We start from the raw sequence: 269,447 nt of genomic DNA, 5'->3' as shown, positions 1-269,447 counted from the left end.
CTAGCTACGTATTTATTCTCTCAAGTACATTCCTTATGGGTGTCACAATATGAACTTACATGTAAAAATACACAAATACTGTATATATGCAAAGATTTATACATTTCATACATCTACAGTGAGCTGGAGAGAGGCAAGTGGATCATAAGGATTAGCTCAGCTCCCAGGAGAGGAAAGGCTAATTTCTGGTTTTGAGCCAATAAAGATGTGTCAGAGGGCTGGAGTGAAGGGGAAACATTGGCAGCACCTCTGTGCTTTTCAGCATATTAAGATGTCACCATGCTTGGATTAAAAAAAAAAAAAAAAAAAAGGCAAGCAAGGCATGAATAATAAATAGAGCAACATGCAGCTGACTTCAAGGGAAAACTAATTTCCCTGGGGCTTGCTCCACTCCATATACATTAAAATCTCACCTGCTTTGACAGCTCTGTGACCTGAAGAGAGATGCTGAGAAATGTGGTGTTCAGAGCAGAGCCTGGCCAAGGTGCTGCTCCCGAACATGACTGGGATTTCTTTTCAATGCTTTGATCCCCCCTGCCAGCCATGGCTTGCTCTGCCTGTGGAAGGAGCCACAGTGCACAGTGAAATTACGTTTGACTGTTTTTATTTTTCAATAAGCAGCCCTCAAATTTCTGTGTTGGGCTGCCTGGAGGGTGGGCTTGACTGATGTTTGCTGTCCTGCTGTGGGACAGTCCATGCGATGGGGCTGCCCTGCTGCAGACCTTGCTGGGACACGGTGGGCACAGGGATGGGGTGTGGGGTCGGGCTAGGACTGAGCATCAGCACCTGGAGGGATGCAGCAGAGGAGAGGGGACAGAAGATGGGTATCGCCCAAGGAGACGTTTTTCTGATACCACCCTCAAATAAATATGGAAAAAATGCTTCTCCCCCCACTCTCTGCTCCCCCCTGGAGCCTCAGCCTGCCAGCAGGAGTTACAGCTGCTTCCACACCCTCTGCACCCTCTTGAATTTCCATCACTGGTGCTGCCCTGCTCCAGAAGAGCTGTCCCTTTGTGTGAGCATGGCACGGGTCCACATCCTTATTTTTTCTCTTTTAGTTCTCTGCTTATTTGGGCAATGCTTGACCTGGTGCCTTTTATCTTGGATCAAGTTTCCATAAAGGAGGGCTGATCTGATGTGGGTTGTCCCAGGTGGTGGCACATCCTGGCAGACTGGGGGAGTTCAGTTTCCTCCTCATTCCGTGGAAGTTTCTGGCACCTGGGGGCTTTGGGTGTAACCAAAGCAGGTTCCTGCCTGGTGAGCCCCATCCCAAGGGAAATGTGGGCTTTCCTGGGGTCAGCACTCTTGGGTGGCACTACCCCTGTTTGCCCAGACAACCCTGCAAAGCCACTGACCTCGTCACTCCTTTCTTCCTTCCTGAGTCACTCCCGAGCTCATTCCGGCAGCTTTGCTCGTGCCTCTGACTAATTTCTCCCTAACTCTTCTTTCCTCCACTCCGCCCCTTTCAACTGGAAGAGCGGGATGGCCCTGGGCAGTGGTTTGGCTGGGTTATTCTGATTTATTCTGATTTGGATCCCGTGTCCTGGGGCGGCGGCCGTAGGGCTGAGCCCGACAGTGCCGGGCTGGGACTCGAACCCGGGTCTCCGCCTCTCCAAGCCGACGCCTTCCCCGCTCGCCCACGGCCGGGGGGCGGGGCTCACGCCGGCCCCGCCCTCTCCCCGCCCCCGCGCGGGCGCGCCTGACGACAGCTGCAAAGCACTTTTTCAGCAGCCGCAAGTGAGGTGAGTCGCGGCCCCGCGGCGCGGGGGGGGTCGGAGCCCCCCCGGCCCCTCAGGCCGGGCCGGGGCCGCGGGGCCGAGCGGCGGGGCCGCGCCCGCTCCCCGCCCGCTCCCCGCCCCGCCGGGGCCGCCCGCCCGCGCTCCGGCACCTGGCGGGGCGAGGCGAGCGGGCGGGGGGCGCGGGCGGCGGGGCCGCGGGCGGGGAGGGGCGGCGGTGGCGGCGGAGCCCGCGCCTCTCCCGGCAGCCCGGCGCGGGGCCCGCGGCGACCGGCGCCGCCCCGGGGCTGGGGGCGGCGAGTCCCCTCAGGGGGAGTGGCGGGGCCGGGCTCGGGCTGCCCGCTTCCCTCCCGCGTCCCTCCGCAGGGGTCCGGCGCAGCGACCCGGTGACCCGCCGTGCCAGCCCGCGGCCTCCGCGCTACCTGAGCCAATGCTAGATCTGGAGGTGGTGCCCGAGCGCTCTCTGGGGAACGAGCAATGGGAGTTCACCTTAGGTAAGTGTGTTCTTCCCCCGGCCTGGGCTGCGGGGCCGTGCGGGTCCCTCGGCGTCCGTAAGGGCTCTGCCGGCGCTCTCGGGGAGTTGGAGGGGGAAAGGGAGCGAGAGCCGAAGCTCGCCTGTCGCTCTCGCTAAAAATACCAAAGTAGAGCTTCAAGGAGTTCCTTGTAGCTCATAGTTTCACCTTTAGCTTTTGCGTGCCAACTCGTGCTTTGTTTATCTGATTGTGTGCTTTCATCTGCTCGTTTGCTTTCTTTTGTCTTGCCATGTAAGACTAGTCATTCTTTTAAATAACTCCGAAAAGAGGAAGCATGAATGTGCTGATTGTCACCTGAATGTGTGTCAGGTGATACTGGCAGCTTCGGCTGTGTGCCGATACTTACTCTAACTGCTGTGCTTTTCTGTACAAACCCTTCATAAACATGAGTCGAGTTTCACAATTGCTTTGTGTCGCTGTCGGGTTGCGAAATAGTGGAGAAAGTAAACTTTGGAGATATTTTCTCAGGGTTGGATAACAAGTGTTTTTCCCCCCAATCACTTATATTTTTTCATCTTGCTGAGTAGTCCTTCCCTACCAGTTATTGCTCGAGTCACTGTGATGAGAAAGAACTTTCCCCCAGCTGATGGAAATTCGGCCGGTGCTCGGCAGGACGCTTAAATGAGCAGTTGAAATGGGATGATGTGGGTTCTCTGGGTGACCCGTGTTTTCAAGCAGATATTGGTAGTCCTTAGAACTCTCAGAAAGTGCTGTAGATGTCACCTTTGCTGAGTGGTTGTGTGAGCTAGCAGTGCTGGCCTCTTTCAGTTCTGTTTTCCGTCGTTGCTGCAGCTCTGTGTGTGGTTAAAGGTGGTGGGGGTTTGGTGGATGCAGACTGTGTGTCACCCTCTGTGCCTGCCTGAACGTGAGCTTCACTTGGGCTGCTGCTCTTGTCACCTGTGGCAGCCAGGGGACAGACTGTCCCTAGAGACACTGTTACACAGCTGCCCTGAACTAGGTTGGACCTAAGGAGTGGTGCTGTGCCTTGGGGTTATTTGTACGAAACCCATCAAACACAAAGGGCTGTTTGTGCTGCTGTGACTTCAGTCAAGTACAGCTGGATGGTTACAGGCTCGGTGGCTTTTGGAGGCTAATTATAGCACCTCAGGTCCCACCCTTGGAAATCTGGGTGAACTCCTTGTACCCTAAGCGTTCTGTGCTCTCAGCTTGGTGCGACCTCCTGCCATCCTTTGGTGCCTGTGTTACCTGGGGAACAGCAGCCTCCAGCTGCATACCCTGACTGTCTTCATAAGTACAGAGTACCAGCTCCCCTCCATTCTCCACATCAAAGCAAGAAAAGGAAAGAGAAAATGTTTTTCCTTTCCCCAAGGAAAGCCTGTCACTGCAGTCTCATGGTTAAAATTTTCCAGCGTCTCTGTGTATGTGCACAAACACACACATGCATGGATGTGAGAGGGAGGAAACTCAGCTGTATTTCTTGGAGTAAACATAGCCACCACGTGATGTGTCTCATATATAATTAGCATGACCTGCTGGTGCAGAGCAGGGCCTGACTAGGTATGAGGATACTTGACTTTGTCCTGCACCAGCAGTGCTGTGTGAAGATTGTCCCTGCTGACAGAGCTGCTTCAGCCGTGGCCGTGCTGGTGTCACTGGGACTCCCACTGCCAGCGCTGTTCTACTTGTTATTTGTTTAGCTCTGCTCTTAGCAGAACTAATGGCAGTATTCCTGAACTGCTGCTGACTCTGGCTTCCAGTCCTGTGCCCACAATGGAGATGACTGAGGGGAAATGCCAGGAAAATTTTGTACATGACTTTTTGGATTCTGTTTCTGGCTCCAATGTTGACTCACATTGTGACTAGAGCATAAAAAATTTAACCGAGACTGAGTTTAGATACCTGTGCCACTGCACCTCTTGGGCTGCATTCCTGCTGTTTTAAAGGAGAACAATTAAATACTTACTCTGTAGTGCCTATAGCTATATTATTAGTGCCTATAGCTATATTATTAGTGTTTGAGATGTATAATTTCTAAGGCACACTTGCATTTCTCCTGGGCTTTGTACTTTCTTTTCCTACCGAGTTTCACATATCTTTACTTAATGCGTTATGATTCATCTTAGATTTTCTTGTATTTTTCTCCTGATCTTTAATCACGTCTCTATCCCCATCCCTTCAAGCCACACAGTCTTAGCACAGGCTGATGCTTCAAGCCGTGGTGCTCCTGACCAGTGTATGTGAGAGAACTGTCTTGTGCTGCTTGTATCACTCCAGCACTTAGAGGGAAAGGTCTGTGACAGAGGAGCCCTAGCACTGGTCCTTGTGGGCGTTACTGCCATGGCTCAGTTTGGTTGACTGTCTGATGTGCTGGAAACCATGTTTGCTTCCCCATTCCCCCTGACTGATGAGCAAGGGAAAAAGAATTCTTTGTTTTCCTCTTTGACTGCAAAGGCTGACGAATGTTGAGGAAAAAGGGGATGTTGTGTGTGAGAAGACTGGAGAAAAATAACCCATTTTTTTATTCCTCCTTTGACTTTCTAGAAGCAAATGGAGGCAAAGGGAACATACTGGCTGCTCAACGCATTTTGGGTCCTGTAGACTGTTCCTGGAGAATTTGAGTTGCTCACTGTAGCTCTGCTAAGCAGCTGCATGGCCAAATCTGTTTGATTCTCAGTGAGTGAAAACTGAACCAAGGCAGTCCATGTCCATTTGCTTGCAGCCTGAGAAAGCTGTGAGTAAGAGAGTCACATGAGCCATCTGTTTGCACACTTAGCAGCCCGGGATTGCATCAGTTTACGTGAACTTGGTGTTTCTGCACTTCTTGAGCTGGGTGCTGTTTGACTGAATCCCCACGGGCTGCTGGCACCACTGGCCTCTGGGTCCTGTCAGCTGTGCTGGCTGGGCTTCAGCCTGTGCCACTGGTTTATTTTTTAACTGAGCCCATGGTCTCAGCTCTGCAGGTCTTTTATGAAAGCTGACTTAGAACATGGGCCTTGTACTCTTCAGTCAACCTTACTTTTTTTTCTGGATTCGTACTTTTTGCCGGGTTGAGAAATGTGGAACTTTTACAGCAGCATCTTTGATCTTGGCTTCTTGCTGCTGTTCACGTTTCTATTCCATTTTGAAAATATTATCTAATGCATAATAACTGTCATCTTCAAACTCTGCTGCCTAGACTACAAGGCAACTGCTATTTCCTAGATAATAGGAAACAGTGCTGCTTTATTGTGTGGCTCTGCATTTTAATTTCATTACCATTATTAAAATAATAACTCTTTTTTACTTAATATCATCTGCTGATCTATAATTTCTAGCTGCAAACCAAATTGTTCCAAGATCATGGGCTTAGGTGAAAACCAGTTTTGCAGACAGGTTTGTATATGGTATTTACAAATTGAATCACTGTAGTTCTAATCTGTACATCTGTTTTATCAAAACTTGATTTCATCGTTTCAGCAAAGCTGCAATATATGGGCATGACAATGAAAAATATATTTTTGGGTTTTTTTTCAGTGTTATGCCATTACTACTTTAAAGCAGTACCCATGGTGAGCTAGATGTCTATGTTATAAATAGATATATATGGAAAAAGAGAGTTTTCTCACTTTAATACTGTAGATGATGTCTAAAAGGACATGACATATTGTCTTAGTTTGGTTGGTGTAGCAAGTAACTAAAAGTTTTGAATGTAATAGATGTAGGTTCTGAGGTAAATTATGCCTAATCAGGCCAACTTTCTTAACATTTAAAAACTAGAAATAGAAAAGGACAGGACAAGGAATGGAAATAAAATCTCAGATAACTAATCTAAATTGACTTGCAGCAGTTAATAGGAAAACAGAACTTCACAATTATGAGCTCATAACCTCACTTTATAAATGGCTGCTTTGAATCCAGGAATGTGATCACATTTCATTTGGAAAGGCAACAAAGGTTTTTAGTGTGATAAATGACGAGATGGTGTGGTGCTATTTTTTTTCTGCAGAATCAGCTGTTCCATTCTGCTTTCAAAAATATATAATTGTAATGATAAGATATACACTAAGGAAAGAAAAAAAAGTCCTTGAAATTTTAAGAGAGGCTGAGTGACTGTAAGTGTACTGCCTCAATTGAACCAAATTTTTGCTGTGTATATCCTGCCTGTAAACTGAGAAGGTGAAGTTTCTTCCTTGACACAAGTAGAGCCATATCAGCAGCTAATGTGGCCTCTTAGGTTTGAGGAGAATCGTTGCTCTGTGTTAGTGTTTGTATGTGTCTGGTGTGAATACCCAGTACCCCATCAAGGTTAATGAAGTGTGTAGTGAGAGGTGTTTCAGGAGCCTGTTGAATGTGTATCGGAGTGCCCTAGCCAGCTCCACTGGAGTTTGACATGGGCTATTTTATCACTTACTGGACTGATGACCCCAAAAAGCAGAAGATGTTGTGCACAGGCTGTGGCAAGCTCTTTGCTTTTTCTGCTTGAACTTTGGGGTTTAATTTTGTGTCTACAGAGACTTTTTACATATATGCCTAACAACTGGTAGATAAACAATGACTTTTCTGTTTCCAAACACCAGGTCTGTGCTGATACCATGAGTCAAGTCAGCTTGTTTGTTGACCACATACCTTTCTGTTGTAACTCGGTGTTTGCTGATGGTGGTTTGGTTAGCTCATGTGTAACCTTGCTGTTAAAAACCTTTGTAGACTGGTTTCTGCACTGAAGAAAACCTGTTTTTATTTCCAGGAATGCCGTTGGCTCAGGCTGTAGCAATTCTTCAGAAGCACTGTCGCATTATCAAAAACGTCCAGGTTCTCTACAGCGAGCAGGTGAGCAGGGCATGGGCTGCCCAGGAAAGGCACCTCATGGCGGATGAAACATGCTTTGTGCTCGTGTACATATTGGGAGAGTTGTGGGGCTGCTTGAAATTGAGCTGCACCAAATCATTGCCCCCCTGTGAGAGATGCAGCTTTTCTAAGTTTCTTGAATCCTCAGTACAGCAGCGCAGTGATTTAACAACTGTCAGTTTTGTATATGCAATGGAGGAGTGGCATTGTTTCTTCTTTAAGAAGTGAAATGTTATGTAATTAGCTGGACAATTTAATTCTAGTCTATTTATCATTGTGAAGTGGTGCTGCAGTTTAAAGAACTGAATCACTCATTACTTTCTGCTTTTGTGTTTGGTCCAGTGGTGATGAGCCCCATGAAAAACCTTCTGTACCTTTTCTCTGCATCTGCAAATTTTTCTGCAGAAAGTGGGTGCAGTGATTTAAGCCATCTATAAAATGTCTTAATCTTTCTTCATAACTCAGCAGTAAGTTCCTGATGTGTTTGACTTCCGTCAGAAGGGGACTAGAAGTAAAACCCTTCTGCTAGATCAAGTAAAATGTGTTATTCTGATGGAAGTGTAAGGCCAGATAGCACAAAGGAGTCTCAGATGTCTCAAAGGACTCTCCAGATGTTTTATGTGCAGTGCATGTTAATAAGAAGATGATATTCATATGTTGCAAATTACAGCTCTTTGCATCAGGAAAAAGGCAGAGTCTGTCCAATGTTAGTTTGTATCAAAATAAGGATTCAGGCCTTGTGCATTTGCAGTGAGTACTGCATGGCTAAGAACAACCTTGACTCTGGTGTTCAGGGCTGGATACATATTTCATGTTACTAAATGAATTATCCTTTTTTTTTTTTTTTTTTTTCACTTTATGTGGATTTATGGGTTTTCTGATGACTGAATTGCAAATCTGGCTCCTTGTGATTAATGCATGGGAGCATCTGTCTGGCAGTGAGCACGTTCCTTGTTTTTTGTACTCTTTGGAGGGTTTTAGTTTTTCTTACCACAGTGCGTTTGAACTATTTCTAGAGCTGTTTAGATAAATGATGAGATTCCTGTTCCACTCAGATGGTAGAATCACAGGAAGATTAGTGGCTCAGTGCCAGTGAGCAGAGGTGTACCGCTCCTTGGTTTTTACACCTCTTGGAAAGTTACATTGTTCTTGACTGGCTGCAGGGGGCAGGTTTAGTGGTTTGGGGGTTTTTTCCCAAAATGTACTAAGTGTAAAGATGTTTTAGCACCTGCATCATCTAACAAAATATTTCTTCCCATCTTTCTGGAATAGTTCTGATGATTATTTTTTTCCCGTATATCATTGCAATTCAGTGCCTGCTATTTTTTTTCACACACCACTCAGGGCCTGCATTTGACTGTCTGGCTCTGTCCTCACCCTTGTGCAGAGTGTCATGCATTTCATTAGCAGATGAGCACAAAGAGCTCAGTTCTTAGAAGATTCAAAGCCTTGAATTAACTTTGCCATGCACAACTTCTATCTCGAAAAAACTGTACCTGAGCAGCCTTCATGTTTTTCCTCTTTGCCTTGTAAAAGAATGCTTTTGAGCACTTTGATCAAATGCTATTTAAAGCTGTTGCATCTTTAAATTTGAATTTCTGATCCTAGAACTCCAGCAGTGAGTATTTCCTTTCAAAAATTTATATGGCAATTAAATGCAATTAGATCTGCCCATGGTGCTCTCTTTAACTTGACATAAATGGGATGCCCAAACTGTGCCAAAAAAGCTTGATGAATCCTTTTCTGGGAATAAAAGAATTTTAACTCATTTTTGGTCAGTTTAAGTGGGGTTGCCTAATTGCCTAAACTAATTGCCTTTGTTTTCCTGAGCTTCTTCCTCTGGATTGTGGTTGATGGCATTGTTCAGTGATAACAGCTTTTTCCTGCATCTTTGTGTAGATTAGCAATATAACTGCAGATCTGTGGTGCTTCCTTCAGGAAGATCTCTCCTGTTGCTTCTTGGCATCATCTTTCATACTTTAGGTTCTGCTTTTTGTATTGAAAGTCACATGAACTAAATTTGTGCCCTTGAATCTTTCCATGTATTAGAAAATATGCCAGCATAGAACAGAAGCTATTTGCTGTACTAATTATTAAGCTTTTCCTCAGATATTTGGGGTTTTTTTTCCATCCACTCGAAAGAACTTGTAATGCTCTCATTAATTTTGGAATAACCTTGTGAAAACTGTTTAGAAACCAATGAAATGCAGAGCATATCCCATAGCAGAACAACTCAGCTGGTGTATTTGAATGCCAGATCACAAGGCTTTTTTGCTCCATCTGTAGCCTTTCTAAATTAGATTTATAAGGGATTAGAAAATGACCGTCATGATCAACATTAGGCCTTTTTATCTCAAGCTTATAGTTCTGTTGCAATGCTGCTTCAGTTCTACATAGAGCCATCGAAGTTTGTCAGCAAGAGTGAGGTGCCATCAGTTGATGGCGTTGTGTGAAATGTTGTGAAAGTTTCATTTAGGACAGAGTTGACACCAGATCACTGGCGTTCAGGAAAGATGGGCTCAAACTGGACCAACTTGAGGAAAAGCTACTGCAGTGGTCCAGAGGAACAGGAAATCCTCATCACAGGGGATGGAAAGCCCCATGGCTTGTTTTAACTTAGTGATGTGAAGTCTGGGACCTGATTATTTGGCTAAGTGGTTTGGGAAGGGGTGGGATGTGCAGATGAAAATGCTTAGAAAGTATCAAGGCTAGAAGACAGAGCTGATGTGAGAAAATTGAGGATGAGAATTGGGCTTTTGACAATCAAACCCCAGATCTCCTCTCAGTAGAGCAAAGTAAGATAGCTTATGCTTAATTCATGAAAGGGCTGCATGGTGTGGCTGTCAACTTTAGAAGCCTTTATTTGCCCCAGTTGTCCATCCCCTTTCTGTCTTTTGCTAGGAAACTGCCGGGTGCAGTTCTAGGGCGTGAATCTTGCTGCCTGCCTGCCATTCAACCATTTTTCTCCTCTGAGACAGCTGTGGGGGATAGAGTATTTTGAAGCAAATGTACTTTAGATAGTACATGATCAAAAAGCTGAACGGGGGCCAAGTGACTGTATCTGTGTGGATTGTACTGATGGAGCAGAGAGCAGCTTCCCCAGCAGACTGAGAGGGTGTAGAGCCTCTACAGACACCAGGAAAGCCAGTGGAATGTCTCCTATTGACTCCAGCAGACTGCAAATTAAGCCTTTAGTTGTTATGATTCACAGTAACTAAGGAAACCTAAATTCACAACATGAAAGTCTGAAGCCTTCCGTTTGAGGCCTAAAAAAGAATGTGACAGTTTGATTTTTGAAGTGGAAAGCCATCTCTTTGTCAAGCACATGCCTGGTTCTGATGTGAGCCTTGGTAATTTTGTGCACCAAGAATGCAACAGAGGCTGTCCCTAGATGATGATGTCTCTGATGCTGAACTGGGAATGTTAATTTCCAAGGTGGGGTTTTGTTTGTTTCTCTTTTTTTTAAGTGGGGTTGGGGGTTATATTGTTTTGAGTTTTGTTTTTTTGGTTTTTTTCCTCCACTTACAGTAATGGACAAAGTACTCTTAGGAGGTTTTTGCAGGGCACAGGTATTATACAGGCACTTCTATTTCTTCTCTTAAGGAATCTGAAGGGTTGGAGAGGTTTGGCCAAATGTATTTTAATTATGTTTATTCATTGAACAAGTGATTGTTTTCTGAGGTAGGTTTGTTTTTCTAAAGTAACCAATTTATACTTTTACAGTGATGTATATCTTAAAAAGGAAGTCTTGAAATTAGAAGCCTAACAGCTTTTTTTCTTTGTTTTACAGTCACCTCTTAGCCATGACCTCATCCTTAACCTGACTCAGGATGGAATCAAACTGCTGTTTGATGCTTTCAATCAGAGACTTAAGGTAATAAAACACCTCTCCTGAAAACAGACAATGCACACCAAAACCCTGGGATGTATTGACACTTGACAGAGCATAAGTGGCTCCTTAAGACAAATTAAATGTCTGATGTTGAGTGCTCTCCTGTGATTATGAACTGCATTTCTTCAGTTTGGGATCTAAATCTTTGTTTCTAGAAGTAAGACACCTTACCTGTGCTCTGGGGATGTACAAGTGCCCCAGAAGTGTGATGGTGCAGTGTGGCCTCACCTGTCTTGTCTTGAGTGGCACAAAGTGCACGAGCCCCTTACTAAAGCTAAGCCTTGGGTTTGAAATCAGATTATCATTAATGCAAACCAGACAGTGTTGTTTTATGCCCAGGTTTTTCCTTTATCTAGGCTGCCATTTTATTTATGAAGTTAAACTTCCTCCTGTTCATAGTTTTCATTTAAGCTACCTTTGCAGAGTACTTGTGTGGCTGTGAGTGTGTGATTCCCCCAGAAAGCCACATCCAGGCCTCTGGTGAGCAGTTGGCTCCTGCACTGACTTCAGTTTGTTCTGGATGGGTTTTGATTCTTTCAATTGATGTCTTCAGTTCTGCTTTTAGGTGAACAAGAGTTGATGTGCATCTCTCAAGGATGCTTAGTGTAGTTTAGATGCAAAATAAAAGGCAGGCTGGTTGCTACCTTCTCATGGCATTTATCCCAGCAAATATCTGTAATGGAAGTGGTATTTTTTATCCATACAAAGTGAGCAACTGTGGGACTGTAGAGGTATGACTGCATGGGTAGGAAATTTTGAAAACCTCTTAACTGAAGCCTTTAAAATATCTGTGTGTAACTTCTTAGTTATTCAGAGTGGTCCTTTCAGCCAGACCAGCTGTGCTGAATAATTGTCAGTGATTCTCACCTGGTGGGTGTAAATTTCTCTGTGACAGAAGTGTTTAGGTGTTGATTTGGCTAATTGGGTGAGAGTGAACTGCTCTAACTGCTGTGCTGCTTGACATGTGAAAGCAGAAGTGTGGAGTTAAGTGTGATACTAAAAAATGGAATGCTTACAGTCTAGGTAAATCTGGAATATGGTGCTCACATCCAAACTTTCAGGGTTTGGAACAGTGGTAGGTGGAGCCCTCTGCCCTTTACTCACATTTAAAATAAAACCAGCAGGAAAATACCGCTCTCCAAAGTTCAGCCATTGCTTTATCCCAAAAATTACTGTAGGAGAGAAGCATGTGCTATCAGCTGAAACTCAAGCTCTTTATATATATATATATATATATATATGAAATTGTTGAATAGCAACCCAGATTAGTTGTTAAAAGTGCTTGAAAGTACTGATTTCTCTAAGAATAGGCTGTAACACCATGGTATGCTTGTATTTTTCTAAAAAAAATTACATTATAAAAATACACATTTTGAAGAAAATTTTCAGTTCAAATTGAGCTCATCTGAGGGACAACTGAGCACTTTTTTTCCCCTGGATTTCTGTTTGTAATTGCCTTATGGTAGTTTTTGTTCATGAAGTCTTTCTATAATAATGGTATTCTTGTTTTTGACAAGTTTTTGAATTTACTTATTCAGACTGTGTATGTGGATTCACAGTTTTTAAGAGAATATCTTGAGAATTCTTTGTCAGCTGTATGAAATCTTTCTAACTGGATGTAATTCTGTAGGAGATTGAATTAAAAGTTGGCATAATCATTTCAAGTACATGGCTTGCTGACTGGCTTTTTTGGGAATGTTGCAATCCTGTAGTGTTTTTGAGGTGCTGTAAGTAATGTATACCATGTATCTTCATCTCCAGTTTCTGAGGGTCTGATTTTGTCACACCCAGTGTGCTAAGAACCAAGCAAGAGCTTTTCTTGCCTTTCTGTATTTTTTTGCCTTTTTTCCTTGCTTTTCTGTATTTATAAAACTAGTTTTAAAGAAAAAATAGAACCCCCAAACTCTTCTGGTATGTGTTTCTAGGTTTGTTTCAAAAATAAAAATAATGCAGGAGAAACAATCTCTTCTGTTTTGTTGTGGTTCAGTGGTCTGTGATACTTCTGTTTGTTTGTTTGAACTATGAATAGTCAAGCTGTGTAAATGCATACAGTGCTATGAAAACTTACACTTGTAAAAGTGTTCAGAAAGCTTTCTAGAAGAAATCCAATGGGATCAGTTCAGAAGTGAGCAACAGCACTTGTTAAAAGGTACACTAGGTGTAGAGTAATGCCTGTTTTCAGGATGGTGTGACTGTTTTCAGTGTTGCTCAGCAGCAGCAAAAACTGGAGAAATCAGGAGACCTTTATTCTTTGTGTGCTTTTTTTAATACACACTTGCTAATAAATTTGACTGTGAAAGAGGTTGAAATATAGGCTACTAAGATGGAAATCTTGGCAGTTCCAAGGAAGCTGGTGTAAGAATAAAGTCAGCAATATTACTAAGAAGTTTCCTCCATTTTTTCAGGGAGGAGGGGGAAAGACTCACCTTCAGTAGGCAAAGCATTGCAGGAGATGTTGCTGATGTGAATTGGTAGATCCAGGACCAGATTCTGAAAGCAATTTTAGCATTAAGGTGTCTCATGTGTCCTCCCTCTGAGGTGGAGAAAGAGTTGGCTTTCATAGCATTGGTCTGTTATTGCTGGTAACAGACATCTGAACATTTTTGCAAGTCTTTGTAGTGATTATCAAACAGTGAGTGTGAGGAAACATCAGCTTTTACTCATTTAAAGCAACTGTCTTCTGACTGTGTAGTAAACCCCTCACTGAACAGTCCTTGGTCTTCTCAGTTTATGTTCTCTGCACATAGAATCACACTGGTCCTTTTGTCAGTGTAGCTGCTGTAATTTAGAGAAGAATTTTTTTATCAAGTGCTCTGGCCTGTTCTTCATTATGATTTTTATGACTTCTGAGATTTATTGACTGCCATTAATTTTTGCTACGTTTTACTCATTTACTCCTGTGCTGTTGGTAAAAAGAAATGTTGGTTTGAGTTGATCTGTTTGAACCTTGGGAAGAGGACTGTCGGCAAACTGGTGCCTGTTGGCTGCTGTCAGGGTGTTTCTCCTGGGGGGAACCACATTTGTGCCACTGCAGTTCTTTGTGCACTGCTCCTGTTGTTCAGCTCATCCTTTTGTCTTGCACCGTGCAGTTCTGGTAGAACTTCAGGAGGGTGCCCAGTGCACACAGCATAGGCTGCAAAACAAGATCTGGGGTGGGGCTGCTTCTCTCTATTTTCAGAAAAAAATTTTGTGGAGGGAAAAGATGTGCAAGAGCACTAAAAAAAAAGGTAAAATCAGTCCTAGCTTTTCATAAAAGTAGCCTTTGTTTTTTAATAGGCTTTAACAGTAAAGGAAATCTGGACATGTCAACTGCACTTGAATTAAAATACTAGATAACTAGGTTTTTCCAAGAAGCATAATTCCAAGGGTATTTTATTAAGAAGAAGGTTTGTTGTCTTGTTGGTTCTGCCAAAATGTTAATTTGTTACTTACTTTGTGCCCTGCTTGTTGCTTATATTTTGAAATGCCATTAAATGATGATTTTTTTTTTTTCTAAATATATATAGAGGCAGTGGTTTAAACATGGCAAGTTGTTTTATTTAGGGTTTTTTGCTGGGCATCTCCCAAAACCAAGACTTCCTTTTCAGCTGGTGATATTTTTAGGTTTTAAAGCCACACTTGGTAGCAAGCTGCTTGGGAAATTCTGCTTTATTCTCTTTCTGAAGAGTGCGTCCTGCCAGAATCTGCCAGTGATTTGCTGGGGGATTATACAAAACAAAAAACGTGTTTTACCTTTGCTTTATGGTGGTTATGAGCTGTATGTGTTTTCTTTTCCTGCTGACACAGGAACACATATGTAAGGTGGAAGAAGCTTGTGTTTTTCCATGGCTACTTGCCAAAAATCATCTGCTTAAAGCCCAGTATAGCCTCAAAATCCAGTGGTAGTCATAAAAATCATATGACATCAGTCTCAGATGCATGTTTGCAGTAATGTGTTCAGAACAAAGGATCCATATCTAATGTTTCCTGCAGAGAGGAAATCTCCTTGGAATATTCAGTAAGGTTTAAAGCGTTTTCTGGATATCAGAACTGGATATTACTGCTTGCCCTGATTCCTCATGGGCTGTTCATCTGCAATGCTTGGTGAGGTTGCAAGCTATCTTAAATATAATTGAAATGGGATATTATTGCTAAGCCTTGCTGTGCTCATCTTTTACTTTAGAAGTGCTGGAAAGTTACAGCAGTGCAGTCAGTGTAAGGCCTTTGTGCCCTCACAGGCATTCTTCAGGGTAATAGGAGCAACCCAAGGAATGGCCCATTGGCATTCTTCAGAGGATTCCCTAATTAGCTAATCCTTGCTGTTGCTTTCTTTTGAATTTGTTTGAGTAAACTTTATTTACTCAAATCAAGATCCTGATGTGCCAGTGGCAGGATTTTTGCCTGCAGGCAGTAGTGATACACATGGGATGTGGGGGTTCTCCCCTGAACCCAGGGCTGTTCACTCCTTATTTCAGATGTGTAGTTGTTGAGTCAGTTTTTGAAGTTTGGTCTCTGACACTGTGGTTTATCTTGGCAGAGTTCTGTAAGAAGGGGAGCAAACAGCACTAGCTAGTCTTGCCTTTTGACAAGCATTTACCTCTGATATGATTTGCAAGTGTCTGAACTGTGGCAATGTTTTTGTTTCCTGTGTTTCAGGTGATTGAAGTTTATGACTTGACTAAGGTGAAGTTAAAATATTGGTAAGTGGTATAAGACATCCCATGATTTCCTCTTGGTTAGAGTGGCTGGTTTTACTCACTTTTTAAAAAATCCTTAATTAATTTTCTCAATTATTCATTTTAAAAATCAAAAATAGCTGTCATAAAGGAGTGTGCATAATCATCCTTTCTTGAACATGGCACTCAGTTAAATTATGGGTTTACTCTTCAGTCTTGGAGACTTCTGACAATTTAGATGTGGTATTGCCATTAGTAAATGTTTGTAGCATCTTTGGTTTCCTTCAGGCAGATTAATTCTGTTTTCTTTTTCAGTGGTGTCCATTTTAACTCTCAGGCAATTGCTCCAACCATAGAACAAATTGATCAGTCATTTGGAGCAACACATCCAGGAGGTAAGCCAAAAAATGTCTGAGAAGCACACCTAGCCTGACAGACTTCTTTCTAGGAAGCCTTTCCAGTATGTCTGCCTAGAGCAATGTGGAGGCAGTTCTGTTGTCATATGATCTGGAGCTGTGTTCCAGGATGGTCATATTCTTACAGATGGGAAATCATGTAAAATGTATTGTCAGTTTGCTTGTGACTCTTTTTTAAAAGGGAAATGGTGAGGCAGAGAGTTACTGGCACAGAGTGGTGTATTCAGATGTCATTAATGATCTGTTTTGAACTGCCAGCACCAGAAAACTGTGATCTTTGTTGTTGATGCTGTTGTTGTTACAGGTCCTTATGCATGGTCAGCTCTCGAGCATCCTTCAGGATTGTGTATCCCGTGAGCACAGACACTTGAGCTGCTCTCTGTGCAGAGGCAGCCAGGGCTGTTTGCTCAGTCTCCGTGCTCTGTGAATGTGGTTATACCCCTGCTAGGCAGGAGCAGCATGAGCTGTGTGTAACTGGCTTACACCTCCCTGAGCTCCCTCCTCTGCTGGGGACACTGGGGAGGTGTGCACTCAGTCTACGTGCAGCATGAGCAGAACCAGGACAAGTTTGTTTAACCTGGCTGAACCCACTCTGACTCTTGCACAGCCCCTTGGCTGTTCACCATCTCTGCAGCAGGAAAAAGACTATCTTTAAGCTCCTTGTTTATGTATGAAAACGAGGAGTGGATTTAAGGGGGTTCTTAGGCCATGAAAATAAGCTGGTGGAGAAACTTTTGAACTTTATAATTAAGCTGCCCGGGAACTTTCAAGAAATGGAGCCACAAACTGGCACAACAAGGAGGAACTTTACCTCCATATAGTCAAGATACCATTTTCAGAGCCTCATTTTCTATTTTTAGCTTAAGCCAGTCCATTTGCAGTAGGCAGGCTGATCCCAAACAGGCGAATGTTCTTTGTGATGGATGGTGATTGCATATCCAGCCTTTGTCTCTTCTCTCTGCAGACAATCTCTTGCACATTACAGAACAGGATTTATTAACTGGGGAGGGTCATGTGGGTAGAGCAGTATTATTGCATAAAAGCCTGCAGTAGTAGATGAATATCAGATTGAGATAAATGAAACTTGGAACATTTCTAGCTGTAATACTCCAAGGACCAGAATTACCCCTTCAAAATTTTGGTCCTGACATTAACAGATCCTCTTAGACAGAAGCTCTGAAATCTATGGTTAGATCTATTATGGAAATGGTATGTAAGTGTAGAAATAAAGAAGGGTAAAAGTGGTTCCATGCCCTGGGTGGGTTATCATTTTATTTGTCCTGTGATGATGGTTTATTTGCAAATATGTGGAAGTGGAGCACTTCCAAAATTGTGGTATTAGGAACTGTAAAAATACATATCTATCCGTAAGCATTGCCTGTGGTAGTGGTAGCGTATTTTATTACTGCATACAATTGTATGCAAGCACTTAAAAACATAGTTTGGCACCACGTGTCCTTGTGCTGAATTTGCAGATCTTGTGCATCTGTCATATTCAATTAAGACTTGCATGCTTGCTTCATCTGGTGATAGTTTTTCATAACATCTTTTCGTCTAGTGACATGTAGATAAGAAAATGTATTTATTAAAATGCTGGCCTCTATTACCATTTCACTAGTGCATTTGCTTATTCAAGTTTCCTCGTTGGAAAAATATTTCTTCCATTAACAGCCTACTTAGCAGAAGTAAATGCTCTGTATTAAGCTGCCTGTCGCAGACAGTTTGAACTGTATTATGCAACACAAGTTTTTGATAACTCTTTTTTTCCCTTTGTGTTTTCTGAAACAGAAAAGGTGAAGAAACAGAATGGTTTTCAGCATGGGGGAGGGATGGTGATGGTGTTTTCATGTCCCACAAAAATTGGAGCTGGGTGGGAGGAGAAACCTTCCTCTTAATGTGACCAAAGCACCAAATGTCAGGTTCCATGAATGAAAGGAATATAATAATCCCTTTACTTCTCTGTGCTAATGCTCCTCCAAAGCCCCAGTGCAAGCACATCAGACTTACTTTGTTTTTTATCTCTGTTAAATAACCTCCACTAGAATTTCACTCAAAATGTTGTCTTTCACTTAAAACCAAGGTGGTTGCAGCAGAACTTTCCTGCAACAGGATACACAGTGCTAGTTACAAAATAAATTTCAAAAGGTTAGCAACAGTTTTGTGTTGAAACCAACCTTCAGTGAGCATTTTTGGTTTTGCCAGATCAGTGGTTTTAAAAAAGAAGAGTCATCAGAAAAATCAATCAGCTTCATTACTTCTTGGCTAATGTTAGTTTGAAACATTGCAGTACCTTTGTCATGGGGCTTATTGAAATACAACCATTTTGGAGGTCAACAGCTTCATCAAAGCCAAGATTTTTATCCCACATTTCCACGATTCTCTGACCTGACCTCCTGCTGGGAAGGGCTCGCTTTTGCCAGCGGCTCTATTGAAACCATATTCTGTCCTGAGTCCTCATGGACGTGGCTTTGTGCCAAAGTGCCATTCAGCAAGGACCAGGGCTGTGGGGTTGAACTCAAGCCATAAGGTAGAAGAAAAAGTCCTCCTTCCCACCTACCATAGTGGCCTTGCAAGGATGAAGAGGGTTGCTGAGTTCTGGCTCTCTAACTCTCGGACTTCACCTTCCCCTAAGGTGCCAGAAAAGTCTTGTGCTTGATACCAGTAAGGATTGACTTTTGGATCTGCCTCTGCTTTTAGTAAAGCTGTGTCTATTTTGCAGCCTTGCTGGTGTTGGTGGCTTTGTCCTGTCAGCTCTACAGAAATATTTCCCAGCTGGTCACACTCTGTTGCCTTCCTGGAAGGCAAACCTCCTCCCTATCCCCCACCCAGAGTGCAGCAGCAAAGAAGCAGTCTTTTTGCTTCTATCAGCAATTTTGAATGGAATTAGCAGGGTACCTGTGTGATAAAAAAAAAATAGAAATAATAATACAAAAAATCTTTACCTTGTTCAGTCATGTAGTTGTGATCTATGGTTTTGAGGGAGACATGAGAGAACTTCCCAAGAATAAAAAAATTCCTTGCCCTTTAAACCTAAACATCAACAAACATTGCAGGGGATGGGAACTGATGCAATTTGTATAATCAGATACCACACTTGGCATGACTAGGGGAAAAATAGTTCTCCAGCTGGCTGTGGGCTTTGGAAAAGATGTATCATAATTTATCACATGAGAGAGATTTGTATAATTTCCCTGCCGATCAAAACATTTCCCTCTCTCCACACGTTTTCCTTTCACTGACAAGCATGGAAAAGACTCTTAGCCAGCACTTTCTGTAGAAAAGGCAAATGATAACTTTCAAAAAAGTTAAATGCTTATTGCTCAACTATTATTTTTCTATCCTGGGTGGCCTGGCATTGTCCAGATACCCTGTGATGTGTCTTCAAGTCGAACATTTGAAAGGCACTGTGGGAGGGAGGGAATAAAATATTTTTTTATATGCATTTTCTCTCTGTGCTATGTCATTTTAAATATAACACTGTAAGAAAAAAGGGAATATTGAGCCTTTGGTATTCCTTTGGTAAAGTGGAAGAAAGCAGCTTCTCTTTTAGAGGGTTTCTTTATTGTTTTAAGCCTCTGGTGTTTTCAAGCTGTCAGATCCTGTGTGTTACTAGAACACTCTGTTCCCCCAGTGGCTACTGGGCACAGGTTGAAGTTTGTAGAATCAATCCTAAAACAGTTCCCAAGCTCTCAGTCTTCTGGGATTGTTTTTTAATCTTTCCAGAGTCTCAGAAAACAGTGTGTCTTGTTAGAGTAAGTGCTGGGATGACATTTATTGTTTTCGTAGTTGATGTTGTGCAATTGATTGCAATGAATCAGGACATCTCGTGATGTGGTGACAGCTGGAAGTCTGTGCGTGCTCTAATTTATTGGTGCTCTTTGTGGGAGCTGACTGGTTGGCTGCTGTTTCTGGTGATGCTATTTTTAATTATCATTGTAAATGGCCTAGGACCTGTGTGTCTGAAGCATTTCCTCCTTGGGCCGTGTCAGTGTTACTCGGGAACGCACAGACTGGGGCATGGGAGCTCCTCTTGGAAGGAGAAGTGGAAGTGCAGGTTGCAGGGTGAGCTCTCCTTTGAACTCCCCATGTGTGAAAGAGGAAATTATCAGTGTTCTGTGCACATCTCTCTCAAAGCCTTTCTGGTTAATACTGTACAATGTTTTACATAACAATGAACAGAATTGTTTTGTATCAATAGTGGCTATTTAAACTGCTTTAGAGATATTAAGGTATAATTGATTGTGTCATGTTGTATAATTGTATTGTTGGGGGTAGGTTAGTGCCTGCAGGCTTGCAGAGGCAACTGCAATGAATTTCTCTTATTGCTGTATATTCACTGCATGAAATTAAAAGCAAAGCTGTTATGGTCTGGTGTAATTGTGCACTAAATCCTCCTGCATTCTGAGATTCATTGAGGTGATGAAGGTGCTGTTAGATATGAACTGGAGAATTCTTAGATTATTTTGGTAACTCTGTTTTTACTTTTTCCCTTCTAGTGTATAACTCAGCTGAGCAACTCTTTCACCTCAATTTCAGAGGACTGTCATTTTCTTTTCAGTTGGACTCCTGGACTGAAACCCCGAAGTACGAGGTCAGCAATCATTCTTAGTTAATGGATGGTCTTTTTGCCTCTATGGTACTTGCAAAGTATCGCTTACATTGTGTCTTGCTGTCTTTTGCAAACAAAAGAAACCAGTAATTTGGAAGGAGTTGAACTCCTGTTGTGTTCTTATTAATGCTGTGTAACCATCTCAAAGTTAAAAATTTACTTCCTGTTGACAAAAGGCGTGTGATTTGGGGTTTTGCTTGCATCATGAACTGGGACTAGCAATTCTGTTGGTGAAAGGAGTCTTCTAAAAATATGAGTGCTGTCTGTGCAAATACATAAATATTAAGCAATCTACTGGGAGGCTGTTCTTTTATCAGATATTTTTGAATCTCACTGAAGTGATTATGCAACTAAAGTAGGATAGACTTCATAAAATACATTTTCATCTTAAGTGTCCTTCAGTATGAGTGCTTCTAGCAAGCCAAATGAATGAGTTTTATTCATAATGCCTGTTTGCATATTCACCAAATGTTTGGATGAGTTACTGAATAATTAAATGCATTACTGCATTCTCTGAAATCTTTGGAAATTCCCGTCTAAAGTGGAAACAAGATCAGGTCCTGTGTGATTTCCTTCTGTACTAATGAAAATGTATGTGTACCTTGTTTTGTGTGAAGATGGAAATGCTCTCAGCTGTATAATCTGCATTGACCAGTTAAAAAGCATTAAAATAAAGGAGCATATGAAGAGCCAAAACAAAGAAGAAATCGGCCAACGTGATGACACATGTTCTTTGTCACAGCTTCGTGCTTTAGTGGTTGTGGTTGACATGTCACAGGGGTAACCAGGGGAAGTTATTGTTCAGCAGTTGTGAAGGTCAGTCGGGTTTCAGATTGGAAGGCGAATAGAAACCTAATAAGGCAAACAAAAAGAATGCCCCCACAAAGAGTAGTTTCTTTTCATGCAAGAGTTCCCAGGGCATTGATGAATGAAATAGCCAAACTACTGAGGAAGCAAATTGTTTGACGAAAGATTTGAAAAGATCATAAAGTATCTCAAGTTGGAAGGAACCTGTAGGGGCATCATTGAGACCAGCTCCCTCCTCCTTGCAGGAGCTCCTTTTAGGTAGTCCTAAAAGATGTTAAAAAGATGTTTAAAATCAAACTGATAGAACAGTTGAGAAGGTAATTTTGCATTCTCTAAGTGTCTCTTTCAGTTGTTCTAGTGAGGTTAGTAAAGTCTTCTTTGTGAAGAGTGTAATGCCAAAGTCTCCTCAGGAACAGGTAGAAGTAGGATTGTTTTGAAAACAGAGTAGTATGAAACAGTCCACAAGGAAGACAAGTCTTTGTGGAAATTTTTAGAGAGGAGCACTAGAAAAGATTGCAGAGTGAAGTCAAATTTGAATCTGTCAAAATCTGTCGAGTTCAGGGAAGATTGTATAGGAATGCTAAGCTACTTAGCAAAGCAGTGTAATCTTCTGCTTATGGAAATGGAAAAACTATGGAGAAAACTTAGGAGTTTATTGTATAGCTTGAAACAAGCTGCAAGTGAGGAGAACATGAAAACCTTTGCTCACTTCAGTAATCTGAAGTCTGACTACTTTAAGAAGCAAAAGGTGTTAATGTTGTAGGCAAATTCAGGATGAGAATTGAAATTGGGACATCTCTAGATTTGCTAAGTAGCAGAGGTTCCCTTCTTAATACCTACAGCAGTGAAAGTTATTGTTCTAGGTTAACTTTTTTCCTAAGACTTTTTTGTGTGTGTGTTTACCTTATATGATGCCTGCTAATGTAGACCAGTAGTTTGCATATTGTGCATCTTGTTTTTGTTGACTGCTTGTGACAAAGATAGGGTTTTTTCTGTCTGGTGACAGAAAAAGCAAAGTATGTTATTGGTCTTGAATGTCCTGTCACATTCAGAATTGAAATAAATTCCTTCTCCTAGTGCAGTAAGGGTCAATCTGACTTCCTTAGCATGCCTTCTATTTGATGAGAGCACTCAAATCCCTGTCAAAACAGTATGTGTAAGAACGGGGTGATAAGGAGAGCGGAAAATCTATTTAACGAACAAGTTTCTGTTCATCAGATAAGGCATCTTGGAAACCAGCAAAAATGTTAAAAGGCAGAAATTAATGCAGTGGGAGACAAAAAAGGGAAGTTTTCCTATAAGACAGATGATTTCTGTGACCTTAAATACATTGTATCAGTACAAATACTTGGAAATTGCTAGCTGCTCATGATCAAACCAAGGAAAAACGTGAATTCTCAGTTCACACAGGGGCTAATTGTCAGACTAAGGGCATCTTTTCATGAATAAACATGCTGAGTGTTCCACCCCAGCTCAGGAATCAGGAGTGGTGGAATAGAAACACCACCTAGAAGGTTGGGTTTTCTGTTATTTTGTCCCCTTGTCTTTTCCTGGAGACTTGCTAGAATTGGTAAGCATATAGAACATCTCTAAAGCAATTTCTGACCTTAAGCTGAAGTGTTTGCTGTGTTGTGTAACAGGAGTGATTTTGTGTTTCCCCAGCCTAACTTTGCCCATGGTCTGGCCTCTCTGCAAATTCCGCACGGCGCGACTGTGAAACGCATGTACATCTACAACGGAAACAGTCTGCAGGATACCAAGTATGTGCAGCTGCTCCTGCTCTTTCTGTCATTTATTCAGTGCTTTGCCATTGCTAAATATAATACTATGGTTTTTTTAGTTCACTTTGGGTCTTCTATTAATTTGATAATGTGCAGAATGCCTTTAGATACCAGCCTCAGTTAGATTTCTGTAGGTGTTGTCCTCGGCTCTTATAATCAAATGTTGGTTTGATTTATGTTGCTGTAAAATGAGCTTGGTTCAGCTGTAGTGGGCAAGTTCAGTTGACCTGAAAATGAATTAAAGTAGGGAACATTGTGAATTTAGTAACACCATGTCAAGGCTGTTCTTCCTCTAGATTTTGTTCGTGCTGATGACCTCTTCTTAAGCAAATCACACTTGGTGTAGGCAGTCTGTAAACTTGTAGGATATTGGTAATATGTGTGTCATGGCAGGGCCCTATCAAGGGTCTTAAACTCTCTTGCTAAACAAAACTAATAAAATATGCCATATATATAATCTGCCATATGTTCCATGTATTTGCAGATACCTGACTGAGCTTATTGTCTTAAAGGCCAGGCTGGGTGGGGCTTTGAGCAACCTGGCCTGGTGGAAGGAGTCTCTGCCCACGGCAGAGGGGCTGGAATTAGGTGTTCTTTAAGGTCCCTTCCAACCCAAACCATTCTAGGATTCTGAGATACCTAATCTTAGAAATACCCAAAGTGATAAGAGGGCATTTTTTTCAGAGACAGTTGAGTTTTAAAGCCAGGAGATAAGCACATCCTTGAATTACTGCTCAGAAGGGAGGAAGCTTAGTTTATGCAGACATTGTCTCCTAATTAGAAATAAGTGCACCTGAGAAAAGTGCTATTGTCTGTGCCCATCTGTGACTTGGTGAGCTTTAGAGAAAGCACTGATTGTTGCATGGGGCTCTGCTGTGTGTGTGAGGGAGAGTTCAAAGCCCAACTTTCAGCTTGTCATTCACCCAGAGGAGGAATGTAAGAACAGGGAAATTTAGGGAGCATATACAAGCTGGCACACAGAAAATGTGCCTTTCCATTAAAAATATCTCACTTGGGACTGTGATTATTTTCAAAAATAATATTGGTCTTGAATTAAATTGAGAACTTCCCTAGTAAAGCAGCACAGTTGCCTTGGTGTACCTGCACAAACTGATTTCATGTTCTGGCTAGGAAGTACCTTCCCAAGAGCAGTGAGAGCATCACAGAGAAAGCTCTTCTGCTGCTTTTGGGTGATATGCCTAGTTCAAGGATTTAGTTAGCTCTAAAAACTCTACAGCTTTATTCCCCTGAGAGAAATCTGAGCTGACATTTCCTCATAGGCAATATCCAAAGGCTAGGTACAGTTTCTATAGTTCCTTAACTCCTGGAGTCTTTGAAACATGCTGATTTTTTTCATTAACAGTAAAGATCTTGCATTTGAGTGCTTTCTTGTTCCTCTTCCTTTTTCCCCACACTTTCTGATCCTTCTGTTTAATACAACTTTTAATCTTCAGTCTCAGTTACATGCAGCTTTGTCAAAATTAATGTGCTCTGTTCCAGTGAACTGGTACCAGCTTGTTCCAGGAAAATTTGAAGGTGAAGCAAATCCTCTGCACATTTTGTTTGATTGTTTTCAGGGCTCCCTTGATGCCTCTCAGCTGTTTCCTTGGGAATGTGTATGCTGAGAATGTCGATGTTCTGCGAGATGGAACTGGACCCTCAGGTTTACGGCTTCGCCTACTCACTGCAGGTATTGGAGACAGAACATTGCACTGATTGTTCCCCTCAGGAAAAGGGTAAACTGTGTAAATTAAGCACAGGTTTTTTGTGATGATTTAGTAAGTGATTTCAAAGTGTTCTATCTACCTTATTTTGAATTATTGGAAACAAAACCCAGTTAAATCCTTTTGAAGATGAACCTGCTTAATGCTGCGTTTTCCTGACCCTGGAGAAATAACTGGGAACTGGAGCCCTCACATGTTCCAAGTCCTTAGAATATGTTTGCAGAAATGGAATTTGTCTCCAGATGTATGTAGAAGAAAACAGATCACTATTCTCAGTACCTCACTAAAAAAACCCATGACAAACCAAGAAACCTTGTGTATGTGTGCATTTTCTGATGTTCCAGGGAGCTGTATAGCGTTGATATTTTTGTGATTAAATCTGGAAGGCTTTTAAAAATGCTGGCAAGTGACTACATTAATGCTGCAGCATTAAACTGCACTTCCCGTTGAGTTCTGTTTTCATTTACTGTAGGAGACAGTGGTGAAAGTGAAGAGAGGCTGATGAGTCTCTCTTTTTTTATGTGCTTTCAGAGATGGAAGGGTGCTTAGAAATTAGGGCAAGATGTAACAGCTGCAAAGGAGTCTAGTTCATTTACCATAACTTGAGACTTGACAATGCTTTTAAGAAAAACAATTTTTAACAATTTTCATTAGGAGGCTCAGCTTTTCACCTGTCCTGATTGCTAGCTCTATGTATACTGAGGAAACATTTGGAATACACTCACAATATGCAAAAGTTGAAAAAAGGAAATTCTAGATTAAGAATAAAAAATTGCGAATAAAAATGGAGCAGATATTTTCAACCTACTTTGCTTTTCTTATTACACAGGAAGATAAGGTAGAGCTGTCTAGTGCAGAGAACATACATCTTCATGTACTGGGAAGGAGTTAGCTATAGCATCATTATTATGTAAATGATTTGGAGAAATTGGACACTTATAGTGTCAAGTTTTGTTAAAAATGTGTATGCATGCCATTTAAGGGAAATGTTGTCAATGAGTAAAATAATTATTAAAATATCACTGATGTTCAGACAAACCTACAGAGAGGCAATCTGAACATGTGCTGTTCTTATCTTGCAAAGTTTGTAGAAACTCTTGTAAAACATATTGCACAGTTATTCTAGCTCAAGTTTCTCTGCCTATGTATTAATTTGAAGTTACTGTTGCTTAAGAAATCAAGGATGACTGAATTGGATTTTTGTGATTTATTTTAGTGGGTAACTAGCTACATAAATAATGCATAGTGAGGAAAGCTAAGTGTGTATTTAGAGCACGTCCTGTGTTTTGCAGTAACTGCTGCATATGTGTACTTGCATTCTTGTAAATGTAAGATGCTGCATTTCTGAAAGCAAGTGGGCTCACAAACTGCAACATCTTTCCATTTCCTAACATCTGGTAACGTTTGTCAGCAATTCATCTGTGTAATGGCTGTTCAATAAGATCCTCTTTAACTTTGCACAGGGATGTACTTGCTATTGATTTAGTAAGTTTTGGGAATCTTGAGTAAAGAATGTGTGTTTTGTGATATAGTTAATGTGGATGAGGGATTTCACTTCATGCACGTGACGTTTTTAGCTGGAGATTAATCTCTAGCTGCTAAAGTAGAATATTCTAGGGATAGAAATAATTCCTGGTGTTTACTGCTAATAGCCAGCTGATCAAATTGAGATGGACTGGGAAACCAAGTCATGTCCATGTGAATGGCACGGAAGTGAAGGTAGTATGGCTGAAGTTGGAGATGGAAATGGGGAGCCATGCAACAATCAGCACATGCGCCGCTCTGATAAGAAACGTTTACACTGTTGCAAAGTAAATGGTTAAATTTAGTTTGGCACTGTTGTCTGAGGAGTGCAGCTGTTTGATTTGTGATAAATAAAGGAATGCTAACCTTTTGGTGTTGATTTAGTGATGTATTCTGTGATCAGGAAGGATGCATGTAGAGTTGTTTTCCGTTCCTCAGGCTGTGGCCCAGGTGTTTTAGCTGATGCCAAGATGCGGGTATTTGAGCGCTGCGTGTACTTCGGTGACTCCTGCCAGGATGTGCTCAGCACCTTGGGCTCTCCACACAAAGTCTTCTACAAGTCTGAAGACAAGGTGAGGGAATTCATTCAGGCACAGACTTTGTTCATTGGTATCCCAGTCTCATCATAGTGCTTGTGTTTGGCAAGCTCAGTGAAGTTGAACTGCCACGTAGCACAAATTACAAGTGCTCAACGTATTACTTGACATGATAGACCAGGCTGAACCATTATGTAATAGGGTTTAAGCTTTTTTAAAATCTAAATTGATGCAAATCTCTTTAAATTTATTTTAAAAATCAAATTGTGTAATGTTAATTGGTTTAAGAATTATTACAAATGGGAGTGCTTTTGTATCCCAGATGTGCCTTAGCAAGTGTGTGCTGCCTATTTTTTTTCCACTTATGGTGTATGTAAAATAACCTCAGCATATACTTTGATATTTTCCTAATGTTTTTACGCAGCATAATGTAAGTAAGTCTTTTAATGATGATAACTGAAAAAGCTGATGTGTCACTGTGCTGCTGCAAGCAGGTGATGGTCCTGTCATGAAGCACAGTATCTTCCTTAGTTGAACAAAGGCTTCAAATGAGATTATAACAATTTGTTTGAATGTAGAATTGTTATTAAAGGCATTCATCTTTAAGCATTATTGAATGCATCTGAAAAGTGTATTTCTTGCAGATGAAAATCCATTCGCCCTCGCCCCATAAGCAGGTCCCATCAAAGTGCAATGACTACTTCTTCAATTATTTCACACTTGGAGTGGTGAGTGGAAAGCTTCCCTAAACAATTCATGTAAACTTTTGATTTAGTTACACAGCAGTCCTTTCAGGAGGCGAGAGGCTGCAAAACTCTTGATTGCTGCCTTAGGAATCTCTGGATATGAAAAGCTACACTTGACTTTCCTTTAACGCTTACAAATTTAATCAGCATTTTATCTCCACCAGTGGATGGAGGGCTCTTTGCACTTTGGCAGCCTCTTAGGTTTTCTCCTTTTCCTGTAGTACCTGATGTATACGGAACTAGTTCTTGTTCCTGAGATCCATGCCCCTGTCCCACAGAGCTGAGGCGAGTGTGCCATAGCATCAGTTGTGAAAGCTTGCTGAGCTGTGGAGTGTAGTTAAATCTTCATGTTCCTTCTTGCAGCTGTTTTGCTTTAGTTTACATTGCTGAAAATAATATGCAGAAAAACAGGACCTCCTTAGAAAACTTGCCAACATTAGCAAATGAAGCTGCAGTTGTGATTGAGTGCTGGAGGAAATGTGTTATTTGAATTTACAAATAGTCTTATTTTCAAATACTACTTTTCATAATTTGATTCAGTTTCAGTGAGATAAATGTATGTCACTCTACGCAGGGGCTATTTTAAGTAATCTCAGGTTAGTGTAGGGAGCTCTACCTTCCTACCCAAATTGCTTCATCTTGTTTTTTGTCTTCAACAGGATATTCTCTTTGATGCAAACACTCACAAGGTGAAGAAATTTGTCCTGCATACAAATTATCCTGGTCATTACAACTTTAACATGTGAGTGTACAGAACTCATCTATTAAAGAGTACATTAAATCAAGTGAAAAGGAAATCTTATGTTCTCTTTATAGAATTACATTATATTTTCGTAAGTCTCTTTGGTGTATCTGGTAACCTGTGGAGGTTGCAGACATCATTAGTAACATTTTTTAGTAGTATTTTCTTTTTACTTTTAAATGCCTTTGTATATACTGGCAAGTATGTTTTAAATGTCTTACCATTTTCTGGGAGCTACATGGCTACTTTCTTCCTAATGTGATTTCAGTTAGTGATTTAAAAATCTCATCTTCTGAACATGTTTTCAATATTTTCTAAGTGTAAACTCTTTAGAGGAGGAGTATGAGTTAGTGATTGGATGTCTGATTAAAGCAGTTAGTGACAGAGAAATCTATAGTGCTGTTTCATAACTAATTATTTCTCTATCCACTCTGTGTAACAGTAGAGTAATTGATGCTGAAGGACTTCTTGTGTCCTCTAAAGAATTGTATTAGAACATTCCCAGGCTGCTGCCTTTTTTGATGTAGAAAATCTAACTGAGAACTTAATCTGCTATCATAGATCCTTACTTTCATTTTATTATTGATATGACTTCTTATGAAAAGGATTATTAACAGCTGTAAGTCTGTGGCTGTGCAGTTTATCTTGGCTTCTCTGTTCTCTGATGGCTTTATGATTTGCACTTTCTAGTTACCATCGCTGTGAATTCAAGATTCCACTCGTCATTAAGAGAGGTGAGCATTTCCCTGCTGTCCTGCTGCAGGGGGCACAGAATGCTCCAAGGGGAGCTGGGAGCGGTCTCTAATTGTCCTTCATTATCAGAGGATGCTAACAGTGACAGTCATTGAGACAGAGAAGAAGTTTTGGGATTAGATTTCTATTTAAGTGGAAAAGACACTTAAGGGCAAGGTAGCAGTTCTCTGATTTTACTTACACTACCTCTTCCCTTATTTGGATCATGCAAATATTTAGCTGCTTATTTGGATCATCAAATATTTAGCTGCAACATCACAATATCCTGTAATGCTGCTGCTCTGCTAAAATCAATTACCCTGTACCTGGAGGCTCTAAATCTGATTGTAAGGCAGTGTTACTCTGAGCTCATCTGTCCAGTCCACTGGTATTTAATATAATCTGGTTTATCTGGGAATGAAAATAAACATCCAGGTACACTGGCTCTGTGTATGTCTGTTTGTGTTCACCTGAAAATCTCTACTTGAAAAAAGAAATCTGTAATCAGTAGTGCTGATTTGGCAAGGTACTAAGATATTCCCAGCTCTGTACAGTAACTAATCTCAGCAAAGTAGGGGAACCCTGTCTGAAGATCACAGTGATTGAAGTAGACTTCTTCAATATGAACAAAAATGTGTACTGGGAAGGTATTTGGATTATCCAGGGAATGCCAGATGCTGCCTAGGTTTTGGCCAGGGAAGTTTTCCTCATTCTGATTGGTATTTACTGCAAGCATTTTGCTTGCTGTGTGAAGTGCAATCCTCCTGTGGCTGTCACAGCAGTTTGAGCATATGGAGGATTAAAAACCTGGACAAACAATGTTTGTGTATGCAGGCTTACATGAAAGTTAATTTGTACTTCAGCCAAGAGAATGAGCATGAAAATCTTCACTTCTAAAATTATTTCCCCTTAGGTTTTTGTACTTCAAAGCATTAATTTGGGATTAATTTTATTTACTTCAAGTAGCATTATGAATTTATTCTTAATGTCTCTATTTTTTTGTTTATTTGGCATTTCTAACCGGCTTTTCTGGCCTCTAGCTTATGCCCAGGACATGCAACAAGTTGTGAACAGATGTTATTACAGTTTTGAAGAGCCCATCTTCTTCCCTCTGGTGGCAACTGCCTGATACAGTTTTATTAGTTCCCTTTTGTACTTCAAGTTCAGATGATAAATTAAGAGCCAGAGTTCAAGTTGCACAGACACTGAACTCTCAGCATAAAGAGAGCATGTTTAGAGAGGGAAAATACAGAGGAGCAAATGGTCTTTAACTTGACTGAAAGCTCTGTTTGACATTTTAATGTCTAGGTCCATTCCCACTGCTTTGGGAACAAGCTTTCAGTATTTAGGAGTACCCAAATATATGTATGTAAGATATGTATGACAGTACTTGAAACCACCAGCAAAGAGTTTATGTTTAAAGGCTGTAATTGTAAATGCAATGCTGTCCTTTTATTTTTTAATAGGTGGGCTGTGATTCCCAAGCTCTCTGCCATCTTTATTGTGGAAGAGTAATGTTTTCACTGATCTTAGGCCTGCCAGCTCCTGAGTCTCCAGATGTCACTTTTAGCCAGCTTTCCCTCCAAGTGCAGTGGAGTGTTTTGGAATTAATGAGTGGCACGTCATGTTACCTCCTGGAGTGGCTGTTAGCTTAGTGCAAAGAGATGGAGTTTCTTCTACAGTGGTGTTCTTCCATCTAAGATTAAGATTATAAAACCTTAAGATTCAAAGTTGGGACTTGCTGTAAATAGGGAGGTTTGCTTTATCACCTTACCTGGCATTTAGTCAGTGTTACTGACAATTCTGATGGCTAGTGAATGCTGATAAATTTATATATGACCTGATCTAAAGCTCCTGTGTCTCCTGCTATCTGAATTAACATGCCAAAATAAAGGGTTGTGTAGGGGACTGTTCAAGCTTAAGCTATAAAAGCTTTTCTGTTCTTGTTTCATAGATAGTGCTGATTCACAGACAGAAACATGTACAACATACAGCAAGGTAAGCCTGTGCAGATCTGAGTGTTTTTCTGATTTTCTTAAACCATCTAGATGATTCATGCCAACTTTACAACACACTTCAAAGAAATTACAGCAGTGGTATCATGCTGTTTTAAAATGGAGTAGTAGAAGGCCAAAAGTTAGTGTGTATCTTGTGTTTTAAATATTTTGATATGTTAAATGGTTGAATTCATTCTTAATAGCACTCTTCAAGTAAACTAAATTACTACATTATGGCATAGCTTGCATTTTAACACAGCTGCAGGTAGAAATAGTGAAATAAGTGGTAGGGGAAAACAACAGCAGTGGTGGCTGAATGCTAGCTGGAGACATGTTCCTAAACAAAATTCTCACAGAGCTATTGTACTAAGCATAGCTCTTGAAGACCTGGACTGTTTAACTGGAGAGTCCAGTGCCCTTACAGGTTCTTCTGAAGGGCACCAGTAATGGGATGTTTCTTAGGCAGCAGCCTTTCAAAAATGTCACTGCCAGTGTGACATCTCCTGATGACAGCAGGCTTCTTGAAGACTCCACAGCCTTGCCACCTCAATGAACTTCCCAGCTGGGCAGTTGCTGCTGCATATTTGACAGCTGCATTAAGTTGAAAAACTTCTCAAAAACTGTTCATCGATGTCTCTGCAGTCAGCATTCAGCCAGGGTCACTGCTGCTCTCTTGGTTCCTGGGGTGCCAAATGAAGGCTTTCCTTGGTGAATTTTGGGTCCCATACTGGGAAGAAAAATGGGAGTCAGCAATCTGGAAGATGCCATTCTATGTTTTTTGATTTGAATTAACTTACTCCCTTCAGTGCTTTGACTTTGTTCAGTCTTGTGTGTGAAACTGCAGCTTCTTGGGGTCCGGTTCAAGTGAGGAAAACTGTAGGACACTTCCCAGTCATTAAATAGTGCAGCTTTCCTCTTCTCCAATATTGTTGGTTAAATCAAGGAAAGACTTTTGGGAGAGGTAGCAGTGGGGCTATTTTTCCTCTCTGCAAAGGTATGTAAGAGGATAATTTGTTGAAGTTTCCCACAGCTGCTTTGCTCTCTGAGGTGCCCCTAAAATGCCACAAGACTTTCCAGCAACATTTTATCCATAAGACCAATAGAAATTGTAATATTAATAATTCTAATTCCAAACTATTTTTAGACAAAAATGAGAATATCACTTAAAGAATTTACTAGCCCTAGCAGTGGATAGTTCCATTACTGAATATAGCTCCAGCTGAAAAATACATCTGTAAATACAACCTCAGGTTTGTTCAACAAATAGGTTTGTCACTAACAAATGTGCATGGCACTCTTCCTAGATAAAAGGAAGAGTTTTCTTGTGCCTTGTTTTAACACAAATTCATTGATGTATTTACAGTGGGACAGTATTCAGGATCTACTGGGGCACCCTGTAGAGAAGCCAGTGGTACTTCACAGGTAAAAATCTCTCTTTATTTTACTTGGCAAGGATTGGGTTGACAACAGAGGGTGAGGAAGAGTGTTTATGGCACTGGTTACTTTTGTATGGCTTTGCTGGTTAAAGTTTCAGGGCTTTTTTTGGCCACTAACAAGATGAGATAGCTGCTCTCAGAGGAAATAAAATGACATGCTGAGTGAAAGCATTTCCAAAATTCCTTGAAATGCAAAACCCAAAGAAGATCTCAGAGAAAACAATGCATTGGAAAGTCTTTCTTTTTGAGTAATAAATAGTGTAGAGTTTTTATACTTTTTAAAAGTATTTCAATAACATAATATAGCACAGTGTATATGCACATGATAACATATACCACAGCAGCCTGTCTGAAGAAGCCTGTTTTTTATGAACATATGTGGTTCTACAATTCCTTTGGGCTGACTGAAGATAGAATAGCCTTTAATTTGCTGTGTTTCTGCAGGCATTGAGGTGGATACTGGGTTAAATGGGCATTATCTGTTTGCAGTTATCATTTTATGATGTGAAACCATGATTTTTATCTCAGGACAAGTGTAAGTGATGGGTACTGTGCAAATACCACAGCAATTGCAGATAAATTAATGTATTTTTATCAGACTTTCACATGATTTTGACTTTGATTTTTTTTCTTTTTTCCCCCCCTTAATCACTGTGCCCCTTGTTCCCCTTTGCTCCTGTGTTATGGCAGTGAGATGATTAGAGCAGAAGCCTTGTGATTGAAGTAAAGCTAAGGTGAAATAGTGATGACATAGAGCCCTTCTATTTCTTCCATCTGTGTTGTAGAGAGTAGTTCAACCAGAGAGCGCTTTACTGAGCACATCTCAAATGGCTCAGACATGCAATTTGAAAAACTGACCAGTTTACAAGAAAGGACAAAAGGTAAATATTCATTAGGGGGTTTTTTGGCTGTAATCTCAAATTCATTGCAGTCAACAGAAATTGCCAATGTACAATCCAAAAATACCAGAAATAACTGGAAGAAAGTGGTATATAGATCTTGAAAAATACTGTTTAATAAAACTTGGATTATTCTATTTCAGCATCATATAGGTTAATCTTCTTGACATGCTAAATCCAGTTGATAAATAGGCAGTATCTGGTTAATATAAATAATAGACTATATATAGTAAACATATATGGTAGTGGTTGAGACACAAAGGGAAAGATCCTGCACAGAAATAATGTTTAGAAACATGGTGCTTTTCCTGTGTATCTGGGGTTTTTTTAGGGTTCTTCCTCTTCAAGTTAAGTGCAGGAGAGTTTTCCTGTAGAGGTCACTAGTGGGTTTTTTTTCACTTTATCCCCAAGTGTTATTAATGGCTCTGTGGCATCAAACAGAGTTTCCTTTGGCTCGCTTAGAGTCTAGCAATGGTGTTGCATAATGCAGAGGTACTTTCTTCTGATGAAAGCCATGATAAAGATGAATTCACCTTATGTTGCTGAGTAGTTATTCCTCCTTAAGATGTTCCTGATCCTCAGATACCCATTTTAAAAATTTTTCCCCTCTTTTCTGTTCAGGTCATCATCTCCAAACAACACTAACCCATTTGGGTCAACCTTTTGCTTTGGACTGCAGCGAATGATCTTTGAGGTTAGGAAAAAACCCTTTTACTTTTGTCTGAGCATGGGAAGATGAGTTTGCTATTACTATGAGTGGCTTCTTACTCCTATTGCATTAAAAGCCAGTGCTTGGGAGTGGTATAATTTTAGTGCCTGTTAGCAGAGGGATCTTTGCAACCTCTTCTCTGAGGTTGTACATTTGTATGTTAAAGCTGAAACTTCAAGTTTGTCACCTGGAACTCGTGCTAGCAGGAGATACATTCACATGGCTGGTTGGAGCAGATGGTGTTGTGTCATGGAAATCTGAGAGACTGTTTTTTGGAACTAGCCAAGAGCTTGTTGTTGGGATTTCTTTCTTCAGGCAGATCACTTCTGTATTCACCATTTTAATACTTCTGATTTTCTGTTTATTGAAGCACTTAGTTTAATTTCCCTTTTCCCTGCTGTGCTTTTGCAGGTGATGCAGAATAATCACATAGCTTCTGTTACTCTGTATGGCCCCACACGGCCCAGCAGCCAGTTGAGAACGTCGGACCTTCCCCAGTGAGCATCCCCTGCAAAGTCAGCTAATCTCAATGCTACAGAATTAGTACAGCGTGCCTTGATTTGCTGCCACTTATAATATGGAAAGCACGTTATGATTTTATTTTTTTTTTTCAATAAGCCTTTCCACCCTGGAGTGGTGTGGAGAGGAAATTCTCTCAACCCTTCATCATGGGGCATGGAACTGTTGATGGAGGAAAGCAGCTTAGGTGCCTGTGCCGTCATTTATTCCTCTCCGTCGCCCTCATCCTATGCAGCACAGACGTGAAGAGACTGTCCCTCCTTCTCAGCTGGCAGAAGGGGGAAATGGAAGAGGGGCACGTAATGACTGCAAGAATTAGAAGCACAAACTTTCTGAGCCTTGGAGCATCTGGAAGCAGGTATTGATTTTAGTCTGTTTGTGTTACTGTATTGATGTGGTGGTCACATTTTAAGAAAACGTGTGTGTATATATATATAGATCTAAACACCTCGGTATTTCTGTGGCTTAGGACATTGTACCAAGTGTGACAAGGATGTATATATGTCCATGATTTCAGGCACCACATCTTTGTGTAACTTTAAACCAAGCAAGTAGCATGTGCATAATACTTGGTTGTAACATTTGCACTACATACACTTTAATTACTTGATAAACGTTTATCTTCACTGAGGAGCATCTGTGTACTGGGTGTGAGTGGGGTGTGGTGGTTATTTAATGTACACTGCGCATAAAGCTTATTTATACAGTGGATCAAATTTATCCACCTTCCTGCACTAATATGTACTTGATATGCTGATACAATTTTTTTCTGTCATGGCTGGTTTACTAATTTTTTTCATATGCAATTTCAAAAGGAAAAAAAAATTCTGGAAGGGGTTATTTCTATGATTGAATTATGTTTTAATGAAAAGATTTGATACAATTTTTCATACTAGTGAAAAATTTAACGAAGAAATAATGTTGCCTCATTTGCCTCTGTTCCAAAATCCTTTATTCCTACTCTATTTCCTCAGAGAAAGAAAAGCTGTAAATAATGGTATCTCAGAAAGAAATTCTGGAATTCCGCCATCACCAAGATAACCTTTTCTGTAACTTTTGATGTATGATTTTAATTTATGCCAAAGGTTTAGCCAAAGACATCCTCGTCGTAGTTTCACCATTTCTGTACATATATGCTAACTGCACACCCCACCCCAGCAGACAGGATACAGGCTTCTTTCTAGTTGGGAGATGCTGCTCGCGACATTTTATCCCAGGAGGATACTTTAGGTTTCTAGTTCTCTTACCAGTCTTATTTGGGAGAAATAGGTGGTCTGTCTTTGAAATAATGAACCCTTTTTAAAAATGGACAAGAGAAATGTATAATTTTATCCCATTTTTAATATTTTGGTGTCGCAACTTGTGATACATAGATGACAATTTTGTGAGTTTTACTATGTGTGTACAGATTTTTGTAAATATGACATTTTTGTAATTTTAACTCCATGTACAGTGTAATCCTGTATAGTTTATCAATGAATGAGAGATAGGAAATCGAATGTTAACTGAAGTTTGGGATCCTGGACCAGTAGCAGGGATAAATGTGTGTGTGTGTGAGACGTTCTTTGCCATTTAGTCTTCCTGTATACTGTGATACTCTAAACTGTTTTGCTAAAACAAACAAAAAAGCCCCATGGAGAATCTAATGGATAAGGAAAAAGTTACTGTTTACCTTTATCCCTAGGTGTCACTCCTGTTGAATCCCTGTTCAATCTGTGCTGTCTCCTGTGATCGTTGCTTGCTAAGAAAATTCTATGCCTCAATCTTCCTTTTTGTTTCCTCTCTAATTTTAATTTCATTTTACGTAGCCCTTCTTGTAAATTAAATGGAATAATAATGAGCATGTACACTGAAAGAAAAATAAAAAGAGACTCTCAGTTACTGTTTTTGTGTTAAATACAGTTGCTGGGTGTTTTTGTAATAAAATCATGGATGTTCTTGCTTTTTGTTTTCTTATCAATAATTATTTTTTTTTACTGGCTTTCAGCCATTGTATTAGAAGTACCTGACTAGTGTGTAGTGACTTTATAGCCAGTTCAGTATGTTCTCCAAAGAAACAGTAACTAACATAACTTGAAAGATACATTAAAGCATTTTGTAACATTTTGCCCTGAAGTGGAGAAGTCTTTAAACTGGTCGATAGCGCCGTGGGCTCTGCATTGTGTTCAGAAATGAGATTGTTATGCTCCTGTGGGCCCTTGGGGATCATGGAAATCAATTGAGCTTCAAAGAGGGGGAATATTCCACAGCAGAAGGGAGGAAATGCCTGCAGTGAATTCTCCTACTGCATTCGTGTGCCCCACAGGGCTTCATAGAAAAGCTTTGGGAGTCTCCCTGCCCTGAAGCAGCTCCAGGGTTAATGCAGGGCGCAAGGAAGGGGACTCCTGCCCTGGCTGTGTGGGCAGGCAGAGCACTCAGCTCCTCCTGCAGCCTCCCCGGTGCTGCAGTGCAGGCTCACCCTGCCTGCCTTGGCTCAGGGTGCTCTCACAGAATTCTGTGGCCTCTCAACTGAGATGCTGTGCGTGCTCATTCTTGTTACTAAAATGTGACGGCAATCCTGCTGCTAACTTCAAGTAATTTTAATCCATCCTTTTCTAATAAAGGCTCCAGATAAGCTGCAAGAGGAGATAAATCCTTGATGGGATGATTTGAGTAATTGCTATGGAGATGCCACCACTATCCTGCTCTCAAGCATACTGAGTTGAAGTTCTTCACAAGAGTGAGGTCAGGCCTGCTGCTGTAGCATGAACCCTGAGACTCAGGGCAGGAGCAGCAGCTAACCTCTGGTGTTTAATAACTACAGTGGCTTCCAGCTTCACTTGTCATGCTCTGGTGAGACCTAGTGACTAAAATAGTATTGATAGTTAAGAGTTCTCTCCTAACATATAACCCATATACTTCTCTAGGTCAGCCCCTTGCTATTGAAAAATTCTCTGCCCAGATGAAAAATTAAAGGCAATTTTGCATCTTAGCTGGTGCTGCTGGGCTAAGCTGAAAGCATTTGACATTTGGGAGAGGCAGATCTAAAGAAGCACCAGGAGAGAGAACGTGGAGCTGCTTTTATGGATTTCCTCACCCAGCCTTTGTGAATGCAGCTGTTCACAGCTCTCTTGTCTGAGGTGTTTTGATTCGTTTGTTCCTTTTTGGACTAAGGCAAGCCAAGCTGTTCCTGAGCTGATGCTTTAGAGAAGCATTGTGGAGCATTTAAGGACTTTGTGGAGCAGTTAAGAACTCATGCTGCTGGCTGAGTTCAGGAATGGGTAGAGGGCACTGATGGTGGGTTTGAATCAGAAAGAAGAGAGGAAGGAGTAGAGGAGCTCTGGGGGACAAGGCAGGGATGGCAGTGTGGCAGGGAGGGAGGCTGGGACGAGGCAGTTCACCTGAAGCAAGAGCTCTTCTGGGCTGAGGGCTGCTTAGGGGGAGCAAGGGGCCAGCTCTGCCTCCCCCTCCCAAGGGAACTGAGATATTTGGGCTGCATCAGATCCCATTTTGCCAGGTAGCCTCGTTCCTTGTGATAATCCTGTGTGGTTTGATACAGATCCTGCATGTTGGCAACATGTGCATTGGTCCACCATTTTGGGTTCATATGATAAAATTGTTTGATATAAAGTTAAGTACAATTGCATTTTTAATAAAACATGTAGTGCATATGATCCCCTTCTGATGTGTGCTGTTTTCCTTTGTAAAGAGGTGAGGAGTTTGTGTGTGTGTGTGTGTGCCTAACTTGAATATTGCAGTACTGTCCACAGTATTTCATTTGTTTACACTTAATAAAACTGCTTGTTGTGCCCTTCTTTGAGGAGGTGAAGCTGACATTTCTTCACCTGCTCTTCAGCCTTCAAGCAGTCCCTGGGCTCCTGTGATGGCTCCAGGCAGTGCTGTGTGGATAAGTGCTGCTGTGTAATACTAGAACCCTCTGTTCCCCAAAATGCAGTTCCTGACAAGAAAAAGCAATCTTCTGTTGCCAGGAACTGCCACATTTTTAATTCTAAACAGATTTTTTTTTTTTTTTTCTGAAAGAGTATTCATAGGGTATGTGAGAGCTGATTCATGTGATCATGATCGTTCAAATGCCAGAGCTCCCATCCAACCTGTTTAAAACAAAGTCTTTCAGCACTACAAGAAGATGGTGATTCATCATTGCTTTGGGGCTGGCTGGAGGTTAGGGGCCAGCTGCTGTTTTCCAGAGGGAAATCAAGGGTGCTGCTGCCCCCTTCACACTGACTCTCTACCTGCTGTTAGAACCTCTTAGTCACTTAACTTCTCTAAGCCAGAACTCCTGTTAGGTTTTTGTGTTTGGTGGCTCAAAATGTGCGTTGAAAGTAAATCTGCACGTGGGAGTCAGTGTGGCTCTTACTTTGAAAGAAATGTTATGTCCAAGCCCTCTCTGCTCGCTTTCTCCAGAGAATTTGGGCAAAGACCAAGTTGTCTGATTTCATGTGGCTGGTTGTGTTCAGAGTAATTTTTGTTGTTACAGTGCAAGAAACGTTATTCCATGCTAGTTACAATTGTTCTGTGTTGACTTTTGCCTGATGAAACACCTTTTTTAAAACCTTGATTACACCAGTGCAAAGCTCCCTCCTGTCTGCCTGTCAGCCACAATCTGACCCAGCACATGTAGCCAAATAAACACCTCACTGTGTGTCTGTGCAGTTGAAACACTGCTTAGTTCTGGTGGTTCTTTTCATGTGAAGCGTGAACCAGGTTGTTTCAGAGAGAAGGTAAGGCTGAAGTAAAACAAGGGGAAACGAAAGATGGAGCTTACTGGGGATACAATTCTTAAGCATTAAAAACAGGCTCAGTGAAGCAGAGCCCATGAAGGATTTTTTTGGGAGGAGTGCATGTGTTACTTGGACAGCTCTGGTGCAAGTTAAATACCATATTCTTTGCCTATGTGAATTTTTGCTCGGACTAATAAAGTCACTGCTAAAATGTTTATCTGCCAAAGCTTACATCCCAAGCTCTTGTGGTGTTGGTGGGGATGTCTCTTTTTCCAGCAGGTGAAATCATTTCTCCTCATGATCTGGAAAAAACGAGTGCTTGAAACGGCAGGAAAGGTAAGCTGGAGTTTGCAGAGTTGGGCACTCACTGTGGTGTAAGATACCATTATTACAGGACTTCTGTTCTGGACTGGCTGTAATGGTTTAATGTAATCTTTTCTGCTTCATACATTAATGAAAATTCCCCTTTAAGTGCCTTAATGCTTTACACCTACACTATATGTATACATATATATATTTATATATATTTTTTTTATATATATATATATCACTGAGTGCATTAGTTTCATTTTTTTATTATCATCCTTCAGAGAGACATTTACTTTAAATACCAATCACAAAAACCCTTGCATGATCATGCAATGTGCAGTCTAATCAACTAAATAATCAAACCAGCCTGATTTGCTGTATTCCCTTTTCCCCTCTGCTCATCTCAGAAAAACTGCAGCCCTGTATTTCTGAATTTACCCTGTCCCTTGCTGGGTAAGCTCTGCTGCATCCACAAGTGGGGAGGCTACAGAGATTATTCCTCCCTTTTCTGCTTCTCTGGCTGTAGACACCATTTGTCTTATTGTCACACCTTGATTCCCACCCAGCTCAGGCACTCCCTTGGGACAAGGCTGTCACTGCAAACCTGTGTTAGGTTTTTTCCAAGCTTTTAGCTCATGGATTGTCAACAGATGGGCTGGGAAAGGGATGGGGAGAGAGAAGAGCTGAGGCTGAATGGTTTGGAGAGAGCATTGGGCTGGCCAGGAATGGTGGGGGAGCTGTTTGCCACTCCTGGAGGGACTCAGTTGTGCTCCTCCTTTGGGTTTATTTCCTCTTTACTTTCCACTCTCATTCCTCACTGTGGTTTTCTTACTGATCATAAGCCCAGAAAGTAACGAAAAATTGTATTTAAAAGTTTTAGTGGTTTTTAAAACTGTCCCTGCAGTTAGTAGCATCATTAGGGAAATGGGGTGGGCTGATTTTCTGGGCTGCTGAGATTTGCAAGTCCAGCTGCAAGAGGTAAGCCCAGGAGATCAGCAGTTTTTCATGCTGGGCTTTGGGACAGACGTCTGTTTCTCTCTGATCTGCTGGTCTGTCAGCACTCCCAGGGAATGTTCTCAGTGCTGATATGTAGTGAAGGTTCCCTGAGCTGTTTGATTATTTTGTGCTGTTGGAGTGTGCAGCTGAGGTTTGCTTCTGAGAGCCTGCTGTAGAAAGATGAATAATTAGGCTGCAGACAGGAAGCACAAGATTTTAATACTGAATTGCTTCACAGTCTTCTTTGGCTTTCTTTTTTGTGATGTCTGTCTGCAGTGGCTTGACTGAATGATGGATCTTGGCATTCCCTACCAGTCTGTGTGTCCAGAGATGCACTTGGAGGTGCTGAATGTGAGGCTCAAGCCAGCTTTGCTCATTGTAGTGACCAAATCTGGCTACTTTTGTACAGCAGGAACAAAACTTGACTGTGTGTGGATCCTTGAGACTCCATAAAACTTACTGTACTGTGTTAGTTTCAGGAGTTTATACTGAGGAAGTCTGCTTGCCTTGTTTGCTACTGGTGGCACCCACTTAGGATGTTTTTATGTTTTCTTTTCTTGTCCTGAGTTAGTCATGAAAAGAATTGCCAAGCAGATTTATAGTGAGTATGACTGGTGCACTCAATTGGCCAGTTAATAAAACCCACTCAGAATGTCATTCTGAAAAGGATGGGTTTGGGTTTCTGTGATGCATCAGAAAGGTTGGTAGAGGCTCTTTTCTGCCCGTTGTCATAAACACCTGAGGCTTTAGGGTTTTCTGCAAAGACCCTCATCCTTAAGGAAACAATCTTCAGCTTGGGTGAAGTCAAAGCCTTTGCCTACTGTAGCAGTAAGAACTCAATAAACTGCAGGGCTTGCAGCACAGCCCTCAGCGTTTCCCCAGAGCATAATGCTCACATGTGACATCTGTGAACTTCCAGCTCAGCTGCAGAGGCAAATGGAAACTTAAAGCCAGGTCAAACAGGCCATGCAGCAGAGGCTGGAGAGCAAAACCAGATGGATCTTTGATCAAGAGAGACTCTGGTATTCACTGGATAAGAGAAATGAGCTATTCTACAGACTAAGATAATGGAGTAAACAGTTTAGTTCTGTTTCTGCCATCAGGGTATGTGCTGGCACAGACTGTGTCAACACAGCTGTTCAACAACAACTTTGATCTGGGACAAAATGCCCTCATTAATGCTGTGCTGTGGATAGATTGCAGATCTCAAGACATTGTAGAGGGAGGACACAATCTCTGCATCTTCAAGTGTAAAAGGAAAACCTTAATAAGGATTGCTGAACCTAACTAGCTGCCTCATAGGAAATCACAAGGCAAACTCTGTTTATTTTTCTGTCATTGCCATTAAAATAAGTCCAGCATAAGGAAAGACTTACCAAGTTATCCAAAATAATGAATAATGCATTTTTCATGTTACTGTCTTCATAAAAAAATCCCTGTGGTTTTAGTCTTACAACATGTGTGCAGGTGTGCTTGACAAACTCACTCTGACAACTAGAGGCACATCTGCATGCTGTCTTTTAATGATGGCATAAATAATTTCCCAATCTGTAAACTAGTCCCAGGGAATACATTTCTGTACAGTCTCATAAATACACAAGGATCACATGTTAGCAGACAGGGGCAGGGGTGGTTTTGTCCTACCAGTGAGGCTTTGGCTTAGTTCCACACCTTGCAAAGCTCCTTGTGAAGCTCACGTGAACATTTTGGATTTCAGGATTGCATCCTGAAATAATCTCAAATGTAGAAATCTTTCAATTTCTATAAAGCTGACTTTTTCTTGGAAATACATTCCTGTAAGGCCTGAACTCAAGATGAAGATCACCAGCGTGTGAAGCTGTTGTTCACAGGCTGTTTCCCAGCATTGTCAGTAGCAGCACTGAGCCCGGACTGCTGCAGGGAGGGAAGGAGGGAGCTTACACACGGATATGAAAGGCAGCTGTGCTCCGGGCTCTGTGCAAGGGAAAGGAACTTTGGGCTCTTATGAGTGATTGTAGTTTCCTTTGAAGCTGTGTGGATGTGCCATCCCGAGGGGTTCTCTGATGGACAGGAGTTTTGTTGAGGGGGTAAAAACTTGTAAAAGAATTAACAAACACAGTATCAGAGGTGAATTCAGGCTCTTTGCCCCTTGAATTTCACAGCTTTGTAACCCTGATTTAGAGGAATTCACTTTTGCTTTGATGTCTGATAAAAGTATATTCTTCTAAGGTAGTCCGCTGTTGGGAAAAACAAAATGCATCAAAGTCTGGACTATACTTTGAAAAACTGAGCAATTCAGTGTTCTTGTCTGATGCTTAAAATACTCACAAAGTTCCTGACTGAACCTTGGAAAGCCCAACAGAAAGACTGCTGGGTGGTTTTGATTTCTTGCAATAAATTTAGATGGACTTTTATTCTGAAGTCCTTTTGTCTGAAAACGTTCTCCCTTCACATGACGCTTGCAGCAGTACGAGAGTCCTGGCTGCCCTCTGCAGCTGACTGTGCCAAGCAAGAGACCAAGGTCTGCAGAAACCAGCCCAGTGCACTCTTTGGTTTGAAGCAGCTCCCAAGTGTGATGCAAGCAGCAGCTCTGTGTGGGGTTATGCTTATAAGCAAAGGCCAAAGGATCTCTCCAGACGCAAACCTTCTGAAAATCTGGGTCAGTTCATGAGAGTGCTCAAATACTGTTGATGACTTCTGAAATTTCCCTGAATGTCAGTCAGTGTAGTGCAGAGAGCCTGAGCTCAGGGGAGTGCCAAAACCTGCTCCACTGGTCCCCTGAATCTCGAGTATGTCAATAGAGCAGATATTTGAACTGAGAAGAATGATGAAAAATCAAGACTCAAAGTGATCAACTCGAAGTTCTTGTCCTTTCTCTAAAGGCCCTTTAGTCTGCTCTTTTCCAGTCATCTACTTACCTGTCCTTTGCTCCTCTGGCCATGCCAGCCTCAGCATCCAGTTTGATTTCTTGTAATCCACCTGAACTGCAACTGCAGGACCCCATTTCAACAGCTGTTTGTTGTTCTCTTCTTACAAGGCCTGTGGAAAACCAACCAGGCAGCAGTGATGTGATCTGAGCAGACTCTAAGGGACTCGATTTGCTGTACCCTCATTCCTGTTTGGTCCTTTTTCAATGAGTCCAAGTCAAGTAGCAAGTTGACAATGATCCCTGTGCTCCCTGGTGTCTGTTCTTACCCTAGGTCTTCTTTCATTTCTCACACTTCTAACCATGCTGGAAAATGTCCAAGGACTGCATTTTTCAATCTGCTTTTACACACTGCCCCACTAGGCACTACTATAATCCTAATAAATAATAATAAATTATATATATGTTATGATTATTTGGACTCATTAGTACAGAAGGACCCACATGATATGTATGTGCAAATGTGGAATTTGGGCAAATTCCTGCAACTGTTTGTTGTCTTCTCCTAATGTTGTAAATAAGATGTGCTAAAACAGTTGGAAAGTTGGTTTGTTGGGCTGTGTGAGTTCCAGGCTCCCTTTCTTGGCTGGTTTGCTGTGTGTGCTGCACTCTGCCTGCATTATCTGAGGGGTGGTGCTGGTGTTGTTGTCTGAGCTTTCTTCTTCCATTGGAAAGGCTTCTTCACCTGCTTCTTCTGAGTACAGGAAAGCCGTGGGCTGTGGAGCAGGTTCCACATCAGCCAGATCTCAGCAACTTTCAGGCTATGAACCACCATGAGGTCTTTGTAAAAACAGGGATCAAACGTCTGTAGGTGTGGGGCAGCAGAAGGCTTAACAATGCCAAAGGTCTTGAACCCTTCATGTAAAATGGGCTTGAGGTTGATTCTCTGTAAGCACATGCCCAAAAAGACATCATCAATGGGGAACAGCTCCACTTCTCTGCAAGCCCTAGAGAGCTTCCTCATGGTGCAGCTGGAGAGCAGGAACCCTCCTCCCCCAGCGTAGGCGGGGTAGATGCTCAGCCCGTACATGGTCTCTGGGATGTAGTATTTGCTCTTCCGGGCACGGATGGGACGGGCGTTGTAGATGATGTCCCCAACAAAGAGGTCTTCGGTGGGATCGTGCCTCTTGAGGAAATCGACAATGTTCTCAACGTTGACAAAAACATCAGCGTCGCCTTTGAAAATGAATTTCACGTTGTGGCAGAATTCAGCAGCCCAGCTCAGGAAGTGGATCTCCTTCAGGGTCAGGTTGAAGAAAGTGTCCATGAAGTCCCAGAGTAAAATGTCCCGGTATGTCTGACTCTCCTGGTGCATCAGGGTCTCCCACGTTGCCAGCACTGTCCTATTCTTTGGTGTTCCCAGGAGGAACACTCGCTGGATCTGCTCCCCGTTCACCAAACCCTCCCTGCCCCAAGTTTTCCGGACAATCTCACGCCTGTCAAAGTCTTCAACTACTGATTTGATAGCAATGAGCAGGAAGGGACCTCCCGGTGCTTTTCGGCATTTCCTGGGCTGGTTGATGAGGAGATTGAAGTTCCTGTTATCCTTGTTCAGGAGATAGAGCTTGAAGTTGAAGGCAGAATCAGTCAGCGGGGGTGGAGTTGTAGTTTGGAGCCTGGTTTTGGCCGCTTCTGTTTGTCTCATGACAGGGGTTCCTTGGGGTCTGGGTGCAGTTGCCTCTGCTGGCATCCGCCTCACAGATGCTCTGGGATCAGAGAATATTTTTGGTGCTACTCGAGGCTTGTTCTGTGCTGGCTCCTTCTTTCCTGCCGGGACTAAATGTTCCAGCTGGGAGTAGAGCAAGGAACCAAGCGCCAGCAGCAGGAGGAGGGTACAGATCACATCCCCTTTGAGGCGAACTCTCATTGTCTCTCCGGTGTGCCTGGGACTGTTAAAAGCTGTGTTTGAGCTGCCTGGCACCACTGCCCATCTGTAAACAAACACACAGTGTGTCAGCAGTGAGGATTTGGCAGGTCTGAAGCAGGCAGGCAAGACTAAACATCACTCAAAAACCCAGCAGCAAAGCACCTTTTACTCACACAAGCACAGAGAACTTGTCAAAAGGCACACAGGGTTGCAAACTTACTGCTGATCCCAGTGCCAGCCAGCCCTGTGACTTGGTTAAGCAGTCATCCATCATCCTGAAAACCACCCTCTAAGCACAACCCAAAATCCTGCATCCCTTACTGCTGAATGTGTTTTGTCATTTCAGAGATTTCATTGGGAAAAGCAAAGTGCAAAATGATGAATGATCCATAAATATTCATTCATCTCCCATAAATAATTACCATTCTCCCATAAATAATTACCTTTTTTTTTCCTAGCTTGACAACCATTACGTGCTGCTTTTACCTTTTTTGACTCAAACCAGGGAGGCCCAGGGCTGACTGCTGAAGGACAGACTCTTCATGGCAGTGTGTTGCTGGTGTTTCCCTGCACACGGAGCCAACTTTTGTTGAACTGAAATTTGTACTCAAAATGAATGCATTGGGTACAGTCTGGAATTCACACAGGACCTTTCTCCTGCCAGTATTCTTTATAAAATATTAAACCATTGTAAGTAACTTCCATTAATAAGGTTAGAAGGGGCCATGGGTGTTTTTCCTCTGCCAAATCACCCTAACCCCTTAGTGAGAGGTGGGGAAATAAATACTAATATGCAGAAGCAAGACCAGAGCACGGTGGTAGGAAAATTTTGTTCATGTATGATAGATGAAGCTGCCCTTTGAAATACAGGATTTTTCCTCACTTACACTTTTCCTGGAGATCTTCTGTCTTATTTGCTCAGTTCTTCAACTGCAAACAAAATGAGAGTGAAAGAGTAGTAAGAAGGCAGCAAGCAGCAGGTCCTGTCATCACCCCGTGGGTGCAGCCACTCCCTGCAGCAGCAACAACAGAGCTGGACTGAGGGACTGCACAGCTGCTCCAGGAGGAGGTGGGAGACCATCATCATTCCCATGACCCATTCCCATCACCCCATCATTCCTCCTGTCCTCAGCAAAAAGGAAGTTGAGCCTCACCCAAAAATTTCCCCACAAGTGCACGTGAGTATTTTATACCCCCACTAATAATGAATCATGCTCATGTGTGGTTTGTGGCTCTCTCTTGCCTGTGCTGTACTAAGAGAAGCTACCTGTGAAGGTATTACAGTTCTCTGTCCTGAATTAGCTGAGATCATGTCCAAAGGTGACTTCTGGGATAAAAAAGCTGGAGAGGCACGTCTGACAAGGGCATACAGTGACAGGACAAGGAGCAAATGCTTGGTAAGAATTTGGTGGTATCTGTTTTCAGCAAATCTCCTTTTACTGTCCTGGATTGGATCCCTTGCTAATTGTTCATGAATCAATTATGTATCAGCCATAATGTTAAGTTTTCAAACTCAAAATTAGATTGACAAATCTGTAATTATGAAGTAATAAAACAGTGGCACCTGTGGTATCTAAGCAGTATTTCAAGACTTAAGAGGAAGAAAATTATTGATCATTAATCACCAGTTATTATTAATCACCAGTTGATTTCTTGGCCAGACCCTTTAAAATTCTTAGATGCACATTGTTTGGACATCATTATTTAAATACTGTGCTTTTACATTACTGGCTAGCTTCACCTCCAAGGCACTGTTGAAACAGAGAGTATTTCACCATCAATGCTATTGCATGTCTTTTTCCCAAGTACAGCTCCAAAATGTTTACTGACCTCATTCTCTTTATCTCCATTATTTATGAAATTGTTATTTAGGAAAACAGCATACCCATGCCTTGGTGTAAGGCTCTTTGCATTCCTGGTGGATCTAAAATCACTTTGGCCTTGTCCTGGTGACCATGGGTTTTTTCCTTAGGCCTCGTTTCTTGCCTTTTTCTGCCCTCTGACAGAGGCTTTTCTTCATTTGTTAGCTTTTTTTGTTTACCTTTCACTCCTAGGCAGATGTTTTCACTGGCATAACTTCGTTACTGATAGCAGGATTGAACAATTTTCTCAGATCTCTTGTGAACTGTTGTTCAAATGTTTAGAATATTCAGGATCTGTTTTCTGTTTATGTTCTTTCTGCCACGTGGCTTGGCTCACAACCATGTTCAGCCTCATGAAACAGCCCCTCCTGACACGTATAGCATCTTGGCTTGCATTTTACGTCTGAAGTCCCTCTTTCTTCACAGTAACAGCAAATTTCTTTGTCCTTTTCTATGCAAAAGTTTGATCTTATTTCAGCTGCCAGGCTTCAGATGGTAATTAAGGAGCTGGATGAAAGTCCTGGATTTTTCCTGTGTTTAATGTTATCGACAAGGGTTTGGAATAAAATGCGTGTGTCACGAAACTCGCAATTTCCATGGCTTGCAGCTTCACACTGCCAGCATCTCGGAATCTGGCAATAACTGCCCCTGGAAAAGCCAAGAAAAACCCTGAATTGTTACGAGCCTGGGCAGATAGCCCAGATTTTCCTCTGTGTTTTCTTTTATTGAAAGTAAAGGATCCGAAAGAGTGATTTCCACGCTGAAATAAAACAGTTCAGGGCTGAATACAGACCTCTCGTTTTCAAATGAGGTTGCCAGCCCTTGAAGTCATTCCTTTATCTAATTATATGGATTTTCCAGTCTTTGTTAGGTATTTCCTTCTTTGGAAGGAAAATACCCTTGATTATTACAGTGGCGTAAGCTCTATCCATGGATGTCAGTGTGGGAAAAGCTGTTCTGCTCTCGAATACAGAGGGACTGATGATTCTGGCAGATGCTCTGGCATGTCCTAAAGCCAAAAGGATTATTCATCCACCTGGACACCAGGGGAAAAGAATTACAGGGCTATCAAAGTGAGCAGGAAATATTTGATGCCAAAGGAAAGAGATGTGAGAGAGGTGCACAGCAGAGTGTTTGAGGTGTCTGAGGCAGAGGCACCTCTGCTGATGGGGGGAGCCTCCATCCAGCCTGAAATGGAGCTGGGCTTACAAACTGCTGCATCACTCAGGGCCTTGGGAATAGCCTGGCTGCCAGCACTGCCTATTGAGTCCTCCAAGCTGGGAAAAAAAGGCAGCTGTCCCTCTTTGTGTTGGCTGGGCGGGGATGGATACAGAGGGGGGTTGGGTCTGGCTTCATGGGGTCTGAATGGGATAATGGGGCTGGTCTCCCCAGGACAGGGGTCCTGGGAAGGCTGGGGATGTTCCATCCTGGGCTGAGCACCAGCACTGTTAGAGGGCTGAGCTGGGCAGCAGGAAGAGGCTGACAGGTCCCATGTCCACGAGGTGGCAAGATGGGCAGCCATATATAGGGAATGAGCTGGAAGAGCCAAGGGGGCACAGCCTGCAGAGCCCAAGAGACAACAAAAGGCTGGAAAGCTGGAAGTGGCCAGGGCTGGGCATGGCACCCTGAGGAGCATCCAGGCAGGGAGTCTGACCTGCGCTGCTGCACGCTCGGGCAGAGGGCCCAGTCCTCTGCCTGGTTTTCATTTATTTGAGAGGAGGACTCTGAAATATGGCCAAGAACAGCTGCAATAAAAGCAGTCAAGTGATGATTAAAAAAAAAAATGGTTAGCCCTTCATTCCCAGTTGAATGAAACCTTGAGCTCATCCTGGAAATCTTTTTTTGCCACAGTTATCACATCTCCATCACTTGACACTTCTGCTCAGGGCCAAAGTGGGAATGAGTCCTCTGGATCCTGTCCCCAGATTCAGTCAAGAAGCCTTGGTGATTCTGGTGCACTGCTTTGTGCCTCGAGGAGCGGTTGTTCAATCCAGCCAGCCCTGGGAAAAGCAGCTGAGATAATCCAGCTGAAAACATGATGCACTGAGCACAGGGGCACAAAACCAGCAAGGAGCTCTGCTGCCCACTCACCCCAGCCCGGCTCACAGAAACATCCATCCCCCCAAACACAGCTGTGGGGTGTCCTCGGATCAGCTTCTCCCTGCTGCAAGGGAAGGGCTCCCAGCTCCCTCCTGACTCCTCTCCTCACTCCTGACGCTGGAGCTGCCTCTGGTAGGTTTGGGTAGGGCAGCAGAGGGACAGCGTGTGGCCATGAAACGTGTGGGGCTGTGGCTGCTGATGGAGGTGTCCTAGCTGTCTGTCCATAAAATGAGCTAAAGAAAGTGTGGGGCATCCAGCACTGATGGGTTTGATGAGGATTTTTTGTAATCATCAGAGAAGATTGTACAATCTTGGTGGTGGGGATACTTTGAGGCAATGCTTCAGGTTTGGGATGTTTGTTTTCATTTCATGTTTGCTGAACGCATTCCACAAGAACAAAGTCATCTTCTAGCAGCCAGTGCTGGATACTGAGACCTGCCTGGGCTCTGGCCTGCAAGGGGAAAAGGCTGTACACGTGTCCCTCTCCTGCCTGGTTTATAGGAATTTTTCTATCCAGATTCCCTCAGCGAGAGCAAAGCAGACTCCCAGGTTCCTCCTCACCTGGTTCCTCTACCCCAGGAAGAGTCCTGGCACTGTTCAAGAAGCAGTAATGACATACCCCGTGCCCATGCTGCAGCTGGGGCTGTGTGAAACACACGTGTGCAGGTGAGCTTTCTCCCACCAGGGCAGGATGCTGACACCAAGAAGTCTGCACTGCCTGAAGCCCTGGAGGCTGCACCTTCCCTCTGACACCCTTGGTCCCATCCCCTGCACCCCTGAGGGCTGGGAGAGTGTTTGACTCCTGTGCCTGCACCACTTCAATTGAAATGTCTTGCTGAACATGCCAATATGGAAAGTGTTGCTTTGGGTGAGGAATCACGTTATGCTCTCTTCAAGCTGCATTGGGCTCCATCCTTCTCCTACCCTTCTACAGGAACCTGAAGTGAAGTGCAAAGGCCAAGGCTTCAAGTTCTCAATCTTGTCCTGATGTAAAACCTGGCAAAACCTCCTCTGGGCTCTTTGGGGTACCCACAGGGAACTGTGTCAGCTGACACATGTGAGGTGATGGAAATGGGGTTTGTTCTGCCCCACACACAAAAACTTGCATGAAACAACTTGAGTTTAATAATTTAAACTGAGTTTGAAGTGTTTAAAGGGGAAAAGTAGCTCTGTGTGCTGGAGCAGAGGAAGAAGCTGTGTTCTACTTCTGTGTTTGGGTGTCATGTAATGGCTTTTATTCCTCCATGGGTTTGGGGTTTGTTTCTTTCTTTCTTTCTTTGCTTTTCTACCACCCCACTCTAGGCAAAGCCAATAACCTCATCAAAGTCATTGCTTCAAGTGGCCCTGGTGTTGAACAACTCCCCTCTGCATTTCAGGGTGTTTCTGAAGAGGTCTCATTTGGAGCTACAGGATCACAAAGTGATGCTGAATTATTTGATCTTCTTGATTAGAAGACAGAGGTGGCTGAAATACAAAGACCCCTTTTGGCATGTTGGTAAGTGCAAAGCCCTAGAAAAATGAAGTATCAAAACACTCACTGCCTTACCAGATAAAACCTCATCCTATTCAGCTGCTTACAAGTTCTGAAGTCTGTAAACAAACTGAGAGCAGGCTGTAGGATTTAATTAGCTGAGTGTCTTGAGAGCTGTCCCAGGAACTGGGTTCCTGAACCAGAACCAAGGGAGCACAGTGAGAGGAGCAGAGGCTCAGTGCTCAGCTGCCCACGATGGCACAGCTCAGACACTGCTGGCCACTGCCACAGTCACAGCGCTGCAGCATCACTGCTGCTATTTGCTGTAGTACCTGGAGGCAAAAGCTCTGTTGACTAAAACACTGAGGAAGCAGGTAACAAAAATGCAGGCCCTGCTCCAAAGACAATTTCCAACTTTCCTGTCAGAGCTGCTTTTCAGGGCATTTTGAAATTTTTTTCCAGGCCAGAGCAAACGAATGGATGAGATCCATGCTGTTACAGGACAGGGTGCTTTATTTATCTGTCTGCCTCAGTCCTCAAATATGTAGTTTGATCAGCTTCCCAGCTGGCTGGTCCCATTTTATTGCAGTTCCTCCTGCTGGCACTGCCAGCCTTCCCCTTGCAATGCCAGTCACGTTGGATGACTGCTCGCAAACGGCTGCTGCGGTCGCCTCCTTTCACCTGCCAGCCCAGTCAGAAACTCCTCTGAAGTGTAGAAGCTCAAGCACAGAGCTGCAGAGCTGCTGTGGAGGGCTGCTGAGGCGTCTGCTTCCACGTGCAGGGTCCCAGAGAGGAACTGGCCCCTCCTCGCTGGGGACTGCGGTGCTGCGGGAGCCCTGCAGACCCTGGCAGGAGCAGCTGCCTGCAGGACTGAGCTCCAGGGAGGGCTGGCTGCCAGCACCCTGCTCCCTGGCCCTGCTGGCCCACTGTGAGCACTCGGGCACACGGGGCACGGTTTGGGGCTGCAGCTCGCTAGGCAGTGTGTGATGCTCTCTGTGCCTCCTGGGCAGGGGGCAGTGCCCGTGCAGCACTGGGCTGAGCCCTGAGCTGAGCCCTGAGCTGAGCCCTGAGCTGAGCCTTGAGCTGAGCCCTGAGCTGAGCCCTGAACTGAGCCCTGAGCTGAGCCCTGAGCTGAGCCTTGAGCTGAGCCCTGAGCTGAGCCCTGAGCTGAGCCCTGAGCTGAGCCCTGAACTGAGCCCTGAGCTGTGCCCTGAGCTGAGCCCTGAGCTGAGCCCTGAGCTGTGTGCCCTGAGCTGAGCCCTGAACTGAGCCCTGCGCTGAGCCCTGAGCTGAGCCCTGAACTGAGCCCTGAGCTGAGCCCTGAGCTGTGTGCCCTGAGCTGAGCACTGAACTGAGCCCTGAGCTGTGTGCCCTGAGCTGTGCCCTGAGCTGAGCCCTGAACTGAGCCCTGAGCTGAGCCGGGCACCCGGGCTGGGCCCCAGGAGCCTGGCAAACTCCAGCTCCTCTGAGCACAGCCCTGCACCTCTAACGAGGGCTCAGCCACCTGCAAGGCAGGAGAAGGTAAAGCCCAAGGACCTTCTGCAGGCCCAGCAGCCTCCAGAGGTACTGTCCTACCTTCAGATGCAGTCTTGCTGCTGGTAGTCTGATTTTCAGAATGGCAGAGGGCTCAGCAGCTCAACTCACACCCTGAGTGCTTTGGGGAGACAGGTCCCTCCTGAATGACCAAGGTGAGGAACCTGCTGTCTCTCTTTCAAACATTAATTTTTCTGGGCCCCAGGAGGGGAATAAAGCCTTGCAGATTTGTGAAGGACTAAGAAACTGAAACAAACCCCTTCCTTTCCCAGGCCTGCCCAGGCTGCAGTGCTCGCCACCTCTTCTGCTCCCAGACCCTCTGCTGATAAATAATTTGCCCAATGCACCCCAAACCCAAGCAATTGCAGTGCAGTAGCATGGATGTATTGTTACATCCGTGGGAGATGGGACAGGGAATGCATGCTGATGTGCCCCACTAATTTCAAAATTACACTCAACACATAAGTTTCTCAGAATCTGCCCAAAAGCTATTTAAAAATATCAGTAACTGCCTGATGATTCACAGGGGCTAAATTATTTTCTATTTTTGTGACCCTAGAGAGCTTGAAAATTCTCATGTTTTGCTCAAAGCATACCACAGTGCAACATGGGGGAGATTCATGTCCTTTTACTGATGAAGAATGGCTTGCAAATGTAACGTGCCACCACTGGAACATGTCTGTGGTTGGGAGGAAACCCCGTCTCAGAGCACTGCAGGCATTGTCTAAAGAAGCCCCACACTTCCGTGAAAACAACCTAAACATTCAAAGAAAGTTCTCTGGAAAGTAAAGTGTAAGGCAGATGTCTCAGGGCTGGAGCCTGCGTGTTCGGAGCCTGCAGCCGACCCTGCTGCGTGTTAACCATCATGGTCCAGGCTGCCGCACGGAACAACATTCAAGAGCAGCGGGGCAAAAAGAAAAGCTGGGAGCAAAGGGAAGCAGTAAGCACAGACTCCAGTCCACCCTGCTCGCCGCACAACCCTCCCCAACCCACCGAGATCAAACGCGCTTAATAGATACTCACATCCCATTTGACAGCGCTGATCCCGCGTCCCCTCGGTTCGGTCTGCGCAGCGGGCTGCCAAGCAGGCACATCTGCGTGTAGTTAGCGAGAGACATTGCTCAGCCTGCCAGCGAAGCCCGGGAAAGCCTGCGGGCGCCGAGCAGCGCTGGCGGCTCGGGGCCGCTCCCCGCCGGCAGCCAGCGGAGCTGCCCGGGACGGGAGCGGGGCTGGGATGGGACCGGGAGCGGAGCTGGGATGGGACCGGGAGCGGGACTGGGATGGGGCCAGGAGTGGGGCTGGGATGGGACCGGGATCGGGCCGGGAGCGGGGCTGGGATCAGGGATGGGAGCGGGCCGGTCCCCCAGCACAGCCCCAGCCCCGCAGCGAGGGGAGCCCCGCGGGCAGGGGAAGAGCCGGGTCCCCGTCCAAGGCCGGACACGTGATGGGGCCGGGGAGCGCCGATGGCTCCGGCGGGACAGGGCGGAGGGGCCGAGAGGGAGAACGCTCAGCCAGGTTGGGGACTTGCACCAATTCTGCACAAAGGGTGGCTTTTAGTTTCTAGCCCCTCCCTGCCCTAACTTTTTTCGAAAGGAAATGTACTAATTTTTCTGAGTTTCTTTTTCTTTTCCTTCTATACTTTGGCTTTTTTCCTTTAATTCCCTTGTGAGTATTTACCTCTGCAAAGAGTCAAATTGAAAAATAGAGGTTGGGTTCAGGTCAGAAGTTAAATCCACTTGGGGGTTGTTTCTTTTTTTCCTAGTAGAGAAATGATGGGAGGATGTGTGAGCTGAGCAGTACAGAGCGTGAAGACATATTCAAGGGTCCCTTCAAAACCGTGGAACAAAAAAATTCCCAAACCCCACTTTTGTTTGTTTTTGGTTTTTTTGGGTTTTTTTTTGGTTGTGTGGTTTGTTGTTTTTATGGCTGTTTTTGTTTTTATGTTTGTTTTTGTTTGTTTGTTTCTTTGTTTGTTTCTTTGTTTGTTTTGTTTTTCACCTGAAATGTTACAAAGCAGCTTTTATTTGGAGTGAAATCTAACGTGCCATCGCTACTGATGTGCCAGCTGAGTGCAGCCATAGCACTTCCCATCCCTGTGGCTGTTTCTTTGTCTCTGCGTTGTAAACAATGACCCTTATTCCTCTTACAGAGGCCAAGTGTCTGGAGGGTGCCCAGGCCACGACCACTTTAGGAAGGAAAGTTTTTCATTTACTTGTCATAACAGCAGGTTTGATCTACTCTCTTTTCACAAACACCTCTTTTTAAAACAGAATATAAAAATCCCTTTTTGCAAACATCTGTGCTTTATTTGATGTATTTTTGATTTCAGCTCAAATGCTGTGCTTTACTCAACACCCTGTCTCGTGAAGAGTGGGTTCTGATGGGCCACCCTCAGACCCTGCCCTCAGGTGCTGCAGGCTGGGCAAGTCCTTTCCTCATGGCTGGCAGCTGCCCGAGCCACAGCGGGTCCTGCTGCCCAGCCCAGCTGATCAGAGACCTCAGCCATAAATGTGACTCAGCTTCAGCTCTCCCTGTGCAGCCCGAGGTACCTGTGTTCTTTCTTCTGCAGCAGCAGCCCCAGGTTACTGACATCCCTGCTCTGTACGGAGGGGTTGGCTTGTAATCAGAGCTGTTCCCTTGCAGGTGGGACACCAGCCTTGGCATGTCAGGAGAAATGTGTGACTTCGGGCAGAGCCCAGCTGGGCATCCACCCTCAGGCTGGATGTTCCTCTGGAGCTGGTGATCAGCAAATGTGGCCAGAACTTCAGTGACCCCTGCTCTTACTACTGCAGTTAAGTGCTCAGTGAAAGTCTCTGAGGCAGTTTTCATCAAAAGTATATATTTATTTATAAAAAAGAATGGGGAAAAAATATATTCCGAAGGGCTTTTTCTGTAAAAGACAATTCCTTGGAGGCTGAATGTCCTAGACCCAAGTATGCCTGGCATTTCAGTCCATAGCTGTAGATGGCTGATCCAGATCTGATGCTGAATATCATGGGAATTTGGAATCAGATGGTCAGAAAGGGATTTTTCCACTGAAAACGAAGAGACATTAACCACACATCTCATACGGGTTTCTATTAGAGATGTACAGCCAGCTCCCTTCAGGGAGTTTAAAATTCAATGCAGCCCCCTGTGCAGTGTAAAGCACCAGTGTCATGCACACACTGCAACATGTGGGTCAGACTCAGAAACCCTCTTGATCCCCCTTCTGCACCTCCTTGGTTTGAGAATACCAGATACAATACCAGAGGTTCACCAGAATTTTCAGTTTAACTAAATCATCAATTTAAGTGAATTTGAGGCTCCTCATTCTGCTCACTCCTGGTTTCAGAGTCTGGGGCAGCTGTCGGGGTGTGGTTCCTTGAGAACAGCAGAGGGGAGACAGTGACCCAGACAGCAGGACAGCTCCTCTGCTGAACCTGCCTTTGAAATAAATGGCGAAACAAACAGATCTTTTCCTTTGAGACAATTTTGTATCAGGGGATCCTGTCAGGTTTGCTTCTATCAGATGCCTCATGTCAAAGTATATCTGGTGAGCATTTTAACTTCACTCTCCTCTTTGTTATCATCTGTTTGAACACTGTAGGTCAGCTATGCCAAAACAAATCATTCAAATTCTCCTTTGGATGGATCTTTTATTCCTTCTGGCAGACTGAATGGAGGCTCCTTCAAATCTGAAACATGGTTAAAACGACAAAAACAATCTGTACCAGCAAAAAAGTCTTCTTGGATCTCTTCCTGTAAGCACATTTTGGCCTCATTTCTGTGGCTTGTTCTATGTTTTTTCTGGTTTAGATTTTACATGCAACTGATTAGCACCTTTATTTGCTTTTAATATTGTGTTTGATTCTGAAACACCAGCATCACCGCTGAATTCTTCTTTTTCACAGATATACCTCAGTATATGGAGAGAGCAGTTACTGGGATAAGGCCAATTTCTCCAGCAGCAGCACTGTCCATGGCCTATCTCCCACCACGATGATGACTGCTCATGGAAAAGGAGGTATGAAACAGCCACTGCTATGTCCCAAACCATGCCATGTGCTCGAGACAATTTTGCCGTGGAATATCACTGATAAACCCTTTTCCTTCAAGTCTCTGCAATGAAGGCACCTGTGAATGCTGTTGGAGATTATGACATTCCAGAAAGGTTGCCAGGGTTTCCAGCACTTAATGGCACTTCTGACAGGGAATTCTAACAGGGAATATGTGAGTAAGAGGAAATACACCTGCCTGTTCCTGGCAGAAAGAAAACGTTCACATTCAGAAAACGTTCATGGTTAGTCCTCTGTGAAAGAGTAACAGCAGTAAAAAAGTTTTCTGGACTTGAAGTAGAAGCTGAATAATATGACTTCCTCATTTTGAGCATTAACACATACTACAAAACCTAGTAATTCTCATTATTCAGAGGCTGCCTTATAACTATATGTGCAAGTTGTGCACACATAGCTGGTCTGAGAGCTTAGAAAAATTAATTGCAAATGAGACAGCAGGCTATGCATATGACCTTCTTTTCTTAAAAAAGTAGTTTCTGCAAAATCAAGAGCAAACTCTCTTGCTCTTAAAGTAATTTTCAAGTTTCTGATTTTTTAATTTTTTAAAATATGATTTGTCAGGTGGGTTTCTGCCAGAGTTCCCCAGCTGGGATTTGGCAGGAAGGCTAAATACTTTGAGGTATGGATCCACAGCAGCCTAAATTAGGCAAGATCAGCACCACTGTGAGGGTCCCAAAAGGCAAACTGTCAGAGAGGTAATTGCTTCATTTTGGTAAGAGCACTGGTACTGCTGGAAGGGAGAGGGCAGGATGTGTGAGCAGGAGTGGAGGGGATGAAACTGCAATGGCACTGATATAAAATGGCTTAATAAAAGGTGATGGAGCCACAGTTCTTGCAGAGGTGGTGCCTGCATGAAGTCCTGCTTCCTTGGAAGGTAGGGGCAAGATGGAAGCAGATTCACTCACACCCTGAAAACCTTCTCCCCATACGTAACCCCCTTCCTTTCCTGGTTCTGTATGCAACCTCAGGGGTTCAGAATCTGCAGAAAACAAGTCAAGTCTGCCTGGCACACGCTAAGGATGGGATACTCAGCTCATCTGAGGCATGTGGACCCCAGCTGGCTCAAAGCAGGCCATCTAAATCCTGCCCATCCAGGTCTCCAGTGACTGATGCTCAGGTACTGCAGCAGAAGGTACGGGAACGTCTCCAGCCCCAGGAGCCTGGATCTGGGCCCACACCTGAGTCTGAGGTTATGTTCCTCCTTACTGATTCACAGCTTTGACTCCAGGGAAGGAGTAAGATGTAAATTGTGGTTTAAAAGGCCTCAGAATTGCTCCTACCATGACTGCTAGCAGCCCAATATGATCATGTGCACATAGACTTTGTGTGTGTGGCCAGAGTCCCCCTCTGCACCTGAAAATATTTCCACAGCCCACTGGCTATTCCCACAGATGGGAAGGAAAAAAATGATAGAATTAATGGAATATTATCAGTAAAAACCTATCAGGAAAGCACTGGGAATATGGCAAAGGTAATTGAGCTGCTGTTTTGCTTCGCAGGACCCATATCATGCCAGACACTCGTTGCTCTGTGCTTTGTCACAGCGGAAGTGCAGCTGCTGTGTTGCAGTCTGCATCAGCCATACCAGGAGACACTCAACTTCTCCCATGGGAACTGAAAGCAGGAGTCAGCCCTGGGGTTTGGGAGATTTGTCTCTTAAACAATTTTAACCCTAAAAATCAGTGCAGGTAAATCCAGGCACGGTGGCAGCTGATGTTCGATTGTCACACAGTGACAGCAATGCCAGGGAAAGGCTCTCTGTAGGTCCTGACACCTGTGGGACACAGCAGGGTGAGCTGTCCCCTCCAGGGGCCCAGCAGGCTGAGGGTGGTCGGGAAGTGAGTGAAGGCAGGAGCAGCCAGCTGGGTGTGGTGATTGCTCAGCTCTGTGGTCTGAGGATGGCATTTGATGCTGCAGTGCCCTGAGGGCAGCACTTCCAAACCAGGCTCCACAGGTAACTTGCTGGTGAGGAGACTTTTCCTTCCAGCGCTGTGTTTTGCTTTCCACAGCTGCAGGCTCCCTCAGGCTGGCAGGAAAGAGGTAATCAACGTATTACTGTCTACCTCAGATGAGAAAATGTTGACAATCATTGTCTGAATTTGAGTTTGTCCAAAATGCTTGTTCAGTGTCTGCCATTTGTTGTACAGCAGCAATCTTTTGCCCTGTGGAAGACCATGGCTGTCCCAGGTAGAGGGAAAGCCTTCAGATGGTGAGAGGTGGGAAGGAGCTATAATAGAGTAGGGCAGAACAGATACTCTGGCCATGAATGTTCTTTGTTCTTCAAACAAAGAAGGAAAATAATGTAAAATTGACATTTCCTTACTTTTTCCTTTTCCTTTACTTGATGTCATGGCTGAGGGCAAAAATGTTTTCAATGTAAAAATATATTGCAGCTCTCCAGGTGATGGCCCTGGACAGAGCCTGAGAAGCAGTGGCATCTTCTGCTTCCCATAGAAATTCTACGAGAAGCCTTGCTTACTTTTTTCCTCTCCCTAATTCTCCCCTACGGCTCTCTGTCTGGCTGCTTCCCTGTCACAGTCCTGAAGGAAGTCAGGGTGAAAGCCTCTCACCAGTTCACAGGAAGGTAGTGCTATATTTCTGGAAACACAATGAAATAAGGAAACTCAGAGGTCCATGCTGGCTTCTGCAAACACAGAACCTCTCCCCTGAGCATTTCCACCGCGATGGAAACCTCTGGTGACATTCCGGACTTTACATTCCCAGACACTGGCAGCAGTTTCATACAGTAGCTAAAGCAGGAAAGCCCTTAGCAATGGCACTGTCCTTGGGGCTCTAGGAGCAGTCCTCACTGGAATGGAGGCCCAAGAGCTCCTCAGCCAAGCTGACAAGGCCGTTTTCCTCCAGGGCTGTGATCAGCCGTGCTATGGTGGCCCTCTTGCCCTCGGACTGGATGAACCTGAGGAGCATCTGGTAGGCTTGCTCATAGAGTCCCTCTCGGTCGTACTCCAGCGCCAGGTTGTCAATGACGGGGTCACGCAGGGCCCGGCAGGACTTCTGCAGAGAGCGACCCACTTGCTTCCACTTCTTGGACACGGACTTGGCAAACTTCTGGTGGTCATCTGGTGTGATTGTTCTGTTGTCTGAAAGGGGCAGAGGCCAGGTAAGACACAGAAGTTTCATGGCTGATGTGATGCAGCTGGGGCCAGTTCAAGGTTTGGTCAGTATCCTGTGGAGCAGGGAGTCTGAGCTCCCTGCCTTACCCAGCTGCTCCCTACCCTGCAAGCTTGGCAAGACCTATTCTTTTTTTTCTCTCTCAAAACTGTCCTGTGGCCTGTGGTTTGCCAGAGATCTTTTTTTTTTTTTTTTGGATGGACACCCTCTTCATTTGTTTTAGCCTTTCAAAGGCAACTTGGTAAGGTCTTTCTGACAAAGTCCCCTGTTGCCTATCTAAACATCCCCAAAACACTGAAATGCTGACAGAAGCTCTCTCCTCAGCTGTTTAGTGACTATACACTGGGGACTATACACAGCTTAAGCCAGATCAGAAATGACCTAGCTTATCTCAAGCTGATATTGCTATTGAGACTCTCTGAAAGCTCCCTGTAGGGACAGACCCCAAAGCCAGCTGGTGAACTGAGGGAGCCTGGACAAATCAGTCCTGTCTGAAAGCAGGGCTGAGGGTGTCCACAGTAACTTCCCCAGTCTGATTCAACCTACACTATTAACTCACCTCAACCAAGTGACATGGAAGAAGAGAAAAATACTCTCTGTTCTTCCTTTCACTATTAATTTTGAAATGTGAGGAACCTGGAAGGGACATAGACTCTGAAACATCTGGCTCTGTGCCACCCCAGAAAAGAAAACAGGTTGATGCCTGACCTGAAGCACCATGGCAATATCTTAGGACTACTCTAATTCCTTCCTTATGGGATGCTGGGAAGTCCTTGCTTTATCTGATGTACACCCCAATATGTAATCATGATAATCCTCCCTCCTGGGCTCGGAGGCAGACCAAGGCCTCTGTTGGTCAGCTCTAGCTACTCACCAAACTGTTGTCCCTGAAAGATGAAAGTGAGCTGTGTGGCAAGGGAGCTGCCTTGAGGAGGATAAGGCTGAGATGGGGGCTTCAGAGATGGGCAGTCTTTTCCAGCCACATTGTTGTTGGTGCTCTGGTGAAGCATCAGGCTCTTGAGGCGTTCCTCCAGCTCCGTGATCTCCTCATCTGGCAGGCGGTCAGGCTGTAACGCAAACGGCGTCAGTGACTCTGCCAGGGCCAGCAGCCTGCAAAGCTGTGCTTGCTGATGGCAAGAGAGAAGCAATGAGACATAGCATGAGCTGCAGCCAGCCAAATGAGGTGGTCTAGTGGAGCTCTGGCTGTAATAGGTTGGCTGTGTGGATTTGAATTTGTAATGTGATATGAAATAGACAATCTCTCCCCACTGGGTTTCTCACCTGCACCAGTGAGTGCTTACAAGCTGCACAAAACTGCTACTAGCCCACGTTCATTTCCAGCAGCTCTCTGCAAGAACTAGGGTGCACTGCAGGCAGCAAGGCTTCTCCCAACTCCCTGTGAGGGTGAGACCCACAGAACAGGGTGATCTGATCTAACAGCTCATGGCCACCCAAGCAGGCAGCTCCTGTTACCCACCTTCTCTGTCTCTCTCTCTGCCCATCTGCTCCCCAAGGTTTGTTGTTCCTGGGTCCTCCCCAAGCCAGTTTTTTTCACTAGCCAAGAGAAAATTAGTCTGACCTCCAAAAAGCATGTAATGAGAAAAGGAGTAAAGAAGGCAAAGCACATGGGAAGAGTCAAAACCTGGCAGTGCTGTGCCTCAATCAGAGGTAAACACTGTTTAGCTCACTTAAGCAGGTACACAGCACTGCTCTCAGGTGCTGAAGGCCGTGTCCCAGTGCCATCTTTCTGCCTGTTGCACTGCTAGGCAGGGTCAGACTGAGTCACTTTTGGGGAACTGAGAATAAGCCCATTTCTTTTGTCCAATCAGCCAGTTCAGCACAGGGAGGGAGCAGCAAGGCACGGTTCACGGGGAATGGGATATCACATGTTTGGTTTGGAGATGAAAGGTTTGAGTTTATTCTCTGTGCTTACAGAAGAGCAACCTGGAAAAACATGCTCTTGTGCCTAATAAACCTGATTGATAGTGAGTGCCTGTTTTTTCAGGACCATTTAGAGGAACCAGAACTAAAGTTCCAGATAGAAAAAAAGAGAGGAAGTGAACAAGTCAGTGAGTTTAATCACGTCAAGTGCCTTGTAGTGAGATGACAAGATCTCACTGTTCTTGCAAGCAGGATTAGAGTGCCAGTGCCAAAGTGTGCAATGAGCCAGATGCCAGATGAGAGAGACTTTGCCTTCAGAGGGGCAGCCTACTCCTGCTGGTAGCAGATGCTGTGTGTCCCCACTCTGACACAAGTTTTTGGTGTGATGTGCCGTGTTTGCACTCACTTCCACTGCTCATTTCCAGGTGGAGTTACCTTTGACACTCTGGGAGGAGGTGTTGTGTGAGGAAGGGGAGGGAACTGCAGAGCAGTGATGGCTCCAGCCAGGGCTGTTCCTCTCTGCCTGACTCACAGCTGTACTGAGGCACACCTGTGCTGACAGCTGCACTGTCTAGAACTCCTTGTCTTAGTGGGGTTAACAGCCACACTAGCTGTTATACACAGAAGGCACAGAGAGTTAGCAGGATCTTTGCAGGCTGCTTTAGGTAACTCTATTGCCCTTTCAGAAAAGTGCACAGCTCTTTTCTGAGGAAGGGCAGAGCTATTTCTCCACATTACAGTAAAGAGCTGAAGGACTGAGAAGTTTGTTAACCTGACATGCTGCATCAGAACAAGATTTGCACCCACCTCTGCAAGCCCAGTGCCTTCCTCATTGCTGTCCAGCCTCCCTCCCTCTCCCGCTCACCTTTTCTCTGTAGATGCACTCCAGGCAACGATCCTCATCCTTCAGCATCTGGTCAAGGTGCTCACTGCCAGCCTTCAGCTCCACTTCCAGAGGCACCATGGCTGTGGCCAAGGAGAGCTGGAGGTGGCTCTGGAGGGACTTCTGGAGCGCTCCGTCGCGGTAGCTGCGCAGGAAGCGGCGGCAGTTCTCCTGCTTGCAGAACCTGAGCTGCACTATCAGGTGGGGGTGGCTGCAGTGCACTTTGAGCATGTCCACACCATTCACACTGCCAGTGGAGTCTTGCAGGGAGAAGGGAGCACGGTCACAATCCAGGCATGAGCCAGCCCACCAGACCCACACCCATCCACAACAAGCCTGCAATGGAGGAGCTTGTGAATTCTCTTCGTGATAAAGTCCTCTGGGATGGAAAAGTGTGTTAAACCAAGAGGGAAGGATTAAGTTCATGCTGCCCTGCCACCACTGCCCTCCATGAAGTATGGTGTCCAGCTGAAGAGGTATGGAACTACATCCCAGGTAATTTTATGGACACTGCTTATTGGGGCAAGTTTTAAATTTGAGGTTCCATTTCCAGGGCAGAGATGGCTATGATAAACTGGTAGCACAGCAAAGCTTTATAGATGAAAGCTCAGTTCACCTCAGTGTTCAGTCAGCCTTCAGTCCTTGTGGCTGGAGTTTTATGCAGTGATGGAAAGAAACCCAGTGCTTCCTCTCCACCGCCTAGAGGTAACTTTTGTCTCTCTGAGCCTTTAACACATCTCACAAACAGCAAATGACAGATCCAGCCACAGGGATTAAGCTGCTTGAGACTGAGCCTTAACTTGTTATTTTGCACAGAGAATTAATTCATGCTAAAACCTAAACAAGGAGAAGCCAGGGATGTACCCTCTAACATTAGTGCAGGAGGAGCATGAGTGATGTGGAAACAGAAAATGCCAGGACTTCATTCTTCCTTCTCCCAGCAGAATTTAATTTTTATTAGCTGTGCTCATTACCCTTATCTTCAAAGGGTTTTATATGCTGCTGATAAGTTCTGTGTAGGTGTTTTTCTTTTTTTTTTTTGCAGCAGAGGCCTATGTGAGGCTGCTGTACTGCTTCCAGACCTGCCTGAACCTTGTGGGCTGTCACTGAGGGCTGTATGGAGGCACCAGCTCACACTGGCACTACACCAGGTATTTCGAAACCACATGTCATGGCATGGAGGACAATCTTAAGGCAAGGCAGACTTGTGTGCTCCACATGAAGCAGGGCAAGTGACCTTGCATTTAAAACTATAGCATCTAACAGTGGCTTTACATGGTTACTAAGTCCTGTTTGCATCTGGTCTAGTTTGGACCACATGTATAACTGACACATGGGTTTAGGCACCTAGAAAAGACATTTTAATTCACTGTGGATGATTTTTTTATCACTTCTTTCATGCTTTGCTTTTTATGAGTGCTTTATTAAGTGCTTTATTATGGAAATTAAACAAAATTTCCATAATAGGGCAGGGGGGATGTGGAGGGAAAGCTGCACAGACATGGAAACCTTTATGAAGAGTGTACAAGACAGCTGTAAAGCTACCTCAAAAGATGTGACTTTGCAGGAATTTCTGCATGAAACCTCAGCTTAAGATTTCATGTCCTTTTCGGGTCTGAATAAGCATGGTAGGATTTCAGTTTTGTGAGCTGTCCTTTAAATGTGGGAGCAGATTCACAAAGCAGCCACAAATCAAGCCTAACTGGACAATTGAGTTGGGCTGCTTGCTTCCTGTTTCCTGTATTTGAATGAGCTGCAAAATGAGCAGGTCTGTATTGGATAAACTGACTTGGCATGATGTCCAGAAGAAACTGCAGAATAGTTAGAGAAGCCCAATTAAGCACTAGAGTCTCATCTGTGTGACAGGTAAAGAACACCATGAAAGTCTTTCTAGGTAACTCTTCAAATTACTATTATTCTGCAGTGTGCTTGGTGCAAGGGTGGATAGAGAACTATAGTTTTATAGCTATTTGCATCTCAAGTAATTTTTAAATGTAAATAGGGTTACATACACCTCAAACTAATGTGTGTCTGTTTATATCAGAATTTGAATTGTATCAGAATTTGAATAGAAATGAATTTATACTGGCTATCACTTGATTTAAAAACAAGCTTCTCAAAGCAGGAATAATGTTTCTGTGGTGGTAAAGACAGCAGTTAAATTTTCTTTCGTGGTAATTGCAATCTTTTCCCCTCTAACATAAATGGGTTTAAACAAACATTCATAAAGTTGGACAATTCATAGGATGGTTCAAGTTGGAAGGAAGCCCAGTCAGTGTCTAGCCCAACCTCCTACGTAAAGCAGGGTCAGCTCTGAGGTCAGAACCAGGTGCTCAGGGCTTTGTCCAGTCCCATTTGAAAGCCCTTGAGGATGGAGAGTACACAATCACTCTGGGCAACTGCCTGGCTGTCTTAATGGGGAAAACATTTGGTGTTTTATCTGGTGTCTACCTCTCATTTCAATTTGTGCCTCTCGCCTCTCATTCCCCATGCACCCATCAACAGTGTGGTTCCATCTCTCTCTCCCACAACTATCAGCAGGCTATTGGTAGGTCCCCTGAAACCTTCTCTTCCCCAGGCTCAACAGGTCCCACTCCCTCAGCCTCTCCTCACAGGAAAAGTACTCCAGCCCCCAAACATCCTGGTGAACCTCTGCTGAGCTTCCTTCACTTTACTGCCTTTCCTAAACAGAGTGAGCATGAGCTTTCCTTACCCATGAGGGTGAGATTAAAGAAAGGCATGGCACTGCACACCAAGATACCAGAGGATGGGTACCTGCTAATGCCAGCTTCAGGGCCTTGAACACACAAGGCTTCTTCTGGGAGCTCTCGTAGAGGGAAGGCAGAGCGATGGTCTTGCAGGTTGACTGAAGGAAGAGGTAAGCGCTGCCAGTCCAAGGAGGGGAGCTGCCTGCCATCTTCAGCACCCTACAAAATCACACAGAGACCATAAGGGAAATGGCCTGATGCCAGGGGAGTGCTATAGCACATGCACAACAGGCTTATGGAGATTTACTCTTACTTCTTAGAGCAGTGCTGATGTTGCTGAAGCAAGTGTAGCCTTTGGGGGGGTTTACTGTTACTCTGTAAAGCACACCTCAGTGGGACACCATATCCCAAAGACAGAAGCTCACAAAGCTTTGCTTTCATTTTCCACTGGAGTCCATTCATTCTATAATCCAAAGATAGTCTGAAGCGGAGGTTCAGTCCCTGTGCCTCTGACTAGCCAAGCTGGCAAAATGTGAAATGATTGAAGCACTCCAGGGACCACCCAGCAGTCCTGGCTCTGGCAAGCTCCCATGGACTGAAGCCCCATTGCCACCAGAGACGTTCTCCTTAAGGTCCTGGTTCCCTGGTTGTTCACAGGGCCCAGTGCTCTTGTTACAGGACACTCTACACAGGCAGGACAAAGGTAATCGCTTTAAACTAAGAGAGTAGATTTAGATTAGATATCAGGAAGAAATTTTTTACAGTGAGGGTGGTGAGGTGCTGGCACAGAGAGGTGGTGGATGCCTCATCTCTGAAAATATTCAAGGCCAGGCTGGACTGGGCTGAGAGACCTGACCGAGTTCAAGAGGTCCCCGGTCACCGCAGAGGAGTTGAACTAGATGGCCTTGGAAAGGTCCCTTCCAACCCAAACCATTCTGTGATTCTGTGACCCCCTCTGCCTTGTTTACGCCCCTTGCTCTTGTGCCTCTGCAGTGTTAACCCAGCGGCTGAATCCTCCCGTCCAGTGAGCACTGCCCCACGCCTGTCCCGGCTCCGCGGTCAAACCGCGGTGGGGTGCTTCAGAAAGCCAGCCCCGGACGGTAAGCCACGTTTGCGATCAGGGTTACTGCCTTTTCGCTGACTTCTGCAGGCGTCAGGCCGCTGCTGCTCAATTCCCGTCACAGCCTGGCTGGGAGGGGGCTGTCCATAAGGGAAAAGCGCCGGAGCAGCCGCCGGCCCCGTCCCGCCGCGCTGTGCCGCCCGCAGGCTGCCCCCGCTGCCCGGGTGTCCGCTCGGTGCCCGGGTGTCCCCCCAGCCCGGCCCCTCCAGCCCGGCCCCTCCAGCTGTCCCGGCGGGCCCGCCCGGCCCCGGCCCCGCGCCCCCGGCCCCCTGCCCGCGGCAGCCCCGGCCCGGCGGCCCCGGGCGGCTTTACCTCCTCAGCGCCGGCCTCGGCCCCGACACTTCCGCCCGGGCGCGGCGCCGCTCGGCACCCCGCTGCGGGCGGGGAAACGGGAAGGAGAAAGTAAATCCCAACAGCCCCCTGGAATGGCCGGCGGCGCTTCCCTTTAATGCCTTCTATTGTCCAGGCCCCGAGGCCGCGCGGGGCAGGGGCTGCTGCGGGGCAGCGCAGGCCGCGGCTTGCCCACACCTTGACGCTTCCAGGTGTCCCCGCCGCAAGGCCGCCCTCCCAGCTCGGCGGCTTGGTGTCTCGTGTAGGTGAAGATCTGTCAGAAATAGCCCGTTCAGGTGGCTCCGGAGCTGCCCGAGGGCTGGGATGGATGTGTCTCTGTGGACCATTAGGGATGGAGGCGAGTGCGGTGGCTTGAAGGCCCTGCGTGGCCTGTGGCTGACACACGCGAGGCTGCAGGGTCCTGGCTGGCATTTGTCAGCTTTTCCCCGTAGTGCTGCTGCTGAGAGTTTGGATAGGTAGAGAGAATGAAGCAGCATTTCCCAGTCCACGAGAGGTTCTGTGCCCATCAAAGCATGATTTGGGTCTCCATTGCTCAACTCAGGTAGCAGCCTCCTGCCCAGGCTACATTTGCCCTGCATAGGTGCCCTGTGAGCTGAAGGATAACAGCAGCTCCCTTGTTTGTCCCCAGCTGGTGAAAAGCTGGCATGGGCCTGAGGCCAGATTTTGGGCTCACGTGCAAGCTGCAGTCACTCTGGCTTGGCAGTGGTTTGTGCAAACTGGGGGACTAAACTGAAAAAAAAAAAAAAAAAAAAAAAAAAAAAAAAAAAAAAAAAAAGCAAAAAAGCAGGAAGCATTTGAAAATGCTAAAAATACTTACAGATCTGATGCTATTTTACAACAGCAGTATTTTAACAATATAAACCTAATTTGTTTGCTAAAGGAAAGATGTGATTCAAATAGATCTGTATAGGGGTTAATCTGGGCTGGATCTCCTGGGTGCTCTGGATCACAGGGTCAGATCTAGGGGGGCAGGCAGTGCCCACAGACCCCTTCAGAGTCAGCAGGCCTGATGGTGCCAATGCTTCTGGAAACAAAGCATTTACTTGCTAACAGTTTAAGCAAGTGAGTTCATACATTTAAGGTCTGTCTGATGGGGCGAAATGAACCTGAACATCCCAACATTTCACTTCAAAAGCTAAACCTGAAGCAGTGCTGGCTCCCAGAACCAGGTGGGAACCGCAGCGTGATTGCTGTGGGGAGCATCACCCACCCATATCCTGGAAATATTTTGTCCTTGAAGCCAATCCACCTGCCGTATGTTGTGGGGGTAAAAAAAGAATGGGTAACTGAGCCCCCAGTTTCTCCTCTGCTGACCCTTGCTGAGTTTGTGCCTTCTGGGAGCGTCCCATGGGGAGAAATCCAAGTGCTTGATGAACACTTGGAGTTTCATCTTGTTGTTTCCCACTTGGGAAGTAAAGATGGCAGTGAGGGGAGAGGCTGTAGCTCAGTGGGGCTCAGCTGGCACAGAACTGGGGGGTCAGGGTTCAGTGGCAAGTCTGCCTGGGGGGCTGGTGCTGGGATAGGACAGGCTGCCCTGAGCTGGCAGCAGTCAGAAGGCTAAAAGCACGCTCTTACTGTCTATGAGATTCACAATCCTTCTTAGTGGCTCCAAAGGCTTTAAGGAAATCATAAAGCAAAAGGAGCTGAACACATGAGATCTCATTTTGCCTTAACACTAGCAGATCTGTGTTAGAGACAGTATTAAAAGCAGCTAAAAGTAGAGAAGCAATGTCCGAGCTGTCGAGGTGATTGTCAAAGATGGCAAAAGATGCTGAGTTCCCAGGCAGGAAGCAGGACGGTGTCACTTGGCTGCTGTAGCTGGCTGGGTGGGAAGGGGGTTGTTGCTGATACGATGGCAGATAAGATAGCAGTGCTGCTGTGCTGCTGCCACCTCACACTCCCAGTAAGGAGTCACGCTTCAAAGCAGCACATTCTAGAAAAACGTGCAGTCGTGTTCCCCTCTGCGTTAGGCTTTTTGCATTGCTGCTCTGTTCTTGCTTCATGGGTTTCAGCTCCAGCCCTTGTTTGAGGCTCTCATGGTGCACAGGTTTTCATTTAAATGAAACCTGCACTGCTGAGGGAGTGTTGTGACTCTGGGTCCTGGGGCTTCCACAGCCCCAGAAAGGGCATGCCATGAAATTCAGAGTGAGATTGTGAGACTTGGGCCACACTCCAGGGCTGGCCTAAGAAGGGGGATGTTTCCTTTTAAAAATCTCATGCCTGGTTATGAGAGGGCTGAAGAAACGTGTCATGGTGGTAGTTTATTTTGTGCAGAAATCTAGAAGAGAGGTGCAACGCATTTTGGAAGAAGGCAAATGGAAAAGTTAGGTAATGATCTGATGCTCTAAACCTTCTTCCCAGACACTTACTCTTCTGCATTATAGTTCACAGGAAAGGTTGATTAAAATACACTTTTCCCTTATTATGTCAGACCTTGTAAGTGCAGTTTCTGCAAACTGGAGTCAAAGTCAAAGAAGGTTTTTTTCCAAACTGCAGCATCTCATCACAGGCAAGGACCATTGTCATTAAGCTGCTGGTTTCTACTTGAGGTCTTCTGTTGCACTATCAGTAAAAAAATGGATATTTGAGGCTGTTTTCTGTGCAGAGCTTCTGCTTGCTAAGAGGTTTTTTCCCTCACAGTTTGAGAAATCTGTCTCAGCTTTTTGAATACCAGTGCAGCAGTACCAGAAAATTCCCTTGCATTTTTATTACTCAGAGTAGCAAAACCTCACTGTAGGGAAAAAAACCCAATTTTTTCCCAAAAAAGCTTTGATCTGACAATTTTAACTCTTGAAAAGTATCAGTCAGCTTATTAGGATTGATTGAAAAAAACTATGAAACCACTGACCAAGAGATTTTCATAATTTTTTAAGTTCAAATTCAAAATATGGTGACATTTCAAGTTTGGTTTTTTTTAACCTCCTCTCTAGTCCAGTTTGATTTGTTAGTTAAATCCTAATGTGTGTCGCTGTCCCTTTTTGGGTGCTCTTGTTTTATTTTTCTTCAACAGGGACTCTTGAGAATTAATTGTAGTTTTGGAAGTTTTCCCATGTTTAAACCTGACTGAATTGGCAAAATGTCTGCTCTGACAGACAGCTGCAGAACTGTGGCATTACATCCCAGAAGAAATCCTTGTCTGAATATTGTATTATCTTTGAGATGGACATAGAATCTTCCAGGTATGCATACAAGGGGCTGCAGCTGTTCTTCCAGCTCTGTTTGGCACTTGACAGAGGTCAGGTGAGAGGAGTGGGGTCCTCTGTCCAAGCACCTTTGCAGGAATAACCTGATCCTTGTTTCCAGTGCATGTCAAACATCTACTCCACTCTGCTGTGGCACTGCTGACCTTGTGCCTTCTGTGTGTGATGATGTAACCTGGCATGACTAGCAGCTGCTTATATAAAATTTGTGTTACTTGCTGGGTTGTGTCAGTTAGTGATGGTGACTTGGGTTTTAGGGGAAATACCACATTCTTAGTACACTGTTCTAAGCTGCCCTTTGAAAATGGCAAGAAGAAATGATTGCATTGTTATCCTTATCTTGACACTTACTTATCTTGTCTCTTCTCACCTCCTGACTCTTTCAGTGTTTGGCCTTAAAGGACTCTGTAGGCATCAGGTGAGAAGTCTGTTCCATTTTTTAGCAGGAATGTTGAGCTTTGCAAGTTTTTGCTAAGGACTTCAGGAAAATTTAATGTTGATTTTATATTTTATTATGTTATTTAAAGAGCAGTTTGTGAGTTGAAATTACCCTGACATTAAGCCACACATTTATTTAGAGCTATTTAAGGCTTTTATATTAATGGTAAAACCATCTTGTCTAATAGATTCCATGTGTAGTTGTGTTTAGCATCCTCTTTTCTCCTGCAAGAGCTAAATAATTTCTGTTGATAAATAACATAGCAGCTAAACCTGCTTACAATTTTGACTTTTCAAAGTCAAAGATGTACAGCCCTTGCTGAAGATGTACAGCCCTGAGTCTGGCCAGCTCTCGTTTGTCTATGCCAGCCATAGTTTAGGACAAGAAAATTCCAAACTAACAACTTGGGTGCCTTCAGAAACCTGTGATTTCTGTGCCTGGGTGTCCCCCAGACCCCGGGCAGGTGGGTTTGCTTTGGTGACTTGCCCACCTCCCAGCATAAGGTGGGCAGCACGTGTTCCCTTTGCATGACGCTGCGTATTTATTCACAGCTCTGCGAGATCGGCTGCAGTGCATTTTCATTCTGTGTATTGTTCTCTGGGACTGGTGATGCCATCCCATTGTGCTGAGTTTTTAAGAGTGCGAGCAGCACTGCTGATGTGACTCCCTGGCTGCCTACTTTCCACTGGCCTGGGATAAAATTGGGTGGCTCATTCTGTGTGGGACGCAGGCGCGTGCGGGGCAGCAGGCGCGCCCAGGGCAATGGGGTCAGTTTAGCTGGGACGCTGCAAAGCTATGCAGGATTCACCCAGCTCTCTGGTGATGGATGGATACTCCAGCAATGTCCCAGCCTTCCTAACAAAACTCTGGACGCTGGTGGAAGACCCTGAAACGAACCATCTCATCTGCTGGAGTTCTGTAAGTGCAACAGATGTTGGGTGTCACCAATGCCTGCAACAACAGGGAAAACCCAGGTGTGAGGCCTGAGAGCTGCATGGCACAGGAGCTGCCCTCTGCTTGGCAGAGGTGCTGCCAGTTACTGGCAGAGTGCAAAAACCAGGATTCAAGTACAGGCACTTCTGGATATACTTGGCATTATTTATCTGAAATATCGTGGCTTTTCTGTTTCAGAGGGGCAACTGTTTTGTGGGTGTTTTAATTATAATATTTACATATCTCACTTAAAACATCCTAAAAAGTGTCTAATGTTCTAATTCTAAGAATTCCATGTGCTTTGAGAGAAATATTTTTCACCTTGCTTGAATCTGCAGCTCCCTAACATTTTCTAGGAAATGAGCTAAGCCTTTAAAAACTTTCACTGCTGTTTGGTATTATCTCATGTGTGTTTCTTAGCAGCCTCTCACAAATGTCTAGGTAGAAGGCAGCAGATAAACAGCACTCAGAACTCAGACTCAAAGCTATAATTTAAACAGATCTCAGACTATCACCCTAAATAATTTTGGAAGAGCTTTATTTGATTTTTCAATGAGTCTGTGTGACGATCATGGTGATGTGGGTACATTCTGTCTGTACAGATTCATAGGGATAGATTGCTTTTCTTTGGCTTCTTATTTGTCACAGAAACATTAATATACTAAGTGCAATCACAGAAATAAAATGATTTATCCTCTTTATACAACACTTTGATACCACATTGTGCTTTTGACCTAAGACTTGCTGCAAATAATGTGCTTTGTTTTCAGCAGGGAGTTGGAGTTATTAGATAAGTTGTGTACATAAAATTGTTCTCCAAAATCAGGAATCTATAACAAATTTAAAGGGGAGTGGTAAAAAAGTCTAAAGTAGTCTTTCTTATGTATACTTTGTGTCCAGTAGAGTTTTCATTCAAGACCTGAGACAGGATTGGAGCTGCATTGATATCTGTGACCATGGTAGTGTGATGCTGGTATTACATGGCCATACCCCTGAGAACCACCAAGTTTTAAATAAGGATTTTAAAGCTAGAAATTATTTTCTAACCTGTGTAAATAGTCCCCCCTCTGTTACACTTAGAACACTGTTAATTTTGACTGTCCACCACTGTGCTTTGCTTTCCTGCAAACTGACATTGGCTGCAGCTGCATCCTTGGAGGTTTTGGTAAGGCTTTTAGGTGTCTCATTTTCCCCTTGTTGCAGGTATCTGCGTTTCTCACATTCTTCAGCTTCTATACATTGGTGATATTGGAGCTGAGAGATTGTGTGCATACCTAAGATTTCTGGGTGTATCAGTACTTCTAGAAAATAGGACCCATAATCAGTACTTCTAGAAAATAGGACCCATAAGGACCTCTGAACTGTTTCTTAGCATGAAGAAGAGATGGAGAGGAAATGCAGTAATAGTTTATATATACACTAAAGTCTGCTGTAAAGTGGAAAGGAAAACTCTGCTCTCTGTGTCCGTGGTAGATCAGGCAAGAAGTAATTTCAATTAATTTTTTAAATGGAAGATGCTGTAAGGGAGAACTGGTGAATTCCTGGACTAGCACTTGTCTTGTCAGAGCACACCACGTCTGTCCTGGTGGTTCTGTCAAAAGCAGTAAAGATAAGCATCTGCCACGATTGTTGTGCTGCAGAGTCAGTTTTGCTTTGGGCAGAGAAGACTTCCAGAGTTTCTCTGGGTTTGTGCTCCCGTGGTGTGAAACACCCAAGGCACAGCTGCAGTGTGGGAACAAACTGACACATGCACAGTTCATCGGTGAGCACACAGTAACCCCAAAGTCTCTTGTATCTGTAGGAGCCTTTCTGAGTGTGCCAGCTTCTGAGAACATTGTGGCCCTGAATTCAAAGGAATGGCCTCTCATTAGAGGCCATAAGGACTTGTTGAGGTATACAAAATTCTTGTGCTTCTCATTTTCCATCAGGGTGTCCAACCTGGGACACACAGCTGTATCCCAGAGTAAGGGGCAGAAGCACCAGGGAAGCAGAATAAACCAGCTGGGTCCCCAGGGCAGTGTTTGCAGTGTTGGGTAACCCTGGTCCCTGCTGTCCTGTCTGCAAACTCTCAAAGACAGGATTATTCCAGCATGTAGGTTGTCAGTGAATCTCTTAAACGCTTGATCAGCCTTTGCTTTTGCTGTATGGGGTAAGGAATGATAGGGAAGACCTCAAAAATGGTCAAAGAGCACTGTTGAGGCACAGTCATGTTCAGTGTTTGCAGTAGTAAGCAAGGAACAAGAAGTGCAGCAGACCCAAAGTCTCATGTTAGTGGTTGTTAATTGTTAGAGCTGCCAAATGAGCCTGAGCTCAGAGGCAGCTGGCACCATGTGGTGATGGAAATGCAGGCTAGGGCAGCAGGGTTTGCCAGCTGGCTGTTTTCTGGTGGCCATGGCAGGCTGCAGGCACACACCAGCCCCCCTTTAGTCACTGAGCTATCTCATGACCCTGATTGCACTCCCTGTTTCAGAGATTTCCAGACTTCCCTGAGAGCACCCTTGCAGCTGCAGAGCCCCTGATGGGTGCGAGGTGGGACTCACACCACTGGTACCCTCCTCCTGCACACAGAGCCTGAGGGCTCTTACAAATCACTGTCCTGTGTCACAAACCAGCCCCTGTGGAATGCCCACCCAGGCTGACATGCCTCTGCCTCCTGGTAGTAGCACTAAACACAGCAAGGAGGATGACTGTGGCGTGCTGGTCCCAGACCACTCCCTGCCAACACAGTGCAGGCTCTGGTGTCTTTAGCTCTTGTCCCTTGAAACTCAGCTGCAGCTGAGGCAAGTCCCTAATATCTGCTGATGTCATTGCACTGATGTGGCTGTCAGCAGGTAGAAGGCCAGGCAGGGAAAGCACGTGGCCTGTAGTGCATCTTCTCTGCCAGCAATCCCAGGCAGTTTGCCTTGTTTGGCAGTCATGGATCGTTGCAATGCAACCCCAGAAATGGAAGATTTATCTGATTAACATGTGTGTTGCTAGCTTGGACTGCAAAGCGTGACTGTCAACTTTTTGTGGGTCGCCCTCGTGGCTGTTTACTATTAAAAATAATCAATAAAATGTGTGTAGAGCTTCTTGGCAAGTGTGGTGTCTCCAGAGATGATTTGCTTCTTGCCTTGCTGTGCTTCTTGTGCCATGTCTCCAGGCAGTGCTCCCTCCAGGGCTGCTGTGCTCCGGAGCAGATGGACTGGGGTTAGATCTGAGCAAGTAGGTTGTGATGGCAGGGGTTATAATGGCAATTCCCACTTTCAGGGCATTCTTAAGACTTTAGTCCTTCTGTGAAGTCCATGCAAGAGGGGATGATCACAGACTACCTACCAGCTATTTGGGCACAAAAGTCAGTGGTTTCTTTCTCACATCCAAGACTCTCAACTAAGCAGTGACAAAAAGCAGAAAAGAATCAAACCTGTAGCCACAGAAGCCTGACTGTACCAGAACTGAAAGGAGCACGTCTCTCATTGAGGGCTTTTGTTGCTCTTCTTAGCTTCAAGGTAGTAGTTCAGAGACCAAGACTTCCCCTGCTGTAGGACTCTTCCTGGACCTCTCGTGGTCAGGGCCACTCCCCTGACTTTGCCTTTGTCCTTATCTCCTTTGCAGAATGGCACCAGCTTCCATGTGTTCGACCAAGGCCGCTTTGCCAAAGAGGTGCTGCCCAAGTATTTCAAGCACAACAACATGGCCAGCTTCATCCGGCAGCTGAACATGTGTGAGTGCAGCTCCCGGGGCCCAGATACAAGGGCCCACAGATATGGGGGGACAGGAGGCATGGGAGAGAATTGTGCAGAGGAAAGTTTGGGGTCTCATGTATATGACTTGTGGCATTATTGAGTTTGCCAAAGAGGATCTGCCTCATACATCTCAGAGTAGTGATGTCTTTGTGTTACCTTAAATTCCAGCATGGAATTTCTGTTAGATTACATTTCAGGATGTGGGATAAGAACTTTCACCTATCAGGTGTTCTGCTTTTCTTGCATTGATTTGATGATCTATTATTATTCATTTTCCATTTTATTCTATATGGAGCTTTATCCAGCCACCAGCTGTGACACCTCCCCCAGAATGTGCTGCTCTTGTGTGTCCTGTGCCCTGAGCTTATCCCTTTCACCAGCCATATCACTGAACTAGTAACAGACAATTCTTCTTCCTGCAAACCTTACCTTACTGATCAGACATTTTTACCCCTTAAAGGAGGTTTAGGTGTAATTTTCAGCCACTTCAACAATGTGATTGTTCTGATAGTTCTTGGAGATTTTTTCTGTGAGTAATTAAGTTCCTTAGTCAAGTTTTAACTTTGCTATTTCACTCAATAGTAGCATTTTCATAAATTTTAGGTCAGTCCTTCAATACAGCTTAGAAACTTTTAAGGACTTCAGAGACGTACTCAAAGCAGATTTCCAAATGTGCACGTGACCCTTTTTTCCAAAAGTGGCACCTGTTGATGGTCTGTGCCTTTGAAAAACCTTCTCCTGAATCCCTGTGGCTTGCAAATTGAGACAGGAATTCCCTAAGAGCTGGCATTTCAGCTCCTGGCACACCAATGTCCCCTTGATGGAAAGGCTTTCATGGCATAGGCTGCAGCAGGAGTGGCCAGTGGGATGCTCAGGGCTCTCCCTTGCCCTGGGTTTCTGGTGGTTATGGCCCAAAAGCATGTCCAGGGGTAAGCACTGGCAGCTCCAAAAGTATGGAGGGTGATCAGAAATGTCTTCAAGGGTGATGAGGGTGGGAGGTGGAGGGAGTGCTGGGTCCTGTTGCCCCTCAGCTGTGTCCTCTCTGTGCAGATGGCTTCAGGAAGGTGGTGAACATCGAGCAGGGGGGGCTGGTCAAGCCTGAGAGGGACGACACTGAGTTCCAGCACCTCTGCTTCCTGCAGGGCCATGAGCACCTCCTGGAGCACATCAAGAGGAAGGTGAGGGGCGCTGTGTGGGAGGGGGGAACAGGCACCTGCCAAATCCTGCTCAGCATAACTCCAGCATCACCCTGGTGTTGTTCCTGTCCTCCCCACACACATGTGTACCAAGGCTGTGGGTTTTTGGTTTGCAGGGCTTGGCTTGCATCAGAGTTTCATCTCTGTTTTTCTGCTCTGTTGCTCTGTATCACAAGATGTTTGTGTAGTGCTGCAGGGCCAGGCTTGCTTTCCACCCCTCTGCCTTTGAATTGTTACTGTTTTCCTAGAGAAATATGGCATAAGTCCTGCAGGGTCCTCAACAGCCATCTCTTTTTCTTAAACAAGAAACAACCTACTCCTGCCCTCTGTTTTCTGTCTTTTAACCTATTATTAATACCCCCAAAGTGTTGTTCTCTCACTGAATTAGTGTAGCATCTTCTGAAAAGGGACTTGAGCAAAAGCCTTTTGGAAATCCAAGTGTAGTATGTCAATTTGAAGCATTTCATCAGACTCATCCCTGTAAAACGTGAGGCTTGATTGGGTATCTGTATTTAAAGCAGAAAGATTAAGTCAGTCTAGATCAGTTCCTCCCTGAAACCCAAAATACTTTTGTTTTCCCCTCAAGCTGATTTGAAATAGGTCCCCACTCTGACAGGGGATGTAATTCTGCCAGCAGACCCTCTGTATGAATAGATTTATCCTGCACTTTGCTCTATTTGACTCTTGCAATAGTACCCCTAGGATAGTTCAGACTCTTTGGCATGTGGCCTGTCCTGGTATTTCAGCTGGTGACAGTCCTGCACCTGAGCCACTACAATGACTCTCTCTATCCATGGCCCTTCTTGCACAGGTAAAATCTACCTTTGATTTCTTTTGCCTCAGGTGTCAGTAGTGAAAAGTGAGGAGACCAAGATGCGCCAGGAGGACCTCAGCAGGTTGCTATACGAGGTACAGATACTGAGAAGTCAGCAGGAGAACATGGAGTGTCAAGTGCAGGACATGAAGCAGTGAGTTGAATCCTACTCAGGCTGCTTCCTACGGGCATTTGCTTCTCTGGAGTGGGGAATGGTTGAAAGGAGGAGCCTTGCACACTTCCCTCCCCAGGGAAAACATGGAGCCAGGGACTGATCAGAGATCTGTTGAGACAACAAGATGTAGGATTTCTATGCACATCTGATCTATAAAATATGAATTAATGCTCAGCCTCTCTGCCTCGTTTGTTTTCCCTTCACAGATGAGGAAAGCACGGAGAAGGTCAGACAGGAAATATGTGCATAACCTGGGGACTTATCTAACTATTGCCTCCAGTTGGAAATGTGATAAAGATGTAGCTCTCACACATACAAGAGTCCTTGGCAGAAATGTGATGGAGTACACTCCAGCTATTAAGAAATTACCTTTCTGCCATCATTCACCTCCAAAATTTATGACTGGCCTAAAAAATATAGTATGTTATAATATATAACATAAGAACTTCTGTATCATTTATTCCATGGACTCATCTCCCTGAGACTGTGTCATCTGACATGGATTGTTGGATAAGAGCAAACCAAGCTGATGCAATGCTTTCTGCATGTGGCTGCCTCCAGCTGTCTGAGACTCTGGGATTTTCTGATTCAAACATGGTCACTAAAAGATTAGGAAGTGGATTTGGTTTTATAAATCATGTACTTGGAGAGGTTTTTATTTGCCTCCAGAATTTTAATCTTTACAGGGAGCTTTGTTTAAAAAGCACTTGAATAATCAAATAGACCCAAACCCTTTCTTTTATGATGAGACCTGATATTCATACACCACCAGATGACACTGTCATTCTAGGCCTTAAGAGTAACACTGCATACTGGGAAACTTCATTCCAGACCAGCACCTTACATGCAATGCATACATATTTTTATCCTGCATCAATTTTTAATGACTCCCACACTTAGCACATGCATGAGTTTGCATTGTGAAATCCAGATACAGCAGCAATGAGTTTCTGGGCTTGCATTTGATTTAATTTTTAAGGGGTTCCTGTATTAGTGATTTGGCATTGATTTTAATTTATTCTCCCTTTTGATTTGCTTGCTCCTTCCCTCCATCTGGCAAAATTGCATTCAACTGATGAAAATAATATGATTTTTATAAACTAAGACAGAGGAGAAATCCCAAGCTGAATCCATGTTAAGAAATTTACACTGGTGGAGAACAGTTAGGGCATAACTCCAGTGCAAGCTGTCAGACTAAGGAATGCTGCTTTGCTGAAAAGCCTGTCAGGACCAGTACAGAAAGCTCACTGCAGAGATTCTTGCTGTACAAGCTGTTCTACTGTGCTCTTCAGATCTCTGGACCTTACCTTCCCAGTTCTAGCATCCATTCACACTAGAAAGACTAAAAAGTGAAAGGATTTATCAGTTTCACCAGTATGATAGGTTTTGCTGGCCTTACAATTTAGGTACATCCGTATAATCTAGAGATAAATTGTCTGGCAAAACCTTTAGCAGCATGGACTTGGCTGGCATCCAGACTTGAAGGCTGACTGTTAGAGGAAGCCTGTAAGCTCCCCTCTGTGCTGCTCATTTTACAGACAGAAAATACATTTTCTTTATGCAAGCTGGACACAGGTCTGTACTGGGTTGAATCAGTGGTTCCCACTAATAACATCATTACAGTCCTCCTAGTTCAAGGCTCTGAGATGCAGGAGCATCTTTTTGTCTGCTCCAGTCACTACCAAACATGCATTTGAGCCACCACTTGTACAAGTTTAAGCAGGTAGAATTCACAGGGTCTCTGTTCATAGTCTTGTCTTTGGGAGCACTGCTGCAGTTGTGGAAGGGTTGGAGTTTTTGTCTCCCATGGAAGGACAGTGTGGGTGATCCAAATAACTCAGAGTCACAAATCAGGCCTTGCTGAAATTCTGAGTTTGGCTCAAATGCTCCACAAAAACATGTGTTCTCTTGTTACCTTCCCCTATAAATGTTGGCTTCTCTTTATGTTTTTCCTCCATGCTTTTGTCTCTTGAGGTCAAGGAAGAAAAAGGAAAGCAATTGTGTGAGCTTGTTTGGGACACTGAAAAGAGCCAAACACTGCAAGAGCTCAGAAGTGAGACAGAATTTGCACAGTTGAATCTACTGTGTGTCATGGCAGCACCATGGGCTGTTGATGTTTCTGTTCTCATGGAAAATGTCTGTTTCACTTTCAGACAAAATGAAGTTCTTTGGCGGGAAGTTGTTTCTCTGCGGCAGAACCACTCACAGCAACAGAAAGTTATCAACAAGGTAGTTATATAAACTCAAAAATTGCTTATGCTGTCTGGTCTATGTCCTCCTCTGATTTTTTTTCTTGCCCCATAATTTCCACATTGTGATATCACAGTGTAATTATTTTCCCTTTCTTTTAAGTTGTGTGATGCTTTTATGTGTCCTATAGAAGCAGGTCATTAACAAAGCACAGACCGTGCCCTTAAGCAAAAGATTTTAATTTCTGTGTCAGTCCTTTCTTTGATATTAGAAACCATTTTTCTGTTGAAATTCTGGGCAGGAGAGCACAACTGTCACTAATTGCTTAGTGTTGGCTGTGTTCTGGTTGTACCAATGTCTTTGGGCTTCCAAAATCTTCCTCTTCCATTTGTTCACGAGAGGAACCCCATTGCTGCCAGCACCAGTGGGAAGCTGCAGGTGGCAGAATTGGCCACCCATTGCCCCACTGGGGGAATGTAACAGCAACTGTTACATTTTCTGGCCTTACTGGTATGGTTGAGGACTTACTGTACAACCTTTTAGGCTGCAGAACCATCTCCCTTAAAATCTAGCATGACCAGTATAGAAAAGGCCTCTCCTTTCCTGGATGGTGCTGACATGACTGAGCACGTCACCCATCCCAGTCCCCACGTTCTGACCCTCACGTGGCATCACGGAGTCATAGGACTGGACAGAAATGCACGAGGCTATCAAGCCTTCCTCCAGCTCTGGGGCTGGACCAGCCACATGCTTCATTGTAGAGGCTTTTATGCAACTCTATTTTGTTATATTGAGCAATGAGTAAGAGCCAGCTGTGATATATAATAATAATAATACTTTCTTTGTTTGGAGGTCAAAGCAAAGCATTAAGTTCAAGCCGACCTGGGAATATGTTGCTAAGTGATTCCTCTCCAAAGCTACTCTGCTTCCTTTTTAGTGTCCTGTTATATCAACACTGACATTCACAGAACTGGAAAACTCAACTGAAAGAGCTCAGGCCTCCATCCAGGCTCTCCATAGGGAGTTGCCTCTCTCACTTGCAAAGTCTTTGCAAGACTTTACAGCACCTCACTAAATGTCTCTGAAAACTTTAATGGATCCAGGTCTAACTCCAGGCCTAGGAATGTTTGCATGTGCACTTCACAGTTCTGTTAGGACCAGCCAAAGTTGTTCATGCACAAAGTGAAGAGAGAAAGTGTTGGGCACATGGATCCAGGAACCTTTGCACAAAGCAGGCACCTGGCTGTGTCCCTTGAAAGCCAGGCAGGCTGTTTTGAGTTCTTGGGCAGCTCATTTCTGTTTCAGGCTCCAATGTCTCATGCAGTTTGGCTCCTATATTCTATGGCTGCTCCCAGCTTTGGGGTGCTGTTGGGAGAGAGGAATGTGTGGGATAAGAATGGCTGCGAGAGCAGGGAGTGCTGAATCACTCTGCTGATTAACACCGGATTTTGATCTCTCCTGACAGCTGATTCAGTTTCTGTTTGGCCAGCTCCAATCAAGCCCCAGCAGCGCTGGGATAAAGAGGAAGCTGTAAGTCCCCGTGTGTGGTGCACAGCTCACGGGTGCATAATGCTGCCCCCTCAGTAAAAGCACAAGCTCAGCTCGCCCAGGCAGGCAGTCACCGGACCAGGGCTCCATGGTGATGGGAACAGAATGGGCTGAAGTGCAGAGTCAGACCTGCTGACAGGCCCCATTCACTGCTCTCTAGAGAAGCACCGTGTCAGCTCGTGACCTTTATTTGGGGAACACAGCACGCAGTGGGACATGGGAGTGCTAACTAGCAGGAGGCCAAAGGGCAGGACCCCACTGCTGCTCCCACAGGTTCCAGTTTTGCCACTTGGCAGCAGTGGGAGCAGAGCTGGGCCCAGCCAGCCCACAGACACCTTCAGTTTGAATGTGAGTGTATCCAACACTGATACAGTCACTACACAGTCACTGAATGTGGTGTGTATCCAACACTGGCTTGGTGGTTTTAACCTGCAGGTCTTACAAAGAGGAAGATGGGGAAAAATTTTAGCTGAGGGGTATTTTTAGATAGGCTTTTAAAGGCAAGTGAAGAGAGTGACTTGAATTAGGAAGCTTAGTGCCTTTCAGGACAGCAGCTATGCCTTTCTTGCCCTATGATGCTTGTGATTTAAAGAAGGGGAAGGGACTGTTGAGTGGAATATGCTGAGGACAGGGACTTGCCTCCAATTCCCACCTTTATTACCTTGTGGCCTTTGACAACTTAGAAACTTCTGCATGCTGCAGGGAAAGGAGCCAGACCTCCCACGAGCAGCTCAAAGGAGTCAGTTTTCATTAGGTCAGTGTCCTTGTTCTTGACTGACTCCTCTTGTGAGGATTGTAAAGACAACACAGGATTGAATGAAGGAGCCCATAATCTGTACAAGCCAGCAGGGTATGTGCATCTCTGCCTACCCCCTCTGCTGAGCCTCTTGGAAGGGCTGAACACTGCATGCAGATAGCAAAGAAAAGGGCTCAAGGGGAGAATAGCAGTTGCTGAGGTTCATGACTGGGGGAGTATTCCTCCAGCAGAGTGGGCAAGCAGAGAAATGAGATGCCAGATCTGACCTCTAATTTTCATGGTGAGGGCTGTGTCTTCCCTGTAAAAGCTTTGCAGCCCAAGAAATGTCATAGGCCACTGCTTTTTTGTAAAAAGGCAAATAATTAGTGGGAAACTGTGCTGAAAAGGGCAGAAGAGCACAGAACTACCTGCACAGCAACTGTATTGACCCCCTTATGATGGGGGATTACACTTCACACAACCAGCTGCAATTTGCAAGGTAATTTGAGTTCCTGCTTCCTTGGTAACACAAAGGTCTGTCTTCCAGAAACCTCAGCTCTTGTGTCTTTATCTGCATCCTTAGTGTTTTATCTTTCACAGTTGTGTTTTCCTGCCTCTTCTTAATGGCTGCAGGAAAGGATGGTGTGCAGCCTGGAGCTACTTGGTGCAGAGCAGAGTGCTGCCTGGGGGCTCTGGGTAGGTTTGGGCAGCATGGGCAGGTCTGCATCCTTCCCCTCTCTGATGATGGGTTAATGCTCTTTTTTGAGGGTGACCTCCTCCAAAACTGTTGTTAGCCTTCCTTGCCCATAACACTGGGCAAGAAAGACTCTTACAGCTGAGGAAAACCAGAGTACCTGGGAGAAGAGCTCTTGGCTCAGGGGTGTTTCGTGTATGAGCAGCCAGGATCCAGTCAGTACACGCTGGAAGACAAAACTGTTTCTCTCCACAGCCCTCTGATGCTTGACAACGGGATCTCGGCTCCCCCGGTGCCCAAGTTCAGCCGGCATTTGTCCCCAGACGCCCTCCACGAGCCCTATTTCATACAGTCGGTGGGTTCAGCCCCTGGCCTCTGTGGGATGGCTTTGGCCTGGGGAGAATGCTTGAAGCAGTAATAGAGATTATGGAGTAAGTAATTTGGCAAGAGTTTGGCAGTGGAGAAGAAATGAGGTTTGCTAAGCTGGGTGACATTTAAAACTCCTTCAGCTCCCCAGTTTTATGGATGCCTTCATGAGGGAGGCCATGGGCTTTGTGGGGAAAGGCAGACCCTGCACACTGAACTCTCCATGTTGTTACCCCAGCCTGGTTCACCTTGAGGGAAGAGAGGAAGAAGTCAGCTCTAAAAGTGGGATTTTTAAACCCTCTGAGGGATCCCCACCATCAGAGCAGACACCAGACACTTCTGTCATGCAGTTAGAATACGTGAGCTGGCATGAGAGGCTCATGCAGCCCTGTTGGGCTGTGTTGGATCTTTCCCTCCAGAGGAAGCTGAGCAGTCTAGGCAAAATGTCAGACATGGTAAAATCTCTTGGCTGACACTTCACAGGGTTTATTTCACACCTGTACCTCTGTGCGGTTGGAAGAAAAGTGAGAGGAAATTATAATGTTGCATAGTAGGTAAAAGCTTTCTTGGTTTCCATACAGGGGGGACTCAAAGTCACAGTGAATAAACCCTAACCATCTCAGATAGGGCCTTGCACCTGTTTTGGGGTCATAAGGATAAATCTATATGACTTTTGCTTTCCTTTTAGCCATCGACAGAGCCTGCCTCTTGCTTAAACAGCCCTGCAATTTCTGGAGGACCCATCATATCTGATGTTACTGAAGCATCACCATCCAACATCATGAATATGCAATCCCCTCCTGAAAATGACAGGTAAACATGTTTGTGATTAAAAATAGGGAGAGCTGGGTATAAACATGCTTATGCAACTCTTCTCAAGAGTATTTTGTGGCTACCAAATTCTACCAAAGTTTCTGCCTGATTCACAAATCTCTGTAGAGATATGGGATGGAATGCTTTTTTCCAGTTTGCAAAGTGGGTCAGATTTTCAGAAGTAAAGAGGGGTAATAACAGCATAACTTTCAAAACAAAGTCCTGAGTTTTATGCTGAGAACTTCCACTCCCCTCTTCGAGAAATATTCCATGTTTCTTTAGTCCCAAGTCCCAAGACAGGGACTGTCTCAGACTTACTCAAATAATGAGATATTAACACTTGTTGGGTCTGTTGAGAGAGAGAAAGGAGGGTTTCCTTTTGGCTTTGGCAAAGAAGAAGCAATCAAATTGTACATCTAACAGCTAATGAGAACAGAAATGTTGCATCACAACAACTTCCGATGTTTGACAACTTTTCTGTGAAAAGGCCCCAGTAACTTAAGAACTGAATGCAGAGGTATTTTAATGCTTATCTCTTCCTGCCACAGACATGCAGTGTATTTAGGGCTAGCAGCAGAATAGCTAAAGCTATGTCAGTGGAAAGTGAGTAGACAGATGAATCATGGAAACAGTTTCTCAGGCATAGAGGCAAGGCAGTTATACTCTAGAAATTGCCTGTAAATCTGTTGCATAATTGAAACCATAGCCATAAAATTAACTAGAAGCATGGAAAGAGCTTCAGATTAAATAAAAAAACAAACCTGGAAGCCATTCCTAAAGCAGAAAATCTTTAATTTAACCTTCAAGTTAAGTTGCTTATTTCTGCTAATTACTGAGTGCCATCTGGTGGCTTCTGATCTGTTCTGTGTCTGCACGGCTTTAGCATCTGAGTTAGCCATGGCCCCAGTCAGTTCAGGTGTGGTACCTCCTAAATCAGTTGTGCTTCTGGTGGGAATTCAGGCCACACAAGATGAGAAAATGATCTGAAAGGAATGTTGAGGAAAGCTCTGTAGTGTCACATACCATCTCTGTTATCTCTGTGCCTCTGTCACTTTGGCTCCAGCTGTGCAGGTTCACAGGGAGCTCTAAAGTATCCTACAAGTAACACAGAATAGGTTTTTACACACAAAAATGCTTCTAAACAAAACTTCCTTGTCATTTGTCCATCTGGAAATAATGTGGGGTGTCTCTCCCATTGGAAAAGGCAAACCTCTGCCTCCAACCAAGCAAAACATCTGACTACGACTGTCACATCTCAACAGCTTCTGTTCGAGTCCTGCAGGGCTACAAAATCCTGACATGAGTCACTGGGATCTCTAGAGTGCTTGCTGATCCAATCCAAACTCCTGCATGGGAGGGTCTTACTGATCCCATTCTTATCTCTAGGGTGGGGACTTTTCTTTTTCAGGGGAATCTCTTTAGCCTAGTGTCCCTTTAACCTGTCCCTAACATTCACCCAAGAAATGATCAGTGCATAGAAATTTATTTTCCGTATTTGCAAAACAATTGAATGGGGCAAATTCATTATAGCTGTGACTGAGGAAGTGACTGCAGATATTCCAGCTAGGCATGTTTCTGGAGCTTGCTGAAAAGAAAGAGAGGCTGCTGGCTTCTTCTGCCCATCTGAGGAAGTGGAAAGCCCTTCTGCGGCAGTTTGATGGGAAGTGGAAGCAAGGCCTTGTGCTCCTGCCCTTGCCAGTAGCACGAGGCCTTTGCAGAGCAGCTGTGTGTGGTGCTCAGCCTTGTCTCTGCTGCAGGGAGAAGTGCCTCATGCTGATCAAGGAGGAGCCAGTGAGCCCTGGAGTGAAAGCCAGCACGGAGCCCGAGGTGCCCCTGCCCGGCTGCCGCAGCTGCTCCGAGCCCCCGGTGCTGCCCGTGGCTATGGTTCAGTCTGTCCTGGAGGGCAAAGGCAGCTGTGGTGCAGCCCCACCAGGGACCTCCCAAGCACCTGAGAGGAGAGGCAGGAGGGCCCTTCTGGACAGGTGAGGCGAGCCAGGGAGAGCTGTGGCCCTGCCTGCTCATGGCCCTCTGCTCCCATCCCCAGGGCAGGGAGGAGGGTGACTGCAAGCAGCCAAGTGCAGCCTGATGAGCTCCATCCTGTACCTGTGGCACCTGTTAGAGGACCCCTGAATCCCAGGGGACAGTCCACTGAGGTTGGGAGGCATGTGGATCACTTGCTTGAAGGACCCAGGAGAGGAAGAGCTGTCAGAGGATGTGCATCAGAGCCGTGGGAGCAGGAAGAGGCTTTTTGCATTGAGAGGGATTTGCCCAGGGTCCGGGTGACCCCTGGAGCCCAGACCAGCATCTGTGTCTGTCTGCAGGCCTGCACTGGACTGTGCTACACCCCTGCCCAGGGGACTGGCACTGTGACACCAGGCTCAGCCCCAGGGTGATCCCAGTGAGCCACTTCTGGGGCTTGCTCTGAGACTGAAATCCCAACAGCACCCATGTTGTGGGGCAGTGTCCAGCAGAAGGAGAGCATGGTGCAGCTGGGTGGATGATGTGGAACTTAACTGCAGTTCATTCTTGATAGCAACTGTAGCAATGTAAGGAGGACTGTCAGGGAGGGAACCCAAAACACTCAACAGGGTTATCAGAAAAGCTTTCATTTTTCTTTAAGTCCTTAGAGAGAATCAAAGTCCTCCCTCTGAACCCACTGGATGCTTAAAAACATATTACTAGAAGAAAAATAATCCCTTTTTAAAAAAACTGATTTTAAGAGAAAATGTTTATAGCTTTTGGAGGGTTTAATCACAGCAGGGCCTCACTGTTGCTCTTTTAGCTGAATGTCTCTGGTAAATGCAGCCTGCAGGGTAAGTGCCTGCAGCTAAAAGTCACTCCTTTAAAAAGCATTAGTTAACAGTAATTCAGGCATCTTGGACAAATGAGAATGGCAATGCAGCCTGTTCTGGTTCCAAGTGCATTTCTAAAAGGATTTATTCTAAGGAAAGCTTTAATTTTCCCAGTGTTGAGGAGATGTGCACAGACTATCCATCCCCAAACCATGTGTCACCCAGGAGAGGGATTGTCTCATTTGTTTTACCATCTGCCCGGTCCCCTGTGTGCTCTGCTGAATTGTACTCTGGGATTAAACCAAATTTTATGGCACAAACCCAGGCTGACAGCGGGTTCTTGGTTTTCAAAATGATATTTAAACAGGAACATCCTTTTGGAAGGCTGCTCAGTCATGCTTTCTGTAGGTATCTCTGCAAGTTTCCTTTGTGGCAACATTTCCCCTTGTGTTTTCTCAGAACAGATATTTCAGACCCGTTGGAGGGCACCGACTGGAGCCTGGAGGGGCTGCAGCTGCTGCTGAGGAGCCAGCAGTACAGCCTGGAGCCTGCCAGCCTCTTGGATGTGAGTGCTGCTGGGAATGCTGCATCAAACAGAGCTGTGAAGTTCACAGAGGTTCCTCTGGGCTGTGATTTAGGTCATGCTGCTTGTTCTCGTGTGGCATTTTGTCTGCCACGTGTCACCTGTGGAGTCACAGCTCTGTTTTGACCCGTTCATAAGATTTCAGCTTTAAATTGTGCCTTTTTTTTTTTTTAATATGCATATTTGAACTTTAGGGGCACAAACCACTGAATTTGATAAAGAAATCAACATGAGACCAGACACATTTTTGTAAAATAGGTTTAATATGACTCTCCAGCTTGTTTGGTAATTGCTTTGTAGGGGTTAATTTATTTTCTGCATATTCTATGTCTTAGATATTCCTAGATTGTGTTTAGCTTTTCCTGCCTTCCCCTTTTTCTCATATTCTGAGAAGTGTAGCCAATGTAAAATCCTCTCTCTTAAATCCTGAGCTATTTATCAGTCTCAGTTCTTAGATCACCTTTCTTTAGAAATGGATGGTGGCTTTTTCTTAAGCAGACATGCAGAAATAGGAAGGTTTGTTTATTTCTCTGTTGTACATATAGTTGGTATATGAAAGGTTTTTGCCAATAATCAAATAACTCTGTATGTAAGAAAAAAATCTATATGACAATATATATGGCCCTTTGAGGAGGTACTTCAGATAAAGGCACATTGTAACCTTGCATGGATAAACAGAGTGAAAAGTCATTTTAAAAAATCAATCTTATTCTCTTCAAGCAGTTCCCAAGTGTCTGTGGTTGGTTCTGACTTTACAGAGAGCTTTTCTAATGGCCTGCTCTATCACTGACTCTTGGTTTCTGTTTCTTGTTTCTCATTAGGAAGTGTTTTCCTGTTACTAACACACTTCTCGATGCAACTGTCACAAGAGTGAGAATGAATCATAAAATTGGCCTCAGATCAACAGCTCCTTTTCTCAAATTGCTCAGACTTGTCAAGAAATTGCCACCGAAGCCCTGATGCAACAGTAACCTGCCCTCTGCTACTAAATTCTGGAATGCTTTTAAAAGTCATATGAATCTGGGAATGTCCTAGGACCCAGGAGCAGCAGAAAAGGGCTTTGCTTTGTGTGTGCAGCTGCCCTGGTTTGTGACAGGACAGTGGCAGGGGGTGTCTGTGCTGTCCCTCCCCTGGCAGGCAGCAGGGCTCGTGGGTCAGCACAAGTGCCCCCAGCCCAGCCCAGCCCAGCCCAGCTGTGCCACAAGTCAGCACAGGAGCCTTTGTTTGCAGCTCCAGTTAGTGCAGGGCTGCACCCTCCAGCAGGCATGAGAATCTCAAACCATTCCACTTTTCACAACCCTAACTGTATTTTTGTCCCAACAGGTCTTTAATCCAAATTTATCTCTGAGTGAGTGGAATTTGACTGAAATGGAAGCCAGTCTGCCCCCGGTAAGAGCTCTGTGTTTCTGAGCTATGAAAACAGCAGTCATAGAACCCCAGAAGGGCTGAGGTGGAATGGCCTTAATGTTCACCCTGTTCCAAAGCCCCTGCCCACTGCAGGGACACCTTCCCCTAGATCTCCTTGCCTAAATAGTGATGGAACTATGAAGCAGAACTTGTGCAGAACTGAGGAAGTTATTTCATAACCAGAGGGGAGAGTGAGCTAAAGCACAGCACGTAGGCATCTCCTGGGGCAGCATGGGAGTGTTGTATTATACCCTTGACCTGTTTTTCCCACTCAGCCAGGTTTTGTCTGGAGACAAGCTCTGACTGACTGTTGGTGTCCTGGAGGCTTTAATTGCAACTGGCTGCTCTAAACTTTCTCTTAGTGAGAATGTCACATCCTACTAATACCACAGATTTATAAAGTGTCTTTGTGCCAGAGCTCTTTATAAAATATACCTTTACAAAGTGCAGCCATCCCGGTGTGTTTCAGAAGCAGTAAAATACCATGCAATTACAACAGAGGTTCACACATGCCTGTACATGAAGAAACAAGGAGAAATTGTTTGGTAGTATTTCTTTGGAATTGATACTTACACAGACATTTCTGCAGTGCAGAAAGAGCAGGTTTAATAAACAGTGAAGGAAACTGCAGACTCACAGAAGGATTAAGGTTGGAAGTGTATTGCATGGCTGGGTTCTTTTTCCTGTGTGAGAGAGTGAATTTTCAGAGCCCTTGCTGACAGCCAAGTTGTATGAAGGCTTGAATGGTTCTTCCAGATATCTCTACAGATGCACAAGTAGAGTGTTATCTACTCTAATGAAATGCAAAAGGTCTCTAAGCCTTCTTCATGGTATCAACATCCTTTTTAGGTGTTAATAATTTTGAATTTACCAGGTAATTCCACTTCCTGAGTGTTAGGAAGGAGAGTGTCTAAGAAATAGTTAATATTAATTAGCAAGTCTTGGAAGCAAGGGCTATAACCTTTTAAAAAGAATTGCAAGAAAAGGCCAGGAAAGGAGGCTGCAATGTTCAATAATTCAGTCCTTGAGCCAACTATATTTCCAGGAGCTCTTGCTTGTCCTACAGAAAGTCACGAGCATGGAGAAGCGTGGAAGCAATACGTGCAGGAGCTCTGTGCCTAGAGCACTGTGTGAGCAAAAACCCGTTTCACTTTAAAGACAGGCATTGGAAAATGGAAAAGAAAATCTCTTTCTTTGTTACTGGCTGCTGAGGACTATGGGTTTGCTTTGTATGGCAGCCACAGTGACAGCAGCCTGGCTTCTTGTGTGACATGAACTTCACACCATATTAGCCAATGTAGGGGACTGTGCCTCCCACAGCCCTGTCCTTGGGCAGATCTGCCCCTGAGCATGAGGTGTGGCTGTTCTAGTGAAGTGCAGTGAGGCTGGGAGGAGAGGCTGGGCAGGGAGGATGGCTTGTGTTCCTGTGGGTGTTGTGCAGTGGGGTGAAGCACTGGTGCTCAGACATGGCCCAGCTCTAACAAGCTCCCCTGTCTTTGTATAATTGTACATTGTAGTTTATATTTTTGCATCAAGATGCAGCGACTCACAGTGGATCTGGAGAAGAGTGCAACTGAGCTGCCCCCAAAAGTGTTCAACCCACCATTCAACAACACCTGCCCAGGTAGGAGCAGCAGCAGCAGCTCTGTGGACCTGGCAGTGGGATGTAGTTCAGGATGTCCAGCATTGACAGTTTGCCATTTGAGGGAACAAACCACATCTGTCATTTTACTTTTGTGATTGTCAGTCAGCCGTGTTCCCACAGCAGCTGCTAAGCCAGTTCTTGAGCAGTGGGAAAAGGGTGGGGGATAAACTGAGGTGTAAATGGAATTGAACTGGTTTTGCAGCAGGTCCTCATCATGACTGTCAGTGTTTCCACTGTTTTCTCTGCCTGTTCATTGCCACCTCAGAGCAATGTGGTGATCTCAGTGGGTACGGGTGGTACAGTCCTGGGGTTCCTCTGGTTCCTGCTGCAGAGGAGGTGCCCCAGAAGGCACAGGCTGTGTGTCCCTTTCTCCAGACCTTTTAGCAGATCTCAAGGGAACAGTCCAGCTGATCCACTTGCTGACTCTGATACAAAGTGTAGTATTGACCTTAGATGTGAATCCAGGGGTGTTGCCCTGGCTGTGGAATTGTGATGTATGTTCATGTGTGTTCAGCTGGGACAGACCTGAAAGAGAAGCTCTTGTGAGCCCCAGTTTGGTGCTGTAGCCACCTGAACCTGCCCGAGTTATGATTCATTGTGTGTCATTCAAGGACTTCCAGCCTCAGCCTCTCTCATGAGCACCTGAAAGGCATTAAAAGCCCAGGTACACTGAAGAGAGTCCTTGAGCATCCCCCGTTTGCAAAGCCTTTCTACAAAGAGGGAGAAAGACACATCTTGAGTGAAGAAGAGCAGCTGCTCTCATCCTCTTCTCAGTGTCTCCAACATTCAGTCATCCTTTTCTCACTTGTGAGGCATTGCAGCTTTCAGGCAGAGCCCACGTGGTGACCTGCAGAGACTCCCCTTGATTTTAATGGGCTTTTGAGTGAGTCCAAGTTCTACTCAGGTGTTTCCAAGCTATTTTGCTGGAGTGAGGCTCCTCAGTCACTGCTGCAGTTGGGATTTGTCACTTTTCCGTTCTACATATGTAAAACTAGGCAACCTGCCTTCCAGAAGCTGAATTTTCTGCTGTCTATTCCTAGGGAAAGATGTCATCCTTGAAAATGCCCAGCAGTTCCTCCTTGACCGTCAGTCCATCTTTGGGAACGACCTCATCAGCTTGCCTGAAAATTCTTCACTTTATGTTCCTTCTGAAAATATAACTTCCTACATGTCCTCTGGGGGTGTCCAAGGGGATATCCCTCTAAACCTGAGTTCTTCCACGGACAACAGCCAGTGATTTAGCTCCCAAGAAACAAAACCTCCCTTCCACCCATCCAAGCATCCACAGGTTTGAATGTAAAGAAACAAAACTGACTCAGAAACCCACAAGAGAGTTTCTTTTTGTGCCTTTTTTTTTCTTTTGAGTAGGTGGAAATGGTCAGTAGCTGTTGCATTACCCTCCCTGCACCTGGATTTCAGTGTTTTTTAAAACAAAATACTACTTCTGGTGCTTGCTCCGAGGGGGAATGAGAACTTGCCAGGATTTTTTTTTTCCTTGAAAATGCTTTAGAAATTTCAAATCTCGTAATAAAATTTAAGTGGAGAGTAGCTTTAAAGTCCATCTGGGACTTCATAAAATAGTGATCCTGACTAGAGCCTGCAATGGCAAACTGTTGGATTTTACTGGGGCAGCACAGATTAGCTAAGATGCCTGACCCTTGTTGATGCTGGTTATTGAATAGGAAAATAGTTCTACGTGCCAGTCCAATGCTCTAAAAAGATTTTTTAATCATTTTCTGCGTTTGATGGGATGCTCTGGGTTTGATGGGATGCACTTGTTCCTCCTAGGGTGAGTAGGAAAAAGATCTCTTGGGGTGTGCAGAAGCTTGTTTCCTGAGTGACTCCACCAAGAATGTGCCTCTGGCTCTTAGGGGAGCTACAGACCATCACAGGCTGCAAAACATCCCCTGCTGAGTTGAGAGTTTTGTTATTTGGGATTTGTTTTGCCCCATATTTATTTTCTTTTACATATAGGCAGGGCACTCCATACTTAAAAAAATAGAAAAGGGATAGACTTTTCTGCACACACAGTTTTCCACGTGCAGAGAGGGCTGAGGGAGCACACTCTGGGTTTTGGTGCTGGCTAAGTATTTCATGTCCAGTCCAATGGGTTTTTTCCCTTGGCTTTGACCCGTTCTATTTCCCCTGAAGACGTGCCTGTTGGTTTATTGATGTGTAAGATCTGATTAAACAGTTTAATTTATTGGATCCCCTTTTTTAGATGGACTCTCAGCTGCTCAGTGTAGGAGAGAGGCAGAATGGTTAGTCCACCATGTCCCACAAACTTTTCTTCTGTCCTTTGTGCATCTGAGACCAGCCTCAAAGGCTGAACTAACCTTCCCCATCCATGTGGTTTCTGACAACTGAATTTCTCAACAAAGCAGAGCTTTGTTTTTTATGCTGTAGTTCTAATGAGAACGTATTATTTATCTCAGTATCTTCTACCTGAGTTGCTTTTCCTTAGGAAGGTTACCCAAATGCAGTAGGACAGACCCAGGAAATTCAATTAACTCAGGCCTCCAAAGGGCTTAGACAGGGAGGTTTAAGCTGTGCCAGTATCATTTGAAGAACTGCTTTGCCTGCCTTCATTGCCATGACCATTCTTGGTTATGAACCACATTTCTGAGCACTGTGGTCAAGCAGCATCCACCCCAAAGTGTAGCTAACCACTCAGATGAGTGCAGGCTCAAAAGCTTCTCCATAAGATGAGCATTTTTAAAATGGACCTTCCTGTCACAGCCCTTTCCTCCATCCATTTATCACTATGTGAACAAATGTGTTAGTTCAGAAACATTCACTTTTGAGCACATTTTTGCCCAGCTGATTCCTGTGCTGGGAGCTCTGTCACTGCCTTGGCGGTGTGGTCTGTGCAGGAGCGAGGTTGTGAGAGCTCCTGAATTAATCCCGGCCACCGTTTTCATGTTCAGGACTAAGGGAAAATTCCAGCAGCCCCCACTGGCCTGGTATTTAGATGATGTGCTTGAGTGTATCCTGGACAAGGTTTTTCTTTTTGACAGATTTGTGCTTAGAAATTTCACCTAGATCGGCCCATTTCCACCCTATTTTGCCCTTTCCACCATGGAAAGTCGTCGAGTTGCACTCTGTTTATTTCTTTTCTCATAGGTAATTGAAAACTGCCTGGTGTCTCCTGACACCAACAGTGTGTGCTCAAGATTTACACCCTTCTCTGAGCTTCCACACTCCAGGCTGCTGTCATGTTAACACTGAATGTATTGATGCAAGAAGGCATTTAAGCACATGCTTAACTTCAAGCTCCTGAGTAGTTTTCCTGTACTTCTATGGAGCCTGTCACATGCTTGAGGCTGGGCATAGCTCGTGTCTGACTGGATTGTCTGGCTGGGGTTGAGAAATGAGCCCCTGGGGAGAGCTGCCTGTGGGCGCAGCCAGGTGCAGCTGGGCCCTGGCTCTGTCTCAGGCTGTGTCCTACAGGGCAGGCTCCAGCCTGTGCTCGTGGGGAGCAGCCTCTCAGGAGAATTCCAGGGGTTTTCTTTAGGCTTTTTGCTCTACTATAAAAACATGAGATTGGAGCTTGATGGTGAGAGAGGAACCTCCAGGAAGAGTACTCGGGAGCCATTCCTGTGCAGAGGGAAGCTTGTGTTCCTCAGCTTTTTACATTGTTAATTTTACTTGAAGGTGATGTGCTGAGACTGCGTTTTTGCACTATGCTGTATATTTGTAAAGTTTTACAGAAGACACTAATTAAACATGTTTCCTTTTTCTCATTTAGTCCTGCTTTGGCATTTCTCACTCCTTTTGTCTGTCCCTTACTCCCTTTCTCCTTCCCAAGTCCTCAGTGACAAGTGAAGATTGCTTCTGAGCATTCAGGTTCCCTTGTGAGGGCCCATGGGTGGGTTGTGGTCACTGTGTGAATACACAGGGGCTGGGGAGACCCGCCATGGAAAATGTGGCCAAGTAAACACAGCTTGTAATTCTTCAAACTGAATTCATCAGCTGAATTCTTCAAACTAAAATGCCACTCAGGGTGGGTATAGCTAGTAAAATCAAGATCACAGTAGAAGAATCTACAGTTCTTGAAACTATTTGCTGTTTTTTTTCTCTCCTCATTTGCCCTATTTTCCTTGCTTTCAGTGATAACAGAGCTCGAACTTCACTCTTGGAATTATTTTTTAAACCTTTTGTTTGCAAACATAATGTGATCCTTTCTGCTTACTTGTTTTTAGTGTAGTAAGTGGATATCAGGACAGGCACCAAAACACAGCATGGAAACTGCAAAACCCAAAGTCCTAAAAATAGTCCTTATCCAGCTTTCTGTCAGAAAAGAAAGCAGCTCCATTTTTACGATGGAGCTCATACAGGTTGGTGGCAGCATTTGCAGTTTTCTGAAGAGCAGATTCCAGCTCCAGTGCTTTCAGATAACCCTGTGCTCCCCGGGTCCTTGGCTTACCCCCACCCTGCCCTGGAGGCCAAGGCTTTTGCCAGCATATTTTAACTCGTGTAGGGGAATAATGGATAAAATTTAAAGCAATTGTGTTGTCCTCTCTGAGGGCTTTCACAATTTTTTGTTACTGCGAGGTCTGGTTCTCTTGCCACCAGATGGCACCTAAGCCCAGGTAATAGGAAATACATCTTTTCAACAAGTCCACAGTAATACTTTATTTCTTTAAATGTGCACACCTAACAAAACTGTTAAATTCTATTTATTACAAATTATCACAACTGTATAGAAATATGAAAAAAGACATTCATCTAAACTTGGCAATACTCAAAATACAAATCCTGAGACACACCTCAATGAAAAACAATAAAAGCAGCAGATAAAAGTGTATGTTTCATTACAGATGTCCTAAAAGGTAAAACCAGATTTTCTGAGCATGGATGCTATTTCTCTATCTTTTTAGGCATAAACAATCATAATGTCAAGGAGTGTTATATCAGTAAAATGTCCCATCAAGAAGCAATCTCCATTTGCTACTGGAGTCCATCTGCTATGATGTACACTGGTATGGGCTTAAAATATAAAACACCAAGTGAAAATCTACGTGGTTACAAATAGAATTTTTATTTAGTCAAATGACAGACACACTGAATTATGCTTCAAACTACATCTGTAATGAAACTCTGATATATAAACATGTAACTAAGGCATTTCTAGAAGGATGCAAAGGCACAAATAACACAAGACTGGAATTCAACCTCAAAACAGTAGTTTTCAAAGTAGTGACCAGGCAGCTGCCCAGAGGAGCTTGGAGCCAAGGGCAGTGAGTTTTGGTATCACAGTGTTACATCAGTTTTAACAAATGGTCGCATTGCCAGCCTCCATACTTTGGGAATATTTCCACACTGTGCTCCAGATTTTGTCTGGTTTTTCAAAGTAATTAATCCAATCCACTCTCATCGTCCCTGTCACCTTGTGCTTTATGAGGACATCCTTCCCCCTCAGCCAGGCCCTGTGCTTCTCTATCACTGCCATTCCCTGTTAAAAGCACAAGAGCAAAGGGCAAATGAAACTCACTTATGGTCTTTAATACTGAAAAAATAACTATAGAGCCCAATTTTTAAAAACCATTTAAATGAAAATCAGTAAGAAATTCACTGTAAAAAAAGAAAACATTTTAATTCCTAATTTATTAGGATTCCCACGTAAATAAAAGAGGTGATTGTAACTAACAACCTTCAACAGGAGCAGAACAGATCCTTAGTGTCTGTGCCAAATCCTGTTTTTTCTGGGATTAATAATGTCACTGTAAACTTACCATCCTCTTCCCACGAGCTTGGGTCATCTGGTTGATGACAGACTGGTGACAGCAGCAGATGATCCTTGGGCTCAGTGATTACCTCTTGTATCAAGGGTTTCAAAGGGGCTGCCTCTTTATCTTTGATCTCCATGCATCCTTCTGAGTTATCAGGCTCTGTAAATAAGCTTTTGAGAAGGGGTCCTAAGCGCTCCTTTTCATGCTCTTTATGGTTCTGACATACATTTGAAAAAATTGCTGTTGGAACTTCTTCTACTGAATTCTCAAGCATGCTTTTATTGTTTTCCTCTAATGCAGAATTGCTGTCATTTGTCACTTCAGAAATTATTTCAATCTTTGGGTGATAGTCCTGCTGTAAAAGTAGAAATGTAATGGAAAAATTATTCTTAGATGTAAAAGTCAAAGGATGGGTACATATCTCTTGGATCCATGTAACAGTTATCAGCTTTAATGTGCTGTTTTCATAGAATATATAGAAAATATGCTTCACCCATAGCTCTGCTGCTTTGTGAATGAATCTTAGATTAGCAATCTAAGAAAATTTCTCAGGCATCACCAATGAACTGACCATAAACTAATTAACAGTTCACAAAAAGAGCAGTGTGTGGGCTCTGTTCTAATATTTTACTCCAAACAGAGGAACCTGACCAACATCTTCATCTGCTTCAGTGGAGAACTGAGCAGCCTTTGGAGCAGGACAGCTGCTAACACATCCTCCTTCCCTAATCCTCTTTCCTTTTAATTAGAAGCTTTGTTAGCCAAGACATTTTACAACCTTGTTATGAGTGTGTGATCAAAAGGGGAAATCAATTCCATGCTTTATGCTGACTGTAGGAACAGTTGGCATTATCTTGGAAAGACTTGTAAGAGCATGTACTGTACCAGCCTCTGTCTCCAGCAAGGCCAGTACGATTCTGTGATTGGCATGAAAATCAAAACTGTGCTTTTAAACTTTGTTGTCTTCTTTTTTCTCTTCTTTCTAGGCTTGTGCCTAAAAGATTAGTTTGAGCAAAGCAAAACTCTAAGGCAGACAAGGACTGGCCTGCAGCAGAGAGGAGGAGTTTCAATTTCTCTGTGATTTCAGTTGAAAAGCCAGATTTTACTCAGCAACAGGCAATTTGCACCATATTGATACTGGTACAGTATAATCTTTAGTATAACATGACATCCTATTAAGAAATTAAACTTATATAACTGTTGCATTACTGATCATAAGTTTTTATTCTATTTTGCTAGAGAAGAATATAAAAAAGTCAGATTTAAACAAAGGAAGATTTACATATAGATACGGACTGCTGAAACCATCCATTTTAGTTTGGAAATTCATAAGTGATTGCATCTCCCAAACCAGCATTTCACAACTTGGATTATCCTCATTTGGCAAAACCTTTGTAAATGTGTTAAGGGAAGTTTCATTACTGGAATTAATGAAAATGTTACCTTTTGAACAAAGATTTCATCTTCTGGGGGAAACTCATTTACAACTACATCTTCTAAATCAGGCAGTTCCTGAAAACAATCACAGATCAATAATCAGTGGGAGAGCTACTGTAACCCATGGAAAATGACATCTCTGGCTCATTGGACAATTCCTCCAAAGCAGTGCTCATCAGGGTGTGAGGCCACAGCCAGCAGGACCCCCCTGCCATCCCCTCACAGGCACAGTTTGCTGTTAAGCACATGTGGGAAAGGGAAAATTCATCTGTCTCCAGAAATAGCAAATGGGAAAGCAATAGCTCTAATGTCAGACTGAATGCTGTTTGCTACTATGCTGTGTGATTACAAAAGAAAACAGGATAAAGAGTAAGGCATTACCAGGATTTTAAAAGTAAACATGGTTTATTCTCTTAGCTGTTTCCTGTCTATTCAATAGACTTAATCCCAATTGCAACCCATCTCTAGGTAAGTGCCAAATCCAGACCTGCAGTCTTCCTGAAACTACATATCAAGTAAACTCTGTTAATCTACATACATCTAATAAACCAATGTTTTACTGTGAATGCCTCATAATTAAGACACAGAACTGCAAACTTGCTGAGAACTGTTTTTCCTCAGACAGGTCCAATAATTCCAGCTTTCCACTAGAAAATATTATCTCAGACAACTATCATTTGCTGCCACGAAAGGAAACACAGAAGGTGGGAATGCAAAATCACAGGTAGAAACAAATATTTTTGCAATTTTTTTTTACTGTAGGTCAATATGGGATAAGCATTTCCATTTGTTTTTAGATATTTTTAGCACCTAATGACTTTATATCAGGCTGCTTAGGATGGTAGCATCAGGAGCACTACTGTCTTGTGTGGTGAAGATTATTACACAATTAAAATCAAGAAAGGAAATTTCTCCTTCCTGATATGGTTGCAGCTAGTGCATCATGTCCTGAAGTCACAGAGTTTTATAAAAATTGCATTAAAAATGTACAAATTAAGACCTGAGACTAATGTGGAGCTTGATGTCAATAGGGAGATGAAATAGCTCTTAGTCTTGTTTCAGTCATCAGGTGCATTTGCAGATCAACTACAAGTTAACCCAGTCTAGGTATGTGGTAATGTGATTCCCACACTGCTAAGGCATGTGCAGCAACAGGAGCTTGTTTCTGCTTGACGCAGGGGTGTCATAACCACCCAGTGCAAATCCTCCTCCACTTTTCTCCCTTATATTCCTCCTGAGACCATCTAGAGTCTCAGGATATGAATAAGGACAGTGGTGCTGCTCCAGAGCCTCTCACCATTGGCATCTTCCCAGCCATTCCCTGCTATGTCAGCACTAAGGTTCTTTGGAATATCTGCAGTGGGGTAAGTACTGGAGGCTGTTGGGAGAAGCTCTTTCTATTACTAAATGTTGCTGGAGAACAAGTAGCATAGAACACTGAAATGTGCATTAGTGAGTGATTTGAGTTTGGTTTTCCTTCTGTAGAATTAACACTTATAAAAGTCCCACTTTTTATATCTCTAAAACCCCACAGATGTGTGCTTAAGAGTTACTTTTATACTGCCTTGAAGTTTGTGCACAGGATCTTCCTGTGGTGCCACAGAGCATCAAGGGAAAAACAAACACTGAATCAAGGAGATCTTCACATTGTGGGTACCTACAGTGTCACTACATATTTCCCGCAGACACTGTAAGATCTGCTTTTAATAATAATAATAATAATAATATTGTGCATACTTTAATTGCTGCCCATTCTCTCCACTGCCTTTTTTAAACCTATGATTAAAACCAGCCAAACACAAGGAGGCAGCAGCAAACCCTCTAGTGGGCTGAGCCCTTCAATAACATGGAGTTATTGCCTGGGAAGTAAAGAGCATGGCAGAGATAGGAGCTTCTCTGCCAGTAGTTAACAATGGCAGTATAGGGTATCACAGAGGGTATTAAGTGCTCTGGGAAGTCAGAAGCTCAGAAGCTTTTATTGCTAATTATATCATCATTATATCAGTCTGACACTGTCAGTTTATCAGCAGTGTCCTAATTAGGACATGTTGAACAATTCTCCTTTGAAGTGAGGTTGTATTTTTCAGTGGTATCTATGTCCTCCTCATGGCTAAATGAGGTAAACATATTTAAATGTTGCATCAGGTAGACATTTTAGATAATAGAAGACCATACTACAAATGTAAATAACTTATTATATAACTGAATAATGTACATTTTGCTCTTCCTGGAAACAGACATCAGAGTTCTATTTTGAGAATTAATTTATAGTATCTAATACTGCTGGGTAACATTTACAATGATGGGGCTGCTATTTCATCCCTATGGTTTTTCTGAAATAGTTCACATTTTCAAATGCATATTTCATTTGAGTTTTGATTAAGAGGACAAATGTGTCTACTAGATTCTTTTCACTGTAATTTTTGTTTTTAAATGAGAGCCCTCATTAGCTTCTCCAGAGAAATCACGAAGATAGAAGGTCAACTTTAGGTGATCTACAGGACAAAAGGATTTATAGGATAAACAATTTAAGGACAAAATAAACTTTGGAAGCATTCTTCATAAATGCTCCACTGGAGAGAATACCCCTGTAGCTTTATTTTTTTTTTTTTTTGGTCTTTCTTTCTTTCTTTCTTTCTTTCTTTCTTTCTTTCTTTCTTTCTTTCTTTATTTCTTTCTTTCTTTATTTCTTTCTTTCTTTCTTTCTTTCTTTCTTTCTTTCTTCTTTTTATTTTTCCTAACAGTAGATCTTTCTTAAAAACCTGCCCATACAGTTTTATTAGCCAGAATGTTACAAGAATTAACTTGGAGAAGACAATACACACATGTGAATTTCTCAAAGTCTGAATCCAATACATACGTCAAGAGAAAGTGCTGCCAGTGTCTCCAGTTTGAACTGTTCAATTTCAGCATATTCCTCCTCCCTCTCAGGAAGCATGGCCTGGTCAGTTGCTGCCTCCTGTCCTGGTAGATCTGCAGAATAATCAACAGTCAGTTGCAGAGAACTAACTGAATAAAAAATGTCAACATTGCAAGCACTGCAGAACCAGACTGCTGGGCACTGACTACCACTGCCGAATTCACAGCTCAATTGTTCTTCTATTTTATTCTGGGTCTCTCTTTGTAGAAATTAATATTTGCATTTTGCAATAATGTGTTCCACAAATCTATAAAAGCTTTTCTTCATGTGTGAAGGTACAAAACCATCTCTAGAGTGATGACCAGCTTCTCTTGGCAGACAGACTACCCAGTTTATGTGGGAGCAAGGGAAGTCTGTAAACACTCCTGGCCTTTCAGTAAACCTGGCATGTTTGGGAATTGGAGTTCCACTTTTAAGTTGTAGAAGTTGCAGGTTAAGCCTTTAGAAATTTACTGTTTATAGTATTTAAAGAATATTTTACCCAGTATTGCTTGATTTCACCTAGTCACTGTGGAAATCTAATGGAATGTTTTTATGTATGAATTAGTTGGCTTGAGCCACAGCAGAGGCAGTGCTCCATTAAGAGAGGCTGGCTCATCATCTCTGCATGCTCAGTTTGGTTTGGCTCTTCACTGTGTACATTACCATCTGCCAACTGGTTGAAATTTGCACATTGGTAAGAGTCTGGTTCCTGTGCATCCTCTTGAACTTCATCAGGCATATTTCCAGATGTGAAATCTCTGCTATCTTCTCTATTTGGTAGAAGTGTTGTCACTTCATCACAAGCATCAAAACCCTTATTTTTAAATTTCTCAGTCTTTTCTTGAGCTTCTTCTTCTGATCTATTTGAAGCTTCTGATGTATTAGAATTTCCATCATCATCTTTTGAATTTGCAGGTGCTCCTACAGAAGAAATAATTTCATAAAAATTGCTGAGCTAATTTACCACTGCTCATTTTAAATTTCCAAACACTACTGTAATGGCCTAGAATATGCATGAAAAGCTCCTCCTACTTTGAGAAGCTATCCATGGATGAGTAGTCCTCCCAAGACTGCAGCAATGCTGTTTTCCCATCTCAACTCCCCAGCAAACAGAAGTTCCCCAGAAAAAAAATCACCTAGAGAAAATGCTTAAATAATAAATGTTTGGTATTTCTAATACTTTGAAAAGGCTCACAAGTGAGCCTTTTAAATATTTAAATACATCCTTGAGGATTTTGATGGATCAGCAACAAGTGCTGGTTACCCTCTCCTTTTGCAATCCACTTACTTGAAAAAAAGTTTTTAGTTGTTAGTCAATCCAAAGATGTATCAGATAAAGACTCCTCTGCACATTCAAACTGAAGTGGTCACAGACATCTTCCAAAAGAGTAAGCACAAACCTTCTTGAGTATCTGTTGCAACTCCTTCCATGCACTTTTGTCTCCTCTTTTCCTGTGCTCTTTGCCTAATTGTTGCTAATGCATCAATGCTATCTTGGATTTTTTTTCTCTCTCTGGTTTCCCATTTTTCCCTTTCTGCTTTCTCAGCTTCAAGCCCTCCAACAGCCCAGGCTTCTGCACAGGCTCTAATGAAAACACAAAAGCTCACTGTAATACAGCTATAAAAGCCCACCTTTGCAATGAGAGAGAAGTTCAAAGAGTTTGCAACGGCACAAAATAGCTGCAAGAGAAAAAAGCAGATAGCAGTGACAATCCCTTATGCAACAGGGATGTACATTTATCTCACAAAAGAAACAGAGATATCCATTGCTGATTGCTGATTACATCACCAGAGATTGGTGTGATCTTGGCTCAGCTGTTCCAGACACCTGCTCGGTTTTCTGTTGAAATCAGGATCTGCCTCTGGTCTACAGACATGGTGTGAGACAATTCTGTTCAAGAATTATTTTGTGAAAAAATACACTGCTTTTTTTCTATGTTAGATGTAGAACTCTGTAGTACAATACTCTTCTCCTCAAAGTCATCCACCTTCAATAAATTATACTGGTCAATCTTCCTTCCATGACAGTATTGACAAAAAATGGATGAGTGACTGTTAGCACTTGATTCTTATAGCTGTGTAAAGAAGATGGCTGTGTTTCTTACCTATCCTTTGGGAAAACTGGTCTGTCATCCAGATATGTCAGCTGTTTTAGTCGAACAGTGAGTGTTTTTCTATAGTTAGCAATTTTCCTTATCACCTCATTTCCCATCAAATTCAGCACGTGCTAAAGAAACAAGGGAAACAATTTTTAAGCTTGAGTAGCAAAAACCCCAGCCTGGATATGCACTTCCTCTGTCATTTCAAAAGCAAGACATGAATAAAACATCCAAGGTGTTACAGGTGATCTACCAGAAACAAAATAATGTTTAAAAATGTTTCTTTTAGACTGATACCTACTGTGCACTGAACTACCCAACAAAGCCACTTGATGGGGTTCACCCACACACAAACACAAACCCTCAGCTACTTCTGGCTTACCAGATTGGGCATGGTCTCCAGAATAGCTACAATACTTGGATCACTTAGATTGTTGTGGGAAAGATCAAGAACAGAAATACTTGGGCATTCCTGCAAGTGCTGGATGTCTTCCACTGTCCGTAACTTATTGTGAGCGATCTGCAGAGTCTGCAGGACTTTGAGACAAGCTGCCAGACAAGAACAGTACAATGAAAGGAGAGGTAAGAGTTGTCACTTCACAAAGGGTTTTATGAGCAAGTAAAAAAACTGCAGTGTCAAACCAATAGTTTATATTGAATTTGGAGCTTTTTCCTATATTTGCTATTCTGCTATATATATATTTTTGGCTAGGCCTCCCAAGCTGCTTTCTTCACCCCAGGAAAAAAATAGGTGCTTGGTTTTAGGATGGTAGTTTTTTTTAATTCACATTTCAAACTGATCAGTTACACAAAAGCAAGAGCTTGTGTTTCAAAATTCTCAAATGTATGCAAGTAGTAATGTACAGAAATAGTTTTTTATTATCTGCTGAAGACAGAATCAATCTTTTAGCAGATATAAAAGATTTGGTAATTGTGTCTGCAACTGCCAAAGCACATCTTAACTGTAAAGTAAATGGTGAAAACTGGATTGTCAGCCTGTCTGCAACACAGATAAGTACTGAGATGATATTAAGAAGTGAGGAGAAACTACTTAATTATCCTAGGTATCCATGTGAAAGTAGTTTTTCTGTAGTAATAGTATTTTCTGTTTCTCAACATAGGTTTAATTCCTCCACAGAAGCCCTGTGGGCTTTGCTATGGATATTGTGCAAAATTCTAACACAAATTAAAAAATCCTTTGAAGCTAATGCCACTAACAAAAGCTTAGAGCTTAGGAAATACAGGCTTGCGAGAGGCTAAAACCTGTTGCAGCAACAGTTCTTACAGAGATTCTCAATGGTCCTAATATAGTTGTTGCTGATATTGAGGGAATCCAGCTTTTGTAAGGGTTCAAGGTTTTCAATTTTCTCAATTAAATTGAGTTGCAGGTAGAGGCAACGCAACTCTGTCTGAGCCTCCAAATTCTCAATTTTTCTTAAGCCATTGCACTGCAGCCACAAACACTTCAGTCCAGTATATTCTTCAAGATTCTCCAGTCGATCAAATCCTGCAGAGAAAAAAAAAGATGTTTTAAAATGAAATGGCATTGGCTGAAAATGGCTCTTTGGACAAGAAAATTCCATTAATCCAGAGCTGCTGAAACAGCCTGAGAGAACACTGGTACTGAAGTCACTGCAGTATTTCCACTGTATTCATGGTACTGTTTGTGGCCCATAAAGGGCAAAATCAGGTTGGTACCTATTCTGGTCTGTATCTCAGCAGCCCTTTAGATGCTAAATAATACATAGCAAAACCAAGGCTGAACGTAGAAGGTAGCATATCCTATTTATTTGGAAGAATTCTTAGGCTAACTTGGACCAGGTAACTGCATCATGCAAAAACCTGCTCAGAGATCACCAGAGGATGAGTAATGTTCATTCTAACAAACTTTTTTTTTCTTTCAGTAGTGTTTGCAAACATGTAGCAAGTATTTACTGTTTATTTTCCTCTTGATCATTTTTACTTGGCAGTAAAAAAGTTCCAAAAGCTGGAAAAAGCTTTTTATATAAACAATTTAAGGAAAAATAAGTATATTTTCCTCTGAGTGTGACCCAGGCCAGTATTTTAATTTACATTTCTCAGAGGCTCCTGTTTCAGTAAAAGAAACCAAAAATATGTCCCTTGATTCCTACTGACCCTTTGGATGGCTCCATAAAGTGAGTTAGATGTACAGTTCACTTTTCTACCTTCATATTGACTCATTTTGTTTCCCAAATCCAGTATTACATAATATTGTGTTCTAATTTAGAAGAATGACTAGATACCTTACTTCAGTGAGCCATGAAGTAGATTCTCTGCTAAAATGCTACTTAGAATGATCAAGCTAGGCAGTCATGTCCACATCTTACCTTTATAATGCAAGTACAGTGTATCATTTAAGTACGGGGTCCAGTATAATTTCTGCTGTTTACAGATGTCTAGCAGAATCTTTTTTGTCATCCTAAAATAGTACAGGAAGCAGAAGAAAAAGAAAAAATGTATTTCAGTGCATATTCTGAGATCTTTGGTTTCCTTACAGATTCCACTGCAACACAATTAACAATTCTTTCATGCAATAGAAATAGCTACAGCTTTCAAAATTATATTCCAAATTAAAAAAAAAAAAGCTGGGTTATTTTACTGTGGCTTTTCATGTTTACCTTTGAAGTGAGTTACCAGGCCCTTCTGCTAAAATAAAGAGGGTTAGTAGGAAAATGGGCAGGGAATTAAAGAGTTCATCTTCTTGGAAAAGGGCATCATCCTTTAAGGTAGCTTCTGGTTCCAATGTTAACTTCCTCTCCAATTCTTTTTCCTGTTCCTTGCTGCTTTGGTACAGGACCTTTGGTGACAGAGCCAAAATGCAATATTTTTCTCAGACTAGAAAAATCAGTAGTAATCAACCCAGCATTTTATTGAAACACTGACTCCAAAATAGCACTCAAGAAAGTTTTGATATACAGCTGTTGGTTGGCTGGGAATGCCACTAGGAATCAACAGAATGCTTTGTCTGATGCAGAGAAAGGGTTAAATCTACTGGCACATGGAGTTTGCACAATTTTCTCCAGATCCATTAAATGACTAAATCATGTGGTTAGAATGTAGTTTGCTACAGTGGCCATAAACCCCAAACATCTGCCCAGATACTGGAAATATCACTAACACCTTATTTATCCATTATTCTCAAGTTCATCTTCAAAGCTGTTCTCCAGAACTGAGATGAACACACAGAATAGCAAAACTCCTGATGATGCCAACACATCCACAAAGAATGTATTACCTTACAGAGCCTCTCTTTTCTTCTGTACTTTGACTGGATGAGCTGGTTCCAGACTTCTGATCAATACCTGATTTTTGTTCATTCTCTTCATCTGCTCTGGTCATACAGTTGACTTCTTTCTCTTGAGTTTTATCAGCTTTTTAAATAAGAAAATGAATTGCAATTTAACAGCAAGGGTGAGGAAAATGTGTCATGTTGCCAAATATTTCAGAGAAATATTGAAGAGCATTTGAATATGAATTTCAAGAATAGAATGTTTTAACCAAGATTTCTGCTGAGATTTTTAATGAAACTTAACTTTTTTTACACAGCACCATAAAATAAATAGTAACAATTGAAATCTGCATATTTTATTTTATTTTTTTTTAATTTATGGAAGTCAGTACCCGTTATTCTTAATATTCTTATAATGTACAATCACAATAAAGTACTGACACCAATGTTCTGATGGAGTTAGACATTTAATCTATATTACATTTAATTAACACCAATTTGAGTTTACTGTAAAGAGACTTCAGCAATGGTATCAGTCATCCCAAGCACTGTTAGTCTAGCTCTTCTACAAATTTACCCTTTTGCACTTCTTGGAAGGTGTCTTTACACTGCCTTTGATTCATTCCAATTTCAGTATTTGTCTCTTCAGATACTTGCCCTGAACCTTTTACTTGCACTTGTAGTTCATACATGAGAAAGTGCAAACAAGATGACTGTACCAGCTTACTTAAATATGACTGTAATTAAAACCACAATAATCGGACATACTTAGTGACACAAGAGGCAATGGGCTGAAACTGATGCACGCAAGTTCCACCTGAACACAGGGAAGAACTTTACTGTGCGGGTGACCATGCACTGGAACTGTTTGCCCGGAGAGGGTGTGAGTGTCCCTCACTGGAGATGTTCCAGAGCCATCCGGACACAATCCTGTGCCCAGTGCTCTGGGACGGCCCTGCTTGAGCAGGGAGCTGCGACCAGGGACCCGCTGTGCTCCCCTCAAACCTGACCCATCCTGTGACTCGGGATTTAGAGGTCAGGTTGCCTGTGTGATTACAACACTGGAAGAAATTCTTCTCCGGCAACAGGAAAGTAAAGAAATGTCTGGAAAGGAAAAAAGACCACAGGAAGACAGCAACTGAGTGAGTATGCCTCAGTTATGTTAGGATTTCCAGTGACTTTGTTGGCAGAAAGCACACAGTCGTATTTGCACCCAGATGAGTACGAACAGCCGTGATGTGCAGGCTTTGCGTGCTGAGCGAGCCGGAGGGGCTCACCTGTGCTCACAGCGCTGCCCTCACGCTCCGTGCGGGCACCTCCGCTCCCGGTGTCGCCCAACGGCGCCTCCGACGCCTCAGGCGCCGGGACCTCCTCTCTGCGGCCGCTGTCCGGGTCTACAGCGGGCGCCGCCTGCATTCTAACACCCCTGAGCCGGTGTGGGATCTACGCTCTGCCTTTTTCACACAAAATGTCCGCAGCTTTAGTCGGCGGCAGGCGAGGGACGGAGCGGAGCCCGAGCCGCGGCGGCCGCCTCAGCCGTGGCCATGGCGACGCCGCGCGCAGCCCCACAAGGCCCCGCGGCCGCTCCCGGCGGCCCCGCGCGGCGCAGGCGGCGGCGGGCGCGGGCGGCGCGGCGGGCGGAGGGCCCGGCCCGGCATCGCGGGTGAGCACCGGCGGCTCAGGGCCGCGGCGGGGGTCGGTCCGTCCGGGACAGCCCGGGCCAGGGAGCGCCCCGGGCAGGGGCTGGGCGAGGGGTCGAGGCGCCGGGCCCGCTCGCTGGGGCGGCGCGGAGAGGGCGCGCCCGGAGCCCGCTGTCCCGCCCTGGGCGAGGGGCGGGCGGGGTGTGGCGGTGCCAGGCGGCGCAGCGGGTCCTGCCGAGGAGAGGACGGATTTGTGCTTGTTTAAAAATCGAATTAACTCGTAAAAGCCGTGCGAGGCGCAGCTAACGCGGTGTGCGCGATGCGCTGCACCGTGCCGCGGTTCAAGGGCAGTGGCAGATGCGGTGCTTTTGGCTGCGCTGGGGACTGGCGCGCTGTCCCTGAGCCTGCTTTGTCTCTCATGTAGCGTTTTGTCCTTGAAAGAGCCCGTTGTTTCTTTGTGTCTCCGCTCTCGCGTGCTGGTTATCCTTGCCTCTCTTGTAGGTAGTTTTTCATCTTCCAACACTGGGTTTCACCTGTTCAGTTTCTGCTTTAATTGATTTTTTTACAGAATCGTTGGTCATCGTTTTTGCAGTATTACTGATTACTGTCTCAACCCTAGGAAAAGGGCTAAACAGTACCTAAACCAGTGAGGTTGATGGTAGGTGACACCCAAATTTTAGCACACTGACTTCTGGTTTTTCTGCATCAAAACAGTGCTCAAACTGTGGAATGCTGTGTCTCAAAGGTTATCCATACAGTCTGAAAAGTTTACATGGCTCAGGAGGCAATTGTGTCTTCTTTTTTTTTTTTTTTTAAGGCTTGTGATCACCATGGCTGCAGTGGATCGATTCTCCCTCTTGTACAGAGAAATCAGTCGCTCCTGCAGTTTCTATATTGAAGCCCTGGCTATTGTTGGAGCTTGGTACACAGTCAGGAAGGTTGTGTCTCTGGCCTTGGACACTTACAGCGTGCTCAGGCTGCACGTGATTCCAAAGCTGAGTGGGGAGGTTGATCTCGTCAAGAAGTACGGGAAATGGGCCGTGGTCACGGGTAAGAGATGAAGTGCTGAATTTCTTTGTTTTTATGTAACATACGGTGCCAGTACTGTGAAACTTGGTGGCTTGTGATGCTGGGTGAGCTTTATGTCATGCTGGAGCCTGTATTATCTGTGGTTGCAGGTTAATCTGCCTAAGCCTGCCTCTGCCTTTATAAATTAATTCCTCAGGAGAATGGCAAGCTAAGTGAGTAGACTGACTGCTGAGAAAGAATCACAGCAATTGTTGCCCAAATTTGCAACGTACATCTTGATCACCTGCAATTGTAGACAGAGATGCAGACAAGATCTTCTTTTTGCTCTGGGGTGTTCATATGTGCCCTAGTTCTTCAGCAAGCTTTAAGTCCTCTACCTCTGACATCCCTGCCTTTCATTAAGGTTCTCCTTTGAGCTGTCTCTTGTTGTCACAGAAAATATAAAACTTTTATGAGGGGAATTGCAGAAGGTGGTTGACAGTGTTGTCTTTACTGTTGTGTCTTTGAATTCAATATATTTAGTGCCACATGATCTCAGAAAAAGGAATAAAGCTATAATTGCAAGAACTGTCAAAATAGAAAGCTGGCGTTGCTCTGTTTTTCACTTGTGTGTTCTTTTGCTGTTTTCTCTTGCAGGTAGCACAGATGGTATTGGGAAGGCTTATGCTGAAGAACTGGCAAAGCACGGTGTCAACATTATCTTAGTAAGCCGAAACAAAGAGAAGCTGGAGGCTGTCTCCAGGAGCATATCTGAAACCTATAAAGTGGAAACAGATTTCATAGTAGCTGATTTCAGCAAGGGCCGTGAGCTTTACCCAGCCATTAAGGAGGCTCTGAAAGACAGAGAAATTGGGATTTTGGTGAATAATGTAGGAATATTTTATGCCTACACAGACTATTTTACTAATCTGTCTGAGGATACGCTATGGGACTTGATCCATGTGAATATTGCTTCTGCTACCATGATGACACATATTGTGCTGCCAGGCATGGTAAAGAAGAGGAAAGGGGCAATTGTGAACCTTTCTTCAGCAGTCTGTTGTCAGCCAACACCGATGTTGACAGTCTATGGAGCCTCTAAAGTAAGTTGGGCTGTAGTGTTAGATGGCATGCACTGGAAACACATTCAGCAAGGATGTCAAAATACTTCAATGTTTTTTAGGGATTTGTTTAAATTTTGGAGGTGAATGATACATGTGTTATGCAGGAAACTCTTCATCCTCACCAGTGCTGGGCTTTGAACCACAGTCATTGCTCTTGGATTTTGTGTGAAGTGTGGCATATCAGTCATTCTAGGGGAAATGTTGCCTTTCTCAGATGCACAAAGCAGAGAGGCAATTCTGTGGGCCCTATTGAAAGGGTCAAGAATTTAATCTCTCTCCAGCTGAACTGTGCACGTACCTCAAGTCCCTTTCATACCAGTATTTGGTAGCAAAAAGGGCTATACTCATACTCAAGCCACCACTGTGACATGGAGTGTGGCCAAATCAAGCCATGCTTCATGTACTACCAAAGAGTGTTGTGGCGTATTTGGGGACAAGTGAAAAGAACTCCCCCATAATTGTCCTTCCTGGAGAGATCCAAGCAGTAATGAATAGGACTGGGCAGCTGGGTGATGCTGGAAGGATGACTGCTCATGGTGATGGTGGGTTTACACTGCATGCCATGCTGCTGAATCCACAGAAGCAGCTGGCATTGTGGAAGGCTCTCACCTAGATCCAGTGTCTAAACACAAGTGGTTAGTGCTCCCAGCTGTCTGTGGCTGCCCCCTGTTGTAGCCTTGCTCCTGACATAGCTCTTTTATTTCCTTTGGCCTGGAGCAGAACCAGCTCTTACTACCCCAAGGTGTAAAGTTCCTTGCAGACTTACTTCAGTGTGGAAACTGGCTTACAGTTACTGTTTCTGTGCAGAGTATCTGCCCCTTTGGTTATGCTAAGTGTGTGTAGAACTGCACTCTGAATTAAAAAAATTAAAAGGCTTGAATGAGAAAGAAGAATCAGAAATGTACCAAAGTTTCTTGATTTAGCTGAGATAATTAATCCAAATGCTGGGTCAGCTTTAAGCCTGGCCTTGGAACACAGAAGTGAGAACAGGCTGCTGTAACATCCTAAGCCTCTTTGTGTACTAACAATGAATAATGCTTGAAGTGGTTGCTTTAATTTTCGTAAAGCGGCTATAACAGAATTTGTACAAGATGCTTTCCCAACAAACTGTTGGGACGGTTGGAAGCAGCAAGATATCTGCTCACAAGCTGAGTCTGCAATGCTCTTTCTCAGGGAGAGCTGGCTGTGTGGCACAGCAGGGAAGGCATCAGTGTTGCTGCCCTGGTAAGACTGAGCCAGGCTCATCCTTCAGTCCAATTCCAGCAGTCGAGTTAGCAGCCTTGTGCTTCTCTTGTTCTGTAAAAGTGAAATGGGCTAAAGGAGGTAATACAGATACACATTCATGAATCTTTTTGCCTAAGAGAGTCCCAGGAAATAACTAGCCTGGCTTCTGGAGAAGACAGTTGAATGCAAAATTCACCTGTAAATGTATTAAAGAATGGGACTTTTTCTTCTGACAGTAGTATGTAGAGCTATCTGTAGAGTGTCCTTGCATTGCCCCCAGACCAGATAAGGTGTTTGTTCTAGATGAAATAATTGTTTTTGTATGATTTTTAAGTAGATTGTGATAAGCAGTCACTTTGTCCTGCAGGTTACTGTACTGTGGCAGATTTATAGCAAATAACAACACAGACAAATGTTGATAATACTTCGGAAAATAATATTTTTATACTATTTATTAGTATTTATTGAGCTGGTGCATAAAATATGTTAAAACTTTTCTGTAATTTTAATAACACTTTGTCCTGATATTTCATTGTTTAAAAAAAAAAAGGAAAAAAAAGTGTCTTTCTGCTTTTGTTTTTCTAGAGCTACTTGGACTATTTCAGTAGAGCACTACATTATGAGTATGCCTCTAAAGGAATTTTTGTTCAGAGTCTAACACCATTTATAACTACTACAAAAATGTTAGCATTCAGCAGCACTATATCAAAGAGATCTGTCTTTTTTCCTACTGCTGAAGAATATGCAAGTCATGCTGTTTCTACTCTTGGGTTATCCATAAGGACCACTGGTTGCTGGAAGCATGCAATACAGGTAATGGAATTCATTAAACTATTTCATGTTTGTCAGTAGAAGTAAATCAACTGTTGACTTTCTTAGGAGTCTGAGTGAAAACTGCTCATTCTGAAAAAGTGTAATATATATTGTAGACTATAAGACATTGTGCCATGTTTTCTCACTAGTTCTGCTTTATAAACTTATGTTTGGGCATGCTTATTTTTAAGATGAGAGAGTGAATCCAATTCTCTCTCGAAATGCATAACAGAAATGGGAAAGAAACAAGTTTTTACTGAAAAGCAGAGTATCTCATTTCTCTTGGGGTGTTGCTGACTGGGCGAGTGTTTCACTGTACCTGTAAACAGAAATAGCTTTTTTCAGTCTTAATATATTGAGCGTATTTGTGCTTTGGGGAAAAGTGGGTAGGGAGGATGGAATAATAGCAGGAAAAAAACCTATATTTTCCTCCGTTTGTTAGGGTTTTGATTTTTGGGGTAGACTGTTTCATTGCTCACATCTCATGTATCCTAGCTAGTGGCTTCCTTAGCACTGGAAATGAAGAAGTGGGGATTAGTCCAGAAGGAATGAAAGAGACAGGATGCATTCTGGCAAAATGTGGCAATTAATGGAAGTGGACAGAATGGCTGTTGTGAACTTAATCGAATCAGGATTCAGTATTTATTTGCAGAACTTAACTGCTCAGCTGTGGGCGCTACATCCGAAACAGCTGAATATGTGTGCTTCAAGGGGTTGAATTTAAGGCTTAGTTGATGATATTCAAGCACCTGTTGCCTTGCTTTAGTAGTGATTTGAGAAACTGTTTATTTTAATGGAATGTATCTTAATCCGTCCCTTTCTGTCATTGTTTTTTCTGTTTTCTTGTCTCCCTGTGCCTCTCCACAGTGGACGCTGGGCGAGTGCCTGCCTGAGTGGATTTGGGCACGGTCTGCTCTGTATTTGAGCAGAGTTCTACGCAAGCAAGCTTTGGCAGCCAAAGCGAAGTAGGAGTAGCTCGATGTCCCACCAGACAATCCTGATCAGAGTGCTGCAAAAATGTTTCATGAACCTTGGAGGGCTTACTGTAACTTACCCATACCTTGTTAAGCAAGCTACGTAATATAGACAACAGAAGTCTGGATCTTCTCTGTATCCTTGTATTAAATAGGACCTCTGCTGCTTTCCTTTATGACAGAGTGCTGATGTTCTTGATGTTAATCTCTATTCACTTTCTCATTGGGATACCTGAGCAGGAGGAGCTACAGTGTTACTTCTGACGGTGACAGTCCCTCGCATAGTGCTACATGATGTCCATTTGTAACGTTGAGCGAATTTGAGACTTGTCCAACTCCATCAGAAACGGGACCCTAGAAAAATCAAGCCATTCAAAACGACAGCCATGAAGTTGTGAAGATGTGGAACAGCTGGGGGGTACCAGGGTCAGGGACCCATGACAGGGGTGTGTCCACAGCTGACGCCACCCTCAGCTGGCCCTCAAAGCCGTTCGCTTCAGTTGTGCGGGATAAAACTTGTGTTGCAAACAACGCCTTCCGCTCGCTGGCAAAAGGGCTTTAAAGCCGTACATTTAGTTTGGGTAAAGGCTTCATCGCAGCCTGCCCACGGTCGCTCGGCCCGCCGCTGCCGGCGCCATTCCCTGGGGATAACGGGACCCCGCGCGCCGCTCCCTCCCGAGGGCTCCCGGCCGGCACCGCCCGCGCCTGCGCAGCGCGGCCCGCGCCGCTCTCGCGAGAGCGCGCCGGTAAACAGCGCTCAAGATGGCGGCGGGCCGGGCGGCGGCGGCGGCGCGGTGAGCGCGGGGCGGGCGGGACGGGCCGGGAGCCCGCGGCTCCCTCAGGCTCTGGGGCGCGGGCGGCACGGCGCTCGCTGCTCCTCGTCTCCGCGGCGGGGGGCGCTCCCCGCCGGCTGTCACTTCACCTCCGCCCTGCCCGGGCCGGGAGCGGGCCCGGGCTCGCTCGTGGTACTGGCGGAGCTCCCGGGACGGGACGGTGCTGCCGCAGCCGGGGGGATGCTTGCGGCGTGCCCAGCCCGCGGGAGGGACGGGGGCCTCGCTTCGGCAGGAGCAGGGGGTGACTCCGAGCGGATCTATTCCAAGGCAGGGGCAGGTTCGCGAGTGAGAGTCCGTCCTGCCCCTCACGGTGTGGGTATTGAACAGAACAAACCTGGGTGTGCTGCTCCTTTGCTCTTAGTATCCATCGTACTTCTTATCGTGCTTACATACAGCCTGTTATTAGCCACAGGGGTGTTTATTTTGCTCATTTGTGTGGTTGTTTTATTTTATTGCTATAGGGGTTATTAACCGATGAAGCGATAAGGCAGGCAGAGCTTAGCCAAGGCCAGAAGTCAGTGCACTGTAACCATGTTGAGTTAGGAATGAAGGGGAAACTTTATAACTGCTCACAGGCAGTTCCCAGTGTGTCATGGTGTTATCAGTCAAATAAAAATAGAGGTAATTTCTGTCCCTATTACAAGGAAATCTTTGGTAATGCTAAATTAAGTCAAATGAAAATAAAGTAACAGCTGTTGCATTCAGACTCGATTCCTCCGTTGTGCTGTGAGGTCAGCCCATCCTTCCCCTAAATCCTGTGAATCCTCTAATAAGGTCCCTACGTTCCAGTCCTGGTCACAGCTGCAATATACAGTTCTGTTCTGCTTCCCCGGGTGCTGTGACATAAATGTTTCTCTTTTCTCGTCTTTTAATGGCCTTGTATCTCTCAATTGCTGGTTGAATGTTTGGAATTCAGAAGAATACTAGCGTTGCAATTTTTCTTGAGTGTATTATGCACTTTGGAACATCAGGGGGAGAGGCTGTGCCTCCATGTGGAAACACTTTCAACACCTTCCTTTAACTTCACGTGCTGTTATCAGCTCATATTTCCTCAGGTGCCCATAGTTTTGGTAACACACACCCTGGCTCAAAAAATTTTTGAAAGACTTTTTTCGTGTAGATTTTCAAGCGCAGTCACTGTAGCTTTGCCTCTTCTGGTATCTTTTGTCCTTAGCTGGCTTTGGCATAGAGTTTGAATCTGATTTGCCTTGTGTAAAGTGAAGTTCTGTGCGTTATTTCTATTTGCCGTGTTTCTGATTGGAAAAAAAAGCATGCTGTTTTAAGTGCCATGGGCACTTTTATCACATTAGTATTTCATTTTGCACTTTTTCCCTGCCATGGAATTTGCATGTGATTTTTAGCTCTTTGCTCCACTCACATGAGGTGTGGTTGAGTTTGGTGGTCATTGTTGCCTGTTCTCCTGTGAGGTTCATCACATGTGCTCTGCTCTGAACAAGGGAAAAGCTTCAGTGTTGGTGAAAAATTGTAAATGAAATCTGAGGAACTTTTTCCCCTATTATTTCTAAACCAAACTACCATAAGTGTCTTTTATTCGTGATTTTCAGACTATACAGTAGCTCGAGTTATTATTAATGCATCTAATTATTTTCTGTATTGCCCTGCCTTACAGGTGGCCTTGCAATCAGCTTTGCTAATTCTTCTTGGGCATGAACTTTGCCATCAGAAATGGAGTACAGGACTCAGCTGCCACATCCCGAGTGACTGAATCATTTAATGCAAAATGGAGAAGAAGCGGAGAAAGAAATGAGCCTGTTCACTAGGCTTGACCTGAAAAGACCATGAAATCTCTACTTATTTTGGATCCGGCTTTCAGAACATCCAGTTGATCAACACAGTGAAAGCAACGTTTACTGAAACAAAAATGAACTAGTTTATAAAGAAGAAAATTGTGATTTGAATATATGGAATTTTTGGAATGAAACCATTTTCTTCTATGACCATGAAGTTTGCAAACATCTGGCTTGTCCTCTTTGTTATTTTACTCTGTGGCAAAAAACACTTTGGTACCAGAGTAGGGAATTCCTCTCATGAGGCTCACGTGTGTCCTGGATGTTCTCGTCTTACTTTGAAAGTGGAGTTCACTTCGACGGTTGTGGAGCATGGTAAGAAACAGTGAAGCAGTAAAAAAAATCCACATCGTGTTCATGTGTGTGTTACTGATTTGTGGTGTTTGTGCAATTGTAACACTCAGGGTTTCTGTAGAAGCACATCATCTGTTAAATTCTCTATGTTCGAAAAGAGGAACACTTTTTCAAAGGTTCTTTGTTTAGCTGGAGACAGTGTTCCAACAAGAGAGGGGAGAGGGAAATCCAGAGGAATTTAAAGGTGAAAATGGAGTGGGAAGGCTTGGGTGGGCAAGAGTGGTGTGTTTAGTAGCTTTTTGTTTTGACCTGGCCAGTCAAAACAGTGTTATGCTTGAGGCTCTTTTATAAAATGTTACCACAGAGATGGGCCTTGAAGGGGAGAGAAGAGTAAGAAGTCTCTGTAGATTTGTTAAAGAAAAAGTTTGGAAGTGATACTTACATGGAAAAATGGCAGATAATAGTGAAGGGAGCAGGTGGCAGGCAGAGTGAGGCAGATGCTGCAGCTGGGATGGCAGAGGACAGCAGTAGGACACCTTGACCCTGCATCCTGTGCTGCCTGAGGAACCTGCAGTACTCCTGCAGTGAAGCTGTGCTGTGCCTCGGTGCATGCAGGAGGGTGACAGAGGTGACATTCCTGTGCACAGCTGGCCACAGCCTTAACACAGTCATTGTGGTGGTGTGAGCTGGAGCTGAGCCCGCTCACAGATCACTGGGGCAGATCAGGGACTGGGCTGTTGAGTCTGACTTTGTTTTCTGAGGTTGTCCTAGTTGGTGTCAGTAATTTGCACTAAAGCTCAGTACTATGTAGAGTCTTTAAACCTTTCCTGTCCAGAAACACACTGAATTGACATATCAGTTTGTAACAATAAATCTGTTCCCTCACCTCTGCTCCTCTCATGCTTTTGCCATATTTCTTATGTTTCCAACACCCCCACCTCTTTACATAGTGCAGAAATAAATTGCAAACTTGTAAAAGCAGCAGAAAAGGGCCTCAAATTGTGATTATTTGTTACAAGTAAAGAAAAATTCAGACTTTGCAATGTGAATTCATGCATAAGCTGCTTAAACACCAGTTCTGATAAAGCTGTGCTCTTGTTCCAGAGTATATTGTGGCTTTTAATGGATACTTCACAGCTAAAGCTCGAAGTAAATTTATTTCAAGTGCATTAAAAAGTAGTGATATTGAGAACTGGAGGATTGTACCTCGCAACAACCCAGCCAGTGACTATCCGAGCGATTTTGAAGTTATTCAGATCAACGAGAAGCAGAAGGATGGAGTGCTCACCCTGGAGGATCATCCAAACATCAAGCGTGTGACACCTCAGAGAAAGGTCTTTCGGTCACTCAAGTATTCAGAGTGTAAGTTATTTTCTGTGTGCCTGCATGGGGTGTGCCTTGGAAAAGTGTCCTTAGCCTTATTTCACACCATCAGCTTAGCGTTACGCTAATGAGAAGTGCCCTGCAGTTTTTCTTTCATTAACAGAAATCTATTCTTTTGATTATAAAATTGCAATGGTCTCGTCATACGTTTGCTGAAGAATGCTTTATTTCCATCTGCAACGTAGAAACATTTCTTCTGCAGCAGTCGCTTACCTGAGAACAGGGACCTCTGTATCCACAGTAGATAATCCAGCAGCTTTTAATAGTGTTGATTAGAGAAATCAGATTCTCAGTATTCTAAAACTTTTGTTGTAGCAGTAGGATGTCTTAAATTTGCTTCAGAATCAATTCTGTTATGGTTTTCCTCATGCTGTTTTTAATTTTCTTCATCCTCATTGTACACAGCTGATCCAGTGCTGCACTGCAATGAAACCAGATGGACTCAGAAGTGGCAGTCATCACGCCCCTTGAGGAGAGCAAGTCTTTCCTTGGGGTCTGGCTTCTGGCACGCCACAGGCCGGCACTCGAGCAGGCGCTTGCTCAGAGCCATCCCTCGCCAGGTTGCTCAGACCTTGCAGGCAGATGTCCTCTGGCAGATGGGTTACACAGGTGTGCTTTTGCTTGTTGCCTGAGAACAATAACCTTCTTGGAAAAACAAGTGAAGTGTGAGGAGAGGCTAATTGACTCGTGTGTGTTAACCTTTCACTGGCTGCCAGGTTGCAAAGATTGAGAAATAATTTGGTTTGGAATACATTGCATATTTATGGAGGGCTTTGTATGTGTGTACTTTACTTAGGGGAACTTGGTCATGTTTATGATCTTTGACTGAATTTCTGAGTTGGAATATGAGTTTATTTATTACCTATAGCTGACTTGAATTGTAAATTGTTTACTACAGTAAACAAAAGTTCTAACTTGATAGAAGAGATTTGCTATGGAGCTGTATCAGAAAAAACAATGTTTTCTCTTAATAGGTGCTGGTGTGAGAGTAGCAGTGTTTGACACTGGTCTGAGTGAGAAACATCCACATTTCAAAAATGTAAAGGAGAGAACAAACTGGACTAATGAGAGAACCTTGGATGATGGTGAGTTACTGTGCAATTTTCCAGCTATTCCTGACACTGGTGTGTTTTGTGCTTGCTGCTGTGCTGCTAACATCTGTTCAAACTGTGTATCTTGATATTTAAAGCTTAATTTTCCAGTGTCCCAGGCACTTTGTACTCATACCAAATTCAACAGGGACTATTAAGGTTCCAAAAGGGTGGTGCATAAGTGTTCTTGGAGTCATATGTGACACTTCATCATAGCTGTTGAAAAATGTCAGGGCAAAAATTACTGTGCACCTGCCAATATGTTGCCAGAGAACATGGCAGTTAGAGCAAACCCAGCAAAGGTGTTCTCTTTCCTATTCCTTTTCATGTTGTGTTTCACAGTGGTACATATTTCCATACTGATGGGGGGCAGCATTTTCCTTCCTTACAGTGTAGTCCTAAACTGATCAGAGTTTGGCACCTTTCTGTAAAGCTTTTCTATTCTATATAACTGAACCTCTTATTTTTTACACTATGTTTGTGTTCCTTTTTTGTATGTTGGCCCTGACTTGCCCTGACTGTGTGCTTTCACCGATTATTAACTTCATACAGTTGGGGTCAGTGAGTCAGTTGGCCATTGAATCTCCCTAGAGTTCAAAGTAGATGCTTGTATTGCTCAGTCTTGTGTGCACCTCCTTAGATTTGTTTACATAGTAATTAGTTTGCATTACAGCATCTGCTTTTGGCTAGATCTTTCTGTAAGTTCTGCCCAGAGAGCTGCTGGACAGGCAGATTTGGAGTACAAAAATGTAATGTGGGCAGTCCAATAAAGCAAAGCTGAAGTATTTTTTGAGGAGAGGAGAAAAAAAGTGTTTTCTTGTCTCATTGCTCATGCTTAACAAAATTTGGTTATTGCAGACTCAGGATAAAAGTCCTTTAAGAAGTCTGCATTAAAATGCATTGACTTTGAAATGAGCTGCATTTTCCAAATGCAGACTTTTATTTCCAAATAAAGTCTGTTAAATTTTTGTGATTTTTGCTATAGGTGATGTTCAGTGGTAGAAATTCTTTGCAATGGAATTCTTTGACTTCTGATGTCTTATTTTGTTTCCTTCTCGTGCTGATAGGTTTAGGCCATGGGACTTTTGTAGCAGGTGTGATAGCCAGCATGAGGGAATGCCAGGGATTTGCTCCAAACGCTGAACTGCACATTTTCAGAGTGTTCACCAATAATCAGGTAGCTATTTGACATGTGTTTCAATTCCTGCCTTTTCAGGTTAATACTGTAATAATCCTTTCCTTTGGGGGTATTGCATGCAGTCATAAATGTAGACATTGATAAGTAGAAAGGATACAGGTTTCTGTTTTTAAAAGACTGGCTACAAGATTTCTGTCAGTTTCCAAATCTGGTATGTTTTTCAGAAATAGTGTATGGAAGTCTTACCTGTATAATGGAGCAATCACTCAAATGTACTGAGTGCTAGAAATTTAAGACCATTGTCAGTTTTTTGCTTTATTTTGGCGTTGTTTTTCCTCTCTGTCTAAAGTCTGCCTCACAGATTTTTTAAAAAATCACGGATTTTTTTAATGGTAACTTTGTCCCCTCTTTCTTACATAGGTCTCATATACATCTTGGTTTCTGGATGCTTTTAATTATGCAATTTTAAAGAAGATAGATGTACTGAATCTAAGTATTGGTGGGCCAGACTTCATGGATCATCCGTTTGTTGACAAAGTTAGTATGAGGAAAGGAAGTGGGCATGATGTTTGTATCTCTGAAAGGAAGTGGGCATAATGTTTGTATGTCTCACACAAATGCTGGACTTGCAGAGCTGCTTGTTTGTGTTGGGTCCTGCTGACAGTTTCTGTGTTTCATTTGTGTGGCAGAAATTTTGTACAGGGTACAGGCTTTTAGGAATATGTATAAGGAGTGAGTTAAAAAAAACCCAAGCACAACCCAGATGGTCACAGAGTTATGGAAAATAACTTTAACAAAATGCTTGATTATATGCTAGAAAATAACTCCCAAGCAGACAACTAAAAGGACCTTTAATATGAGCACTTAACTAAAATCCACTCTTGGGTTGTTTGGTTTTTTTTTAAATCTCTGCATGGTTAAATTATTTCATGGTATAAAATATGTATAACATGAGTTTAGTGAATTGAAGAACAAATAAGGAAAAAGTGCAGGTAGTTGATTCAGCTATGTGCCAAGAGATTTGGTTCAGGTTAAGATGGAATTAATTTTTTGTCTTTGTAAATGTCATAGTTCCCTGAATGTTTGGCCTGGCCTTCAAATGCATTAAGAGAATTAATTCACTTTTCAACTAAAGGATATAGTCATTCTTTATAAAGGCCAGTTAAGGGGTTTGAAGTGTATAAATTATTCCTTGGTTTTTTAATTAAAACCTGCATTGAAATTTAGTTTGACAGTGACTTCCGTGTACTCCCCAGAGCACTACTGGAGGGGATTCATAATAACTGCTTGACTTTTTCATCTGCAGTGCTTTTGACTCTTGTCAAACAGACAAGAGTTTCTCCTTTGATGTAAGAAGATTCTGTCAGCAGTGTTGCTGTCAGGGCTGGGTTATTGCTAAAATTATCTTAGGAAAGTTCTGAGCTTAATACTGGATATACAGCGAGATGTGTCTTGTGAGGCTCAGAAAGAGGCTATGTCTGTTAGAAAAGTCTCTTTTTTGGTGGCAGAGCCTTACTGTAAACATTGTTTTTTGTAGGTTTGGGAGCTGACTGCCAACAATGTCATCATGGTCTCTGCTATTGGCAACGACGGCCCTTTATATGGGTGAGTGTCAGCGACCGCTTCAAAGGGAACTGCCTGTGGTGTGCTGTGGGTTTGGAAGTAGTTGTGCTTGGTCAGGAAGTTTTCTCTCCTTTTCTCTCTCTAATCTTAGAAAGTGACTCAAATTAAACTATTTTCCCTGTCCTTATTACTTGCATTTTGTGAAGTACTTAACTAAACATTTTTCTTTGAAACAGTGGAAGGTCCAGCTGACATTTCCCTCTTAGTGTGATCAGACAGCTTTGGGTACTGATCTTGGAGTTAAGGAATATAGAAAGAATCAACCCAGAACAATTTGTGGTGTATTTCTAAAATAAATTCCTAAAAATAGATCTTGTTTTGTCTTCAAGGTACATGGTTTGATAGGTACTGAGTTAGTAACTGCCTGATAAGTTGCTGTCACCTGTGAAGTATAAGTACGTGACAAAAATCTGATGGCAGCATTTCTGTTACCAGCATAAACTTATGACTGTATCTTTTGGGTATTTTTAAAATTTTTTATATTCCTGTCTCCCAACTTATTCTAGGACTCTCAATAATCCTGCTGACCAGATGGATGTGATTGGAGTAGGTGGCATTGACTTTGAAGATAATATAGCTCGCTTTTCATCTAGGGGAATGACCACTTGGGTAAGGTATTTTCATGGTGGCTGCTCACATTTACAGCCAAAATAAGGGTCTTGGAAGGGCAGCCTTTTCTGAGTGGGCAGTCCTATGTAGATATGTGTTGGAGAAGAGATTTCATCAGAGATCAGAATAATTAGAAATTATAAGTCTTTAAGCAAGAAGCTTAACATTCTGTTCAGGGTTTCTCATATTAGTCCTGACTACTGTTGACATTTTTGATGAATTTATGAAACATCCACTTCCTTTTGATTGTTGGTGAAGACTTGACTGTGTCGTTAAATCTGCAAACATTAGGGCCTGCTCTTGTCCTTTAGTTGAAGAATCCTAGGATTTCCAGGTGCTGCATGTGAAATGGCACTTACTTGCCTGTGGAGCTCAGGGGGTGCTTGCTGCACACATGATGTCCGATGAGCTTGCACAGCGATCTTGATCAGGGTGACTGTCACATGCTTCTGTTTGTGGAGCCAGTAATCAGTGTGGTTCTCATTTGGTCAGTGGTTTCCTGCTTAGCAGAAATGCTGATCAGCCTAACCTTGAAAAGTTGGGAGCTTGTCCCAAACGGCTTGAGTCCTCCTTTGACTTAGTTGCTACTCTGTGATGCTGAACCTCAGATAATTTGGTTGCTAATTTTACTTCCGAATGACCTGCACTTAGTTTAAATGCCCAAATGAAGCCATCAGTGTTCGTTTTACATTAGGGCAATAATCCTTTTGTTTTCTTTCCCAGGAGCTGCCTGGAGGTTATGGCAGAGTGAAGCCTGATATTGTTACTTATGGCTCTGGAGTGAGAGGGTCTGGTATGAAAGGTGGCTGCCGCTCCCTCTCTGGGACAAGTGTGGCATCTCCTGTGGTGGCAGGTGCTGTCACTCTCTTAGTGAGGTAAGTCTTATATAAGAATCTCTAGAAAGATACTAATCAGTAAGGTCATAAAATTCTCTATAAAGGAATCCATCAAATAAAACTAAGTTGTGTTTACATGCAGGAAAACAAACTTGGGGAATAAAATCACTGTTGTTCTGCTTGAGACATTACTTTATCTGGCTACCTCTATATTTAATGAAAAAACTTGAGAACCATTTTGAATAATAGTTAGGTCTTTGAGAATATAGTTAGGGAGAACAGTACTATGAGACAATTTTGTCATGTTTTTTAATAATTTGGAATTGCTGCCCTTCTGTCAACTGTTGTAAAAGAGCAGCTGCTCAAAGTAGGCACCTTTAGTAGGTAATTATCTATGTACTTGTAAATTTTATAAGATGCAGAGTTTTATGGGCATTATTCTGTTGGGTAAGTCAGCTGTTGCACACTGAAGAATTTGAAAGTGGGAACTGCAAGTCCATACCCTGTGTTTGTCATAGCTACTCCGTATGGATGAGACAAACCTTTATTTGAGAAACATGCAAAAACTTCCAAGTCTCCATATTTCCCCCCCAAAAATGGTGTGTTTTTGTTTGAACATCAGAGGTATTTTTTTCCTCTCGGAAGACAGATATTTTATTTAGCATATAAAGATACTGCCCTGGTTGTAATGACTGCTGGTCCTGGAGCACATGGTAAGGAGAAAAATTCATGTATTATTAGTTTTAAAGAGAAATATTCCAGAAACTTGTCCCTTTTCTACATTTGTATCATGAGAAATCAAGCAATAATAGGCAAATATGATCAGAGAATGCTACAGCAAACTGATGTTGTGGTCTATTTTTTTCTGTTTCAGCACAGTTCAGAAGCGTGAAATGGTGAATCCAGCAAGTATGAAGCAGGCCCTTATTGCATCAGCACGGAGACTTCCTGGAGTCAACATGTTTGAGCAAGGACATGGCAAATTGGATCTTCTAAGAGCTTATCAGATCCTCAACAGCTATAAACCACAGGCCAGGTTAATTTTAATCCTTAATTAATCAGTGGTACAGTAGAATTTGCTCTTTTGTTTAAGAGAGCAGGTGGTGCATGTGTAGCTCAGTTGAGCAATCTGTGCTTGTGCAACTATGAGGACTTGCACAGATCTTGCATAATCTCAAGCATGAATTTTGACCAGGGAATGGATGAAAAGTCGTGCAGCAGTGTAGGGGATGATCCTTTTCTCTTATAGCCTTAGGTGTTCCGAATAATGTAAGGACACAGTGGAAAAGTAGAATAAGGACCTTCTCCCTGAACTGTTTCCTTTTTTTGTGTATGAAAATCTTTCCACAAAACTTAAAATAAAAAATAGGAATGGAAGATGATTTTTGGGCATATTTGGGAAGTAAGATGAAAGCTCAGTAAACTATGACTGGCATGGTTTATCTGCAACTTTTTTGTAGTTATGTGTAGTAGCATGTCCTTCTGTTTATTGTTAATTTTTCCTCTTTACATTTTCCCTCCTCTGTCCTGCTGTAGTTTGAGTCCCAGCTATATTGACTTGACTGAATGTCCCTACATGTGGCCCTATTGTTCTCAGCCCATATACTATGGAGGGATGCCAACTATTGTTAATGTTACTATCCTTAATGGCATGGGAGTCACTGGGAGAATTGTAGACAAGGTAAGTATTACCATTGTTCCAAATTCTGACTGGTAATGTTGCTAAAACCTTCCCAGAAAATACTACTTTAGCTCTGAGTTTCTCATAACAAACCTCTCTCCTGGGAGCAAGAGATGCAAAATGTTTGATTAAAGGGTACACCCACATTGGAGGATTTGTCAACATAAGCTGTCTACAAGTTCTCAAACAATGCTTTGGTTTCAGGGTGTGTAATGTTTTATCTTTGCAAAACCAGTTTGGATTAATGTGTACTTAAAGATTTCTTTGTATTCTTTAGTAACATTTAAAATCTTCTGGACAGACCTTTTTGATTTTTTTTTCTATCCCAGAACATTAAATAATCTCAGTGAAGAATCCTGACACTAAATTAAGTCTTTTCCATGGGTCAGGGCAACCTGAATGTATCAGCTTAACCAGGCTCTGCTGCCAAACCTGTTCTTTCACAGCCCTGATGTTGAGTGTGTTGGTTGGCTAGGGAAGCTTTTAATTAAGTGTAGAATAGATTTGAGAATTGATACAAGTTAAAAAAGACACCTGTCCTGTAACTCCAGTCAATGTAAATGATCCTAATTGTAACATTTTAGTGTGACTGCTTTAGGTTTGTTTTAGATTCCAGCTGACATTAAAGGGCATTGAAGCTCACACACAGCTGATGAATTGGCCTGTGTCTGTTCCACTGTTATCTTGTTATCTAAGGGAAATCTTGTGCCCTCACCAATAAATGTTTCCACATGATCTCAGAATGTTAAAGCAGGTTCACTTGGGCAGCTTCTCACAGTCCTGCCTCTGAAAAGCCTCTGTCTGGGTCATTATCACTGTCACGATTGGGGTGATTCACTGACACAGCACCAAACTTTTGGGCTTGGAGGGCATTTTAAAATTTGATGTAGTCTTCCAAAGAACTAATATTTGTTACTTGATGCAGAGGAAAAGGGCTATGTGTGCAAAAAGTAGTGATTGCAAAGACTATGTTACCAATGTTGTGTATTCTTCATTTCACAGCCAGACTGGCAGCCCTATCTCCCCCAAAATGGGGATAACATCGAAGTGGCTTTCTCCTATTCCCCAGTCTTGTGGCCTTGGTCTGGATACTTGGCAATTTCCATCTCTGTAGCAAAGAAAGCAGCATCTTGGGAAGGCATTGCTCAGGGTCATGTTATGATCACAGTATCATCCCCTGCAGAAAATGAAGTAAGTTCTGTGCATTTTGGATTATCTGGGTGAAGAGTTATCTAAACTGCTTTCTGATACACAAATACCTTGGTTTTAAGGGTTTGCTCTAGCCCTGTCATTTGAAGCATAAGTTAAATTTGGGTCAGGAAATTAAAGAGTACAAATAATATTCTTTATAATTGAGAGCAAATTGCATATAACTTAGAATCAGAAAACCTCTCTTTGAGACCAACATCATAATTTCATTTGTTTATTGAGGATTTTAAGTAATGTATTTTGAAAAAGATTACTTAAATGTTTCTTCTAAAACCGTGTTTAATTGTTCCTGGGAAACTTTTAAGATTTTGAGCACTTGAATCAGATCACAGTTTTAACATTTGTTAAGTATTTTACATTCTGAGCATAATTATAGACCGTTGAGTGCAGAAAAAAATATGGCAGCAATTTATGGCAAAAGTAATCTCTTTGTCTCTGGAGCTGGTACCAGTGACAAAAAAGCAGATTTGGTACCTCCAGTTTCTTGGTCTTTTACAATCCATGGTGAACTGATTGCTGTGGGGAGAAAGGATTTCACTGCAGTTTGTTCTGTCCTCCAGTCTAAGAATGGTGCAGAGCAGACTTCAACGGTGAAGCTTCCAATAAAAGTGAAGATAATTCCTACTCCACCTCGTAGTAAACGAGTCCTCTGGGATCAATATCATAACCTCCGTTATCCACCAGGATACTTCCCCAGGGATAATCTGAGGATGAAGAATGATCCATTAGATTGGTATTTATCTCAGGTTCTATTGAATCAGTATTTCTTGGTTGTGTGTTAGTGATATGGGATAACTTTACCGCATGCTGTAGTTCTGGCCTTTTTCAGGTCTTTTATCTTTCTTTTGTAAGAAGTCCATGTAAAGCACTTGGACTCTGTGCTTTTGGTGCAGGGTTGTTTTTTGAGCTCTATGGTTTTATTCACATGAAATGAAAAGCTTTTAAAATGCTCATTTAAGATACTGAGACCTTGGTTTGGCTTTTCTATTCTGACCTAATTTCTCACAGGAAGTTAAAGGGGATGCTTTATTAACTGCTTCAGCGTTCACTTACCAAACAAACTTGACAATTTAAAAGACAAGAAGAGACCCCTTGTCTCTTAAGGGAGACTGTCTTCAAAGCAGGGAAGGACTTTGCTGACCTTTCATAGATGGAGCAGGGAAGCATCCATAGGAAAAATCATGCAGCAGTATCTCAGTGAGGATTAATTGGATCAGAGACCAGGACACAAGCTTTTGGAAAGCTTCTTGGAGTATGCAGAGGTGGCAGGTGGACAGGATTTCAGAAAACCAAAAAGGTGGAAATCAGATTTTTACATGCCCAATCTAAATGTCTTCAACACTTTTCTTTTTCTAAGGAATGGTGACCATATCCATACAAACTTCAGGGACATGTACCAGCACCTCAGGAGCATGGGGTACTTTGTTGAGGTTCTTGGTTCCCCATTTACATGTTTTGATGCAAGTCAGTATGGTAAGCATGAGTTAATTGCCTTGTTCTCCATACTGTTAACTTTTTCTGAAATGACCTTTTGTTGGGAGACCAAAAATGTGTTGATGGTACGAATAAAAATTCTAGTGGTAGTAGAAAAATATTTTGGCATTGGGAGTATTTATTATTTATGTGCTGATATTTAGTTGTGTGGAGTATTGCTGGGGAAGCTTACTTGGGAGTTTAGTAAAATTAATGCGGTTCTCTGTCCTTACCATGAAAAAAAGAGAGGGAAAGCCAGCCTCTGAGTGGGTTAAAAGCTCCTCAGTATTCAGTCCCACAAAGGCAGAACTGTATTTGCCAAGATTTTGGCTCAGTCAAAATGAAGCATGACCTGTTTAACAGACTAAAATCAAAGGTGTCCATCCAGGTTCTTTTTTGATGTTTAGTGATATTTTATTAGATGAAAGAGTGGATAAGGTGTTCATCCAACCGTAGGTGATAGCATAGCAGTGTCTGGTTTGTTTCTGTGTTCATCAGGAAGGAAATTGGATAGCCTGGCCAGGCAGGGGACAGAGCAAGCTGTCTGTGCTATTATCTGCTTCCATATGCTCCTTGTTTAACCATGGCATCCTCCAAAACCCCTCTTCTGTTTTGGGCTGGGTTGTTTTTCAGTGCACTGTAAGGTGAGGATGCATTCTCCTGAGTTTGCCAGTTCTGGAACTGTTGCCAGTAGTAATCTTTTGTTTATCTTGATTCTTCAGTGAATATCTCACCACTGCTTTTAGAGTTCAGAGGATGTACACACGGATACATAAATGTTAGTTAGCCCTTTAAAAAGTAGCAAAACAATGTTTCTTCTGAGAGCACTAGTTTTGTTATTGTTAGAGAGCAGCATTAGGGGGACTTCTCTCTCCTCTGATTCACCATTGTGTTGTTCCTCATTTGATTCTAGTTTGTTGGGTTTTCAGAATTTCCTGAAGAAGTGAGGGGAATAAAACTCAATGATCTGTGGTCCATGTGCCACTTGTCCCTAGCTTGTATTGTTTTCACACTTGGTGAGGGTGCACTCTGTCCCATTTCTACAGGATCTTTATCAGAAGGCTTTCCAAATGCAGACTGCCTGGACTTGTGGAACTGGCTTGGGTGCAAGGAATTGTGAGACATGGGGCTCACAATGGTTTATCAGATTGCTCAGGGTATCATCCTGTCAAGATTTGTGTTATCTCTGAGGATGGGAATTTCACCACTTTTCTGGGCAATCAGAAAGTGAAGAAGCAAAAGGGCTTGGTATTTAGAAGCAGTCTAAAAGCATAAGCAGGTTTTCAGGGAATAAAAGTATATTTTTCTGGTTGGTTGTTTTTTTTCAGTGGTACAGAGAAGGTTGTGCTTGCTTGTTAACAGGAGTGAGAGAGGGTTATGTGAAAGTGGCAGTGGTACTTTAGTCAAGCCTACCAGAATGCAGCTGTAGTTTTCAGGGGGTGACTCAAACCACATTTCAGAGCAATTGCTGCCTAGCTGGCTGCCAGTCTGCAGTAGTGAGGGGAGTACTGTTAGAGCTGGAGCAGTGAAAAACCTCCTGACCAGGCTGCATCTGCATTAGCACTCCAGTTTGGATTAGTGGTGAATCCCCTCATTGTCCGGCTGTGCCACAGTTTGGCTCAGTTTATGGAGCATTTGGGTGACACCAAACTGCAGAACACACACCTGACACATGTGGGCATTCAGTTCTTGAGACCACACAAGCAGGAGTCATAAGTAACACCCTAAAAACTTCCTGTGCTGCCAAACTAATTTTGGGATAAGTTTGTCTTATATTTATGTGACTTCATTAGATGAGCTGCCAGAGCAGGGCACATGGACCAGATATGTGAAAATGTGCACTTGTGTTGGCTTCTGTGTGGGTGGTGTGAATAGTGGTAACATCACAGTGACCAACCTGGAGAACTCCTGTTTGTGTTTTTACACACAGGGACTTTGCTGATGGTGGACAGTGAGGAAGAGTATTTCCCTGAAGAGATCACCAAGCTGAGGAGGGATGTTGATAATGGACTTTCCCTGATAGTCTTTAGTGACTGGTACAACACATCTGTGATGAGAAAAGTCAAGTTTTATGATGAAAACACAAGGTACTGACTTATTTCCAAGTGCTTTGGGAAATAAAATGCCATAGAATTGCACATATTACCCTAAAAATCCCAAATGTGATGCATTTGTACTTCAGCATTTGGATGTTACCTGTAAGAAGGTGCTGCCTTAAGTAGCAGAACTGACCTTAGGCTACAGCTTAAGGAGCATAATTGTCCATTTTGTCATGATTGTGAAGGCCTCTTTGGCACTGTATACTACTTTTAATGCCAAGAAAAACATTTACAATAAAGAGAAATAAGAAATTGGAGACAAGACCAACAAGTAAAAATGGACATGTTTTTACTTTAGGGGAGCAGAATAGAAAGAAAATGAGCATTGCAAGAGTATCACCAGGTCATGTACCTGTTGCTGAAATTACTGCATGGTTATGTTGCATATAAAGAAAAAATATGTCACATTTTGCTTCTTTATAAATATGAGAAGCAAGGTACCTGACTGTCATTTTTACCTCAGCTTAGCCAAACAAAGAGCATGACTGAAATTCTTCTTAGTTTTTCATGCAGCTGAAATTTACTGAGAACTTTTGCATCAGTATTATTTAACTTTAACTCAGGAGCAGTGTTGTCAGAGACAGCTGCTCAGATGCCCATGGAGTTCAAGAAAGCTTTAAGGTGCTGTTCATTGTTTAAATAGCTTTAGGAAAGTCTGTATGCAGGAGGACATGGGACTTTCTGTTATGCAAATTCTAGGAGTATATTCTATATACTAATAAAGAGTGTTACACTGTAATTTTTACAGGCAGTGGTGGATGCCTGACACTGGAGGTGCTAATATACCAGCTCTCAATGATCTGCTTTCTGTCTGGAATATGGCCTTTAGTGATGGGCTGTATGAAGGAGATTTTACCTTGGCAAGTCATGAAAGTGAGTACTGGAGTCCATTGCCTACACAGGCTGCAGTGGGGTGTTTGGAAAATGGTTTTCTGCAGGCTTGAGGTTGAGCAAGAGTCAAGGGAACCACTCAGATTCAGTGAAAAGAGTCTCGTAAATGATTTCTTAAATTATTTCTTCCTTTGTAGACTTTTTCATGGTATTTAATTTAGCTTTTCAGTTTAAAAAACTCCTGAATTGAAAGATTTGGAAAGTGTGTAAAGGTGAGCCTGTGAAAGCTGTGCTTAGCAATGCTTTCTCTGCAAATACACACATTGGGCAAAATGTGCAAATTCAGTGCAGTGTTCCTGGGAACGTTTTCTGCTGGGGTTGTGGGTGGGGAAGGCAGGGAGTGTCATTTTTGCTCTGACAGCTGTTGGGTGATGTCTTGCAGTGAATTACGCGTCAGGGTGCAGTATTGCAAAGTTCCCAGAAGATGGCGTCGTCATTGCACAGACTTTCAAGGATCAAGGTATGAGCTTCCTGCTCCTTTTTTCCGTGTTTTGAGTAGAACTTTGGGGTCACTGCCCAAGAAAAGTTGCAAAGTCTAAAAGTCTAAAAACAATAAATGCAAAACCACATTGACAGGGTACGTATTTTTACATTTTCTCATTTTGCCTAGAAAGTGTAGCTGATGCCCAACAGGCAGCTGCAGTGTGACTCTGTATACAATTATTAAATAATGCAATGTCCAAGTGTTTTGTGCAGCCCTGTATTGTGATTGCTGTGTGGAAACATGATCACACATGTACATGTATCTCTGGAAGGGGAGGAGTTGTGTTGTAATTGTGTTACTGGTTCACATTTCTTCATAAGTAGTTTCAAATGCTACTGAAATATATCTCCTTGTCATATTTCATTGCCATATTTAGCATGGGTATTGTGGTAACTGTGGTGATCTAAGGATATAAATAAGGAAAGTTTTAGTAGACAAAATGTCACCAGTGAACATTTTATGCATACAGGATGCCTGTGGTCTCAGACTTGAGTGCTCTGTTCTCTGTGCATTTTCATTCTCTTTTATCATAATATCTTTTCATTTGGGAGAGGGTAATTCAGAACTGTAATGGCAGCAGGCAGTTTAAAAAATAAATCTTGTGTTTGATGAGCTTTTAGGAAGTGCTGTTCAGGAGCTCTGTGAGCAGAGCTCTTAGGGTGTTGCAGGTCAGTTTTGTGCAGATGGGTGAAGAGTGTTTGAGTGTGAGAGCAAGAAGCACATGCAGTGCTTCTGATACAAGTCAGCAACTGCCAGAGAAGATCAGTGAGTTCATTGTATTTTTGACTTAGCAGAGGTAATTACCTCGTGGAGAAATTTTCTGGAACGGTAGATCTCATCTGTGTGAGCCTTCTGGAGGAAAGACAATACCCCTGTCTGCCAATGACTTACGTATTTCCTTGTGTATGAGAGAGAAAGACAAAGTGTCAGTTTGACAAGTAGCCTGCTAGACCTGCTTTTTCTGTTGAATCCTTTTCATTGCAATTCCTGAGGCAGAAGAGCTCTCTGGTTTGCTTACGCTGTCTAAACAGTGTCTCAAGTAAAGGGGATAAATTTCAAATACAAATATGAAATTTGTCTTTATTTTTTCTAATGGATATAATTTTAGGGAGGAAAGGTTTAAGGAAAGGAAGAAAACATTTAACCTAAAACCAGCTTTCTGTAGAATTCTGCAGAAGGACGGAAACAACATAAAGAGCAGAACATTTTGATTTTAAACCATTTGTGAGGTCTTTTTTTCTTTCTTTGGTGGAGAAGAAGAAGATTTATTATCAGTAGGAAACTTTACAATCAGGGTCTTGGAGCAGTTTCATTTTTATTATAACATCATGGGGATTTTGAAAACTTCTTGCAAAAATGTGTGACGTGGTGTGGGGCATTGTTGTGTTTGTCAGCTGGAAATGTAGGCTGTGTTGTTTCGTGGGTAGGTTGATATTGACACTGCAGGCTATGAAATTTATTTGTGCTTTGCTTTAGGTCTTGAAGTTTTGAAACAGGAGACTGCCGTGATTGAACACGTCCCTATTTTGGGGCTTTACCAAGTTCCTTCGGAAGGCGGGGGCAGAATCGTTCTGTACGGCGACTCCAACTGCCTGGATGACAGCCACCGGCAGAAAGGTGGGAGAGCCCTGGCACGGGGCACCTGCTCACAGCTGTCCTCTGGGCCCTTCACAGCCCCCACCAGAAGCAGATGGTTTTTAGGGACTCTAAATATTCTTACACGGGCTTAATCTCAGTTCTGCAGAGCTCTGCTGAAATGCTGTGAGGTGCATTGACAGCAAAGGAGCACCCCACATTAAAAACCCTTCTGATAAATGGAGCTGGTTACCACACACACGTATTTCCTGTTCCATAAGCTTTGGCGGCTGATTTTTGGGGTGGGCTGTTTTGCAAGGGGGGTTTGGTTTTTGGTTTTTTTTTTATTTTTTGGGGTGTTTTTGTTTGCAGAAGGCACTAACAGTTACACATTCTTGATCTGAAGTTGTGAAGAGGCCATTAGGAGATCCTTTCAATTTTTCCCTAGTTACATCTTCAGAGTGTTTATATAGAACAGTGGATTTTCTCTTTGGAGTTTGCACCTCAGCCTGCCTTGTTCCCTTTGCAATGTTTCCTGTGAGGATTTATGGTAATGCTCAGTGTTTGTTGTGCATTACTACTTTCAGGTTATCCTACTTTGACACCAGCTGGTGTAAACATGTCAGAAAGCAGGAATTTCCATTTGTTGTCAAGGCATTTGTTTGCAGCTCTAGGTAGCAGTTGTGTGAGTTGTGTGTGTGTGTTTTCTGTGGCTCCCAGAGAACCTATGCTCTCTGCCTAACACTGGCTGATTCTTATAAAATCTTTTCTCTAGCAGTTTGCAAAATTTTAAGAGGTTGCTTAGGTTTCTCATGACACGTAAAGCACAAGCTGGAAGATCTGTGGCTTGAGGGGAGGAAGATAATCCAATATATGAAGTCTTCTTCTGCATTTCTACTGAACAGAACTGAATTTTCCTTTTGTGATGAAAAGTACATCTGTAATTTTTTAAGCTTTTGTCACTGATATTTAAAAATACTACATGCTGCAATCCATCCCTTGCCTAATTTATTTAAGTTTAAAGGAACTTACTGCCTAAGGGAGCTCTCCATTTGCAGCTCATTTCTTTCTCTACCATACATTTTGGGGTTTTTTGAGAATTCTGTGATTTTTTTTCCTTATCTGCATTTGGGTTGCTTCCTGTGAGTTGCCCTAACACCTGCACATTGGTGCCTTAGTGCTTGCTGCAGGTTATTGAAAGCACATAACAAAAGAGAAGATACATACCTTTAAATTAAGTAATAGAAAATAATGCTCTGTGACCTCCCTTGTACTGTTAAATTCAGTGTGACATCTGAAGCAAGAAAGAGTGGAATGCTCTAAAGAAATCCTTTAAAATTAGCTTTTAAATTGTGAACCAGGAGCTATGTCTCCTGCAGAGACATCGGTGGCTTTAACTGAGGAAAATTCCTAACATTTGTGAACATAAATCCTTAAAATCTGTTTGACCTCTTTGAAAAATCAAAGGTGAGGGATTAAGGGACACTGGGATTATGAAGATTAACTCCCATTCCCAGCCAACTGTTCCTAGGGGCAGAAGTTCTGAGAAAAAATACTTTGCTGTGTGGTGGAAATAGCTGATAAGGCATTGTCCTACTCCTGCCAAGGGAAGCTTTAGAGTTGTCGTGTGAACTAGCTGGAGTGCTTGTTCCTTAGGGGTAGCCCTGGATTAAGGTAGTAATAATTCAGAAGAGAATCAAAGTGAGGGATCATGAGCTTTTGAAGTGCAAAGTTAACCATGATCACGTGTATTGTGGTGTTGATTGCCAGCCTGGTCTGTACCTCAGCTGCTGTAGGTTATGCTTGTACCTTTAGCTGAGATGTAGTCAGAATGTTTCTCCTTTGTTTGTTTATATTTTTAAGCTTGAGAAAGCAAATGAGTCATGTCCTTGCACTGTAAACACTATCTTGTTCTTACTTTTCTTTGCAAGGTATTTATTTTGTCCTTTCAAAAGAATAGTTGTTTCTCCATTTCCCCTGTAAAAATTGTACCAGAAACTCAGAGCTTTCTTTGCTTCCACTGAAGAACCTCATGATTTTTGGATGCCTTGTGCAACCTGGAATTCCTGTATTCAAAACCTACTTTTTTGTGTTCTGCTCCCCAAAAGAGCCTGGTTTGGTACACAAGGGACAATATTTTAAGACTGAACAGTTTAATGTTGTGTTTGTGTGTTGAAAGTTGCATCTTTCTGAAAGTGAGCCTAGAACTTCAGGAGAAAAGCAAGAGCCAGCAAAATGGATTGTAATTCTAAATGTCATTAAAGCCTTCTTAGCAGAAAGATAAGCCATTTAAAAAGTGGCATAATGCATATCTTGTTTTGGGGCTTGGGGCTGTGAATTGCGCAGATTGCTTCTGGCTGCTGGACTCCCTGCTGCAGTACACGTCCTACGGGGTGATGCCGCCGAGCCTCAGCCACTCGGAGCACCGGCAGCGGCCGCCGTCGGGAGCCGGCTCCTCCCTCCCCGAGCGCATGGAAGGTGAGAGAGCCTCAGTGGCCCAGCACAGCCCGAAGCTGAGGCACTCAGGGCAGGAAGGCCGGGGCAGGTCCCTTGAGTTACCTGCCAGCAAGGTTGGTTTGCTGTGAGCTCTGCAGTGTTGTGCTGTTTTACTGGAAGAAAGCACATACTGCAGGGTTTTGTTGTGATGATAGTTGTGATTAGACTGAAGAAAACGTTCTTTTCATAGAGTAGGAATGTTCAGATGCCTGTTTCTGTAGGGGGGCATTCTAGATACTAGCTACAGAGCATTATAAAGCATTCAGTATTATCTCACTTGGAAAAAAAAAACTTGGATTAACTGTAGGATTAACCCTACCTGTGGGTAGGTGCAAACTCTTACTGTTTGGTAAGGTACCCTTAGGTTAATTCTGACATTTAGCTGTGGGTCCTCGTTACTGTAAAGAGCTCGTGGGTTTCCAGCAGCACTGTTTAGCCCAGGGTCAGTGTTGGTAACTTTTATCTTGCCTGTCTTTGGGTAAGCCAGTCTCTCTCTGCTGTGAGTTGCAGGTAACCATTTGCATCGATACTCAAAGGTGCTCGAGGCTCATTTGGGAGACCCTAAACCCCGGTCCCTTCCTGCTTGTCCTCACCTGTCCTGGGCCAAACCACAGCCTTTGAATGAAACTGCCCCCAGGTTAGTAAATGTCTTTCTTATACAAGAAGTCTCACTTTTGAGTTCAGCTGAAAAATAATTTGTCCTATCTACTTTTGAAAGGGACAGCTGTAATGCCTTTTCCTAGAAAAATACCAGATTGCAAAGAGGAAATAATGATTAATGCCTCTTCAGTGAGTAACTCTGACTCACCTAATAGTTACACTATGAAACTCAGGGATTTTAAAAATAACTTCACAAGTCACTGTTGTGATTGAGCAATTCCAACTTTGAGTGAACAGTCTTGATGAAACCCATCGTGTGCCTTGGAAAGAGTTTTCTGAAGCATCTTCTTGGACAGCTCTCCTGGTGCTGCCTTCTCTTGGGCCATTTGTCAGTCCCTTGAAGGAAAGTGCTCAGCATTCATCCCTTGTTTGTCTGCTGGTGGTTACTTTTGGAAGTCTGTGTGCAGGAAAGAGAGTTGTTGGTAAATAGTTGCTAATTTAGGTTGACCCTTTGGTGTCTGAATTTAAATTTGGAGGCCTGCAAACTGCAGAACCTAAAGAATGGACTGGGTCATTATTTGGGTCCAGACTAGTGAGTTATACTTAGGTTGTATAGGTACTGTCACTTTCCCTATATGTTCCTACAAGATTCCTTGCAGGAAGGAAGGAAGTGGGCAGACACCTCTGTCTTTCAATTTCTTTCAGCAACCTTTGGAAACATCAAAAATTACTGTCAATTGACCTTGATAAAGTGGCACTGCCCAGTTTTCGACAGAACCGACCCCAAGTGAGACCATTGTCCCCTGGAGAAAGTGGAGCATGGGACATTCCTGGAGGTAAATATTGAAAGGTTTGAAAATTGCTGTTTTGGTTTTGCTTTTTGCATAAGCTTTGAAAAAACCCCAAACACAGTGCAGCCATATGAGAGGCCACTGTTTATTTTCAGTTATGAAAAACATGCATGTAATAGTATGGCCGTGTTATAAAAGGCTGCCTGATGAAGATTTTTTTTTTGTATATGAATAGTTTGTTCGATAGAAAGTGTGCATGATGCACTGGGAGGAAGATCCTGGTTGGGTGCATTTTGATAGCTGAGGTTTGTTTGGATGCTGTTCAGTCTGATGGGTCAGCAGCAGCCCCTGTCCTTGGGAGCTGTGACCGCAGACCCGCTGCTAATTAAAATTCCTTCCGTGAGTGCACAAAAGCAGAATCCAGAAGAGTTTGTCAGAATGGTGCCTTGGGCAAGCTGTTACACTAACAAATGATGTCTAGCACTCAGAACAGCTTTCAGGTGGGCAGCTCTCCTTCACAAGATTGGCATTGCAGGCTGAGCTGGAAGCAGTTGGAAAGCCTCATATGTGCTCTTTTCCCAGTCTAAGCTGCTAGACCAGAGACACCTGTGAAAATGAAGGGTTTGTTTCTCTAGCTCATCCTCTGTATGCACAGTCTCTGGAGTAAGCAAGCATGAAATCCCTTTCTTCGTTACATCAGGATTTGAATTACAGCAATTACTTAGTAGTAAGATTATGGTCAAGTGTCTCCGCCTCTCTTCTAATGCAAAACAGAGGACTGTTGTTACAGGGGAAATCTGGGCTATGCTTTCATGTGCCCAAATAGGCCAAGGTGGAAATGCTGGTGCTTTCCTGTAATGTTAGCATCCCTTCTGATTTTCACTAATCGGTCTGCAGCTGTTAATCTTCCTGTCTGAAATGTAATCTGATTAATGGCTGCCTGGGCTTTGAACAAGAGTTAGGGGCAGATCCTTCTGGTAGATGGCATTAGCACCACAAAGCCATCGCGGCTCACGTGGTGACTGCTGCCTTCCAAACCTCTCTGCCTTTCTAGGTATAATGCCAGGCCGGTACAACCAGGATGTGGGACAGACCATTCCTGTCTTCGCCTTTCTCGGTGCCATGGTGGTCCTGGCGTTCTTTGTGGTGCAGATCAACAAAGCCAAGAGCAGGCCAAAGAGACGGAAACCGCGCGTGAAACGGCCGCAGCTGATGCAACAGGTTCATCCACCAAAGACACCTTCTGTGTGAAAGCTCTGCCTTGCCAAAGATGACCTCCTGTGACTCCTGTGCCAGTGGAGGTGCAGCGAGTGTGCACCTGACATCATCTCATAGTCTTTGGTTTGTGGAGAGAAAAAAAGAACCTCAGCTGATCGTCTGTACATAAAACTGCAGCTTTAAGCAGCTGAAGCCACCAAAGACTTGAATACTGTTTAAACGGCTGCTTAGTCACTACATATCCCAAGAGGGGGAAAAATGGACCTTTTTTTAAGCTGACCAAACTAAAATTTATTTGTTTAGAGGCTATTTTCTATATTTATTGTTGGGGAGGGCGGGGGAAAAGTCACTTTAAGGACATCTGCTAAGGAAAAACAAGTGCATTTTTTTGGATGGAATGCAATTTTCTAGAATGGTTCTATGCTGAAAAGTATAATGTGCACCATTAAAGGAGGAAAGGACTGAGAGAGACCAGTACAAATCAGTGAGGCATACTCCTGCAGTTTATTTTTATAAAGCCAACTACCATGATGTTTTGTAATTTTTGGTCACGATTTCACCGTTGTTGGTGAAGCAGATTTTTCAATAAATATGTTATCTATATGAAGCAAAGACAGCATGCTAAGTGGCTCTTCTTTCCACTTGCAGTCAAAGAGAGCAAATTGCTGGGTAGAGAAGATTTTCATGTCACCTCTCTTCCCTCCATATCTTTGCCCTTACCAGCAGTATCCCAAGTTGCAGGCTTTCCTTTGGGGCATTAACTGGGCAGTTATACAAACAGTGCTTGCTCTGAGTGAGCACGGAGTTCTGGAAACCTTCAAAACTCAGCAGTACATGACAAGGAGAGAGCTCTTGAAGAGCTGTATAGAAAACTGTCATGGGAATGGCATCTAACAGCACTATGTGGTGTCACAGAGATGAAAATCCAGTCTCTTTCGGTTTGTCCTGCTTGAAAGCCTGTGAATTGTCACTGGCTTAAATAAGGATTCAAGCACAAGTTTCCCCTGTTTGTGCAGTGCCAGTTAATGTTGCCATAATTGAAATAGCTTCTCTTTTTCTAGTGAAGCTGTGAGCTTCTCCCTGCCAACTGCTTTCATCATTGCTCCAGATGAGCACCTTTTCCTAGGAGCCAGGAGCTGGTGGCTGCCTGTATTTGTGAATGGAATGGCAGCCTGGGCAGGTAAGCAGTGTGCACTGGGAAATGTTCCTGGGTGAATTTGTGGGCAGCTCTGGGCATGGCTGGAGAAGGAGGAGGCAGGGACAGCCCTGCTGGGCAGTCTGAGTGCACCCATCCTCTTAGGGCTTACCAGCAGGAATGGGGGTGAGCTGTGGGACATGCACTGCAGGAGAGAACTTTGCTCCATGTAGTCATGGAGCCATGGATAGGGTTTGTGAGTGTCCTGCAAAAAAGACTGGGCAAACCAATTCTCCCTAACTAACTTGAGAAGTGGTTGCCTTTATCCAGCATTTCTCTTCTCGATGCACTTGGAGAGGCAACATTCTGTTGCCATGGCAGAGAAGGCACTGAGCTTTCGCTTTGGAGCTGTTAGTGGAAGCTTGTTAGGGCTAAGATAGTCCCAAGGCTGGGCTGCTTGTGCCATCCCAGTGGGGCTGGAGCCTCTTGCTCCTCCCTTTCTGAACATAGATCCATAAATGATAGGGAGAGGGTTTTCAGCATCTCACTGTGACATATGGGTGAGGACCGTCATAGGACCAGCCAGCAGCAGCTGTGCAACTTGTCCAGGTTGTAAAAAATCAATCAGTAAAGGTGGGAAATCTCAAAGGCAAACCCTCAGAAGGGATTGCAGCTAGCAAAGCATAATTGTGATCAGTATTTTTATTTGTATGAAATCATGACTGTCCATTTGCATTTTTGTACCTTCTACAGTCTTCAAAGATAGTAATGTGGAAAACATTAACAGCCCTTTTTCCATCTGCCACGGGGACCCAGCAGCAGGTAAAGCTGCTGACCAACAGGGACCCTCAGGCGATGGCTTGCTGGAGCACCCAGATAAATGGGAGAAAGGGAGGAAATTATAAGGGAGAGAGCCCAGAGCCACTGAGCAAAGAAGCTATCTGGGGCTGCTGTGTTGGTGTGGGAGATGAGCTGCACCTCTCTGGTTTGAGCTGCACCTCTTCCATCAGAGGGAGACTGGAAAGCTTTGGTGCCACTTCTCAGGTCGGTGCTAATGAGGAGACTTGCTCCTCATCACAGCACTAATGAGAGATTAGAGCTCCACTGCAGCCTTGAAACCAGAATCAAGCTGTATCAAAGCACCAGTCCAAATTAAGAGCCTTTCCCAGTGGCTGGTATTTTACAGCCCAGTGGCCAATTTCTAAGTCATAGATGCCAATTAATTCCGAAGCCTTTGGTGTGCAGCTAATGAAGGCTTGGAAGGACCCTTCTTAAGTGTTTATGAGCCCTGTAGGCGGCAGAGATGTAATGGAGGTGGCAGGCACAATTAGCCATCCATAATTCCTCCTAGCAGCTGATTAAAGTCTCTTTATCCGTCTTACAAAGATCAGAAGGGCAGATGTTTGGGAAATCAAAAATGCATTAGGGGCTGCCAGCCAAGGCAGCCTGTGTGCCAGGGCATGTGGCAGGAGTGGCACAGAGCTGCTGTGTGTCCCCGTGTTGGGAATAGGCCCCTCATTCCTGGGGGGTGCAGCCTCCTCTGTGCAGGTCCTCTGCAGCATCAGTCACTGCATCCTGTTATCCTGGCATCCCCTTTGCCTGTGCAGAGCAAGGAGCAGGATGGGATGGCTCCTCTCCAAAGTCCCCCAGTGCAGGAAAGCACCAGTGGCCTTTTAGCTGTTTCAGAGACACGCAGGGGTGCTGCCCTCATCCTGCACCCAACGAGCTATCAGGGGTGTGAGCTGCAGCTGCCTTCCTTCACCGTAACCGGGGCACTCCGTAATGCTCCTTGGTGGCAATTTCATGCCTGGGTGAACAGAGCAGGGTGAGGGTGGCCTCAGTCCGCCCAGCCCTGTGGTGATAATTTCGGGGATAGTGAGAGCACGAGTCCCCAGCCCGGCTGCCCCCGTGCTGGGAGCTGAAGGGGCGGCTGTGCTCCGTCGGAGCGCTCTGAGAGCCGGGGGTGCGGGACGGGGCCGCCTGTGGGTGAGCTCCTGCCAGGGCCTCCCACGGCCGCCCCCCGCGCCCCCTCCCCACGGCCCGCGGGGGCGGGGGGTCCGCGCAGCCCCGCGCTGCCCGCGCCGCCCCCGCGGGGCCCTGCGGAGGGGCCGCGCCCGCCCGGCCACAGCCCTGCCGGGATGCAGCGGGCGGCGGGCGAGGGCCGGCCCCTGCTGCCGGCGGCGGGGGGCTCCGCCGGGCTCTCCTCGCCCAGGCTCTCCTCCGCCGGCGCCGTCTTCATCCTGCTCAAGTCGGCGCTGGGCGCGGGGCTGCTGAGCTTCCCCTGGGCCTTCGGCAGGGCCGGCGGGGCCGTTCCCGCCCTCCTGGTGGAGCTGGTAAGGGGGGACACGGGGGCCAGGGGCTGCGGCTGCCCCAGAGGGAGCCGAGGGGCGCCGGTCCGGGGAGGGAGCGGAGGGAGGGGGACGCACCTGCTCTGGTGCTCGGGGAGCTGGCGGGCACCCCCTCCGTACGGCACCCCCCGACCCGACCCCTGCAACACCCTTAGGCAGGTGTTGCGGTGCCACCTGAGGGATGCTCTTTGCAGCTGAAGCCACATTTGTAGCTGGCTTGTAGCTCAACTCAAAGTAAATGGGTGTCTGCTCCCGTACATGACCCAAAACCCCAAATCTAAACCTGAAGTACCACTGTGTCTCCATCCTTTTGCTGACCTTTGCTACCCAGGCCCACAAGGTGATCTGGCCGGTAGCCTGGTCCCTGGCCGTGGGCCTGCTGCGTCCTGTCCTGGTCTGGGGGTGATGGAGGGTCGGCGTGGCGCCTCTTGCTGGCTCTGTCCCCGCAGGGCTCGCTGGTGTTCCTGGTGAGCGGGCTGGCGGTGCTGGGCTATGCCGCGGCCCTCAGCGCCCAGCCCACCTACCAGGGCGTGGTCCGGGCCGTGTGCGGGGCGGCCGTGGGGAAGCTCTGTGAGGTCTGCTTCCTCCTCAACCTCTTCATGATCTCCGTGGCCCTCCTCAGAGTGGTGGGCGATCAGCTGGAGAAACGTGAGTTGTTTCCCTTCACTGTGTTTGGGGCTCGTTTAGGGCCGGCAGCTCTCGGGAGCGAGGGGAAAGTGGTCCCACGTGGGCTGGGGTCACCCCCAGGGTTTTCCTGGAAATTCTAAAGACACGGAGCTCCCTGGTTCTGCCGTGGTGTGATGCTCCCGACCTCCTTGGGCCATCTTTCAGGGTGCAGCTGACCCCCCACTGCCCCCCACAGTGTGTGACTCCCTGTACCCCAACGGGACCCTGAGTGGGGCCCCTCAGCTGCCCCCCTGGTACGTGGACCAGCGCTTCACCCTCTCAGCTCTCTGTGTCCTCGTCATCTTCCCACTCTCTGTCCCCAGGGAGATTGGCTTCCAGAAGTATTCCAGGTACCACCTGGGCTATCCCTGTGGTGGCCCACCCCTAGGTACCCTGTACCCCAGGTTACCTCCTCCTAGGAACCTGTGGGTCTGTGGGAACCACCCTCTTCCCTTCCTCCTGGCTGTGTGCTGATGCTCTCCCATGCCCTGACAGCATCCTGGGCACACTGGCTGCCTGCTACCTCACTCTGGTCGTCATCCTGAAATACTACCTGCAGGCAGACAGCCTGCATTTGACTGAGCCGCCCCAGCCCTCCAGGTAGGAGGGTCAGCCCTACATCCCTCCTGTCCTGAATTCCATGGCCTGAGCAGTGACACAGGGGCAGGGCTGGAGGTGGGGCAGGGATGGCACTGGGCCCTGTGTGGGGTGGGGGTGAGCTGGGGACAACTCACAGTGGGTGGTAGCTCCCAGCCCCAGCTTTCACCCCAGCAATACCCCTTTCTCCCAGAATCACTGGGCAAGACGTTGCCATCGGGTGCCATCCAGGCCGCACGGTTTATGGCATGAAGGTTTCTTCTCCACAAGGGCCTCATGCCCTTTGCTCTGTGCTTCCTCTCCACCCGCCACAGGTCCTCATCCTGGACCTCCATCTTCAGTGTCATTCCCACCATCTGCTTTGGCTTCCAGGTAGGTCACCCTGGCCCCTCTGGCTGCAGCTGCCAGGGCAGTGCAGCCCACCATGGCATCCCAGACTATGGGGATGCCATCCCTTGAAGGGCAGCTTGCAGGAAAGGGGACTGTGGCTGTCACCAGAGGTGCTGTGGGGCAGGACACAAGTGCCTGGGAATGAGGCAGAGTGGGACAGGACACCCATAGGTGGGAGAGAGGATGCTGGGGGTGGGGGCTGTCCCTGCATGGGGCCCCAGCACCATCTCCCCTTGCCTTGCAGTGCCACGAGGCATGTGTGGCCATCTACAGCAGCATGCGCAACCAGAGCTTCTCCCACTGGGTCACCGTCTCTGTGCTCTCCATGCTCATTTGCCTGCTCATCTACTCCCTCACTGGTAACCCCAGCACCAAACCCTTCACTCTTCCTTGCCCTGGGAGTCCCCTCTCCCCTTGGCTCATCCATCCTCCTCAGAATTCCTCTGTGCTGCTCACTGCACATCCACCCACCCCCGCCTCCCTGTCAGCAGGGCTCTACGGCTACCTGACCTTCGGAGACGCCGTGGCGTCCGACGTCCTGATGTCCTATCCAGGGAACGACCCTCTTGTCATCGTTGCCCGCCTGCTCTTTGGTGTCTCCATTGTCACTATTTACCCCATTGTGGTGCTGCTGGGCAGGTGAGGGGACTGGTGACAAGCCAGGTGTCCCCCAAGCCGGTGCAGCTCCCCTGGGTGCCGTCACCCCCGCAATCCTCCCTCCCAGATCTGTGGTGAAGGACTTGTGGGCAACCCTGAAGCGCGGGGCCGTGGCAGTGTCTGAGGCACACGAGTGGCGGAGCCGGGTGGCACTGACGGTCACCTGGATGGCTGCCACGCTGGGCATCGCCCTGTTCGTCCCCGACATCGGCAAAGTCATCGAGCTCATCGGCGGCATCAGCGCCTTCTTCATCTTCATCTTCCCAGGCAAGAGCAGGCACAGGGAGGGAGGAAAGTGTTGAGGGGTCACTGGTGCCAAGGGCATTGCTGCAGGGGAAAGTGGCCTGTCCTGGCCCTGTTTTGGGGGGCGCAGGGCTGTGTTTGTGGGGGACAATGCAGTGAGGGGTGCTGTGTCGGGGCTGAGCTTCTGCCCTGACAGCAGGGCTGTGCCTCGTGTGCGTGACTGGGACCCGCAGCCTCGGGCCACGCAAGAAGTGAGTGTCTGCGTGCTCCGCGTGGTGGGGGCAAGGGAAGGGACAGGGCCAGGGCCAGGGTGTGGTATCCCATGGGCCGTGGCCAAGGCAGATCCCTGGGGGTCACCCTGGTCAAAGTGGGAACCCTGCAAGGAGGGGAATTTGGGTGTGGAGGGAAGTGCTCCGCTGGGGCTGTGCCTGGGAATGTTCCTGGATACCAGGGCTGTGTCCAGGCACCAAGGAGGTGCCCAGGTACCAGAGTGACTTTAGGGGCAGAAGACCTGTGGGGTTTGGTGGCACTGGGGCACCCGGTGGGGACTGGGGTGGGGTCAGGTTGGGGGTCAGAGGGGCAGGGTACCCCAACACAGGAGGCCATCAGGTGTTCGGTGTCTGTTGTGCCGGGGCGGTGTGTCCCTATCACCGCTCCTGTCAGGGGGACCTGACATGGTGCTGGTGAGTTTGGAATAAGTGTGTGCTTTAGCGTGTCTGTGGTGCCCCTGGGGGAGCAGCAGAGCTTGAAGGAGGATGGAGGTTATGTGGTGGGTGGAGGCAGCACTCCAGGACATTGAGTTCTTGGTCAGGAGGGTGCTCGGGGGACCCATGAACATCTGGGGAGGGGTGAGGGTGTCCCAAAGGGTGCCAAAGTGCTGGAGGGGCCAAGGCAGAAAGTCAGCAAGGGCACCCAGGTGGGTGACAAAGGTTTGGGGAGGTTCCTTGGGGAGACCTGCCAGAGCATGAGCCCATCATGAGGAGAAGGGACGACATGAGCTGGGGTGATGGAGACTGCGAGGGGACAGTCCCAGCCTGCCCGCGACAGTCTGGGAAGGAGCACGGTGCTGAGGACCCTGTGGCAGAGCAGCAGCTGGGTTTGGGGTGAGTGCTGCATCGCAGGGGCTGGGGTGAGGTGGGCTGAGTGCCTGGGGAGGAGGGAACAGACCCAGGGCTCCGGGAATTGGGGCTGGAGCCGAGGAGGGGACAGGGCTGGAAGCATGTGGTGACAGGATGGAGCTGGGGCTGTGTGGGAGTGGCCGTGCCCGAGCACAGGGTGGGGGATGTGGGTCTCTGCTCTGTCAGCAGGGTCACTGAGCACAGGCAGAATTGGGAACGATTGCATGGTGGCATCTGCTGGCTTTTTGACCAAGGTTTGTGTGTCATTGCAGGGGACAGGGGGCTGCCGGGCTCTTCTGCCATCGACTGGGAGTGAGGCAGAGGAGCAGGGCAGAGGAGACTGACCCTGCAGAGAGCTCCACAGCCAGAGGAGCTGGGGTACAGGGGTGGCCCGTAACTGAGGTCAGCTCTACCCCGGCAGCCTCTGCTCGTGTCGCTGCAGGGCTGCTCTCATCGCCTGGGGGGTTCTCTCCGTTCTCGGCGGTGCCTTTGTCTGCGGGCAGAGCGCTGCCCTGGCCGTGCTGGGGCTGCTGCGCTGAGGGACCGCAGAGCCCCATGGTGACCCCACCGTGACCCCCCAGCGTCCTGCCCCGCAAAGATGCCCCGAACACAGCCACACCTCTGGATCCCATGGCGGTTTTATTTGGCATCACTGTCCCCGTTGTACAGTGGCTAATAAAGACAGGAGAGGGTATTGGCAAAGGTCCTGTGCCACACACTCTGAGGGACCCCCACGCTCAGCGAGGTGGGTGTGGGATTGGCACAGACAGACAGACACACAGACAAAGTACAGACCCCTGGAAGGGAGGAAGGAGGGGAGGCAGCCACCCTCATGCCTACAAGGCACCAGCTGCAACTGTGCACATGCAAAGGAAACCCCTGGGGACCCCCCACAGCTGGAAAGGACTAAGGGGCACCTTAAGGGAGAAGGGAAACCCCCCCTCTGCCACCACCCTGACTCCCCCTGGGGCAGGGGTCCCCATCCCTGCAGGCACACACACACCAGGCACAGCCTCAACCCCCCAGTCTCTTCCCGGGGTGGCCCCTAGGGACTTGCACAGACCCCCAACCTCCTCCCTGCTTTCATGGGGGGCTCCAGCCTCCCACTCCCATCCCTCCTTCCTAGTGCCTGCCTGCCTGCACTCGTTGCCCCCCTCCCTGCCTACCTATGTCTGGGGGATGTCCCCCTCCCCAAACCCTGCCAGCCCCTCCCCTGGCAGTCCTTCTTTCCCCCAAGACCACCCACACCATGGAGAGATGCCCCAGGTGGTGGGGAGCTGAGGGAGGACTCTCTGGGGTGGGGGACACACACATGGGAGTTTCCTTCACTGCAGCCGGGTCACACGGGCACCTCCTCCAGGCATGGCCACCCCGCAGAGGGGACAGGTGCTGGCAGGCCCCGGCACTGAGTGTCACTCTCGGCTCAGGGTGCACCAGGCAGCTGCAGGGAAACATCACTGGAGGGTCACACCTGCCCAGCCCCACGTCACCCTGAACCCCACCCCCCCCAGCCCAGCCAGCTCAGCCCGTGCTGTCCTTCACACCATGCCACCTGCCCACCCTTGCTCCCCAACAACTGGAGAGGTGCTGGCTGCCCAGGGGTCCCTGTCCCCCACCTTCTGGAGTGGCTGCCCTCCTACCTGGCACAGCCACGCTGGAGATGGCCTCAGGCTGGCTGAGCGTGTCCACCTTGACGTGCTGGAAGCCCTTGCAGGTGGCACTCTGCAGGTGCCTGTGTCCAGGTGGGAGAGAGTGGGTGACACCCAGCACCCCAGAAACACCATCCCAGCCCCCCCCCAGCACCCTGGGCTCTGGCAGGGCTGGGTGCCAGCAATCCTGCTCACTCCCCTTGTGCAGAGCACCCTGCCTTGGTTCAGGACACTGACCCCTCTCATCACCACATCCAAAGGCACTCCCAGGTAGGAGGTGTAGAGAGACCCACCCCAACCCCCCTGTCCTGTTTACAGAGACAGCCCTAGGGCAAACAGACAGACAGCTCCTCAGTGCTGCCGTCAGACAGGGGGCAGAGCTTGGGGCTCAGTTGCTCTAACAACCCTCCACACCCCAGGATCCCAAAATGGGCTTGTTCATCCCCTCCCCTACCTCTTCCAGTCCTCCTCGGTCTCCCAGAACTCATAGACGATGAAGGTGACCCCATCAGGCAGCTTCACCGCGGTGACGCTGGCAGAAACAGGGAGAGGGGGTGAGCCCCCAGCGTGGGGCATCCCTCCCCCCTCTGCAGCCACAGGTGTGCTCTCGGGTGGGCTACCGAGGGGGATCCAGCCCCAGCAGCCCAGGTAGGGGTAGCCCCTCTCGCCATTCCATCACTCCCCAGCCCATGCAAAAGCAGTGTTGGTGGCTAAGTGTGACTACATCCCAAATCCTGGCTGCTTTGCCTCAGTCCTTCACTTGGTCCCCACTCCAGCCCACGCCAAGCCCCCATCTCCCAGCCCCTGACATGCAGCTGCTGATGGTACCCACTGGAAGCAGTCCCGCTCCCCGGCCACGCTCTTCAGGTACTGCTTCAGGGAGCTGCAGAATTCGCCCAGGTGCTTGTGTGACACCGTCATCTCGTTCCTCACCAGGAGCAGGTACTGCCAGGCCCCCAAACACAGCATGTGAGACCCACAGAAACACAGTGACCCCCAAAACGTGGCTTTGTGCTGCAGGGGCACCCCAGCACCCACGGGTGGTGGTTGGGCACACTCACCGTGCAGGCCGTGCTCTCGCTGTCCGACAGCCGCTGGTGCAGGTCAAACCAGAGGGTCTGGGAAAAGAACAATAAGCAGCAGAGAGGGTGGTGGATTGGCTGAGGCTGCGTGTCCTTCCCTGCTTGGTGGGTTTCTGTCCCCACCATTTGCAATGACTGTGCCCCTTCTCCACAGGGAATGGGCTCCAAGAGCCGCTTGCACCTCCAGTCAGGATCCTTCACAAAAGTTCCCTCTGCTCCCTTTGCAGCCAACATCCCCAACACCACATCCTCATCCCTGCCTCAGAACAGCTGGGGCAAGGTCCCTGAATTGTCCCTGGGATGGCAGGACAGCTCCACGCAGGGAAATACTGGCCCTTACCTTGTCCTCCAGCTTGCCAATCAGCTTGGCCAGCCTGTTGATCTGCCCCTCCAGCCCCTCTGCCTTGGTGTCAGGGGAACCTGCGCAGAGCCAGGAGACACTGATGGAGTGAGGGACACCTGCAGGCACCCCCTGAGAGCCCTGTGATGCTGCTTGGACTCGAGTGCTCCAAGCCACCCCAGGCAGCCAGCACTTACCAGCCTGGAAGCTCTTTCCTTGCTCCCTAGGGACCATCCAGGTGGTGGGAGAGTAGCTGGGGACAGGGTTGTCATACCAGGTGTCACTCAGGCCGTGACCATCCTTGCTGGGGTAGTGTCTGCAACCAGAGAGCACACAGGGTGTCAGGACAGCAGAGCTGGCACTCACAGACTGGCATGAGCCAGCCACTGGAGTGTCCTTTCTGGCAGCTCTGCCCATGACGCCAGATCCCTTGGAGGGGGTCAGAAGCAAAGGAATGTCAGTGGGCTGCTCCCAGCAGCCAACACTTTTCTTTCCTGCTTATGGAACAGCACAGCCCTCCTGGCACCACCAGCAGCCTTCAGGGCCTTTTTCTGTCCTAGACAGACACCTGCAACATGGGGCATTCAGGCCCCTGTGCCCAGCCAGCTGCACTTCACTGGGCTGGTTTTGCAGTCCAATGGCTTTGGTGGCTTTCAGACAGGAAAAGCTGCTGCCACCCAGACTGCCCATGAGCAGAGGCTGTGTATCTCACTAACAGACTGCAGCTGCAGTTCTCCTGGAGAATGGAAACACACCCACTGTAGCATTTCCTCCACCATGCTTTCTTTGCCTGGGTCTACAAAGCCCATTTGGCCTGGAGGTTGCTCAAAGATCAAAAAAACTGTCCTGAAACACTTCCACAGATGGAGCATCCATAACCACCATCCAGCACCGGGTCCTCGGTGGTCCTCTCAGGACCTCGTTTATTTGCAAGCCAGAGAGAATGAGAGATCTGCCATCCTCACAAGGGCTTGCAGCTGCCATCCCTGTGAGTGAGATGGGAATGGGTTTGGGGAAGAATGACTCTCTCCTTTCTTCTCCACCAACAGGAGCCTGTGCCACAGAGAGAGAGGCTGAGCAGCTCAAAGGATTTCCAGTGTTTCCTCCCAGCAAGAGCAGCTCTGTGCCAGCCGACTGCTGACAGAGGTGCCTGGGAGCTCCTCTTGGCATCTTTTGTTAGTCAAGCAGCTCCCAGCTGGAGACAATATGCTGAGTGCCCTGGAGCCAATGGGCACCACACCAGCCAGCATCTCCCTGCCCTCCTGTCCCTCCCCTGTCACCTGGCTCCTCCTAAGCAAAATTGCTGGGCTCTCTTTCCCCAGCTACCTTGTAAATCAGCCAGTGTGGGCTCCACCATATACACAGGGACATGGTGTGCAGGTCCCAAAGAACGTCTCCAAGATAAGGAGGCAGGAACAACAATAACGGGTGCAGGAGCATCCCTTTGCTACAGGCTGTGCAATTATACCACTGCTGGTCCTGGATTATCCCTGTCAATAGACAGGAAATTGGTCAAAAAGAGACAGAGATTTATTTTAATCAGAATTTAATGAGGTGTCTCCATCTTGGACCTCTGCCTTTGCACTTTGTTCTACAGCCCTTTATTTTCATGCTTTTTAGGCCACCTCTTTGTCTTCATGGGATGAAGGAGATAATTTTTTGTGGGATTTGTTTTTCTTTTTAGCTATTATCTTCATGAGAAAACAGCTACAATACTCCCCATTATGATCTAGGCCCACACATCAGCAAATAAAAGCCAGCAAAGTTTTTCATGGGCTCTAATTGCTCTGCCTGATGTTGGGTTTGTTTCCTGTTCATTGTTTTGCAGGAGCTCCTACTTCTTTTTGTACAAGGTTTGCCACAAAATAAAGAGAAGAAAGGAGTGTGAGATGATGCAACCCACAGCATTCCTGCTGGAAAAGCTGGTGAGATGGTGGCAGAGCTGCCCAGGTCTCGCTGTGTTCCACAGAGTCTGTCTTAGGAGAGAGCTGGGATTTTCACTCTCCATGTGCCCCTCTGCCCGCCCATGGCTCTGGGAAGCCAAAGCATCCCCATGCAAGCATCCCAAGGCCTCCTGGTTTGAAGGAACAGCAGGAGAAGGGTTGGTCTGACAAACAGACGGGTTTCCATGGCAACCTGCCCTGGTTGGAGCTGGTGACAGTGGCACTCTGGGGAGCTGCGTGACACTGGCACCGAGGGGGCTGTGCTGAGGTTCTGCCTCTGCTGCTGGGAACTCCTTACAGCCAAGCCCTGGCAGCACACGGTCTCCTCTGTGCTGCCCAAACTCAGTGGCGTGTGCTGGGCTGCTGGCATGGGGACAGCCCCTCACGAGATGGGGGACAGCGCTGCCTGTCCTCAGTGCACAAGCGCCTTTTCCCTCTGGATGGTTATGCCTGCTGAGTGCTCTGGCAGGAGGGGCAGCATCCCTGGCACGGGAATCTGTCCCTGTGGGCTGTCGCCAGCTCACCTCAGGCAGGTGCCTGTTTTGCCCTGGGTGGGAGCGGAGGATTGCTCAGAGCTGCAGCCCCGTGCACCCAGCGCTGCCCAGCCCGGTGCCAGCTGCTGCCCCTGGTTTCCATCCCCATGCACAGTTCTCTTGTTAAAGGTGACCCTGGGGACTGCAGGAGAGGAAGGCACAGGACAGAGCAGTGGAGAAAAGCCCCCGGAGTTCAGGAAGCCGGGAAGGGAGGCAAAGAGAAAGGCCCAGCTTCCCTTTGCTGCTGCACAACGTCCGCTGCGTTTCCCTCACCCCACAAAAGCATCCTCCTCCTCCCCTTCCACCCTCCGGCACCAGAGGAGGGCAGGAGTGCTGCAGACCTGGCGGGGTTGGTTTGCTCGTCGATGGCATCCACAGCACTCTCCACGGAGCTCAGCAGTGACTGGGTCTGGTTCGCCGTCTCCTTCAGCAGGAAGCGGGTCACGAACTGGTCCACGTTGCTGCCGCTCTCATACACCTGCACACGGGGAGCACGGTGAGTGCCAGTGCAGCACCTGCAGCACCACCAGGGTCCCCGGCCAGTGCAGCACCTGGCCAGCAGCCCTCCCCGGTCCCCTCCCACGTCCCCATGATGTAAAGAGGTATTACTCAAAGCCCGTAGTTGCTCTCTTTAGCATGATCTTAAATTACTTTACTGTTGCCTTGCAGCCAGTGTGTGCAGATATGAAAAGTGTGTCCTCTGCTTTGGAGATCCCTGCTTGGAGAGTTCAGCATGTTATACAGTGTCCTAATCCAGAACAGTATGGCCAAGCCAGCACTAAAGTTCAAGGGGTTTAGCATGACTCACAGGGCTCAACGTGCTGTTTGACTTGACAGAACCTCCCAGGGTAATAAAAACTTTTTCAAGACAAAGAAAACCTAAAAATATTTTAATAGAACAAATCTGCCTGAAGCACCCAGGGCCCCTTTCCCAGCACAGCCTTGCTGAGCCCTGCCCCAGGCACAGTTCTGCTCCTGCACCTCCTGACAGTCACCAGCACAGGTGGGACACTGGCACAACCAGAAGGACACTGGCACTTACTGTCCAACACTGACCCAACCAGTTCAACACCTGCCCAACCAGACCAAGGCCAGCCCAGTGGCCACTGACCTCGCCAGCTCTGGCTGAAGCCAACTACTCAGCATCAGAGCTGAAAATATTTGCAGTGGAAAAAAGGCTCCCCAAAACCCAGGCTCAACAGCACCACTTTTCCCCAGACTCTTTCCCACCCATCAGTGCCTGCTGGGACAGCACATTGCCCAGGCAAAACCCTGCTGGGCAGGAAGTCCCTGTGTGCTCACATCTCCCAGCATGGGACTCCTCTGGGAGGAATTATTGAATTTTTGGAGCCATAAGACAGGGATGGATGCTCCTGGCTCCCTGCATTCCATCAGCAATGACCACACTCATGGGGCTGGAGTGGTCCCAGCACCGCTGGTTATCTGAGCATGCAGCAGCACAACATGAGCACCCCAAGATCCCCAAAGCAAATTATTCCTGCTTTATGGTGAAGCTATTAACAAGGGTTATTTCCATGGCAACTGGAGCAGCTCTGTGAGAACCCAGAGGGCCTTTATCCCCGCCTCTATCTCCTGTATTAAATCATAAAAGAAGAATGAGTCGATGGAAAAAACCCTTTGGCAAAACTGATCACAGAGCTGATTCCTCACCCTGGTTTGGTATGGAAGCATTAGTTTCTTGACGGCTTCTTGAGCATCCAGTTAGCAGCAGTTAATGACTTCTGTCTGACACAAGAAAACCTCCTCACAGCCACAGTGTTTCTGGGACATATGCATCACACGGTGATACTCAGGAGAGGATGGTGCACAACGAGGTGATGGTGATGCTGATGCTGTGAGAGGATGTGTAGTTAAATGGTGGATTTTTTATTACCTAACCACAGCCTATAATCTTGGTTCAGCTTTAGGAAAAATCAAACAGGTGATTCCCACATTTATTTAAATCAGTTGAACTCCCTACATACAGATTGGATGGATGGATGGATGGATGGATGGATGGAGGGATGTTGGGTACAAAGCTATTCCAGCCAGTGCAGAGAAAATTGGGGTGTTTGTGAAGATCTGATGCTTTTTGACAGGCCAGTAAGCCAAATAGATCTGAAATCAAAACAACAGGTTGTTTTTTTTTTCTCCCACTTAACTAACTGGCCATTTGCCAGCCCAGCTGTGACATTTGCTCTCAGGATCTGAATCAGAAATGCACATGCTTAGAGGTTTTTTCAGCAATCCCTCAGGTTTTCCTCTAGCACGTGTCTTCTTCAGGGCTGCAAAAACAAACCATTAAAAAGACCAGCTATAAAGGGATCCTTCCCATTGTCTTACTAAAACATTTGTCAGACTATCCTAGTGAGATTTAATGAGGTTTAGTCTTATTAATTCCACCCTGAAGAGTTATTTCCTCCTTGCTTAGCTTGAGAAGTTAAAATATTTATGGAGATCATGTAATAATTGCTGCTCAATGAAGCTGCTTTGTGCCAGAAACTCTTGCACATCTCCAAGCCTGCTCTTTCCCATCCATCATTTCCAGACAAGCTCTTTGCTGAACTGCCTTGCCTTGACCTCTGCTGCAGCAAACAGGGAGCCACGAGTGTTTGCAATGAGCAGCAAGTGTGAAAACATCATCGAAAGGATGGCCTTGAGATTTCTGTGTTGATGGCTCTCAGGAGAGCCTCAGAAAGCATCACGATCTGACAAAGCAGGAAATGAAACAGAGACATTCAAAAACGAGAGAGGAGTGGGGAAAGGACAGCGGGTATTATTGAGAAAATAATGGGGTTGGTCTCTGGTCACCTGGCTGACATCCAAACCCCAAATCCACCCTCCTCCTCCACATCACAGGCTTTTCATGTGGCTGTAAGGCACCTTCCCACACACCCTGGCAGCCAACATAGGGGCACAGTCTGCTCAAAGCCCCACCACAGCTCTTCCAGCTTTTGATTTCCACAGGAACTCACCCAAAATTGCCCAAATTCTGGCACAGATTAATGAAAACACCCCGGGATGTGTTACTTGTGCAGAGCATAACTAGGATTTTGATGCTGTTAAGTGCTTGGATTTGCCAACCAGTGCCAAGTTTCCCTCACCAGACACTGCAAATGGATGCTTAAAAATGGGCTCTCATGGCCATGTCCTTGTGGGGACCAAATACCGGGGAATGAGAGTTTTAATGTTGTTGAACATCTCAAAGCTTCTTTGCTGGCATTTTTAAAGGTCACTATTCAGCTCATTAAGACTACAGGATGTAAAATATAGATCATTTTGCACCACCCACGAACTCGGAGACCCACTGTGACCTCCCCACACCTTCCCTTTGCCTCACCAGGTAACAATCTGACCAACAAGGCTTCCCAGTGCTGGCTTCCAGCAAGGCCGGCCAAATTGGCTGACAATTACTATGCCTGGGGACACTGATGACTTCTCCAACTGTTAATAACCACAGTCCAAGCACACCCACAGAGTGATGCTGCTGAAATGAGAAGGCTTTTCAGTTGGAAACCAAAGGCAACTCTGCTTCACCCACACTTTTCCTCCAGTTAAAAAAGCAAAACCCGACAACAAACCTATTGCCATGCCATATAACACCCATCAAGCCTCATCCCAGGATGATGGGGAGGTTATCTTCCACCCACCCAGCCCTTTAGAAACCAGGCATGTGTTGCACTGTAATCTCTGAATGGCTGATTTAAATTTGTTGCTCATAATTGCCTGTTTGCTTCCAAGAGATATTTTCTTATAATTAAAATAACACTCAGACCTGCCTCTTTCTCCTCTCCCTCCCCCTGACTTCTAAATCCCTTCCAAAGCAGAGACCCAAAACTGATTGCCTGGCACATAATCAGTAGGAGAAACCTGAAGAGAACAGGCATTTAAATAGTTGATAAATGAAAGCATTACCATATGAAAGACCCTCAGCCTTCCCGAAACGGCTCTAAAAAACCAAATGAGACACCTGTTCAGATTTAAAAAATGACAACAGCATCATATGGACTTGAAAAGTTTTTTGCTATAAAATCCTTCTTCAAATCTCAATGTTGGACTCTTCTCATCTCATCTCACCTCACACTTACCTTGTCTGGTCCTGAAGGTTTCCTGCCATGGACCCTTCCCAAGCAATTCACCACAGGACTCCTCTACTCTCACCATCAGAGAACCTCCCTGCTGCCCTGGAGTCCATCATTTCTCCTGCAGCCCCAGGGATGGGAAGGGCAGGTGTCTGCTGGCCCACACACGGGCTGGGCTGCACTTCCCCAGGCTCACCTGTGGATCCAGAGGCTTCTGGCCCCTTTGCACCCTGTCCACTCACCCAGCAGGCTTGGAAGAGGCTTGGAAGTGTGGCCTCCTATTTTGCTACGCCCTCCCTATAAATCAGCCTTTTGCTTCACACATGCTCCTAATTAGCTGTATTTAGTACCCACAAGGCAGCAATTTGATACATATTTTATTTCAGTTTTCCAAGGAAAGTGCAGATTTTGTTTTCCAAACAGGACCTACTCAAAGGACCCTGCAGATGTACCAGTGTGGGATGGTCAAGCTGCTGATGGCTCAGCCTGGCTGTGCCACATGCTCATGCTTTGACTTGCTCCCTCCCTTCAGAGCTGCTCTCAGAATATTTGGCAAGACAACAGCACTGACACCTTCACCATACAATTTACCTAAATCCCAGGAGCAATAGACCTCAAATGGGAGGGAAGAGGAGGAAAACCATGTCCTACAGGAGGTCCATGAGAGCTGGAGCCAGGACAGCACAAGCAAAACCTCCAGAGAAGATGCTCTTCCTTTTCAGAGAGAATGGAGGGACATGAACTTTGCAGCAACAGACAAGCAGAAGAGCAGTGAATGAGGATCTTAATCTAAAAATAAGTTCCAAGAGAGACCTTAAGATTCATCTCCCTGCCAGTCCCTGCTCCCCACAGTCTGGCAGCCCAGGTGGATCTCCTGCACAGCCCTGCTGAGCTGGCAAGAAAATCGCTCCGGATGGCAACGCACAGAGAAGCAGCTTTCTGGTCTGGAGTCTGAACAGAAAAGTTGGGGGAAATTCAGTTCTTGCAGAACTGAAGCAGCACATTTTGTTTTAATTTGTGGTGCAATATTTTCTTAAATCAGCTTCAGAGAAGAGTTGCAGAAATATCTTCTGAGAAGCTAAACGAGCACCTCCTTTCCTTTCAGATTGTTATTCAACTACAAAGTTCCATAACTTTTCTGGAGATCAGCATCTGTTTTTTGCTACGGAAATTGTTCAGAAATGTGTCATTCAAAACACATGGAGAGTTGACTCATCCTTTACTATTTCACTGACCCATCACCATGCTTTTCTTTTTTCAGCCACAGTCATGAACATGATTACATCTTTAACTGCATTTTAGGAGTGTTTCAGACCTGGCTGTGCTGCACTGCAGTGACACCCCATGGCCTTCAAACCCAGACCAGAATCTTCAGCTGTTGTTCATTTAACCACCTTGAGGCAAGGCCAGAGCATGAGGTCTGTGAGAAGCCTTGAGCAGCTCACATTTTCTGGGCTGGGCACAACCCAGAACTGCCACCACAGTGCTGCTGTTCCACCCTGCCATGGGTCCACCCTCAGGCACGGCACAGCCCTGCCCCAGGAACCTGGCACCCTCAGTGTGAGCACCAAGTCCATTCAGCAGAGCAGGAGAAAACCTGCTCAAGTTAAACGAAAGGCTGAGATAAAGGGTTAGCTGGAGGATGGGAGGGAAATGTTCTTTTTGAGGATTATTTCTAGCGACTATTTTATCTTGAGGTGTTATCATTCAAAAAAGAGCAATATCACTTTTGGCAAGCTTAAGTTTGGCAGGTAAGAATGCAAATAAGAGCACTTTATATTGCTGATCTGGGCTGTGCTGTAAAACAAAAAATACCATCCCCCATTTTTAGCATCCCAGACTGCTGGCAGATGGTTCTTGCTCTGGGGCTGTAACTGAGCTGCTCAAACAAGAGCAGTTTGCAGTTTGCTGCTGGGGGCTGAAAACTGGGGGAGACCCATGGTCAGCCTGGCACCAGCAGCAGGGAGAAGACATCTGCTGCAGCACCTCCATGAGTCCCAGGAGCCCAGCATCTCCTGTTCACTGCAGCTACATCTCAAAAGGCAGAGACAAGAAGGGTGGGTTGCTGCAGGAACAATTTAACTCATAAAAAAGACGCAAACCTATTCGCCTGTATGTAGATACCTCTGGGCTCCCTACTGATACTGGAGCAACAGCAGCTGGTACTGAAGGTCAGTGCACTCAGTTTTTTATTATTTACATATTCTCATATCTAAATAATGAATTTTAAGGGGAAAATGCATTTGCAGCTGCTTTGGGTACAGTGCCAGTCCATAAGACACATATGGTGTTTGACACTCTGACAGGAGAAGGCTCTCAGGGGGTGTGTGTCGTGTCACCACCTGGTCATATTTCCTCTCCAGGCCCATTAAATGAGATAACTGAGAGACTGGAAGTGGAGCTGTCAGTGAGCAAGCAGGGAGTAAAACACTGTCTTTCACATCTCTTCACTCTCTCCAGGACCAAAGGTGATGCTGAACACCAAGCAGCAGCTGGTCCAGGGCCACCCTCAGATCCTCAGGACGGCTCCATAAATCCTTCCTGCTGTACCCTACTCTTCCCTGAAGCCAGTCTCATTCTGGCATGTGCAGTTGCAATTTCAGCTCCAATTTTGGCTAATTTTGCTTTCCAAGCACTCTCCTTCCATCTGGGACAGGGCATGCACCAAGGTCAGTCACCAGTGCTTCTTGGACCTGTCTGCTGCCCAACAGGAACATCCCCAGGAAAAAATGATTTGACTTGAAATCTGAGCTGCTTCATCCCTGAAAATGTTCATCACTCAGCTTTTTTTTTTTTTTTTTTTTTTTTTTTTTTTTTTTTTTTTATTCTTTGCAACTTGCTTTTAAATTTTGCTTTGCCACTTAAGGTCAGCCTTGCTGATGCTTCCATGGTCAGTCCTGCAAAATGCTTAATTGGCAGAAGCTGGAAGCCGGAGCAATCCCAGTGCAGCTGGCAGTGGCAGCTGGACCTGACAGGAACAAGGTTAATTGAGCCTCTCAGGCTCAAAAATCCACAGTTTTTTTACCAAGATAAGTCACATTTCCCGGGGTGCCTGGGTGAGGGTGTGCCGTGGTAAGCACCACCTCTGCCATGCCCAGGCACTTGCCCTGTCACCCCCAAAGCTGACAGGGGTGCTGGAAGCATTGGGTGGGCACTGTGCCCTAAGGCAGGGGACTGACCGAGAGGCAGGGACAGCGCCACCCTGGCTGTGCTCTCCCAGCTCCCACCACACCCCCGACACTGGCACAATCCACCTCCTTCCCTGTCATGTTGGTTCTGGTCTTTGCTGACTGCACCACACAACAGTAAAAGAGAGTTATAGAGGAACATCTCCTGCTGTCAGCTTTATTTAGAACCCAAAAGTTCATTTCCTTTCTCTCCAATTTAGCTTTGCATTTCCAATCGTCACCGGCAGTCATTCCACTGTGGCATGGACATCGCTGTATTGGAAAATAATTACAATGACAGATTTTGTTTTGCTGTGTGAGACCTTCCACTACTGAATCTAATTACTGCTGATACTTTATGAGCTCCTCCAGCATGAGATAATTGCTGCTTTCTCTTTTTATAAAGCAAGAAACAATCAGTTGTCTTTTAAGGTGAGAAATATAAAGAGCAATTAAATACCACGGTTCTCCATGCCCTCTTGTCAGCTGGCACCTCTCAGAAAGACAACACAGAAAAAGGTTAGGCTCCATTTATTGCTTGCCCCAAATACATTGTTTGAAAAGGAGGGAATAGGAACGCTCTTGAATGATCAATAGTTTTCTTCAGCTCAGGAAATGTGTAATTTATTATGGAGAAGCAGGAGCAGCTCACAAGCAAAGGAGTTTGCTCACAGCTCACAACACTCAGCATCACCCAGCCCTTTGCAGGATCTCACCACAAGAAAAGGTGTAGGGACAGCAAAGGCTCGAGCATCAGGGGGCACAAAACCACACTTAACTCTACCAAAAACCTGCTGCTTTGGTCGCCTTTCACCTCTTCCAGTGTTTCTAAAATATATATATTAAATGCATGAATCTTTTCAACATCCTGCTACCCCATTAGCAAGCCACCCTTGGTTACAGCATCTCATGGGGAGAAGATGGAGCAGAAGGAAATGACCCCATCCCTGAAAGTGCCCAGGGCCAGGCTGGATGGGGCTTTGTACTCCACTTGTCTAGTGGAATCTGTCCCTGCCCATGGCAAAGTGGTGGAACTTGATGAGGTTTAAATTCCTTCCAAAACAAATGTATCCTGTTTGAACACTGGTGACAGGTTTCTCTACCACCCACAACAGCTTCTTTTCTGTTGGTTTTTTGTTTCCCCCGCTTCTTTACATGAACAAAGTGCCTGCCTTTGAATAATTCATTGATGAGGTTTGTACCACTTTGTTCACAAAATCACAGTGGGGAACAGTGTTTTTCATTAAATACTTCTATGCCAGCTCCTCTCTGTGATGGAGTCTTGCTCTGCTTACTCTCTTGCCAAAAATCTGTCGGGCAGTGAAGAGCAGCACACCCCAGGGGCTGATGAAATGAGGGGTGGGAGGATGCTGGGGCAGCACTGCCTCACCTGGCTTGGGAAATGTCTGCATCTGAGATGAGGAGCTGTGACACTGAAGGATCACAGCTCCAGATCTCCCTGTTTCTCTCCACAAAATCATGATGGAGGTGACCAGCTGAGGATTAGGTAAATAACCTTGACCTGCTGCAATTAAGGCAGGTGAATCCTGCCACAATTTGCTGAATTGAGGAGGGAGAAAGGTGTTCTTCTTAGGTGTTCTTCTTAACCATCCTTAGGTGTTCTTCTTAACCATCCTGCTTCTGCTGCAGGTGTTTCATGCAAGGTAATACCCAAATGCTTAGATGCCTAATTTATAAGCAGGGAATAGACCATCTTCCTCTTGCAAAGTATTAGGAAGAATTAGTCATATGTATTCACATCACATTGGAAAGGCAGTGGTGGAAGGCATCACGAACAGCGAGCTGGAATGAATTACTGAGATCTCTATTAGCATGTTAACATTTATTTAAAATACATAGTTGGCAAACCTGATGGTCATGAAAATTGCTAATAATGACTATAAATGAGACAAGAACAGACACAGAAACTTAATTATAAAAAATTCGTGTTGTCCTGATTTTTTTAACCCTTTCATAATGTTGATAGAAAATCACTAACACTTCAGAAAGATCAGTGCTTGGCCAAAGACTTTTGCCTTTAATTTACAATGGCAAGACATCTGTTTACAACGGCAAGACATCAACATGTTAAATGTGTGCCTTCACTTTCCATGCTGCTTTCCTCACAAAAATCAAAATGGATGAATTTTGATCAAGCAAGGAAATCAAGATCTTTACTCAGCAGCAAGAGGGGAGAGAAATTTGCCATTCCCCGTTTTAACTCCTGAAACTTCTTATCATTGACACTTCTTTAATGTGGAGTAATCTGAGTTTCTCTTTTAGCTTCAAAGATAGATGGGAGATTTCAATGTGGATTGCTTGCAGGAGGGCTGTAGTTGAATTGGGAAGTGCTTACAACTGCTTGGAAAAAGCAAAACCTTCCTCCTTGGCTTGGCCCTCAGTGTACCACCTTACTGCTCACCAGTGAAGAGGAAAACTGCTTTTTATTCATCATGGCACAAAACAACAATGCAAATGTGGTTGAAGGTGGAAGTGAGAGAAGGGATTGCTTATCCTGAGGCAATAAATATCACTGATACAGCCCAGCTGCACTATTAAGTGGTGTGGAAGGACAGGAAAATAATTCCAAAGGAACTAAAGCTCTATAAACACTTCTCTCAGTCTGGTAAGACAACAAATGGATGGTGCAACTCTCACAGGGATGTTTATATGGTATATCAGCTCAGATTTTATAGGTATTCATAAATGAACTTCAGTATGCTTCTTGATCAGTGTCACTGTCTGTAATACTCCAGTATCAGTATCACATGATGGATTTTTAAGAACCTAGGGCTGCTTTGCACATACAAACCAGGTCATTATGTCTCGGTTTTGGTGCTTGCATGATTCCTCTGCAGTCCTTCAAGCACACAGCCCTCTAGTTTTCTAATAGAGCAGCTTCACACATGTATTTGGAAACCAGGTTGCCTTCCAAGGTGGAAGCTGGATTTCAAGGCAGCTCTATAATATGAAGTTTCCAAAAGCCCTCTCAGTGATGCTAACAACAACTCTGGCATTCCAAATCCCACCTGAGAGACCCAGAGGCTGTGCTGTCTGCAGAGCAGGAGGACACAGCACTGCTGAGGAGGATGAGGACCTTCAGATTTATGTGCTCTGTCAATGCAACTTTCACACCACTCACTCTGAGCCTGTGAAACGCGAAGTGCAGGAAGGAGCACTCACCCGTTTGGTGTAGTCCATGGCCTTCAGGATGGAAAGGTTCAGCATCTCCAGGGAGGCCAAAACATCCTCATAGTCTCCCATATGGTCAGCAAAATAGTCTGGGAAAACCAAGAGAAGCCTGATGGGAACATGTTAATGTAACTCAAGGCTACTTGGCACAGCAAGATCTATTACCCCTGGTAACATAAACCTGAAGAGATGGCTCCAGGGGTATTTTTATATTCTACATCCTCAGCCAAAGTCATAATTTGTCCTGCAGGGATGGGAAGTGGTGTGATTCCCATGAAGTTTGGGACCATTGCAGAAAGGAGATGTTAAACCCATTAGCCCCCATTGAAAATAACTCATCAGATTATTTTCTATGCCTACAACAGGTTTATATTTCTATGCCTACTTCTGCATTTGATTGCTTATGGTCTCTCTCCCTCCTACTGCTAGCATGGAGGAAGGGGTCTCCCTTTCCATTCCCTTGACATTCTTTGCCACTCAGCGCATCCAAATCCCTTCCAATTCACCCCAATTTATATGAGCTGAGACTGGCCTTACATCGTTCCCTACATTCCTATCACATTTACACCTCAGCCCACAATCACAGGTTGAATAAGCTTTTGAGAGTAAAATATGCCTTGACAGGAAGAGAACAGAGCTGCAAGCTGGGCCCAAAATCACGTGTTCCCCACAGAAGGAGCCACACATTCTCTGTGCCATCCTTGTCCTTTCCCTTTTCTGGTGATTGACACAAGTACAGCAAAAAGCTGCTCCTTAAAAGCCACCGGTGCTGCTCCTCAGCACTGGGACAGGGAGTTTCACACTGAGGTGACATCTCTGTGAAGTGCAGCAAGACATAAACTTCAGGAAACAATCCCACTAATTAGGTTTTCTTGGCTTAATTAGAAGTGCCTATAGCTATTCACAGTCTGAGAACATATCCAAAGGAAAGAAGATTTTGGCAGAACCGGAATGTCACAGCATGACTGACAGCAGCTGTTCCACGATAAGTAAACAGCTCACTCTCATTGCACTGGGTTTGTTTGGCTTTTCCTTCCTACTTGGGAAAGAAAAATTGAGCAGATCTGATAGGTAAAGCCTTTTTCTATGTCCTGAAATAAAAAGCTGGACCCATCCCCTTCAGGAGAAAGGAGCTGTTGTGGGCACAGCACAGCCCTTGAGACTGACCAAGGAGCACATGGGAGGAGAACAGAGTTGACTTTAACAAAGGATTCAGCTCTGCTGCTTTAGCATTATTTATTCATGTGTAGCTGCAGGGCTCAAGAAATAACTTTTAAGATGCTCTCAACATTTTATAACACACAACCCATTTCAAGAGAGACACCACAGCTCCCATTTAGACAAACTGAGGGTTTATGTTTAATACTGAGAGGAGAAGCAAGCAAATAAATCACAGGCAAGGGCAGGTATTCAGCAAATAACAGATCTAGGCAGGAACTTGTGCTGATAGATCCTTTCTCTGGCTTCCCCTAGCTTTCCCTGGAAGTGATGGGTTTATCTCCCTCCTCTCCTGGCAGTGAGATGGGATCACACTGGGTGACAGCCATGTAATTTCCTGATTTTATCAGAGTGATGGAGAAAGCTGTGAGGGGTTAAACAATGCCATTGTTACCCCAAAGCTGTGGGGGTTTGACTTCTTGGGTCAGCTGGCAGGGAGACCTACTGCAGTAAGAATGGAGGATTGGGAACAAGCCCTTCATATCTTCAGCAAACCAAAAGGATTTTATGTTTTTTCTTTGTTTCTTGCATACCAAAGCAAGGACAAGCAGAAATAACCAGTGGAAAGGTGAAATGTTGCTGCTTTTGCTGCCAGCTTGATGCTCAAAATGGTGTGGGCAGGGGTTGAGTACACCAGGAGGAGAGAAACCCTGGACAATGTCGTGGTGCAGGCACACCCATGCACAGAGAAGTCTTTAAGGTATCAGGAATAAGGAGTAACTGCCTGGTGCTGGCATAGGCACCAGTAACCCCATCTCTGTCTGCACAACCTGCTCCCAGCCAGACTTCCAAAGGCTGTAATTAGCTGCAAAGTGGTGAAGGTAAATGGTGAACACCTGCTGAGGTGGCTTCATATGTTCTTCTGTATCCTGGCACAGGAGGGGAGGAGAAGAGATAGATGAGCTCTCTGCAAGGCCACACACCTCTCCATCCATCTCCTCCCAAAAAGCTGGGGTGCAGGAAACACTTCCCAATATCAAGCATCCACAGAAAAATACACCTGAGTGAGCAGTTTGAGTCACCTCCTATTGAAGCAAAGCCCTTCAGAAATCCCAGCAGGAAACATTCCCTATCTGGTCAAGGTGTGGGACAAAATATTATCACAGATTTTCTGTTCAGCTTTTAATTTTGGCAAGCTGTGGGAGGTACAGCAGAGGTAGGGCACCCCTGAGGCAGCCTGCTGAGAAACACGAAGGCTGGACTAGGGAGGAACATGTTACAGGTCTTGCAGAAGGAGATGGGTTTATTGAACTTTAGAGTGAAGCTGGAAGCCAAGACACCTCCAGAAATTAAACGCCAGCTTGTTGTTGAACAAGGTCCATGTGCTTCGCTTAGCTCTGACCCCATTTGTGTTGCACGAAAATGAAAAAAGTTCTGCCAATTTTCCTGTGGAATAAGGAGCAGAGCAGCAGCAGGGCTGAGACGCCCCAGCTCCACAGCACTGCAATCTCTTCTGGGTTTCATGCAACCTTCGGGGGCCCTCATGCACACAATGATTGCTGTTGCCCAAAAGGAGGGACTGCACTCACCACACAGCTCCTTGGTGTCCACATTGCTGCAAGAGGGGGAGAACGAGGCAGGGAGGAAGCAGGAAAAAAGAAAGAGAAAGAAAGACAACTTTAATGTAAAGGACAGATGAAGGCTGCAGTTAGAATTCCCACAGGCTTAACTCCAGATGCCCTCCAGCAACATCACCCACTCCCTCAGATCCCCCAGCCACCAGTGGGGACAGCCTGTGGAGAAGAGCAGGGTTGGTTTACTCAGGACATCTTCAGCATCTGTGCAGCTGGAACAGGCTCACAAGTTATTTTGGATGCTCCCTGAGAGGGAAATGGGTACTTGCTCATCCCCCCTTAGGAGGGACCTTTGCCCGAGGGAGACACAGCACACGTGGCACATCAACTCCTCTGACTTCCTTACAAACATCCAGCCTGGCAACACGTTGGTGAGACACTTGATATGGCACGGGAACGTGTTTGTTCCCATTTACTCAGAATAAAAATTTGCAAAATATACTTTTCTCAATGGACCAATTCTCCCAATCCTGCCCTTATGAAGCAGCTCTTGTCCGGGACTGCCTCCAGACAAAATGGCCCAATTGCTCCTTAACACACGAACATTTAGTTTACATAACAACATCTCAGCAGACAACCTGCTTGGGAAATAAAGATTGCTGCTAATCTCTTTGTGCCTCCTATTCCCACACAATCATTAGTGCCATTCAAGGACTGGAGCGACCCCTTAATAGAATTATATCTTCTCCATCTATTTATATCCTGGGAAGTTATTTCTTAACCTAAGCTCATCCCTGCTCTGTCTAACCTGCCAGCAGAAGTGGATCAGGGCTTTCCCTGCCAGCATCCTCCTGCAGCCCTGCCCTGACACCCAGATCAAGGCAAGCACAAATGCCTTGAGCCCAGGAGGCGCTGCCTGGGCCACCCCCTGTCTCCTGCTGAAAAAGCTGCTGGTGCTGAACCACAGCCCCTTTGGGTGTGCTGCCTGCCATGGCGAGAAGAAGTCACCTCTTGTCTCGGGCCCCTCGTGGAGCAGGACACACCTGCAGGTGCCCTGGCACAAGCTGCAGCTGCCCCTCTCTGCAGAATGAGCTTCTGCACTGCTTTATCTTCATCTCTTGGAGACTTATCTTCCTCAAACCCTGGAATTGCTTCCCCAGATGCTACAAAACCCCCTGGGGAGCCGTGGGCTCAGCTTCCCTGATGTTCTCATGGCCAGACCCACTGAAGCCACAGATCCAAAGCACTGTGCTCCAGAGCCACTCCTGATCCCAGGGGCTCTGGCGCTGCTCAGCACTCTGCCGCAAGTGATTCCCAGCACGGAGCTTCAGCAGTGCAGCAGCAGAGGAATTCAGGTGAGCCCCCAGCAGATGCATTTCCAGCATTGGTACAGCCCCAGGACCCTGGCTAGTTGTTCCCCAGCACACAGCCTGGGAAGTCAAATGTTCCTTGCAGACACATGCATAAGAGTAGTTTTGACAGCAGCATCACCTACAAAGTGTTTCAATAATATTTTTCAGAAGACAGTTATTGGTTATAAACACCTACTGACGTGGTTATGGGTTTGCAGCTGGGGCATGTTATTGAGAAAAAAAAAATCCATTATTGCATTCCATGTGATTCTGCATTGCAATAATTGATCTGCTGCTGCCAAAATTGGTCTTTTTTTTTTCTCACATCTTGCCATTGTATGATTTAACTTAATTGTGCTTGAATGTTAACGCAGCTGAGAAGTTGCTTTTAATTTTAAGCCATCTTGCCTTCAGAATAAGCCTAATGAAAGGAATTACTGAAGTCACAAGCTGACTTAATAAAAAAATATGATAATGTTCAGATGAAAAACTGTAAGGAGAAATCAATGGGTACTTGAGCAGGCTGTTCCATCCCCCAGGAGTCTGCCTGCTGGGAACATCGCTGACACAGAGCCACATCCCCACCACTCTTACAGGCGGGTTCTGGCCCAGCTTGGGAGCTGCACAGCAAAAGCCACGTGCAACACTCAGCTACAAAACAATTTACAGGCTGATCTGGTGGTTTAATACTGTAGTAACTAAGCCCCACCTGGGTTATGCCAGTAGGGATTTTTATTCTGCAAATATTCAGGATCTGGGGTTCAGGGCTGGTGAGATGGGAGGTGGCAGCTCCTGATGAGCTCCCTTGTCATCCCTAACACTTCATCCCAGAGCTTCCCTTCCGAGGACATTTCTGGAGCAATCATGTATCACAAATCCCTTCAGAAGACAAACGTGAGCATTAGTTAGCAATTTTTTTTTCAGATGCCAAATATTTAACACTCCTGTACACAACAATAAGCTAAAAAGAAAAATCGTGACAAGTTGTTCTCATGTTTTCAGGAAAATAATTTGAAAAGTCTTTCAAGTACCAGAACACTTGGCTGTGAATTAGCTTTCAATTTTTATTACATTAATAATATGACTAATTCAAGAGCTTATTGAAGCCATAACCCCACTAACTAAGCAGAATATAATGGAGTTTAAGTAGAAATGAAGGAATAATTAAAGATTTCTGTGTTGTACAATTTTTCTGCATAGTAGAGACCACATTTTCTGATCTTGTTCCAAAATGAAAGTTGTCCTTTCAAAAGAGAAAAAAAAATCAAGAAAATCCAAATCTTTTTGAAAACCCAGGTCTTTTCTCTGTTTTCCAACCAATGGGGCTGTAGCATGGAGCAGCACAACCCTGCATCCGCAGCCTTGCTGGGGGTGTGCACCCTTTGAGGTGACTTTCCAAGGCAAAGATGTACTCTGGAGATCCTCCGTCTGCCATTTGGCACCAATTTGCTCCAACAGAAGCAGGAGGCAAACACAAGAGCTCGGATTTCAACCCAGATCACCTTCTGAAATGGCAGAGCCCAAGCCATGAACTACTTTGGCCACAAAAAAGGACAGTTTATTGCCACCACTCCCCCCCGGGACACTGGGATCATTTGACCAGAAGAACATTTGGCAATAGGGAAATAGTTTTCTCTCCTGGTTCACATCCAGCTATTTCAAAGAACAAGAAAAGACCTCTAAGTGTGATACTCCTCCTGTGTGTGTGGGAGTTAGTTTAAAGAGCAATGACCATGCTGTGAGAGCATCCCCTCAGTGGCCTTAATTAAGTGAACTTGTCCAGACAGTAATTACTGATGCATGACTCCTATGAGCAAGAGGCTGCCCAGCGTAATGGCTGTGCCTCCTGCATACTCCAGAAAGAAAAACATTTCTCCCCACAAAGCCCCTCCCAGCATTAAACTGTGTTTTGATGAGCACCTGAGCTAATGAGGATCCCTGGGAAGTGACCTCTCTCTTGCCATGTCCCTGACTGGGGATTGTCCATGATCAGTGTCCTGCACTGACTCTGCTGCTTTTCCATCACTTCATAAGCTCTTTTATTTCTGTAAATGCCTTTCTTGAAACATGCTGCCCTCCTTGAGACTTTATCCCAGGAAGAAGGCACCATCAGACCAAAGACCTGTTGCACCAGGGTGTCCAGCAACCCAGGGATTGTGGCACCAGGCTGAGCATCCCAGCAGCCAGACCTCTGGGTGGGTGATGGTACCATGCAGCCTCCAGGTCTTGGCTCATTGGTCCAGATGACTAGCACTTTCTAACACCAACCCTAACCTAACACTGTCCTAAAGCAAACCAGTGTTTTCCACCAGGAAAAAAATACTATTTCTGGAAATTCCCTGTGATGATGATTTGCATTAGCTGTTAATAAGCAAGCCCAGGGGAGCACAGCACAGGAGGGAGCACCCAGAGAACATCCCAGGAGATCTCAGCAGGGCAGAGTCAGGGATGTCCTGGTCCAGTGCTGCTGCTGACCTGCAGAGGTTCCTTGCAGCAAACCCAGGCAGGAGTTTGCAATCCAGCCTCTCTCCTTCTCTTTCCCAGCATCTCCCTGCCTCCCTAAGGCAAGGCTGATGGCCTCTGACTCGCTGTCCTTAACATATTGTTCCAGATTTCAGCTTAAGAGAGGAGAGGAAAAGTTATCTCAGAATGAAAAAGATAATGTGGAGGAGAGGAGCATGAAATTTCCTTCCTGGGTTTCAGCTCAGCCAGAGGAAAGGTGTCCCAGGCACTCCCAAAGGGCAGTACAATCAAAAACATAACGGGAATTCAGAAGTTGCAAATCCATCAAAGTCTCATCCTCACGTTTCTCATGCAAATATCTGCCTGGATGTGCTGCTCAAATGCTGCTCAGTGCCCCATCAGCTTCAGCTGAAGATAATAACCCTTTTCCTTGGGCAGATGAAAGGTTTGCATCAGCAGCCACACGGCTTAGTCACTTCACCAGCACAGAAAATGGAAGGGCTTTTTTCCTGAAATCACGTTCTACTTTTATTTCCATCTTTTATTCACAGCTTTGGGTTTGCTACAAGGCTTCAAACGAGCACGGAAACAAATTATCCTCTAGCATTAACCACCTGCAGAACTCATTTTCATTTAGGAAAGACTAAAAAACAACAAGTGCAGCTGGAATGTATTATTATATCTGATGATAAGGCTTCCAGCCCCATCAGCAACAGCGCTGTGTTATCTCAACACCTCAGAAGAGGCAAATATGCATCCAGATGCCTACTAAGGGGTCACAGATGGTCACTTCTGATCATTAGTTTCTGAGCTCAATGAAACATGTTTTACACAGACCTCAGAGAGAGAAAAATTGTTCCAGGCAGAGCAAGAGAAATACCAAATATTGGATGCCAGTCAGGAGCTGAATAATTCTACAGAATTAAACAACTTTCCAAGCCCATCATTTTATCTTCTGGTGAATCCTGGTAAATCCTTCCCAAGACCTATCCAAATACCTCCCCTTTACCCACCTGATTGCTTAAGAAAAAAACCCAAACCACTCTTATGGTATTACTAAATAAAAGACTGCCAAAATCTGGTGTGCCACATGCAAAGAAACAGCAGAAACCATATGCCAAGGCTGTCCACAACCAGAAGGGCATCCAGCCCCCTGCAGCTTCAAATGACACAGGCAAAGAAGGATTCAGAACATATATCAGGTTTGGGCTTCATTTCTTGAGCTGTGGCAAGCTGGCAATCAGGGTTCTGGTGCCCACCTGGCTTTACTTTAAGGGATGGTCTTTATCTGCTGCCAAATGTTTCTTGCATGACATAAATCTGTGGTGTGCTTCACAGGAATAATTCTCAGGTGCACATACTGGTGCAGGCACAATTGCCCTGCTCCCTATCCAGCACAACAAAAAAGACAGTGAGCAGTGAGCCTGAAATAACCCAGCAGGAATTTGCTTTTCCCAGCGGGGCAGGAAGTACCACTATGGAGAGCCATGAGGAATGAGCTGACACCGGGTTCATCATTCCCCCAGACAGAGGTTTCTCCCAAAATCCAAATTTTAAGAAAGAGGAAAAGTTTTGCAGAGTGCATGTGGATCAGCACACCTAACTGGGACACGTCCAGCACTGAAGCACAATGATTTAGATTAAAATTTATGTTCACCTATGGAGAACAGCTCCCATGGGGGCTCCTGAAGGGGAGGGAAATGCTGCCTTCTCCTAAGCAAAACTAATAACTTTATCCTTCCCTTGGCATGTGCTCCATCACTGAGCACCTGGTGAGCACAGTGAGGGTCTCTGAAAGCCCAGCAACAAAACATGTTTTTCTCGAATTGCCCAGAAATAGAGAGAAACAAAAGGAGGATTTTGCATGAAGTTTTCCCATATTAATTTTGTATTACAGTCTCATCACTGGTGGTGCAGGGTTGGGGTTTATAACACATTCTATGTGCTTTGAGAGATGGTCTCTTTCCTCCTCCTTGCCCTTGCTACCAACAGGATTTTCACTCACCAGCTGGGCTGAAGCCTGGTGCCCCCAAGGATGCTCTGCTCACCTAACCTGGGGTTTGGCTTCTTCCTGCTCCTTGCACATCTTTCCTTGGGATTTAGGCAGATGGTGACCAGGATGGGGCAGTTTTGCCTCTTTCACACCCTGTGGCAGGTGTGGCTCTCTGCTCAGCAGGATGGAAGGTGAGCAGCACTGGGGCTGCACTGCACAGTCATCTTTCAGTATTTAATATGCTTTAATAGTAATATTTTCACACGGTTTTCTCTGCAGCCCCTCACCTCTTTAAGCCATCTGAGTTCTCATTAGCTCAGCTGCTGCCCAGATCCAGTTTCCAAACCACACACCCACATTCACTGGAAATGTTGGTGCCCAAAGCTGTGAGCTCTGCAGCGTGTGCTTCCCTCCGGAGCACCAGGGCAGCAGAGTCCTCATTAAAAGCCAGTAATCTGGAAAACACTGATTTTTCAAGGTAAACTGAACTGACCTTCTCTACAAACAAGCACAGTAAATCTGGTAGGCTCAGGATAAAACACACTCCTTTATTCATGCTGCTTCAAGGCTGCTCCCTCCCTGCACAGCAAGACCCTGTGAAGCTGCTGCAGTCACACAGGGGGACCATGGTGGACTTGCTCTGCCTATAGCAGCACAGAGAGAAACCAGGGGGTTTCAGTTCCCTGCAGGCTGGGAAGTGCCCAAGCCAGACAAAAAGCATCTCAGAGAGCCACCACTGTGGTTTCAGCACCACCAAAGATGCTCTTTTAGGTGACCTTCTGTTATGATGGGGAAGATCAGCAGAAGACCTTTGCTACCTTCTCCTCCTCCTCCTCGATGTGGAAGTCCCATGGCAGATCCCTGAGTGTGTCTGGTGGCCCTCCTGGGGACAGTCACACCCTCAGCAAAGTGCCCCAGCCCCCTGCAGCCACTGCCCAGCCCAGCCTGCTGGGTTTGCAGGCAGAGCTGCCCACTGGCATCCTCCCCACTGTGCCAGAGCCTGAGCTTAGCTCAGAACAGCTTTCATGCACCCACAGGAAGGTGCCTGTGTTACCAATCCTATCCCAGGTCTGACTGCAAAAGGAAAGGACAGAGGGGAAAAAAAGGGTGGTTGCCACTGAACACTGACTCCTAACTGATATGCCATGAGGCTGAACACCCCCAGATGGGTGGCACACATCCAACAATGCCTGGACTTGCTCCAAAAAGCCTGTGATACTGGAGTGCAGATGCCCTGCAGAAAGGCAGTTGCCATGGCACTGCCCAGGAGCAGTCATTAGGGGTGTGATGGGAGACGTCTCTTCTCCAGCCACTGGCCTGCAACACAGCGGCATTCATCTTGTAGCAGTAATAAACACAATACAAATGACACAAGGAGGCTATTAAACTTGCTAAATACAATCCCTAAAGTCCCAAACCACCCAAGTGCAGCTGTGGATGCAGCAGCTGAAGGGCCCTCTGCCCACTGTGACCCGATTAGCTCAGCTGGTCTGAGCATGGAGCGGGTAACACCAAGCTTGTGACTTTGATCTCCATAGGGACCATTCACACAGGAGCTGCACTCAGTAACCCTTGTGCATCCCTTCCACAGCAGAACATCCTGTGAAATCTCAGCTGCTGGTCTTCCTTTGGATTCATCCCCAGCTCTCCTGGCAGAGCCCCTCACCCCCACCACAGTTTTACACTCACCACTGCCTTCCAGGAGAGGGTTTGGGTGTGGGCTCTCCTGCCTTTGAAAAATGGGGGGAACTCTCCTGCAGAGACATCTCATGCTCTCTCAGAGGCTCCCGGGGTGACCCTGCTGGTCCCCAGGGAACATGGACCATATCCCTGCTCCCTCCCCATGGGGGGTGGGGGCAGTGCCCGGGTGTGAGGGGCAGTGGGCACCAGGTCCATTCACACCAGGGCTTGGTTTGCCTGTGGTGTGCTGACAGAACACTCCTGCTTTGCTTCTGCAGCTGACAGAACCAGCATGGGCACTTTGTCAGGGGGAGGGGGAGGACTAAACACTGCTTCTTGCAGCACAACTAATTTAATTTCCTTTCAGGGACTTGATATTTACCATAAAGATGGAGACCACCACAACATAACACATTATTTGCTGTTTCTCATTTTCAGACTGCTGCTGTATTTCAAGGCTGGTTCAGCTCCTCACTCTCTTGACATACTGATGCATTCTGCAGCCACAGGCACTTGTGAAACACTGGTCATAGCTAAACCAAGCCTCCACGGAACCCAATTTCTTCTGTACAGCCACAGGTAGCTGTCAGAAATAGCACAGTGAAGACCCCAGTTGCCTCTAGACCATCCTCAGAAAGCCCCAAGCTTCAAACCATCCCTGACACAGACCAGATGCTTTCTTTCATCAGTAGTTTCAAGACAACCAAAACAACATTTTCTATGTGGTGAAGTGTTTGACAGAACAAAACACCCAGCTCTAATTACCAAGGGCAGCAGGAAAAGTGACTGAATATGGATAAAAGTGAAACAATGGTCTGGATGCTGTTGAAAAACATGCTCAAAGCTCTCATTAGTTAAAAGAGAAATAAATGTCACTTTACAAAAAGGCAGGAGCAATAAACTGGCACCTGTGAAGTACCAGACATTAGTTAGTTCATCCATCACAGCTGCAGTATGGCACTGCAGGCTGCCACTCGGCGCCACCCTCCTGCTTTGCCCCAGGGCTCCAGAACTGGAGTTCAGGTTCTGTAGTGAGCCAGGCTCAGCATCCCTGAGGCTCTGCCCTTCCTGCCCTATGGCTTCTAGAAAACAACACCCAAAACGCAGCACAAAGGGGCAATTTTCCACAAAGGGCTGATCACGAGCCCAAATCCCCAGAGTCTGGGGAGTGCAGAGGAGCCCAAGGCAGAGCAGCCCCTCTGCTGCCCTTCACAAAGCCCCGCACCTCCCTGGGGCAGCACGGCCTTCTGCAGCTCTACTGTGGGCAAGGGGAGGTGTTCTCCCCCTTCCACACCCAGTCGGGGCCACCCAGGATTCAATGTTAAGAGCAAAGATTGGTGGAGCTGTTTCTGCACAAGGAAGAAAATTTTTGATGATTAAGGCAATGTCCTCTTGGATCATTCCTTGTAACTTGTAAAACCATTTCATGGTTCATTGTCACAGTTGGCCAGAACCTCTAACCACTCACTCACAAAAGAAGAATCTCTTGAAAAGCTCACAAAAACTCTCAAGAAGATGATAACACAAAAAAATATCTCCTGCTAACAGCACAGTTAATATCCTGAAAAATATATCAATGCAGCACACTAATTTAATCCAACAGTTTCTAAGCATAGTCACTACCTTAAGTAAAACAGACATTTAGTACAGTATGAAATGTTTTCAAGTCTCTGCATGTGCCAAATTCCTAATAAATTACATCAAAACCCTTTTTTTTTTTTTTAATGGATGACTTTTTCTTGAAAAATATCACTCTGCCCACAAATGCATCAAAGAAAAGGGAAGGCAGGTTTAATTACAGCCTACAAGTAACCTAGCTGCTAGGAGGGGTGACACTTTCAAATGTATTAAATTGATGATTACTGTATTGATTATATTCATCATCTGGCAGGGCCAGGCAAAACTGGGACTGGAAGGATGGGCTGGACACGTCATGGTCAGCACAGAGGCAGCACAGACAACTTTGCTCTCAGGGTCCCCACCAGCTCCACCTTGGAAACACAGCACGATTTTCTGTGATATTATCATCACGTTGCATTGAGATGGCTGATTATTTAATTCTGACATCCTGGTCCCATGCAGCGTCTTCAGCCCGCATCCAGGGGCACAGCCTGCTTGTAAACCCCGCTCTCCATCTCCCGCATGCACTCCAGGAGCAGTAGACACAGCAGCCACCGGCACATCAGCTTTGCTGTCAGCCTTGCTCCGAGTGACCACCCTCGGGACAGACTGTTTAAATGCCAGCTGTTCGCGGTGCGCTCGGACTGCTGCGAATGTAAACCCTTTCACGGGATAGTTGCTGTAACTATTCCGGGTTTGCACGAGATGGATTCCCTATTTGCAGAAAAATATGAAATAAGTAACAGGAAGGAAAAGAACGGTTTCAGCCTGTGATGCTCCTTCACAAAATCGTGACGCGGAGCGCTCAGAAAAGTGCTTTAAAAACCAAAGAAACGCGAAATTGTCCGCAAGGGCTCCCGGCCCCGGCTCCGCGGCCCAAGGAGCGCCTTTTGCAGCCTGGCCGGCCAAGAGACCGCGCCAGCGTGCCCGGGATCGGGCAGCGCTCCCGCGGGGCGGCGGCGGCCCCGCACACCGGGAGCGACCCCCGGGAGGGATCTCCGGAGACATCACCGGGAGCAGTCACCGGGAGGGATCTCAGAGAGCGATCTCCGGGGCGGTCACCGGGAGCAGTCACCGGGAGCGATCCCCGGGAGCGATCTCCGGGGCGGTCACCGGGAGCAGTCACCGGGAGCGATCCCCGGAAGCAGTCACCGGGAGCGATCCCGCCGATCGGCGGCCGGGCCCTGCGGCACCTCCCGGGCCCGCAGCCGGGCTGCTGGGCAGGGCTGGGGGCTCGGGCCACCCCCACCAAATGCCACCGCAGGGACCCTGGGGACACTGGCAAAGCCAGGGCTGTGTCAGCGCCCACCGCAGCAGGGACAGGAGGAGATGGGCAGCGAGCGCCGTGGTGAGCCGGGTACAGAGGGTGGAAGGGTGTAAGAGCTCATCACACGGACTGGAAATCGCTGCCCGGGTCTTAGAGAGGTTCCCGCTGCAGGGCTGAGTTACCCCACAAGAGCCACTTCCAGCAGCCTGATGACCTCCCTCAGAGCCATTTCCAGCAGCCTGATGACCTCCCTCACCCCGCTGTCCCCGTCCTGCCCTCCCTGGGCAGCCAAGCCAAGGGATGCTGTGACATTTCACCTTCACGGGGGCACGATAATGGCACAGATTCCTCTGGCTTGCAGCAGAGCTACATTTCAGCTGCTTTTTCACACACTTCCCTCCACTTGTTGGCCCTCTCCTTTACAGCAAAAGAAGCCATCTATCCACGTTTTTAAGCTCTCATTATGTCTTTTAGCTCGGTTTTGAAAGCAGACGACTAAAACAAATGAATGTTCTTTTTGGAGGGAGGAGAGGATGTCTTATGCTTTTATGCACAAACTGTCAACAGTACGAAACAGTCAGAAATGGCCTTTTTTTGATGAGTGAATATTTAACGTTTTGCCTATTTCCATTTGATAAGAAAGCCTGGGCTAATCCCATTTCTATTTGTAATCCCTATAATATTGAACTGCAAAAGCGAGAGGGATTGTTCAGAGCTCAGCTGAATGGGTTGCTAATTGCCAGAAGGAAATAAAATGATATTGAGAGCATTATGTAAAATTAAATCTGCCTTCTCCTCCTTTTAGGTTTTGTAGGTATCTTGTTTATCACCAAAGTTGTATGGAGGAGAGGAAGAAATTAGAGCAGCAAATGTGCAGGTTTGTGTATGTAACACACAACTGACAGAGAACAAGTAAAAGAATAGTAAAGCAAGAAATCCCTGGACCCTCTTGCTGTATTTTTCTCAATATATTTGTTTCTCATGAATGCTTTTCTTCTGCCATTGAAAAATTATCTAAAAAACCTCCTCCCAAATCCAGTCCCCAGGCAGACAGCTTGGTCTGCCCACCAAAGAGCAGCTGGACGTGTCTGCTGCTTGATGCTGGTGCCCTAAGCACATTTACCCAGAAAAACCCCAATAAATTTGCACAATTTGAGCTGCAAGCAAAGTCTACAATCTCCTTAAATGGCTCAGACATGACTCAAACACAAGTGGCTGGTTAGAATTAAATATCTTGGTCACTTTTATGGTTTTGATGCAAGATCTTGGTGTCTTTCCATTCCATAGAATGGAAAAGCAGTGATGCAGAATGGCCCTGCACAATCCAAAAAATGAGGTGCTGAGCCCCTTTCCCAGCTAGAAAGGTGTGTGATGTGACAGTTCTTCACTCCATTTGCACAGATAAACCCTCCCCAATCCTCTCACTGCAGTAAACACCAGCCTGCTGCTCCCAGAGCCAATCTGCCTCAGCACAAGACAGCCTCTCCCCAGGGACCTGGCAGAGAGCCAGCCTGAGAAAACACCTGGGAAATAGGATTAGAAATAGAAAAATGGTCTCAAATGTTAGTTCAAACAAGATTCTGCGCAGTTTTTCAGCTTTGTGTTTCTTGCAGTGACCTTCCCACCAGGTGGTTTGTTTTTAAAGCCTCTTTTCTTTGGTGAGCCTGAGATGTTCTGTGTCTCTATCAGCACACAGATGCTGAGCACCAGCCTTGGCACCAAGTATTTCTTCACTTACATGAAAAATAGAGCACAGTGTAATTCAAATGACATGTTTAGAGAAGAATAAGCTAGGACTCAAAAACGTCTTCCACATAAACAAAATCCACCAAGCGCCCATGCTCTTGAGAGCCAGAAATTAGAGCAAGACATGTAATTTTTGTGCAATCATTTTGTCCCTTTCAGAAGAGACAAGAACTATCTCTTGAATCAGTTAATCAAAATCTTGGCTGATTAAACCATCCGTAGTTTATTTCCCAGGGAGTTAATTGAGAACATTCCATATTCAGAAATGAAGCTGGTTTCAATGGGCACAGGCATCTCTGTAGTGCAGGCTTCAGACAAACCCAGCATTCCACTGGATCAGGTTTGCAATGCAAATAGCCAAGATTAGGGAGGGGGAGAGAAAAAAAACCCCGGGAAAAAAATACTCAATCACAATCATCATTGTTCCTGCTGAAGAAGTAGAAGATCTTTCTGTTCAAATTTGAGAGGACTGAACTGCAGAAACCCAGAGAAAAGCACAGAGAGCAGAGCACTGCTCCTGGAGTCTCCTGAAATCTCAGAGGGATCCTCTCAGATGGAGATCTCTCACAGCAAAGGACACCAGACCTGCAGTGGGTAGTGGGAAGGCAAAGAACCTCCCAGTAGTGCCTGGAGGGACAGTGGCAGCCAAACAAAGCAGTAACAACAGACCTTTTCCACCAGAGGAAAATAAGGACTGGAGCATAAGGACAGCAGGCTGCTGTGCAGAAGGTACTGAAGGTGTCCAGGTCTGGAGCAGGACTGTGCTGGAAGGGGGAGTCTTGAGAAACTCATCTTCACCTTTGGGTATTGATGCACTCAAAGTAACAGAGAACCAAAATCAATCTGTGCAAAGTGCAAGACCTATTTGGAGAGCTTCTGGCCCCACAGCTGATGATGTCAGTAAAAGCAGGGGCAGTCCAAAGGTCCCACCCTGTCCTCCCTGGCACTGTGCTTCCCTCCAAGTGCTGGAGCTGACTGCAGAGCTGGAAGCAGCACAGCTGTGTTGGCACAGTGCTCTTGGGCCTGACATGCTCTGCTCCACTGTGGGACTAATTAGTGCAGGCAGAGAAGCTCATCAGGATCATTGCCTGCTTCTGAGATTGCCCTGCACCCCTTCCCCCAGCTCTGGAACTGACCAGGCTGGTACCTACCCTGACCATATCCTGCATCTCTGCACCCTCAAGTGACCCCAAATTACTGATTTATAGCACAGCTCCTGTGCTCCCTGGGCAGCTGAGGGGTCGCAGGAGGAAGGTGCCCTCCTATCCTAAGAAGGATGTAGTTGAGCACCCCAAAGGTGGGTGATCAGTTCTCTCTCCATCCCCTGCACTTACCCCTCTGGAGCACACCCTGCCCGAGGTCAGAGCCTCCAGGGATGGGAGGGGGCACTGCCGGGGCAGTAGAGGCTGGAGAGCTCAGCGGGCTTCAGTTCTCCATTTGTCACAATCCTCTGGCAACGGTGACAGTCTGGGGAAGCTGCAAAGGCTTCTGAGAAGCTGCTGTTAATTATCCTACATGCACACTCCAGCCTTTTCTAGTGTTTGCCACTGGAGAGAAGAGCTCATTTAGACTGGGGAGAGGGGGAGAACAAAGCCATTAAAAGAATAGCTGTAAGCCTAGCAAAGAGATAACAAATGACAGAGCAGCAGAATGCTAATGCCATGTCCTTGTCTCCTTGTGAATGGACCTGTACAGCTCATCCGAGCAGTCCTGCTCCAGTGAGCAGATCTCTCCCCAAAGGATTGTCCTCTCCAGCTATAAAAAATGAATGAGATAGAAAAGGAATTTTTAAAACCCCCTGCAAGGACTACACTTGTTTGGTCAACAGCCATGTCTGACATCCCAGTGCTTTCCCTAGAGCTGAGAGGTGCTTCTTCCTTCCAGAGGGATGCAGAGTGGGAGTTAGTGCCAGCCCAGGGAGCTGGCAGGAGATGGGAGCTGTGAGCCAGGCAAAGCAAGCTTTGTCCAGTATCACAGTAATACCTTTAAGGGGTTTTATCTGTTCATTTGTGACCCTAAAACTTGTGTGACTTTTACATCTGCAAAGACTTTTTCCTTTTAAAATTGATACATCTTGTTAGAAAAAGTAAGAAATTGTGTAGACAGCTCTTGTAAATATAAGTGAATTTGCCAGTTAACCATTAGTCCAATGTTTTCTACAGCCCATTTCTACCATTAAACAAAAAGTATATATGTGTATATATGATGTATGTGTGTCTATACCTCACATGCACATATACTGCACATTATTTGTGCTGTTCCAGTAACTTTGGTATTAATTGTAACATATTATCTCTCCAGTAATCTTCAGGCAGCTCCCCACAGAGCACTGCTGAAACCTCCTGAAATAACAGCTAAAACCAGTGGTGAAAAATTACCCAGCAATGTCTTGTTCTTGCCCCCCAGCTGTAGCTGGGAAGAGAGAAGGGGGGCAGAGAGTGTGAGCAACAGAGAGAAAAATGCTACTTTTTCGTTTATTTTAAGTAACAACAGCTTTATGAATATAATTTTGCCAAAAAACACCAAGTGAAACACTCAACACCTTTTGCACGTTCCTGCTGCCAGATGAGTGATTTGGTGATGATGGAACCTGCAGCACAGTTCCTGCATGGAGATCCCTGGTACAAAAGCTGGGCTGGGTGTTTGAAGCCCATGCCCAGCACCCCACACTATTAATACCCTACAGACACTTCCCAGGCAGTCAAGAAGAATGGAAAAGGCTCATTAGTGCTGCTGGGTTATTTTGGAATCTGCCTTTTCAGTTCAGCATCCTGCTCAGTGCACCCTGCTGTCACTGGGATCTCTGGGCTCTGGGACAGAAGCACAGACTCCTCCAGCCACAGCTCCCCAGCACTGACTCCCCAGAGCAGCACAGCTTCTCCCTCATCCACAGCCCACCTCATCCTCCCGCTGCTCTGCCCAGCTTTTCTCTTTTCCACTGTCTCCCCAGCTAATCCCAGTCAAGAAACTGGTACAGACATTCATTTCATCTACTCCAGTGAGGCAGCTCTCTGATTCTAAAAATACTCCAGGAAATTGAATCAACATTTTGTAATTGGCTGGTAGCAGCAATTACTAATAATCAGCAGGAACATAATTTTCTTCATTTTCTACTCTTAATGTAATCTCAATAGCAAACTTTGCTTTGCACACTAAACAAACACAATGGCCAATACTTAAAAATGGGGAGATAAAGCAGAGTTTCAAATAACTTAAAAATAAGTGAACTTCTATCAAATAGCAAAAAAATGTAATTCAAACAGCCTTTGGGAAAGATCGAGTTGATATTGTTCCTATGTTCCCCTGCACAATGGAAAAAGGAGAGCTCCATTCCACTCCTCTCCCTCTGGGGCAGCAGCACCACGCCTGCAGCCCCAGTGCCTGGAGGCAGCACCCCCTGCCCAGGCTCCCACAGAACCATTCCCTGTGAGGGGCCCAAGGCAGGCACAGGAGAGCACACATGGCTTGAACTTGAAGGGCTGTACTGAGTGCAAGACTGCATCAAGCAAACTACTCAATTCATAGTGAAAAACAATTTTGCAGAAGGAAGCCTGGCTCTGAACAGGTCTTCTGAAGACTAAGGCAGCTCTTGCAGATTGAAAACAAGGAATATTTTCCTTGCCCAGCTAGATAAATTTGCTGTAGACGTCTGTGCTTTCTAAATGAATAAACAAGTGCCAATTCACGCAAGGGTTTGGCTTGGAAGCGTGACCAGCTCGCTGCTCTTCCTTCCAGCCAAGAAGAGCAGATGCTCTGCTGCTCTCTGCAAGCATCAGTCCCTAACAGGTATTGATGACTGTATCAAGCCAGCTTGGCTAAAGACAAACCCTGCTGCACTGTGGGAGCTCTTGTCACGCTCGGGAGCTGCTCACCGCGACTCCTTGCCAGCAGCACTGTGGCATGGCATTTACAAATGGCACATTTTCTCTCTGTCCAGTTTAGAAGACATCCCTTACTAAGGCTTGGAGAAGCTGCAAGTTCCCTACAATTTGGGCTACAATCAAATTTCCCATTTCAAGGAGACCAGAAGAAACTTCCCCACACTCACCCCAATGTTGCCTGGATGGCACCTGAACCATCTGCACCCTTCCAAAGGCCAGGTGGGCACTGGTAAGCTCAGGCAATGCTATAAACTATTTCAGAACAGAGGCAGGTGAGCACCCAAGTCCCAGAGTTTATTGAGAGCCCATCTGGGAGCATCACCTGGAGCTGGATAAATAGACCCACAAAGCATGAGGCAGCAGCTGTGGAAGAAGAGCCTTTAGAAAGGATGGATCATTCCCAGAGAGTTTAAGTAATAAGATCACTAAACTTTCTTTGGTTCAGGGAAAGGTCAAGCTGGTCTTTGGTATTTTTGACCTTGGAAAACTTTGGGAAGTACGCACATTGCAAAGACATGATTTTGAGAAACCTTACATTTACTTTGCTCTTGGAAATTCTTCAGCAGTCTCTGTACTGTGTTGATGAGTTTTACAGCTGCTGCTTTGGTGCCAGTGCCCAGCAGCACAATCACTGCTTTCCACTGGATCTTTTGGATGGGTGACAAAAAATGCGCCACTCACACGGGCAAAACTCCATCTTCCTGCTGCCAGAAGGATTTCTAATTAACCAGATTATATTTTTCAATCACTTGCTTCAAGACTTCTCATTTGGAATTGGATTCTCTTTTCTTTGGCTTTTTGGACAGATGTTTTCTCTCCAGAGGAATAAGAGTCCCACTGGAATGTGACTCAAAGCTGGATTTCATTTGTATTTTCAAATAGACAAAACCACTCTGGCTTCTGAAGGCAGATTCCTCTTGGAAAGGGAAATCCCAGCAGTGGGTTGTGTCCTTTGTGCTGGTGCCCAGTGCTGCTGTTACCTGCTGGCAGGGGGCTCCTACCAAAAATCCATGATGCTGATGCCAAATGCTGCTGCCACCAGACACTGTCAGGGTCTCACAAATGCCTCAGACCCCACCAAAGGCAGAGGGAGCACTGAGGGGGAGACAGAGGGGGGGAAGGAAACAACAGCTGCTAACAAGTCTGTCAACTTAATTTGATAGCCTGGCACAGCCGGCAGATGCTTGATGCTCAGGGAGAGCAGTCAAGGGCCATGTTCAGCTTCACCTTTGCTGTCATGTCAAACTAAAGGCACGCCTAGAGCCCTCCTCTGCCATCATCATTTCTCCCTGCTGCTGTTGTGGCCACGATGCTGAGAGTGCAGGGCTGCTTCTGGCCCAGCCCTCGCTGCCTTGGCCAGGTTTGTGTGGCCAGAGGGGCCACCTGGGGCTGTGGGCACCAGAGCAGAGGCCAAGCATCCACTGTGGTGGCTACAGGGCTTGGGAAGAACCTCACCCTGAAGGCCTTTGTTTCTTTAAGTGCTAGAGCAATCGCTGCTTTCCAGGGCATTTTTTGGATTGGAACTGAAGTAGGCATGGTCCAGGTGCAGGGGATGCAGAGACACCACAAAGAGACAGGATAGGTCTATGCCTGGAGAGATTCACACTGTGCCTTTTATAGCACAGCAAAGCTTTTAGGTAAAGTGAAAAAGGTAAAGAGGTATTTAAATGCCCACATTAAACTAAGCATCATTTCAAATTCTGTAAAGGCCCGAAAATGGCCTGAAAAAACCACCAGGACAAAAGAAATCATAATGGCTGTCAGGATAAGACACAAACCAAGCAGAAATGAAGATTTTACAGAGTTTTGCAAAGCAAGTTGCATTCCTGCAGCCTGTGCAGAGGTGAAGCACTGCTGCTGCACACCCCTGCTGTGATCCAAATGCTCTGTGAAATGGAAGGGTGTCAGCACTCTGAGCTTACTTAGTGTTGTCTGAGTCAATGGTATGAAAGAGCTTCTCAAGTTCTTCCTCGTTGAGTGTCCCATCAGAAAAGAAGGCCTGGAACTCCTCCAGGGACAGCTTCCCATCATCTGCAAACAGCAACACAGCACCATTAGGGAACAGCAAAGTGAGGGGGAAAGGCTGAAAATCAAGAGTTATTTACAGATTTAAAGCTTCACACCAAAATTATCTCCAAGTGCTTCTGCAAAACTGGCCCTCAACCAAAGCAGAGCTGACAGGCCTCAGGGTGGGACCCTGCAGCCCTGGCTGGCCCAGAAGCACATGAAGATATCCGGGGTATGGATGCACTGGCCATTGGCAACAGATTGGGCTCTTAGCCCAAAGCATGGCTCAAACCCAAAGAGGAAAAACTGGTGAACTTCATCCTAAAACTGAATTACATTTAAGAAATTCTGGAGTGTTTTGTCTACCCTACGTTCTAATGATGCAGGATGCTCATTAAGGGACATTTACCAGGTAGGAAAAGACCCTGGGCTGGAATTACACCAGACCCAGCAGTATCTCTTGCCATCTCTGCATCCTCTCCAGCACAGTCCATCTCCCTGCTCTGGACAGAAATGCTAGATGGAAGCTATTTCACTGATGAGGAAATCTGGCCACAGACTCTCTCTGTTATTTCATATATTGGTCCCAGTGTTCATTTAATACTGGGGCTACTATGGACTCCTTAAATGACCAAGAAGAAAAAGAAATTATCACATTCACTTACAAGAGGCCAGAAGAAGGACTCTCACAAGTTTGACTGATAAGGTGACAAAGGCTTACATTTAGCTGATAAATCTGGAGCCTTGCTCTGTGCTCTGTGGACAGGAACAGAGCTGGCTGTGAGAAAGCCCCTGTGAAGCTCAGCAATAAAGCAACAGGAGAGACAAAGAAACTCCAAAGGAACCTTAATTTATCATTTCTTGTCCAAGCTGCTGACACCACACTCTGGTGAGCAGCAGCGCCTGGGGAGGAATAACTACCCCAGATCACATATTAATTAAAATCTTTCCATTCATATCCACAGAAGAGTCACGGGCTGGAAATGCTGCCTACTTTGTGGAAGGAGAATGTCTCATTTATTATTTAATCAAATCAATAATAAAACCTGTTGTTTCTTTTTCAGGAAATGATGCTAGAGGAAAAAAATAGCCAACTCTCCACATACATGTCAATATTTCTTCCCCAAAGTAAGGCTGCTGCTCCTAAAACATGCCTGCATTGCCAAATGCTAACCCAGTTTCCCTTGCTGGATTTAGAGCAGTGATAAACTGAGTCCAAGATGCCCATTTAATTGGCAATTACGGAAGGAACACAGCAGGAAAACAGTCTGCAGCAACACTGGGTGAAGAGGGCACCATTTCCAGAGCACCACAATGGCTACAGACAGGGTCCAGCTGCCTTTATTGTTTTCCCCATCCCTTCCCCAAAACGTGACCCTTTTGCAGCAGGCAGGGTACAGAACAGCAACGCACAGCTCAGGGGATGGGTCCAGATCTGCTTTTTTATTTTACAGAACACTAAAGCACCTGTACTTCAGCAAGCACCCCTTGCTTGAAGCATCCCAGCAGTGTCACCTGGAGGTCCACCCCGTGGTGCCACTGTGTCACTGGAGGAGATAAAAAGGCTGTGTCCAAGCAGGAGCCCCATGCACACCACTCATCTCCACCTCTCCACGTTGCACAAGAAGCTTTTCCCCCTCAGTGCTCCTATTTCTGCAGTATCCTAGCTAAGATCAAGGTTTGGTTTCTTCTGATCCTGCCTGGCAATGAATGCACATCTTCAAGCACCAAGATCAAAAGGATGACAGCTTTTCTATCCCACAGGGGCTAAACAATTCTTTATATATAGAACACTTTATTGTAAACCATATATCAGTGCTTGTTCACCTTCAAACTGTCCTTCCACACACAGGGCAGCAGAAATAAATTCCCAGGAAAGTCACATAAACCAACTTCCTGGGAAAGAGAAACTGTAAAGTGAAGTGGATTTTTTTTCTCAGGAGAGTACTTTGATCTGAATTTACAGTTTGATAACTCTGAAAAACACAAAGGTGTTGCTAAGTTTAAGGCAAAAATTCCACACCCTTTATCTAATTTATATCATAACTTCTGTCTTGCATTTTACACTTGCTTGATTTGTTTTGCTCTGGGTCTTTTGATGCTTTTTTTTTTTTTTAGTAATGTGCTCCAGGATGCATTTTTGCTGCAGCCACTGAAATATCTGTGTTTAAAACCTGTGCCAAAACACTGCTCTGACTCCTATCTCAGAGTGTCCAGAGAGTACAGGCAGACAGATACCAACTACCATGACAGGTCAGATCACTGGAAACCAACATGCACTGAATTTTTGTTGGCATTTGAGAGCCTGAAGTAATAAAAAAACCAGAATGATGTAAAGATCTAGAGGAAGAAGAAGGTGACAGTAGGTTTTATTTAATTTTTATTGTCTGGAGACCCCACAGAACTGCTTGAATAAAAGCATTCTCACCCCACAGAATTTGAATAAAAGTACCAATTTTATTTGCAAGCAGTGCTCAGGACTTTCATCTCCCCCCCAGCCACCAGCACCAAGTACCAGTCAGCTTAAAGCTGATGATTATTTAATATAAACTGGAATCCTTGTCTGCAAACACACAAAGCAAAAGCCTTTCTGAGCAACGAGATAATCCTTGAGCTGCATATCTATAATTGTGGAACAGCCAGAGAGCCTGGGTTTCTGGAGCCCAGCAGGCAAAGATGCCTTCAGGGAACTTCAGGGTGATAAGAGGAAGCAGAAGAGAGGAGCTGGGATTTGCCAGTTCAGATTAAACTGTTAAAGACCCCGGGTGAGGAGGATTGGCCACACTGGTAGTGACACCAGGTCCCCTGGCTGGCAGCTGCTGAGATAAGTGAGAGCTGATGGGACACTGTGGTCCAGGAGGAGCCTTATCAGGACAGTCCCAGCTTCTCCTGCCAGCAGAAGTGTCTACACTCAGTAGAGAATGGATAAGACTTCCAGAAAGCAGCTTTTTGCAGAAAGCTGCTGGGTTCAGGAGGTGCAAATTCTCCACAGGGACAGGCAGAGCCTCAGTTGGTTCAGCCTCACACACTCCCTGCCTGGTAGAGCTGCTCTGGGATCTTTCAGCCCTTGGGAGCTACTTTTGACAGGAAGCATAAGAGAAAAATTGTGATTCTTTACCATGTCTTACTAAACCAAAGAAAGTTTCCATAATTTTTAAGGTCTAGAGATCTCAAAGAGATCTAGATCATAAAGCCCTTAAAATCTAGAGATATAGATCTACACAAGGATTTGTGACTTTTTTATCTGGGCAACCATACTAAAGGCAGGTAACCTATTTCCACTGACTCCCTCCCTCCCTCCCCTTTACACCCAGCACTTGAAGGTAACACCCAGCTGCCAGCAAGGACAAGTGCCACTAACTAGAAATTGCCTCCCTCGCACTGATGGGCTGAGAAAAGAGATAATCAGGCCACAGCTACCCTGCCATCATTTCTTCCTGAGAGTGTAATCTTCATTTTCTCCATGCTTTTCAAAATAATTCAATCACAGGCAAAGACCAAAGCAAATTACCAGCCCAACGGAGTTATCAAAGTTAGAACTAGCTGAGGAGGGAAGGACATAAGAGAGAGCTTCAGAAAGCCCCAACTGGGATGTTATTATATCTCCATTTGCCATCATGAAAATGTGAGGAGTCCAGAAGAGGCTTTTGCACCTTCTAACTCACACAATCAAGCTGTTCTCACTCGCTAACACAGCCCAGGGAAAAATCAAACTGAGATCATAAATCGTCCAAAGTATAGGAAATCTGGTGGCTGAGTTTCTGGAAATTCACTCAGTGATACAAATGGCTTAAAGCAGCTACAAAATAAGGTCACTGTTCTGAGCCTGAGTTTGCTAAATCTGTTTTCAATTACATGAGGTTGAGACTGCTCATATGTTTTCCAGATATATTATGAATATATTTTCCAGCTATTATTACGACTGTACTTCATTACTTACTTTTATTGCTCTATGAGCTCTAAAATGCTCTAAGCTCCGCTTACTTGCAAGTGCCCAACAGCTATGGGTAAGTAAATTGGATTTGATTTGGGCCTGTGAATAAAAATGAGAACTATTTTTTCTTATTTCTTGGGGGTATGCATGTGCACATACATGAGCCAGCAAGAACAGGGATTGGCTTCCACCCTGAACCTTCCATCCAGCCCCCTCAGAAGCCAGGAGGAGAGACTTCATTCATTTAAACGAAGGGGAACATGGGCTTGAGCTTTCCATCCTGGGCTGTTGGGGGAAATTACCTCCAGCCCCACAGACTGATCTGTGATGAGCCTTTCCACTGGCAAAGAAGGGATGTGTCCTCTCCATCACCCAGCCCGCTCCAAAAATCATCTGCAGCTCCTCACCACTGACTCAGGCAAAAAAAATTATGCACCCACTTCAATTGCAGCCTCGCAGTGCTCTGCGGGGGGCAGCTGCATTCAGCTGGAAGCAGGGCTGGGAGTCACCCCAGCCCTGGCTGAGCCACAGCAGCTCTGCAGGAGCAGCACAGCCCACGTTTGGGTGGCTCTGCACAAGAACAGGGCCACTGGCACTGGAACACAGCCCCTGCCAGTGCCTTTGCTAATGAGACGTAGCACACATCATTGCAAGGAAATTACTACAATTACAGTCATTTTCTAGTGAAAGAAATTTACGAAACGGCTCCATAATTTTGAAACTTAACTAATGCCCAGCACAGCTGTTTTCACAAGGGTCAGTGCCACACCAAGCAGATAACCTGAGAGATTGATGTTTCCAATATAGTGAATAATCTCAGTTTGAAACACTCCTGTGCCTTTCCAATGCCAGCTGGGAAGGCTGGTGGGTCCTACTGGGCGATGCTGGCACAGGAATGCAAAGGCTGGCACAGAAGAAGACAATTTCACATACAAAGCCAGGGATTGAACTTCAGGATCTGGGGTTCTGCTCACTCAACTCATTGAAAAACACTTGATAAATGCTTTTCTGTGTGCTGGGCATGATTCCCTCCCTTGCCCTCTTGCCATGAGCACAGTTGTGAGAAGGTGTGCTCCACGTTCTGCTCCTGTGGCAGTGCCCAGAGCGCTCCCCGTTCCAGGGCAGGCTGGGCACACGCACCAAAGCTCTGGCAGGTGCCCCAGGCAGCTCCACCTCCAGCATCACCATCTTCTCTGTGCCATCAGCTCATGGAAACCTCTGGGATTTTTATCTTCCCAGATTGTCTTTCCTTCCTGGGCCTGGATAAGGCCTTGGAGAAACATTGGGTGCACAACGCAAATGAAAGAACATCCCTTAAGGAGTCAGCCAGTTCCCCTCCCTAGTCATTCATCCCAGGAATGAAGATCAACCTCTTCTTTGGGAATTTGGCTAACTTTTGTCTTCATCAAACATAATATTTAGCCAATTTTGCATTTCTGCTTTCTTCTCTGCAGCAGAGGATGAAGTTCAGTGGTAAAACTGAAACTGGGACACACCAAAAATCTGTGAATGATAGAAGGACTGAGGATCCTTTTTGTGACTGGATTAGCCTTTCCATTTCCATTAAAATAGGGGAAAAGTGACTTTCATTTCAAAATTACCACATCAGTCAGTATAAGATATTGAGGAATGACTTAAAGCCTGGTTTTTGTCTAGGGTGATGGGTACTGCTGCATGCACCAAGCAGACAATGGCTGGGAATCTTCCCTGTAGGACTTGGACTGGAGGAAAACGGGATTTCCATTGTAGTCAGAAAACTGCACCTCATTCCCATCAGAAATTGCCTGGGCATTAAGCAGTGTCCATTAGCATGCCAAAATTTTCCCCAAGCTGCTCAGCATTTATCATGAAATCAAGCCTTTTGTCATCCTAGAGTTAGAAGTAATTTTGAAATTATTTTTAATGGCAGCTATAGATAGTTATCAAATGTAAGCTGTAGGTAGGGAGACAGGCAGGACTGATGTAACACATTTTCTCTCACTATCTTTTGTGAAGACTCTACTTTTTTCCCACATAATTCTCAGCCTGCTGTAATGACCTGATTTAAATGTATGTGTGTGGAGGAGGGTGGTGGTTTCTGTGCTCACCCATTATATCAAACTTGGACTTTTGATCACAGATATCTAGGAATGCCTTTTACAGAAATTCCTGGTTGTTTATAAATTAAGTTCTGGAATTAGACTTCCCCAGGGTGTAAATTGCCTGGGGAATTCAATGTAATTGCTGCTTAATAGAGGTTATAGCAAAAATCACCCAAACATTTAGAAGAGGATTCAGACAGAAACGTCTGTAGCCCACAAAGCTTTCTCTAGCCACCATTTTCCTCCAGAAAACAGGAGGTAGCATGTTTCAGTTTTCCTCTCACTATCCAAGTTATTTGCTCTCAGTTTAAAAAGAAAAGGGATGTCAAGAGCTGATTTCAATGCATTTGCTTCACATCTGTAGCAGCACAAGGAAAGCCCTGAGTCAGCCCCTCCACATGTCTGCAGTAGCTGATGGGAGCTGCAGGTGGTCTGAGCCCTGGGACCCTGTGGGACCCTGTGTACATGAACATTTGGTCTGGCCTAGGGCAGAGCAGTGGGAAAACACTCAGGCAAGGAAACCAGAGCTTGCAGTAAGCAACCACCTGGCAAAGAATTCATTTTGAGAGGCAACAGGTGAATTCTCCATGGGCTCCTTGGGCTCCAGCCTGGGCAGCCAAGAGGGGCTGGAGGGGAGGCTGAGGGGATGGCTGTGCACCAAGGTCAGGGTCATAGCACAGAGCAGACCTCTGGGCTATGAACCATAAACAGACAGTATTACATAAATAAATAAATGATGGAGTGTCCTGGTTTTGGTTAGGATAGAATGAATTTTCTTCCTAGAGGCTGGTACAGTGCTGTGCTTTGGATTTAGCACGAGAACACTGCTGATAACACACTGCTGTTCTAGTGGTGGCTGAAGGGACTGGGGACATAGCTTCACCTCTGTTCCTTCACTCTCCCCCATCAGGAGATCTGTTTCCAAGCTGTGGCAGCCATCAGCAGACCCAGCTTAGCTCCAGACACACAGCTGCCTCTGCCTCTCAGTTGTTTTTCATCTTAGTTGACCTGAGACTGCCTTTTTATATTGGGTGCTATTAAATGGATGACTGACTTGAACAACCATGGCTTTTTAGCACCTTTGATTTTTTACTCATTCCAAGTCTCTGCCCTGTGAGCTCCACAAGCACAGGCAGCACAGCAAAGCAGCAGGTTCCTGTGCAGAGCTTGCAGCCTCCTGACCCAAAATGCCTCAGTATCTCTCCCAAAGGCTTTGGCTCTTTGGCTCTCCACACATCCAAACGCCTGTCCTGCTCTCTCCATTGCTACTCAGTCTCATCCCCTCTCTGTCATCCTGAACATCTACTGAGCATCTACTTCCTTCTTCATTAAAGTGCCTTCAGTGTCTCCCCTCCCCGCACGCCCCACCTTCTTTTCCTTTTTTTGAACTCTTAGGTGTAACATGTGACATTGCAGACACAGCTATATAAAATCTGAATTTCTGTTTTAGAGGAGATTGTGCAGAGAGAAGAGGTTGCAGCATCATCAACCTTTAATCTCTACCACTTGATCCCCAAAATTTGTGTTTATTGCCCGAGCAGCCTTGTTGCAGACCCCTCCTTCAGTCACCTTCCTGAAACATGTTGCACAGATTGGATATTAGGAAAAATTTCTTTACTAAAAGAGTGGTCAAGCATTGGAACAGACTGTCCAGGAAAGCGGTGGGATCACCATCTGTGAAGGTATTTAAAAGACTTGTAGATGTGGCACTTGGGGACACAGCGATAGACTCCAAGGGCACTCCATGATCTTAGAGGGCTTTTCCAACCTTGATCATTCTGTGATTTAAAAAACATCAGCAAACTTTCCTCTACCAAACCCCAGTCAAAGCTTGTGAGCCACTAGCAGCCTCTCTAAATATTTGATCTAAAGTGAAAATGAAACACAAAGACAGCTCAACTTATTCTTAATATGAGATGACTCTGTGCTTCAACCATCCCAGATCAGTAAATCCTGACTTCAAAATTTCTTCCTTGCATTTAAGGTGAAATTCTTACATGGAGACCTTGCTAAAACAGAGCAGAACCCGTCTCCTGCAGCACCCTAAAAATAACTATTCTGGACAAGAATTACCACAGACAAGGAAAAATACAATAAAACAAATAGTAGGAGGAAAAACTGATATTTGGATACTTATACTAAATTATTAAATAGCATAGCTGCTATTTTCCTATGCAAAAAAATAGTTAATTTTTATGCATCAGCAAACTGCAGTGTGATACATAAATCCCTGCAAGGTTAAGCATTTCTTTGTGTGCAGAATAGAGGTGGCCTGGGAATCACGGAGAGAAATTTAAATCTTCTCCTGAGCCCTGCCACATCAAAGCAGAGCAATGGGTTTATTTGGGAGACTCCTTTGCAATTCCCCACTCACACATCAAAAGCTGTGCATGGTTTCAAGCTGCTGCAAGGCTCTTACTCCTGCCATGCCATGGTGATCCTCCAGGTGCTTCCCACTGGGGAGATTTCTGCTGGGAGGGAGAAGTCTTGGGGTGATGGGCAGAGATGTAAAACCACTGCAGCTCCTGGTGTGCTCCCCTTCAGGTCTCCTACAAGAATAATATGGCATCTGAGGGAGCTCATGCCTTTCTGAACTCCCAGTGACTTTCACCATATCTGAAGAAAAAGCCTCTGAGGAGCTACCCTGGGTAACATCTTCCAGAGTGCCCCCTGCCCAGGCTGGCTGAGGACAGGTCACACGCACACACCAGAGCTTGGCCTTCAGCAGCCAGGAGGGAAACCTGGGTTTCTCTGTAGGGACAAGTTAAAATATCACTTCTGAAGCTTATCAGGTCACTTTCCCATCCCTGGAAGTGTTCAGGGCAAGGCTGGATGGGGCTTTGAGTAGCCTGGTCCAGTGGAAGGTGTCCCTGCCCATGCCAGGGGATTGGAACTAGATGAGCTTTAGGGTACCTGCCAACCCAAACCATTCTATGATTCTGTGATTTACTTTATTTCCATCTCCAGGTGGGCAGGCAAAAGCTTCATTTTGCTGGAAATCAGTCCTGAAGCTACAGTTCCCTCCTGCACCCAGACAGACCAGGAGTGTACCAGTGATATTCTCAGGAAATTGCTGGAACAGCCACAGCAAGGGCGCAGCTGCTCTGGCGCTGGAGCAGAGGCTGGATGTTCTGTGCATCCCACAGAGTTTAAGGAACAGCTCAGTGCTTTGACAGCAGCAAACCCAGAGCATGGGGCTCACACAGCTCTCAGACTCCTGCAAGAGCAGCAGTGGATGCACGTCCATGGCAAACAGGAGAGAGAGAAAGAAGGAAATTTTAGATAGCAGGTGCTTCATCTTAGGACATGGGGAAACACCATTACTGACAGTAACCTCATGCATTCTTAGAACACACTGGAGCCTATAGAGGGCCCTCACACTGTCCCCTGCCAAATTAATGTCCCCATTTCTGATAGAGGACAGCTCAGATCCCAGATTTAGGAAGGCAATGTCTGTAGTTCTGTGCTGTGCCCGAGTGGGAATGGGATGGCTGAAACATTTGTGCACTATCAGCTCCAGGCAGACTGCCAGCTCCAAGGTTTTCAAACTTTGTCATTAAAATTTGTCAGAAACATCAAAAGAAAAAGTAAATCTGGGAGGATTGATCAGGAAGTTTCAATCAAGCCGAAGCAGAAGCCAACACTCCCGACTCCAGTGCACCCCAGCTCTGCAACAGCCTATTATATCCAGATTTCTTGGAAAGCTCAAAAACAGGCACCAAACAGCCCCAATCCCCCTCTGCTCCTCATTAACCAGCCTTCCTGCTTGCTTTTTTAACGTGCAGGTAGATGAATATTTCAGAGGGCCAAAGCAGGGTTTGCACTATTTTCAGCTCGTTATACCCAGCACTCAGCTTCAAAATGAGGAAGAGGCAAGTGTTTGAGCAAAAGAGGAAAAACTTATGAAAACACATGGTGTGGTCTCTCAGAAGTGTGGTCCTGGTGTGGCCAGGGCATGGCAGGGACACAGAACCCCCCCGGGGCTGAGGCTGTTCTGGGCTTGCAGCACCACATGGGATCCGGGCACAGCCTGGTGATGCTGCCAGAGGCTGCTCTGTGAGGGATCACTGCTGCCAGCTGCCTGGGAGCTGCTCCTGGGGATCACTGCCACCAGCTCCATGGGAGCTGCTCCTGGGGATCACTGCCGCCAGCTTCATGGGAACTGCTCCTGGGGATCACTGCTGCCACACCACAACAGCAGCCTCTCCCAGGGACAGCCTGGACAGGAGCCAGGGGCTGCTGCCCTACCCAGGGAAGCACAGTGTTCATCTAAGGGAATTACTGCAGGTAAAACAATAACACCTGGTTTGATTTCCTGATCTCTGGCAGCAGAAGTTGCATTTCAGCCTAACTGAAGGATTTAGTACAACAGCCAAAAGCAGTGCCCAGGGTGCAATGACTGTGCTGGGTCCCTGTGTGATGGTGGCTTGTCAGGAATGAGCAGTGGGCAAGTCTGAAAACTCACCTGGTTTCTGTCACTGCAACAGTTCCCCTGTGATTTGTTTCCTCCTTGTAAAATAAGCATTATTCTGTGCCTAGTAAAGCCCTTGCAGGTGATGAGAAGCAGTGCTCTGAGTGACCTTCCACTAACAGCCACCAGAGGCAGGCAGTGGCAGCGGGGCTGTTTCCATGTGGCCACTGGAGCTGTTGACTACTGACAAATTAGCAGCAAATTGCTGCAGATTAGAGAGCTACAAACTCATCGCTTTCTGCAGTCCCATGAAACAATATCCAGATTGCATTGGCAGCATCAACAGTTTTCCATTCAGCTAACAAGCTGTGCAGAGATGAAGACAGCAAATTAAACTAACATGAAAAGCAGATTCCTCATTTGCATTCTCAGAAGGCAGAAGAAGTTTCCCAACTGCTTCATCATCTGCAGCATACAGGACATCCAGCTCCCCATGCCAGGGCTCAATTGGTGCTTGAATATCAAATGCACAACCTGCACCATTAGTTACTTGTTTCCTCATGCTAATTCCTGAACTGTGAAGTCCAGGTGGAAGCCTACAACACTGACCTCCTGCAACACTAATATTTCATTTTTTGAAACTCAATGGTCTCAAAATCCCTGTTAAAACAAAATTTCAGACTCTAAACAAAACAACTGCTCACGTTTGATGATCCCTCTCTGAGACACCCCTTTTTTTGTTGATCCCTCTCTGAGAGATTTTTTTTGGGGTAGCCTCTGCTTCAGTCCAAATGAGAGCCAACGTGGTCCCTCCCCATGGGATGCCCTTGCAGGTCTCCAGCATGGTCTGTCCTGGCTCCCCATGGCAGCCAAGCCAAACCTCACTCAATCCACCACAGCTGCTCTTATTTTTATGCTTCCACTTAATAAGCTTCTGCATTTCCCGTTTATTTTCACAGTGAAAATGTAAGCCCTATGCTCAGTGTCTCCAGCTATTTGTCCAGGGCAGGATGGGTGTCTCAGCCCTGTCAGAGATATTTAACATCTCCAAGGCAAACAATGCAGGTCTCTTCTACACTCTTTCATCCAGCAAAGCCTCCGAGCAGCACAGAACAGAGCAGACCTGCAAGGAAGGCGCATCTGCTCTGAAAAGATTGAAAAGAAAAAACAAAACCTAAATACGTTTTTCTGCTCCAGCAAATTCAACTAGCACCTCTTTAATCACAGATTTCTACTTTTAACAAAGCTGCAGCATGACTATCTTCTCTGTTTAGTTTTTGTAGTTTGTTCATCTCAAAAGTAGGTTATTAAACCCCCTGAACTCTTACCCAGCTTTTTGGTTAAAGGAGGAGAAAGATAAGGTCTTTTGCTGTCTTTTCTGCAATGACCCATGCAGTTGAGACTAAAGTACAAATGAAATAACACAAATTAAACAAAGGATGAAAACAATAGTAACAGGAATCGCTGCAGCTGCCCGGCAGAGCCCCCCCGAGCACGGCACGGCTTTCACAAGTAGGTCAGGGCTGGCACTGCGAGCTGAGCATCCCCGCAGCGCCTCTGCCCCTGCTCCGCCCAGACCGAGCTGCAGGAGCCCGCAAAGCCCCTGGTACCCGCACAAGAGGCAGGGGGAAACTGTGTGCCAACTCAGGATTCAAAAGGCAGAGGGAAACTTGTGTGCCGACTCAAGATTCCTGTCGTGAAGCACCCCTGGCCCCCGCCCATCTCAGCATCTCTCACCAGCTCCTGCTGTGTTCAGCATCCCAGGCACTGACCCGGGGACTCTGATTCAACCCAGCCTGCTCCAGTTTGGGTAAAGCCAAAATGAGGGGGAAAAAGAGTATCAGAAGGACAAAGTCACTGGAAAAATGCCTTCAAGTTTGTTTGGTTTTTTCTTTTTTTTTAATTTTTTTCCTCAGGGAAAAATGGGGTCACCTGGCTTTTCTTCTTAAAGAAAACTTTCAAAGGAACATTTGAAAATCCCAGGCCTAAAGTATTTCAAGTTTTGTTTCAGTTTAATCCTTATATCTTCCCCTGAACACTGACAACAGCCTCTCAATTTTTTACTTTTCCACAGCAAACCTGAACAGGTCACTGAGCTCCTAAATAGGAAAGGAAGATGAAAAAACCCTCTGCTGCAGTTTTTATTGAAAATTGAGAACCACAAATGCTCAAACCACTGGGGTGAGCTGTGCATGGGACTGCTTCCTAACACAGCGCTGGGGAAGGGTCTCCCTACTCACTCACCCAGCCCTGCTGCAGCTCATCAAAATGCTTCTTTGGGAGACCGTGTTTCAGAGAAGTCTTTGTGAATTTTTAATGCCGTGTGCTACTTAGTGTTTGCTGAATTCACAGTTTTTCCACACCATCTCAGCAGCATCTGCTGCAGCCATGAGACCGGGAGCAGCACACAGCCTTTCCCAGCCCAGCTGAGAACCCGGCAGCAGACAGCTCCCATGGAGAGGCCCACGGGCAGTGCAGGGAGATGCTTCCAGACCCTTCTGCAGAACCTTGTGATGCAGAACTTCCCCAGGGCACCATCCAGGTTTAAGCTGGGTTTGTGTGGTGCCCTGGGAACACGGAGCAGCACTGCCCACACTGGCATGCTGAAACCCAGCAGAACAGCACGGTCCCAGCCTCTGCAGGGGGAACTCTGCTCTCACCTCTTCTTCTCTCTTTAAGGTCTTATGAAGCCCAAAGGTGAAGTCTGGAGAGCAGAGGGGGGAAGTGCTGGATGCTGGTGTGAGAAACTAGCTGGGAAAGCAATGCTTTGTGCAGAAGGAGGAGAAAAAGGGGAATGTGGCCCATGAGAGCCAAGACACGCAAGCTGTCTGACACAAGGTGAAGCATGACCCTCCTGCTTTTGGCAGAACCAAATTTACACAGGAGAGCACAGGCACTCAGGGCCTCCAGCCCTTAGGGTGATGCTTAACAGTTTCCAAGATAAACCACACACAGATGAGCTCTCTTCTGCTGTCCCCAGGCTCTGGTAAGAAAATCACTGGAATCCTTTTATAGTTTAAAAAAGAAAAACAACACCAAAAAAACCTCCCAGCAGAACCCAACAGCATCTAGATTCACAGAAGTGCCACAGCAGGAAATGCTATACAAGATACTCATAGGAAATACAAATTGCTAACACTTTTTTTTTAATCTCCCAAAGTTGAGGAGCCCTAAGTTGGGAACACAGCCCTGCTCCATTCTGCTCAGGAGTACAGAGTACTACAGCAGGAGTAAAGACAACCCAGAAACCAAGAAAGAAAACTCAGGAGCCACTCTGCACATGGACAACTCGCTGTGGGTTGCCTGGTTTGGCAATAGAAACACTTGAGGGAACTCTGTACTTCTTTGATACACTGAGCATTATGAGCTTAAGGTAATGGAATAGAAAATGGTAGGTTTAGCCCTTGATGATATCTCCTGTGATGTTTGATCAAACCCTCCTCGTGTGGAGGAGGTGATTTATTAGCAGAGATTGGGCCCATTTGAAGAAAGAAGCATCCTGGTGCAGGAGAAGGCTCATCTGAGAGCTTCATCAAAGCAGCAGTTTACAGAGAGGTTTTCTGTCTCCCAGCACTAGCAGCTCTCATGTCAGTGCCAAACCTGCCATGAAAAAGCTTTCCAAAAAGCAGATGAGCATCATCACAGCCTTGGAGGAGCACAGCTCTCTGCAGGCTCTCCTTTGCCTGCAGGAAACGCACTAAAATTTCCTGCCTTCCCAAACTATCAGCACAGGCTGGATTTCTAGACTGGTTCAATGCACAAAGCCATGGGTGAAACACAAAAAAGGAGGACATAATAAGCTAGGAGATAGGAAACCAAACAGTCCTTGCAAACCCAGTGGGGTTGGTGAGGGCCAGGGTCCTGGCCAGGCCGTGCCGTGGTGCCGGGTCAGAGGCCATATCTGCCTGAGGGCTTGGTGACATTGGGTGTGGGAGATGACACAGCATTTACTGTTTCCTTCTATGTCCACCCTAATTCAAGAGAAGCTCATTCCAATCCTTGCCTGTCTCTCCCATGGAGCACACTGCTGTGTTTTTGCAGAGAGAAGGAAGCTCACGATGGGCTCAGTGGTTTCCTCCCTGCCCAAATCCCATGGGATTTTGGGCTGTGCTACAGAACGTGGCTCCTGATGCAAGCTCAGCCCCTGTGAATGTGCACCCAGTGCTGCTGCAATAGCTGTGCAGTGAGAAAGGTTTAATCCTCATTCTTGTTTTATAAAAGGATCAAAATGCTCAGCATGCTGACAATTCAAAGGTTTAGCAGTCCAGCACAGAAATACATACTGCAGGCTTAAAACGTGAATCCTAAAATTCTAGAAGACAGACAGTAAAAAGAAAAAACCCTACTCATGCTGTACTGCAATGGCCCAGTCCTGCCCTGCACTGCTTTATGAATATAAGAAGCTGCTTTCTTTCACAGTGCCTTGGCTCTCCAGTCACTTGCTGCAGGAATACACTTGCTCAGGTGGGTAAGGGGCTCTCAGAAAAGCACAGGGGAAGGGAGCAAGTGGCCCCGGTGATCCAGAGTTTAGGGCTCTTGATACTGAAAGAAACTGAAAAAACTGAAAAATCTGTTTGTCCTGCTAAATCTTTCCTTCAGCTGCAGCCAGCCCCCAGCCGGGTTTTGCTGTGAGCAGCCTGAGCCTTCAGCCAGGGATGCTGTGTCTGCAGAGGGCTCACCCTGCAGACACAGGAGGGAGCAGGGACACGCTAAGCGCCGCATGTGACACCCCCCGGCCCCAGCTGTCAGCAGGGCAGCTATCTCTGCTCCTAGCTGGTGCCCTGGTCTGCCAATAGACACTCCTTCTTCCACCCCCTCTACCTGAATCTACCCTCAACCTCCCTTCCGTCTTTCTTTGCCCACTTGCCCCATTATTAGCCCCCTAGAGGGAGGGGAAATGGGAAATGGGAGAAGTACCAGGTGTCCCTCCTTGTTTGGGTGTTGCAAATATGGCTTTTTAGGCAACATCTGCAGAGATTGTCTGCCTGGCAATCAGGCAGCCCCAGCCCCCATGAGAAGGACAGGCACGGCAGCGAGCACAGTCGGACTGCATTTGCTGAACAGCAGTCACCCTCTCCCTGGCTGCTGACCTTTCAAATGTCAGGCACCTCATTTAGAAAGCAACAACTGGGTTTGAGAAGTTTTTAAGGCTCTGTGTCCTGCTCCAGCCAATTTTGCAGACAGTGCTCTGCGAGAACGTCTCCCACTGCTTGGTTTTCCTTTCCCTTCATCTCCCCAGGATTTCAGCATTTAGCACCTCGCTCTCACATGCTGCTCTTGCTATAGGAGGATTTAATATTCCTGGCTATGGACAGCTCCACTTTTATAACTTATTTTCAATTCATTCTACCTCCAGTTAAATGCTAGAAAACCATTTTCCCCTCTGATTTCCAGCTTAGGAAAACCTTTTGCAAGATCTAAACTCTGCTGTTTTCCTACAACTAGATTACAGGATGCAGGAGAGAGGAAACAAGTTTAGTTCCTTTCTTTGAAAAATATAAATATTTTATCTTGCTTTACAGTCTTATGCAAGTACTTCCATTTATAGCATACACTTTTTTCCCCCACTGTTTGACACATACCAAGTGTATTAATTGATACCACCATCACTCCAGCTACAAAAGGATAAAAGACAATTCTGCACATGGCTGTGTTTGCTTCAAAAAGCCCAGGGACAGTCATGCATTCCCCATTCCCTCCCTCTGGTCTCCAGTTTGAAGCCCAGACAGGCAAGCTGTGTCTTCCTACCACTCAGCTTTCCAGGCAGAAGTATTTCAAATTAATTCGTGGTCCCTTCCTGCCCCTCTGTCCTTCCTTTCCTCTTATCCCACCCCATGGGGATGTCACAGGGCTTAATGAGTGCTGCACATTTGCTCTCTGCAGATGGTGCTGGTGCCAAGGAGGGTGACAGCGTGATGCCATGGCAGCTCTGCAGCTGCTCCTGCCTGCCAGGGTACAGATTGCCCCATTATTATTATTATTAGTAGTAGTAGTAGTAGTAGTAGTAATAATAATAATATTGTTATTATTCTACACTGCAGAGCTCATTAATGTGAATACACTGGTAAAGATTTTGATAAACCTTGAACATTTTGCCAGTACTAATTCAATCTCTTTTGGAAGGTGGGGAGGGATGTATAAAGGAAAAAAGAAAGAGACTGATGGTACTACAAAGATGAGGAAGGGAAAGCAGCCTTGCTTAACAAAGTGCAGCATGTTTGAAAGCCAGCAAACCAGCCAGCTGGAAAAGTAACATCTCCACGATGAACAGAAGATCCTTTAGAAGGGAAAATAAGCCTCAGTGCACTAATTTTTATTTGCAGACCAGGCCCAAGCCTGTGCTTTGGTGCTGGCACAGCAGAACAACACACAGCCAAATCACCATGTGCCTCTAGCAGAGCTTCTGTGGCCTCCTGGAGTCTACACTGAGGCTTCAGGAAAGGAGCTCCCACTGGATGTGCAGAGCACCAGAAGCACCCAAGAGCCACAGTCAGCAAAGCCTTGGAGTCTTGCTGCTCTTGCAGCCTGAGGTTGGAAAGCCACGAGTAACCAGGGGCTGAAGGCACTCCCATGGCACTGCCAGGCTGGGGGCCTCAACACCAGCACCCAGTTAGGGCACAGACCTGGCAGCAGGGTCTGATCTTGGCTCCAAACCCCAGGTCCAGGCTGAGTCAATTCTTGAAGCCAAGGCCAGCTGCACCAGCCCTCTAAAGTTCTGCTGAGGGGCAGCAGGAGCATGGCCAGAGCATCTCCCTCTGCAGCTGGCACTCAGCTCTGCTGTGGCACCTGGACCACACAGACAGGTTTCACCTCTGCACTGGCTGCAGCAGGGTCACAGAAAAGAAAGTTCCATTTAAAGAATAATTAAAAATTATTTCCACCTCTACAACTTTCTGGAAGCCGTGCAGACTTTTCCCAGAGCAGCACACCACCTTCCCATGGTGCAGCCAGCCAGAGACACTCAGGCTCCTGCTTCTCAGCCCAAGAACATCCATTTTACTCTTTGCTAACACATCCTCCCATGAAAAAAGATGGGCTGTTCCTGCCCCTCAGATTATCCTTGCTGGGAGTTACAGATGGGGATGTATCATTGTTTCAGCTTCAGATATGCCTTTCCCCATTGCAAGTCAGTAAGATACACCTTTGGCTCACGTGTATGTTATCTGGTACTTTAAATGAGCGAGAAAGATACGAGGAAGAAAAAGATACCCATGGTTTATAGCTGTTCCTGGCCAATTGCCTGAACACAGGCTGCCAGAACATATTTTCTCACAATTGTCAGGCAAAAATTGCTGGCACATTATGAGGATAACTTGCAGCAGTGTATTTGTTCTGGATTCAATTTTTGCCTTATTTAATTTTAATAGCTATAATAAAAAATCTTCAATAAATACAGCTGATCTGCAGAAGATACCTAATTAAAAAGGATGCCAGAGCCCAGTGCTCTGTCCCTTGTTCCCACAGCAACAAGAGCAGAGGAGAGCATGCAAGCAAAGAGGCAAAAGGAGTGCTTTTCCTCCACTAAAGATCTGCTCCACTTCCCCTGAGGGAACTTCCCAGGGATTAAAGGCAAACATAGGATAGCCCTGCTTCCGAGGAAGAGAAGTAGCAATAGAAGCTCTTAGTGAGATTTAGGTGGTGTAGCAAGAGAAATAACCTGAGCTGAGGGTCACAGAAGCCTGTGGTGGTGACAAATGCATTCCAAGGAGTCCCCACACTCATCACCTCCACCTGGGTGTGCATTGGCATTCTGCCCCCTGCCACTCCTCAGCACACACCGGGAGCACACAGACTGCTCCAGGTGAGAACAGGGTAAAACATCCAGGCTGGAGCACCTCTGCACCAGAGGCAGCATGGCGCACCAGCCCTCCTAAGGGAGAATCACTGAACACTAATTGAACCCTTGCATGGTCATCTGACAGCCCCTCCGTGCCTCTGAATGCAGTTTGGGAAATGTGGCACTGACACTCCCACCAAGGCAGCAGGACAAACCCAGGCCTTTTACAATCTCAGTTATGGCACATATTTAATCTGCCAGGATACTATATCCAATCAAGCTGCAAAAGTCCTTTCCAAGCACTTTAAAATTGTGTATCAGTAAAAAAAAACAAAACAAAAAAACCCCAAAAAACCACTCAAAAAACCCCCACCAAACCAAAACCCAACAAAACAACAACATTAGCAGAAGAAATATCAATTTGCTGTATCTGAAAAGTTTCCCTTTGAAAAGCAGGATGAGATATCAATAAGATAGATCAAAAAAATATTAAATCCTCAATGTTCATCACTTCCCTGACTTGCCACTAAAGCCAGAGCCTTTTCCCTTATGCAGCCATTTCCATGCAGAACAGACCTTCCTGCAGATTGCCTCCTCTCTGAAAGAGGAGCCAACACCCCCAGCTACATCTCATCTCCACAAGCTCCTGGCTTCCCTGTAGCAGGAGAAATGCCCCATTCCCTCCCAAACCTGCCCTTATCTCCCCTCTGAGGTTTGGTACCACTAACCTGAGCCAGGCCTGACGGACATTCCCAGCACCTGGCCCAGACAAGGAGCTGGAATCAGTTCAGGCCTTGTGTCATGAACTCAGAAGAGATGTCAGGGCAGATTCCCACGGACAAGGAAAATACATGAATATAATGTTTCAACTGAAATTGCTATCAGGGTACCTACAGCCATGTCACTCCAGGTACCCAATCCTCATGCTCCAGAGAAACCAGGGCAAGCACCACCACTTCCAAGACACTATCAATAAAGGTCCCATTTTTGGGGTTGGGTTTACAAGTAGGTAATAACTCCATAAGTGCTTTATAATGCCCTTTGCTGTCTGTCCTTGTGCCATATACACTCATTTGCTCTGCAGCCCCCAATTAAATCTCTCAGCTTTGGCTCTGGAAAGAAACATCTTGAAAAATCCTCTCAGCTAATTGAGCAGCTTTTCAAAGTCTGCTCGGTAAACCACCATCCTTTATTCCCACTCTCCACAACATGGTCATTAAATCTCTTACAATAATATATCCCATTTACTCCTGTCCAGCTGAAGGCTCTAATGAGACTTGCAGAAGAAAACCCACATCTCCCAATCCACCAAGAGAAGAAGAAAATAAACTCCATCTCCTTTGGGTTGCATTGCATGTCAAACCCTACTCGATGCACTTCAAAGCCAAAGGAAACGCTGCCCTGGGGATCAAAGGCTCAGCCCCAAATTGACAGGGCTCTGCTCCATACCCCTTCCCTGCACCAGTCAGCCCCAAATTGCCAGGCTGAAGCGCAGCCCCTGCTCCACACCCCTTCCCTGCACCAGTCAGCCCCAAATTGCCAGGCTGAAGCACAGCCCCTGCTCCACACCCCTTCCCTGCACCAGTCAGCCCCAAATTGCCAGGCTGAAGCACAGCCCCTGCTCCACACGCCCTCCCTGCCCCTCTCGGGCCACAGCTGCTGTTTGTCTCCAGCCCTCTGTGCTAAAGGGATTGAAAGGAGGAGCAGAGAAAGAGCATTGCCTGCGAAGTGCCCAGGCTCTGTCGCACACACAGACCCCCCCAGGCTGAGCACAGCTGCCCTCCCCAGTGCCAGCCCATGGGGTAGAGCCCAGCCACGGGCATCTCCTGCCCTGCCCGGTCAGCACGCACCGAGCACAGGGAGCAGCAGCTCCTGAGGGCAAGAGGTTTGATGGACCACGGAGAGGCTCGTGGGCAGGCAGCAGGTTTGAACCTCTGACAGGGACAAACACAGGCAGCAGGAAGGCTCAGCTGATGGATCAGGCTGGAAATCCACGTGTGGGGCAGACTGGTGGGGGTTTCCAATGCACAGGCTCTGATCCAGTCTGCTCCTCCACACCTGAGCAGTGTGGTCCAGCAGAGAGCACAGGTCAGAAGTGGCCCAAGGGCTGATGCTCCTGCCCAGACAGTGCTCACAGGAGGACGATCCTCAGGTCAGCAGCATCATCTGCGTTTTTAACAGGCTGAGGTGTAGCCTAATGTGAAAGTGTAAAAGCCTGCGTGTTTGGTGTCTGACTGACTCTGAGGTTCAAATCCATTTATTGCTGATGCAAAAAAGTCAGGAAGCCCTGAAGGTTACAGCAGTTAATGGCTTTTACCACGGGTTTCGTTCAGCAGCTGAATTTTTGAGAAAGAGTGGAAAGAAAGGCTCAGCAGCCACAAGAAGAGATGGTGCTGGGCACAAAAGGCAGCCAGGAGCTGCCAGTACAGCCCTGGAGGGCAGCAACCTGTGGTTGAATATATTTTACAGGCACAAGGCAGCAGGCACCACAGGCAGCAAGCACACCTGAAGGAGGCCAAATACTAGGTAAAGCTATTTTTCTAAGCTTTTCTTTAAGTCAGGTTTATATTCTAGCTGCAGGTTTTACAGCAAAAGGGCAAGGACACAGGAGATGGCCACCTGCACTGCAAAGTACCTTGAATAGTGAGGAAAGGGCACTCTGCACAGTATCAGTCAGGAACCTGGGCTATCAGAGACCAGCTGAAGTGTCAGCAAGCCAGCTGCACTCCGTTTAAACAGAGGAACATTCCCAGCTCGTTATAACCCCGCCAATCCCATTCCCTGCTCCTGGTGGTCACACTGAGACCAACTGCAATGAAGGATCTCACAGTACTTTCTATTTTGGCTGCCTGTTCTCCCAGCAGGAAAAGTTCTCAGGAACAGGACAACAGAAATAACAATTTTGGACAGTAATGGGCCATAAATCGATGCTGTGCAGAAAAGGTGGAATAGGGGCATTTCTGTTGTGGAAATTAAAGGTTTTGTGTTGTCACATCATTGACTTGAGTTCTTGGGGGTTTCTGGGCTGAATCCAAACCTTGCCCAGCTCAAACCCTCTCTGGCTTAAGCCTGGCCCTAAGCAAACCATGTGTGGGCCCTGATTAAAGCCAGGCTGCTGCACAACTCAGCCTGTAGCACATGAGGGTGCAATTGTTGGCAAAGTCATAACCCAGTGCACCCAATTCAAGGTCTGTTCTGCAGAATTATGGTAATCTAGGGGAAAAAAAAAATCCATCCCTTTATTCTAACATGAATTTGCTAACAAGCAACAGGAAGTGACTTTAGAAGAAAACCAGATCCTAAAAATCTCCCAGCTCTTCATTTCTGCTGCACACAGCATGCAGCAGATACCCTCAAATCTTTGAAGAATGAAAAAGGCAGCCCTGAAAGGGCAAGGGCAGCAGGGAAGTCAATGAGGAAAATCAAATCACAGAATCTTTTCCTAGGTTCCTAGTGATAAAGGGTGGATAGAAGTACTGGACACATCTAGTGACAGCCTGTAGAGCATGGCCAGCAGCCACCTTTCACAATTACTACATTATCTCAAAATTCATCATCTGGTGGATAGGTTTGTTTATTATTTTGGGAACAGCATGTCCCAATTCAAGCAGATGTCCTCCCTTCCAAATCAAGTGCTGTGAACTTTGCAAGGACATGGAAGTGTAACTGAGAGACCTTGGGGATGATACAGGAGTCCAAATAACTGAAAACAAATTCAAACCTTCTCCTTGTAAATAAAGGCCACTGCACAGTCTTACAAGGTGCTTTTTGATTGTCACATGAAATCTAGACTATCTAAATGCAAATCTGTTCTTATTTACTTAAAAGACAAAGATAAATACATTCAGACTGGTCATCTGGTCATGGAAGACCTATCAGATTTATCCATAGTTACAAAGCCTGATTCATCACTGAATTTTTCTACTTATGTGTGGGTGGCTGCTAATACTGGTTTTGTTATGCAAGAATTATAAATATTCTCACTGAGAACTAATGACTTAATTTAGATGCACCAGCAGGGTACGAATAGCTCAAGGTTTTCCCCGCACATGAGAGCAGTAGCCATGCAGAAGGTAATTACCTGGGTCTAGCAATAAGTGGTTTTGAAGAGTGATAACCCATTAAGACAGGAACTGCAAAACACCCAAGAGCTCGCAGCTAAAGCACAATTCACCACAGGGCTTGTGACTGGGGAAGGAGGGGTTGTGTGTGCAACAAGAAGCTTATTAGGTGTTCAGGGTCTTTTTATTCTGATATAATTTATAGATATATGGAGTTATCAGTGCCCTAACTTGGCATCTTTTTAAGATCCAATAAAAGCACCCAAAGTTACAATGCCTTAATTTTTCTTCCTTGAATGCCTTGAAAGCCGTGTTATTGAAGTCCAAGTTGCTTACAACTATGCAAGTCCTGTGCAAGTGTATTTTCTAAAAGGGCCTCAAATTCATGGGGAAATGGGGGAAGATAAGTATTTCAAGTCTCAAAAACAACTTGTGGACAGTTACCAAGCTAAAATGGGGTCTTTGGATAATCTGCTCACCAGTGATAATTTTCTCCATCCATCTCTCTGTGAATTTCTCTGTGATCCTACACTACCAGAACTGAAGAGGCATTTTCACCCCATTTGCCTCAATTTCTGTACCAATAACTCAAGATCAGCAAGAGGCACTCTCAGAGTGAAAGGAAGAAAAGGAACCTGTGTCTGGTTGGATTTGTGAGTTTGAGCTCTAGGCACATCCACAGACAAACACACATTTCTTCCTGCTTTAGGCTCGCTAGAGGAGATCAAAATAATTTCTCCAAGTGGGGTCTAAAAAAGGTGGGTGAGACTATGAGAGCTACTACCACTAAACACCCTGCAAATTCCCCATATCTGCAAAGTCCTCAGAGGAACTGTCCCTGGCTACAAACACGACACTGAGGACAGGCACACAGCATTTGTGGGGCTGGAAATTGCTGGTAGCTTCACCCATGTGTTCCTCTGGAGACCCCCTACACCAGGACTTGTTCAGCCTTCTCCCTTTGCTGAAGGCCCAGGACTCTCCCTGCTCTCCCACCACCATCCCTCCATCAAGAAATACCATCCATGGGAGAAACCTCACGTTCTTCCTTTGTGTTCTGCTGTTTAACAAGGCTGATTTCTACTCAGGTGACACTTAGGACACGCCTTCTTGAACCTTATGAAGAACTTGAGTTCTTGAACATCTCAAGCTGGGGCTGAGAGATGTGCCTCAGGATTTTCATTTGCTTGGTTTTATTTTTCTGCTTTTTTCAGCTTTTGGAGCCTGTGAGGTCCCCATTCCAGGGGCCAGCAGTGGCATCACGGCCACAAAGCCACCAGGCAGAGCAGCAGTGCCAGTTTATCTGTAGGCAGCAGAGCTCCCTCTCCTCACAAAGGCACAGCCCCACTCACAGCTGACCAGGCTCCTTGGCCAGTTTGTTTTGAGGCTGATGTGCAAATCCATTTGTGTTCCCTTCTTGTCAGGAGCTCTCCATGCCCCCATGGTTTGTAGTGCAATTTGCTACGAGACTTGTAACACTGGGATGTGCAGACCTTTCCTTACACAGAATAGCAGCATAAATCTCATTTAATGAGCTCTTAAGTGACTAACAGAAATGTGTGAGCAGCTATTTAAAGGACAAGCCCTACTGGGATAGGAATGGGCACAATGCCATTGCCCTCATGGCTCTTAACCAAGAAGCCCTTTCCAAACACCAATTCCTGCTTCATTCATGCTTCCTTTTTTTTTTTTTCCCACCCCTTTATTAGCTCTGCTACGTCCTCTGCAGGCCTTCAGCTGATCATTCAGATCAACAGAGAACTGAAACCTCCTCTCAGCATTTGTACTCTGGATTTCTTCACACTTCATTGGATTTCATTTCTGATAACAGAAGCTATTCAGGACAGCATGCACTGAATGGCTTCATTCCCATCATTCTCTAGATAGAATGCAAAGGGAGAACCAGCACCGTTTGGGCTCGGTCTTGGTACAGAAATGACAAGGACAGCAGCAACAGGAAGATGCAGGTAGTGAACCACAGTACTAACTTGTCACTGGTATCTATCAGGTGAAATACTGCACCACTGCCAGCTCCTCCTGCCATTTTCTGCAGGTGTTTCATAACCAAGATTTTGGCATATTTCCTTTTGCAGCTCTCCTCTTCCAGGGCAGAGGTCCAGGAGAAACCACCTAAAGCCCACTGTCTGGGAAGTCAGACCCGTGGGTGGGTCAGGCTGATGGCCATTGCCATGAGCAGGATCTGGTAATTACAGCAAAACCCAGCAAACTGAAGCACAGATTGAAGCTGGCTGCACTCTCATTTAGTTACACTCAAGGCATGGGGGCTGGGTAGTTGCAGTTGAGTCTGAGATTTCCAGATAAAACATCAGGTTTTGGGAAGATGCTTATCTATAATGAATCGTTAGCAGTTAGACTGTTCTGCCAAAATAAAACTCTTTTAATCTTTCACAGAGGATCCTGGGCTATTTAATTGATTAGCAGCTTTCTAATGAGAGGATTAAGTACACAGTAGATAACTGAGATGATTGACAGCTCTACTGCACCAGCCTAAAGCAAGATGCTTCCCTTTTCCCAGCACATTCCAATTAAATGATTAAGTATTGTTTACTGGGACTGGGAGGATTACAAGACAGTAGGTGGATTTATTAGCAGAGAAAGGAAAAACACTCCTACACAAAGAAAAAGATTATTTTGAATGACTAACAGCCATGCCCCTGCAAAGCATGACTAGATCGAACAGAGTTATTCACTCTCAGGTTTCACTCTGGCCATTCTCCCTTTTTCAGACCTTTTGTCAGTTTATCCAGTTATCTCCAACATGCTCAGCATTTCCAGGTGTCTTATGCAGACCTTTTTCTGAGTTTATCATGTAGATAGTTACAAAGCTACTTGATATTGTCACTGGGGAAAAGGTTGGGAACTTAGCTCACGTTATAGACAGAATCTCAGTTCTCTGGAGCAGGAGACCAGGATGTCTTTTAACAAGCAGGGGCTGCTTCATTAGCAGCCTTTTAGTACGTGTAGGCACTGAATCAAATCACCTAAATACAAGTACCTGAACATGGCAGGGGAAATAACACGGTTTAGCATCTTGCAGCAAGAACATCCAATTTTACATGAATTAACAATTTATGTGAGAAGGTTTGGAAGAAAGGGGGAGGAGGAAGATGCTCTTACATTCAAGCTATCAGGCTCCATAGTTACCGTGCCTGAACCAGCCACTCTGCTTTAACACAATGCTTTTAACATTTTTTACCAGGCTGGGGGAAAAAAACCAAGATGCTGAAAAGATTTCCAAATTTATGACCTCTTGACTGCATATTAAATGAGACCACTCCTTAATCTTACAATCCCTTCCTTTGCCTTTTAGGTGAGCCTCTAACCCTCTGATCTCTGCATGGAAGAAGTTGAATAAGATGTTGTAGTTAAACTAGATGTCAAGAGCAGAAGTTTTGTTCAGATTTTTCCCTGCCCTATTTCCCTAGGGTTCCTACACAGGCTTTGGCACAGCTGAGGAAAGCAAGGGCTGCCAGCTCTGGGTAAAGCTGCCAGCACTCCCTGCCCTGGGAGCTCTCCCCAGCGTGCCCCCATCACACAGCACTGGGTAAAGATCCATCCCAGCTGCTTCATTAGAGGAGCAAAGTCCCTGCCAGACAGGAACCTCTGCAGGTGTGGAGACCACAGAAGAATGTTAATGGAGTAAAATATTTTGGTAATCTGTGGATTTGTGTTTTTAACAGTCTGTCCAGGGCTCAGGGCCCCATCCTGGGATTCTGACAAAAATGAAAAGGGTGAGATCTTCGTTTTTCCTCAGAGGGCTGTGAACAGCACCTGCTGTGAGACATAAAAGCAGCAGGCTGATGCTTCCACTGTTCCTTGGAGCTGTAACAGGCAGAGCCATGAATAGGATGAACTTCAACAAATCAATAAATTAAATCCAGAATGTCACAGAGAAATTGTGAAAAAGAGATCCCCAGGGATGTGAAATACAAAGATATTACCTCTGGCTCTGGAAACCTCTGAGCCCTAGTTTTCAGAGAGGCTGTACCAATGGAAATATTCTTGCACATCTCCTGCAGCAGCTGCTGTGAGCTGCAGGAGGCTGGAGAGGGGCTGTGGGGAGCTGTGATCCCGAAAGGCTGCAGAGGAACACACTGAGCTAATTTTAATGAGTGGCAAACTGTTATCCAGAGTTCATCCAATATGAATGGCTGGTGAAACTGGTGATCCTGGCTAGCAAGTGCTGTGTCAAGGAAAAAGCAGCATCTAAATAAACGTGAGGAGAACCCCTGGAGGATGCACAGTCCTTCAGAGGACAGCCCCAGGGTCACTGTCCCTGCTCCACAGGACTGAGAGCAGGGATGCCCAGACTGACACGTGCCCCAGAGTGCCACCTTGCAGGAGCCAGCCTGGGGGGAGAGGTGCCACTCCACTCCAGCTGCTTTGTGCCAGCCTGTGCCCCAGGTTCCATCAAAAGGGAAGGGCAGCATTGTCCCATGGAGAGCACACACTGTGCTGCCCAAACACTGGAGCTGCAGGTCCTGTGCACTGCGAGCAACAAGAGCAGGAGCAGAGATGGAGAAAGCTCCTTCACAAAAGAGCACCTGGCCTTCCTTGAGAGATCCAGCTATCCTCCCTGCAGTGCCCATTGAGAGATCCAGCTGTTCTCCCTGCAGTGCCCATTGAGAGATCCAGCTATCCTCCCTGCAGTGCCCATTGAGAGATCCAGCTGTTCTCCCTGCAGTGCCCATTGAGGGTCAGGAGAGGCAGGACAAATTACCTTCTCTGCCTGTGCTCAGTGGTGTTGGTCTCCTCACCCCCTGCAAGGGCAGCCCCTGCTCTCACCCTTGTCAGTTCAAATATCTGCCCAGCACCATCTCTGAAGGCAGTCAGTCAGTCTGATGCCAAGAGTATAAACTTATTTTTTCCTCTCCACTCTCCTTGTATCACACAATTGCTCAGCTTTTCTAAGCAGCAAACTTCAGTATCTCATTACTCTGTCAGTTGCCATAACCAAGTGCCCACAGTTACATCAGTTACATGGCATTTACTTCTTATTTTGAGCCAGCTGGCAGCACCCTCCTTACCCAGGGGCAGTGAGGATACCCATCTATGAGCACCAGCAGAAATCTCCCTTTTAAAGCTGGAAGAGAGCAACCAAACTCTCCCTGTGCTCCTCTGCACAGCCCTCCCACAGGTCCCTCTGCAAACACACAGAGTTTTGATGCACATTTAATTTTCTTCTTGTACAACAGGGAAAGAATAGATCCTAGCTCTTGGGAGTCTACCTAAAATAAAACTGCTTTTCAGGGTATGGAAAGATCCTGGGATCAGGCCCACTGACTCTTCTTTCCTCAAGCTTGTTATCTTTCCAGTTCTCTCTTTCCAAGCCATTTAACGAAGACTCATCCAGGTTATTCCAAATGTAAGGACTTGGCTGGGCTCAGTGCAGGTGTTCAGCTTTCCCCAGGCACAGCCTGAAAACACACATCAATGTGTGCTGCTCTTTAATGTGTGGGTCCAGACCCTCAGGAGCCAAACTAGTAATATTCCCAAGTTAGGTTTGTTTTGCAAAGCTACTTCAAGCTTACCAAGGGGTGGATCCTCATTTATCACTTACCTGTGATTTATTTTTATATTGTTTTTGTGAAATTGCTCTTAATCTGGTGGATTCTGCCACGCCAACTTGCATACCAGGATCACTTCTTCCCTAAGAATATATTTTCCAAAAAAAAACCCGCCAAAACCTTTTCTGATGTTTTGAGTGTATCAGTGTCAGACCCAGTAAACTGAGCAACATTTAAACACTTGGATGTCACTATCAGGAAAAACAGTAATACTGACAATAGTCCAGTTGAGAAATGTGAAGTATGAATGCACAGACTTACCATTTTTGTCAGCTCTTCTGAAAATCTAGAATTGAAAGAGAGAGAGAGAAACGTGTTTACTGTGTTGTCCAGCATGGGGGTGAAGCCCTTTGCACCAGGACCACCCTCAGCCCCACACACAGGGCAGGTTCAAGTGCTCCAACCCCTCAAGACCCAGTTCAGGGGCTTTACTGAGCTCATCCTCCCCAAGACTCAGCTCGTCTCCCCCAGAGCAACACAAATAACTGGTGGAATAACTGGAATAACTGGTGGAAATGCTTTCAGCACTTCCAGCACCTCCCTCACTTTCACTTAAGAAAGCTGAAACCATGAATCCAACATCAGAAAAAATAAACACACACACAAAAAAAATCCCTACAGCTGTGCAGCCAGTCCAGACAATTTCTCTGGAGTCAATAAAATCTCTTAAACACAGCTCTGCACTTCTGAAAAAAAAATTATTTACAACATTTTTTTTTAAAGCAAGTCTCCTGTGTGGGAAGGAAATTATATTTAGACTTAAAACTACAGTGTGGAGGAACAGCCCACAGAGAGGAATCAAATAGCCATTTCAGAAAGAAAAAAACTGCAATAATGTGTAGTACTGTAGAACTTGCCAGGGAGAAAGAGAGCAGAAACAACTGCAATTTTTTTCACCAGTCTCATCTGAGGAATTGTCCCCTAACACTGACACCAGAATCAGCAGGTCAGTTGGAGGGCCCTTGCTCTAACTGAGTTTTTAACCACACTCACTGATTACACATTCATAAGCTAGCCCCACTTACTTGATGCATATGTATTACTTCAGTTTACATAGTCAAACCCCTTCACAAAAATCCTCTTATGGATCTTTGGGGTCCATCCTCAGCACCTGGTGTCCTTTGTAGGTGGCTGTTCCTCAACCCCCACTTTTGAGTAAGCCCATAACTTCTTTGAGTTTGCATAACTTCTACTTTGTCACCCCTGCAGAGCTGAGCTGCCATCCTGCTTGTGTTTTGCATGACTTCTGCATCCCTAAATTACATCCTTCACCTGCTTCTCCAGGGCTGTGCTGTTTTGCTCTACTGACCTTGCCAACCAAATGCAATTAATAGCAAAAGGCCTGTGCAAAGCCTGGAAACTTACAGGAGCCTGCCAAAAATGGCCACTAGCACAGGTTGGCCATAAATTACCAAAAAATTAACATGCGCAGAAAAGGTAAAATATTCTCATCATCTCTTCAGGCCTGACCCTATTAATTTGAGCAAGAACAGAGATTTTAGTTGTACAAAGAAATTTCCCTGAGGAGGGAATAAAAGCACCAGCAAGACAGATCAGAGTCAGCCATAAAATAGAATCTCATATTTTCTGGGTCACAAAACCATTAAATAAAAAAAAAAATACCGGTAGAGAAATTGCTGCACAAAACAAGAACCCCAAGAGACAAATTGAATTGCAGAATATGCTATTTCACTGAAGATGGCTTAATTAAGGAACATTAATCATTCTTTTGTCCAAAGTCCTTGTGAGGCTGTGCAGCCTGGGGCAGAGTCAAAGCAGGACTTTTTGGTGTAGTTCAGCAGAGGCAAAACCCCTCTGCCTGAGCCAAACCAAAGTGTTGGGAGTCATGGAAACTGCCTGCAAGGATTACAGCTTGTGACCACATCAAAACCCTTCTCATGCTGACCTCCATTTTCTGAGAGCAATTAGAAGGTTTGGGAGGGAAAACCCAACCTCTCTCCACACTTACAGATGTCATTGATGTTAAACTTGGGTTTTGAAAGGCCAGCCAGTCATGGCTTGCCTATGGGAAGAAGGAATAAATCCCAGCAGGACCCCAGCGAGCTGCATGGCTTCAGCACACATCTCACCTGTGCTCAGTATGCCCTGCCCACTGTATGAAATATTCCTCTTTTCATGGCTTGGACACCCCAAATCCCCACTCCCCATGAGCACCTCCACATGAGGCACTTCTCTTCCTGGATGCTGATCATTGCTGGGATTTTTGTCTCATCAACACATCCTTCTGTTACTCTTCCCACTGCTTTGAAACCAAAGTATGACAGCCAGTCTAACACAGCAGGAGCAATGCCTGTCCTAAGGTCCCATGGGAGATCACTATCCCGCTAAGCACAGCTGGCAGAGGGAGAATTGGAAGGCAAAACCAATAGCTAAAATGTAGATTAAAACAGGAGAAAGGCTCAGCCTGCAGTGCTCTGCTCCATGGAGCTGTTTATCTTGCAAGGAATACTTGGAGCAACAGGAAAAAAAAATAAGATATGGAAGAAATGTTTAGAAATTGAAGTATTTATATCCAGCTTCACTAAGTGAATATTTTAGGGCTTTAACCCTCCCAGATACTCCCTAAAGTATGACTGTTAGTAAATGAACATGTTGATGATGTGTTGATGAAAGATCACATCAGCTGTGTCACTTATCAAAGTTTATTTGCAGGATCAAGCTGCTTGGCTTTTTTATTGCTAATGAGCAGGATTTATTCTTTCAGCTTAATTGAACCACCTAAAATTTGCACACATTAAAAAAAACAACAAAACAAACTGGGACACCTGGAGGGAAAAAACAATTTAAGACTAAGTCATCTGTCAGCACAGGCAGGCACTGCATCAAGGTATGAGCACTGGAATGAGCATCGGGAGGCTGATAAAGATGTAATATAGTCTGTGATAGCTTGGCAGTGCTGCCAAAAATGCTGCTGCTGTGAAGCCCCAGGATTTATGTTATAGCTCAGCAGAATGGCCTCCCCCATACAGCCCAAAGACACCCTCTGCTCAGGTCTTGGATTAGTTGTTCCACTGTGGGAAGGAGGTGGTGAGCATTCCATAAGGGAAAGGTGTAAGATCTGGGGATGGAAGGGAAACCACAGCCCCCCACAGCTTCCCATGGGACCAGAGAGCAGACCCACAATGGTGCCAGGCTCCCAGGGTGCTGGGGGCAATGACAGCTCCCCCCAGCTCCAGAAGAAGGGAACACCAGTGAGGATGCTGTGTCATCTCCAGGGCAGAGCTGCAGAGCCCATCCACCCTGCAGCGCCCTGCCGGCTCCCAGCAGCTCCATCCCCACTCAGCAGCAGAGTCACTTAGACTCAGCCAAGGCAGCAGCCCTGCAGGTCAGCTAGAGAGGAGCTAATGAAATATGGATGGAGAAGTGCCCTGCCCTGGCAGGCCCTCGGCAGCAATTGGCTCCCTGTGCCTGCACGTGGCCCAGGACCGTCCCAAGGGCGCTCAGCCTGGCCAGGGATGCTCCTTCCGCTCCATCACCCCCTATTCCCAACCGTGGGGCAGTGCAGGATCTCAGATGGGAAATGAGAAATTATCCACTTCAAGTACCACAGCAGCCATCTCCCCCATCAGCTGTGCTTTGAAGCCATTAAGCAAAGCTCCTGAAGCACGGGCTAAGTCGCACAGTGAGCCCACAGGATGCCCACAATATGGCCATTAACCCATTTCATAGGATTTATACAGGCAATGCATGCAGTTTGCTATCTGTGGCATACTTAACCCATTTACCAGTGGTTTCGATGAATTTAAACACTATTTTCTCTAAAGCAAAGAACTTTTGTCAAGATTTCCAATAGGTTTTCTCTAAACATAGGTTTTTGCTATACTCTCAAACGGCTACTACAGATATTTAACTGCCAGAAGTAAGCAATTCAAAACCCTGGTGGTAATAATAAACTTGGAAAAAAAAAATGATGGCTTCAAATTTAAACATTTAGTTCTGCCTTCTCAAAGCTCCTGGATGAGAACATGCCACACTGGAGGATGCTTAATGAAGGTTTTCTCACGAATTTTATTAAATTCACGATAGCACTCCCCTAAGAAGCCCAAGAATTATTAAAGGTTTGTGGAGTTTATAATCCCTTCACCAGGTTAAGATGTTGATTTAAAATAGGATGCAGCAGAGCTGGAATTCTGTTTTCCATCATAATCTGGGTGCAGAATAGGGGACAAACAATCATGTCTCATGCATGAGGAAAGTCTACGGCTGAGAAGGCATCCAGACACCCACACAGACCTAAAAATATTATTGATCCTCAGACTATGGTCATGCATTCCTGTCCTGGCTTTCTGTTCCTCTCTCTACAAGTCTTGACACTTTTTTTGGAGTTGAGACAAGGTTTTATATCAGGTATGCCCTTTGTTTCTTAAACTTGAGGCACCAGTAGCAATCTCCTCTCCTACAGCTTCTCTCTGTTGCTCTTTCTGGTGAAAATGTAAGAAAATAATGACCTGAAGCTTTGTCACTATAGACTATGTCTTTAAACATCCTCAGGTTAATGAGTGTTCCCCATGCAAGGAGAAAGGTTTTATTTTGTGTTTCAGTAAGGAATATGCCATTGGTGTAAAAATACTGTCCCATCTTCACTGGTTCCCCACAAAACAAGGCTGCTGCAGAGCTCCAGGTCTCTGGGCATTTTCCCACTTCAAAGCAGATCCTTTTTCTTTTTTCCTTCCTCCCCAAGAGAAGAGCAGCTGACACCATGTCCCAACCTCTGCTTTCACTCTTACCTTCTCTTTAGATTTCACCTAGCTGTCCTAAATTAAAGTTGCATGAGAAAGGTAAGAGTTGCAGCTGATGTTCTGACCTGCTGATGCTCAGCACTAAAGTTACTTTTCTGCTCAGCTTCATTTCAAGCACCCACTTGCAAAGCCCTGGAGATCAGAGGAGAAGCGATGGACTCTCCTGTGTGATTCTGTACCTGGCAGTGAGCAGGTCCTGAGCAAAGAGAGCCTGGCCTGCCCTGGCCCTCCTCTCCAGCTGTGCCTGCAGGTACAGCTCAAGGGAAGATATCAAACCATGGATTTCACAAAGGGAGGATACAGGAGGAGGAAAATAGCCCTCCCAGTTCGCTCACAGAGAGAAGGTAAACAAGGACAAGGGAAGGGGAATGAATCAACCTTGGAAAAAACAACCCAACAAACAAAATGAAAACAGAAGAGAAAAGGTCAAAACAGAAGAGGAGTGAGAAGGGATTCCTGGGATTCTTGTGGCTGCAAGGGCCTTGCTGTTAAGGGCTGCACTGGAAATCATGTCATTGACAGAATGGCTGGAAATGGCAGTTCTGGGTGTACATTTGGAAATGCACCACTGGAACAACCCAAATTCTTTGTATCTTCTATCCAGAACCTCACTCAGTCCCATGGGGCTGAAGAAGCACAAACCAGAGTTGGCCACATAAACGAGGTTGCAAGAGGAGCCATTAGAATGAAAGATGGATTTGAAATTATCTTTCTATCAAAGAATAAAAGAATCAGATAAGGGTCAAAATTAGTTTTCAGCAAAAGACAGGGTAGATAAAACAAAAAGGTTCACCTGACCTGAAATGAATGGAACTGTGCTCTTCGGGAGTGTTCAAAATAAAGCCAAAAATCAATGCATTTAGTCCCCATTGGCAAGCAAGCAGGCAGGGAGGCCAGTGCTTCTTGGGGCTCACAGTCCTGCCATGGGGATGCTCATTTACAACCAAGGCTGATCCTTATTTTAGATGCCAAGCAGGAGATGAGCTGTGAACCAGATGGAGCATCTTCAGCTGCAGCTGCTGTGGCTGACCAGGCCTCAGGTGCTCTGGAGTTCACACCTCTGCTGTCAACACAGGCTTTTGGCAGTGACAGGAAAGCAGGGGGAGATGAGCAAGGACAGTAGATCAGCCAGCTCTGAAGTACTCCCAGGCAGAACAACACCTGCCTACACATTGTCTATGCCTCGAGGGCCATCCACCTCAGCTCTGTGCTGTACATGCACTCATTCACACAGCACATACAATCTCACTTTGGCTTACCCACAGACAGCATACACCCACAGAATACATCCCCCTTCTTATAAGCATTGTGACACTGGGGATTTGTTCTTCACTGGAAATGCCACCATCTCCTCTTGTGGGTTGGAGCAGCTCTGTGACAGCTTTTAATACAGGGGGTTTGTCCTTATGGGTGCAAGAAGCATCAGATACCCTGTGTCCATCCACAGCTTGTGCTGTGAGTGGGGATACCTGCTGCAGATTGCACATGCTGCCAGCCCTGAGCCCTGGGCTCTTGCAGCTGGAGCAGACCCTGAGAAGGCACCTGAGGGTGGGCACAGGATGGGAACAGACCCCTTGCTCCATCTCAACCCCTTACGATGATTTGACCACTGTTGTAAGAGCTGACCATTCATTCATCCATTCATTCAAGCTGAACTAGTAAACATTATTCAAGCTTTTTTAATCCTTTACCTAAAAGGCCAGAGGCAAAGTAAAAGAGAAGCACAGAAGCCAGCCCAAAGTTAAGACTGATCCTCCAAGTGGCAGTAGCCAGGCTGATGGCAGAAGACATCTTAGCCCCTTGTTGTGTTTTGTTCCCCTCCAGCCCTCAGTTCAGTCCCACAACAGCACAGTTGTGTTTCTTTGGTGGAAAGAGCACAGGGAAGTTTGTTCTGACACACCAGACACCCTCATGGAGGAGTCAGAACAAGAACACTGGGCATGGATGAATTAAAAGAAAGCCAGAAGAGGAAGAAGAAGTGACTAAGGTACTATTAGTGTCAAAGCTATTTTACTTAATTCATAACCAAGCCCAAGCTTTCCCCTCCTCCCCCAGCCCCCAAGAAACTGCCCACATAGCACACCAGCTCATGGAAACGTGTTAGCTAGACACAAAATCTTACAGGTCTTTTACTTCTTCCTCCCCCATGGAGAAGCCACACTGCTGCATGGCTGGGACTCGCTGCTTCCCCAGCATATCCATCAGCAAAAATGTGAAGGAGTTAAATGGAAAACAGGTTATCATCCCTGAGCATTCAGTGGGATGCTTGTTACTTTCATGCTAACGTGTGAAAATTAAGCTAAATAGGTGTTCCCTGTTTAAACCCTTTGTAGGAAAGGGGGGTCTGGCAGTGCACTTGAAGAGCCCATTACAGCGAAGCCACAGCTTCAATTGGCTTTGCTATTGTGCCTGGAGAAAAAAGGAGAAAATCAAGTTCTAAGGAGGGAGGGGAAAAAAAACCCCTGAGCTCTCAAATCTTACATTTCCAGAATCCATTTCTACTTTCAGCAGGTGAGAAAGGGCTCCCAGTACCATTGTGAAATGAAAAATTGATCAGGAGCTGCACGCCCAGCTCTATTGTACTTCCCACTGAAATAATACAATGCTCTACTGTGTTTCCCATTCTGAAAGTTCATGGCTCTTTTCCTAATCTCAAAGCTCAAAGTGAAAAAAAAAAAAAATCACTTAAAGATAGTAAAAATGAATGGATAAGATACCATTTTGGTGACAAAACACTCCTAACTCAAGAAACCTCTTACATAAATTTAATGTTGCTTCCTAATTTCATGAGTGGTCTAAAACTCAGATTACAAATTATTGTAAAATTTTGGCAATTTCAGGACAGATTAAAAAAACAAAACAAGACAAAACCAAAACAAACCCAAACAATAAAAAAATAGAAATAAGCCCCAGGAAATCCCTCCTAAACAAGTTAACTTAAAAGACATAAGGGTGTGAGTTGCACTTGTTCTTTCTGTTTCCCCTGAAGCGCATTTCCCCAGCCTGCAGCTGCCCACCTGCCGGCCCCTTCCCCGGGCAGGATCTCCCATCCATCCATCCTGCTCTCTGAGCTGCTTTTGGCAACCCACTAGAGACAATGGCTCCTCAGGGAACCAAAATGCCTCTCAGCTCAAGGTGCTCAGAGATGGAAGAGTTTCAGATTCCCCAGCCCACGCCAATGCCTACGGGTTCAGCAAATTATTTACAAAGTGTAAGGGCTTGCCTTGAAGAGCTACTACTGCCTATCCTACTTCTGAGGAGAGCATGAGTTATCCTTTACTACAGCCAATGCTTCAGTAGTTTATTTTGCATTCATTACTTCTTTTTTATTTTTTTTTTAAGCTAGGAGATAGCAAAACAGAGGATCCATGTGTTTAATTACTGGATGCTGCAGAAAGACTGTAATTACACCATTTGCACTCTGGCTGATTCCACCCCACTCTCCCAATTCATTTAAGTGCAAACAGCCTCGGTAGCTCCCTAATCAGAAGGTCTATAAATACAGCAATCGAGGCACTGAGCACTTCCCTACCAGCCCCCCCCAAACCAGGATTAAGGATCTACAGTGCATCCTCATCCCAGCTGGTCCAGGGGATGCAGGACCTGGGGAAAAGGCTGCAGAACCTGGGGTGCACGCCCACGCTCAGCCCGTCCAGAGGGTGCAGGGAGCAGGGCACCCCAATGCCCAGCCAGCCCGAGGGTTCAGAGTCCTGCCAAGGAGAAGGGCACAAGCTGCACCTCTGTGCCCATCCGGTAATACAGGCGCGGGGCTCGGGAGAGGAAGCGCAGCACCCAGACTGCACCCCGTGCCCGGACCGGTCCAGAAGATGCAGAGCCAAGGTGCACCTTTTCCCCAGCTGTCCCAGAGAGTGCAGGGCAGGGGGACAGGGGACCCAGGCCACCCCGACGGTCTGGGCGGTGCAGCATCGGGACAAGCGGGGGCAAGACCCGGGCTGCAACCCCATAGCCTAGGCAGCCCAGGATCTGGGAAGAAGTTGGTAAATCGGGGCACCCCTTCACCCAACGAGCCCGGGAGATGCGGGAGCTGGGCTGCATCCCATGCCGAGCCGGGCGGGGATGCAGGATGCGAGGAACAGCCGCGATGCCGAGCCGCCCGCGGGTGCAGGATCAGGTGAGCTCAGAGCCGGGCTGCAGCCGCCTGCTCAGCTGCTCCGGGAGCTGCTGGACCCGGGACATAACAGCGATCCGAGGGGCTCGAGCGGGTGCGGGACGCGGGCAGGAGGCTGCGGGACACCCACGCCCACCCAGGTGGGGATTGCGAGAGCCGGGCTGGAGCCGGCAGGACCAGGGGAGCATCCCCGCTGCCGCGGCGGCGCGGGCGGGGGCAGGCAGGAGCCGGGATGCGGGATGCAGGGAGCACTCACATCGAGGATGACGGAGGTGCCCTTCCTCTGGGCGGCGGCGGCGCCCGGGGCGAGCAGCTCCCTCTCGGCGAGGCCCTTGTCGCCCATCCTGCCGGCCGCCCAGCGCAGCAGCCCGTCCAGCCCGCGCAGCGCCGGCGCCGGCTTCCGCAGCAGCTTCTGCACCCCGGCCCGGCAGTACCGCGCTGCCTGCTCGCACATCGCTCAGCCCGGCCTCATCCCGCCGCCGGGACTCCCCCTCCTTCTCCTCCTCCTCCTCCTCCTCCTCCTCCTCCCACAGCCGCTCGGCGGGCAGCGGGCGGGTCCGCGGGGGACGCTGCCCGAAGAGCAAGGGGGGAGTTTTGGGGTGGGGGTAGGTCAGCCCCCCCTCCAACACAAAGCACCTTTTCAGGGATTTTGTGTCTAAAAAGACTATATCGGCGTTCTCTCCTTCCACAGCCTCTCTGTACTCACGGCAGATTTTAGCAGCTCTTTGTGAGGGCAGAAGAGAATGAATTTGTTGCTAGTAAATAAAACTTGCCCCCGAACCCCTATCCCTCCTCCAAAAAGTCCCTTTTCAATGAATTGTCAGCGATTCCAGGTAGGCAATTGCAGCATCTGTGGCTACAGCACTAATCACAGGGCTCAGCTGGAAAATACTCCTAACCCTGTAATTCTGTATAGTGAGAGTATTTATTTGACACTCCTGTGCTCAGCTTCAGCCTCTAAATCAGCAGGATTTAGACTTGCAGTAGAGGCAATAAGTCTTCTGGACAAAATGGCACTAGATAATTTCATTTCCCACTCCACACCTGAGGAGGTGCTCCCAGTTTGAGTTCAAACCCAGAAAGGCACCAAAGCAGGAGAGCTCAGACCCAGAAACTTGGAGGCTTCCCAGGAGTGCTGGAGTAGCCACTGGCTCCAAAGGGCCTTTCCCCTTGGAGGAGGAAAGGAGAGTCTGCAGCAGGCAGACCTTCTCAGAGGCAGCTCTAGAGGAGCTTCATGACCCAGCAGGGCCCTGTCCCAGATTTGAACACCTCTGTCACAGGAGCCAGCACGCCCAGCACCCCTGCAAGCATTGCACACTTCCCACACAGAGTCCTGTGCCTGAGCAGCAGCAGGATCACTCCAAAGGGCCTCACCAACCACTGCCTTCAGTGGAACAAACAGCAGCAAAGGGTTTCTTTCAACAGAGCTTGCACATTGCAGTTCACCAGAAGCCAGACCCCCAGAAAAGCTACCCGGAGGAATAATTTAGCTGCTTCTTCTAATTCCCCATCTTTATTCAGGTAAATTGGGGTGAATTTTCTATGTTTGAGGTGACAGGTGGGGAATGTGCATTTTCCTCTCAGCTGCTGCTCAAAGAAAAGCGGGTGGGAGCCCAGTTCTTTCTGCTGGAGTACATGGAAAATAGCTGGAAGCTCTTCAATGCCTCTTAATCAAATGAGGCACAGAGAAGCCTAGCAGTAGGTCAGGACACCCAAGGGCTGAGCCCCTCTTTCACCAAGCTCTCGCCTTTCAGGGATTCCTTCTCCAGCATTGCAAAACTCACAGGGGGAAACAGAGGAATTTCAGGGGTTTATGATGGCTTGTGGAGCACTTCAATGGCTCTGTGCTCTTTCACAGGGACAGAGCAGTGTCCAACCCAACCATCCCTCAGTTCCCAATCACATCTCACAGCAAAGCCCAGCCAAGCCACATCTTGTCCTCCTTGCCATGAGCTGGTGCCAATCTCCTGTGCCCCTCACAGTCATAGCCACTCTTCCCTTTTGTACTTGTACAATGCTCAGATTATTCACATTCTTCTTTCTCCTTTAGACATCCCTCCACTAAGTGGCTGCTTCAGACTGTATTGATCACACCCAGGTTAGGATTACTATAAATGCTTGCTAATTAAAACTATTGACTGAATAAATTTAGAAATAAGGTTCTTTGGATTTTCCTTTCTATTTGCCATGAAGATTCATTACTTGGCTTTGAAGTTTGGGGCTATTTCTGTGCTTTTGTCAAAAACAGTTCTTGCTAATGTCAAAACCAGCTCTGTGGCATTTAAATACTCATTTTTCCTACTAAACAGATCGAGATAGAAAAAAATTCTGCCATTCAGACATTAGGAAGAAGTCAACCATTGGCTGTGTTACTCAGGGCTATTCCCTAGTTCCTGGAAAAAGTGGGAAGATTGTTACTACTGACTGGTACTACTGACTGGTACTACTGATCTGAGCCAGGTGAGGAAACCAAGGGACTCTCTGCTGGTGCCAGCCTATGCCACACCACAGCCAAGGGTGGGGGCAGAGGCACAGACCTCACGGTGAGCTCTGTGTGCCAAACTCATCCCCTGCTTCCTGCCAAGGGAGAGGGGACACTGCCTGTCCTGTGCAAAGAAACTCAACTGCAGCCGGGGCATCAGCCAGCCTCTCCCACCATCCTGTGCTGCTGCTCATGGCACTGACCCCAGCCACCCACCAGGGCCACAGGAATAAACCAAAAACCAAACTAGTGATGGACAAGGGCAGACAGCAGGGTTTACTTGCCTCTTCAGCTGCAGCTCCTGGGCATCCAGCACACTTACTGCACTTCATTAAAGGTGGGGAGAGCTGGACCACCAGCAGCTGCTGGCTGCCCTGAAAGCTTTACCCATAATGCAGATGCTGAGTGGCATAGGAATTAAGAGGAGAGAAGGGAGAGAATGCAACTGAAAAGCACAGTTAGATGCAGGCAAAGTGCATCCCTGGGAAAGCAGCAAGCATTAATTACAGCTTCTGGTAGGCTCAGCGTGGTCAGGCCATGAAGGGCCAAGGGCAGCACAGCCACTGACCTGCTGGCATTTTGCTTCCCACGCTGTGCTGCAGGCACAGAGCTCCAGCCCTGCCCAGCAGAGGAAGGCAGAGCTGCAGGGAAAAGGAAAGGCAGCAGCAGCAGCTGCACCTTCTCCACCCTGACATTTAACACTGAGCCTCCCCACTGCTGCACTGGCCGGGCACACGCCTTGTTCCTGACCTCTGCAGTGTTATAAATGATGGATCAGTTGGACAGGAAGGTTGTTAGAGATCAGACCTCTTCCCTCTCACTCCCAGCTCCAGGCTTAGGAACTCTGAGATCTCAAAAAAGAGAATTGGCAGTCCAGTTTCTAGTCCGACCTTGACCTGACAATGTGTTTTGCGTGTGCATTTGGAGCTCAGCACGAAGCACAGGTTTACTTCTCCCACTGGCAGTGTTTGTTCTGCCAGCTTTCATATGGGGCTTCTTCAGGTGCTACAGCCAGTATTTTCCAGAAAGACTTGGAGCAGGAGCACAAACCATGTGCTGTAATTTCAGATGAGAGGCCATCTGAAAAACACGAGGGCTTCTCTGAAGGAAAGGTCCAAGAGGAGCAGAAGTCCTGCCCACAGCCTGGTGTGGGCAGAGGCAGTGGCTTTCATCTCCCCTTTGAGTTCTGCCTTCTCCCCCCGTCCATCTGCACCCAGCAGGCAGCTTTATTTAATTAAAAACTTCCAACAGGCAGGACCTGCAGCCTCGCTTGGTGCAAAATGTCACAGATGACTTACTAATATTTACTGATGATTGAGGTTAATGCAACAGTTCAGTGGCAGGAAGAGGAAATGGCAACCCTGTCACAGAGATGGGAATTTGGCAGAGCAACCTTGCTCACCCAGCCTGGAAGCAGAATTGACACTTTAGTCCCCCTATCAACTTATGTTTGTAATATTGTGGCATGCAATCACCAGGTGACTCTGTCAGAAAATGTATATCCCAACTTGAAAATGCCACTCTGCCAACAGCACCACGGTAACTCCCCAGTGTGAGCTGAAGAGGATCAAGAGAGACTGTGTCCATGTGCAGTGTGCTAACTCCTGAAAACACAACCAAGCCTCTCCCCTCTGCAAGCTGAAGGGAGCAGAGCTCATGGTTTGGTAGCACAGCTTGCCCTCACCACTAATGAAGTGTCAAGTCCACCTCATCACTGGGATCACAGGTTTCCGACCCAGGCCCTGCAATCTGGGATAGCAAAAGCTTCAAATGCACCCTTTTATGTTGGGTTGATCTTAAAGAGCTAAATTCTTGTTTAAGACAAGATGTAGATTTGTACTTTGAATATCTCCAGAGTGTCTTCCAACCACAGCAACCCTAAGAGACAGAAACCTCTCCTGTCAAGGACTCCTGCATCCAAACACCCCTCCTGCCCCAGGACCAGCACTGCAGCCAAGGCAGGAGCAGGCAGGTCCACACAAGAGACAGTCTGAGCTGCCTTGGGGAATTACTCAGCCCACCCAAGGCACCCAATTGCTGCAAACAGAGACCAGGTGCAGTGGGAGAGTTCTGGTTATTGGTGGTCATTATCCTAAAGGCACAGATATGAGGAAACCTGGTAAAGGGGAACTATAGGCACTGACCTCACCATTAAATAAAACTTATACAGCACTAAGATGTCACAGCTCTCAGAGATCCAGACTTCCCCAGAGCTCTGGGATAGTTCTCAGAGAAATATGAGGGTTTGTCACTGTAAGAAAAATCTAATTTTTAAAAATGAAATAAAAATTAAAGCTCTAATTCATAAGAGACTCACCTTCCAAGACATACACAGGTCCATCCTGGAGAGGGCCTGGGAGCTGTGGGGCTTCTCCAAACCTCTCAGGAGCAGCACAGCTCCTGCCTGGGCTGGGCAGCCTGTAAAGTTCAGGACACCTGAGCTGGAGCCTCCACATCAGCTCCAGATATGGCCTTCAATTCCCAGGGATCCTGCCCCATTCAGCAGAAACCTCAAAACCTGAAGAATATTTCCTTTTAGTTCCTCTGAGGTGCAGGATGGCAGGCAAACAGTGGGTCAAATCCTTCTGCTGATGGCTGCTAAATAAATTCAGAGGGTGGTGCTTGATTTTGTTTTGGTGTTGGCCATTAAGGGACCTTACCTAGCTCTGTTGTTTTGGTAATTGAAGAAATTAACATTTAACACCCAAACTAACACACCCTTGACTAAAGGCAATTGACTCAATAGACCTTGTGATTGGGATTTGTAGGGAAGAGCTACAGCAACTTTTTTCTTGCATGTTTATTACTCATAATGGTGTCAGGTAAAGAAGACCAAAATGTTTTTCCCTTTAATATGCAACTGATGTCAGAACTATTGAGGACCCTTGTGCAAGCTAATCCACTTCTGATGACCTTTCAAAATTACCTTTCCTTTCTTGTGCTCAGCATACTTAATTTCAGATCATATATAACAGTATGAAAAACATGGAAATGGAGAATGACAGACTTTCAGATCTCCTAAGCCTGTGTGTGAGCATGACCACCAATTTTAAAAAGTTTAATTTATTGCACCTGAATAAAATATTGCCTCTTCATAACTGACCTCCCCAATTACAACATAAAACTGATTATTTGCACTGTCTTAATAGTCAAAATGTGTCTGAGACTGTGTTAAAATCAGAGCTATCAAGCTTCTTCATAACAAGAGAGGGGAAGGAGGGACTGGTGCATTTCCCATTGCTTATACCCTTTGTAATTAATTTCTGAAGTAATTTCCTCCTTAGCTTGGCAGATATCATCTCTGACTGCCCTTGTGGGAGGAAAGAAGATCTCCCCAGTTTATTTCTGACAATAAATGCAGTTAATTAGTGCTCAGGAAGTAGAATCTGACAGCTTTCAAAGAAAGCAGGACTCCCTCTGGGGTTCCCAATACAGGCACGGTGACAAAGCCCGGCCACAGGGAAAGCCACAGGGGACAGCCAGGGCATGGGCAGGACACTGGCCTTGAGCTGCCTCGGGGGATAGACAGTCTAGAGAGATAAAATACAAACATTTCTTATTCTTTACATGTTTAGCCTGTGGCTAAAGGTGGCTCAGAAGGGCACCGAGCTTGCCCTTTGCACGTTCCTTTGCCTGAGGCATTGCCCTCTGTCCTCCAAGTGATGCTGACACCCAGGACAGGAGCGATTGTGGCACAAACGCCATGCCCAGAGGGGCTGAACCCACAAGCCAGGCTTGCTTCACACCAGCCAGTGCCCCTCTGGAGCTGGGACTGGGACCCCTGCCCTGCCCTGCAGGTGGCTGGAGGAAGGCTGGGGTGTGCAAAGGCTCTGCTGGCACTGGGGACAGCTGGAGCAGCCGCTGGTGGCTCTGATGTGCCCTCAGGGGACAGCCAGCACCAGTTCTGCTGGCTCCGGGGCTGGCTGGTGGCCATAGCCGAGATGGGATCCCCAGGGCACAGGATCACAGCCACAGGCAGAGTGACAAATGGGACTCAGGACGAACACAGTGACAGCCAGGGGCAGGGACCGGCCAGGGGCTCTCCATAGGACACCCTCTGCAGCTCCAGCTGTGAGCTGGTCTTTGGGTGCAGACATCAGTTTAGCAGCACACTCAGTGCTGCTCTCACTGCCCAAGCACCAGGCACATTCATTTTTCCTCCAGCATTTTATTTGTCCTTATTTGCTGTCCTCAAAGTGACAGACCTGGGGAAGTTATTTATATCTTCCACTGCTCCCACAGCTATTCACCAAGAGTTTGGGAGATTCACTGCTGGACACACACACACACATAAAATCACTTCATGAGCATGTTATTGGGTTTCCTGGCTGTGGAGCTATTTTTAAATGCTGCTGTGTTTGCCACTTTGGGATCAAACTCATGTAATTTAATGGGTTTCACTGAGACATCAACAGGCCCTCAAGGCAGATATTGATTTCCCACAACAAAGAGTTGCTCTTGAAATAATTTAATGGGATCACCAAGAAGTGACTTTGAGCTGCAGGTGCTGGGATGCTTGTGGATGTGAGCTTGCTGGGATGTCTTAGAAAATGATGCCCAAAAGCAAGGCAGTCCCTGATCCAGCATTCCCAGGGGAGCACAAAGATGGGCAGCAAAGCAAGTGTCTTTCCTCCATAACTTCCCTTCTGTCCCATGAAGCCAGAGCTGGAAAAGGGTCACCTTCATCAGTGCTTGTCACCCTCGTGGAAATGTCCCACCAGCAGCCTGTGCAGCTCCAGAGGCTGCACATCCACAGCACGGCATGCAAGGACATCTAGTGCCTGGTGCTGAGGCTGCAGGGAGGCTCTGGGCTACAGCAGAGTGAGGTTTGCTGGTGGCTCATCCCCTCCCAGCAAGGAAAAGTCCCCATGGGGCCAGTCCCGGCAGTGCTCTGGAGAATGGATCCCAGCAGGAGGGTCACTGAGGGGCTCTGACATGGGGCTCAGCTGGGGTTTTATCTCTGAGCTGGAGCTCCCCAGCAGCCTGGCAGTGCCCCTGCCTGGGACAGTTCCTGTGACCCCCAGTGTGGGCAGCTCTGGGTGCTCTGACACCCACGGCTCCCATGGCAGTGAGGGAACACTGTGTCTTCATCCACTTAGTGCCCACCTTTCTAGTCCTCTGTCAGCTCTGTGGCCTTCTCAAAGTCCAGCACAGATCCAGCATCCCACCTGACTGCTGCACCTGGGATGGAGCTGAGCACACAGTCTGCAGAGTGAGAAACCAACCTTGCTTTCAAAGGGCATGCTCCTGCCCAGAGCTATGCACAGACAAGCTGGTGAATTAAAGCTGCTTGGGCAGGGCTTGTCAAGCCCTTCTATGAGCAGAAATACCAAAGATCTGAGGATAATCTGAGCTGTTGACAGTTGAGGAAGGTGGACAATCAAGATGTCAAAACAATCTCACGGTGACAAAAGCTCAGAGCATTGCAGACTGACATGAGGGTGCATCAGCAGTTTGGGCACTGCGTTTGCATGGCTCCTGCACTGCTGGTGCCTGCAGTCTGGGCACTGTCTTTGCATGGTACCTGCACTGCTGGTGTCCCTGCACAGCCCTGGGACACGGGATGGCAGCAGGCAGGGCAGGCACCCAGCTGAGCCCGGCCTCATGCTGTGGCCCAGATCAGAAACTCATCACACCGAGGTGCTGCCAGCTGCTCCTCCCCACCATTCCCTCCTTAGGCAGCAGCCCCCACTCTGGAAAACAGACATTTTCTTTAAATGAGAATTGGAGAAGACAGCTGGAGATAGGGAAGGTCCCACCGGGCCATACTTCAACAGAGAACCTGCAATAATTACAGATTTAAGATGTCTGTATCTAGCACATCCCCACAGGCAGGGATGGATCTTTTCATGCTTTAAAGGACATTTACACTGCAGAAATTAACCTGTTCTCAGTGAGAACAAAACCCCCTCATCTTGGGGATGCTGAGCTCTGCAGTCAGGAGAGGGAGCTGTGCTGCTGTGGGACAGACACAGGGTCACCTCAGGGAGGCTTGCAATCCTGTTTCCAACCACTCCTTGCAGCATAATGTTCTTTAAATATTTCTTTGAAGAGATCCTAATTAATACATCAATTTTTTAAAGTTGTCTTCCCCTCTCTCTCTTTGGAAGTTTACAAATCCATAGCTATTCACAAAATTGGTGTAAGTTTATGAATGACTTCAGGCCCTCTGAAAATCATATTTTTAACTAGCTTGCTACCCCTGTCTCAGTGCTGCCCTGCTTGCACAAAGCCTCTGTGTGACACCCCAACATCCCTGAGAACCCACTGGTTCTCCCCATCCCACCTGTCATCTTTTCACCAAAATGTAAAATCCCAGCTCTGACCATCCCACTTCCAGCTTCATCTCAAATCCCATGCACACAGGTTTGATCCTTTTAGCTGGGGTTTGAACACACCTTCAGAAGCCTGAACCTTTTTTCCCAGCAAAACCTGTCCCAACAGCTTTACCACCCCGAGCAAGCCCAGAACAGTGTTCTGGATTGTCATGACAGCTAAATCCCTTCCCTGAAAACATGTCTGTACAGTCCAGGGCCAGATAATTACATAACACTGCATCCAAGTTATGCTGATGGAGACCATCTCCGTTTCTGGGCAAACACCCTGAGCATCCCTGGGCTGCCCCTGCTGCCAGCCCAATGTGCCAAGCCCTCAGCACAGCAGAGAGCAGCAGCTTCTCAGGGCTCCCAGGCACAGATTTGCAGAGCAAACCCTCTAACAGCACAATTGAGAGATGTCTGGAGGGGTTTACCCTTCCTCTGTCTGCCACTTAGTGATTTCAGATGGCAAGACACAGTGTGGCAATTGAACTCCAGGTAGCTTCAACTTTGCAAATTCTGGAAGACCACAGGAAAAAGATCCAAAGCCAATCTCAAATTTAAGTGATGCAAGAGCTATCAGATCTTTTACCAATTCAGGTGTACCTAATAAACCATCTGTTTTTGTAGGAGATGATGCTGTATGAGAGATTTAGCAGAAATATGAAGCCCACTCTTTATAATTTTTCCCCATGAAAATGTCAGAAATAGAGATATTAAATGAAACCATGCTAAACTTACAACTGCACAGGACTCCTAGGTCACCCACATTGTCTGAGTTCACTGCAGAAATGTCAGTTTCAAAAGGAGAGATTTCTTCACAGGGTTCCTCAGCACCAGCTGAGGAAGAAGAATGGGTGGTAGAAGGTCTTCTGTGTGGTAGAAGTGATTTCTCCTGACAGACAGCAGGCAGTGGGAGCACTGGGCAGGGTGCCTGGCACCAGGACACAAGGCTCCCTGCTGAGAGATCTGCCAGCAGGTTTCTCCAGGAGCCACTTTAGATTTGTGAGGAGTGGTTCTATCAAATAGCAGCTTGCTTCCAGGGCTTCAGAAATGGAGAAACTTAAATTGCAATGAGATGAACTATCTGGATGTCTCTCTGGTTTTCTTTGTGGCAGAGAAAACAGTGCTTAAAGGTTGCATTGGCTGTTTTGGCTCCTCATTTGGGTTCCCCTTATTTTCTGAGCAATTTTAGAGGGATTCCCACCAGGTACCTCACCTGCTGTATCCAGGATAAATCTGTCCCCTTACAGTAAGGTTTCTGAAGGTTTCTCTGCCAGGTGCACACTCTGAGTCACAGCAGATTTACTGCTTCACTTTTGCCCCCAGGATTATGGCAAGTGATTCCAGGAGCCTGTTCTATATTTGAAAGCCATTCCAGCAGGCAGAATACAGTTCAGTGCTCCTGACCTACTAGATATCCTTTATGGCTGTGGAACATTCCCAGCTGTTAGTACCAACCTTGTAAAGAAAAATAAACCAGAGCTGCTTGTTTGATAGCATTTCAGGGCACACCTTAATGGCCCACTGTAAACATCAAGGACATAAACATTTTGATTGCAGCAGAGACACAAGCCTCCCAACAACCCCTCCTGAGAGGAGCAGGCGTGTTTGGTCCCAAAGAAGCAGCAGGCTGGAGGACTGTTGGCTTGGGGAGGGGTAGAGTGGGGCTGGGAGAGGCCACAAAGACTGGTGAAAACACCCAGGCACCTGTGGGGCTCCTGGGCGAGGCCAGCTGGGCTGGCCAACAATGCTCTCCCTGTGTATTGTTGGGACTAATCTGGTTGCTAGGAAATCCAGGGCTTGGGGAGATAAACTATCAATAGGTGCTGCAGACATTTGGCTGCAAAGTCCCTGCAGGCAGCCAGCTGGGGCTCCCAGTCCCTAAGAGGGATGTGGAGCTGCTGCAGAGGAGACAACATGGTCAGAGGCTGGAGCACCCCTGCCATGGAGACAGACTGAGAGAGCTGGGGTTGTACAGCCTGGAGAAGGGAAGGCTCCAGGGAGACCTTAGAGCCCCTTCCAGTTCCTAAAGAGGGTCTGAGATAAGAGAGATGGAGAAGAACTTTGGGCAAGGGCCTGGAGTGACCAAACGAGGGGGAATGGCTTCAAAGTGACAGAGGGAAGGCTTAGATTGGACACTAGGAAGAAACTCTCCCTGTGAGGGTGGTGAGGCCTGGCACAGGCTGCCCAGAGAAGCTGAGGATATCTCATCTCTGGAAGTGTTTACGGCCAGGTTTGACGGGACTTTGAGCAAACTGCTCCAATGGAAGGTGTGCTGCCCAAGGATGGGCTTTGACACCAGAGGATCTTTAAGATCCCTTCCAATCCAAGCCATTCAAGGACTTTGTGGTGATTGTGTAGTTTTTGTAAAATGGCATATGGGTGTTTCTGGGTTATTGACCCATCCCCTCCCTCAGTCCTGTTTTAGAGCATATGCTGTTGTGCTGGCAAGGTCTGTGCTGGCAATCACAGCAGAGCTGCCTCCTACACCCCACAAAGCAGACACCAGTGCTCATCCCCCCTGGCAGGCTGCAAAAAAGCATTGGATGCTCCCTTTTTAAGGCAAAATACCAAAGCTTTGGCTAACAGAATAGTCCCATATGTTTCTGAGTGCACTGCCAAGGGAGGTTTTCTCAAGAACTTTTGGGGATGGGTTTTTGACAATGCAATGCCATCATGTATCCATCCTCCTCCTGAACTGCAGGCTGTCCATGCCCAATCCTGTGGTGATTCACATGCCAACATCATAAACAGCCCTCCCAACATTATGTGCTTGGGTGACAGCCTTGCCCAGTATCAACCACAAAATGCTCAGAAGAATGGGCAGAGCCCAGCTCTGACAGAGGATTAGGTACTGCCAGGAGGCTGCAGTTGGGGCTGTTCCTTACACAAATAAACAGTGATTGCCTTTAGCATTCACTGAAATACAAGCACCAGGGCATCTTTACACTTGCTGTCAGGTAAGGAGGTGAGCTGGCCAGGGGCTGGGGCTCAGCAGTCCCACCCTGGGCAAGCAGGCTGCCATAAATGCCATCCTGGGCTTCCTAACGCAGCACAAGGATGCTCACCCATGCCCTGCACTGAGGGGCTCTTGGTGTAAATAAGGCTTACAACAGCTGAAAACAGAGAGGAGATAAAGGCACCTGTGCCTTCCACAAAGGCCTCTTTGAACCCACCACATTTACATGTCAGTGAAGCACTGCCCTTCCAGCAGGTATTTCCCGAAATATCTGCCCTTCCCAGACTAACAACACAGCAGGGATCAGCTTCATCCAAGGGCCACATGGCATTGCTGAAGGGCAGTTCAACAGCCCTAGAAAATGTCCACCTTTAATTAAAAGCAACACAATTTCCCAGCTGCCTGTAATAATATCACTCCTCCACCTCCTTCTATGTGCTGCATTTCTCATCCAAAGGAGAGCGAGGAAAACGCAGTGCATGTCCAGCTGGTTTCTGGCCTCAGCAGCAGCTGAGCTGTGCATGGGAGCAGCCTCCAAAGAGCCTTCAGCAGCTGCAGGGCTGCTCAGATGCTCCAGCCCAAATCCAAGGAAGTCTCCTCAAATAGTTCATCAGGCTTGTCATCTTTTGGCCTCTTATATCTTCACTGCCCTGCTGCAGATTTCCCTTCAGTTCCCTGCTCTGGACAACCCTACTTGCCAGAGCAGGCACTGGCAATCCCTGGGACACACTGAATCCTCCTTGCCTACCTGTGGCCACTGCAAGGATTTCTAAGTCGATCTTGGCTGGGAGTCACGTTTCCTCGGATGGACTGTTTATTGAGAATATTGTTATTTGTTGTTGTAAGAGTTGTCAGAAAAGAAAAAAAACCCAACTCATCCAGGTGAGTTTCAAGTCATAATACAAATGGACTGAGCCTTCCCTAAATGTAAAATACACTTTAAACTAGGAGATAATTAGAAAAATATCATCCTGACAAATCTGAGTATTAGGGAATCAGAGGAATATGAAAATTCTATTTCTGTATTGAAAATGCTCAGTATTATTTCTTTCACCAAGCAGGGGCCACTGGGACCTTCCAGCCTCACTGGGAGTGTGGGGATCAGTCATTCAGCCCCTAAGAGAATGAACACTTTTATCCCGTGCATTTCTGCTTCCCTCCTCAGTGCAGCACTCACAGGCTGTTGGAACCACACACGTAAGGGGTGGTTCATCTGTGATGACATTTGACCAGAGCCAGACTTTATTGTTTTAGCTGTGGGATTGCTTTTAAATTCCCACAGTTTTCCTGACCTAACACTGGGAAAGTGTCACATGCTCCACTTGCAAGTGGGGATCTGCTCCAGCAGAGCTGCATCAATTCCTCTGCAATGAGCCTTTTCCCAGTGGGACAGAGGGGTATCCACTGCATTGTTTAAAGGAAGAGGAAATTTTTGGTGGAAATGGACGTAACAGAGCACAAGGAAGGTCACAGGGAAGCCTGGGAATGAGCAATTCTACCCCCCTTTGATTTATTTTCCGTTGTTTCAGGATGAGAACAATTCACTTGGCCTGCTCTCATCCAGCTCCCCTGTTATGTCATATCCAGATTACTCAGTGCATGAGGTATTTGGAGTGTTACATCAGACAGATAATATTTGTTTATATAACTCGATTTTTTTCTCAGACTCTTGCTTCTTCAGCCCCCTGAAAAATACTTAAATAAGTATTTCGATTTTCAGGATTGAGAACTTATATCAGCCTCAGGATGACAGTGATCTTCACTATAAATCAGTACAAGTGGTTGCGGCAGAGCCCCACAACAAGCCTGGGAACCTCTTTTGTTTCTTATAAACATCTGTTCACCAAACCTAGAATTATGCAGAGGAAGAAACCAGTTCTGGTGTAACACAATTCTGAAATTTCTCCCAGCCTTGAGATGGGTCATTAGCCCAAAAGGGGACCAGAAATCCACCCTGGGATGCCAAAGGTTTCAGTGTTCACTGCAGTGTCTGAGGCTCTGCTGTAAGTCCCTGATCGAATGCAGCTTTCTGCCTCTGCTTTTAGTGAAACTTTTCCAAAGGTCTTGCTTTCCCTTCCAAAAAAAAAAAACAGAAGAAGGATTTTAAAGATTTTCTTTTCAGAGGAGAAAACCTTCTTACTATTACATGTTTGATCAGGTCAATATATTGCAGAGGTTGCACCCTGCATGCATTAACGTGCTGCCCCAAGCCATCCCAGCTGTACTCCAGCCAGCAAAAACAATGCCAGTTATTCACCCTCCTGAGAAATCTCTTGTTCAAGTTTCATGAAGGTGCAATATGGGGCATGAAGGATGTTTTTGCAAGTAGGATACTTCAGGCAGTGTCCATCACCTGTAATTCATTCACATGAAATGCCACCCTTCCCTCTCACTGCTCACGTGTCTCACTGTTCATTATCACTGTAATTTCCTGGGCAGAGATTCTGTGACAGGAGCAGCATTTACAGCAACTTCAGAGGGAGTTTGGCAAACAGGTGCTGGAAAGGATTCAGGGAAAACTTCAGTTGCAACATCTGAGCTTGAAACCATGCTCTCATCCCAGTGCCCAGAACTGGCTCAGCCTTCCTGGCTATGCTGACACCATCCTTCCCAACCAGGAAAACTGCTGAGGCGTGGATTCCCTGGATATCCAGTTTCCCTTTCCTTGGGTTTTCTACTTGCAGAGTCAGTCCTGCAAACCTCTCCCACCTGCACTGTGGCAGTCCCAGGCAGGCCCCCACACCTGCCCCGTGAGGGCTGCCAGCTCAGGCAGGGCTGTCACTCACCCCCCACAGCATGTCCCACCCCAGAGCTGTGCAGCAGCGTCAGCTGCAGCCTGCAGCCCCTGCAGCCCTGCAGCCCCTGCAGCCTGCAGCCCCTGCAGCCCCTGCAGCCCCGAGCCACGACACATCAGCATCTGCCAGCGCTGCTTCTTTCCCAGGCTGTGGTTTGATAGCACAGCAAATCCAGCCCTGGCATCCCAGCAACCAGATCAGAGGGGAAAAAAAAAAAAAAAAAGGAAAAAAAAAAAGGGAAAACTCAGCTGCACAGCATGAGGGATTCACATGGCATAAACTTGCCACCAATTCAGATTTGCTTAGAAACAACACTGCTACGTTAACTTTGTGCAACTTGACTCGTCCATCTTTTTTGCAGCCACCATTGCAGCTTGGGGAGACAGAGATCTTGTCCCTCTCTGTGTCACAATGTTCATCACACACCGTGTGTGTTCATGTTCCTCCCAGCTGGACAAGCCCTGGCAGGCCCTGTGTCCCTGCTGGTCCCCAGGCAGGATGCCTGGATGAGGGATGGGATGAACCTGGCATGGACCAGGGTGCTCCCAGGGCACTGCAGCCACGGGGGCATCTGCACTCAGCATCCCACCACTTTATCATTTGTTTGGTTTTGCTAGAAGACCTTAATGTTTAAAATGAAAAGTCCATTTATTACCCCAGGAAAATACCAAAGATTTTTTTTTTTTCTGGCATAGAAATTCCATGGCTTTTCAATAGAAAGATCTATTGGTTGGTTTATTAGCTTTGAAAGCTCCCCGTGCCTCTGAGACCTCTGCTGACTCCGAGTTACCGTAACGCTGCATAGCTCGGGTATTAATGCCAAGTTGTAAATGAGGTTTGCTCCACGGGGCTGGCTCTGGAAAAGAATGAATGTTTTAGATCTAAAACTGCCTGTGGTCTCCAAAAAAAACACAGCTCTCCTGATTTTCTATTTATTTGCCATTATAGGAATGAGTCCATCCTGCCTTTTGCTTGTCCTCTGGTTAAAGTTTGCCTCTCTGGCAAAAGCTTCAGCGGCTTACAAAAGCACAACTCAGATTTGGAAATTTACCCAATACAAAACCCCCAAATCCTCACTTCGTCATCAGCAGTAACTTTCCCTTCCCACAGCCCCTGGCGAGCCTCACTCCCCGGGCACATTAGCAGCTCTGGAGCTGTACCCAGCCCTGCTGCACCCCGGAGAGAGCTGGGCTGTGCTCCAGCAGCCCGGACCCCAGGCACCACAGCCCCTGCAGCTGCAGCCCTGTCCCTAAAGGAGGGATCCCCTCCTAAAGGAGGCTCCCACCCTCATTTTCCCAGCCCCTGCACTTCCAGTGAGACTGAGATATGGAAATTCACCTGCAGGGTAAATATCTTAGGTAAATAGCCCTGTCACCTTCCAGAGCAGTTTTCCCAGCTGGCAGGGATGCTGGCTGTGGAGCAGGGCCACGCTGCCTGTGCGTGGTTGCTGCCTGGCTCAGGATTCCCTTCCTTTCCCTTGTTTCCAACTTGCTGCGGCGTAGACGTAAAACAAAGCAGAACTGTTGACAGTCCTTCCAAGAAATGAATGCAACCAGAAAAAATTGGCCTGGAAAACAAAACCCATTCTGCTTTCTTTGCAAAAAGTTCATGAGGGCTGCCTGCTCTGCTCCTGTAAGTCAATATACTCATAGGTGCTTCTTCCTAAGCCAAGCTGTGTAATGTGGGTGCCCATACGGAGCAGAAGGGCACATTCATACAGAGGCAGAACACCTGTGAGGGGTTTTCCTTCTCATGCCAGAGCAGACTCTCTCAGAATCTCTCTGAGCTGCACATCAAACAGCCCAGGTTTTGTCCTGGCCTAAGGGCTTGTCCCCAGGAATGCCAAAGGAAACTCTTCCTGCACAGAGGATCCGTGCAGCTTCCCAGGCTCTGGCAGAAGGTGGGAGCCAGCCAACAATAGCAACAAAATTTGTGCTCTTTTTTCTTCCTCCCCACTTAGCTGCTCTCCAGCCAGGAGCTTTCTTCCACCTTCATGGCTTGTATAAGAGCCCTGGAAGTCAGGTATTTTTCCCTGGAGCCTCTAGGGTTTGTTCCACCTTGAAGCCTCTTCTGCTAGAAGACTCCCACAGCATCCACTCCCCAAGTGTCCCCAGTTAGAAGCAGCTCAGCCTGACCTCAGGAGCTGTCAGTCAGCAGTGATGTGCTGGCTGCTGGCCCGCCCACAAATATCTGTATTTCACAAATAAAGCAGGTTAATTTAAACCACTACATCTACAACAGCCTGACAGCTCCCTAAGGGCCCTTTTAAAGCTAAGACTTGGGCAATCATTGGACTTGCAATGTATCACAATGCTCTGTAGACCTTTTAAATAGAGTGGTCTGGCCAAGATGTGGCTGGATTTAGTCCTGTGCTCAAAGACAGAAGTGCTGCCAAAAAAAAGTGAAGGCTGAAGGATCAAAGGAGCTCACAAGACTATCTTATTGAAATTATTTGAATTTAGGTGATACATAAAAGATGGCTCCTTTTAAATAGGGGCCACCCTTCCCTTCATTTAAGAAGCAAAAGCTCTCAACGAATGTGCTCTGACATCTCACAAGACCTTCACCAAAGCAAAAAGCAGAAGCAGTAAGTTTGTATTTTAATTGCATAATGAATGTACCTGAGTTCAGACTTGTACACTCAGTTCTGCCACACCCACAGGTGATTTTAAAATACATCAGCCATGACCACAAGGACTCACAAACACTGTAAAATCAGAAAACCACAATTCTGTTTTTTGTCTCCTTGGTAAACTTCAAATCTTCATTTGGGTTCTGAAGGCATAATTTTCCATTGTTCCTAGCGAGTACCAGCAGATCTCGGGAGCTTGTTCTGCAAGGATGCAACTGGTGACCAAAGGAGGCTGAGGAGCCCTGAGGAAGGGAAAATGAGTCCCTGACATGGAGCCCTTGTTGTGGCAGAATGAGCATCACTTCTTAGCTGCAGCCAGAGCTCTGTATAAAAAAAACAATCTACCCTATCCAACTTGAGCTGAGCAGGGAGTTGCTTGAGGCTCCCCTGAGGGACCTGCTCTGGTCACTGTGGCTGCGGGAATTCCCCAGTGGCAGCAGGGAGGGGACACCAAATGACTGGCAGGGGACAGGAGAGAGGCAGAGTGGTCTCAGATGTTAAACACCCAGCTGGCTCCCCAGGGTGAGCTCCAGGCTGGCCTGAGCAGCAGCAGTGGAGATGGGGGGAAGCATTTAGGGTGTCACCTGACAGAGCTGCATGGCTGTGCAGAGGGCCCAGGAGGTGCCTGGTTTTATTCCTGGTCCTGTCACATGCTGCAGGTCAAGGTTATAATGCTTGGGTGAATTGCACTCATAACAAAGTCGGTATCTGTTGACTCTCACAGCTGATTGTTTTGGAACAATAATTCATAGTTGCCTCCCTGGATACAGAGAGCTGAATGACAACTTGAATTAGAAGCACACAGCCTTGCCCTGAGGACCTGCAGTTGATGACTAAACCACCAATTCTGCTACAATTCTGCTATTGAGATTCTCTACTTTGACATCCCTTGCGGGCAGAATGTAGGATATTTTCTAAGCATCAGTTGTGGAAAACCACTTCCCTTTCCGATCCTGCACGGGGTAGGCAATTAGCTTGTCCCTCTTGGGCAGGAAAGGAGGTGATTTCAAACAGACACGCCAGCTCCCCTGACTGAGGCTCAGGCTGCTGACCTAGTTAGGAGCTCTCCCGTGCAGGGCAAATTAGTTCAGCATAATGCACTATGGGATGCAGGAATGATCAGCATGAACACTGTGACTTTGATCTCCCTGATGGGAAGGGCAGCGTTCCCCTTGACACCAATCTTGTGACCTTATTCCCAGCACATGCCAGCACCCCTTGGTTTTTTTAAATGCTCTTTGGCTTTTGTTCTCCTCCTCATTTCCTTTTGAGACAGGAAGACGTAGCCAAAAGCAGCATTTTCAGAGGTGAGCACTGATCACTGAACTTTTTTTAGCAAAGGTTAGCTGCAGAAGATCACAGAAGCACATTATCCCTCCTTTGGTATGCCCACATTGCCAGGATAACAGAATCAGGGGAAAGTACCAGCTCATGTAGAGTCATGCTGTCAAAGAGAGCCCTGGGGGCATCGCCACCCCTCTGGCCAGTGAACAGGGACACAGACCAGGAAACTCATTCCTCTTCTGTGTTCACAAAATACTGAGGGCACTTTAGTCTCAGCCTGCAGGGAAGAGTGAGTATTGATATTTTAACACATTGAACCACTCCTCTCAGTGGAAAAAAAGCCAAAACCACCAAACCTAGAGGCAGTGGATAAGCTGCAGTAGGGACAATTCAACTAGTTAAGAAAATACTCTACAATTCTTGACAACAAAGGTGGCAAAACGTTGAGTGCGGCAATCAAATGTTGATAGTGCAATCTCTGTCCTGGAAAAATTCAAAGCTTTCCCCAACAAGGCACTGAGCAAACAGGTCTAACTGAGCAACTTCTAACTTTAGTGGGGTTGGACCAGACACCTTCAAATCTAAACTGTCACCTTCTGCTCTAAACTGTCTTAAGTGACTTACTGGTCTAGGCTGTGATCTGGAGTTATTTTGCAGACAGGAGGAGAGAGCAGGTGAACATGAAAGAGAACTAAGATCCCCCAGGCAAGAACAAGCTTGGCAAATAACCTGGTTTGGCACTCTCTTAGCCTCACAAGAGACAGGCATGGCACTTCACAAGGGTTCTTCATCCTACTGGAGAGACAAAGATAAATGGAGAGAAAATTCACAGTAGGGTCCTCCTAGGGAACAGAGGGATGAAGGATTTAGCAGGCACAAACCATGCCCTGGTACTCACCAGGAAGATGATGGTGATGAACAGTTCATTAGGTCTTCTCTGGGTCAGATATTCAGAGTTAAAACCAACACAAGGTAAGTCTGAAATCACTTTATTGGAAAGTTTCATACAAGAGTAGTCAGTCAGAAGATTCAAGTGATACAGTAATTCACAGACAAGCCCCTCCCACATCTCAGCTCCAGGCCAATTAATTTACAGATTTCTTGTCCCACTCAGTTTTTCAGGGCCTTTTGATGTCAGTGAGTTTCAGTGCAGCACAGGGAGTAGAGTCTGTTTTTACACCAGATTAAATTAGCTGTGACTGAAATTTTTCCTGTGAGAGGTATGAAAGCCTCTGTAGGTCTGTTGAGAATGCTGCTTACAACATAAGGCACCATTGCCATCTACCCCAGCTGATTCAGAACAGACTGAAAGACTGTAATAAAATATTCTGCCAATAAAAATCTTCTAGAAAAACAGTATAAAAAGTTTTATATATATATATATATAGCATAAAGCTACCAAAAAGTGACTGTGCCATTTCCCCTTATACAAATATTTTTTTAAAAAAACCATAATACATTAGTAATTCACCCAGTATATAACATATTGCACCTTTCCAGAATCCTCTATGCAGCAGAAGCCCCATACAGTACGTGGGCAGTCCCAAGATGGACCTGTGGCTCCCCTTTAGTTCTGCCTGTCTCTACAGCAGCTGCCAAGAGTTTGGCTATCACAGGTTAAGGATTTAGAAAGCAGGAAGCTGCAAGATGGCAAACCAAGTATTTGCAAATCAGTACCATTTCTTCTCAGGAAGGAGAAGAACCCATCACAGGAATCTCTTGATTTTTTAAAGAATCACATATTACTTGTTGCCAGTGTCAGTGAGACAATACAGTTTTGAGTGTTTGTATGTCAGTTTTTACTGGCAGAGTACTCCCCGTGTGCCAAAGAGGTACCTGCAGCACCTGGCAGTGATTTCTGGCCTAACAAGTACATGCAGCCAAACCACAGGAGTAAATAAAACCAGGTCAGTTTACTTTGTTTCATGACAAAACACTGTAAGACACCAACAGACACAGTGTTGTAGGCCTGCTTTCTCAAAAGAATTAACATTGATTCCTCAATCCAATTTTCAGTCACCTGGAGGGTTTTAGATAGAAGAGCAATTCCTGTCTTGCCCCTTGTTTTTCCAGGCACAAGCTTCAGTCCCAGTAACCATGCACAGCTGTGCAGAAAAGGAGCTGAATTCCCAGGAATTGAAGACACTGCTGTGTGTGGAACCCAGCCTGTATTTGGTCACTTAATCTTCTCAAATAACTCGGCAAGAACTTACTAACTCTCCACATAACCTTGAAGAATACCAGGAATGGCCTTGAGAACTGAGGACATACAAATCAGATGATTTGATGGAAAGAGCACTAACCCACCCTAGTACAGGTAGTACAGGGATGGGGTTTTTTGTTAGGGGGGATTTTTGTTGGCTTTCTTTAACAGAGAGCTGGCAACAGCCAGAGCCCCTCCCTGCACAAAGCGTACAAAGTTATCTCCTGCTAGAGGTCCCAGGGCATAGAGCCCTTTCTCCTGAGTGCATTCATAGGTGAATGGATCAACATCTATGGGATTCCTCTTTGGATTGACTGGCTGCTCACTGTCCAATGCCAAGTCAATGCCATCATTAGGCAGAAAGGAGAGGTTGGGGTTTGAGCCAGTTAGAACAAGAGCCATGGAAATTTTATAAGCTTTCTGACAGCCGTTTTTGTCTTGAAAGATGCATTTCTTGTCCTTGCCAAAGGAGAGAACGTGATGTTCAGGGAGGCTGATGTAGTGCTCGTAGGGCCCAGCACAGGCAGCTGTCTGCTCTTTCATCATCTGGTGGACTTTGTGGTATTCAGGGTACACTGTTTTGGGGAGCTGGTTAAAAATAAGGCCAGGATCAGTGACTCGCCTCCGAAAAACGTGGATTACTGGAATATTGCACTGGTGAGCAAAGAGAATTGCATCAGCAGCTGTCAGACCAGCACCTACAATCAAGACTGGGTCTGTCATGATGCCAACACTGTTGTTCTTCACTGCTTCTTCTAGGGCAGACAGCTGGTGGTGGACATAGGAAAGGTTTTCTCCCTTGACCCCAAGCCAGGTAGGATTGTCATATGTTCCTGTAGCCAAGACCACATTCTCTGCATAGATGGAGAAGGGCTCTTTATCACCTTCCATAGTTTTGAAAAATCCATCCACCTGAAAGACCTGTTCACTTTTTTCATTGGAGTTCCAGATTGAGTCACTGTCCTCCTGCAGATCTTTCTGCGTGTGGTTGGAGATGCTCTCTGCACTCACTTTCCTCACAGAGGTCACAACAGTGCCAGATCTGAAATTCTTCTGCAGTCCTTTCTTCAGCACATAGTGTTGGTAATATTGAGCAATGTCCTCTGCTGTGGCTCTATTGTTTCTGAGGCCTCTGTAATAAAGCACAAACAAAGGTCAAGCAGCAGTTAAGTAAGAGACTGGAATTTGTCCCCTCTTGCACTGAATGTATCCCAGAGCCATCTATCCTGGCATTACCAGAGAAGACTGATCCAGTTTCCCTGACTTCAGAAAAGTTATTCCTGACATATAGAGCTAACAATCAGGTTCAGAAGCTGTTGGACAGAGGCAGCTTTCTGTAGCATTAATCCCAACCCCAAGAACATGGATGGTTATTTAAGCCTTCCTCTAATATCTTACTTCCATTCAATTTTTAACACTTGGACTTCTTAAGATTAATTGTGACACATGTAAAGAGAATCAGCACCTCACAGAATGCACAGTGGCTGAACTGATTGTACTTGTCATTGGGGCAACAGCAGTAGAAGCCAGGTGACCATGACTTCAAGCTTTACCCAGAACCCCTGGTCACAGATTCATCTCCCCAGTGGGTGTGGAGAAGGACACATTCCAAGCAGCACTGCAACTTGATCTGAATCACTTAATATAGAATGGACTGGTTTTGGAGTGCAGAAGAGTGTCCTTTCTCTCACTAAAATCATCCATAACAGATGGGTAGCTACATTCAAGAAGTCCATTCCAGGTTCTCTAAAAATCTCCAGATGTTTGCAAATGATCACACATGGATATCTCACCTTCTCTTTTGCTTTAACCATTCTTTGAAAGGGAGATCTGGGAGTCCCATCCATTCCCCTTTGCTCAGGGTAACCATGGAGCCCTCTATAGACTGGAACAAGAAGCAAAGCAAAATGACTTCAATTTTTTAATGTAAAAAGTGAAAGGCAGCTTTTCCACTTTTCAATATGGCACAGATGATGAAATCAGTAATTTCCTTTGATCTGGTGTCATGGATGAAACCATCCATGTTTTCCAAAAAGAACAAGAGATGGGGAATACAAAGGCTTGTTTTCCTTTTAAACTTTCACTTGTCTATACATATAAGATGTAACAGAGCTGACTGGGATTTTAGAGGAGCTTTTCTCCCTCCAGTCAGCACATTTGGCTATTACACAACACACAGACCCCAGCTGGCTCCCATTCACTTACGTGCCAGGCACCTCCAGGAGCGTTTCTGCCAAGGACCAGGTGAGGGATGGCTCTGTCAGGCTCATGCCACCAGGTGAGCACAGATTCTGCTGTCCCACCAAAGTCTGTGTCGGGCCGCTGCAGAGTATCAAACAGAAGAGCCACAGGGCTGTGGGATCGTCCCTCCAAGCCTTCAGACAGATACTCCAGATCCTAGAGAGAGAAGAACCAGATGCTCAAAGTGCACGTAGTGCCAGGCAGCAGACTGCTTGTTACTCCAGCATCTCTGCTCAGTGGGCTTGGTGTGCTTGGGCAGCTCATTTACTGGCACACAGACCTGTTCTTGCCTGAGGGCTGCCTCGAGGATCTTGGCAGCAATGCTGGCATTTCAGATAAGGGAGATCAGGATTACAAAGCAAAATGCTTTGTAATTTGCTTAAGGCTCATTCTGTCTGTGTACTTTGAAAATCCAAACAAGGTAATCACTTATGATACACCCCTAGGATGCTTCACTGGCATGTCATAGTTTATCTTTACACAAACCTGGTCCAAAACAGAGACTTCTGGTGCCTCTTCCAGTTTTCTCTGAAGAATAGGATGAGGATGAAGAGAGTGTCTTTTGAAGTAAGGAGTGTAACCTGACAGCAAATATGAGAGACAGATTCCTGAAGGTCCATTCCCTGAAAAAACAATTGAGAAGAGTTTATACTTCTGGAGATAGAGCAGTTATTTGAAAAGTGTTTCTAATATGCAGACAAATTCAAAAGATATGACACTGCTATGGGTCCAGGGGATTTTCTGTTCCAGCATGGACTTATTGGAGTTGGGGAAGACATTTTACCCTTCACCTCACTTGCTCCTATTTGCATTGCAAGGTCCTTAGGACTTGCTGAAAGACACAGGGTTAGATAAGTCAGAGGCTGCCCTCACCTGAAGCTTGAAGTCTCTTGCATGGTGATGAATGGAGTTTTTCTCTAAAATTAGGGGTTTAGAAGCTGATCATGGGCTGACCAGGGGCCTCAGCTCTCCTGAAAGTACATTTCACACCAGTGCAGAGTAGTTCACTGTGCACAGGATACAAGATCCAGAAAAGATGGTGACTATTGAAGTGAAGGGGAACAGTTCTTCTCAGCAAGAAATTCCATCTTTTAAGGGATATTTGGCAATACAGCTTTGACTAATGGGTCTTGAGGACACTTCAAATGGGAACCAGCCCTACTGTGGTACTGCAGTGTGTTAAGGAAAAAGTCTCTCTGCCATGCCAAGACAAGCCCTCAGAACACAGCACTTCGAACAGGTTGCTGGATGGCTGAACTCCTTTGCTGACCACCCAACAGCCAGTGGAAAAACTAGATAAATGTGACTCCAAAGCCCAGTGAGAGTAGCCTGTGGAAAGTTTGCACATGGCTGTTCTCCATGTTTAATATTTTACATTGTCTGTATAACTGTCAGCCTCTCTGGCTGCCCAGGCTTTGCTGCTGTGTGACCAAAAGCCATGACAGTGCAGTGACGAAGAGGGGAGGAGAGCCCAAGTGACAGCAGCCTGTTGACACAGTGCCAGTGCTCAAGGGTGACTGGAGCAAAGGCTGATCCTTGAGGATCCCAAAAGAGGGAGGTCATGGCTGTAAAGCCAACAGTGAGCTATGTGAAGGGCAGCCCATGTCACATCTGGGGACAAAGGCTGCTGTGCTGACATGAACCAGCAGCTGCAGGTCAGCGTTTGGAATATTCCACTTGAAGGGAAGCTAGCCAAAACCAACAGCAACAGACACTAAAAACAAACTAAACTGCAGCCATAGGAAAATATAACAAATTTCAGGTCACTACTTTGCTTTAGGAAGTACAAGGAGGTACCTAAGCCAAACTTCATCACCTGAGTGCTCAACAACTCAGCAACAACACACAGACATGGTTCAGAATAAATCCTCTAAGTTTGATATGGATGACCACAAGAACATTTGGGCCTCAAGATATTTTAAATACAACTTTAAAATGAGGCTGCTAGCACAGCTGAGGCAGCACACAGCCTTCCTGGAGCAGGGCCTGGGGAAGTGGCTGGGCCCTTCATGCAGTGTTGTCCAGCTGCAGTGAAACAGCTGGGCTGCTTCAGTCCAACAGGCTCCTCAGGGTGCACCTCTTCACACTGCTGCTTCTGAGGCTTCAGTAGCATCTCCACCCTGGCTCCCAGTACAGGTGCACTAGGGAGGCACCAAAATATCCTCCTTCCCACCTAGAGACTTGTAGAACTGAGCAGCACAAAGTCATTCTCAGATCAGAACTTGCTGGTAGTAGTATCCTTGTCAAACTTGCTGTTAGCAAGGATTAGGGGTGATTTATGCAGTGCTCTTACTTTGGAGCAGCTCCCTCGGGTGCTTTGAATTGGATGCCAGATAAGGAGGGGAGCCAGCTCTGCAAGGCATGAAACACATGCTCAGATGAGCAAGGTCCAACACCTCCACAGCTCATGGCTGGTCAGAGGGGAAGGCTCTGACATTGTTACTTTGCTCCAAGAATCACCTCACACTGCAAGCTCCCTCTTGCAAGGGAGGCAAGACAGTTACTATATAACCTGTTTTGTTTTTTAACTGGTAGAAAACTGCATTTTATAAATCTATTAAATCTGTACAAAATCAGTGTAGCTCACTCATGTTTTAAAAGAAATCTGTGAAAATTTTCAAGAAACCTTAACAGCATCTGGAGTACTTTCTAAACAGTCATAATGGTGGAAAAACTCACACAAACCTACCTTGAATTCAAGCACTACAGATAATCCCAGCAAGGTGATTACCTATCTGTACTGAAAAGGATTTGAATCTTTCTAAATATCCAACAGAGAAAAAGCAGGCTCAGATGAACTGATGCTTAAAAGGTTACCAATTTTACCATTAAAAATAGGTATATGTTTTAATTTGTAAAATATCTTGTTCCTTCTCATGACTCTTACAGTATTATATAAATATTATAGGAAGTCTGGCTGTCTGGGAAAGGATGCAGAAACAGTAGTCAGGCATTTCTCGTTTGAGTGAGAACATGTGGAAGTTAAGAATAGCAAGTCCAAAGCAACAAGACACACAGCAGTGCTGGCAGGAGAAGGCTTACCTATGATCACAACAGGCAGTGTCTTGAGCCCACTCCTGTTTGAGGGTCTGGTCACTAATGGATACATCTTCCCATCTGGAAGCATTTATGCTCTGGAATCTACCTGCTGAAACAAATATGTTTTGAATTATGTTAATTTTTTGACAAAAAACCACAAGCAAACAAACAAACAAGAAAAACACCACCAGATTTTTTCCAGCTCACAAACTCTGGCTAATCTAAAGTATTATTACCCTTGCATCGCAGACTGTCACACTTCCACACTCAGGACAGACCTCCTTGTCTTTTTCTCCAACTGACCCCAAAATCAAAGGATGATTCTCTGATCATGCACCACAAAAGGAGGAGAGAACAGTTATCTTTCTCTTTCAGACATAAATTCCAGTTACTCCAGGACAGCTGGCAATTTTAGCAACCCTCTGAGTACATTAAATGAACTGTTGTAGCTTGTTAATAAAAGCTTCACTTCTGACCATACTCTGTAGAAAATGGTATCATTATCACAAACACTTTTAAAAGTAACTTCTGCATTTACTGATAAGTGAAGAAAACCTGACTCAAGACTTCTGCCCAAAGTTTGAAATCTCCTGGCTGCATTTTCAAACAGGTACCATTCTATCACTGTAGGGTTTTTTGAGAAGTGCTAGTTTAGTTCTGGAACCTTCTTTCTTAATTTTCCAGAAAATGGAGAGTTCTAGGTCTGAGCAAGTAAATAACAAGTCTTTGAACAAAATATGCATCATAATTATCTTGGAGACTAAGGTGTCATTAGAGTGGAATCTACAAAACTAATCTAATCATTATGCAAACATCCAACGAATGTTTTTGCCATTCCTGCAGGAAACCTACCACATCAAATGACTTTAGTTTTCCATGGAATTCAAGTCTACTGTCACTAACCTAGGGAAGTTATTTTTACCACAATAAACGTGAGATTTCTGAAATTCAGCATAAGCTTTTAAGTTACGCTACAGAAAATACTCTCTTTTATAAAAACCTCATTGTCATTTTGGAAATCTAAGCAAAATCCATGGAATGGCATGGCTTTGTCCAGTAGGGCACGCTCTCCACGCCCTTTCCAAGTGCAGACAGATCTTTGGCAGGAGCACTACACACTTCCATAAGGCCTGGCACATCACTGCCTGTGACACAGGTATTGCAGCACATGTCTTCCTGCCAGTGTAATGCCCCTCTTTAGGGCTGACATTTACGTCACAGCAGCTCCAGCAAAGCGTAGCACGCTGGTGACTGACTGGGCAGCCAGGAAACCACCAGTGAGTCTACAATTCACAAATTCCAGGCTTCAGCAGGAGTGCTGTGAGTGCATTTCCTTGCAGGGATGTGACAGTTCTCATACACACCAAGGTGCAGCCATGGCTGGGCTCAACAGCTCAATTCCAAGATGACTGGGTTCATCACATATGGCTTACAAGCTGAATTAAAAACTAGCAGCCTTGTCTCAATTTTTGGATCACAGTTTAGTGACACTGGTTGCCTGTTACCACTTAACTAAGCATTAGTCTAAGACGGTTATGAATTTTGCCTGACAGGACAGGCACCACTTAAAAGACATTATAGTTGTGCTTTCTAATTTAAGTAATTTGAAGCATCAAGCTTTGAAGAGAGTTGGATCTCAATGAAACTTACGTTCCCAATTTAACTGAGACTCAAAGGTAGTTGTATTCACTACAGAAGATGAATTCCCCTTAAGGCCTCCCTACAGCCCTGGAAGCCGTGGGAGTACAGCCCAACCACCTGAGGATCTCCCTAGCCTTTTGGGTAGCTTTTGCCTGCACCACCTTCAGCAGACTGTGGTGTAAGTTTATCCCCAAATAATTCCTTCCCACAAAGCTCCAGAGCTGCAATTAGTAGAATTCAGCACCAGCAGCTGGGACTGCCAGAGACACCAAAGGAACAGGACACTGGTGTGACCAGTCAGCTATTCCCCTCAAACCAGTAAACTACAGCATCTAGCTGCAGGTCAGCAGAAGTTTCCTCTCCGTGATAACAAATAACCCCCTCTCCATCACTGTATTACACAAGAAGAGAAGTTCTTATTAATTTTTCCTAACACAGAGTACACATCTTATTTCTGTGAAACTACTGGGAGCCTGGAAGAGGAAAGCAAGATCTCGGGAAGCAATCTTCCAGGATTCTGCTCCATAGCTCCTTGCAGCAGCATGCATGGGAAACCTGCATGCACATCTGAGGGATTTTTGCCAGAAGCAAGGAGTGCTGAAGCAGCCCAGCAGAGCACATGGCAGCAGTGGCAGGGCAGCAGCAGAGGCAGCACACAAAGAAGGAGCCTGCGAGCCTGCTTGTAAGGCGTGAGCACAGCGTCATGCTGCTGGGTGCCAGAACTTTTCTGGGGGAGCCTGAAGGGGACAAAAAAGGCACAAGCCAGGAGAAGACAGGCTGGCAGTGCTGTTTACTTTAGAGGAAGGTTGCCTTGGCTCCTGGCCATTGCTCCGTGCCACCCCTCTCCACCCTGATAAAGCACAGAGGCAGCAGCCACACGCTCACTGATAACTCCTGCCGCCACCCTCCCCCTCCTTGCTGCACCTCCTGACACATGAAAGAGGAGCATTTTCTGCAATTAAAACAAACTTTAATAGCTAGAGGAGCACAGTTGTTAGTCTGATGAAATTACTGGATCTGTACACATATGTGACCATTTTTAACCATGGATTTATTCAGTGCCTGGGTTCACAAAACCCCTAAAGTCATTTTAGTGCTACACACTTTGTTTCTTGAAGATTTGACCCTGAAAATTCTATCAATACAAGATTAACCATCCTAGCATCTCTCTACAAATGGAAGAAGTCCCTTTCACATCCTATAGCTGCCATCTCTATAATTTATAGTTAATAATTCTTATTTTAAAGTAGAAAGTGAATCGGGTGCTGAAACTGTTTATAGCTATCCCCATCCTGTAGGCTAAAGGTTTGACTTCTGGGGGTAAAACTCAGAGCACCTCAGGCATTTTAGTTTCAGGCCAAACATTCACCTTTCCTGCCATTAGTTGTTAAGGTGAATTATTTTAATTACTTTTTTTTTGCAGTCTTAGACTCTGATACCTCAAAACTTGGGCAGTATTACAGTGTAGAGGAAAGCCTGTTCTTGCAGAGGCCATTGGAAAGCAACAGGACACTGAAGTTCATTGCCAATCTATACTGAACTAGTTAGCACCAGGAAAAAGCCTAAAATAGCAAGAAATTTAAGAGTGCTCTTCTCAGCCTCCTTTTACATAGTGTAGGCTGCTGGGCACTCACACTTAGTCAGCTTAGTGACACTGAGTTTGGCTCCTGCTTTGAGCTTCCTACTTTAAATGAATGTCCCTTTCCTTCTCCTCATTTGGGAGAATGCAGCAAGTTTCACAACTTGGCTTCTTGCTGCTTCCAAAGCATTCCAGTGTCTGTGTGATGTTACATAATTGTTTCTGGCTGAAAAGCTCCCAGCTCAGTCTGGGCCAAACTCTGCATACCTTCCTGACACAGCCTCATGTCTAGAGGGACTATAACTCACAAACTCGGTCAGTGTGGCTCTTACTAGTTCCAGGCTGCAAGACTGAAACAGGTTTTAAGTGAGCAAATGAAAAAGCAAAGGCACATTTAGCAAGGCAAGGACACTGTGTGGTCCTTGGAGAAATAAAAATCCAGGTTACATCAGCCAAATGCAGAATGCTCTCCCTGTAACAGCCATGAGATTTTGCTAAAGTAAGAATCAACAAGTGTGGCCTGAACAGCACATGGGGAGAGCTCAAGAGAGCAATGCAGTTGGGGTATAAACACTGGGGGAGATTAAAAAAGGTACCACAACAGTCAGTTTTAAAGAACAATTCCAACAGAGATGCAATAATAGTTTTTTCCAGCTTAATTTCCTCATCAACTCACTTGTTTCACCAGTTTAATATTTGATTAATTAGTACTTTTATTTAAAAAGCAGAGATCTTGACAGCTTTTACATTTTATACTTCCCTACAAGTTTCAGAAGCTGTTCTCTCCTTGCATCATCACTCTTACGTGTCAGGCCAGTCACCCCCCAAATACAATTAAACTATGTGGAAAAAATTCAACTTTGTGGCATGTAATAACACCTTTCTAAAAACACCCCTGTGACACTCAGAAACTGATGTTAGGGTACACCAGACAGAGCTCTCTGTACTTATTTGGAGCCTTCTTACCTTTAGCAGCAGGTCTGATGAGAAGTGGGATCTTTGTGAAAGTGATTGTACAGTCAGGAGAGCCAACCAAACTACAAGCTTGGAATCCTCTCTCTGCTCTAGGACAGCTGTTTAAATATAGTAGGCAACCAGCAGCAGGAGAGGAGAGGAGGAGCCAGAATGACTGGAGGTGGAGCAAGGAAAATACTAATAAGCATGAGTCAGCAGGAATATTTCCCTTCCCAGCTCCTGAATGAATGTAGAGAAACTTCCTTAGTAATGTTCAGCTGACTAATGTGACTGCAGCAAAAGCAGGCTTACAGCACCCATGCCTGTCAGCAGTCCTGCACTGAACAAATATCTCAATTTTTTTATCCTCAGGACAACACAGATACATAGTGGGTCTGAAAAGATTAATTTCAGTTTGTATTTCTTTTTCTTCAGTGAGATAAAGTGTTATAAGCCTTTTGCACAGTAGCAGTAAAATGAGTCAAACTGCTTGCATAAAACTCAGAACCTACCAGAGGTTTCATCCAAGGTATCTTACTCAATTCAGGGAATAATTGATCTGGCTTGCTAAATTTAAAATGCCCTTCACAAATGAAATACCTTTATCTCAAAGTGTTCAGTTCAAGTAGTAAATGAAGCACATGTTTATCTCTGAGGCCATCTGTTTGGAAACCACAACTTCCAGGAAATAGGACTGCTGATACACAGTTAAAATGCATACTTTCATTCATGTGATCTAAAAGATAAAAACAGTTCATGAGAAGGATTTCTCTGCTCTCATGACTCCCATCAGAGCAGAATACTTAATATGAAACTCTGTTTTAATTCCACCAGAACAAGTTGTTTTAATAAATGTGAAGCAATTGTTTCACTCAAAGTTTAGTTACCAGTCAATCCTTTAAAAAATCTGACTCCATAAATGCTGTCAGACTGAAGAGGGTGGGGGGAGAGGGATAAGGACTCTTTCCAGTTTCCTAGGCCTTTATCCAAGGTAGCATTTGCACAGAGCTCTTGAATAACTCATACAGATTTTTTGACAGCAAAGGCTTTTATATGCATTATTCAGATATTTATTGGCATGTAACCAATGTGTCCATGTCAGCCATGGAAAAATTAAGCTTTCAGAGAAAATAAGGCATTTGTTTGCTTAGGTGATTTAAGACTGCCCTGTTACTAGGTTTTTCAAATCTGTCTTCAATATATTGCAGTGTTGCGTGTCAAACATTGTAGAACAAAGGTGTTCAAGTCCATACTTGCTGATACCATAGATACAAGAGAAAACCATATATGATGCTTTGGCTGGCTTTGTACTAAGGAAAATAAGGAATATTTCCTGTGTGTGCAAATCTGCAGAAATAAAGTCGTCCTCTCTGTAAAAAACAGGAGATTCTGTCCATTTCCTACTAGAATTTATGAAGCTAGAATCTCTATTACCTCTGCAAATAAAGCCAGGATGGCTTTCCAAAACCACAAGCTCTATCCTAGTTTTGTGCACAATACAATTCTTTGCAGGAAAATATTCATGTGCAATAACCCAGTGCCCTTTATTGGCTTGTACAATAAGACCATTGAACATAGCAATTTGGGGGCTTCTTTTTTATTGGTATCCCAAGAAACACAGAATAGACACATATCGAAGTAACTGTTTCTCCTTGTGTACCTTGACCGCAAACAAATCATTCAGCCCAACACTTTGGATAAACTTTCCAGAAGAAGTAATTGAGCAATCTGTAATTGGCCTTGCAGCCAGCCCTTGACCTACAAACTCATGCAATTCATTTCTATTTTTTTCCTGAACTGACAAAGCCATTTTGTTGGTGCACACATTTAAGGACAAAGCCATAACATTGTACTGGGGAATACTTTACACCTGAACCAACCCCTATTTCCTTAGAAAGAAATTTCCTTGTTACTTATTGACTTTTCACCTCAGGTTATGTAAGTTCTACCTGTCCATCTCCTACTTATGAAACCTGTCAGATAGCCCCGATTCTGCTGGCTCCTGATTTGGGGAAGCTTATGCTCTGGTGTCAGAATTCATTGCTGACAGCTCATGGCAGAACCTTTCCTACAGCACCTCTCCAGCATCCACCCTTCCCTCTAGCCAGCCTTAAGGTGTACCAGACTGTGCTAAATTATCCTGACAAACTACATTGTTTCACTCATTAGAACTTCATGTTCTGTTGGTTTTTCATAATGAGAGGAACACTCCCAGTGTGATCCTCCATGGGCCACAGTAGTGCTTTGATGCTTTGGTGTTTCTCTCAATTATGGTAAAACAGAAATCTAAAATTCTTCATGTTTTCTGCCTAAGAGAATATTAAGTGTTCCATTCACTGATTCACATGCAGAATGCACATCGTTTAATCTAAGACAAAATACAAAATCAAGTGTTGGAAAATCTGATCAAGTATCTTTGTTCCATAGGGTCTCTGTGCAGAACCTAAAACCCAGCTTCACTTTGTTGCTGCCTGAAGCATCTCCACCTTTATCACCCAGAAAAGCTTACACTTAGAGTTATATGTTAGCTTATATACCAGAACTAGGACCCACACATGTAATGATAATAAATAGTTTGACATCAATACTGTGACAGTTTACCTGGTTTCTTTTTGCTTCAGCTAAGAAAACCTACATTTGTCACCAACACCACAAGCCAGACCTCATCACCAAGATGCTCCTTGTAAATGTTGTGGCAGCCCTCAGGCAGAAGCAGCAAGTTGTGGCCATACCACTTCTGAGAGCAGTTGGATGTCTGAGATATGTGACTTGCTCAGCTGAATGACAGAGGTAAAAAAGGCTGGGAAATCCCAGACAATTGCTAGGTCTGACAGAAAAAGCAGCTTAGGCGACGCTGGAAGTACGAGACCCAGTTCTGCTCTCAGTTAAACTTGTGACTTCCTACATGTGTTTGTGCTTTCACATGGCTTTCTCTAAAGAAAGATTTGGTCCAGACCACATGTCCCAACTTTCCCATGTCCCTGCCAAGGCCATATCTGTTGTGTGTTCATACCTCTTTTTGCACTGTTTAGGCAGCTGGGTCCAAAGGAAGAGAAGTAAAGGTTCACTGAACCCTTTTGTTGTTCACAGGAACATTGACCTCCCAGTCACATAAATGATTGAAATGGTTTTGTCTTATTAACTTGCTAAATTGTATGAGGAAAATAAAAAAAGCAAAACCTTACATTTTGCTGGAACTATTGTAAGATGGTGATTTTTGCTTTTCCCTGCTTTCAATTGATTACCTTGAAATGATTCCCTGTCTGTTCGAAGAGGGTTGTCATCCGAAAGCAATGAGATGAAACCAAGGAATTTCACCACCCTTCACTGGCCAGGGGCATCGGCCACTTCCACCACTTTGTCTCAAAAACAGCTGTTAAGAAATAAACTTGGGGAGGTGACAATCAATCACACTGCCCAGGAGGGCTATGGAGCTCTACTGACTGCATTTAATCATGCCCTTGGCCACCCTGCAGCAAGGACTGTGCATGGCACTCAGTGTCAGTGCCTCACTGGGACATTCCCCACCTCCTGTCTGTCCAGGCTTAGGGAGCAAGAGCAGTGGTCAAGAGAGTCCCTATAAGCACACCTTGAAAGAGACATTCCCAGTACAATACTGGGAGCCAACAGTGGATATTTTGCAGGAATAGTTTACATGTGAAGTATCCGTGTAGAGAAGCAGTAGAGTGCCAAGTGGCTGTGCAGGCATTTCCTCAGAGAACGGGCCAGGATCACAATTTCCCTCCTCAGATGGCTGGATGATAGCCAAATATAGGGTGCTTTCTACTTCCCAGCACATGTGCTTCCTTTCAGAAATTAGTAGGATGCAAAGAGGTGCAGTCCTTAGGCTCCAGGGACTAGAGCCATGCATGTTTCCCAGGAGTGGATCTTTGCAGATTCTTCATTCCCAATTGCCACAGGCAGAGGAAAGCTCAGCTCGTGTGCTCTGCCCTCAGAGCTCCATCCTGAGCTCATCATTGATGTTTTGGGGAAAAGTAAACACATACACTTTTATGTCAAACAAACAGCATCCATGACCTAGTCAAAGATTAAACTACACATTAAACTGGTTGGGAATTTTCCTCTTATCTAAATGTCAATATATTCAAAATATTTACATGAGTTCTGGAGAGCTGCATCATTTGAAGATACAGCCTTTAGCTTCTACAGTCATACAGCCATGGTTTAGTTATGTTCTTTTAGTCTACATGGGCATTTAGCAACTGATTAATTGAATAAACTGCTGTAGAATTCTATGGTCTGTGCATATGTCCCAAAGCACAAAATATCCTTCAAAGTTAATGTTCATAGTTTCTTGAGTGGAATAACTAACAGAGAAGAAAACTGGAAGTAGTAGGTACAGCTGAACTGTGAGCACTGAGCATCTTCTCTGTACATACTTTCCCTTAGGGCAAAACTGCAGTTTCCAAATACAAGTGAGTAATTCAAAGGTGGAAAAGGAGCATGTGATGCTATGAGCTTGTTTAACTCAGCAACACAAACTTTCATAAACAGGGTTGCAGCAAGCCTTTGGACTTTCTTGTATTCATTTCTTTGCCACAGCATAAACCATTTTGCAGCTCTTTAACCCAACTTTAGTTTTTTTTTCTACTTTACCAAGAATCACTTAATCAAGATAAATGATTTTGTAGCATTCCTTAAAGGCTTTGAAACGCATGAAGCTTAGGGCACCCAGAGGTACCCGGCCAGCATGTTCAATTTTGTCAAAGACAAATAAGATTTTCTGCAGCAGAGAGCAATAGTTCTTAGCTGTGAAGATTTAGAAAAAGACTTGACTAGAGTTGTCCTGCAGCTTCCTACCCTCGGGGTTTATTTTCATCTTCCTCTTAAGCACCTGATTCTATCAGAGATAACAGCTGCTCAGATCCAGGTTAGCCAATCTGATATTCCTGACTTGCAACATTTCCTTTCTGCCATAACTTTAAGAGTCTAAGTTCAAAGTGCTTTTTGCACGCAAGTCCTTCCTTCTCAAGAGTACTTTCATGCACACTAAAAGGTCAGCTGGAGTGATATTTTCTCAGACCCCCATTTCCCTTCACAGTAGCTCCGCCACTGACTGGCAGGAGTGAAATTTAAAGTTTCCTGGGACTATTCTGCATAAACCTGGGTGAGCCAGTACCTTCTACAAAGACAACCTTATCACTTAGTCACAATATAACAGTAATGCATCGAGGTGTAACAAAATTATTTCAGAGGTCAGGGTTTCTCACCTTGAATTGACAGCTGTTTCTAGACTAGCTTAAGGTGGCTAGAATACGAAATGAGCTGTTACTTCCTGTAAAACATAATGTTCTATTTTGAAACACATGCATATATTCTGGGGTCATTTCTGTGTCTTAGGAACATAGAAATATTTACTATGAGGTCTGAAGAGATTTTGCACAGTGGATTTACAGGTAAGAAAGAGGTAGGATTTCTGCAGAAGAATAAAGCTATTCAGTAACTAATTCCCCAAAGCATTTGGTTTAGAAATACATTGCAATTTATGTAATTCCACATTTAATGACAGACACTCCTTTTTGCACTTGTCAAAGCTTAAAGCTGAACATAGGTCAGTGAAACAAGTGTTCAGTGCTGAATGATCTGTCAATGGACATACTCAGCTTGTACCAGATTAAAATCCAATTTCCCCAAGATCTTGTTCAAGTTGTACTTCTGTTTTTTTGAGAAATTTCACTAAAGATATCTTCCATGTTTCTCATCCCCACCTACTCTACAGAAAACTTATAATTTCTGTTGTAGGTGTATTTTTGCTTGGATTAGTTTAGTTCACATTCTGTTGTTACTGTACTGCTGGGTTTTTGGTTGGTTGGTTGGTTGGTTTGGGTTTTTTTGTGGTGACCTTTTTGTGGGTCATAGTGTGCTATAGTGGTATAGTGTGCTATATTTTTTGTCTTTCAAGCAGCTTATTCTAGAGTAGAGTTGAGAGACTCTAGATTAATCTTACACCCTTAATAATTATTTTATCATGAGAAATAACTTATTTTTAATCCACTCACATTTTTGGCAGATGTCAAGCCAGCTGCAGTTTTTATTTTTTCCACAGAGTTGTCCCAAGCACAGATGAAAAGGAGGAGGTGTTCCTCGTTGCCTGGTCAATATTTGTCTTGATTGTGAAAATGCTAAGTTTGAATCATCAAGCAAAACATCTGCCAAAGAGCCTGGGGATTGTAACATGGAGTGACCCTTCACCTCAAGGCTGAAGCCACACAGCAGTGCTGTGACAGAGAAGTACCTGAGTGGCTCTGCTTATCAGCCCAGCCTGAAATGTGCCTGCCAGGGCAGAATGATGTGGCACCAAAGCGTGGGCTATCTTTGGTATCTGTCCCTGGCAGCTCTGACCGGGCCATTATCCACAGCCCTTTTTTATACTCCTGCCACCCTGCAGGGGAACACTCAGGGCTGTCAGCAATAACTGCAGGTCAGAGCTGTGCCACAGGAAAGTCTGCCCTTGTCTCTGCTGCTGCAGCTCACCGTGCCTGAGCGTGAGCCTGAGCTGCTCGGGGTAACCAGAGCTCAGTGCAGCTCCTCTGCCCTTGGGACATGCACAGGGCAGGCCAGAAGGATCCAAAAGGTCCCTCCAGCCTCCCATGCCACCCTCATTGGCGGCCAGTAGCAGTCACCCACAGGATGGAACAGGACAAGTATGTGATGCTTGTCTTTTATCTTCTGCTGCCTCCAGGTACGTGCAGCTGAGCCAGCTGGCCCAAGTCTGACAAGGTTTGTTCTCTTGCTAGTTCCTTCCATCTCTTTTCATCTGGTTCCCAGCAATTTCATATGTGGCCTCTAGTACTTGTACTAAAGGGAGATTACACAACTGATCCCTCTCCACAGCACCATATTTATACATTTCTATTCTATTTCTCTCAGTCTTCTGACTTATTCCAAATACAGAAATTGTTCCATACCCTATATCAACCTGTTTTTTCTTCTCCAGATGCTCATTTCCTATGCTGAGATGAGAACAACAGCATGTAATCCAGCAATCTAAGGACAGATGAACCAAATGTTTATGCATCAACTGTCTGGTTTGTCCTCCATCCTTTCCTAGCACTTAATTTGCTTCACCATCAGTTAGCACTGAGCTGACAGTTCCACAGGACTATTTCTCTTGACCTTAGATTCAAGTTCAGGCTTGTCCCTGCTCTGGCTGAGCTTCCTTGCCTGGACCTGTGCCAGAGCATGAGAAAACACAAAGGAATTGTGCAAAAGTGTGAAGTAACAGGACAGTACAGAAGCATTGCACAGATTTTTCTTCAAACCAATGCAGTCAGCCACATGCCTGATAAAAAGCAAAGTGGCAAACCTTGGAGACTTTCTGGATACTCCTTGTTCACAAAGAAACCTCAACAAAATAACTGAAGGGCATGAGTGTGGGAAAAAGCATGCTCTCACCTGGTCCCTCAGGAGGGAGGAGCCCTTAGGTAAACACAGTAGAGAAGCTCAAAGAGCTCTCATTGCACTCCATCCCCTGGCCTGATCTTGATCTGTTTCTTATCCTCTCACCTGAATAAAGCATTCATGGGGTGCTTATGCAAAGTGTCTCCTGGGTTTGCCTCAGGAGTGGCTGTTATTCTGAAAGAGACAAAGTACAAGCACCACCAGGGAGTGTAATGAACCTTTCCCTCACCTGGAATGGGGACAATGGATATAAAGCAGCACAAAGGTAATGCCCAGGACTTCTAGAAGACTCCCTATGCTTATTGTGCCTGGGAAACATAGACAAGACTCCTGGGCCTGGGACAGCAGAGCTTCTTTATCTGCCACTCACACTGCAGTGCTAACCCCTCCTGATGCTCTCCCATTGTGTACCTGAGTACATGCCATGCTTCATTCAACTCATCAGTTCAGCCTGTGAATAAAAATATCAACCATGAGGTCAACTATTATACTAGTCAATGATGTCAAGGCAGAATGAGAAAAAAGTAACTTTAGAAAGTAATTTAAGTTGTACTTATTTGCAGAATTATGCAAGCTTGCCATACATACCTCCATTTTTTCCTGAAATTTTACACCTTTGAATGTGTTATTAATACAAACTATTACAATGGAACACAATTTTAGAAAATGCCTTTTTATTTTTTAGCTTCCCATAAAGCCTTGCTAGAGGACTTTGAGTACCACTCAGCTTTGCAGTGCTTTCATATTTTGCAAATGACATGCATTCAGTTTAAAGCCTTGATGGCTCTCTCCTTGTTCTGACATTTGGGAAAGCATAAACAAACTTGCCCAGCTGTCACCAAACTGCTGTTAGTCTTGGAACACAATAAAAGCTGGAGTGTCATTACTGAGCTGCATCCTGAGAGCACACTCAGCTTGCACCATTCCCCTCAAACACACAGAAGTGTACCAAAAAAGAAAAATATCCAATCAAATACCCAAGTGGCACACAACTGAACAGGTAATAGCAGAAATCCTCTTTCAAAATAAAGAGAGAATTATATAATAGAAGGAACAGCTCTAATCTTAACAGGGTGTTAACCTGTCCCATCTGACTCACATCTAGGTGTGACTGGTTATCAAACAGATACTTTTAATCATTTGAAGATACAGAAATTAAATGTCTGCCGATAAATTGCCATAACAGAGGCAAGAAATGAACACATATCTCCTGGCCTGTGCTTCAGCCACAGGGCTGCTCTAGGACAAAAATGATCCAGACTCCTTGCTGGGCTACAGGTGACCAACCTGTGTCACACCTGTCTGTGCCTGACCACAAGTACTGAGCCCCTCATTTAAAAGTGCTAATCTTCCTAAGTCAATAGCCTAAGTGATTTATAGTAGTTACAATACAGATTCATGTTTAGTTGTAGCACATGATCCCCCAGGAATAAATTCACATTTGCAAGCTCTCAGTGGGCTCGTTTTGGGCCGAGACATCTGTCAGTCCCCTCAGCCATGGAACACCCTGGAACACACCCAAGCTCTGTTCAGGCATGTTCTGTACATGGGCATCTCTTCTGCTGCAGCGGCTAAACCCTCCAGCATCATTGGGCTAGAGTGCACCTCAGAGCACTCAGTTCTTGCCAAAAACCCCAACGACGCCTGTGCCTCTATAGGCATAGCCTGTGATATAGATATTCTGCATTTTTATCATTGTTTCTCAGTTTCACATCTCTCCAAGGTGTTGCAATTTCCTGCAGAATTGCAGTTCCTACAGAAAATTTGCATATTTTCCAATATACAAGCATTTATTTCCTAGTATATATGGGAATAGCTAAAACAAGTCGTCTGTTTCAGCATATTTGTTGGACTGTGTTAAAACTCTTTGTATGCTGCATTTATTCTGGAGACATGCTTGTCTCACAGCTTCTGATCTTATCTTCAGGCTGTACTGAGAAATTACTCCCATGAACTTTGGAAGGTCAACTTGTTAAACATCTATCCATTCTCCCCTACTCTTTCTAATCATCTAGAAATAATAATTAACTTAATTTTCTGAGATGGGGATGACTACTTTACTACCTAATTCATGTTATGTGTTTCAGATGACTCATATATGGCAACTATGCTGCCTCCAAGGGTTTTTCCTTACAAAAATTCCTCACTGAAACTTGCCAAATTATTTTTTTTTCTTGTTCCTTATTTCTTCATCCAAGAGGCAGCATTCTTTTCTAAAACTTGCAAAAGATGGCTTTGTGCCATGGTACAGGTATAAGCTCGTCAAAAGTAACACGGCATGAAGCAGAGAGCCTGCATTTGGGACTCTGCTGGGAAATGAAACAACTGAGTCAGGCAAAACTCCATGTCAAACCTTTCCTGCCTGATACCAGCTCCAGTTTTCTATAGATTCTGCCAAAGTCTTTGGAAATCAGTTGCCCAATACCTCTTTGGGAATAATACTGGCACATTCACTGGTGCAGAGCGGATATTTCAGCAACTTGCTGAAGGAGTGTTTGGTGCATCATAAGAATGTGCCTGCACAGGAAGGCAGTTTCACTGGGTACAGCTGGCAGAGGGAGAAAAGAGCCTGAGGGGGAACAAACCCATCTCTCCAGCTGATTAGGTGCAATAACTCCTTGGAGGAAACTTGCTGGTTTCAGCAGCAACCAGCTTCCAGCAGCAGACAGAGGTGCCACACAGCACATCCTGTTCCACAGGACACTGCTCTCCACAGAGTCACTCTAAAACTGGGAAATACAGATCATCGAATGACACCACCCCACATCTCCAGAGATGCCTTCCTGTCTACTGAGGAAATCACCTCCCTCTAACTTGTACAAAACCTTGCTGGTTTATGTAACCTTACAAACATGAGGCTGTTTTGAAAGAACTCCAAAACATACAAGTGTCTGAGCAATACATGAAAACAAGCCCGAATTTCAGCTTTACAGAGTTTCATATAACAATCTAGTATCAAGTATCACAAAGGAGTTCATTCTGGCTGAGTATCAGTGATGGATGAAAGGGAATTTGTGAGCTGAGATACCATAAGATAGTTGCCAGAATTGCATACAACCTTACCCAGTTAGTTCCTTACATTTGTCACAAAAACTAGGATCATTTTCTTACAGGTTTCATTCACTGTTGAGCAAGGCAGTCAATCTTTAGGGCAAAAAACAATAAAGTTTTTCAGCTTGTAACTACAGCTCATACATGTTAATTACTCACTTCAATCTCCTCATCTGAAACATTAACAAGAGGGAGGCTGTTGGTGGGTAAGGTGTCTGTCAACATCACCAATACCTTACTTTTGGAACATCTTGTGGTTTTTGCTTTTAGAAGGGGTCTGAGCCAAATCACACCACCCTAAACAGAAAGGCCTGTTGAAGCAAAGGTAAACATTCCAACCAGCTTCAAGGGCATTTGGATTAGCCTTCCTGCACAATTGATATGTCATGATGGTTTTGTAATGTAGGAAAAGGTACAATGCTTTTCCATGCACCGAGGCAGTAATCTCACAGTTTTAGGAAGAAACCTGGTAAAGAGAAGATTAATCAAACTAGGATCAGATTGCTGCTTTTCTAGTAGGACTTTACAGTTTTCCTAAATAACATACTTGAGTTTCTAAGCATGGAAAAAAACAAATTACTACTAAAAATGGGCATAAGTCTTTTCTAGAGCTTTAAGGTAGACTAGCTTCTCTTCACCCTACATTTATCAAAGGAATGTCTAGAAACTTTATAAGCCCATATACAGAGGTAAAACACAGTCACATTAACCAGTTTAAAAAGTACAATACACCTCTGCAGACTGCCAGTCCCTCTCAATTTCTTATGGATGTACTCCCAGCCTGTCCTGAAATAACCTCTTCAGACTCTTCTCAGAAACCAAGAGAACTAAAACAAGGTGCACAATTGCTCATACAGTAAACACACAGCCCTACATGATGCAAGAGTATTAAATGTTTGTGCAAAACATTGAGTTAATAAATAAAACCAAATAGATTATAGAAACCTCAACATGCTTGCAGCTGTATTTATGGTAGCAGCTTCTTTAAGTTATAGCTGCAAGTCTTTTCTTCCTCTGGCTCACAGCAGCAGCCTGCACAAATAATTTAGAGTTGATCTGAACAGTCTGCTTCAGCCCACCACATGCTGTGTCCATTTATGTGCAAGCAGACATTCAGAGATCCCTTTCTTGCTTTCAAAGCACCTTCAGCTGCTCTTTCAATTCCCTAACTGCTGCTGAGAGCAGCACAGATGGACTCTAATTTCTCCACCCTAGCATCTGCACATTTTTAGCCCCTTACAAAAGAAGGGCAGGCAACTTCTGACATGCAAGTTTGAGACTGGCAGGTACGTTTGTAACCTTTCAGCTCCAGGGTTCTATTCACACTGACAAAATGGGATGCTGCCCTCAGCCATGCTGGTAAGACCATTCTGACAGGTGTGTTCTGTCTGGCCTCCTCCTCCCTGACTCATTAAATGTCTGCCAGCAAGCTCCATTTACCTTTGCCCTTATTCTAACTGCCCCATCCAGGGTGTTTTATCAGCTTAAAAAAAAATTTAAAAAAGAAAAAAAAAAGAAAAAAAAAAAAGAAAGGTGTGCAAAAAGGCCTGGAAAAAAATGTGTATAAGGCAACTCAGATAAGAAGCTCAGCTGCAAGCAGTGCTGAACTCAATAAAGACAACAGTATCCACAGTTTTGCAATCCCCAAATTTCCAAGTTTAGTTTTGCTACATAATCAAAGATGAAAAACTCCTATCCAAGAATTTAAAAATGGAATGGATCTGTTGCTCTGCAAAGGCATCCAGCCTTCCAAGAGAGTGAGTGTTAGAGCAGAAACATGGGCACCTTTTCTCTTACTGACCTGTGCATCCTCAGCAAGATCAGCACTGAGCAATGAGAGGGATAAAAAGGCTTTTGTCCTTGTCAGGGATTAGCTCAATTACACAGCTCGTTACAACTCCCTGGATATTTTCTGCTCACTGTCCAGCACTCAAACACTGCCACAGCCACCTCACAGTTGCAGAAGGAGCTTTGCTTCTGTCTGTCCTGTCTTCCAGAGCACTTTTCAACTATAGCTAGATATTAAATGTGTTAATTTAAACTGTGAATGTGATTTTTAAAAGCAATGGGCAGAAAGATTTAGAAGTCCTATGTCCTGACAATATCACTCTAGCATAAAGAGTTACTTCCTGATGTCTTTCCACAACCAGTGGAAAGATGCAGAGAAGGAACAGAAGGCTATTGAATCTATGTGAAAGGAAGAGTTTACATTGTCAGTTAACAAAAGCATTATCTGATAGGTAAAAACAACCTAGATGGTTATTTCCAGACTTGAATGACATTTTATAAGTCACTTGAATTCTCTGAATTTCCTGTCCTCTGATTGCAGTTCTATTGCATGGGCAGGGAATATTTTTCTAAGTGTGTTTGTACAGCACTGAGAAAAACGAGATCGCAACTCCTTTTACAGCTTCAAGAGCTAACACAAACAGTTTGAACAGATCCTTCCTACAGACATATAATGAAGAGCATCTGATTTTTTTACCACATAATTAGAGGCCTTTTTCAAAAATTACTCATGCCTCTGGTTGGGTAGTCTGAAAATCTCAGCGCTTGGTATATATTAACACCACAAAAGAAATGGAGCATATTCCAGAATTACATATTCATGGTTTCTTGAGGGCTTTTAAAGTTATATACAGTTACATTAGTATTGCATCAATAAGATACATTACCCTCCATAAAAACACTGCCTCTCCTCCAGTGGTATTTCATTGTCATTCCTCTAAACCCAGCGTGGTCCTTGTGAACTCCAGCTGGCACACTCGGAGGACTGACATGTGTGTTGAGTGGCCTGCAGCCATACCTCCTGAAGCTTTCATCTCATACAGCCTCACAACAGGACTGACCAACCTTATCCAGATGCAATTTCCAAGAAAAACAGCATCACAAGCATAACAGCTGAGCAGGATGAGATTACACAGTGTGACTGCATGCAGAAGGTTGGTACCTGGGGATGCAGAGGTCCATCCTGGTTCCAGATTTAAGACACTGAAATACCAAAGACAGCACATTACAAATTGAGCTGCAGAATGCATCTGGTTTTAAGTAGCAAAAAGAATCCACCAGGATACTTGAGGTGGGAGGTCATCTTGTGGAAGGTTAGTCTGAGCTCCTGGGAGACATTGGCAACCAAAAGTGAAGGCATTTTAAGTCCAGTTACAAGAGAAACTCAGATATAGTATCATGGTCCAACTCAGATTTTGTCATTACAGCCTGAGGAATTAGCAAAATACAGCAACATTCAACAAGATGCTGGCTCTCACTCCAGCATTGTTTGCATTATAGATACATAAATATTGTGAAGAAAATTTACTGAGCCCAGCTAATCAGAAACCATTCCACTGCAGCCAAAAGAGCTAAAACCCCTCCCCCAAAACAATACATGGTGTGACAAGAGAGCTCTAGATTGCTATGGGGTACTTTCTGGATGACAGGTACTATGTAGGGGAGTTTGCATTTGAAATAACATTAATAACATAGCATCAGCTACAGCAGACAGAACAAGTCCTGTGCCCACAATGTTCCCAAGAAAGCACCGATGCAGGATCTGGATCCATAACTACAGCATGAATAATACACCCATCTCCAGTCCATGCAGCATAACTGCAAGCAAGAAAAGAAATTAAATTTATGATTTAAAAAATATACAGAGACAACAGTAATGCTCCAGGTTTGGGGGTTTTTTTCACCACATCTGCTTTTCTGTACTACAGGACACTTTGTAGCATTCCAGTCCAATATCAGGAGTGTTCATTTCTAGGTGATATCGCTGTTGTTTATGCACAGTAGTAATGCTGTTATGATTCCCAAATATAAATATAACACACACCACTCCAGAGATAACTAACTAGTTTACCTCAGACACTAAGGCAATAATAGAAAGATCAACATGCTTTACACTACAGCATCTTTGTATTATCTCACATTTCACTTCTCAACTACCAGAAATCCTTTGCTTTTTGTCATTACTAAGTGCATAAAGACATTATTAAAGATGTGATTTCAAGTCAACTGACTGGGAAAATCCTCAGCTGGTTTCAGATATTACACATTGGCACATGTTATGGATTCCAGTGTAATCAGTGCCTTGAGAATCTCAGAATAAATTGTTTTTAAAAATAGCCCAAAAGCAAACTTGAGTGCTGTCATATGGCATTCTCAGTCAAAAACCCCAGCAAGAGTTTCAAGTTGCTAACACTTCACACTTCCAGGTTTTTTGGCAGAATGGTACAATTAGAAAATCAAAACTTTGTTCACAACAGCTGCCTAACATTTCTTTAAAGATTAACAGGAGTGTTCACATAGGAGAGTTTGTCTCACCTATGTTAATAGTGCAACTGACAGCTGATGTTACTGCAACTCTAACACTGCTACTTAAGGCTTGATTTCAGCTCCTGAGATCTGGAATAAAAACTTATTTATAGGGCAGATCACTCAGCAGAAGATTCAGATCCAATTACGCTGTCACAGATTATGTCACTACTATACAATTCCAGGAGAGTTTCAAGAGCTATTTGACCTATATTTATTTGACCTATATTTGATCTTGTACTATAATGCTATAAAAAACCCATTAAAATAATCTGCTTTCAGTTAATGTTTATATTTAAAAATCAAGTCATCATTGCAGTTAAAATGAAGAGGCCTTAGCACTGAGAGGAAGCAACAACCTCCTTGTGCTCCTGCAGTGAATTTAATCTCATTGTACATGTCCATACCCACTGTGAACAACCTTCAAATCTCAACTTAGAAATCATTTCTATAAACTGTGTTCCACTGTAACCTCCAGAGCCATGCTGAAATTAAGAAAAGGATTCTCAGAACATGATTTAATAATGCCCACCATCAACAACAGAAAAAGCTAAGATATTATTTTTGTTCATCTTTCCTGTTAGTGGTTTTGCACCCGACCCACTCTCTGCCCTCAGTTCTATCAACACACTGTTCCTTGTGACAGTCAATTAGAATCAGGAGCAAACACCTTTTTAGAAAAAAAACCTTGTTTGCATCTTCTCTAAGCAGTGAACAGCAATTAACTTTGTTCTGTGCCTGCAATGACAATATTAGTCACCACAGCACAAGCTGGGGTTTTACTTTGCTTTATTCCTCATGATTAATACTTCATTGACTCCAACCTGAGTGAGAACAGTAAAATATCAAGGGTGTTCTTGAAAATCACTGGTTAGTTGTAAGAATGGTCTTGAAACTAGGCCTGAAGGCACCTCTGAGCAGGCCAAGGGAGGACAGGCAGGGCCATCTGAGAGCCCAGATCATGAGAAAGGCTCATGGTAACGAGGCCAGCCCGAGGTCAAGCCCAGAATTCAATATGCAGCTTGGCTCTAGTGAGGATAACCAAGGGCAGGGGCAGGTCACTGACTGATGAACAGCACCACAGTGACAAGGTCAGAGTAAAAAAAATCCCTGCCCAGGTCAGGAGCAGCAAGCACCAGTGACAGGTACAGAAATAGCACATCCAGAGCTCAGGCAGGGACCAGGGGCCAAGGACTGAGCTGAAATGGGTTCCTGGGGCTGTGGAGATCCCAGGTGAAGCTGCCCAGGCCATTAAACCTGCCCTCAGGTTCTCACAGTTATAAAAGTAAGCCCCATTAAGACTCCTCTCAGTCTGTCCAGGAAGGCAAAGAAATAAATCACTTTAGTAAGACCACGCTAATACTCTGAAACTCATTTTTCATACAAAAATAGCCACATTCAGGAGAATGTGGCTAACTTTTCCTCATTTTGCTGTGTGCTGTATGGATAAACAGATGATTTCCATCTCCATGGTTATTAATGTACTGCTAAGCTTCTGCTTTTATAAATGCACACACATATGTGCATTTGGAAAGACTGGCATCTAACTCGAGCTCTCAGGCCCTAACTGAAGGGCCAATGAAATCAGCAAAAATTCATTTATTCACTTCAGTCTGAATCATGCCTCAGAACTCTAAATGAAGCTGAAAGGAAGAACCTAAGAAAGGGAAGATATGTTGTATAACGTTTTCTTGAGTAACAGTCCCTAAAAATTTCGTAGCATGAGATAAATACAAAATTTGAAGTTTAGCAGTGTGGAATTGAGTATTGATTGCTGTCCCTTGAAAGCAGCACAGACAACATGGTTTTCAGGAGCAACAGAAGTTGTTGAAGGAATAATTGTGGCAGAGACTAGAGCATGCTGGAGGTGGATTCAGGAGCAACTTTGGATTTTTAATATTTCTTTCAGCTCAAATAGATTTAACTGTCTCCAGAACAGTTTTAGATCTTACAGAAAAATTTGGTTATAACAATATGCATAAAGATCAGCTTATCCCATGTAAGTCAAACATAAAGTCAATTTTCTTCTGTGTGAAATGAGATCTCTAGTCAGTCCTTTCTGCTGTCCTGCCAGTGCTCTGAACAATGTAATAACTGTAATTGGGATTTGAAAAACTTTAAACATAAACTTCACACTGAAGTTCAGAAGTCTGGATTCTGGGACAGGTAGGACAGGTCCCTGAATTGCAGGTTAGCATTCATTACCTCATCACATCACTCTCCTAAAGCACACAACAGAAAAGCAGAAAACTGGCCTGCTTGGCACAGCAGAACATGGTCTCATTCTCTGGGCAAGAGGAGGCTGAATTTGGCTGTAAAGCTCCTGCAATAAAACATAAATAAAACAGATTTCAATTCCCATGGGTTTCCCACTGACATGTCCTCTGGGCAAAGCAGAGAGCACATGACAAAGCCACCAAACACTAAGAAGATCTCAGTTATTCTCAAGAGCCAGAAAATGCCTCAGGCTTCATGTGAGGATGAGCTGTTCCCTATCACCTTGTCTGACCCTCTAAACTTCTTCTGGCACTATGAATTCCTAAGACTCCTTCACTGGCACCTCCAATAATTTCCTTTCTTCACAGAGTAGTTTTGAAATTATCTCTGCCTTTTGTTTTGGGGAAATTGATAGCCAGCTTCTTTAAGTTCTAGTCTACTAACTTGAGCCCAGTACTACAAGGAGATGTGTTTGCACCCTCCAGTAACTAGTGAAATCATGGGTTGTTTTATGTTGAGGAAGGTTCAAACTCATTCTAAATGAGACAAGAGTATGCACAAATATTTTGAGAAATAAAATTTGTTAGATTGAGGAACGGTTTTCCCACAACACACAAACATTTAAATAACTGACATTCCTGTCTCAGCTCAAATTGGATCCTTATCCTTCTACATCCTCCTCATTGCAAGGATTTTTTTAGTTAGAAATTTTATTTGCTATCCATTAAATAGTTCCTGTAGTGGAAAAGAAAAGACACCCAGATTAGTATGCTGTGCTAAATAACAGTCAATATCCTTTTTGTTTTCAAAGACCAGTGTCCAAGTAAAAGCATTGTGGAGTTAAGCTGAAGACATACTTATAGTAATGTAGATATATAGCAAAAAGGGAAATGTAGATGAAAAAACCTTCCTGCAGAAATTTAGATAGTGAAAAAGGTAATTTAAGTTCACCTACCCAAGATAGTATTAGGTAACTGGAGGGAAGGAAAGAAACCCTGCAAAACACAAAACCACCACACAGAAAAATAACTTATTTTTCTTGTTCCAAAGCATTCCAAAACCATGTGTCCTTGGAACATTCCAAATTACAAATCCCCCTTGTACAAAACTTTTCTGGCCCCATGGAGCAGATTTGGTTCTGCTCTCTCAACTAATGCTGCACCCACATTCCTTTAGACCACTGCTGAACACATGACTTCCATTTCCAAAAGCAAAAACTTCTTTTTGTGCAAGTTTTCTCTACCTGCTGGAACAGCCCGGGATCCTGAGAGCACCAACAGGTTCTAATTTCCCTCATCAACATCATTTTGGGAGTCCAGCCAGAGGCTGTCTGTCCACTGGCCCAGGAACAGCACTGAAGCTCCAGCCCTTGCTGTCAGTCCTTGCCTGAGCTGTGCACAGCCTAGTCCTCACTGCTCACTGCTCTCTCCACCTTTCTGCTTGGGGCTTTGGTCCAGAAACAGTTTAAGGATATGTATTTTAGATGCCAGAGATTCACTACTTGGGTTTAAAAAGTCCTTTTAGTCACTTAAAGTATGTAGCACTTTGTAGACAGCAGGCAAACCAACATTAAACCTGTCCAGAGAAACTTAAATAAATCTGCCCATGGGTGTACTTTGTTATTAGTGCTTATAGCTCATGACATGAATTTGGCATTTAAATACACAAATGATCTCACTCACATGCTAGTGCAAGCTTTTTCCATCCAGTGTGATATGCACAGGATACCACAAAGACTTAAGTATATGCTGGTTTCAAAGTAAAACACCACAAACTTCCAGTAGGAATGAAAAGGTCAGTTCTGTTCGAGATATCATCAGTGATAATCTGGAATAGTTGGTGTGCTTAGTGCAGAACAAAGAATGATTAAATGGTCTCCCAAACTTAACCCTAAGAACTTCCATTCTATACTTTCACTTGGTTTCTTAAAGTTGCCTTCAGATCCTCTCCAGTCTACCCAGAAAACATGAGACAAATCAATGATTTATTCCCACTTCCCAGAACCAAGCCACATGCTGTTTCTACATAATAAATATACAGAAAATAAAGAATAGTCCATGGAGAAGGGAAACTGAGAATGGTGTGACACTGGCAATGACTGAAAGCATTAGGATTGCTCATTCCAGAGAGGAAGGGGCTGACGCACAATAATGAGTGTAAAAACATCAAAGGCTGTTGCAGAGCTCTGTGGAGACCAGACAGGACAATGCTGTAAAATCAAAGCTTCTTGATTTGGCTCTTTATTCTGCACTTTGCACTTTTACTGAAGCAGACACGGGGTGGGAACTGACAGAAAAAAGTAAGGCTAAGCCAATGTAGCAGGCTGGGAGGATTTTAAAAGAAACACACTTCCATAAACCCTTCTGGATTGCCCAGCCTACTTTTATCAAGGAAAAGGATAAAAATATCTCAGTCTAAGAATTCAGTTGGAGAATGAGTCTTGGTGAAGACTTAGCTATTCTATTTGTCCTGCAGCAAGAATGAATGAGAACCTAGAGACCAATCTGAACCCAAAATGAGCTCTTTCACATGCAGGACAACGACCTCCACAGGGGCCTGAATAAAATGACTCATAAAAGGTGGGAGAAAGTTGAGCCCTGCTTTTATGGTAAAGGTGGCTGAACACTGGAATGTGTTTTGTAGACTATTCTTGCATCTATTTGAAGCCAAACTGCTCTTGGCCCTGTGTACCCTGCTCCAGCTGACCCTGCTCTAAGCAGGGGGTTGGACCAGATGGTCTCCAGAGGGCCCTTTCCACCTCAACCCTTCTGTTCAGCCATGCTGAATTTCACACATGGGTACATTATTCACAAGTATAACTTTCAGCCAAGGCTCTCTTCTGGATAGAAGGCAGAAATTTATAGGTAGCTTTCTTAGTTCTCAACAGGTGATAGTGGATAATTTTTGTAGATGAATCATAGCAAAAAAATAGAGCAGAAAAGCATTTGGGCCTCCCACGTAGAGAAAACTGGAGAAAGGATTTGGAAGAACTACTAAAGATACACCAAGGGGAATGATCAGAAGGAAGGTGAATGAGCAGGAAAACACCACAGGCAAGGAGCAGGAGGTTTTAAAACTATTTCAGCATGGTCAGGGATCATGAGGAAGAAGTACCACTCTTGACTGAGTGCTGATAGTAGCCTTTGGCAAGAACAATTATTGACTCAGGAAATATCTCACATTTTTTGCTTTACTTAAGAGCTAACTGAAGTATTAAAGCAATGCTTTTGTTTGTTTGTTTGTTTTTATATCATCTTTTATAGTTCCTTTCCTACGCACAGAAGTTTCTGGGTAAGGTTTTGGAAAGCACACGAGTCCCTTGGATGCTTCTAGAAAAGCTCATCTCTGCTGCTCTGCAGTGTCAGTGCTGCAGACAGCTGAACTCTTCATCTGCTCCAGACATTCCTGCCTCACTGGAAGTGTGATTGCAGCACAGCTCCAGTGCAACTTGCTGGAATCACCAACACATTCTTGCACTTATTCCCATTCTTGATGAAAGCTCTTCCTCTGCTCTCCAGCCTCCGCTGCCAATGGTTTACTGTGTTTCACAGCTGAAGGACAGTTATGTAAAGGTCTCCACAGCCCTTACAGCATCAGGTGGGAATTTATCCAAGGTGCTTCATTTCTTAAATAATTAGGAACAGAACAGACCATAATGGAACAGTATAAAGGACTTTTAAGGCCAGGGACAAGTGCCAGAATCACTCTGGAACAGTGCTTATGTTATGATTTCCTGGGACATTTTGGTTTTATTTATTACTGTTGGAATTTTTATCTCATGCCAACACTTATGTGTGATCCTAGTATGCAAAAATCTACTTTCTAAAATCTGGTGAAGTTCCAGGAAAGAGTTATACAAGCTCCATGTATAAACTGATGATGGAATCCATATTCAATCCTGCTTTAACAATGTTCAGCTAGAATTGAATCCAGCAAGATCCATAATGACTGGAGGTCTATCCTCTGCATCCATTGCAGAACTACCAGTGGTATGGGCAGATCCATATTTGTTAGAGTTTTACGTTGATACTTTTCTCTGTGCTGGTGGCTCATTTGATAAATAACTGGGACTGGCTTTTCAGAGAGCCTGAGACTCACAGCACCAAACAGAGCTGTAAATTGTTAAAGAGAAGAGAAAGCTTGTGACTTGTATTGAAGGGCAAAGAATCCAATAATCCAGAACTTCCTGTTGGAAAATATGGCCCAAAGACATGATTCTATTGACCAGCAGCTAATTAGAATCAGTCACAGGAAAAAAGTCTTGCTTGGAGAGCTGAGCATGAGATGCAGAACGGCAGAGTGCAGATCTGGTCATGCCTCTCTGGAGAGCTCAACTCTTGATCTCAAAATGCACCTCCTGAATTCTACCACCCTCCTCAGGGATATTGGTTCCCAGACTGGAGCCAGAATGTACAGACCCTGTGTAATGAATCCCAGAAATTGACTTTAATACTAACCCGGCTCAGCATATCAATTTTCTGTGTGTTAACAGTAAAAGACATGATGTGAAAATATCTGCCTGTGTTATAAATATCTGAGATTTCCTTATATCTTTTGTGAACTATCCAGGTTTTTCAAATAGCTGCAGAATCCTGGGAGTACAAGTTCTGTATATGTAGCTCTCCTGGTGCTTATTCTCTCTTTCAAATAAATAAAAATTTCAGGGAGATATTAATTTTATTGAAATCCAAATATTTCTTGCAGACTAGAAATCCTTTTGATCAGGCCTATCAGGCACGTGGTAGAATTTATTCAAGTAGTGCAGCAGTGACCTCTGCTGCACAGCTGATGCTATTTCATAGCTAAATTAAACCCATTTTAAGTACTCTTTCAGATAAGTTAAAACTATAGTTTTTTTTTTCAAAAACAAGCATGCTTGACTCAAGTTAAGAACATTAATCTTTTTCCTAATAAAGAGGAGGGCTTCAAACCCCAGAAGATTATTTTTGAAGTTACTGGCATAAACATACCACAACTTACTTTGAATGTTTTCACTGGTTATCCAGGATAGTATGAGGATTAAATGAACCCTGAACTACCCTTATAAAAGCATTTCTGTTAATTTTACTGGGAAGGAACCTGAGACACAAATCCTGCTGTGCTCACAGTCACACCCAAAGTGTATGGCAGAGGCATCAGTTTCGGGGGACATAATGATTTCAAGCCCCATTCTTTAACCACAGGATGACACTTTCCCTTTCCTGTGCCAGATCAGAAGAATGTCAACCACCTGGAAAAAGCAGAATGCCTATACATTATGCTCCACACCATCCATGTGGCAAGGAAAGGCAAGACAAACTGGAAAAACAGGAGGCTTGATTTTAGCTGTGACTCTACTTGATCATGTAAGAATACAAATGTCCTAAAGCATCTTCACAAAGTCCTGAGCAACCACAAATTCTGCTAAGTCAGCAGAGGCAGCAA

The 269,447-nt window shown here is 45.3% G+C and overlaps 10 protein-coding genes across 30 annotated transcripts; 5 read left to right on the top strand and 5 right to left on the bottom strand.

Moving 5' to 3' along the window:
• Window positions 1-1,692: 1,692 nt before the first annotated feature.
• On the top strand, window positions 1,693-36,721 carry C11H16orf70 (chromosome 11 C16orf70 homolog). 3 transcript variants are annotated; one of them, XM_038148583.1, is made up of 17 exons: window positions 1,693-1,742; window positions 2,103-2,230; window positions 6,954-7,036; window positions 10,845-10,928; window positions 15,582-15,625; window positions 15,917-15,996; window positions 20,514-20,608; window positions 23,096-23,193; window positions 24,792-24,904; window positions 26,901-27,034; window positions 27,643-27,726; window positions 28,404-28,486; window positions 29,177-29,220; window positions 31,173-31,216; window positions 32,579-32,637; window positions 34,172-34,244; window positions 34,671-36,695. In XM_038148583.1, exons 2-17 carry the CDS (start codon window positions 2,167-2,169, stop codon window positions 34,758-34,760), a joined length of 1,272 nt encoding a protein of 423 aa, XP_038004511.1. In that variant the 5' UTR covers window positions 1,693-1,742; window positions 2,103-2,166; the 3' UTR covers window positions 34,761-36,695. The 3 variants fall into 3 exon arrangements, 1 of the variants encoding a protein (XP_038004511.1); XR_005258333.1 differs by lacking the exon at window positions 1,693-1,742 and adding an exon at window positions 33,437-33,532 and having other exon boundaries at window positions 1,936-2,230; window positions 34,671-34,739; XR_005258332.1 differs by lacking the exon at window positions 1,693-1,742 and having other exon boundaries at window positions 1,937-2,230; window positions 34,671-35,136; window positions 36,463-36,721.
• On the bottom strand, window positions 34,860-54,065 carry B3GNT9 (UDP-GlcNAc:betaGal beta-1,3-N-acetylglucosaminyltransferase 9). The gene is made up of 3 exons (XM_038148584.1): window positions 53,566-54,065; window positions 46,464-46,506; window positions 34,860-45,640 (listed from the first exon to the last, which is right to left on the bottom strand). Exon 3 carries the CDS (start codon window positions 45,574-45,576, stop codon window positions 44,329-44,331), a length of 1,248 nt encoding a protein of 415 aa, XP_038004512.1. The 5' UTR covers window positions 45,577-45,640; window positions 46,464-46,506; window positions 53,566-54,065; the 3' UTR covers window positions 34,860-44,328.
• A 2,774-nt stretch (window positions 54,066-56,839) lies between these two features.
• Window positions 56,840-67,307, bottom strand: TRADD (TNFRSF1A associated via death domain). Of its 3 annotated transcripts, none has more exons than XM_038148588.1 (5): window positions 66,637-67,307; window positions 65,272-65,423; window positions 62,479-62,756; window positions 60,607-60,859; window positions 56,840-59,701 (listed from the first exon to the last, which is right to left on the bottom strand). In XM_038148588.1, the coding sequence occupies exons 2-5, from the start codon at window positions 65,411-65,413 to the stop codon at window positions 59,394-59,396; spliced, it is 981 nt and encodes a 326-aa protein (XP_038004516.1). In that variant the 5' UTR covers window positions 65,414-65,423; window positions 66,637-67,307; the 3' UTR covers window positions 56,840-59,393. The 3 variants fall into 3 exon arrangements, with proteins under 3 accessions (XP_038004516.1, XP_038004513.1, XP_038004515.1); XM_038148585.1 differs by lacking the exon at window positions 66,637-67,307 and adding an exon at window positions 65,518-65,804; XM_038148587.1 differs by lacking the exon at window positions 66,637-67,307 and adding an exon at window positions 65,518-65,804 and having other exon boundaries at window positions 60,607-60,799.
• Window positions 67,308-71,067: 3,760 nt separating this feature from the next.
• On the top strand, window positions 71,068-93,639 carry HSF4 (heat shock transcription factor 4). The gene is made up of 13 exons (XM_038148582.1): window positions 71,068-71,232; window positions 74,842-74,950; window positions 76,023-76,150; window positions 77,012-77,136; window positions 79,311-79,386; window positions 80,813-80,877; window positions 82,581-82,680; window positions 83,380-83,504; window positions 85,262-85,486; window positions 86,756-86,861; window positions 88,203-88,268; window positions 89,823-89,910; window positions 90,972-93,639. Exons 1-13 carry the CDS (start codon window positions 71,110-71,112, stop codon window positions 91,166-91,168), a joined length of 1,533 nt encoding a protein of 510 aa, XP_038004510.1. The 5' UTR covers window positions 71,068-71,109; the 3' UTR covers window positions 91,169-93,639.
• Window positions 93,640-94,116: 477 nt separating this feature from the next.
• On the bottom strand, window positions 94,117-106,899 carry DNAAF1 (dynein axonemal assembly factor 1). Of its 2 annotated transcripts, none has more exons than XM_038148581.1 (12): window positions 106,629-106,899; window positions 105,358-105,493; window positions 104,450-104,541; window positions 103,387-103,608; window positions 102,484-102,650; window positions 102,108-102,229; window positions 101,403-101,587; window positions 100,666-100,923; window positions 99,961-100,073; window positions 97,107-97,175; window positions 95,667-96,015; window positions 94,117-95,386 (listed from the first exon to the last, which is right to left on the bottom strand). In XM_038148581.1, exons 1-12 carry the CDS (start codon window positions 106,765-106,767, stop codon window positions 95,289-95,291), a joined length of 1,950 nt encoding a protein of 649 aa, XP_038004509.1. In that variant the 5' UTR covers window positions 106,768-106,899; the 3' UTR covers window positions 94,117-95,288. The 2 variants fall into 2 exon arrangements, with proteins under 2 accessions (XP_038004509.1, XP_038004508.1); XM_038148580.1 differs by having other exon boundaries at window positions 94,120-95,386; window positions 95,667-96,018.
• Window positions 106,900-106,935: 36 nt separating this feature from the next.
• Window positions 106,936-112,310, top strand: HSDL1 (hydroxysteroid dehydrogenase like 1). Its single transcript, XM_038148589.1, has 5 exons — window positions 106,936-107,014; window positions 107,809-108,041; window positions 108,657-109,102; window positions 110,933-111,160; window positions 112,028-112,310. Exons 2-5 carry the CDS (start codon window positions 107,822-107,824, stop codon window positions 112,127-112,129), a joined length of 996 nt encoding a protein of 331 aa, XP_038004517.1. The 5' UTR covers window positions 106,936-107,014; window positions 107,809-107,821; the 3' UTR covers window positions 112,130-112,310.
• A 151-nt stretch (window positions 112,311-112,461) lies between these two features.
• On the top strand, window positions 112,462-136,874 carry MBTPS1 (membrane bound transcription factor peptidase, site 1). 3 transcript variants are annotated; one of them, XM_038148579.1, is made up of 23 exons: window positions 112,462-112,715; window positions 114,598-115,090; window positions 116,174-116,431; window positions 116,858-117,061; window positions 117,427-117,537; window positions 118,611-118,720; window positions 119,102-119,218; window positions 120,219-120,286; window positions 120,811-120,913; window positions 121,637-121,788; window positions 122,624-122,785; window positions 123,286-123,430; window positions 124,433-124,621; window positions 125,200-125,372; window positions 125,997-126,112; window positions 128,043-128,199; window positions 128,960-129,084; window positions 129,485-129,562; window positions 131,063-131,203; window positions 133,508-133,639; window positions 134,168-134,294; window positions 134,963-135,093; window positions 136,103-136,874. In XM_038148579.1, the coding sequence occupies exons 2-23, from the start codon at window positions 114,904-114,906 to the stop codon at window positions 136,297-136,299; spliced, it is 3,183 nt and encodes a 1,060-aa protein (XP_038004507.1). In that variant the 5' UTR covers window positions 112,462-112,715; window positions 114,598-114,903; the 3' UTR covers window positions 136,300-136,874. The 3 variants fall into 3 exon arrangements, with proteins under 3 accessions (XP_038004507.1, XP_038004505.1, XP_038004506.1); XM_038148577.1 differs by lacking the exon at window positions 112,462-112,715 and adding an exon at window positions 112,740-112,928; XM_038148578.1 differs by lacking the exon at window positions 112,462-112,715 and adding an exon at window positions 112,951-113,279.
• Window positions 136,875-137,971: 1,097 nt separating this feature from the next.
• SLC38A8 (solute carrier family 38 member 8) lies at window positions 137,972-144,037 on the top strand. 10 transcript variants are annotated; one of them, XM_038148334.1, is made up of 11 exons: window positions 137,972-139,734; window positions 140,199-140,397; window positions 140,612-140,765; window positions 140,911-141,015; window positions 141,327-141,384; window positions 141,647-141,761; window positions 141,894-142,041; window positions 142,127-142,326; window positions 142,502-142,553; window positions 143,283-143,405; window positions 143,693-144,037. In XM_038148334.1, the coding sequence occupies exons 1-11, from the start codon at window positions 139,540-139,542 to the stop codon at window positions 143,991-143,993; spliced, it is 1,650 nt and encodes a 549-aa protein (XP_038004262.1). In that variant the 5' UTR covers window positions 137,972-139,539; the 3' UTR covers window positions 143,994-144,037. The 10 variants fall into 10 exon arrangements, with proteins under 10 accessions (XP_038004262.1, XP_038004261.1, XP_038004268.1 ...); XM_038148333.1 differs by having other exon boundaries at window positions 142,499-142,553; XM_038148340.1 differs by lacking the exon at window positions 143,283-143,405 and having other exon boundaries at window positions 143,863-144,037.
• A 5-nt stretch (window positions 144,038-144,042) lies between these two features.
• On the bottom strand, window positions 144,043-217,404 carry NECAB2 (N-terminal EF-hand calcium binding protein 2). The gene is made up of 13 exons (XM_038148344.1): window positions 217,147-217,404; window positions 208,263-208,287; window positions 180,065-180,173; window positions 162,156-162,181; window positions 159,400-159,497; window positions 149,309-149,445; window positions 146,689-146,807; window positions 146,492-146,571; window positions 146,131-146,187; window positions 145,902-146,014; window positions 145,524-145,601; window positions 145,061-145,152; window positions 144,043-144,861 (listed from the first exon to the last, which is right to left on the bottom strand). Exons 1-13 carry the CDS (start codon window positions 217,342-217,344, stop codon window positions 144,833-144,835), a joined length of 1,161 nt encoding a protein of 386 aa, XP_038004272.1. The 5' UTR covers window positions 217,345-217,404; the 3' UTR covers window positions 144,043-144,832.
• Window positions 217,405-236,334: 18,930 nt separating this feature from the next.
• OSGIN1 (oxidative stress induced growth inhibitor 1) lies at window positions 236,335-247,611 on the bottom strand. 5 transcript variants are annotated; one of them, XM_038148220.1, is made up of 8 exons: window positions 247,532-247,611; window positions 247,032-247,194; window positions 242,849-242,951; window positions 242,100-242,158; window positions 240,293-240,429; window positions 239,771-239,962; window positions 239,359-239,450; window positions 236,335-238,697 (listed from the first exon to the last, which is right to left on the bottom strand). In XM_038148220.1, exons 1-8 carry the CDS (start codon window positions 247,541-247,543, stop codon window positions 237,704-237,706), a joined length of 1,752 nt encoding a protein of 583 aa, XP_038004148.1. In that variant the 5' UTR covers window positions 247,544-247,611; the 3' UTR covers window positions 236,335-237,703. The 5 variants fall into 5 exon arrangements, with proteins under 5 accessions (XP_038004148.1, XP_038004147.1, XP_038004151.1 ...); XM_038148219.1 differs by having other exon boundaries at window positions 242,849-242,954; window positions 247,532-247,610; XM_038148223.1 differs by lacking the exons at window positions 242,100-242,158; window positions 247,032-247,194 and having other exon boundaries at window positions 242,849-242,954; window positions 247,532-247,550.
• Between the last annotated feature and the right edge of the window lie 21,836 nt (window positions 247,612-269,447).

Source organism: Motacilla alba, chromosome 11 (genome assembly GCF_015832195.1).
Source record: "Motacilla alba alba isolate MOTALB_02 chromosome 11, Motacilla_alba_V1.0_pri, whole genome shotgun sequence".
Classification (NCBI taxonomy): domain Eukaryota; kingdom Metazoa; phylum Chordata; class Aves; order Passeriformes; family Motacillidae; genus Motacilla; species Motacilla alba.
The sequence above is the reverse complement of the archived record's forward strand: the minus strand, read 5'-3'. Positions and strand labels throughout refer to the sequence as shown.

Excerpts from the sequence above, each read along its gene's own strand:
- DNAAF1 (XM_038148580.1), bottom strand. The coding sequence starts at position 106,767 with ATGCAGGCGGCGCCCGCTGTAGACCCGGACAGCGGCCGCAGAGAGGAG. Across the intron at positions 102,230-102,483 it reads TGGAGACCATGCCCAATCTG|CACGTGCTGAATTTGATGGG; the intron begins GTAAGCCAGAAG and ends TTGTTTCTTTAG. Across the intron at positions 101,588-102,107 it reads CCAGTTTTCCCAAAGGATAG|AGCCTGTGCAGAAGCCTGGG; the intron begins GTAAGAAACACA and ends TGTTTTCATTAG.
- TRADD (XM_038148585.1), bottom strand. The coding sequence starts at position 65,666 with ATGAATGGACTCCAGTGGAAAATGAAAGCAAAGCTTTGTGAGCTTCTG. Across the intron at positions 62,757-65,271 it reads CCTGAAGCTGGCATTAGCAG|ACTCCACTGGCAGTGTGAAT; the intron begins GTACCCATCCTC and ends TCTCCCTGCAAG. Across the intron at positions 59,702-60,606 it reads CTTTCAGGGACAACAGTTTG|ACAACAGAACAATCACACCA; the intron begins GTGAGTAGCTAG and ends TGCCCCTTTCAG.
- OSGIN1 (XM_038148219.1), bottom strand. Across the intron at positions 239,963-240,292 it reads AAGTCTCTGTTTTGGACCAG|GATCTGGAGTATCTGTCTGA; the intron begins GTTTGTGTAAAG and ends TTCTCTCTCTAG. Across the intron at positions 238,698-239,358 it reads TGGTTAAAGCAAAAGAGAAG|AGGCCTCAGAAACAATAGAG; the intron begins GTGAGATATCCA and ends GCTTTATTACAG.
- HSF4 (XM_038148582.1), top strand. The coding sequence starts at position 71,110 with ATGCAGGATTCACCCAGCTCTCTGGTGATGGATGGATACTCCAGCAAT. Across the intron at positions 85,487-86,755 it reads AGGAGGGCCCTTCTGGACAG|AACAGATATTTCAGACCCGT; the intron begins GTGAGGCGAGCC and ends GTGTTTTCTCAG. Across the intron at positions 88,269-89,822 it reads TGGAAGCCAGTCTGCCCCCG|ATGCAGCGACTCACAGTGGA; the intron begins GTAAGAGCTCTG and ends TTTTGCATCAAG.
- C11H16orf70 (XM_038148583.1), top strand. The coding sequence starts at position 2,167 with ATGCTAGATCTGGAGGTGGTGCCCGAGCGCTCTCTGGGGAACGAGCAA. Across the intron at positions 27,035-27,642 it reads TCTACAAGTCTGAAGACAAG|ATGAAAATCCATTCGCCCTC; the intron begins GTGAGGGAATTC and ends TATTTCTTGCAG. Across the intron at positions 31,217-32,578 it reads CATGTACAACATACAGCAAG|TGGGACAGTATTCAGGATCT; the intron begins GTAAGCCTGTGC and ends ATGTATTTACAG.
- B3GNT9 (XM_038148584.1), bottom strand. The coding sequence starts at position 45,576 with ATGAGAGTTCGCCTCAAAGGGGATGTGATCTGTACCCTCCTCCTGCTG.
- SLC38A8 (XM_038148333.1), top strand. The coding sequence starts at position 139,540 with ATGCAGCGGGCGGCGGGCGAGGGCCGGCCCCTGCTGCCGGCGGCGGGG. Across the intron at positions 140,766-140,910 it reads GGCTTCCAGAAGTATTCCAG|CATCCTGGGCACACTGGCTG; the intron begins GTACCACCTGGG and ends ATGCCCTGACAG. Across the intron at positions 142,042-142,126 it reads ATTGTGGTGCTGCTGGGCAG|ATCTGTGGTGAAGGACTTGT; the intron begins GTGAGGGGACTG and ends CCTCCCTCCCAG.
- HSDL1 (XM_038148589.1), top strand. The coding sequence starts at position 107,822 with ATGGCTGCAGTGGATCGATTCTCCCTCTTGTACAGAGAAATCAGTCGC. Across the intron at positions 108,042-108,656 it reads GAAATGGGCCGTGGTCACGG|GTAGCACAGATGGTATTGGG; the intron begins GTAAGAGATGAA and ends TTTCTCTTGCAG. Across the intron at positions 109,103-110,932 it reads CAGTCTATGGAGCCTCTAAA|AGCTACTTGGACTATTTCAG; the intron begins GTAAGTTGGGCT and ends TTGTTTTTCTAG.
- MBTPS1 (XM_038148579.1), top strand. The coding sequence starts at position 114,904 with ATGAAACCATTTTCTTCTATGACCATGAAGTTTGCAAACATCTGGCTT. Across the intron at positions 115,091-116,173 it reads TTCGACGGTTGTGGAGCATG|AGTATATTGTGGCTTTTAAT; the intron begins GTAAGAAACAGT and ends CTCTTGTTCCAG. Across the intron at positions 133,640-134,167 it reads CCTCCCCGAGCGCATGGAAG|GTAACCATTTGCATCGATAC; the intron begins GTGAGAGAGCCT and ends TGTGAGTTGCAG.
- NECAB2 (XM_038148344.1), bottom strand. The coding sequence starts at position 217,344 with ATGTGCGAGCAGGCAGCGCGGTACTGCCGGGCCGGGGTGCAGAAGCTG. Across the intron at positions 149,446-159,399 it reads CCATGGACTACACCAAACGG|GTGTATGAGAGCGGCAGCAA; the intron begins GTGAGTGCTCCT and ends CCCCGTGTGCAG. Across the intron at positions 145,153-145,523 it reads ACCGAGGAGGACTGGAAGAG|GCACCTGCAGAGTGCCACCT; the intron begins GTAGGGGAGGGG and ends ACCTGGACACAG.